At 44.4% G+C, this 244,207-nt stretch overlaps 8 protein-coding genes and 3 long non-coding RNA genes across 28 annotated transcripts; 7 read left to right on the plus strand and 4 right to left on the minus strand.

The window, feature by feature from the left end:
* The first annotated feature begins 32,056 nt into the window (after positions 1 to 32,056).
* LOC139075513 (uncharacterized) lies at positions 32,057 to 77,371 on the plus strand. The gene is made up of 3 exons (XR_011525953.1): positions 32,057 to 32,190; positions 74,242 to 74,316; positions 77,216 to 77,371. It is a non-coding gene; the product is annotated as an uncharacterized lncRNA (long non-coding RNA).
* Positions 77,372 to 81,259: 3,888 nt separating this feature from the next.
* SEMA4F (ssemaphorin 4F) lies at positions 81,260 to 187,748 on the minus strand. 6 transcript variants are annotated; one of them, XM_070572281.1, is made up of 14 exons: positions 106,469 to 106,753; positions 104,050 to 104,201; positions 103,356 to 103,415; positions 103,025 to 103,123; positions 98,404 to 98,497; positions 89,283 to 89,402; positions 89,034 to 89,185; positions 88,203 to 88,381; positions 87,841 to 87,988; positions 87,492 to 87,714; positions 87,242 to 87,351; positions 86,967 to 87,127; positions 83,879 to 83,937; positions 81,260 to 83,622 (listed from the first exon to the last, which is right to left on the minus strand). In XM_070572281.1, exons 1-14 carry the CDS (start codon positions 106,611 to 106,613, stop codon positions 83,012 to 83,014), a joined length of 2,313 nt encoding a protein of 770 aa, XP_070428382.1. In that variant the 5' UTR covers positions 106,614 to 106,753; the 3' UTR covers positions 81,260 to 83,011. The 6 variants fall into 6 exon arrangements, with proteins under 6 accessions (XP_070428382.1, XP_070428383.1, XP_070428386.1 ...); XM_070572282.1 differs by lacking the exon at positions 103,025 to 103,123 and having other exon boundaries at positions 106,469 to 106,736; XM_070572285.1 differs by lacking the exons at positions 98,404 to 98,497; positions 103,025 to 103,123; positions 103,356 to 103,415; positions 104,050 to 104,201; positions 106,469 to 106,753 and adding exons at positions 157,122 to 157,213; positions 164,533 to 164,630; positions 187,607 to 187,748.
* On the plus strand, positions 111,666 to 199,452 carry M1AP (meiosis 1 associated protein). The gene is made up of 10 exons (XM_008530298.2): positions 111,666 to 112,039; positions 117,472 to 117,756; positions 151,172 to 151,357; positions 152,662 to 152,830; positions 174,770 to 174,943; positions 179,692 to 179,854; positions 180,821 to 180,962; positions 196,555 to 196,761; positions 197,877 to 198,017; positions 199,000 to 199,452. The coding sequence occupies exons 2-10, from the start codon at positions 117,517 to 117,519 to the stop codon at positions 199,171 to 199,173; spliced, it is 1,596 nt and encodes a 531-aa protein (XP_008528520.1). The 5' UTR covers positions 111,666 to 112,039; positions 117,472 to 117,516; the 3' UTR covers positions 199,174 to 199,452.
* DOK1 (docking protein 1) lies at positions 193,198 to 203,143 on the minus strand. Of its 2 annotated transcripts, XM_070572296.1 has the most exons (5): positions 202,964 to 203,143; positions 202,316 to 202,615; positions 202,070 to 202,163; positions 201,691 to 201,875; positions 193,198 to 201,451 (listed from the first exon to the last, which is right to left on the minus strand). In XM_070572296.1, the coding sequence occupies exons 1-5, from the start codon at positions 203,021 to 203,023 to the stop codon at positions 200,645 to 200,647; spliced, it is 1,446 nt and encodes a 481-aa protein (XP_070428397.1). In that variant the 5' UTR covers positions 203,024 to 203,143; the 3' UTR covers positions 193,198 to 200,644. The 2 variants fall into 2 exon arrangements, with proteins under 2 accessions (XP_070428397.1, XP_070428398.1); XM_070572297.1 differs by lacking the exons at positions 202,070 to 202,163; positions 202,964 to 203,143 and having other exon boundaries at positions 200,218 to 201,451; positions 202,316 to 202,609.
* Positions 201,384 to 202,982, plus strand: LOC139075514 (uncharacterized). Its single transcript, XR_011525954.1, has 2 exons — positions 201,384 to 201,499; positions 202,211 to 202,982. It is a non-coding gene; the product is annotated as an uncharacterized lncRNA (long non-coding RNA).
* A 495-nt stretch (positions 203,144 to 203,638) lies between the features above and the next one.
* On the plus strand, positions 203,639 to 222,249 carry LOXL3 (lysyl oxidase like 3). Of its 7 annotated transcripts, XM_070572274.1 has the most exons (16): positions 203,814 to 203,933; positions 205,406 to 205,737; positions 207,690 to 207,853; positions 208,494 to 208,708; positions 215,788 to 215,844; positions 216,472 to 216,531; positions 218,790 to 219,009; positions 219,253 to 219,433; positions 219,574 to 219,728; positions 219,966 to 220,133; positions 220,269 to 220,431; positions 220,621 to 220,864; positions 220,961 to 221,076; positions 221,154 to 221,290; positions 221,398 to 221,509; positions 221,694 to 222,249. In XM_070572274.1, the coding sequence occupies exons 2-16, from the start codon at positions 205,425 to 205,427 to the stop codon at positions 221,765 to 221,767; spliced, it is 2,379 nt and encodes a 792-aa protein (XP_070428375.1). In that variant the 5' UTR covers positions 203,814 to 203,933; positions 205,406 to 205,424; the 3' UTR covers positions 221,768 to 222,249. The 7 variants fall into 7 exon arrangements, with proteins under 7 accessions (XP_070428376.1, XP_070428375.1, XP_070428379.1 ...); XM_070572272.1 differs by lacking the exon at positions 203,814 to 203,933 and having other exon boundaries at positions 205,172 to 205,737; XM_070572275.1 differs by lacking the exons at positions 215,788 to 215,844; positions 216,472 to 216,531 and having other exon boundaries at positions 203,639 to 203,933.
* On the minus strand, positions 222,196 to 225,372 carry HTRA2 (HtrA serine peptidase 2). 3 transcript variants are annotated; one of them, XM_008530316.2, is made up of 8 exons: positions 224,789 to 225,372; positions 224,480 to 224,684; positions 224,196 to 224,390; positions 223,921 to 223,953; positions 223,598 to 223,703; positions 223,411 to 223,480; positions 222,664 to 222,759; positions 222,196 to 222,556 (listed from the first exon to the last, which is right to left on the minus strand). In XM_008530316.2, exons 1-8 carry the CDS (start codon positions 225,292 to 225,294, stop codon positions 222,391 to 222,393), a joined length of 1,377 nt encoding a protein of 458 aa, XP_008528538.1. In that variant the 5' UTR covers positions 225,295 to 225,372; the 3' UTR covers positions 222,196 to 222,390. The 3 variants fall into 3 exon arrangements, with proteins under 3 accessions (XP_008528538.1, XP_008528539.1, XP_008528537.1); XM_008530317.2 differs by having other exon boundaries at positions 223,598 to 223,670; positions 224,789 to 225,294; XM_008530315.2 differs by having other exon boundaries at positions 223,598 to 223,729; positions 223,881 to 223,953; positions 224,789 to 225,294.
* Positions 225,373 to 225,452: 80 nt separating this feature from the next.
* Positions 225,453 to 228,600, plus strand: AUP1 (AUP1 lipid droplet regulating VLDL assembly factor). 3 transcript variants are annotated; one of them, XM_008530312.2, is made up of 12 exons: positions 225,453 to 225,719; positions 225,799 to 225,936; positions 226,016 to 226,166; positions 226,326 to 226,510; positions 226,770 to 226,842; positions 226,938 to 227,011; positions 227,254 to 227,320; positions 227,422 to 227,524; positions 227,657 to 227,776; positions 227,893 to 228,008; positions 228,195 to 228,313; positions 228,423 to 228,600. In XM_008530312.2, exons 1-12 carry the CDS (start codon positions 225,670 to 225,672, stop codon positions 228,457 to 228,459), a joined length of 1,233 nt encoding a protein of 410 aa, XP_008528534.1. In that variant the 5' UTR covers positions 225,453 to 225,669; the 3' UTR covers positions 228,460 to 228,600. The 3 variants fall into 3 exon arrangements, 1 of the variants encoding a protein (XP_008528534.1); XR_011525952.1 differs by having other exon boundaries at positions 225,585 to 225,719; positions 228,130 to 228,313; XR_011525951.1 differs by having other exon boundaries at positions 225,585 to 225,719; positions 228,133 to 228,313.
* Positions 228,601 to 229,034: 434 nt separating this feature from the next.
* On the plus strand, positions 229,035 to 235,833 carry DQX1 (DEAQ-box RNA dependent ATPase 1). 2 transcript variants are annotated; one of them, XM_070572288.1, is made up of 12 exons: positions 229,035 to 229,142; positions 229,509 to 229,764; positions 230,008 to 230,201; positions 230,616 to 231,000; positions 231,337 to 231,570; positions 231,660 to 231,759; positions 231,864 to 232,022; positions 232,106 to 232,297; positions 234,134 to 234,253; positions 234,437 to 234,627; positions 234,952 to 235,142; positions 235,363 to 235,833. In XM_070572288.1, the coding sequence occupies exons 2-12, from the start codon at positions 229,528 to 229,530 to the stop codon at positions 235,517 to 235,519; spliced, it is 2,160 nt and encodes a 719-aa protein (XP_070428389.1). In that variant the 5' UTR covers positions 229,035 to 229,142; positions 229,509 to 229,527; the 3' UTR covers positions 235,520 to 235,833. The 2 variants fall into 2 exon arrangements, with proteins under 2 accessions (XP_070428389.1, XP_070428390.1); XM_070572289.1 differs by lacking the exon at positions 229,035 to 229,142 and having other exon boundaries at positions 229,392 to 229,764.
* Positions 235,834 to 236,890: 1,057 nt separating this feature from the next.
* On the minus strand, positions 236,891 to 239,733 carry TLX2 (T cell leukemia homeobox 2). The gene is made up of 3 exons (XM_070572300.1): positions 238,547 to 239,733; positions 237,810 to 238,047; positions 236,891 to 237,713 (listed from the first exon to the last, which is right to left on the minus strand). The coding sequence occupies exons 1-3, from the start codon at positions 238,944 to 238,946 to the stop codon at positions 237,497 to 237,499; spliced, it is 855 nt and encodes a 284-aa protein (XP_070428401.1). The 5' UTR covers positions 238,947 to 239,733; the 3' UTR covers positions 236,891 to 237,496.
* Positions 238,023 to 242,841, plus strand: LOC139075515 (uncharacterized). Its single transcript, XR_011525955.1, has 2 exons — positions 238,023 to 238,596; positions 239,569 to 242,841. It is a non-coding gene; the product is annotated as an uncharacterized lncRNA (long non-coding RNA).
* Positions 242,842 to 244,207: the final 1,366 nt, after the last annotated feature.

The raw sequence follows: 244,207 nt of genomic DNA on the forward strand, positions 1-244,207 counted from the left end.
TTTATTCTCAGTGTTCCATCCAAGGGCTTTCCTGGAGCCAGCAGCTCTCCAAGAAAGTGAGTTACAGCTGCCAGTCAGGGCCAGTGGGGCATACCTCTGTCCTGTGCTTTTGGATGTCACCATGCAGGTTTTCTTGACTTGGTTGCGCCACCTGTCCTTGACTAAAGGCTGAGTTCTCCAATCGGTCCCCTTGATCAACACATGTGGGGTAACCGAACTGTGGTGTCATTTGGTTTGTTTAGGAAGGAAAAAAGTAAAGTCATGCAACTATTCTTTCTTTTACTTATTCACACTCTAGAGTTGGTGGTCAGGCAGCATTATTTAGAGAAGGACGATGGCCTTCCATATTGGGTAAGGTCCTCTCCCAAACCTGTCTTTCTCTGCAAAATCTCACCCTTCCATGTGTATTAGGGATTCAACATCAGAGAGGCAGAAACATTCTCTGTAGGAAAAAAGCTGTGATACATTAGTGATATCTGTCTTGAAAGCAGAATGGGGAAGTGGCAACATGTATGTCACGTGTTTGTCATCTTTGGTTGATAACCAACTAGATTATGAAATCGCTTTTCCTATTATTCCTAGGGTCACAGTTCAGCCCATTGTTTCTGTTTTTGGAACTTATAATTACCTTTGAAAGGAATCTATTTTTACCTGGGTAATTATATCCCATATCTTCATGCCATTCAACTTCTAGCATTCCATTGAGAGATGTTTATGGAGCCCAAGATATGTTCCAAATGCTATTGTAGGACCCTGAGGAAATAGCAAGAAACAAGAAAGACAAGATCTCTGCCCTCATGGAGCTTATTTCCTAGATTAGGGAGGCAAATAATAAATAAAAAAATAGATATGCAAAAACATTTCAGGTATTAAGGCCTGGGAGAAATGGAACATACCAATGTGTTAAAGAGTGACTGGAATGTGACCTTCCCCCAGTAGACGGGCTAAAAGATAAAAACAAGAAAGAATATCTGACAGGGACATCAGAGGCTGCACACCAAGGGGAAATAGACTTCACAGAGTCAGATTAGTCAATTCACTAAGCAAATAAATAAATGACTAAGCAAATAGCTGTAACATTACCCCGCGGGGGAAGGCATCAGTACCCAGAAGTTGCAACAATACATTATTGAAAGTTTCCAATTTTTGGCCAAAATTTATGAGACACGAAAAGAAATAGGAAAGGGTGACCTATACATAGGGGGAAAAAAAAAGCAGGCAACCGAATTTGCTTTTGAAGTGGTCCAGACGTGGGACTTAGTGAGTGAAGGCTTCAAAGCAGCCATTATAAGTATATGCAAAGAACAAAGGGAAACCATGTATAAATAATTAAAGGAAGCTCTGAGGACAACGTTTCACCAAATAGAAAATATTAAAAAAAGATAAAAATTATTTTTAAATAGCAAAATAAAAAAAGAGTGATTGGAAGAAGATTTTGCTATTGTTTGTTTTTAAGATGAGGGATACACTGTGGCAAGTTTGTATGACACGGGAGAATTACTGCGTAGAAAGAGAAACCAATGATGCAGGAGAGACAAGGAGTAATTACAGGAACTACCTGGATGACCCTTTCTCTTCTACATAGGCTTTCTTCACCAGAGCAGATCCATTTTTCTCTCTTCAATTGATCCCTTTGTAGTCTATGGTCATCAGCTTCTCTGCGCTTTCAAGGGTGTTTCCCATCATTTATACCACATTCAACAACATCCCCAAGAAAGTTATGCACGAGATGCCCATGTGTCAATACTTTCATATAAGGTTAGGTATTTTTCTATTATTTGGACTCACTTGCATGTTCTTAAAGTCAGCTTGACTGTCTAGTATGCTGTCACCAAGGATTGGCTTCCTTCTTTCATATTTCTTCAAAAAGATCTATTTTCTTGATCTTTTCTCTCAAATAATCCTCTCCATCTGTCTTTGGCAGCAACAGCAAAGACAACTTTCAGCAAATTATTATGGTCATGTATAATGTTAATCTTTCCCAGTAGAAAATGGGAGGGAGATTCCTACAACACCAAATCTCCAAATTTATGGTCAGCTGCTCATCCCTTGCATAAGTTCCTGAGAAAATAAGCAGATGTCGAGTATTTACTACCAGAGAACTTTGGCCCCAAATCCCCACATGGATCTCCTAAACTTTGGGAGCTCAGCCAGACCATGCATGAAGCATAAGGAAACTTGTGGATGCTTTACCCCAAAGTTCAGACTAACTCCGGTCTCAAACTTACTCCTGGCCCAAACTTAATCTTGACCTAAGTAGTAGAGGGTTTTTTCCAACCTCTAGAACAAAGCTAGCCAAGGCCCACCCCAGGGCAGAGAGTCCTTCACTAAGCCATCTGCTCAAGAGGAAGAGGGCTAAGAGCCAGGAGCTCGCCAAAGAAAGAATCTAAAGAAATACCAACAGAAAAAAGAGAATAGTGCAGGAAGGCTTTTAATGCTTTACTGATTCTACCATTGTAGCCCAATTGTTTCCTTGACTTTGACCCATATCAAAGCTCCTCTTTTCCTCCTCTTCTTCCTCTTACATCTCTTCTTCCTTTTTCCTCCCTAATGTGTATGAAAACGTTTGGCAAAGAGGTTCATTGGCTCCTCCTAGAAATTGGAGCCTGCCATTAACATAAAGCTGACAGACTGCAATTAAGAACAATCAAATTTCCAACTATTGCATGTTACTTCCCTAGTAACTCCTCCCCAAAGGAGTCTTTGAATTTTCTTACTCTTACATTCAGGATCTAAGATTATAATCTGGATCCCCGAGACCTGTGCTTCATCACAAGGCACGTGTTTGTAATTCGTCAGTGGAGGAATAGCTCAGAAGAGTTCTTCAGGCAGCCTGCTACAAAGATGAGTCCATTCGGAAACTTTCATTTGCTATGGGTCAAAATCTTAATGGAAAATGTCTTCTTATACAGCGTTTAAATTCCCATAGCCCAAAGCACAACTTCTGTTTCTTCGCTTCACACCCTAATCCTAATGCTGATCTTAACCCACGTTAATTAATTTTGTCAGGTAAAATCTATTTTTGGTGCTATCTTTTGGTCGATTTAATTCTTCTATCAGCTGTGGGTTAAACAAAAGCAAGCCGTCATATTTGTCACTGTGTTAATTTCAAACGTATCATGAGCATGTTTAAGAAGGAATGAGTAGAAAATCATAACCAAACACTCTCCCATTCATATCAAACAAATTTTGATATCAGGATCTATCCAACATTAACTCACAAAGAATTTCCTTAGCATTGGAAAATACATCAAGGCTTTATATATGTTATATATACATATGTATAATAAATATACTATACTTAAAATTTTTTTAATTACTTAGAATGTAGTACAGTTATTTGTCAAATCATGTTTCTTCTTTCATTCATTGCTAATCATGAGACAAAACTGTTAATTACCAGATGTAATCTTCAGCTAAATAAATATCACTCTGACTTTAAGGGAGAGAAAAAGTGAGAGAATGATAAAAACAAAAGTGAGATAGAAGTTCTTCCCTCTGGGTATTACCAAGTCAGGAGGATGAAAGCAGCATGCATAGATCTCCCACAGAATGGGTAATGTTTTCGGTTATAAATTGGGTGGTTCTAAGTTATAAACAGTTTTGTTATTACCATGCTTTATTATGTACTAATATGTTATATACATTCTTTCATATGTGCACGTTATATAAAAGAAAAAAGTATAGAGACTGGCCAGTGGCCACGTGGTTAAGTTTGTGTACTTTGCTTCAGTGGCCTGGGGTTCGCTAGTTCAGATCACAGGCACAGACCTACACACCACTCATTAAGCTGCGCTGTGGTGGCATCCCACATAGGAGAGTTGGAATGACTTACAACTAGGATATGCAAGTATGTACTGGGGTTTTGGAGGAAAAAAAAAAGAAGATTGGCAACAGATGTTAGCCCAGGGCCAATGTTCCTCACACACACACAAAATTCCTTATATATTTAAAAAAAAAAAAAAAAAGAGGGGCCAGCTCCATGGCCAAGTGGTTAAGTTTGAGTGCTCCGCTTCAGCTGCCCAGGGTTTTGCCAGTTCAGATCCTGGGTGCAGACATGGCACCACTCAGCAAGCCATGCTGAGGCAGCATCCCACATAGCACAACCAGATGCACTTGCAACTAGAATATACAACTACGTACTGGGGCAGCTTTGGGGAGAAGAAAAAGAAAAAAATTTTAAAAATAAAAGAAGATTGGCAACAGATGTTAGCTCAGGTGCCAATCTTTAAAAAAACAAAAAAAGAAAGAAAAAGAAAAAAGGTATTCCAGCCTGGGTTATAAGCAAAGAATGCATCAGTTTTTCTTGGACAGGATACCATTATTTTAAAAACAAAAACAAATTTAAAAACATTGTTCTGATTTCCTGGCTTATTGCCAGCAGGATTTTAAAAAAAATTTTCCAGGAGTTGTTTACATGTTAATTAATTTTGTCAGGTACAATATATTTTTGGAGACTTCTTTTGGTCAATTTAATTCTACTATAGTTGCCAGTTGAATAAAAACCAGCCACCATATTTGTTAGTGTTAATTCAAATGTTTCATGCAATCCTCTGTATTCTGATGTTTCCCAAGAGCTAGAATGAACTTGAAATCAATTATATTTTTTCTTTTGAAAAACGTTTATGTTCATTTTTCTACTCAATTGGTGGCCCTTTTCCTTATTGATTTATAAGAGCTCTTTCTATATGCAAATGTTTTTCCAGTTATTTGTTTGCTATTTGTGTTTGTTAATAGTTTTTTCAAGGTGAAAAAGTTTTTAGCTCTTAAATGATTAGATTATCCATCTTTCTCTTTGCTTTTTGGTTTTTTGTTTTTGTCTTTGTATTATGATAGGCTCCTTTATCACAGGATAATGAGATTATCCCTCTCAATTTTCTTCTTGTGTGTTTATGGTCTCACTTATGTTAGTAAATGGCACAAGTCAACAATCTATAGCCCTTAAGCCAAACTCAGCCTGCTACCTATTTTTGTAAATAAAGTTTCATTGGGACACAGCCACACCATTTGTTTATATATTGCCCATGCTTGCTGTCACACTACAATGACAGTTAAGTAGTTATAACAGAGATGATATGGCCAACAAAGCCTAAAATATTTACATTTGTCATTAACAGAAAAAATTTTGTCAACTCCTGGTATATGGCACTAATAGTTATTCTAGTTCTATATATTAAATAGTCAATACTCTTTCCCACTAATTTAAGTCCTGCACTTATTAAACATAAAAACACATAGGGGCTGGCCCCATGGCTGAGTGGTTAAGTTTGCCCACTCTGCTTTGGCAGCCCAGGGTTTCACTGTTTTGGATCCTGGGCGCAGACATGGCATCGCTCATTAGGCCATGTTGAGACGGCGTCCTACATGCCACAACTAGAAGGACTCACAAGTAAAATATACAACTATGTACTGGGGGGATTTGGGGAGAAAAAAGCAGGAAAAAAAAAAAGAAGAAGATTGGCAACAGTTGTTAGTTCAGGTGCCAATCTTGAAAAAACAAACAAACAAACAAAAAACAAAACACATATACACACATATACAGATTATCTATTTTGTTCTACTCATCTACTTGTCTATTTCTACATTAGTATCATACTTTTTAATAAAAACTCTAGTTTAAAAATATATTTAAAGTGCTGATAGTGAAAGTTCTCCCATTATCACTTTTAAAATCTTATTGACTATCCTTAAGTCTATTCTTTTGAACAAAATATAGAATCATTTTGTCAAATTCCTATAACTGTTATGAGTATTTATGTAAAAAGTCTTTATGTGGGCATATGTTTTCATTTCTCTCAGTAAATACCTAAGAGTGGATGGAGTTGCTGACCATATGATAAGTGTACATTTAACTGTATAAGAAATCACCTGTTTTTCTTCTATTACATTTTAAATATTTTCTTTTACATTGTTTTGATTTTCTTTTGGGGGGGAGCCAATTATATCTACATTGGATCTCCTTTGACTGTTTTCTACATCTACTATTTTCTCTTTAATCCTTTTTAATCCTTGTTTCCACTTCATTGTACTAAGTTTCCTCATTTCTATCTCACACTCCACCATTGTTATCTCCTGTTCAATGTTTTCCAGGTCTTCTCTAGCTGTTCTCCCCAATCTCAGGATTTCTAAGCTCAGCCTTCGCAATGTCTCTCTGTTCATAGTAACTTTTGCTTCAGCTGTTGCACTTTAGGGTATAATTTGCTACAATCATTTTGGAAAACTGTCACTATCTACTAAAGTTAAAGAAACACATAACTTAAGATCCTGTAAACCCTGGATCTTTATATATTCCTTATATATTCTATATATATTCAGAGATATAAACATGTAGATTCTTTATATGGTCTTGATATACATATTCAAAGGGATATAAGCCCTTTGTCAATCATGTGTGTAGCATATCTCCCCCTCTATGGCTTTTTATTTTTTCACTTTTTCAGTGTCATTTTTGATGAACAGAAGTTTTAATGTATTCATATATATCAATCTTTTCCTTTATAGTTAGTGCTTTTTGTGTTCTGTTTAAGAGGTCTTTCCTTATCTTGAGATTGTAAAGATATTCTTTTATATTATGTCCTAGGAACTTTATTATTTCACCTTTCCTTTAAAATAATAGTTTCCCTGAATTTTATTTTTGTGTATATGTGAATCAAAAATTAATTTGTATCTTTTTCCAAATGGATATTCAAATATCCCAGCACATTCATTGAAAAGACTTTCTTTTTCCAACAGCTCTACAGTGCTACCTGACATAATCAGGGGTCCATATATCTGTTTTACTGTTCTAATCCATTGATAAATTTGTCCATCCTTGAGTTAATACCACAAAGTCTTTAATTGCTATAGTTTTATAATAAATCTTGATACTGCTAGCTAGAGTAATTTCTTCCATATTATTCTTATTTGTATATTATTTTACATTAAATTAATTAATTTTATATTATATTTATTATATATTATTTTATATATTATATATTTATGTCCATAAATATATAAACTTACATAAATATATATTATAAATGCATTTATTTATTATATATTATTTATATCTGTTTATATATTTTATATTTATATATAAATTTTCCTCTAAGCACAGCTTTCTCTGTATCCCACAACTTTGGATATATAGTATTTGTTTTATTATTCAGCTCAACATATTTTATAATGTGATTAGGTACATACATATTTAGCATTATTATATTGTCTTGGTGAACTAAATCTTTAATCCTATCTATCTTTCTCCAGAGTGAACTTATGTTACTTCTGCCATGTGCCTGGGCACTGTGACCTGGGGTAACAATCCACTTTCAGAGACTCAATAATTAAAGCTGAGTTGAAATCCCTCCAAAGGCCTGTTTACCTGCGGTTCAACCTTCCTCTTAGGGTGCAGGCCTCCCTTTGAGCTTGCAATCTAAAGGGAGAAAGCTTCATCAGGCTTCCACCTTGGTGAGCCCTGGACTCCAGGCCTTGGGTCCTCACCTCATGAGGCTATGGAATGTGTCACTCAGCCTCCCAGCCACCCTCTCTAAGATGGGCAAGCACTCCAGTAAACTGCTTATTGTCGGGAAATAAGAAAATTGCTACTCTTATCTATTAGTTTCAAACTGGTCATGGCAATGAACTTTGGTTATAATTCTGGAAATTCTTTTCTGCTGCTTCTGTTACATTTTCCAGGTAGATAATAATACATTGGCAAATGGCCATGCTTTTGTCTCTTCCCAGGATTCGGTATTACAGAGGAAATGCATACAGCCTGTCTAATTTTTAAGCACACCTCCTTCATGCTTTACACATTGTGCCTGTGTGTGCCCAAATGTGAGTCTCCATTAATTCTGTATGGAAGGAGCAAATAATTTTTAATCAACACAGAAAGCTCTTTCTGGCTGTCTGAAAATACTCTTCTATTCCATAATGAAGTATTCTGCCCCATTTGTTCTGTTCTCTTTATCAGAAACAATTATTTGTAAGTCATGTCTCAATTTTCTGTTCTCTATGTCTACTACAATGTCTCACACGACATTTTTTCCTTTTTCCTCTGCATTCTGGAAGAATTTCTCAAGCTTATTCTCCATATATTCTTGCTTTCATCTTCTATGTTATTAGTTCTGTTCTTTATTGGCTCAAAGTGCATTTTTAAATTTTGTTATCTCATTCTTTTATCTCTTCGTGGGTTTCTGTCCTGTCTGTTAAAGATCATGTCTTTTTTTTCCTTTACTGAAGATACCAAACAGCTTCCTGAAATTTTCTTTTGGAGAGTGCAGTACATTATTTCTGAAGAGATCTTAGGCCTCTGAATCTTTGACCTACTATTTCCTTTCCCCTGTTTCTGTAATTTATTTACAGGTTCACATTAAATTGGTTTTCTCTGTAAGCATACTCTTCATCATCATAATATACCTCACATTTACTCAGTGCTTAGTATGTACTGTTCTAAGCATTTCTCATGTATTGACTCACGTAATCCTCACAACAACAATGAATAAAGAAGCATTATTAACTTCATTTTATAGATGAGAATACTGAGACACCACGGTTGGGTAAGTTGCCCAAGCTCACAGAGCCGTGAATGGTGGAGTCAGAATTTGAACCCAGACAGTCTGGCTCCAGAGTATCAATGCTATATTCCTCTCAGTCATATTGAAATCATTTGTAAAAGGTAAATACTATCTAAACTTGGTGTTTGACAATAAACAATGTGTGGAGATTTCCCCTGGCTCCATTTCTGCTTATGTAAAGGTCAAACTCCATTCTCATTTCCACAGCTGAAGGGCAGCTTGGGGCATATAACATCCAGCCTAGTTCTGATTTCCAGTAGGTGTTCATCCATTTACATCCTGCATCTGAAACTCTGAACTGCTGTGATTGTTGAAAAGCTACTATTCTGACTGGTTCCGATGCAGCTCTTTCTCTCAATGCCAACGCTGTTAGCTCTTTACCTGTAAGGATTATATCTCCCAGGATGTAGGTGCTACTGCCAGCCTCCCATCCCAGTGCCTCCCAACACACAGCATCCCACTACTTACTTTCCAGCTAACTTCTAGGGAATTGCTGTCTCTAAATAGACACAGAAAGATAACACGGAAGGAGGAGAATTGACCTTGATTACCATACAGGACCCCACAGTAGAGGGTCAAGGTGAGTCTTTGAGTCAAGAAGTAAGCAGAGCAGAGGTCTGAAGGGTCTTATTTTTTCAGGTGTGTTCTGTTTCATGATTCAAATGAGGTGAAGGTTTGTCTTAACCTTCGTTTATCTGTCTTAGAGATTTCTCTGACATTCTGGGTTTATGCTGTCTATTAGACTTAGTTTTCAGGAGAGTTGTAAGCTTCCCCATCACCACTCACTGCCATGGCTTCATAGATATTTTACTGAAAAGGTGAGAGATGCTGTATAAAAGGCTGTTAATCCAGAAGTCCCCTCGGCTAGTGTTTTTAAAGATAACCAAACAGATTAGATCATATCAGCTATCAAAGGACTTCATAAAGGTATTGAAGAGCCATATTACGTTTCCAGATTACAGTTCCATCAGGGGCCTTTGTGCGGATACAGATGCTTTACACCTTAGTTAGCATCTTCCAAATCCTCAGCATATAAAAATAACCAATCAAGACTATCCTAAAGCACAGCTTCGTGTATCGGATATAACTAGGTACCAATTACTGGTTGCTTCCCCAACCCATACCACTCTCCCCTTCTTCCTCAGTAACACAATCTCAATTCTATTTGGAGTAACTACATTTTTCAGCCTCCTTTAAAACCGTATGGCCATGTGATACTTTTTTAGGTATGGAAATGTAAGAAGAAGCTGCTGGGGAGGGGGAACAGGGCACAGAAAAAACTCTTTAAAGGGGGACAAGCAACTGGAGATTGCTCCTCTTTTTGTTCTTCCCCCACTTGCTCCTGCTCCCTGCCTGGAACACACACGTGATGGCTGGATTTTCAGTAGCTATATTAGACCATGAGCAACCCAGAGATGGAAGTCGTACACTATGGAAGACAGAGCAGATGGACAGAGGGACTTGTATGGGTCCTTCATGCCAGTTTTGTACTTCATACCTCTGGACTTCTACAAAAAATAAAATAAAGCTCATATTTTGTTTAAAACACAGTTTTTTTACAGCCTTTTACTATCAGTCTGATGCAATTTCTATCTGAGATCCCTCTCTAAACGATAAAAGCAATAAAAAGCTAATGCTTAAGTGCCAACTGTGTGCTGGGCACTCTTCTTTTAATCCTCACAGCAACATTATTATCTCACTGTACAGGGGAGAAAATCTAGACCAGAATGCTCAAGTAACTCGCCCAAGCCCACACAGCTAGACCCAGAATTTGATTCCAAGCAAGGCTCAAGAGTCTGCACTCTTAGCCACATGCTAACTGCCTCTGACATTCCAGCCCAAACATCAAAAATGGCCCAGAAAATATGCTGGGCACAGCAATTCAGCAACTGCAGTCCCAGCCATTTACGCTGGGTAGTTTCCAGGCTTCCATGCATCTTTCACAATACTCTCGGACTCTTCTTTGCATCAGATCACAAATGTTCACAAAAACCCAAACAGAGAGGCTGCTACACAGGCCGAGCAGAAATCCTGGGTGGGGTTTCACAGGTGCTGTTGTATCCAGATGCTGGTCCTCCCACTACCTTCCGGCATCCCAGATGTAGCTCCACATTCACGTCCCCTTCAGGAATCTCACAATAAAAGTCATCCTTGGGCAAAATCCTCAACTTTTTCCCAAAGTAAAACAGAAGCAGAACAGTTGTAAAAATCACATCTAAGCAATCCTTTAGTGTCCCTGTTACAGTGCAGTTAGGTGCATGTATTCAGATCGTGAGCTTGCTGTATATCCACCATTCCAAAGCATCATTGCCAGTTTTTCTGTCTGCAGCTGTGTCCATTCACAGCTCACCCAGAGTAATAATCGATTTCTTTTACAGGAATTCATCCAGATTCTCTGGAACATTTATAGATGCATTCATATAACGTGTTTTCTAGCTCTTTCTCAGTTGACTTCAAGTTAAAACGTTATTATTGTGCTTACAGAAAGTTGTTGCTTTTCCTCCTTTCTCTTTCTCCCCCACAATCTGTTAAACAATAAGACCAAGAGCATCTGACTGGCAGAGTTGGAGATACACCTATTTCAGTAAATGGGTGATACACACTGAGAGTTTTACCAGTTCTCAAACACACGCTAGCCAATATTGCGGTAGGACCCCTTCGAATAGTAAGTGCACCGCCGCGTCTCAGGGTCCAGAAACCTGCAGAGATGGGACCCAGGGAAGAGAACAGCCGCCCCTTTTCAGCAACCTGGGTAACTGCCCTCTCTGCAAAGCATGATTCCATAGAGAGCAGAAAGACACCCCTAGCTGCAAATCCCCCTGTCCATTGACTATCGCTAATACCTGAAATCCCACCGCTGAAGAGCTTTTTCAATTCTTCCTGCAGTTAGGGGCTGCAGATGCTCCTGGGGAACAGCACTATACAGCAGTGACCTTCCGCCCCAGGTAGACTGACCTAGTCTGTCAGTGCCTTTCCAACCTAACAGCTACCTGAGAGTAAATTAATCAGGACACTAAAAAAGGTGTGTGTGTGCATGCACGCGCGTGAGTGCTCGCAGGAGTGAGAGACACCAAGAGGTGAGACACTAGGAAGGGAAAGGACAAGGGGGCGAGTGCGGGGGGTGCAGGCAGGTGGGCCGAGGAGTAAGGTCTAGTAAGGCAGCCGAGGCAAGGAGAACTGGACAGACAGTTGTCAGCACCGATCTGAACACCTGAGTAGATCTGACCCCTGGGGAGTGAGGGGCAGCAGCACGAGGGCACTGGGTTCCAGAGAGTGGGAGAATGGGACGGAATAGGGGAGTAAGAGGAAAAAGGCAGCAGAGTCCATTGTCCCCTGCTTCTCGCAAACACCCCTCTCTGTGAGACCAGGACGAACACGTGGTGGATGCTGTTCCCAGTCCGTCCTGAGCTCCGCCTCACCATTCCTCCTGCCGAGGTCAATCTCCAAAGACTGGTTGCTCAATCACTTGGGAATGAGTCAGGGCCCTGCCAGGCTGGGTAGGGTGTGGGTGTGGGCGGGGGGGTGGGGGCCGGGGTGGGGGGTGGCCCAGAGACTTGCACAATCCTGGACCGCTGAGGACACCAGAAGGAGCCCAGCTGCCTGCGAAGCCCCAGAGTGGCCCCTCCAAAGGCTCAGAGAAGAGAGGTGCCAGGCAGTAGGATTTCTGGCATTCCCTCTGGGTTGGCCTTCTGATGTGCCCTGTCACTTCCCGGACCAGAGTATTAACAGTAATAATGAGTCTGGTTCCTGTCTGCCCCTGTGGGTAAGGGGAGGGCCTGGGAGATGTTAGAGCTGACACCCCTCACGCTCCCAAGTTTGACTTTCTGTTCCAGTGATTGGCACTGGGCACTCCTAGGTTGGAGAGTGTGCTCATGGCATCTCAGATGGGGCTTCCCTGAGCCTGTGTCAGGGTGGAATGGGGCCCCCTTGGGAGGACCTCTGGCCTTGAGATCCCCAGCCAGCTTGGGTCTGAGAGGAGGGGATAAGGGATGCCGTCTCCAACCCAGGGCAGCTCAATCTTGGGGCTTCCAAACTTGTGGCAAGTTTGGGATCCAACCACCTTGGTCCCCCAAAACCATCTGTGGATCAAAGGCAGGGAGCCAAGCTGATAGGAATAAAGCCATGTATCCTTAGAGATGATACAGAAAGCAGCAAGTTACAAATAGAGGAACCCACCCCTCTCCTCAGACCTAGAGCTTGTCACATCTGAGTCAAAGTCAACAAAGAAACTCTAGTGCAGTGATTGCAAGAGGATAAGCCTCTAAGCAGGGCGGGGGTAGATGTGATTCTCAGTAGGAGGAGGGGGCATTTTTAAATTCCCTCCAGCCACCACCATATCCACCTGCAGAAATTCTGAATGGTCTTCTGGGTAAGAATGGCTGCAGTTTTGACAGCCAAGATTCAGAAACTGTTGAGCGCACCCTGTGATCTGGCGCCATGTGTGGATTCCTCAGGGTCCTGGGGCAGACGCAGGTCAAGAACCATTGCTCCACGGGGTCATCGCTGTAGACTTGTCTCCTCACAAGACAGTCCAGCAGGGACGGTCTGAACCAGCCCAGCTTCACCATTGGGGTGGGATGGCTTCTGAGGGACGTGAGCCAACAGGTGAGGCTCAGCCAGCCCGGTGAGGCTGGGTGTCATGTCACGGGACGGTCTCCAGTGCTGGTGGAAACAGACAGTGAATAGTGGGGGACAGAGCAGGGGTTAGCCTGGCAGGTGGGTGGAGTGCTGGCAACATCAGCAGAGCAGCACTTGGAAGTCTGGTGAAGCAGGTTATCCATAGGTGGGAATCTGCAGCTGAGCTCGGAATTTAGGAGAATTCTCCAGCCTTGGGGCCAGGGAACTGGAAGGTACAGGCGGGGAAGCAGGGGTCCTAGGAGGTTACCAGAACTGGGACCAGGAACAGAGGCCAAAGGGCAAGCAAATGGGGTCTTGGCCTTGGCTCATGGGAGCTGGCCCCAGATAACCTTGTCTTGGATCAGATGGAGGAGGGGGAAGGGGAATGAAAGGCCCACAGCCATGGGAGAACATGGATTAGATGAGAACTGTGAGCTACCACGGAGGGGATCCATGGGCCCGACTGAGGGGAACTGGCAGCTAGAGGTAGGGGTTGAGTTGCTGCGCAGCACAGGAGTCTGTCATCTGTCTCTTTCGGGTACATAACCAGGGCCCCCACTAGCCCACATGGGCCTTCTTATGAACTGAAAATGGTGCCCCCTCTGGGGAGACCAATTGAGTAGACACACCAGAGGCACCCAGATGGCGCCTTTGCACAAAGACTCTGCTTCTTCCTATGGAGACAGCCCAGAACAGGACACACAGCTGTGAACAGAGCATGAGCTGGATTTCAGCGCCCATTTGTTCCCTTCGTCAGCATCTGTGTGCAGTCCACAGACTGCACTCCTGTACATGGATGCCCTGGGAACTGCTCAGGGAGAGGGTGTGTGAACCCTCCTGTTCTCCCTGGCTGTGGGCAAGCCTGGACCTCCCAACAGGGAGCCGTGATTGTAGGGGGGCTTCACTCAGCGGTGGGAGGAAAGGATGGTGAAATAAACTAGACTTTGTGACTTTGAAAACCGGCCCCACACCTCAGCTGCCACCCTGGAGCGTAGCCTCTAATTGATTCTTTCTTCACACCATTTTGGAATTTCAAGAATCGGTGCTAGTGACACCCCCTTCCTGTCCAGCAGCCACAGAGCCACAGCTGGAGGGAGACTGACAGGCAGGCTAGCCTCAGCCACAGGCTTCTGGTTTGAATCCTGACCTGCAGGTTATAGTAATTACTAGTAACAACTGATGTTTATAAAGCACCGCGCAGTTTACCAAGTGCTTCACACACCCGATTTCATTCGCCCCCTGTGAGGCAGGGATGACCGGCACGCCTCTCACAAATGAGAAGACAGACTCAGAGAAGTCTTATGCGGCCAGGTGGTGTAGCAGGGTGGTTGGGAGTATGCCCTCTGGAGTCTAACTGCCTGGGTTCCCATCCCAGTCCTGCCATTTCCTGGCTGTGTGACACAGAGCAAGTTGCTTCACCTTTCTGTGCCTCAGTTTCCCCATGTATGACATGGAGCTATTAGTAGCTACCTCATGCATGAGGTGGTTGCAGCAATTAAAATACTTAGAACAGTGCCTGACACGGAACAAGTGATCCCAGCATGGAGGGTCTGCTTTCAAGACCTCATCTGGAAAATACAATCCACCAGTATGTACAAAAGCTCTAATCTTTTGGCAGCCCATTGGTGATGCAATTAAGATTGGGTCAGATTGCAATGTCACATTTGGGAAATTTAATTGCCCATAGGTTTGTTGAGAACGACTTAAGCCCCTACGTAGCTGGACACAGAGGGCTGAGTACTCAGAGAATGTGCCCACAGATGCAGATGACAGGGACGAGCGTGGAGTGGGCCCTGGGCTGGACTGGATAGTGCAGGCTCCCTATGAAGCGGCATCTGCCCAAAGGTGGCCAAGTGGGAATACAGGCTCAGTGCAGCCCCTCCACATTTTTCAACAGAATCTCCCCATTTTTCAACAGAAGCCCACAGTGCTGATTTTTTAATGTGAAATATCCTGATTTTCAATTTTAGCAACTATTTTGAATTTCTTTAAAACACTGCATGGGCCAGACCAGACCCAGCTGCAGGCCATCAGCTTGTGCCACCTCTCCAGGTCACCCCCTGGAGCCTTCAGTGCGTCACCCTCTCTCCAGGCCTGTCCTTGTCTGTCCCCTTGGTGGACACCACTGTGCTTGTCCCGCTCCTTGAGGTCTGTAGGTGGTAAATGTCTACCATGAAAACGACAGGTGTTCTTCCTGGAGCACATCAGAGGGAAGGTGCCATAAAAAATTAATTACTCAGTTACCATATAATATGAAAAATATTGTGCCCTGTAAAATAAGCTAAAGTGAAACGCACCTCTGAATGTGAACCTGCGATGGGACAGTGTTAAGGAGGCTCCACACATATGAGATGCTAAGTGCTCACTGTAACTTAAAAAATAACCCTCCGGGTGGGCTCCGTGGCCAAGTGGTTAAGTTCGCGCGCTCCGCTGCGGCGGCCCAGGGTTCAGATCCTGGGCACGGACATGGCACTGCTCGTCAGGCCACGTTGAGGCGGTGTCCCACATCCCACAACTAGAAGGACCTGCAACTAAGATATATAACTGTGTACAGAGGGGGAGGGTTTGGGGAGATAAAGCAGAAAAAACAAATAAATAAAAAAAATAACCCTCATCTCAGGAGAAAGATTTGACACCACATGAAAACCCCTTATTTTCATAAAGAGAGGAACCTCAAAGTCATCTTCCCCAACTTCTCATATTAAGATGGAGAAACTGAGAGAAAACTGCTCAAGATCCTGGAGCTGAACCCCAGCCTCCCAACACCAACACAGTGCTCTGCACATGCTCGCTCTGCCCTCTCTTCCAACTGGAATGTGTAATTGCTGCTCTCCAGGGCCTGGGAGTCCCCTCCTCAGGGTACATCCACATATGTGTCACCCCAAGCATGTTCACTGGAGCACTTCTGCATGTGTGGGGTAGCCCCGGGAACTCGGCAAGGTAAGAATTCAGTAGCTTATATTCGCAGGGTGGCTTAAACGGTTATCCAAAGTCTTCATGTGTTCCTCTACTTTTCCGAAAGGAGCATGAGGCATACAAGAAAGGCCCCGGGCTCAGGGTCAGGCAGACCTCGTGTAAACAGCACTCATGAGCCGAATGACTTCCGGTGAGGCCTTTGGCCTTCTGAGCCTCCTCTTTCCTCTCCCTGGATGCATGTGGATACTAGCTACCACTTAGTAGTGGTGGATTTATTAGGAGATTTCCCCAGCCCCCAGTTAAAGACATATTGCTGAGTAACTGTGACACTGGCCCCTGACTCTGGTCCAGGGATGTTTCTTAGCTGACATGTGACATCTTGAGAAATGACACCGGGTTCCTGAACCCACCAAAGGGAGAGTTACACACACAGAGACACACACAGGTATGCACACACCTATGTGCTCTGCTGAGTGCCCTCAGGCAGAGGGCTGCTCAGGAACCCACCCCGGGGCAGCTGTGAGCCAGGCTCAGGTCACCCAGGGTTTCCTGGCACCAAGAGCCAGCAAATGCCTTGGCTGGGGCTGGTGGCCCCTGCAGCCGGCTGGCCACTGACACTGGGATGCCTTATCCCTGATTTCTGAATCCGTTTGGCAGTTCTAGTGCACGTTGAGACCAGACTGTCTTAGCAGCAAATTATAGAGACGACCGTCTCAGCAAGATTGAGGCAGCAGGATTAGAGCCGAAGAGCACCTGTGCTCGCATGGGCGCCCATAAAGTTACACAGGCTAGTAGTGCTTAAACTGGAGAAGATTAGCTTTTGGGGTAGAAAGGATTTTCCAGAGAGGAACAGCCAGGTACTGATGAAGAGCAACACCTGGGAGACTACCTAGGAAGAGAGAGAATAGCCCGTGGCCCAGGCGAGAGGAATCGGTGCCTTGTTCTAAGCTCCATCGTTAGGATTCTAACTAACTTAAGAAAACAGCTTAGCCTTCTTGCCTGTTGTCCTCTCATTTATAACAGGGGTAAAATACCTAGTCGTCAGCACCTAGAGAATGCTTACAGTATGCCGGACGCTATGTTAAGCACCTTGCATATGTGTCTCATTTAATCCTCACAATGAAGAAGATTCTATTATTATTCCTATTGTCCAGATGCAAAAACTGAGGCTTAAGGAAATTTATTCATTTGCTACCAAAAAAAGAGTGATAAATTATCACAGGAGGGGCTGGGGGAGCCTTCACAGAAGAGGTGATATTGGAACTGTCTTAAAAAACAAGTAGAAGTTTTCCGAGTGGGCAATGTGAGGAAGAGGAGAGAGCACAGGAGTATATTCTAAGTAGAGGGATGAGCTTGTACCAAGGCCCAGAGCAGGAAATGAGCTGGAAAAGTATTCAACCGAGTAAGGCTAAGCTAAGGAGCTGGGCAAGGGTGAGTCATCCAGGAGGTTTTGGTAGAAGAGTCATGATCAGATTTGTTGGGTGGACTAATGATTTGATGGTACCTTTGGATAAAGTTTTACATTCTTTATTTATTACGGCTACAGTTTACTCTTAATTCCCCGCCACCTCCATCTGATTCCTTTTTTACTATCCTGGTGTAGTGCATATTTCTGTCACCTGTTGAAATCCTTTTTGGAATGGGACAGGGGATCCTACCTGCCTACCTGCAAGTACGTGTGTTCATACATGTAGGTGGTGTCCAAGCCAAGGAAGAGAAAATGGCAAGAGAGACTGAGCAGGAGGTGACTATTTCTGAGAAGGAGATGGAGTTGTAAAGAGATGGGTCACAGAAGCCCAGAGGAGAGAGTTAGAACAGGTAGCAGCTGGTCGACAGGTCACACGTTGCCAAGAGGTTAAATTGGATGAGGACAAAAAAAGGCCTTGGGATTGAGCGATGAGAAGGTCACCGGGGACTGCAAGGACAGTTCATTGCCCTGTAGAGCTAGACACAAATGGGAGATGAAGGAGTGGAGGCAGCAAAGACAGACTCGCGCATTCAAGAAATTCGCGAAAGGAAAGACAGAGGAAGAGTGACGAACCCAGTGCGGGAGGAGGCTTGTGTTTGCTTGTTTTGTGTGGTAGTTTGTAGGGAGTGGATGCAGAGCAAAGATGGGAAGGGGAGCTTCAGGCAGGTGAAGGGACGTAGGGGAACAAACCCAGAGGTAGAATGAATCTTTGACAGTGGAAATGTCAGGCAATGGAGATGGGGAGAAAGCTAAAATCTAAGCTTCAGCTTTCCCTTGGAATGACAGCTGAGTTGAAGTGTGCAATCTGATTGGAGGAACCTGAGAAGCCAGTTTCTATCCTTTCCTCGGAGAAATATTGTTGAGGTCCTTGCCTCAGTTACAGAATCCTGGCACTCCTATTTCTGTCTCCGCCTCCACAGACACACACAAACATACACACACACTTACTCACTGCATGTCCCCAGGGACAGTCCCTCTGCTGGGTCTCACTTTTCCTGCCTGGGGCTTCTGGTGAGGGTGGGACTACCGAGGGGGTTTTCCCAGGAGGGAAGATGCACCACAAACTGGTGGGAGAGGCAGCGAAAGCAGTAAGCCAGGGCTGGGCAATGGGGACTCAAGGCTCAGGGAGTCCACGTTCTAATTTCAGCCTCCTTCAAGGGTCGGGGTGTCTCCAACAGACAGACAATTCCTGTTCTGCCTGTTCTCCAATAATGCTTCCATTTCCTTTCCAAAGACAAACTCAAAGAGCTTGCTTCCAGAAGAAGGATAAAAAAAAATGGTAGGGAATCGAATGGGAGAGGTCTGTGGCTGCCAGCATGTATGTGATGCCGCCTGTTCCGAGGGACTTACATAATCGCAGTGCAGCAATGAGTCACAGCTGGCAGCACAGCTGAAAGATGATTAAGTCCCTACAACTGCTCTGCCTAGAGCAGGGCAAAGCGTGCTATTTAACCCCTCTGCTGCCACAGCCTGGCACAGGAGAGGGCTGCCGTTGGGTAGACAGCTGCTCAAGATGGTTGAGTTCGGGGCATTGAGAGAGGATCCCCGGACCTGCAAAATGCCTCTCTGGGACAGCAGCAAAGACCTTTCATTCCACAATGCACATACTTCTGGAAGAGATAATGCATGGAATCCCAGCATTTTAAAGCTGAGAGGAACTTCAGATTTGTCCAGTGGAATCTTCCCCTTTAACAGATGAGGACACTGAGGTCCAGTCTCCAGGGTCCAGTGAGACATTAGCCACCACTCAAGGTCGCACAGTGAGATAGCAGCAGGATGGGGACTTGCACCTGGGTCTTCTAACAGCAAGCCCATGCCGTGGAGACATGATGATCTATTGGGAATATTGCCCCTCTATTTCAGGCAGGGAGTCAAGTGGTTCCCACTTCACCATAGCCTGCGGCTCCTTGCTCTCCTCACACAGCCCTGGCAAGAATGATCCCCAAAGAGTTTCCCCTTAATCCCCAAATTCTACTTAAAACTCTCATAGCTGGAGTTCCTAAGGAAATAGTATTTGGATTCAGGTGGAATCTCCAGCCCTGGAGCCTGTCTGTCTGGCTGGCTGGGGTTCTGTCTCAGACACTTCCTAGCTCAGTGACTTTGGGTATGTTACGTAACTTATTTGAGTCTCAGTTGCCTTGTCTGTAAAATGGGGATAAAAACAATAGGATTGTTGTCAAATCACTGAAATAACTTATGGAAAGTGCTTAGCATGGTGCCTGGCACAGAGTAAGTGCTCACCAAGTGGTAGCTACTGTTTACATGGCAGAAGCACCACTGCCTTCACAAAGAATGGAGAGTTCCTGTCGGGAGCACCCAGGGAATGCTGCCATCAGGCCGAGTCCCAGACACGGCAATCGTCCTGATAATCTCCGTCCAGAGCCTTTCTGTGAAGACCTCAAAGCCCCACGAGCAATGTAGGCGCTGTATGACCTGAATCCTTTCCAGGTCCCTGCTCTGTAATTGCTGACATCCAGGTGTGAGAACACCTGAACTGCCACATCCTACCTGCTGTGGTCTCCGGCAGTGGCAGCAAGGGATTGTCCGAGTGGGAATAGGTCGTCTTCTCATCATCCTCCACAAAAGCTTAAAATGCCGTCTCTCTACCCCAAATATTGTCCTGGTCCCATTTGACAATCAACTGATCCTGTCATCCAAGAGTTATCTAAATAAATGATTCTCAGAAAATCTTTTCTTTTTTATGATAGTTCTGTTCAAGCATGTTTAGAGCATGTATTCTAGAGAAAGGGGATCCAAAAACACTCACAGTAGTGAGAGAGGCATCTGACTGGGAGAGCAGGAAGAGTGGAAGGGGGGTCAGGAGACGGCTTGAAAACAAGGGATTAAGTAAAAGTCTACACACTGAATGGTGAGACCCCCTCACCATTCCTCTGCTTAGTTCTAAGAATGCTGGCAGCCAGATTCAGATCTCCCAGGAGAGATATTAAAGCATCTTGATTGGGAGAATTGAATCACACTTGGAGAAAGATCTACAGATCCTACAGATCCTGACATTTGGAAGCTCTTCAGTGCAAAAGTCCCATCATTGCCCCATCAACTCTATCAGACCCAACACCTTCTCTCTCTCCTTTTTTTAACAGCATTCTTGAGGTATAATTGACATACAGTAGACTGCTCACATGTAAGGTGTACAGTTTGGAAAGTTTTGACATACACATCCACTCCTGAAACATCACCACAATCAAGACAACGAACATACCCATCCCCCCAAAAGTTTCCTTGTGCCCCTTTGTAATCCCCACTCCTGCCACTCCCGCCACTCCCTGTCCCACCTCCCTTCCCAGGCAATCTGACCTGCTTTTTGTTGTTAAAGGATAGTTTACATCTTCAAGAATTTTATAAAAATGGAATCATACAGTATGTACTCTGTTAGTCTGTTTGTTTTGTTTGAGGAAGATTAGCCTGGAGCTAACATCTGCCACCGATCCTCCTCTTTTTTCTGAGGAAGACTGGCCCTGAGCTAACATCCGTGCCCATCTCCCTCTACCTTATACGTGGGATGCCTGCCACAGGATGGCTTGATAAGTGGTGCGTAGTTCTGCACCTGGGATCCGAACCAGAGAACCCTGGGCTGCTGAAGCAGAACGTGCAAACTTAACCACTGCACCACTAGGCAGGCCCAGCATGTACTCTTTTTGTCTGGCTTCTTTCACGAAGTGTAATTATTTTGAGGTTTGACCATGCTGTAGATACCAAACACCTTCTTTTTAAAATAAACATTTTGAAATATCCACTTTATGATCCAAAATTAAATTCATAGTTAAAATAATCAACCTACACATAGTTATTACAAAATACTATAACACCCTGACAAAGGAGAAAGGAAAGGAAGATAATTTATGATACAATAACTGTGTTTCACTATGAAAGCACATGGGCAGCTCACCCAGGAAGACGTAATAGTTAGATATTTTCCTCTTCTTACATTGAATAAGTTTGAATTCAAGATAAGATGGGCAATATTCAACTGAATAATATTGATACTTCTTTCGTTATATTTTGTTATATTTCTTATATTTGCCATTTTGAAATAAGGTCTAAATTAGTATATTTGAATCACTATGAGTAAGACAGCTACAACTGCAGATTTATATCAGCATATTTGGTCACAAGCTGGGCTATTGTCGGTGATACATCTTTCTAAATAGTGCACAACCCTTGGTTAAGTTCTAAACAACACGAGGTTCAGTCTCCCCTTCACTCACGTGATAGTTACATTCTTAGAAATGCAAATCTATGGAAACCTCAGGGTTTATTAAGTCCATACCAAAAAAAAAGATTTGTATTTATATATAAATCAGAGCTGATATCCTGAATCAAATAATTAAAAATGCTTTTTCACCTACAGGAGGTCATTGAAAGTGGAGTAGAACACAGATAGGAACCCCAGATAAAAACGCAATTTTTGAGACATATTGATACAAAAAATAAATTTGTTGTTTATCTGAAATTTGCTTTTAACTGGTTGTCCTATATTTCATTTGGACATCCCTAGCCAGATGGCAATCTTTGTTGTATGGGACTGTCCTACAAGTCAACTAGCATCCTTGGCCCCCACATACTAAATACTAGTAGGCCCCTCAAGGAAAACTTGGTTCCTCTACACTCACAATACTTCTGACACCAAATGTGTGTGGTTTTCCCCTACATCAACCAATTCTCCAACTCTCCAGACATCCACTGGGTGTCCTACAATTCAACTTCGACACTAACTATTCAGAGTTGGCACAGACCCCTCAGGTTAAGGGCTCAGTCCTACAAGACTGCCCCCCACTTCAGACAGCAATCATAAGTCCCAGGTTGTCACCTTTACTTCTGACAACTGGCTATAAATCACACTTCCCACAAACGCCTTCTCAGGTTTGATAATTTGCTATAATGGCTCACAAAATTCACAGAAACACTTACTTATGTTTAACAGTCTATTATAAAAGATATGATAAAGGATAAAGATGAACAGCAAGATGAAGAAGTACATAAGACAAAATCTGGAAGAATTTTGAGCACAGGAGCTTCTATCCCCATAGAATTTTGGGTGCATTATCCTCCCAACACCTCAGACCTAGAAGCATTCTAAACACTGTAGCTTAGGGATTTCTATGGAGGCTTCATCACGTAGACATGTTTGGTTGTTAACTTGATCTCCAGCCCTACTCACCTCCCTAGAGGATAGGAGGTGGGACTGAAAGTTCCAACCTTTTAATCATGGTTTGGCCTTTCTGGTGACCAACCCCCATCCTGAAGCTATCCAAAAGCCCACCAAGAGATGCTTCATTAGAACAAAAGATGCTCCTATCACTAGGAAATAAGTCAAGGGATTTAGGAACTCTGTGTAAGACGCTTCTAGCACCCCTATTACTTGGGAAATTGCAAGGGTTTTAGGAACTCTGTGTCAGGAAACAAGGGTAAAGACAAAATATATCTATTTCTTATTATGTCACAGCTCCCCAATAAGTGTGACAACTAGAAATCCTCACAACTTTCCAAAATGCCCTAGGAGCTCTTCCTACTGAGAACCACTGCCCTACAGTGAAGATCACCAGAAGAAAACCCAATCCATGCTTATGGATCCCCCTATGAGCCTTGTAGTGATTGACTCAAACTTTAATGAACAGCTAAGGATCCACAGATATTTGAAAAAGACCCCCAAGGTGAAAAACAAAAGCCAGAACAAATAGACAGGAAACAGTGACTTGAAGAAAAGATCAAGAAGAAAAAACTTCAGGGAAAAATTGTATGTAATCTTTGGAGAGATAATAGCAAGAAGAGGATACTGTAGAAGGAGGAGAAGTAGAAAATCTGTAAGAGCAGTTGAAAATTTAAAAAGCAATAGCCAAAGTTGAAAAAAAAATCAATAGGAGGGTGAAAGGTCAATTCAAGGGGGTCTCCCAGAAAACAGAACAAAATAACAAAGAGAGAGACAATAGGAGATAATGAGCTGGAAAATTAGAGGATCAATTCAAGGAGTCCAATATCCAATAAACAAGAATTCTAGAAGCAGAAAACAGAAAATTGAGAAGGGAAGAAATTTATCAAACAAACAACTCAAGAATAATTCCTAGTATAGAAAGATTTGAGTTTCTAGATTAAGAGGGTCCATCAAGTGCCAACACAAAGAATACAATCCATATCATGATAACATTTCAGAATACCAGGGACGAACAGAGGTTGCTAAGGAGAAGAAAAAAAAAAGGTTACATCAAAATAACTAGAAATAAGAGTGGCCACTTCTCCGCTGTAATTTGGAAGCTAGAGAATATAGAGCAACACCTTCAAAATTCTAAGGGAAAAAATCATCTTCAGTCTAAAATTCTATACCTAGCCAAATTATCAATCAAGTATAAGGATGAAAAAAAATTCAGGCTTGAAAATTCTCAAAAGACTTTTCTCCCATGCATTCTTTCTCAGGAAACTATTTGAGAATGTAATCCACGAAAATGAAGGAGTTAATAAACCAAAAAAGAGGAAGACACAGGATCCAGGAAACAGGATGAACCACAGGTGAGAGTCAAAGAGGATTTCCGGGATGATGATGATAAGTTCCTGAACCATAGCTGCATAGTCGGCCCAGAGAGCAACAAGTCAGCTTGGAGCAAGATGATGGAGGAAGGAAAGTTATCAGGTTATTTCTCTGGTATATTTAACTATGTGAATAAACATATTAAGAAGGCATCCATAGGGACTGAGAAATTTAAGCAAATGGCGGTGGGAGTAGAGGGGAATTATTAGCCCTAGGAATATCAAAAAGTTTATAAGAAAGGAAGCATAATTACAATTATGCTTGGCTCTGCAATGACAGTATTTACATAGTCAAAATAATACAAATGCTGCAAATGGATATAACCAAAATTTACAATCTTGGCAGAAAGAAGAGTGGAAAGTGGATGTGGAAGACAGCAAGAAAGCTGTATCCCATTTAACCTATGAGAAAGCTGATAGATAGAGTCTAAAATTCACAACTCAAACCAATGATATGTGCCTATCACATAGAAAAAGTAGAGATAAATGGGAAAGAAAAAAATAAGTTAAAAATAGTTTAGTAAATGGGACAGGAGACAACTGTTTTTCCTTAGGATCCTTTTGGCATTAACTTTTAAAGTTAAGTGTGTGCTTCTTAGACGAAAGTAAAACTTCATTTCAAGACCTTAATATGTCTGTGGTAGAAGTAGTCTGGAAACTTCAGAGAGCAGGGAGACCTGCTTCATTCTGATGCTGAATTTAACCACTGAGCTAGTCTCTGCCCTGTGATGAGGCGAAGTAGACCAGCCCCTTTGAAAAGGGAAACCAATGATTCCTTCTGATTAGAAAAGGACCACAGAGGAGGAGGTCTTGGAAGGGTCCTGCTGTGCACACCTGCTATGGCCACCATCTCTCTCTCTTATTCAGTGTGTTGCCAAGTCACCAGGAGCGGGACGTGCTTTCTCTATTACACAGAACAACAAAGAGGGAATAAGTGGTTCGATAGCAAGGACTGATAACTGCCTCACACAAAGAAAGCATGGGCCTCCCAAAAGCTTTAAATTACAACTTTGATGCCACTGATCAGGGTTCCCGCAGTTGCAACTGGGACATGGAGAAGCCGCAGAAGAGGCAGGGTGAGTGTTTTACTCAAACACAAAGTAAGACCTGGAGTCAGATTAAACAAAGATTCCCAGCTATTGAAGGAGATTGGTGGGAAAAAACTAAGAGATGTGTCTATCTCTTTAAATCTTGCTCTAAATTGCAGGTTGCCTTGTATGTACAGTGAAGATTAGAAATTGTTTAATTGCTGTTTGGTTTTAATGGAGAGTTTTATTTTGGTAGGAAAAAAACATAAATGGGCTGGGTGGGGTGCTATAGTTTGTGACTCAGTTAGCCAGACTTAGGAAAAACCTGTCTGCTTGGATCACAAGCTCACGGTTCACACGGGTGACAGCTTTACCTGGGCTACAGACCTAGTGCCTAGGAAGAGAAATCCCTTACGGCCTCACCAGCCTGACCCTGGGACTTGAGGAGAAACAGCATGTCCCTTCTGAGCCTATAGTTTCAATCTAGGCCGTCTCAAGCCAGATCTGATTGTTTGTATACGTTAGTTTATCGCAAATTCTGATTAGACATTGACATTGACCTGGCTCTGCAGACCAGAGTGCACTGTATCCCAGGGGTGCTTCTATAACTATCCCATAAGGAACCTTTGAATGTTTAGTAAGAACAGTTGAAGATCCATGAATTAGAGATTAAGGTAATCATTTCTGAGGAGGGTTTTACCAGACTTTGACTGGTTTTTCATTACATTTTTTATTAACTAGATCCTAAATACCCTGCAAAATGGGTTGATTTGACCAAAAGAGACAAAAAGATGGAATTAGGCCATAAACACAACGTGTGAGCGTACCGTCTGGAGAACAAGCAGCCCTAAACTCTCAGAGGTGCCTCACACGATTTTCTGCCTCCAGGCAGGCCTGAAAGCACCATCTCACACTGCAGAGCTCTCAGCTGCCCAAGTGATGTGCAGAGAAATCCCCCTTCATGATAGACGGAGTTTGAAGTTCTCCTGGACTCTGGCTGCAGGGGCCTGCCCGTTAGTCAAGAAGTAGCCACTCGGGGCACTATGAGCACTCCTTGGGGAGCTCACGTGGAGGACGACGTCCGCAGCACGGCTGTCCACACCAGCAATCCTTGCAGCGGGTCATATGGGCTTCACGAGGGTGTGTACTTGTGAAAAGGAAAGCTCCTACCTCACTCCCCTTTGTTGCCTGCCTTCCAACCTCCTCTAGTGATAACACTCTAGCAACACAACTGTCCCCACTCCTCAGGAGACCAGATACTACTGAGTGACGCCTGGCACCAGCTACCATCGATGGAGTGGTTATCACGTGCCAGGCACAGGCCTTATTTCATTCAACCTCTTGAGAAGATGGGTACTGTTTTCCAGACGAGGCAACAGAGACTTTAAGAGGTCAAGTAACATGCTAAAGATCCTGTAGAGCTGGTATTCAAACTTACACGATCTGAGCAGACGTCCTGTTTTTATTTATTTTTACATAAATAAATTTGAGTTGGGTTTCTGTCACTTACAACCAGAAAAGTCCTATCTGATACAGAAGGTTAGTGTGATGGTGACAATTAGCCATGAGCAAAACATGAAACCCCCACGCCACAAGAAAGGCAGGCATCTGAGTCTCAGAAGCTCCTAGAGCTGGAGGTTCACAAGCTTCAGGCTTCTTCCCTCACTTCTGTTTCTGTACGTGTGCTGGTTCTTGCACTGAGAGCTTGGTGGTACGCTGGACCAGGGTGATTATTTCTGAGATTCCAAGTGATTTTTATTTGTTTTAATATTTTGTCTATCTGTATTTTTTTTAAAGATTTTCTGCAGTGAATGTGTATTTCTTATGTAATTTTTTTTAAAGGTATGAAGAAAACAAAATGAAAACAAACTCCTGAGCGCTCACTGCTCATCACCACTCAATTGCTCACAATCCTAGAAAATATGCCAAGCAGACTCCTGGACGCTAGAAAAATGGACTAAATGTGGCTGGATAATATGGTGAAATGTGCATTTTTTTCTTCCTTCTCATTTTCTCTTTCCCTTTTCCTTTCACCCCAATTTAAGGAGTAGCCTGCCCTATCTCAGGGGAGGTATGCAATGGGACAGAAAATAAAAATAACATGCCAAATACTTTCCTTCATGGCTGTAAGCACAGGGAGAGGAGAAGGATTGTGGATGGAAGCCTCAGATCACTGGCCCCAGAGAAGGAGCTTTTTTTTTTTAACTAATATTAAATAATCGTCTAAAATTTTTTAAACAACTTTCTAGTAACTCATACACTAAAGAATGTAAAAATACACATGGAAAGCATTGACATAAGGCCATATTTTAGCATCAACCACAGAAACACCTGAACAGGAACCCCCACCAAAAAGATTTAGGAAGCTTTGAAGTGAGGGTCTGGAGTTATTTCTGCTTTGAAGCCACTCCTTTAGCTTTACAGCTCCCTAAAGACAGAGATTAAGCAAGAAGTGAAGTCCTGTGAAGATATTTTTGGTACTCTGCTTTCTCAAAAACTTAAGGGAATTGCACATTCATGCTTTTTTTGTGTAAATGCCTCTGTCCCAGTTTCTGCTTCTCAGCTTCTGAATGTCATCCAGCAAGAAGGATCCGTGAGCGGGATGCTCCACAGATGTGATTCACAAAGTCGCCCCTGCTGGCCTTTTTCCTTCCATCTGGGGGTCAGCCCAGGTCTATGGGTAAATCACATCCTTCTACCAGGTAAATAACCAACTGCTCAAACCCAAGAAAGGGTACAGGGCTGGGAGCCAGGGGAGGGAAAGGGCGGCATCTTACCACTTGACTCAATTTTCTGTTTGTATCAAAGGATTTTTTAAAAATAAACATTTTATTTTGGAGTAATTTTAGATTTACAGAACACTTGCCAAGATAATACAGAGAATTATACGGTATACCTCTCACCCAGTTTCCCCTAATGTTAACATCTTCCAGTACATGGCACATTTGTCAAAACAAGGAAAACAATATTAGTACATTATGGTTAACTAGTATTCATTCCGATTTCCCCAGCTTTTCCACTGATGTCCTTTTTCTGTCCCAGGATACCATTGTATTTTGTGAGGCATTATTTTAAAATTTAATCTTTATTTTTGTAAAGGTTGTACACGTTTATGGTTTAAAAAGTGAAATGATCGTATGTGACTTGTAACAAAGAAACGCAGTCTTCTGCCCAAACCCTCCTCCACGCCAGTTCCCTTCTCCCAAAGGCAAATGATTCCAGCTTCCTCATTGCTTTCACTGCCCTCCCTTCGGTCAGCCATGCTGGCCTCTGCGCTGTTCCTCCAACATGCCAGGCCTACTCTCATTTTTTTTTTTTTTCTTGAGGAAGATTAGCCCTGAGCTAACATCCGTGCCCATCTTGCTCCACTTTATATGTGGGATGCCTACCACAGCATGGCTTGCCAAGCGGTGCCATGTCTGCACCCTGGATCCGAACTGGTGAACCCCAGGCCACCGAAGCAGAACGTGCGAACTTAATCGCTATGCCATTCTCATTTTAAGGCTGAATCTTTGCTCAAATGTCTCCTTTCCAAAGAGGTCTACCCTGACCACCCTATTTAAAATTGTAATACTTCTCACCCATGCGTTCCCAATTGCTCTCACTCTGCTTTTTCTTTCTCACACTATGTAATTTATGTATTATGTACATTTTTTATCATCTCTCTTTCTCTACTGGAAGGTAAGCTCTATGGAGGCAGAGGTATTGCCACTGATGAGTCCTAAATACCCAGAACAGTGCTTGGCACACAGTAGTCATTCAATAAATCTTTGTTGGATAATTAAATGAATGAATGAACATTGAGAGCAAAGGAAGCAGACAGAAAGGCGTAAGTTCTTTCCTCTTCCAGCTCTGCAATATCCCTCTAGTTCCCTTATTGACAGGGCCTAACATGGAGCCAGCTGGCAAGGGAAAAACGCAGTTTGCAAAGTTCTGGCCCCAGCATCACAGAGCAAAGTGTAGAAGGGTGGGTTTGAAGCTGAGACACAATAGTGTAATAACTGGTGCACACACACACATTTATCCTGCCCTAATCTTGACAATATAGTTATATTTGAACTTTTGGTTAAATCTATATTTACTGTTTATGTTATGGTTAATATATAACATTGTTTAGAGCCGAGTCATGTAACGTGCTATGATAACATTTCCTTTCTTGTATAGCTTTCTGTTTTTCCTGGATTTAATAATTGCCTTATCTTTCTATGGCTCAATTTCATCCCCAAAATTCTCACATAGAACCATAGAACTCCTCTCAATACAAACACATCAGGAGTCTATTAGCTCAGTTCTTTCCTTAGCTACATCTTTCCTTGCAGTCCTCTGTCCTCCCACCTTGTGTTTCTGACTGTTAAGCTTCTTGATTCCTGTGGTTATGTCTTCCCATATTCTGTAACAGCCTTTCATTTCCACATAGTCAAATGTATCAGATGATCCATCAGTTCTTTTATTTTTCTTTCCTCCTGGAGCCCTGTACCCTCCTTCTCCAGGCAGGTTGTTAATCTCAAGGCCTGTTGCATAGTTGTTGTTCTGGAAAGTTCCTTCCCTATCGTCCTGGATGTCTTCTCTCTCACGTTGAATCTTCCATTTCCTGAATCCCAAGCTTCCTCTTTCTTGGTGTTTGAGGCTCACATCGTGCAGTGTCTTCATGATAAATTATACACAGTAGATAAGCATTTTTCATGTCTGAACTGGCCTGCTCTCAGACTTGATGGACAGTTTGTTTGGGTAAGAAAATCTAAGTTGAAAACTATTTTCCTCAGAATATTGAAGGTATTGTTCCATTGTCCTCTAATTTTCAAGTTGCCATTGAAAAGTCCCATGTTATTCTGCCTCTCAGTCCTTTATATGTAAACTATTCTCCTTTTGTGGACTCCTCTCTGGACTGTAGGACCTTCCTTGTTTCCTGTGTTTTTCATTTGTTTGTCTGTCCATTTTGGTTTCTGGTGATCATGACTATTTACTCATATGTGAAAGTGAGAAGCCAAAAAGCTGATGTCCAGTGCGCATGGTGGGGCTTATTGAAAACTAGCCATTTTGTTGATAAATCCTTTCTGTCAGTATTTCCTCTTAGACTGGTCAGTTCTTCCAGGTAGAAGTGATTCTACCTGGGTAGAAGTGGTCAACATGATTTAGGTATTTCTGATGAGAGCGTATTGGGGAAGGGAGCCTGCTCAGGATGTGGGCTCTCACTTAATCCCACTCTTTTCCATTTGGTACTCTGCTCTGCCCCACCGCTGTACCCTGAGTCCTCAACTCCAAAGCTCCTTTGGCTCAGTCTCTGCAGAGAATGCATTTGCTCCTGTTCCCTGCCAGAGTGTTCAATCGCCTGGCTGTGTGAGGTAGGAAAAGGGATATGAAGTCTAGAGTCACACTCTGAACCATTGGAGTCACACTCTGAACCATTTCCTGGCTCTACCACTGTGTGACCCTGAGCATGTCATGTAGGAGCCTCAGTTTCCTCTGAAATCTGAGGGCCTTTGAGACACATGCGGTCTCTAGGGCTCTCTCAGCCCTGGCCTCTGTGATGTATGAAACTTCACAAGGTGGAGTTCTCTGCCTAATGAGTAATACAGACAGGAAGATACAGGAGGTCAAAAAAGGGGAGGTGACAGTGGGACAGGGTGGTAGGGAGACATCAAAGAAAAGGTGAGACTTGAGAAGGACTAGGGCAAGTCAGAGAAGTGGAGGAGCGAGCACCTCTTCAGGTGGTCCAAGTGGAAGATATATTGGGCAGGATTTTCACAGCACTTTTGGTGCCCAGTAAGTAGACAGGGGATGATGGAGTTGGAGAGTAAATTTGGGTCAGATTGTGAGGAATTTGAGTCTCCTCTCTAAATCAGTGGATCTGAGGATTAAAATCATCTGGAGAGCTTTTTAAAATGCCAGAGAGACTTTATAAATCAGAATGTCAGAGAGTAAAGCCCAGGAACCCCGATTTCTTTAAAGTTGCCACATGACTCCAACAAACTTGAAAGTTTTGAAATCCCTTCCTTAGGCAATGAACCATGGATAATTTGTAATCAGGAATCATGATAGAAGTGGGAATTTTAGAAAGATGAATTTGACAGCCATATGCAAGGTGGACTGGAGGTTGAAGGACAGGAGACAAGGACCTATAGGAAGCAAGCTCACTGCCCCAGGCAGAGGGTCATGAAGGCCTATAGAAGGGAAGTGACTAAGGAGAGAGAAAGAAGAGACTGTACCAATCCATCTGTTATGGTTTGAATTGTGTCCTTCCCAAATTCATGTGTTGAGGTCCTAACCCCCCTCAGAATGTGACCTTATTTGGAAATAGGGTCATTGTAGATATAATTAGTTAAGTTAGGATGAGGTCATTAAGGTGGGCCCTAATCTAATATGACTGCATCCTTATAAAAAGAGGAAATTTAGACACTGGCACAGACACACATAGAGGAAAGACAATGTGAAGAGACACAGGGAGAAGACAGCCATCAACAGACTATGGAGAGAGGTCTGGAACAGATCCTTCCCTCACAGCCCTCAGAAGGAACCAACCCTGCCAACACCTTGATTTTGGACTTGTAGCCTCCAGAACTGTAATACAATAAATTTCTGTTGTTTACGCCATCCAATTTGTAGTACTTTGTTATGGCAGCCCTAGAAAAAAATACACCATACTTTTGGAAACACGTTCCTAGATTCAAGTTACCTCCTCTTCACTTTCTTGTGAGGAATGATTCCCCAAAGCCACCTTTCTGAGGGGGCTGGAAGCAGTGGTTGCAGAGTAAGGCATGTATTTCTGACACTGTAGGATGCTCTTCAACCTGAGGAGTGAGTGCAGGGCTGACTTTTCTGGGTCATTGGTCAGTTTGTTCCCAGGACCCACCTGAGAAATCAAAGAACCAACTCCAGTGATTGGAAATTGCTGGACAGAAATGCCCATTCTCCCCACCTGAGGAAGTAATCAACGCCAAGAATGTCCAACTGTGAGTAAAGCCACAGAAGAGAAGGGAGACTCATGTCCGTGGAGCCATTAACAACCCACTGGTGGCTCATCCAGAGAGAACGGATCTGCAAGAGGTGGAACAACCTACAAAAAAAGGTAAACCCTCGCTTTCTCATTTTATGACTTGGCCTTTGCTGAAATAACTATCCTCCTTGGCTAAACAAAGAATTTCCAAGAACTCTATATATCAAAGTCAATGTCATGATGACTGATGTAACACTGTGGGGCCAGGGACAGGCAAGTCTACCACAGAATTCTTGGCCTCCAGCCATTCAGTGCTGCCCTTGCTAACATCCTTGGCCCCTTTGGCCCTTTTACCTGCCAATGCTTCCAACACCAACCCTTACTCTAGGTCACCCACCATCTGCTCACTCCAGGGCTGCCAAATTTTGCTAGAGAAAAGTATTATAACTGTACCACTGGGGCTGTATTCCCACTCCGCAACCACATGTTGGCCCTTCCTGCTCCCACAGTTATCCGTCTGAAATTGGCTGTCTGTTGCTTCCCTTGCAAAGAATTTCTAGATTCCACAAGTCTCCAATTTCGTCCCCATGTCTCTTTCATCTGAGAAGGTCATTTTCAATTTCCTGTGAAGCAAAAAGTCTTCAGGCATACACTACCTCAACTCTATTTCTCTCCACCTTAGCATTTCTCTGTCCACATCCATCTTCTCCTGGGTTGCTCCTATTTCAGAGAATAAGGTGATGTTTTTATTTCCTTGTCCAGGCAAACCCAACTCTGCTCTGGATCCTATCCCTCACTGTAACATCAATTATTTCATTTATTTAAAAAGCACTTTTATTACAGAAAATTTTAAACACATGCAAACGATCTTACTTACTTTTTCAAAGTATTCAAGTATTTTCAAACTCCTCTGGCTTTCTTGCCTGCAAGTTTAGTTCTCCAGCCTTAAAAGCAAATTTTTTAAAGACTATCCTAATCTTGCTACTCCCTTGAGTAAAAGAAATTACTCCCTAATTTCTTTCCATTTGTTTCCATTTTTTTTCCAGATGTTGCCAATGAGTTATTTCCTTTCTCCCCTTTTTTTCTTAACTCCCGAAATCTAGCTTCAATCTCTATCACTCTACTGAAATTCCTCTTTCACCTGCCTGAAATTATACAGTGAGAAAGGGGTTGGGCAGAAAATCTATGCTAGGGCTTTCTGGCTGAGGCCAACACCACTGCTTGGCACTGCCTGTGCTAACAAGGAGCATTTTGACCTCATAGGAGCAGAAACACAAAGGTTCATGAGGCCACGACTTGGCATGGGTGAGCACCTTACACATGCCGTGTAAGGGACCATGCTAAGGACTGCGGATATGGAGGGGAACACACAGGGCTTCCTGCTTTCAGGTTGCTCAGTGTCTTGGGGAAGGGAGACACTAATTACACATACTCACAAATGTGAGTCCAATTAATTACAATTGTGACGGGCTCAAGGGAGCCAAGAGACTAGTCTTCTTAGGATAGGTGCATGGTTCTGTAAGGAAAAGGAAGGAGAGGGTGTGTCCATTAAGGTGACAGGAGCTGCCTGAACAACTGCCAACACCTTGCTGGCCTATCTCCCGACAAGCTCATCTGATCGGTTTGTAGATGAATTCCTGGTCTGTGGGCAGGTTTCCTCCCTGCAGGGATGGGGGAACATAGGCCCTTCATCTTCGGGATCCACCCTCCTGTGGGCCAGGCCTAGACTTGTCCTCTGACTTGCTTTCACAGCAGTGACCACAAGGAGTACACTGTATTGTTCAGGTTCTTGATCTCTTTCTCTGTTTTTGTTTTTATTTTGTGCTTGTTTTGTTTTATACTAGTAAAGATATTGGTTTGGGTGAGGGCTGTGCTCTGGTGGTGGGCCAGGCTGTAAATGGTCTTTTATTCATGACACATGTTTAGCACTGACTATGAGGTAAGCAAGATGCTGGGATACTGGAGGACTCAAAGGGAATAAGCTATGCCTTTGATCTACAATGGCCTATGTCTCATCAGGATAAACAGAAATTTTGGTAGTTAGAAAGTGGAATCGGCTCAAGAACTATTTAGATACTTAGATTATTCTGGAGATAAAAATGGATCCGCTACGATGCTTCAGCTTCGTGTAACAATTTCTGGCCCAAGGTAGTTTCAGTGCAGGTGGTTATGATCTCACCGAGTCCAGAGTCAGGAGGCTCCAGCGTTTATTCACCCTGTCAGCAGGGGCAGGCCATGGCAGCTCCTCTGGGATCCTCTTCCAGAGGCTCTCACCGAGGCCCTCGGACAGCAGCCCACCCACCCCGCACTGATTTCCGTTTCCCAGAGGTCCCCTCCTCAGAACTGATATCAGATGGGAGAAGCTTAGGCAGCAAAGGGAACCTCAGAATCCGGGGTGTGGTTAGGGTCACCATGGAAACGCCTGGGCGGAGCTTTGGCGATGGGCGGGTCCCCAGGGAGGACTCACATCACGTGAGGAACAGCCCCCCTTACGCCAGCTCTCAGATCCCGTGGTCCTGGGAGCACCAGGTGGCTGCCCTGAGTGGGCCGGTCACTGCCCCCACCCCCATTTGCTCCACCTGTGAAAGGAAGGCTGTGCGAAGGAGGAGCGAGAACTGGGTGCTGCAATGGGCAAGGGTCGGTGTGAACACCCCCCACCCCTAGGGGATGGGAGATGGTGTCAGGGTCGTGACGTCAAGAGGGCCACAGTGAGAGCCGCCTGGCGATTGGCCCGCCAAGCTCCGTGGTGATTGGCCGCACAAGCAAGACCAGCTGAGAATCACTTGGCGATTGGCCAGGAGCGCAGCTGTGACGTCACAGGGAGGCATTGTGACGAGTCAGGGTGGTTATAAAAGCCGTGGCACCTATCTGAGGCCTTGCTGAGAGACAGGGCACCTCCGCCTCTACTCCTTCACTTCGCTATCTCCACCACATTCTTCAACCCGAAGGACAGCGCGCCCTCCACCCATCGTCCCGCCCCAGGCCTCTCACCCACACTATGGGCTTCACCTTCCTGTTCGCCACACCATCCTGCCCCTCTGCGGTCCCGCGAGGCCCGCACCTGCATCTGGCGCCTCAGGGACCCAAACCCGGAGGCGCTCCTCACCTACATTCCCATTTGGAGTCAGAGTACAACAGACCACTCACCTGAGGTGCTGGTGGCCCAGGGACCTTCAGATCTCCGGCATCGAAACTAGATTCAGGATAGGATATCTGAGAGCCCTCCGACCACGTCAGCACACAGCAGCAGACACCCGGCCAATCAGGAGCCCTCTGAGCCAGCTCAGCACAGGGTCAGTGAGCACCCTGGACACCTAGCCAACTAGGAGCCTCCCACCCCCAGCGCAACAAAGAGCTACCAATGACCCCCCAACCCAGTTGCACACCAGGTGTCTGGCCCCAAGTTTTCCCTTTTCGTTCTGCGATGAGCCCTCCTCTGCCTGGGATGGTCAGCACCCCTGCCAGGCCCAGGTGAGCTGGCTGGAAGAGGCTGCTACCTGGTAGAAAAAAAATACCGAATACCAGTCATGTGCCACCCCCTCAACCATGCTGCACTCAGACAATCTGAGGTCAGAAGTTGCAGAGAGTGAGAAAAGCAGCCTCGGAAACTTCGCATTGCCTCCTGGCTACCTTGGCCCTGGCCATGTCCCTGGCCCCCAGGTGGTGCCCCAACCACCAGAAAGAGAAGAACCAGTCCCAGCTGCCCCCAAACCCCACCACGATTCAATCAATCTGTAAAACAGAAGGAAGCCCAGAAAACTCGACAAAACAACCTGAACACAAAAATGTGGGCATCTTGACCCAGACATGAGAAATCTGAAGCCACCAGTCCAGGCGGAAATCCATCTTCCAGTGGAGGGACCAGGTCAGCGGCTGTCTGTGAGGGCAGAGGTTGCTGCCTCTGTTGGAGCCAGGCTCAGAAACGTCCATGGTTTGTGGCCTAGCCAGTGCTTGGGGCCATTCAGAGTGCGGTCCCCCTGATGGGTCACTGTGCTGAGGTGCTGGTGGGCTCATGGCCTGAAGACCTCTGGCCTGGGACCAACTTCAGCTGTCCTGGTGGCATATCCCTTGGGGAGCCTTTTTCTTCTGGGAGTTCTCTTGTTCAGAGGGAGCAAAGGCTGCCATGCCTTCAAACCAGAGAATAACCAGAGTTGGAAGAGCTGTCCATGGAAATCCGATTTATAAAGGTTTGACAGGCTTTGAGGGAAAGCTGAAATTGACAAAAACAGCTCTTAACATCAGCAGGGAAATTAGTAAGAATCTGTCTGAGAATGTCTCTGAGCTAAAGGATTCCCTAAAACTGTGTGAAGAAGAAAACCAAAAGCTGAAAAATCTGCTTGTCAACTTGGCGTCACAGGAAAGACACGATTTAAAGAATTTGCCAGGGGACAGGGCATCCGTGGACATGGCTGGAGATGAGGAGGGGAACTATGAGCAAGTCCGGAGGAGTCCCTGGCCCTGAGCGTAGAGTCCTTGGCCAAGCTCCTCCAGGCTAAGGGCAGGTCCTCCAGATTGGAGAGGGAGGTGGACATGCTACAAAAACAGGCCAAGCAGAGATGTGAGTGGCAGGCCGACGTCTGTGAGCTGGAAGGCTTCTGCTTTGAAATGCAGGGGTTCCTAGAAGCTTTTGCCTTCCAGGCAACATTTTCATAGTAGCACTTAGAGGTGACATCCCTGCATGCGCCCACCCCAGGAGTACATAGAAGAGGAGCTGGGGCAGAATGTGAGTCACCTCCTTGGATGGAGGTGGCACGAGCTGCATGATGTATGTGAGTTTTCAATATATTGCAATGCAGAAGAAGTGTCCCCAAATGATTGTGATGTACAGCCTGGGATCACGGTCACAGCAGCATGCCACACAAGTTGTCACATTCTCCAGCTGGTTGGGTCTCCACAGGGCAAGCGTCTAACTTGGCCCTCAGAACAGAGCTGTGAGGCGGGCAGGGGTCTCCACGGCTCTGAGAAAGTGTTGGTGAACTCCAGAGAGCTGACACTGAGCGCAGCCTGCCCTTCCCCGTCAATACTTTTCGCAGTTGTTGCCTCCTCTAAAACTCAAAGCCAACCACTGATGTGGGTGCCATTCTGATAGAAAGGAAAGCAGAAGCAGAGTGTCCACACACAGGTATTTCTGTGTAGACCATTTCTGGCCTGAGACCTCACAGCAAGTTTGTGGCAAAACTTGGCTTTGGCCCTGATGTTATGGCTCCAAACTCCAGCCACGGCAGCAGGTGCTTCTCACCCGCAGGCTCCTGTCTGATTAGGGCCTTTGATGAGCAGATGTGAGGGAAAGACGAGGGTGGAGAGAGGCCAGAGGCATGGGATGCATCCTCTGTGTCTGGGTGAGGTGGTGTGGGGTGAGGGCAGCAGGGGAGACACTGGAGAGGGGGCCAGGATGGTGGGCTGCGTGCTCAGAGCCACGGAAGCCCCGCAGGACTGGGGGAGAGACAGGATTTGCTCTGGCTGCTCTAAGTGCAGGGGTGGATGGACAGCAAAAGCAAAGCAGAGCAGGAGACAGTTGGGAACAGGTATGTCTGGAAGACTGGAGGGTGTCCATGGACATGGAGGGTGGTGGCTGCCTCCAAGAGGATCTCTGAGTTGGATGCTGGGGGTCGGGGAGGGAGGAGAACGCCAGGGTTCCAGGCTCACCCCCTCCTGGTGACCATCCCTCTCAGCTCCAAGAGCTGGAGCTCAGGTGAGGCGTGGATCCCAATGAGCTGGGACCCCACGTGGCTCAGGCCAAGGCGGAGGTGGAAAGCCTGAGGTTGTGGCCCAGGGGTGATGCTGGAGGCACACGTCATAGTAAACTGGCCTAAACCGGGGACAGTCATAAAGAAAAGTGGGTCTGGTCGGGGAGGTGAGCTGGAGGGGACTTGGAGGTGTCTGAGCTGGTTTGAGGGCTGCTGGTGTCCGGAGCAGGTCGGAAGGGTGGTGGAGTCCAAATAACCACCAACTGAAAGGAAGTGACTCAGAGCTGGTGTTAATGTAATAAATGTCCACATCCGACAGTGAGGACCTGGAGGAGGTGCGGTTTGAGGAGCAACTTTGGCGAAGGTCTGAAGTGGGGTTAGACACTGTGTGTGACCTGGCTTCTGAGCTGGCCCTTCCACAGGAGAGGCAGCATTTCAGATTCATTTCCTGTCCCCTAGAGACCCCAGGTCTCCTGCACTGGGTGGGGTCTGAGGGGCAGAGGTCAGAGGGCACAGGGTGCACTTGTGTGATCCCAGCACGGGAACCTCCTCTGCTCAGCTGCTCAGACCCGGCTAAGCCACACCCTGGGTCCCTGGACACAGCAGCCTCCTGGAGGCCAGAGGGACCAGGACCCAAGTTTGGGGGTGTGATCTGGAGATGCTCACCCTTTCCGGATCCCCAGTTCCTTCATCTGTAAAATGCTGATGACTTGGGCGGGAATGGGGTGGGGTGAGCGGGAGGCAAGAGATGGCAGGGTTGGGGAGGGGACGTCAGGAGCAGGGGACTGATGGAATCCCAGGGAGAAAGGGTCCACTGTGAACCAACTCCTTGTCCTGGCCCTTCCTTCCCGAAGGCAGAACATCAGCTCTGGGAGGAGAGCACTCAGGGCTGCCGCCGCCCCACACCCGGCCTTCTTTGCCCCTCTCCGTCACAGGCTGCCACAGCCCAGCACCTGTATTCCCCAGACCCCTCCTGTCTCCTCCACTGCTGCTCGGTGCCCACAGGTTGGGGCCCTGGGGCCTCAGGGAACCTTTGACCCCACTTGGTTATGGTGTATTATTTTTATATAGTGCTGAATTCTATTTGATAATGTTTTTTGTGGATTTTTGGCATCTCTATGCAGGCTGAATATGAGTTTGTAGTTTTCTTTTTCTATACCATCTTTGTCAAGTTAAGTATCAGGGTAGTGACTGCATAAAATAAATTGGAAAGTGCTCCTTTGTTTTCTGTTTTCTGCAAAATATTGTGTAAAATTGATGTGAACTCTTCTTTAATTTTTTTTTTTTTGAAGAAGAAGATTAGTCCTGAGCTAACGTCTGCCACCAATCCTCCTCTTTTTGCTGAGGAAGACTGGCCCTGAGCTAACATCCATGCCCATCTTCCTCTACTTTATATGTTGGATACCTGCCACCGCCTGGCTTGACAAACAGTGTGTAGGTCCACACCCGGGATCCAAATCAACGAACCCCAGGCCACTGAAGTGGAACAGGCGAACTTAACTGCTGTACCACGGGGCTGGCCCCTTAACTCTTCTTTAAATGTTTGGAAGAACTCTCCAATGAAACAGTCTAGGCCTGGAGATATCTTTTGGGGGCTTTAAAATTATAAATTCAATTTCTTTGATAGTTATAGGGGTATTTGAATTAGCTATTTCAAATGGGGATGTGGAGTATGTTGTGCTTTTTGAGAAACCCATCCATTTCACCTAAGGTGTCAGTTTGTGTAGGTAGAGTATTCCCTTACTATTATTTTGATGTCTTCTGGGTCTGGACTGATAGACCGTTTCATCTCTGACGTTGATAATTTGCATCTTCTCTTTATTAATTTTGCTAAAAGTTTATCAATTTTATTGATCACTGTTTCATTGATTTTCTCAATTTCATTGATTTCTGCTCTCATTTTTAGTTTCTTTCCTTCTGCTTGCCTTGTGTTTATTTTGCTCTTTTTTCTAGTTTCTTAAGGTGCAAGACAGATGAGTGCTTTGAGACTTTTCCTCTTTTTTCATGTAAGCAATTAGTGCTGTAAATTTCCCTCTCAGGACTGCATAACTGTGTCCCGCAAATTTTAATATGTTGTACTTCGTTATAATTTAGTTCAATGGTTTTAATTTCCCTGAGACTTACTCTTTGACTCATAGATTATATAGAAGTGTGCTGTTTAGTTTCCACGTGTTTGGAAATTTTCTTCTCATTTTTCTATTATTTTTAGTAGTATTCCATTGTGGTTGGAAAATGTACTCTGTATGATTTCAATTCTTTTAAATTTGCTGAGGTTTGTTTTACAATCCAACATACAGCCTATCTTACTATATGTCCTATGGGCTCTTGAAAACAGTATGAATTTTTCTGTTGGTGTGTGGAGTGTTCTATAAATGTCTATGTCAATAATCTACACGTGCACCTTAAGAAAAAAGGAGAGCAAAATAAACCCAAAGCAAGCAGAAGGAAAGAAAGAACAACAACAACAAAAAATAAGAGCAGAAATCAATGAACTTGAAAAAAAATAGAGAAAAATCAATGAAATGACAATCAATAAAATTGGTTAAAATAGAAAACGCTAATTAGATCCTGTTGGTCGCTGGTGTTGTTGAGTTTCTCCTGTATCCTTGCTGATTTTCCGTAAGCTGTTCCATCACTCGTTGAGAGAGCCGTGTTGAAGTCTGCAACCATAGTAGTATTTCTTCTTTCAGTTCTATCAGTTTTGCTTCATGAATTTTGCAGCTTTGTTGTTTGTTGCATACACATTGAGCATTGCTATGTCTTCTTGTGAAATTATCCTTTTATCATTGTGTAATGGCCCTCTCCGTCTCTGGAAATTTTCTTTGCTCCAGAGTCTATTTTATCTGATATTAATATAGCCACCTCTGTTTTCTTTTGATTAATATTTACATGACATATCATTTTTTTATCCTTTTACTTTCAACCTGCCTATATTGATATATTTGAAGTGAGTTTTTTGGAGACAGAATATAGCTGGGTTATATTTTTTCATCCACTCTGCCTGTCTCTTATTTGTTTTATTTATACCATTTATATTTGATATAATTGTTGATATGTTAGGGCTTAAGTCTGTCATATTATTTTTTGTTTTCTGTTTCTTCTCTCTGTTCTTTGTTTCCATTTTTTTACCTTCCTAAGGGTGACTTGAATGTCTTTTTAGAATTCCATTTTGATTTAAGTGCTTTTCAGTGTATCTCTTTGTATGGTTTTTTGTGTTTGTTCTAAGTATGACATTATATGCACAAAACATCATAATCTACTGGTCTCCACATTATACAGGTTGAGTGATGGGCAGGAAGTTTACCTCCCTTTAGGTCCATTTACCTTCCCTTGTTTATAGTATAATTGTCTTAAACATCTCTTTTACTTTTATTGAGAACCACTATCAGACAAAAATATTATAATATTTGCTTCAACCATAAAACATAATTTAGAAAAGTCAAGAGAAGAAAAGTCTACTATAGTTACCCATATTTTCACTCTTTCTGTTGTTCTTTCTTCTTTTGTGATGTTCTAGGATTCTCTCTCTCTCTTTTTTTTTTTTTTTTTTTTTTTTGGTGAGGAAGATTGTCCCTGAGCTAACATCTGTGCCAATCTTCCTCTATTTTGTATGTGGGATGCCGACACAGCATGGTTCAGTGAGCGGTGTGTAGGTCTGTGCCCAGGATCCAAACCCACAAACCCAGGCCACCAAAGCAGAGTATGCAAACCCAACCACTTCTCCACCAAGCCAGCCCTCTTTTCTTTTTTTTCTCCTTTCTTGTCAAGAACTTCTTTTAGCCATTCCTTTTTTTTCCCCCTTTTTTTGGTGAGGAAGATTCACCCTGAGCTAACATCTGTGCCAGTCTTCCTCTACTTTGTATGTGGGATGCCTTCACAGCATGGCTGATGAGTGGAGTAGGTCCACACCTGGGAATCGAACCCATGAACCCAGCCCACCAAAGTGGAGTGTGTGGAACTTTAACCACTTGGCCATGGGGCCAGCCCCAGAGCTAATCTTTTAGAGTAGGTCTGATGGTGATAAATTCTTTAGTTTTCTTTCATCTGAGAGTCTTGATTTGCTCCTCATTCTTTCAAGACATTTTCACTGAATATAGAATCTTGGGTTGACTTTGGAATTGGGTTGAATATAGAATTCTGGCTATTTTTCAGCACTTTAAAAAATATGCCACTTCTGATTTCTATGGTTTCTAATGAGAGATCCACTGTCATTCGAGTGGTTTTTCTCCCCCTATAGGAAAAACATCATTTCTCTCTCACTGCTTTCAAGACTTTTCTTGGTCTTTAGTTTTCAGAAGTTTGATAATTATGTGTGGTCTTAGTCTGCTCAGCTGCCATAACAAAATACCATAGACTGGGGGGCTTAAAGAACAGACATTTACTTTCTCATAGTTCTGGAGGCTGCAAGTCTGAGATCAGGGTGCCAGCATGGTCCGGTTCTGGTGAGTGCACTCTTCCTGGCTTGCAGATGGACACCTTCTAGCTGTGTCCACACATGGCAGGGAGCCAGAGAGCAAGCTCTCCAGTGTCTCTTCTTATAAGGGCACTAATTCCATCACAAGGGTCCTGCCCTCCTCTAAACCTAATTACCTCCCAAAGGCCCCACCTCCAAATTCTGTCACATGAGGAGTTAAACCTTCAACATGTGAACTTGAGGAGGGGACAAAATTCAGTCCATAGCATGTGTCTTGGTGTGGATTTCCTTGAGTTTCTCCTGTTTGGGTTTTTCTTGGTTTCTTGAATCTTTAGGTTTATATCTTTTGCCAAATTTGGGAGATTATCAGCCATTTTTTCCTCAAATACTTTTTAATCCCCACTTTTTTTCTTTTCTCATTCTGGGCTTCTGATGACACAAATGTTACATTTTTTTTGCTATAGTTTTATAGGTACCTGGAGTTCTGTTTTTCTTTTTTTCAGTTTTCTCTCTGTTGTTCAGATGAGGTAATGTCTGTTGTCTTATCTTCATGTTTACTGACTCTTTCCCCTGTCTTCTCCATTCTGCTATTGTGCCCATTTATTGCATTTTAAAAATTTCAGTTATTGTATTTTTTCAGTTCTAAATTCTCAGTTTAGTTCTTCTTTATTGTTTCTGTTTCTTTGCTGGGAATTTCTATTTTTTCATTTGTTTCAATCATGTTTGCAATTGCTTGTTGAAGCATTTTTATGATGGCTATTTTAAAATCCTCATCAGATAATCCCAACATCTGTGTCATCTTGGTGTTGGGGGTCTTTTGATTGTCTATGTTGCTCAAGATGACATTTTTTCTGGTACTTGAGATGATGAATGTTTTTCAATTGTATCCTGGATATTTTGGGTGTTGTCTTATGAGTTTCTGGATCTTATTATATCTTATGTCTTATCAGGTGACGAGACTATAAAGTGTGGCTAGCAAGTGCAGCCCCAGTTATGTGCTCAAACCAGATGGAGCAAATTTAAGTCTGACCAAAACTACAGCTGCTCAGCCTGGTCAGACACAGCTGGGAAATTATGGAACAAATTGTGTGGGAAGTCAAGTCATCAAGGTACTCTCCCCTGCAGGCATCGATGAGATCCCATGCCAACTAACAACATGTTGTTTGCCAAATTTATTCCTAAGGATGGGTGAGAACTTTGTAGTCACCAAAACTATGGTTGGGAGTGGGGAGTCCATGACAGGTGCCTCAAGAAATGTCTGTTTTGCATGTTGAGTGCATTTGAGAAGTTTAGCCTGTGCAGATGGGAATCAATATGGATGGACTTACTGGAATGGTTGGTATTGATGTTGGGCTCACTCAAAACTTAAATCAAGGCATCCCCTTCTTAGGTGCCCTCATCCTAGGCATCATCCTCCAGGACCCCCAAAGGGAGCCTGGGCCAGGGGGTGAGCCAAGGGTGAGCTAGCTCTGCCAACGTGCTGGAGCACTGTACTGGTATAAGATGGGACACATATTCCTCTCCCTTTCCACTCCCCTCAATTTCCTGCTTAGGAATGACCTCTGCCTTTATCCCTACCACCAAAGTGTAGTCACAAAGGGAGAACACCCTGGTGGTCACCCCACCTGAAAGCCCCAAAGGCCAATCTCTTTCTCTCCCTGTATCAGCCCAGGGCAGGTGTGTGGTCCTCCCACATCCACCTGGGCACTCCCTCAGGGAAATGAACACCTTACCAGCAACTTCAGAACCAGGCGTCTCATGGAGGGTTCTTCCTCCAGGCAGCCAGCCACCCAGGACCATTCTCAGGCCTAGCCCAGCCTCCTCCAGCCTGCAAGCCCCAGGTGCCTCCAATGGGTTTCCTCTTGTTCAGATTAGCCAAGGCCAGCCTCTACAGTTGCACCAGAGAACCCAGGTGATATAGTACTCCTGAAATAATTTTCCTTTTCACATCATGCCAATTAGAATGAGGACTATCCTCGATCCCCCTAAAGCTTGGTTCAGGTATTTCAACCTCAGGTTGATCATGGCTGGCCCCACAGACAAGGCAGTGCATTCACTCAGGCTAATGAAAATCTACCTTTGGGAAACTCTTTTCCCAAAAGTAACCCTGACCCGTTCCTGCATGGGAGCAGGTTTCCTGAAATGGAAGTGATGGCCTGAACCACATTCTCAAAGTCAGGGGTTTCAATTCCACAAGACTTCTTCAAAGATGAGCTCACCGTGTTCATCTCAGGCTCCTCAGTGTGGTGGTGGTGAGAAGCCTGGACCACAGGGTGCTGGGTCTGGAGCAGATGGCTCAGGGTGCAGCCACAGAGATATCCTGGGCATGACTCAGGGTTCTGCGGGTATCACAGGACAGTCAGCCTGAGGGAGCATCACTGTGCAGTGACACGTAGAAGGCCCTGCATTTGTAGACATCTGCTTCCTACTATGAAAATAAGTAAAACTCACAGCAAGTGGAGAGATCAGGTTCAACAACAACATGTGACCAGGTCTCTGGGGCCAAATCACAGAGATAAAGCTGATATTACAGTGTTCCGTTTTTGAATTTCAGATTTTCCAACGCAAATTTAAAATATAACTCATTCATTTGCTGCATTTGCAGTAAACTGTTTCCCATGGCTCAGCAGGAAGAAAGACTCCCCCCCTCCCCGTTTCTGCCCTGATTGGCCCTGCAGGCCCCCTTGTTCCTTGGCCATCTGCAATCAGGGCCCTGGGGCAGCCTCTGTCCTGCTGGCCACAGGAAAACAGAATGAACATGTGGTAATTTCTGAATCAGAGCAATATAAATGTTGCTAAACACACAGAATGAGTTGAAAGAAGAGGCAACAGAATGGGATGGAACCGAAAGACTGTCTGCCATCCACCCATTTGATAAAGATGACCACTGGGCATCGAGGGCACGGGCTGTGCTGAGCACTGGGCACAGAAGTGGGAGGGGAGGTCAGAGGGGGGTCTGGGGTCCATGGAAGAACTCCACAAATCCCACAGAGACGATCACTCCTGACTCCCCACCAGCAAGTGGCCTGATCCTCCCACTTGCTCACGCCGCAAACCAAAGTGTCCTCCTGGCCCTCCTCCTCCTGGCGCACGCCCCCATCACCACAACCACGCTCCCCCACTCCCGGGCCACCATTCTCCCCACGGGAGCCTGAGTGACCGGCTGAGCACCTCTGCTGCATCCTGCAGGCCCTCCTTGCTTCCAGGATGCAAGCTCCTCGCCCGGCTCTGCCCTCGGGAGCCCCACAGGCCTGCATGTCACTCCCTCATTCTCTGGCCACTCCTCCTCCTCCCCATCTCCATGCTCCTCATCTCCTTCAGGACCCCCCCAGGACCCCTGCAGAGAAGGCCTTCACCCAAAACTAGCATGTTACCCAGCCCCTCCGTCCATCCCCTGAGCTCACTTTGTTCTCCTCAAACACTGGTCCCAGTAGGCTGTTAGAGTCATGGTGATTGCTTCATTGGACTGTGCCCCAAACATGACCCTGGTGGGCACAGGGACTGCACTGAACCCCTCAATCTAGTCAGCACCCAGTAATCAGTTTGCTCTAATGAGTGTGTTGCTCTTTAGGGCAGGCCACATTTAAAGAAACAGTCCACCTCGACCTAGTTCTGTGCCGTGTAGAGTAATATTTGAAACAGTAGCTGTTCATCCATGGGTCTCACACTGACCCCTAAATCTTTCTTAAGCGCCTGTGCCTTAGAGCATAGTTCCCGTGAACAGGACAGGGTATTCCCCTGGACCCAGTACGGGCCTGCTCTGTTGTTGGTGAACCATGCATCGAATGCAAGTGGAAGCGAGTTCCTGAGGCAGACAGAGCCCTGGGTTGGCAGGACCACTGGAGGGGATGAAGCCCCGGCTCCCAGGGGCCCACAGCCATGCATGTCAGGGTGCTGTCCAGGCTCCAGGTGCTTGGCACTGATGCGGAGCAGATGCTGGCCTCACCTGCCTCCCGGCCCACGCTCCTCAGGGCAGCATCTGCGGCCTCATGTGTCCACCACTTCAGAAAACCAGACTCATTCCTGAAATGGGAAAAGGCAAGTGAAGAACTAGTTTTCTAGTGCACAGAGAAACATCTGAATAAAAGAAATGGTGGCTTGTCTGCCTGCAGACAGCTGGAAAGGTCATAGCGTGGTCTAGTTCACGGGCTGTTCGCACCAGCAGCATCTGGGTGGTGCTGGTGCCTCGAGTCTCGGCCACTCGCCAGCTTGTGAAAGGCCACCAGAGCTCGGGTGTTCCCACCAGCCACGAGAGGGATTAACTCACGCTTCTCACACATCACTTTTCTGTCACATTGCATTTTGGGGGATGACGTAGGTGAACATTTTTCTCTACAAACCTTGGTGGAAATTGCTGTATTGAGAGGCACTTGGGTTCTGGCTGGGTTGGGGTATTGGGAGCCACACGAGAGTGACCTTGTCTCTTCTGGTTCCCAGTCTGACTCCACCCAGGGCGTCCCTCACACACTGATGGTGCAGGGAGAGACTCGGTCAAGGTTTGTTGAACGAATGTTTGCACAGAAAAATGATGCACCAGGGCTAGAAGGGGTGTGGGCGGCAAGTGGCCACATTCCAGACCCAGGACTCTAGGGTGGGGCATCCCAAAGCAGGACTCCCACACTTTTGATTTCAGAAGTCAGTAACACTCCAGGGCATGCCATAGGGTCACTACCTTTCTATTTCCAGAAATAAGAACACGAAGTGCAGTTCCATCTACACTGTCACCTTCTCATATAAGGAGGGAGATTTTCCCACCAACTGGGAAGGACATAACTTCAGAGAAAAACTAGTCCCTTCTGAGAAATGAAAGCAGGTGGCTGATTGTCCAAGCCAAGCCCCTTTGAGGGTGAAGGGACATTCCTCACTGTCACAGGACATGGGTGGGCACAGAGGATGTGCAGTCACCCTGCTGGGAAAGGGCAACTGTGACTTCCTTGGCCCCCAGGCTACAGGTGTCCTGGAAGCCACATGAAGAAAGTGCTCAGGGAAGCAGGTGTGGTCAGATGATGTGTCAGCCACCACTGAGAGGCCAGGACGGGAATGGAGTCAGAAACTGGCTGGCAGAAGGTGAGGTGGTCCTGCTGGTTCCATGTGCAGCCCTCCAGCTGCTGCATCATGGGCCCCGGCAGCCTTCTGCAGAGGACTGCTCTGTGTGACTGACCTGCTCAGGCCACAGGGGCAGGGAGTGGAAGTGCCTGGAAGTTAGGTCTCCCCAAGGGAACCCTGAGCCTTTGAGACTTTGGCTGGTTGGTGCTGGAGGAGGCAGGTGTAACTTGTGCCCAGAGCCCCACACCATCAGATGGTGCCTTCGCATGACACAGCCTCTGGTGTGCTTTGCAGGTGAACTTGGGAGCCACTGGGGAGGCAGCTCCTCCAGTCCACTTGCCAAGCCAGCTGCGGAGGAGAGCTCCCCAGGCTGGGCAGCCTTGCACTTGGTGGGGGTGCCGCTGCTGCCTCTGACCTCCTGCATGCCCCGCTTCTGAGAGAATGGGATCTCGGCAGCACTGAGAGCCAAAGGCAGAGGCTCACTCTCCGAGCCAGGTCAGCCCCTCAGCCCTCATCACCCCTCCACCTTCCCATCCCCAAAAAGAGCCAGCAGGACCCTCAGGGAGCTCCAGAACCATCAGCATCAGCATAGCTAGGATGCGGGCATGCCCAGGACCAGGAGGTCGCACCCTTAGAGAAGTCAGGGTGGGGCCAGAGGAAGTAGCAGGACAGAGGATTTGAATGGAGAAAGATGGAGTGTGGTGACGGCTGCTGACTTGTCCACTGGGCAAGTCACCAGGCAAGACCCTCCACCAGCAAAAAGATTACAACCGGCTGAAGGCTCAGGTGATGGTTCGCATTTTTTAACAACAAAGTATTTTTTATTAAGGTATGTACATTTTTTAGACATATGCTACTATACACTTAATAGACCACAGTATAATGTAAATATAACTTTAATATGCCCTGGGAAACCAAAAATTCATATGCATATGCATATGAAATTCGTATGCAATATTTGCTTTATTGTGGTGGTCTGGAACAGAACTCACAATATCTTTGCGGTATGCCTATATGACAGTGGTCCCATAAGATTATATAGCCTAGGTGTGTCGTAGACTATACCATCTAGGTTTGTGTAAGTTCATTCTATGATGTTCACACAACGACGAAATCACTTTACGATGTATTTCTTAGAACATGTCCCCGTTGTTAAGCCATGTATGACTGTAGTGCCACAGCCTGTAAAGGTATCTGAGCCTCTGCTCCCCTCTCTGTAAAACGAGAGTATTAGCAGCATCTACCTCCTGTGTCGTTGGGAGGACAGGATGAGATAAAGTACACAGAGCATAATACCAGGCCTACAGGAGGTTCTTAATAAATGTCCGATATTATTATTTTTGTCACATCACTACAATCAAACTGAATTGCCTGGTTTCCCCACCCAAGTTCTAGGATTTATTTCCCATCCCTCTACTTTTGCTCATACTGTTCCCTCTGCCTGCACCTTCCACCCATCATCTCCACCTTCTGAAATCCCTCCCATACTCAAAGGCCCTGCTCAGACGCCGTTTCTTTGAACTTCTCCACCGCCTGCCACAAGAGCTCTCTCCTTGCCCCTCTGAACATTAGGGATCTTCGCTTCCCACACTCCTGAGGATTCACACTGCCTCCTGGTGAGTGCGTGAATGCTTTATCTCCCTACCAGTTAGGGCAGGACTATGTCTTACTCATATTTAATATCATCTCCACAGCCCCACACAGGGTCTGGCCCAGAGCTAAAACTTGGGAAACTTTAATCAAATGACTAAGTGGATGACATTTCCTGTTTCTCAACAATAAAGTTTCATCTTGATACCTGTCTATTGAACAAACAATTATTACGCATCCTATTAATCTTATCAATACATCTTATTAAGCCTGGGATTAATGAATATGGTCCTTACCCTCTCGATGCTTACAGCCTAGTTCAGAAGATGATACTTTCAGAAAGAAAACTGAGAACAAGTTGGGGCAATATTTAACACTGTGTTTAATCAACTGTAATCAAATTTCATACTATGTAATCCAGACAGACAGTTTCCTGGGTGGTCAAGCTAGGGAGGAGTCTGGAGGAGTTAGAAGGGGAGGAGGGGAGGGGCAGTGGCAGAAATCTTCACTAGAAGGTTGGGATCCCCAAAAGGCAGAGGAATTCAGGCAGGGAGAGGAGGAAGGGTAATTTTACAGCAGAATAATTATACCTGCTGGCAAGGGGCAGGGTGGGGGGAGCGCAGATAAACTAATGAGTGTGCCACCTACTAAGCTAATGACTCTTTGTGCTGGAGTATCAGTAGAGGACAATGGATGCCAGCCACGCTGTTCACATGCAGTAATTATCATCATTATAAACACCAGGGATTAACGTTTACCTGTCAGAAGTCCATGTGAATAACGTCTGTCTCTCAAACCTGTGGCTAAATAAAAGCAACTGCCATTCCTAGAGAATCAGCTTCGATTAAAGAAGTTTCTTCATTTTATTATTCTTCTCTTTTGAGGCTCTAAGTTGCTATTCAAATTAATAAGGTCCCATCTCCACGCTTCACGAAGAGAAGGAGATTTGCCAGGAAGTCAGACTTCCCTCTCAGCCACGTGTGTGTGGCCTTAAGTAAGGCATGAGCCAGTTGTGAGTTATGAAATGTAACTTCAGGAATCCTAGAAAGAAACCTACCGCTCCCAAAGATCTCCCCCAGGAGTCTGTCCACATGCCCGAAATGACGCCCTTATATATCATGCAGCTGTGTCCAGTTCTCTTCTTACAAACGTAAGTTTTCTTGAAGAAGGCCACTTTTCGTCTCTGATCTTTTGGTTTGGATGTGATTAGCATTCATTTGAGGGGAGGAGAGAAGACATAGAAAGACATGGAGGACCGGTCCCTACACAGGAAAAGTGGAGGGCAAAGTCAGCACTACCGTGTCTGGTCTAAAGGATGAGGCCTCCCGTCCCGAGACTGCCGAGCCTGGACCGATTCCTGTGCTTCTGCAAATCCTGTGGTAAGCGGGTAGTAAGTGCCTGGAGTCCGCGGCAGCCCACCCCTCGGACGTGAGGAGTAACGGCTGTCCCCCCGAGGGAGAGCACGTCGTGGCAGGGCAGCTGACTGTGCGCGGATCCTCCGTGGATGCAGCTATGTAAAGTCTTATGAAACGCCAGGGGCCGGCCCTGGTGCTGCAGTAAGGCCGTGAAAGGACTGATACCCGCACAGGACACGGCTCAGGCCCCTGTCCACAGCGCCCTCGCAATGGCTTCGACGTAGGCCGGGCAAAGGATGCTGCGCCTGCCCTCCCCGGGCCCACCCCGTGTTGCAGGTCTCCTGGGCCCTCGAGGCCTGCTCACGCCGAGTTTCAGTTTCACCTAGACTGGAGGGGTTTAAATGAATGCCTTGTTTTATCCGGAGTCGGAGTTCGTGGGATCCTATTTCTGTCTCTAACCCGGTTCTCATCTTCTGTCTCTAAGTTACTCTCCCTTGACTCACAGTCCCCTAGCGCTTTCACCGGACAGCGGTCGGCACTGGTGCTGCCACCTGCAGGCGAAAGGGGGAATTGAGCGAACAGTAGCTGGGCGGCCAATGACTGGAGGATTTCAGCACAGGGTAGAGCGTGTTTGTCACTGGAACTACTGACGTTTAAATATATTTATTCCGAAGAGCACAACAATTGGCGAAAGACTTGATCGAGCCTCCGCACATCCCCTGGAGATTCCCCTTTGGTTTGTCTTCCGTTTTGTGGATTTGGAAGGGAATTGATGATATATACTTGCACAAATGCAATTCAGTGATGTAAAACAGATGTTCGCCACCAAAGCGTGTAATTGATCCACATGGATGAGCACCACCTCCATGATGTTACTGTGACTTCCATCACGGTCAGCTCTGCCTCGCCTATATTAATAGCTCGGAGTGGCCCCAGTGACATCACTAGTGGTCATCTGGGTCACTGACAGCCCAGTGGGATATTCCATCACACTGTACTCTGTGCCATAGTGACTCTTTCTTCAAGCATGCCAATATTATGATTTTTTAAATGAATGATTGCTTAAAAAATAATTTTAGAACAGTTCCATTAAAGTGATGGTTAAGTGTACAGGCCCTGAGGTCAGGCTGTGTGGGTTTGAATCCTGACTCCAACTTTTTAACTTTGTGGGCTTGAGAGAGTCACGTATTCTGTCTATGTCTAGTTTCCTCACCTATTAAATGGAAATGATGATACAGTCCCCACAGGATTGTTGCATTTTAAATAAGCTAATACATGGGAGCAGTATACCATACCCGCAGTATGGTATGCTGAGAAAGAAAGCATGCCCTGAGCTCAAAGCGTCCAGTGGCTCCCAAGTTGACCTGCAAAGCACACTAGAGGCTGCGTTGTGCAAAGGCACCATCTGATGGTGTGTTCAGGCTTTTCCACTTGCTAGTTTTGGGGATATGGGATGAGTTACTTCACTTCTCTGTGCCATGGGTTTCTCACCTATAAAATGACAGACAAGAGTATCCATCTCACAGGTTATTTATTGGACTTAAATATGTCTACTATGCTTAGACACAGTAAGTACCCAAATATTAGTCTTTTAAGCCTAAACTAGTTTTTGTTATTTTCAGCATTCTGTTGTTTGAAAGATTCTGGTCTTTAGACTCCTAGATAAACAATTTGATCTGTTTATTCATCATCTTATAGTTGCCTTGAGTACAATTGTATGTAATCCTCTTACCTCCTTGGGAGGAAGATGTCTTCATCCCATTTTGCAGATGAAGAAACTAAGGCTCAGAGTAGTTTAGTGACTAGCCTGATGTCATACGGCAAGCAGAACCAGGATGCACACCAGCTCTTCTCTCCCCAAGACCAGGGTTCTTTTCACTCTATCACGGCTGCTTTATAATTCCTCTGAAAATGATGGATACATATTTTATTTTACAACCGTTTGCCGGCTATCTAGGCAGTAGCTGAAATTTTTCAAGTTCCCGCAACTTCCTAAAACCAGCCATCAAAATTTCAAGGAAACTAGAAGGAATACAGTTAGCGCCTTTTCTTTGGAACAAACTTTTTCTTCATGACTTACGAGTGGACTAGCCTATTAGCTGTTACTTCTGGAGGGGTGGGTGGAGAAGATAGCAGGTCAGGCCACCGGAGCGGGGGGGAGGACCAGCATCTCAAGAACCGCCACTGCATTAACTCCTGTGCTCTTCCCACAGTCCTGGCACCTCTCACTCCCCCTTTTGAAATGCTCGCCCGCAGTAGGGAAATTACTTATTTCTCCCTCTGTCTTCCCTGACAGACTGTGAGCTCTGTGAAGCTCAAGACTACCTAACATGCCAGTTCTCTAAAGCTCTTTCATTTTCCTTTCTGCAAAGAAGAAACACTCTTCACTGAAAGGAGTCAGGAAACAAGATGTTATTTCTTTGAACACTTGATAACAGATCCATCTCAATCTATAGACAAAGAGATCAGGAATAGATCTGATCATTTTTGGCCAAATATCTCATTGAAGATCTTCCTTTCCTGATTAGTAACAATAACATCTATCAAATGCCAACCACGAGCACCACTAAACTAAGCATGCTGCACGTGTCATTTAAGTCCTACAGTAACACCATAGACCAGATACTCTGGTCATCCTCATTTTACCGATAAAGAAGCAGGCTGAGAGGGAGCTTGGCTGGACAGCTTCGCACGGCTAGCAAGTAAAGCAGCAGAACTGGATCTTGAACCCAGGTGTGTCTACCACCGGAGAAGGCTCTCATCTCCGCCCAGCCTACTTCCCAGGACTGGTGGGGCAGCTGCTGCTGGGCTTGCACAGGGGAGCTGCCTGATGTGGAGCAGGGATGGAGCGAGTGTATGAACACTTCCTACCCCAACCATCTTGATTCCTTCTCTTTGATTTATTTTCCACCTCAAGCAGCTGGGGTTTATACCAAAGTCATCTTCTTTGGCTCCTTCCCCACCTTTGCCTGGCATTCCTAGGCGTGACACAGGCCCCAGAGGGCCCCAGGGTTCCTGGCACCAGGGCAAGGGGGAATATCCAGTGTCGGAGTAAGAGATCAGCAAAGCCCTCCATGTGACAGAGGGGCACTTGCCTTCCTAGCGAACTGCACCCACACCTCCGCTGAGTGATTCTGATGACGATCAGCCAGGCAGAGACATTGTTTCTCCCTCAGCAGGTCCCAAATGCCCAGCTCACAGGATCAGCTGCTCCTCACATGCTCCTGGCCCCAAAGGCCAAATGTTTCCACTTGGTTCCTGCAGTCCTGAAGCCACCCCATTCTCTTCTCGCATCCCTGTTTGTCCGTACCCACCAAACCTCTTAGGACCGGATCCATTCATGACTGACGGTGCACACAGCCAATTTGTTTCTGGGATTTGATTCCAAATACTCAACAACTCCAGGAATTTCGGCGATAACTGTACAGGTAGTCCCAGACCTTTCATGGCTTCTGTTCCCAAGATTTTTTAAAAACTTTTCAAAGGTTTTGTAGAATTCCAAACTCATTTTCCTGTCATATCTGGGTCTAAATAACCATTGGGTCCTGTGGCAGGCCCCAGAAACTACCTGTGACATACTGGACACCTGCAGTGGAAGACAGAAGAAAACCGAATACTTCTATGCTGACATGGCACCACAGCTAGAGAAGGAGGAAAAGTAGGTGGAGATCCTGAAAGGAAGTTCTGAGCTTCTTCAGAGGCCATAGAACAAGAGCTGCTCAACTCCTAGATGAAGAGAAAGCATGCAGAGAGCTTGTCAAAATGCAGATTCCAGGGCCCCTCCCCCCAGAGACTGTGATTCCTGGGGTCTGAAGTGGGGCCCAGAGCCTTCAGGATCAACAGGATCTCTTCCAGTGCAGGAGGTCCATGGATACACTCAGAGTAAGGCTCCTTGAGGGACCAAGAATACCACCAGGGAGGAGGACTCAGAGAGCAGGGAGAGAGAGAGGGTTTCTTGAGGAAGGTGTTCAGAAGGGAGGGCAAGCAGGAAGGAGAAGATGGGGGGGGGGGGGCACGTGCTACGGATGAGAAAAAGGTTCAGAGACGCCCAAAATCCCACATCCTGAAGGAACCTAAAAGTTAAGATCTTTATACAACTCTCAAATCCCACTTTTCCAGAAAGCAAGTAGGCAGACTCTCTTAAACACACACAGTATGGGAAACGCAACAGTGGTTCGTCACACTCTTAATTCTTCTTCTTAGGATTACTTTTGTTCTACTGAACCAAAATCTGTCTCCCTTAATTTTTCTGTCTGATCCTCACGGAATAAGAAAGTTTAGAAAACTAATCAATGTGTGACTGACTTATACCCCATAATCTTCCTACAGATGATTTTTTTTAAGTTTTTTAAACAACTTTATTGAGATATAATTGATATATAATAAAACGCACACGTTTAAAGTGTACAATTTGATAAGTTTTCATATATGATACACCTGTGAAACCATTTCCACAATAAAGATAATAAACATATCCATCACCCCCAAAGTTTTCTCATACTCTTTCATCATCCCTCTTTCTGCCTCCCTGCCCTGTGCCTAGGCAACCATTGATTTGATTTCTGTCACTATAGATTACTTTGGATTTTATAGACTTCTATCTAAGTGTAAATTTATAATATGTCCTCTGTTTTTGGTCTGGCTTCTTTGCTCAGCGTTTTGAGATTCATCCATGTTGCTGCATGTATCAATACTTCATTCCTTTCCATTGTTGAGTAGTATTCCATTGTATAGATACCCCACAATTTGTTTATCCATTCACCTGTTGATGGACATTTGAGTTGTTTCCAGTTTTTTGCTGTTACAAAGAAAGCCTCTATGAACATTCATCTAAACTCTTTGCATGGACATATGCTTTCACTCTTCTTGGGTAAAGATCTAGGAGTGGAATGATTAGATCACACGGTAGGTATATGTTTAAGTTTTTAAGAAATTGCCAAACTATTTTCCAAATGACTGTACCATTTTACATTCCCATCAGCAGTGTATGAAAGTTCCAGGTGCACCAGATCCTTGTCAACACTTGGTATGGTCAGTATTTTTCATTTTAGTCATTCTAACAGATAACCATTAGTAGCTCATTGTGGTTTAATTTGCATTTCTCTAATAATCAATGACGTTGAACACCTTTGCATGTACTTATTTGCCGTCCATATATCTTCTTTGTGGCTGTTCAAATATTTGGCCCATTTGGGAGAAGGGGAATTGTTTTCTTATTATTGACTTTTTTATCATGGTTAAATCAAGAGTAGTGTGTTTAATTTATTGTCTTGTAAAAACATTCCATACTTTATGTTCTTTATTTACCCAAAGACACAGATCGATAAAGAAAATACCAGCAAATGAAAAAATAAGAATAATTTACCATGGAATAATATAGAATGTTCATTAAGTTATTAAACAGCTCAAAGATACAATCAAATGCTTCTGGATCCAAGAATTGCTTAGTTCTGCTTCTGAAAGCTTTGTAACCTGAAAAGGAATTAAATACAGGAAAAGAAAGAGCAAGTTCAAAACTCAAATTTGTGAATTAAAGCAAGCTCTATAAAAAAGGATTCTAAATGGAAACAAACAAACAAAATATTTGCTCAAGAGACAAATACTGAACCAAACAACTCAAAACTATGGACTACACGGTGCTGAATGTTACAATGAAATGCTTTAAAGTGTGCTATATAAGCTTAGAAAATGTGCTGAGTTTACAAGTTGGCATCTCCATTATTTTGTATTCAAGTTGCTCATAAAATGACTTTTTCGATCTTGAACATCAGAAAGCAGCAAAAACTGACTTTAAAAACTGCCTGGAAAATTACATTAGGCTAAATTGTGATACTTTAATGCTGGTAGACAATGACAGACTATCAAAGAGGTCATAGTAAGCCACAAAGCCCCTGAGAAGCGAGTGACAATTTAGCGTTTTCATATCATGAGGAAATACTCATTCTGTTTACCAAAGATAGCTGTAGGAATCGTATTCATGATAAGACAAACACCTGTGAAAAATGTGAAATTTATAACATCATAAAAATGCTTTGTATAAAATGCTAATATCCTAGATAGTCAGGCTGACCTGGAAGCCTCAGTTGGGTTCCTGCTGGAGCTCATTACCAAGTTCAGCATGGGCGCTGGTCTTTTTTAAAGGCAGCATGTTATTCTTAAATTGCTTCTCGGACTATCTTCTGAGCGTTGTGATGACCTCTTCAAATGGTGAGCAGCTAGGGTATATTTTTATTCTTTCCATAGTTCTTTTTCCTCTCTGATGTTCCAAGATTCCTTCTTTGATCCTTCTGTTTCAAGAATTTCCTTCAGCCATTTTTTTAGAGTAGAGTGGGTCTGCTGGCTACACATGCTCTTCATTTTCTCTCATCTAAGAATGTCTTGATTTCCCCTTTATTCTCAAATGATGTTTCCACTAAATATAGGATTATGGTCTGACCAGTTCTTCAATTTCAGCACTTGAAAAATGCTTTTGCCGCTTCCTTCAGACTCCATGGTTTCTTATGAGAAATTGCTGTCGTTCAAATTGTTTTTCCCCCTGGGCAATGTGTCATGTCTCTCTTTCTGCTTTGTTTTAGTTTTCAGAAGTTTTATTATGATGTTCCTTGGTGTAGTTTTTTTGGGGTTATACCGTTTGGGGTTCACCAGTTTCTTGAATCTTTAGGTTTATGTTTCTTGTCAAATTTGGCTAATTTTTAGTTATTATTTTTTTCAAACTTAGGACGTTATTTTTCAGTTCTAATTTTCCATTTGGTTCTTTTTCATATCATCTATTTCTTTGCTGACACATTCTATTTTTCATTTGTTTTAAGGATGTTTATAACCACTCATTGAAGCATTTCTATAATAGTTTCTTTAACATTTTTGTTAACATCTGTGGCATCTCAACGTTGGCATCTGTTGACTGTCTTTTCTCATTCAATTTGGGATTTTCCTTGTACTTGACATAAGGAGTGATTTTCTATTATATCCTGGACACTTGGGAATTTGTGTCCTAAGACTCTAGATTTTATTTAAATGTTCTGTTTTAGCAGGCTGCTTCTGACACCATACCATGAGGGGAAGAGAGTTGCTGCCTCATTACTGCCAGGTGGGAGTGGAAGTCCCTGTTCCGCACTTGGCCTCCACTGACACTCCAATATAGGAGAGGTATCTCATTACTGGGTGGGGGTGAGAGTTCCAGCTCCCCACACAGCCTTTCCTGACATCACAAGGGAGTTAGTATGGGGGACACCATTCCTGCAGGGAAGGAGTGGGGTGCCTCATTGCAGCTCGGTGAGGGCAGAAATCTAGGCTTCCCACTTTGCCCTTGCCTTTGCTGACAGAGATGAGGCTAAAGTTTTTTGTACAGATCATATTTTTCTGCTTCTTTGCATGCCTCGTAGTTTTTCATTGGGCGCTAGACATTGTAAACCTTCCCTTGCTGCATGTTAGATATTTTTGTATCCCTATAAGTATTGTTGAGCTTAGTACTGGGATACAGTTAAGTTACTTGGAAACAATTTGATCCTTTTAGGTTTTGCTTTTATGATATTTTGGAAGAGTCTCGAGAAGTGCTCAGTCTAGGGCTATTATTCCCCACTCCCGAGGCAAGGCCCTTCTGAGTACACTACCCAGTGCTCCATGAGCCGTGAGGTTTTCCAATCTGGTTGGTGGGAGTGGACATTGTTCCCAGACGTCTGTTGTTACTTCTCATCCTCTCAGTCAGTTTCCTCACACATATGCTGATCGGTACTCAGCTGAACTCTTGAGAAGGACTCTCTGTAGAGCTCCAGAGCTCTCTCTGTGTAGCTCTCTGTCCCCCCAGTTCTCTGTCCTGAAAACTCTAACTGCTTGGGTCTCCTAGACTCCTCTCTCTGTTTCCTCAACACTGAGAGTTTGCCAGGCTCCACCAAGGTTCCCCTCCCTGTTCTGTGGCCTAGAAATTGCTCCAAGATGGTAAGGTGGAGCAATTGTAGGACTCACCTCTCAGGAAACATTGTCCTTCGTTATCTGAAGTCCATGTCCTGAAAACCATTGCTTCATATATTTTTTATGTGGTTTTTTGGTTTTGGGGTTTTTTTTAATCATTATTTCAGGCAGGAGGGTAAATTTCAACCTGTTACTCCATTTTGGCTAGATCAGAAGTTCCCCAGAGAAGTTCTCAACTTTTTATTAAAAAAAAAAATTCAAACTTTCATAAAAGTTGTGAGACTAGTACAATAAATGCTTACACACTCTTTTACCAAGATCCAGCAATTGCTAACATTTTTCCACATTTGTTTTATTTCTCTATACATAGAGAGGTACAGATATACATGCATGCACACATCATTATTGTTTTTGCTGAACCATTTAACAGCAGGTTGCAGACACCATGCCCTTTAACACCTAATACTTCAGCATCTGTCTTCTAAGAACAAGGATATTCTCTTATAAATCCAGAATACAATTTAAAAATTCAGAAAATTTAGCATTAACAAACTTTTATAAAATATATAGTCTGCATTCAAATTTTGCCAGTCCTTTATAATAATTTTTTAAATCCAGAATCCAATCCAGAATCATGAATTGCATTTACTTTTCAAAGACATATTTTAAAATGCAACCCAGATGAATCTCTAGTTGGTCAAATTGTAGTAGAGAGGGCAACATGCCAGCCTTGCCCGGCTAGGCCTGGCCTGGGATTCTGTCCCCATAGTCCAGCCCCATCCCTAGTTTGTTCAAGTTTCTCCCATGTCTCTACCTCTGCTCTCTGCTCCTCTCCTTATCTTCCTCTCTAATGTTCCCAGTGTCCTGGAAGCTTCCAGATGATAAAGAAGAGGGAGTGGTACCCCAGGGACCCTGCCTGGTCACTGCCTCTGGGAACCTCTACCTGGCCCCTACAGAGAGAATGTCTTCCCTCCTCATTTGGCTCTTTGATGTGTGTGAAGTGGAAACACTCAGAAGTGCTCAGCAGGGCACAAAGGCTAATCGAAAGGCAATGAAGAGATTTCAAACAGGCAAACTCAGGAGTGAAAATCAATGAGACAAAAGCTTTCCTGCTAGAAAATAAATGAGGTGCAAAGGGATCAGCCATGAAATATGAGTCAGCAACTCTCCTCCAAGCAACCCTAGATCAGTACTGCTTGTGCCAGAAGCCTCCTCATGTCTACTCCAGGCTCCCCATCCGTTCCCACCTGCCCCTCCTTGCCATTGCGTGGCTTCTGGGAAAGCCCTAGCCCTAGTCGCTGATTACTGAAATCTGACATCAGGTCCCTGATTACGGCAGCCAGAGGGCTGCAGCTCTGTAACTCCACAGCCCTCTGCTGTGTGACTCATGTGCCACTGATCTAGGTCTGCCTAGGCCTAATGTCTTAGGCATGTGGGTTCTAAGCCCCTCCCAGAATGCCAGCTCCTGTGGTGTTGGGGGAAGTAAAAATCTGGGTGAATTATGATAAGTGCCTTGGAGTCAGACTTGGTTTCAAATTCCAGTGAATGTATGACCTTGGGTTAGTTTCTAATCTTCTATGAGCTTCAGTGGTTTTATCTGTAAACTGGAACCATAATGTCTCATGCAATTATGGTGAAAATTAAATGAAATAAATTATGCAAGGGCCTGGCACATTATAAACTTTCAACAAATGTTAGTTCTTTTCCCCTTATTCATTTTTAAATCTCTAAAGCCTAAAATATGTTGCTGGTAATTTTTATGCAAATTATAACGGCTTATAATTCACACTCATCATAGAACAATAGAAAATATAGAGAAGTAAAAATAAGATAGAAAATCTTCTGTAATCTTCAAACCCAAAGATACTAGTGTATAAATTGGTACCTATCTTTTGAAGCTTTAAAAACATATAAATATTCATTATAACACATGATACACAGTGCTTTATAGTCTGATTTTTTATATGATAATATATGACAGACATCTTTCATTGCCTATAAACAGATTTATATGACATTATCTATATAGGCTATAGAGTGGTCACATACAAGGATGTGTCTCAACTTACTCAGCCAATCTCCTACTCTTGAACATAGGTCATTTGTAATTCTCTTCACTGTTTCTAAGCAATTGCTGTGATGAACCAGCTTGTAAATCTCTGCTGTCATTCTCAGTTAAATTCCTTTGGGTGGAATTGCTAAGATGAAGAGTATGTGAAAATCTCCAGCATGAGAGTATGAACCCTTTGATACACATTGCCAAACTGCTCTCTGAAAAGATTGTATCAATTTACATTCCTCACCTACTTAAGGTATATAGTCATTCTTTTCATCTTTGCCATAGAGAAAATGATATTTAACTGTTATTTTAGTTTCCTTTTAAAATATATCATCTGTGTTTAGTAAATGTTGAACTGAATGAATGTACTACTTCTATCATTCTGATCCTCAAACCAAACCCATCTACACATTTGCAAGCTTTCCTCGTCTAAGCTGAGTGGTCACGAAGAGAAGATGATCATAATTTGGATGGAGCTAATTGAAGGACAAAAAGCATGGGAGACAAGGACATCTGCAGTGTTGGGAGAAACTGAAGAGCAGTGGGATGAATCATGGCCTCCATGAAGGCAGGAATGAAGGTCAGGATGACAGGGCTGGGTTTGGAGAAGCAGAGAGGATGGGAAGGGACAAACCCAGTGACCATTCTGAAGGTAATCAGGGCTCTGCTAGTTGGCAACATTGTTGGAGATATCTGTTAAGTTTGAATCCAGCCCACATTGGTAGACAGGTAACAGTTTTTACTCTCTCTTCTGTCAGCTTGTTGTACAACATGTGTCCCTTAATAATAATTTTTCCTCATTCCCAACTGGCTGAATAATAAAAATAACTAATATTTGTTGGGTGTTATCCACAAGCTAGTACTATACTCTAGTTGCTTTATCTAATTTGACAATGACCCCATGAAATTTGCACTATCGTTATTCCTACTTTTCAGATGAGGAAATGGGCTCAGAGAGATGTAACAACTTGCTCAAGGCCACAGGGCTAGTAATAGAGGAAGCCAGGATGAGAACCCAGGCCTGTCTTTCTTCAAAGTCTAAGTTTTTGATCACATTTTACAAGGGCCACCATCTTTACCCAGCACAAGAAGTGTACTAGATACTAGTTCAAGTAGAAGGCCAAACAGCCATGAGAAGATAAAAGTAAGACTCCAAGAGCAGGGGCTGGCCCGGTGGTGCAGCGGTTAAATTCACACATTCCACTTCTCGGCGCCCCAGGGTTCGCTGGTTCAGACCCCGGGTGTGGACATGGCACCGCTTGGCACGCCATGCTGTGGTAGGCATCCCACATATAAAGTAGAGGAAGATGGGCGTGGATGTTAGCTCAGGGCCAGGCTTCCTCAGCAAAAGGAGGAGGATTGGCAGTAGTTAGCTCAGAGCTAATCTTCCTCAAAAAAAAAAAAAAAAAAAAAAAAGACTCCAAGAGCAATTCCACATGGAGGATGGGGAGAAGGAGATCAAGAATTCTCCTTCCTCCACCCTCAGTCCACTCTGGTGGCTCATCTAAGGCCCCAATTATCTAAGCATTTGATTGGGGTTTTTTTCCCTGTCTACTTTGTTAGAGCAACTCAGTGCCTGCCTCACCAAGCAGGGGTGAATTTACTGTACTTGACTCCTTGGAGATTTGACACTTCTTTAGGACCAAAGAACCAATCTTTGTCCTGATTCACACATCCTACCTCTTTCTCCCTTTGCAATCCAATCTAAAATGAGTTCGAGGAACTCACACTTCTCAGGCCCCATTTTGCACCTGGCCACCACCCCTGAGGCTTGTGTCCATGCTTGTTGGGGCTCCTCTAACACAGACCCTTAAGTGGGACTTGACCACATCTGTAGAGAACAGGTGTAAACTCAAAGACTTAGGAAAGAGACAAGAAGGACCCTCCTGCTGGCAGCTCCTACCAAGGTTGACCCAGGACCACCTGTGGCCCACTCACATTTTCATGCTACAAAGATCTAGAATCACCTTGAGGCAGAGGTTGTTACTGAGTCTCCAGGAGTTTGGTTCCTGCTTAGTTCATATTCTGGCCTTTATCTGAAAGCTGTGTTCTTCCTCCAACCTGTTCTGACTGGCTATGTGGGGGTCCACTGAAGCCACTGCTGGTTTTCTGTCCCTGTTACAGTAACTTCACATCACAGCATCTTCCTGGAAAAGGCCAAGATTAGTATTTCATTTTGACCCATTGCAACACAAGCTGCTTCCTGGCAGCTAACGAGAGCAAAGGGCGGAGCAGGGTGCCTCACTATTTCCCAGCTGAATTCCACTCCCTTCATGAAACTTTTCCAGACCACCCCTGCCAACAAGTCCTTGGGCTGCATCCCTCCCTTGCTCTCCAGCTTCTTTGACCTCCTAGAACATTGATGTTTCCATCAGCCATTCACATAATGCCTGTTTGTTTCATCACTCATTGACATGTGAATGCTGCCTTGTCTCCTTGACCAGATTGTGCATTTCTGGAGGGCTGAGACTATATTTTAAGATATTTTTGTATCTTCCCCCAGCTCAGAACATGAGGCTGTGTGCCTTCCCCAATCACCCTAATTAAAACTCCAAATGAATCATCCCCTCCCCTCCAACCTGAGATATAACTTATTTATTTTGTTTAATATCTGACCCCCATTAGAAGGTTAGCTCCAGAAAGACAGGGATTTTTTCTGCTTTGTTCACTGATTTTTTTTCCGGCATTTAGGACAGTGCCTGGCATACACTAAGTATTCAATAAACGTGTATTGAATTCATGGATGAATTAAAGATGAGTAACGTGAAAAAACTATGAAACAAAGCACCAGTATTTATGGGAAGATGATCTTTTTCTGTTTCAGCTCTTCAATGAGTATTTTATGTACAACTCTTTACAAATTTCAGGAGAATTTCTTTAGGCTCTCAAATCAATTTCTTTATTTCTAGCTTAGGAAATCCTAAGATAAGGAATAACCACCAGTACTTAAACTGAGTGTTCACTGTGCACCAGTAACTATATATATATTCTCGTTTAATTAACACCCCTCTCCCCCAGGTTGATACTGTTAAAACCATCATTTTACTGATGAGGATCTGAATCTCTAGAAAGTAAAGACTTGCCTGGCCTCATATCTAGTAAGTGCTGAAGCCCACATTTGAACCCAGACCATTATGGTTGATCACCCGCTCTGCTTTCCTGCCTTAATGAAATCCAGGATGACTCTTGAGCTTCCTTCTCTAAGATCGTCAGGTCCTGGTCAGGCCAGCCCAGCCTTCTCCATCATGACAGACTGAGTCTTGGGGATGCCCAACCAGCTACTACCCAGAGAACTCATGTAGGCTAAGTTTATTGTACGAAAAGCAACTGAAAAAAAAACCAAAAGAGTTCCTGATCACTGAGATTTCTTCACTAGGTGCTGATGAACAATTTTAACTGCACCACAAACATTAACCAAGCTGGAGATGACTGTAAATCAAGCAGGTTTACAGGCGGAGAGAGGAGTTAAGTTTTGGTCATCTTGAATTTGAGATATCTGTTCAACACTCAAGAGCAGATGTTGCATAAACAGTTGGATACACAAGTCTGAAGTTCAAGCAAGAGGACTAGAGACATAAATTTGGGAACTGACAGCATCATGGAATCTTGTCTAAATCAAATGCCTCAGAGGTGCCAAACTTGCTTCTTAGCTGTCAGAACCCCAGTCTTGAAGATTGTGTCAAGTGTTTTCGAAGGTCGACGAGTGCCATGTAGAGTTTTCATTGTTCCCTGCAGTGCTGCAGCTGCTGCATTACAAAACTCAAGTCTGCCATATTTCCCTTCTCATTGGGGTTCCCACTGGGATTCAATGAGTGTGTGTGTGATCAGTTGCAATTGTTCAACACTGAAATGGTTAACGCTAGAGATAGCCTCTGGGACTCCCTTTCCCCTGGGCTTGCATGGATGACCAAGTCACATGTAAATGGACATGTTCTGTTTAGATATGTTAAAACCGCAATCCAGGCCTGGGATCCAGCTTGTCTCTTTCCAGGGCCCTTGTACATCTCTGACCTGAAGCACAGACACCAATTTCAGAGTGTGATTTGATGACCCTCTCATTTCCTTTCTTTTCATACTCAGGGCATAGCATGTCCTGCCTTTACTAACGATTCAGTCAATATGCATCCCATCCCTGCCCCCAGCTGTGAGGATGGAGATTACAGAGAAGGAGGGGAGAGGAGGCTCAAGGAGGACAGGCAGAGCTCAGAGCTGTTGGCATAGGGTATCTGAGAAGTACTGACTGACGGAGGGATAAAAAGAGTTTTTAGCAACATTGAGAATCCAGCTAAGGTTGGAAATCGTAAATTTGTTCTGGACCCAGTCAGCCTGGCTGTGGAATTTTCTCTAGCTGAACTCCAGCAGAGAAAACAAAGAGTAGGGCCGCTTCACTGTTGGGAAATGGCCTGACAGGTACATAGGAAGAGCAAGTGGTGGGTCATGGATGAGAATGTAGCTGAAACAATCACCAGTGGGGCCCAGGATGGATGAAGAGAAGGAGGTAAAACCGGAAGGAACTGACACCCAGAGTGTCTTAGCTCAGATAGGCAGTGGGTGAACACACGAGGACCTCAAAGGGACAGATCATGGGGGAAACCCAGGAAAGGCAAGTCCAGGACAAAGGAGACTAATGCCGCCGACACCCCCACGCCCAGTCTGGCTCAGTAACCTCAATGGCCTCACCCCCTCCCACAAGTAAGACAGCAGAATCCTACCCAATCCCTCGTGGCCATGCCATACCCTGCCCATCATACATCCCTAGATATCAGGGCTAAATGAAGGCTCGGTTTCCCGGGAACAACTCAGCCCCTCCAGCTGAACCTTTTACTAGAATGTATGGGGATATCTCACAGTATCAAAGGCATAGCTGAAGAATTAAATCTCAAGAAAGCAGGACCCAGGAAAGCTCAAACCACAGCACTAGGGACTGAAACACCATTAGGATCCTCACCCCCTTTTTACTTCCTTCTCTCCTTTGCTCTACAAATTACCTTCATTCTCTCTTACTGAAGAAACTTAAGAGTTTGGACTCTGGAACCAGCTACCTGAGATTCTAATCCTAGCTCCTCTCTTCCATTTACCAACTGAATGACATTGAGCAAGTTCCTTACCCTCTCTGTGCCTCAGTTCCTCATGGAAATAATAACAGTGCCTACCTCACAGGGTCGCTTAAGGAGTAAATAATTTAATACTTTTAAAGCACTTGGAAGGGTCCCTGTCCCCATCCCCCGCCCCCCGCCAGGCTCTGTCTCATCCAAAAGAAGAGTTTGGACACAACGGAGGTTAACCAGAAATTTGCCCTCAAGGTTGAAGGTAATAAACTGGGGTCCCAGTGAGGCCAATAGTGGGATCCACAGGGATCCAATCTCATGGACATGGACGGGGTGGAGAGGCAGCAGGAGCTGTGGTGCTGCTCAGACTCGGGCAGGAGATATACCATTTTGTTATGAGAAGGGGCATCTATTCCAAACCTTGCTATTTACTCAAACCCCTACTCTGCCATTGCTCCCCTTGGTCATCAATACATGACCACACCTACTATGTCAAGGAGAAACTGGGCATCTTGCCATCCGCTCTCTACTCTGCATTCAGAATTATCTGCTTTGCCTTTCCTCCATCTCTGCGAATGAGGTGCCCATGCCTATTCAAGAAGAATCTCTCCTACTGTCCTTCAATAACCCCTCGCTCCTCCTCAGGACTTGTCCCACCAGTCATCCCCTCTCTCCCCACTCCCCACATATGTCCCACCTCTCTGTGTCGTCTCATCTCTTCAGCCCCCTTCCCATTAGCTATGAAACAAGCTCAGGTCTCTCTCATTCTAAGGACAAATAGATCTGCGTAGACTCCCCCTTCCTTAGGCCTCCATTTCTCTTCCCAGCCCAGCATCTCAAAAAGTCATCTCCACTCACTGACTCTGCTTCTTCCCCTCCCACCCTCAACTCTGTTCTTTTAGCTCCCGGTCTCACATCTCCTAAGAAACTGACACATTCCGCAACTACCAAATGCCTGGGCCTCTGCTACATTAGACATCACTGCTACCCCTGCTTTAATCTCTCTCCTCCCTGGGTTTCTGTTGTAACCCTCTCCCCGGTCATTCCCCTGTCTTTTCAACCACTTCTTCTCCTTGTCCTTCATGAATTCCTTCCCTTTTGTCCACTTATCCTTGAACAATCCATCTTCCCCCAGGTTCCACCCTCTCTTCACCTCACAACCTCCCTGAGTGAGCTTATCTACTTGTGTAGGTTTCAATCACCCCTACACAAGTTAATGATTCTGAAATCTATATCCATTAGCTTAGTCCTCTTTCCTGAATATCAGATTATCCATTCAACAGCTCATGCAGCATCTTCACTTGAAGGCCCCCTGAAACATTGCAAACTCAGCACGTGGGTTTAGGGGATAGTTCCTAAAACCACACCATGTGGAGAATAGTTGAAGACACAAGAGGTGTCTGATCCACAGAGGCAACTCAGATGGATTATGGTAGTAAACTGGGCCAGATTATGGGTGGTCAACTGGGAAAGGAACTGGAGCTATTCTGTATGGAGCCCAAGGGGTCAAATGCAAACCAATGATTGGAAAATTAGAGAAGACAGTTTTCAGCTGAACCTAAAGAAGACCCTCTGGAAGTCAGAGTGGCTCAAAGGTGGGGTCAGCTGCCTTGGAAGGTTGTGAGACCTTGGTTACTGAGAGCATTCGAGCACCTGGCTTTAAATTCCGTCCAACTCCAGGAGCCTATGATTCCATGAGAAAGCAAAACTGAGCTTATGAAGATTTGACCAAATGCAGTAAAACTTGGTAATACTGGTGCCAATTCGGCATTGGTTTGCTGGCTGGAGTCTCTAATCACCTGAAACAGAAATAACAGCAGGGACATTTTAGGAGAGCTGAAGAAACCAAGGAAATTCAGTAACGCTCAAGTGGGAAAAGACTGATAGTCAAAGAAAACTCACTATGGCGTGACTTTCTCAGAGGTTTTTGTACTTAGTTGTATTTTTAAGGAGCCACGCAGTCGATGCGGATTTTGCATTACTCATATTATAGAGGGAACTTTGAGTTAAAATTCTGTTTCAACAAACCTAATCAGGTATCATTTGAGGCAGGAACCCCTGAATCTGGGTGGAACCTAATGGCCTGATGATCAGGCTGGAGGGGACTTTTGTGCCTGAGTCTACAGATATCTCTGCCTTCTGAGGAGAGAAAAGAGGACTTGAATTACCATCTGAAAAAGGATGGTTCCCACTTATAGCCAGCTCCATGCACCTTCATACGACAAGACACGCCAGCTCTAAGACAGCTCCTTGCCTGCCCATCTTTGGGCCATCCCATCCCATCCTATAACATGCATTGTACTGGTGCTTTCTTGTTCACTGGGCTCCTACAGCCTCTGCCTCCCTTCTGTCTGTTTAAGCCCTTTCACTATGGATGGATTTCCCTGACTTCCATCTGGTTTTTGCGCACCTGGATTTTCCAGCTCCACCTGATGATTGATAATTTGACTGGATTCTTTTCCATAGTACCACCCATAGGCCCTGCATTTTAGAGAGTTCTGCTCTGGCAAGGAATCTATGGCCCCAAAGGAATGTGCCCACCTGGAGTCCTAGCCTCCCTCTAGGCCATCCTCCAGGTACCTAGGTTGCCAGAATTCCCTGTCCATACAGTCCTGAGTCCCTTCTAGAGCCTGCACAGGCCTCTTCCTTGGGTCTGGACGGTGGACCTTACTGCTTGTGTGAAATTCTAGGCCTGAGTGGTGGCTGAGGCCAGTGCACAGGGCCGCTTGAAAATGCAGGCTGGAGGCAGAACAAGGAGGAGAAGGGGGCAGCTAGAGGCTGGCATCTTCCTTTTGCACTCTTGCCCTGGGCCCTGCAAATCCTAGAGGTGCCAGGTATGAAGGTGAAAGAGGTCCAATCTCTGGCCCCAAGGAAACTCAAGGATGCAGTAAACCAGGATTTAGGGTAGGACTTGAACTAAAGATTGTTTCTTTCTTCTCTCTTGAGCCTGGAGCCTAGAGCCAGCCTTCAATGTGCTACTCTCTACTCCCTCTGCACGACCTGCATCTCCCCAGAAGAGGGCAACACCCCGCCACGCCCTGGCCCACTCAAAATTCTCCCCTCTAAAAACTCTCTCCAGCTCATCGAGACCTCAGTCTTACATCTGAGTCCCACCCCAAGAGAGAAGAGGCCACTAAGAGAGTGCTCTCTCACCCCTCTGTACCTCAGTTTCTTCATCTGTCAAGTGGAAATCATAAGAAGTACTTCTCACATCCCACAGAATCAGTTTGAGGATAAAATTAGAATTGACCACCTGATTGCCCAACATCCAAGGCTATTCTGAGCAATGGTCTCTCACAGAGAAGTGCTGGGAAGAGCTAATTTGAGGCGAGAGACACTGATACTCCAGACTATATATTACGTACTAGCTGTACCAAGTTTTTTAAGTCTAAGCTGCTTCCCCATGTTACCCAGCATGCCTTGGGACCAATGCCCCTCAATTGATGCTAACTGGTATTTACTCAAAAGGAGAAAGAAAATTTAATGTTAGTCTAAGCAGAATATAACCAGGGAAGACATATCTCCAGCATGGACTGACTCTACCTGTGGGAAAATAGGCAACTTCTACTCTGCTAATGGGAATGCAGACTGATGCAGCTCCTGCAGAAGGCAGTTTGGCAATATCTTTCAAGAGTACACGTGCAGTTATCCTTTGACCTCGCAAACCCACTTCTTGGAATTTATCCCACAGATACGATTACATTCTTACAAGATGACATATATACAAGGTTATTTACAGCAACACACGGTGTAAAAGCAAAAGACAAGAAATAATCCAACGATCCATAATTGGGGCTAGTTAAATATTCTATGGTCCATCCTTAGAACATAATATCTTAAAACGCAACAAGGAAGCTTTCTATGCATTGATGTGGAAAGATCCAGAAGGGCAAAGAGTGCTGGACTGGGCAGTAGAAGATCAGATTCAATCCTGGCTGGGCCTCTAGCTGTCCTGAATTTCTTCAGCTGAAAGACAAGAGGAGGTGGCCCCGTCTGCTCTCAGTCCTTCCAGGCCTACTCTTCTATAAATAAGATCCTTTCCTGGATCCTGCCCTGTTTTATATCATTGCTACTTTCCATGCCCTTTCACTTGTACAAGATAATTGCAAGTTGACTGAGCTTCTTCAGCACCATTTTCCAGAGAATTCTCAGAATTTTACGATCCCTATTTGGTTACTTCTCATTCTTGGATTATACTTGTCAGTTGTCCATGCCCCTGTGCGTCTCTCTTATGCTTTATTCAGAGGCTTTGAAATTTGCACTTTAACTTGGATTAATCCCTTTAGAAAGCAATTTCGTTATATAAAACGTAAATCATAAAAGTTTAATCCAGCATCCTGTTTCTTGGGTAATTACCCTCGACGTGACAAAGTCCAGTTCTGTTTTATTCATTCATTTAGAGTTACTTCTATTAAAGGTTGTGGGAGTGAGGGTGCAGGGGTGACAGAAACCCGTGGGTGTAGGATATGGAAGCTGAGATAAGCCGGGTTGTTCTGCTGTGTCTTGGGGGAGAGCCAGAAAGGGGAGCATGCCGTGCCTGGGACTTTTCGCACTGTGTGCAGGACAGAAGCCCTGCTGTGCTATGTGCTGAAGGCTGTGCTAGGGAGACACATCATAGGAGAGGCCTGGAGAGAGAGGCTAGGCCACAGGCTAAAGGAGAAGAGAGGAGCTCTGTGAATGTAAGACACCAACTTCGAGGTTGGGTCTGGGCCCAGCTATAGAGGCGGCGCTCGGTTGTCATATCCAGCCAAGTGCCTGCTGCTGGTGTAGACAGTGTTGGTATAACCCACTGAGATGCCCAGAGATCCTAGCACCACAATTTTCTTCTTTTTTTCTTTAAAAATCATTTTTGTCCAAAAACTTAAAATTTTTAAATTAGGGAAAAAAACCCTAATTACCTTCATCCGAACACAACTCTTTTCATATCTTCCTTCCAGGCCCTGATCATACGAACTTCTTACTTTTCCAGAAGTGGAATAGAAAATAGAAATAGGTAAATTTCTGTTGTTTTCATTTAACATTACTTTATAAGCATGTGGCCTCAAAGTCTTCATAATGATTATCTTAATGATTGAATAATATTCCATTGTATAGATACACTGTGGTTGGGTTAGCCATTTCCCTAGTATGCAGAAGCTCCTTGTACATTTAGCTTCTCTATCCTTAGAAAATTTTCCTTAGAATAAATTCTCAGGAGGGGGATAACTAGGTTTAAGGATAGGAACATGGTGGACATTTTCATTACTTTCTTACTTTTTCTCCTTTCTTGACCTAATCCTGTCTCTGGGAAGGTGTTACTAACACAATCAGGCAGATCATCTCTTTACGTTTCTTGGGCGATATTTAGGGTCACAGTATTGTTGTCTCATGTATTTGAATAAGCTTTTTAAACTCGGGTTTAAATTGCCGTAACCATTATTTTTATTAAAAAAAAGTAATGCTTGCTCATTGTAAAACTCTGACTGTCCTTTATAAATTCTTGTATAATCCATCACACTGACACATATCATCTTACTATATTATTTATCTAAATTTTTTTTGAAATTTTCCATTGTTGTCTATTAATCTTTTTCCTTATCACTTTCTTCTGTAGCTTCAATTCTTTTAAAGTTATTTCTCTGCCGTAGAAATGAATACTCTAATCGTTGCTAGTTTTTCCATGACTTGATTTAGATGTTTAATAAGCTTCTAAACCAGGAGTTTACTTTGGTGTGTGGTATGAGAGCCCCAGGAAGGAGCACAAACTAGTCTTGATTGATTGTGTTTATTTTATAACCTACAGAGTCCCGCTTCTGGGAAATCAGCTTGGCAACATCATCTGGTGGGAGTAGTTATTTTTAAGGTTAACCAGTCAGCTTACTCATTGCTTTGAAGACTGGGCTTCAGTTGTCCAGGTGCGAGTCTTGATTTACATTTCTGTATTCCCTACAGTGGCTAACCGCTGCCTTTCATGCGGCAGAGGTTCCATAAGCATTTGTTAATTAGACCTAATTTGACATCACATGGAACTAGCAGCACAGAGCTGTTATTTAAAAGAAGATACTCCAGAAGCTGAAGGCTACTGTTGTTAACCTTCAGGACATATCCCTACTGGTCAGTCTTTCCCAGGCCATTGTTAGGTGCAGAATGGGAATGCCAGCAAAGCTGGTTAATAGGTCATGGCTGTGGAGAGGTGCACTTGGCTTCAAATTCTGCATCTACCACTTCCTAGCTGGTGGCCTTGAGCAAACAGCTCTGGGTTCCTCATCTGTAGAAAAGAGCACAAAAGAACTCCTGGGGTGGTTGAAATAAGGGTTAGAAATAATACATCTAAAGCACCCAGCATGGTGCCTGGCCCTGAGAAGGTGCTCAGTGTGTGATAACAATTATCGTCTTCCTTGCTTCCATTGTGTCCTGGAAAATCTAAATGAATAACCCTTGAGAGGCTGAAGGATGTGCACAGCTCTGGGAAAGCATGGGTATCAAGAAGGAAGCATAAAAGATATCCACCAACCACTTGCTCCCCACCCGCCCCTCTGCCACACACACACACATACATGCAAGAGTTCCAGACCCAACTATCTTGGCTGGGGACGTTTTATCAAACATAGGAATAGATCATTGCCAAGTTATCTAAACTCTGAGTTTATCTGAGTCAGAGTTTGTCTGTCTAGTTACCTGTCTATAAAAGGCTGAAGGCTTCCCAATTCATTCTAACACATGGCAGTCCCATTTCTGAGAATTTCTTTTACAGTATACCCACACATCTATGAAATAACGTATTTCTGAGGTTATTCACTGCAGCAAAAGACTGGAAACACCCCAAGTGTCTGCACTAGGGAACTGGTTGAATAAACTAACACATTCACAGTGGGGCATTCCGTAGCTATGAAAAAGAATGAGGAAATGTCCTATGAACTGACAGGGGATAATTTCCTGGTTGTATTGTTCACTGAAAAGAGCAGGTTTAGCTCAGGGCACGAAGCATGCTGCCCTTTCAACAAGATTTCCAAGAGCAGCCACTTCCCCTTCCCGGGTTACAAAATCACTAACACACGATTCATCCCAGGAGACCAAGGCAGGCTCCACACCAGGATACCAGCCAGCTAACGGGGAAAAACTATGCCCTCATCTTGATGGACGCTAGAAAGTTGTGTGACCTAATTCAACATCCATCCTGATTCCCGTAGAAGAAAAATGTAAAACCCTGTTAGTGTTTGAGATAGAGAAGGACACGCCCTTGATACTATAAACATATTAGAAACGAACAAGAAGCATGAAAAACAAAGGTGAATCCCAAAGGCACTGCTACTAAAATCGAGTTCAAGTCAAGAATAAGCTCTCTCTGGGCTTTTTCTAGAAATTCTAGTCAATGTGCTGAAATAAGAAAAAGAAGAAGGAAAGAAATTTATCACTATTTTCAAATGATGTGATTTTAAGCAATAGAGGACTCACTAAAATAAGAAATATCAGGCAAAGAAATCCTATGCAGCTACCAAAGGGGATAGTGTAGAACCACATTTATTACTGTGGAAAAGTGTCCAAGATAGAGTAGCAAATGGCAGAAGCAGGTTACAAAACAGTATTATGCTATGATTTAATTAAAAATATATATATGTGTATACCTATGTTGAATATATACAGAGAAAAAAGTCTGGCAGGAAATTCATCAAAATATATTTAGAGATTATGTCTCTGGCCCACGGGATTCCAAGTGACTCTTATTTTTCTACACTTTTCAGTATTTTCTGAATGCTTTATAATAAGCATATTTCTATAATTGAAAAAAATAATAAATCTCTTTTACCCACAAACATGTGCACATGGACGCACATCCAAAACTCATTTTAAGGCCATTAGGATGAGCTGTGTTTCTCCCCAAGTGGTTAGTGTTTGTGACCTAAGGCAGCTTTCCCACCCATCCGTACCTCCCTGAAAAACCAGATTGGTCTGCTCTGCCTGGCCGCTTCCCTTTTGAAGGGGGGCCCTAGATCTGTGGGTCCAGAAAGGCCTTGTCTGGGCCTGATTCCCAGGTGACCATGACCCCTGGTGTGAGCACCTACACCCAGGGCTAGCCCCATTCTAGCTGTTTGCAGAGACTCTCAGCTTTCTAAGGCTGCCCACTTTGCCCGAAGTTGAGAGGGCTCTTCCTTGTGGTCATCCAGCAAAAACTTCTGCCTGCCTGGTGGGTAGATTTGGAAATCATTCTGGCAGCCTCAAGCTTTCATGTGCCAGGCTGCTCTGCGCCACTACTGGGCTGAAGGTGATGGGCAGAGCCTGCCAGTTCCAGTAACCTCATCCTCGGTCTCCTGAGGACATTAAACCTCCCTCACCTGTGTCCTCTCCCTGGGGCCAGCAGAATGGACCCAACCAGCTATCTAAGGCACAGGGCTGGGGCTTAGACAGCTGGTTGGGTCCATTCTGGTACCTCATTTCCACCGGCCACCATTTCGTGTGTGAACCCTGCATCTCCATTGCCCACCCCACTGTAGACACATTGCCTGGCATAGGATGCTGCTGTTTGTGCATCCAGTCCTCTTACTGATTCTCCACTCTGCACCTTGGAGGTTGTAAGAGGGCCCCTACTGGGTCTCAATGCCTGCTGGGAAGAGGATTGGATTTGCCATCTTCCTGTCTCAGCTCGAGTCATGATCTCGAAACCCTTCCTTGAAGCCTCTTCTTCTGCCTCATACTTGCCCCACAGCCCACCAACTTCCCTCCGGCCCAGAACCCACCACACCATCAGAGGGTGGTCAGACTAGCTCCATAAGTCTGGACATCCTCACCCCAGCCTGGAGCATTCCCTTCGAATCACTGCAGCATTAGAGTGAGGGACCAAGTCCCAGGGTGACTCAACGGACTGAGATCAAGGCTGGCCCATGATTATCTTGGGACTTTAAAAAAGGTTGGCAGGGTCATTCCTCGTCTCTCCAGAACCAGCTCCCTATCTGTCTCAGCCTTCCATAATTCAGTCACGAATCAGGAAGTAACATACAAATACAAACGTCTTTCAAATAGATTTGCTTTGAACCTGGTAAACTTTATACTCATTTCTACCTAGCTTGGTTATTTGATTTCTTACTCCATCCCATTTCAGGAAAAACGGACTAGAAAAGGGGAAAGCACAGCTACAAGGCAGCATCAGGAAGTGATAGCTGGAGAAGGATCACAGGTAAGGATTCAAAAGTGTGAGACCAGGGCCTGCCAGGTGGCGCAGCATAACGTGCGCACGTTCCACTTCGGCGGCCCAGGGTTCGCCAGTTCAGATCCCGGGTGCAGACATGGCACCGCTTGGCAAGCCATGCCGTGGCAGGCGTCCCACATATAAAGTGAAGGAAGATGGGCACGGATGTTAGCTCAGAGCCAGGCTTCCTCAGCAAAAAGAGGAGGATTGGCAGCAGATGTTACCTCAGGGCTAATCTTCCTCAAAAAAAAAAAGTGTGAGCCCTCAGAGGGAAGAAGCAAACATCCTGTGCGTCAGAAATTACCACAGAGCACAAGAACTCATGTTTATAATGGTAACCCCAGGTCACACCCACACAGGAGTCACATTCAGCATCCTCCCCAAGGATGCCTAGGTGTTTGCAAAGAACTCCCAGACCTCTGAAGGCTGCCCACCTTGCCCAAAGTTGAGAGGCTGCTCTTTCAGGGCATCCATCAGAAGCTTTTGCACAACCACGCTGCACAAGCAGCATGGGTCGATCCTCATCATTTGGATGGCAGTTCTCAGAAACCGATCCAAATGTGTTTTTACTGTCGATACATTTATACATTAATATATTTAAAGCACAAAGAGTGATGTTTTGCTACATATGTGCTAATTTCTAGACCTAGACAACAGAGGGGAAAGAAAGCCAGATCAATTAACCATTAATGACTTAGGTTTTCTGGTTAACTTCAGTTTCCTTATCTGTAAAATGGAGCATATAATACCTGCCTGCGTACTGAAAAGATTACTGTGAAGATGGGATGGCTATGTAACAGTTCTATCTACAAAAAAGAGTAAGGAGTGTATTCGTGTAGTAATTCCTCTTATCTAGATTGAGTCACAGATTAAAATTACAAGAGGAAGGAAAATTACAAGTACAAAGTACTCAAAGATTAGTGATTAGGTGTATCTCACAGACAGATAATTGACAGAATTGGGCGCTGCTCAGAGAGGGCTTCCGGCCAGCCTGAGCAATACGCCATTCTTGGGGAAAGAGCGACACCTACCGCATCATAACCGTTCTGCAACTGACCGGGCAAACCAGAAGGCTTCAAACGTCAATCACGGTTTGTGACGATATGCACAATTCTAGTCAGGGACAAGATACCATTGTAAAAATAAAAATTAAAAACGGCCATATAGTATTTTCTTTGGAAAAAAATCACAATTTTCTTCCATTTAAAAATAACTTCTATTATTTTTCATATTCAAATGTACTGAATATTAATTGTAGAAAATTTAAAGAAGAAAATAAAGATCATCCAATAACATCATCATCAACACTTATTCAACACTTAGTTAAGAGTCACTGCCACTGCCATGGTCATCACTGTTCTCTTCATTCTTCTCTTTCTTCTTTCTTCTCCTTCCCCTTCTCTCTCTCTCTCTCTCTCCTTCTCTCTTTCCATGCACGGTGTACCCAAAAAAAGAAAAAGTAAATAAAAAATAGACTCCTTCATCAGGGACAACCATCGCTAACAGCTTGGTGTGTATTATTTCACATTATTCCACCCATTTTTATGACAATGGAAATACATATCTACTACAAACAACAGCAGGCTGTACTGGCTGCCATTGAAAGACCACCAGGAACACACCTGTCATCCAGCCAGTTGGGTTCATCCCTCTGCAGTGAGGGAGAAGGCACACATGGGGATCGTGGGGCACTTCCTTAAGAAGCTATTAGAAAGAATTTATAGCACTTGGGCTTGTGCTAGGCGTTTTGCAGGAGGGTTTAAGGAAGCAGGGTTTTGCTCTGAATTGGATGTTGCCAGGAAGTGAGTAATTCCGTGATTGGGTACGTAGTAAACCTCATCCAGGAGGGATGACTACACGAGGCTAAAGCTGGTGAAGAATTGGGACAGCCACAGCACCCACTCCTATCAGCTGGGGCAGGTGGATGCTTGGTCATCTTTGTGGTTTGCACAATGCTCCTGTTTGGTCTGTGTGCAGATGTAATTATGGCGTGGTCTTGTTTTCATCTCCATCTGTCACATCACAGAGTGGCCTTATCTGACATTGGTGTCCTGTGAAACAGGAGAAGTCCAAGACCTTGCTGTGATGCCAAGCCAGTTCCTGGCTATCAGGGGCTGTGCTTCTCTTTCTTACGGTTTTCTCTTTTTTTCACTTAACAATGTTGTGGACAGTTTTTCAAGTCAATATTGGGTCTTATTTAACCAAATTTTTCTTGTTGAATAACTGGATTTTTCTAATATTTTAGGCTTATAATTAATACTAAAATTGAAGCCTTTAGAAATACATCTTTGCACACTTATACTGTTATTTCCTTAAAATAAATATCCAGAGTTGTAATTACTGGGTCGAATGATATATACACTTTAAAGTTGTTTTTTTTTTAAACATTGGCACATGAGTTAACATCTATTGCTAATCTTTTTTTTTTCTCCTCCTTCTTCTTCTTCTCCCCAAAGACCCCCAGTACATAGTTGTATATTCTAGTTGTAGGTCCTTCTACTTATGCTATGTGGGACGCCACCTCAGCATGGCCTGAGGAGCGATGCCAGGTCCGTGCCCAGGATCTGAACCAGCAAAATCCTGGGCCACTGAAGTGGAGCATGCAAATTTAACCACTTGGCCACAGGGCCCACCCCTACACTTTAAAGTTTTTAATAGATATTACCAGAATGCCTTCTGTAGAGTTTATACTAACTTCACTTCCGACAACAGAATAGGATAATATTTAAGCACAAAGTATCATCCACTTTTTTTTTATGTTTGCCAGTTTCATAGACAGAGAAACATCCTGTTTTTAAAAGTTTTATTATGTAAAATTGGATATACAAAAAAACCCCAAATAAGTCATATATTTGTCTCACTATACTACATTACACTGTCTCCGTAGCTTCAGAGGAGTCCAGCGTGGGGGTACGAAGCCTTTTGTTGGTGTCTCAAGTCTGTTTCTCAAGCTGCCAGCTAAGAAAAGATGTAAGCAGAACAAGGCATCATCGGGTTCCTCGGGATTTGGGACAAACCTTGACAATAGCGCCTTTCAAATTGAGTTATCTACTCACTTGTCTGCCTCACCACTGAATCAGGAGCTTCAAGGGGGCAGGGACTGTAATTTTGGGGGGGGGGTGGTGAGGAAGATTGGCCCTGAGCTAACGTCTGTGCCAATCTTCCTCTATTTTGTATGTGGGACACTACCATATCATGGCTTAATGAGTGGTGTGTAGGTCCACACCCAAGATCCAAATCTGTGAACCCTGGGCCACTGAAGTGGAACACATGAACTTAACCACTATGCCACTAGTTGGCCCCAGGGACTGTATGTTATTCACTTTTTTCCCCAATTTTTTTTATTGTGGTAAAATACAGATAACAAAACTTATCATGTTAACCATTTTTAAGTACACAGTTCGGTGTATTAAAGACATTTATAATATTGTGTAGCCATCACCACTATCCATCTCCAGAAGTCTTTTCACTTTGTAAAACTGAAACTCTATACCCATTAAACAATAACGCCTCTTTACCCTCATCCCCAGCCCCTGGCCACCACCATTTTAGTTTGTCTCTACGACTTTGACAGCTCTAAGTACCTCATATAAGTGGATCATGCTTATTTGTCTTTTTGTGCCTGGCTTATTTCGCTTATCATAATGTCCTCAAGGTTCATCCATGTCGTAGCATATGGCAGAATCTCCTTCCTTTTTAAGTAGTGTAAGAAATAAACATGTTCTAAGCCACTAAGAGTATAGGATTGTTTGTTATTGTGTCATAACAAAGCCTGTCGTGACTAGTACAGCAATAAACAACCAAAACAATAAGAACTTATCTAGCAAAGCTCCTAATGGCAGCTTTGTCATAAACCTTCCTAGAGGTAGTATGTGGACACCTCAGTTTGTCAAGCAGGACCCCACAGGTTCATGTTCACGTTCTTCCCGAGGATGTTTACCTGGGAATTACAAGGTGATCACAATCTATGGTAAGCTATAGTATTATGATGAAGCCACAGAAAAATTGCATAAATCCAGTAAACCTGAGAAGTGACGGATTTTGAGTCTGATCAAAGATTAATTTGGTGGATATGTATGGGGAAGCTACCTTACAGGGAACGGCTCCTGCAGAAGGTTGGAAAAAGGCCCTCCTTCTTATTTCAGGCACAGAGAGCTCATTCAACTCTACCCCGTCTACAGCCAGTTCTGCTCTCTCAAGCTATCGGCCAGTTCACAAGGCAGGTGCTCTGGTCTCAGCTAATTTTAGAAATGCTGATATTAGTTATAGTGGGGATGAATTTTTCTCCACAAACTCACACTGTACAAAAAGTATTATCTTATTTCCATAAGTTAAATTTACCTCATTCTGAGCTCCCAGTCACTTCAGGGGGAAAACATTCTATCTCAGCCATCTTAAGGGTAGTCATCCTTCTCCCTAGAACTGAACATGAATTCAGGGGACTCATGTGGCTCCCAGCAAAGGGCAGAAGAGTCTCTGGTTCCTATGATCACTGAGAAGCTCGTCATCTGAGCCCACACAAAGGATAGGCAGCTCCATCCTTCCACACCAAAGCACGGGGACACTTCCCCATAATCCTCAAGACCATGACTGTTTCCAGCATCCATACCTTCCATCCCACCAGAGCTTGTGTCACTTCTGAAGCAGCTGCATGGAAGCAGGGCACAGATCTACATCACTCAAAGAATAAAACAGCCATCCCCATCCTGGCCTCAGAGAAGGGCCAATTCTGCCTCCTCACTTCTTAGGGAGGAAGGAATGGGAGCTTACCTATCACCCATGATTAAGCATGTCTTGAGAATGCTGAGAATGAGTGCCAAGTCTTTGCATTCTTGAGGTTGCAGGGTAGAATTCCAGTGAATCCATCTGAGGCTGACTAGCACCCCGTACCTGACAGATATGAAGTATGCCTAGGAGACCTGAGGCCCGAGCGTTCCCCATGAGTGCTCTGCCTCAACTTCTGATCAGAGAGGTCTAATTAGCCTTCTCAACACCTAACCTTCAGAGAGTCCCTGGAGTGAAGCTCAGCCCTGGGAGGATTTTCTTCCCAGTCTCCTCAACTCAAAGGGCTTGCTTGAACCTGAGGGTGGGATGTTGGTCTTTGGATCCAGCATCAGTTGCTGACTCCTCCTGCTCCAACCATGGCTCTAGCTGCAGGTGGTGAAAGCCTTTAGCCTGTGTTTCAGCACTGCCAAGTCATGGGGTCCTCGACTCCATGAGAGAGGTGCCAACTGTGACATAAATGAGGAGTACCATACCCACCAATGGACAGGTCCAGGATTCATCTGTAGCCCTAAACCCCTGCCCCAGTGTGTCTAGGGAAAACCCTAGTCCCATCGGCTGGGAATTCTTGAAAAAAAAGAAAGGAAGAGAGTTCCTGGCTTGCACTTATTTCTTCCCAGGGCCTGGGGAAGCCCTGTGAACCTGACCCCTTATCTTGGCCCTTCCAATCACCCCTGGCTCCATCCAACACCCTCAGGGAGCTGGATCATTCTCTTTGTTTGCCCTTCCCTGCCTCTACCAGGACCTGGTATTTTACATCAATCCAGATGGACTTCTCTGGAACCATACCTGCTGTCTCCTGGCCACACAAATTGCCATGTCACAGAGAAGCCTGTCCCTGGGCCCCACCAGGGAGAATTTTAAAACTGCAGAAAGATTTCTTGTTACTTGTATTGCTAGTTTTTCCTCCAGTTGGTGAAAACAATCTTTAAAAATTCCAACCTTGCCTGCCTCTGCAACAACTAAAAAGGCAAGTCCTATCTCCACATCCTTGAGACAGGATCTGTGTGCATTTGACCAGGAACAGTGTGCTGAAGCCCTGACTGCCCTCCTCTGACAGGGGCAGAGTAGCCAGGAGAGTCAGGGCCCAGCAGATACTGAAAGGAGCCCTTTCCTGCCATCACTGAAGCCACCAGTCGACTTGTGGGGCTGAGGGGGAAAGGCAGTGAGTCAGCCTCCGGTTGGGTTAGGGCCAGTGGTGCGCTGGAGCTAGCTTGGCTCCTAAGAGCCAACAGTGAGCATCTCTTTCTGGCTCTACTTTCAGTAAGGTCACATGGGGAGCAACAGACCACTGGTTAGAGGCGATAAGCCCAGAGTCACAGTTTATGGACCAGAGCCAAAAACAGAGGGGAATTCAAGAGTGAGGACCAGAAAATAGGCAATCTTTGCAGTCTGGAAGTAAATACAAACACATCCATCCCCACCCCTCCTCCTGGTTGCTAAGGAACCCTGCACCTTTTCCAGCTCCCTCACCCCTGGGTTCTCTCCCATTCCACACCCCGACAGCCCAAAGATAATGCAATCAGTGATTCACACTATTTCTTTGGAGTGGATTTCACATTCCTGTGCTCTCACTCACTCTTGGGATTTGAACTTTCCACCATCTAAGATGCAACTCTCCCCTTCTTCACGCCTATTTCCATCATTCCTCATTTTTCCTAAATTCCTCATCCCATTTTCCTCCAATCAGAGCCAGTGTCCAAGAACCAAATGCCCCCAGTTCACTGTAGGTTGGTCCCTCCCCTCCTTGGAAAATTCTTCTCCTCCCCTCCTCACAGGAACCCCAGACCCCTCTGACATTTCTCATCTCCTTTCCTCCCCCAAAATGAAACTAACTCTTAACCTAGAGAGCAGAGTGAAGTGAGGATAAACTGAAGAACACGAGCCTTCCTCCATGCCCAGAGAGGAGGAGGAGCAGGGTCACTAAGGTCAGACACATCTGAGGATTATAAAAACTACAGGCCCTGCCTCCCAAAACCTAGACACTGGCAGCTAAGATCTGGCTAGAGATGACCCCAGACAGGACGTCTGTGTGAAGCAATGACCCTCCTTCCACCGAATGGGGCTTAAAGTTGCATGTGTCATGGGCATCAGATGGTTAAGCTATATGATTATGGCATAATGGGTCAATTTTTACAATAACGACCTCTACTGGTATAGATAGTGCTTTATTGTTTATGTGTTCTCTCAGTTAATCCTCGCAGCAACCCTGAGGTAGGTATTATTATCCCCACTTTACAGATGAGTAAACAAATGTTCCTGGGTTAGATTACTTGCTGAAGATCACACACTTATTAGTGACAAAGCCACTGATAATTCCAAACCCAAAGGGACTCTTTTGAGTAGTTCACAGGCTGCTGCCGAGGAAAGTAGAAGTGAAAACTTCAACTGGGAAGGGCTGGATCACTCACTGGAGCTCAAGGGGATCCCTCGCCAGGGATGAATGAGGCACATTCACAGGCCAAGACTGGAACTGAGCAGGAGAAGTCTAAAGCAGCTGAGAGTTGTGAAGCAGGAAGAGGTCTTAAAGTTTGGTGAGAGCTGACAGTGTCTTCAAATATGCACGGAGGCCAGCTTCCAGGGACTGGAGAAACAAGAGGGCCCCAGCGGCTGCAAGTCCAGGGGCTGGCCATGGGGCAGGTGTGGCTGGGCAGGAAGAGTTGCCGATGAGTGGCACCATCTCAGCTTGGCCAACACATGGTGACCTTGGGGCAGTGGTCCTGTACCTTTGTTAAGGCCTTGAGAATCTGATGGAGGCCATAAAACCTTCCCCCAGAAAAATACAGACATACATGTACAGACAACATTTTGCATACAATTTCAGGGAGTCCGTGGACCCCAAGTGGGGAACTCCTGCTTTAGGTCAAGGGTGTCACCCTGAGTAAAGTCACTGATACAAACCTATCTTTATGCAGCTGATATGTCCTGTAACTGTTCCCCTTTTGTCATCCTCTAACATTGAGAATGTCATGAAGTTTATTTTGAATGGGAGCTAAGGAAACGGGGTCCAGCCTACACGCCAGCCAGAGAAAGAGCAGCTGTGCATGGCAGTGGTGGTAGCCAGGAGGCAGAAACAAACAGAATGATGGGGTCACATGTATCACTGCCCTTCCACCCAGAAGGTCACTTTGGGAGTTTTTCTCTACTCAAGAGAAGGGTTGTGGGGGGGGTGGAGGGCGGGGGTTGGGGCAGTGGTTTGTTTCCTTTAGAAAGGAAAGCCATTCCTCCACTGGCTACTGGGTCTAAAGTTCTGCAGGCAATGCCCACCATCCCAACCTTTTCCCTCCCTACCCCCCATGAACACACCTGAGCACTGGCCCAGTCATTCAAGGACATGAGGCCAGGTCTCCTATGAACACCCATGTATTTACACACGCTCTTTCATGGAAGAAGGAAAACTGGGATGGGAGGTCTCAGGGCAGAGATTCCACGCTGCAACACAGGGATCATGCACTCCCCACAGAGAATCAAATAAACTGGGAGAATCTGCAAAACCACCCCAGGACTCAGAGCACACTGGTCCCCAACCACCTCTATGGCTCTTCCTTCTGGCCAGGGTTCAACCAGAAAGCAAATTCATAGCCATGTTCTGTGCCCCGTCCCCAAACTAATGAGCCCAAGATAGTGGGCCAGGGCTAAAGCGGTCACAGGGATTCGGAGGGGAGGGGTGGGAAAAGTCTCGATTCACTGCAGAGAGCAGTTCTGATCTCTCATGAGAATCAGGAATCAGGTAAAGGCCTGGCCCCGAGCCCACCCAGGCCCAGAGAGGGCAGACATTGATCACTCAAAGGCCAAAGAGAACTCAGGGGCCAGGACAGGCTTCTAGGCCCAGTGATCCCCAGTTTCTCAATGGTCATTGCATTCTAGTGGTCACCATGCACTAGTGGTCACTTGCCCGGCCCTAGATGGATGTTTCATCACACGTGGCCAGAGGAGCCCCAGTTAGCCGAATGTGGGCTGGGCTCGGGCAAGGATCAAGCAGGAAGGGTGGAGGAAAGCCACCAAAGCCACTGCCCCTCTTGGCCAGGGCCAGGGGCAGCCGCTCATCTTCAGGAGAGGGGGAGGGAGGATCCTGGCTGTAGCTTGTGGTCCCAGATGGCGGGGCCCCCAGGTCCAAGCCCACCTTGTCTCTAGCCAGAAGTTCCCTCTGTCGCCGTCGCTGCTGACGCCGACCAATCAGGAGGAGAGTCAGGGATGCTGCAAGAACCCCCAGGAAGAAGCCGGCCAGTCCAGCCCACACTGTGTGGGCTCGGCCTGGGAGGCCCCGTTGGCTGCCCCATACCAAGCTGTAAGCAGCTACCACACGGGCTGCCCCACCCTCCTGACATTCACAGGCATATGCGCCCATGGCCCCTGGAGTTACCACCACCTCTAGCCCATCCCGCCGGGGGGTGAGTGCAGTCACTCCACTGGGCTGGTGCCACACACAGGACGCCCATGCTGAGCTTGGAGAACATGGCAAGACCACATGCGCAGCTGTAGCCACAGGAACTTCAAACACTACTGGGTGTTCTGCAAAGAGACAGCAGAGGCACAAAAAGTGGTGAGGCTATAGGTTGGGGATGTGATGGAGAGAAATGTGGAGTGATATCAGATATGAGAAGGCGCCATGGTGGACAAGCTAAAAAGGGGATTTCCAAAGAGGGTAAGGCCCTGGGTCACTGGCTGCTATATCTTCCAGGACCCAAGTTTTAAAGTGGGTCCAAAATGGACAACTTTCTAGCCCCTTTCCACCGACTCCACCCACATTTCCTTAAACCATACAGACCTCCAGGCTCTTTGGGACACAAAGAAGAGACATCTGCTGACTCTATGTCTTGGACCAGCCTATAAAGAAAAGAATACTTGGTAAATAAAGTGTCAACATCCCCTTCTACCCTCCTCAGTACCACTGAACATTCACTCACTCATTACAGCTCCCATCATCTCATAAATGACTCCCGGAATTATCAGTCAACATACTCTTCTCCACTAAATCTTCCCCCCCAAACCCTTATACTCCTCATGACAGTTGCCATGTCAAATCCTACATATATTTCTAGCAGACCACAGAGAATTAAATTTGTACTGGGTCTGTTAGAAAGATGCTTGGTGGATCCTTTAAGGGAAACATGGAAACTTCCAAGAAATGTAGCTGGTTGTCCACAACCACAAGATTTCTCTGGAAAAGAATATAAAAACTACAGCTTATTTTTTTCTGTTATTTAAGAGAAAGCAAACATCTTTGCCGTAAAAGCTAATCACAGTTCTGTGAGGGTCAGTGAGATGTTTTTTTCTTTCATAAAAGCTGCTTGTTTTTACATAGGAACTCTGTCTTCGACAACTGTCGATATATATTGGCCTCTAATGGATCTGTTTCAAAAAAGACAATCCTGCTACTTCCAGGATTTGGGTGGAATGTGTCTGACAGAGGGATAGCAAGACAGACTGCTCACTTTGAACTCCCTGGCACCACTCCCAGAAAGAGGGAGGCCAGTGAGATCTCTACTGCACCGTTAGTGAAGACGAGGTAACCAGGCAGAAGTTTGGTCTGAACACACAAAAGCTGCAACCAAAGACAGACTCTGTTTGAGTGTGAACTCCTTCAATATGAATTGAAGCCCTTGAAATGAGCTCTAAGACTGGTATGAATACATTAAAGCCTCCTGGGTAAAACCAAGGTTGCTTAGTCTAGCTGAGAGCGGGGAGCATGGGAAGGCTATATGTGCAGCTACAGCTGCAGGAACTTCATAATCTCTGTTTTCCTCCCTTGTATGAACTGAGGTATGGAGGATAGAGTGCACAGAAGTACCCACTTGGAAATTTCTTGTATTACCAAGAAATACACTGGCATATACACACACCTCACATCCCACACACACATATACATCTTAAGGGGACCCTGAGGCTCAAGTACACAGGATACCCAAGAACAATGAAATCTTATTTTAATGGATATTAAAACAATAAAGGAAAGAATAAGGCACTTGCTTTTGTCTTAGACAATTAAAAGTTCTCCCCAGAGGGGCTGGCCCGGTGGCCGAGTGGTTAAGTCTGTGCGCTCCGCTGCAGGCGGCCCAGTGTTTCGTTGGTTCGAATCCTGGGCACGGACATGGCACTGCTCATCAAACCACGCTGAGGCAGCGTCCCACATGCTACAACTAGAAGGACCCACAACGAAGAATATACAACTATGTACTGGGGGACTTTGGGGAGAAAAAGGAAAAAATAAAATCTTTTAAAAAAAAAAAAAAGTTCTCCCCAGAGAAACTAAAAGACCAGGTCAAAATTCTTAACCAAAAATGGATTCCCAGAGACAAATATTTTTCTTCTAAAATATTTGTCACCATGGGGTTCAGTAATATGTACAAATATACTGTAAATTAACTGGGCTTCAAATAGGAAATCTCAAAGTCGTTTAAAAAAAAACTTTCCAAACAACCACTTAAAAATACTTCACTGAAGGGGAATCTCAGTTAAAGATTAAAAGACTTAAGAAGCATACCAACCAATTACAATTGATGGACATTATTTGGATCCTGATTTAAGCAAACTATTTTTAAGTATATGCAATTGGGAAAATTGGAACATTGGTTGGATAGTTGATGGCATTAAAAAATTAAGTTTTTGGCATGATCATGATAACATGGTTATGTTTTTAAAAAGCCCTTCTGTGTTGGACATACACACAGAAAGATTTATAGAAAAAGTGATATGATGCTTGAGATGTGCTTTAAAATAATTGGGAGTGATTGAGGGTATTGATAAAACACGATTAGCCATGGGAATTCATTATACTATTCTCTCTACTTTTGAATGTCTGAAATTCCCTATAACAAAATTTTTTTAAGAGAGTCCTTATCTGGTAGAGATATATATTGAAATATTTTAGATGAATATGATGTCAGGGATTTGCTTCAATGTGACATACATTTTTAAGCTAGCTGCCAAGTGGAAAATGGATGGTAGGAGCCCCAAATGGACAAAAGGTGACCAATTAGGAGATTATTAAAGTAATCAGTTAAGAAGAGATGATGGTTTGGATTAGAGCGATAGCAGTAGAGATGGAGGGAAGTGGGTGTGGACTGAGGATGGTTTGGAGCTACAGTCAGTATAAATTGCAACACAATGTGGGAAATTTCTGGCTTAAGCAACTGGATGGATAGAGCTCCCTTTTCTGAGATAAGGAAAACCAGAGGAGAAGCATGTGAGGGAAAAAGGACACAGTGCATGCTAAGACTTGCTAAGTTTGAGTTGCCTGTGAAGCATCCAAGGGGAATATCAAATAGGCAGTTGGATAGGGAATTCTGAAGCTCAGCTAAAGATACATCCGTGGTTGTCATTAGCACTCAGACAGTGTTGAAATAATGGGAGTGAAATAGCCTGGAGAGCGTGTGGAAGTGCAAAGAGGACTGAATCTTGAGGAACATCAACATTCAGAAGTTGGATGGAAAAGGAATCAGTTAGGGAGACAGGCAGGTCAGACAGGGAGGAAAACCAGGAGAATGCAATCATAGAAGTCAAGAGGAAAGAAAATTTCAAGGAAGGAGAGAGTAGTCAACTGTGAAAACACTTCTGAGAGCTCTTGTAAAATGAAAACTGAGAAGCGTATAGCAACATGGAGGTCAATCACATGGTCTGGGCAGGTCCTGCAGAGAGGCAAGGACATTGATGAGGCAGCACCAGATGGAAAGACAGATGAGTTAGTATGGACTGACAGATGGACACACAAGTGCCACTAACAGAGAGAATAAACACACACACACACACACAGACACACAGATAGGGCAGCACTAACAGATGAAAAACAGACATAGACATATGGATGGGCCAGAGCCCTGGGACAGCAGGCAAGAGACAAGCATAGACACACTCACCCTCCATGCGCCCCAGCATGGGCCACACACGCATCTAGCCGGAAGCTCCAGGCACAGACAGGGTCTTGGGCCAGGATGCACTCTGAGCAGCTCTGGAGACGGCCACAGTTGGTTGTATTCACTTGTGTCACCTCGGTATGGGAGCCAACCAGGAGCCAGCTCTATAGAAGGGGAGTGAGGAAGAGGAATATGCTGGATCTCCCAGACCCCAGGGTCACAAACTGGCTCTGGATTCAGATGTCTCCCCACCAGACTCCCCAAAATCTACAACTCACTTGATACAATTTCATATTCTCAACTGGCTGTGGCTCTGGGAATAAAGCCAGATCCTCAAGGACGCTGAGCTGGGCTCCAATCCGCACTGCTCGGTGGAGGTGTCCATCCTCTAGAAAGCAGGCAAGGGGCAAGACATGATGACATAACCATACCTGTGCCTGGGACTCTGACACCTGTATGTATGGGACCCTCTCTGTGACGAGAGCATGTGTGCACTGGACGGGCAACTTGCTTGACTATTAAACATACCTGTCCCTAGGTAAAGCACATCATACTCTTTCCCTGAGAGGCTGGTCACCCTGTGGGCCACAACTCTGAGATAGCCTGTATCTGTAGTGACCAGCAGGGGGTGGCCATCAGCTGGAAACACTGGCCTGTCCATGAGTGGGTGGTCCCGGATGAAGGTGAGCACTCGGTCAGGCAGAGAGAGTGAGGAGCCAAACTGCTGGAGCTTCATGTTGTTGGTGATGCACTAGAGGAGACATAGCATGGGTGACAAAGTTTCCCAAGGGCCAGGAAGTGCCATGATGCTTAGTTGGGCTCTTGCCCTAATGGGACAATTCAGGCATGGGGTGAAGCGCTGCCCCAGCCCCCTCACCTCTCCGGGCCTGGGCTGGGGTACATCATTGTCCATGACAGGCAGTCCCCTGTTGCAGTCATGTTTCAGCTCTCTGAAGGGCCCATTCAGCACTGACCGAATGTCTTGTGGTCGGAAGGCACAGATAGCAGAGATAGCAGCCCCCTCCCTGGAAGAGTCACAGGTTGGAGCCAGATATTTGGAAGGAACTAGGGGACAGCAACTCATCCCCTGTCAAATGAGATGCCACACAGTCTGCTCCAGGGCAGAGGCAGCAGGGCTCCAGGGAGAGTCCACCCTCTCTGGAGGAGATAGCGCTGACCCTGTGCCAACCCCACGTATCTCCCACCCTGTAATTCTCCTCCACACTAGGACCCCCTCACCACTGAGAGGAAAAGATGCCGTAAAAGATGGGGGTCCTCAATCCATGCTCAGGTCGAAGAATGGCCATGTCTTGCAGGACACTGGAGGCCCGGCCATGCTCAGGCCCTGGACATAGCAGGTCAGCCTTCAGAAACGTCGTCCACCTCTGCTGAAGGGTCTTCCGGCCCCCAAGGTCCCCCTGGGGTAACAAGCGAATGGGAAATTCTCTTTAGAAGACCAACACTGGGGGCAGCGTGTGAACACCAATACAAGATTCCCCCTGACTTTAGGGCAGACACAAACAGATGGGGAGCCGGATGCAGAGAAATGCAAGAACAGAGACACAGACAGAGCAACTGCAGAGGATAATGAGATAGAGGGGTGGACAGGTCACAATAACAATGACAGTGAATAAGTTCATTGTGCATTTATGAAGCACTGTACCATGCACTTTACATAAATTACCTCATTTAGTCCTCAAAACAACACTTATCTCTAGGGGTATTCATATCCTTATCTTACAGATGAGGTTCAAAGATACTCAAGAACTTGCCCAGAGTCACAGAGGCAGTAAGTGGTAAAGCTGGGACTTGAACCCAGGTCTGTCAACAGTTTCTGCCTTCAATTTCTACACTAGTCCACCTCCTGGGACAGTGTGTCACAAGGGTAATTATGAGGTTCAAAGAGGCCAGAGCCCTTTCCCCAAATTCCTCAAGCTCCCAGAAAAGAATTTAAGGCAGAGGAAAAAAGGAGACAGAGGAGATATGCAAAGACAGAGATTCAGAGAAGAAAAGACAAGAAGACAGGCAGAGCAGGAGATGACAAATAGACAGCTGGGATTGGGGTCTCACCGCACACACGCGGGCCACCCGCGGGACCTTAATGCGCTCGTATGAGTCAAATGCTCGGGAAGTCTCCGTAAAGAAGAAGTAGATTTCATCATCTCCATCTTCATCTCCCCACTCGGCTGGGCTCAAGGCCACCGCTGCGACAAAGGCTGGGGCTGGGGAGACCAGCGGCCTCAGATCCCACAGACACAGCCTGGGGCCACCCGGCCTCCGCCCACTCTGTCCCGGGAGCATCCCTCCCCCTCTCCCCACCGTTAAGCCAGGATGGCAAGGTCTCTGTCCGAATCCAGTCCTCAGCTCGACCCACAGCCCGGGAGATAATCGGCTCCGTCCCCAGGTAGTTTTTCACAGTGGCAGCATAGAGGACCCCCCCTGCAGGGCGACAGGGAGGAGAGGGGCTGTCAGGGACCCACTGAGGGAAGCAAAAGGGGTCACAGGCAGAGCAGGGAATAAAGCAGGGGCAGGAACTCTCAGGGGCTGAGCACCTGTTAGTGCAGGGCACTGCTAAGCACATGATAGGCATCACCCTGCTTGAAACCAAGGGAGAAATGAAGTGCTCCAGGGCAGTAAGGGAACACAGTGGAATGCTGATGTGCAAGAAGGGAGAATAAAGGCTGCCCTCTGGAAACCAGGCTTCTTTGATTGCTGGTTTGTTTTTTGTTGTTGCTGTTTTAGGGAGATCGCTACCCTGTAATATACTAATTATACTGTGACTCTCCAGGAAGGGAGTTTGCTTTGCCAGCATGTCCCAATCTTACTTAAGTTCTCCCACGATGGGAAATGTCTGAGGGAACTAGTGTTCTTGCTAACACTAGTGAGTGTACACTGCTCTGGAACAAGTCACAACTTTGGGGTATACCAGCATCACTAGGGGAATTGATCAAAATGCAGACTCCTGAGCCCCCTGCCCAGCAATTCTCCCTCAAGAGAGCGGGGGGGGGGGGGGGGCGGCGGTGGACCAAGAACTGTGTTTCGAACAAGCAGTCACATTTATTCTGATGCGGGTGTTCAGGACCTCACTTTGAGATAAATCAGCCTGGGGGATTAATGGAGCTTTCACAGCCAGCCTGGGGAAGCAATGAAGAGGCAGATCCTCCCTCCTGGTACAGTGGAGGGGCAGAGGCGCTCTAGGGATGGGGCGATTAGAGAAGAGGGAAATCACAGCCACTGTGGGAAGGAAGGGAAGGTACGGCTCTGTGGTTTGAATGTGAGAGAACTGTAATCACTCTGAGTGATTACACCCTGAGGCCAAGGACTTGGATGTGAGTAGGAGAAAATGATTCCCAGGGTCGTAGAAGGTCACAAACCCCCTAGAGGAGTTCTGAGTATCATGGGGACTCTGGAGACAACGGTGTGGTATTCCTCACCACATCGGTGTGGCATTCCTCACCACCTACTATGTACGAGGCACTGTGCCGGGGGCTCTGCACATCACTGCCCCCAAGAATTTCCATTTGAGTCTGAAAGACAAACGTGTAATCAGATACCAGGAGGCGTGGACTCATAGATGTATGTGAGAGCACAGAGGAGGACCCAGCCTGCTACCTGTGGGAGCAGCATCTCAGAGGTGATGTCCGAGCTGAGTCTGAAGAATGAGCAATTTCAAGGAGGAAGATAAGCAAGTGGGGAAGCAGGGCGCCATGTTCAGGGATGTGGGGCACAGGGGACACAGGCCAAGTGGGCAAAGAGGAAGCTGGAGGTGTAGAGATGGGCACCCAGTTGGGATGAGCCTGCTCTGCCATGCCAGGGAATGTGGACTTTATCTTACAAGGAAGAGCAAAACTTCAGAGATTTTCTTAAGGAGGAGAGTGACATAATCATTTTTGGTTTTTAAGAAGATAAGTGCTGGTAAAAGGCCATTTGCACAGCCCAGACAAGAGTAGAGGGGCCCTGAACTAAGGCAGTGACAGAGAGAATAAAGAAGACAGATCTGAGAGAGATTTCTGAGGTAGAATCCATTAACAAGATTTGAAAATCAACTGAACATGAGATGTGCAAGAATGGAGTAAAATAATGTCTCTAAGGCTTCCAGCTGATAAGATGGCTGATAGCAGATGGTGCTATTATGAACCAAGCCAGGAAACAATAGCAGCAGGCCCATAAAGGAGGTAGCTGGAGAGGAAGCGAGTTCAGATGTTGGACATGCTAAGGTTGAAGTACTTTCAGGAGATCTGGTCCGAGATATTGGAAGGTAATCAAACAGAAGGGTCTGGGCAGCAGGGCCAGAGTCAGGCAACTTGGGAGTGATGTTTAAGTCATGACATAAGTGTGATAGCCAGGGAGAAAGGGAAAGCCCTGGGACACCACTATTTAAGGGGAGAAGATACTGAAGGCAAACCAGAAGATCAAATCAGAGAGGCTGGAGAAGCAAGAAAGGTGGGTGTGCTGGAAGCCAGTGCATGGTAACCCAGCAAGAGCCATGGGGGTTCTTTGTGCACACTGAAGGGAGTGCAGAGACTAGGGCCACTTTGAGGGGAGCATGATCATCCTGGGGTCACAGATGCTCACATGAAGCTGCACGTTGCAGGCACTGGAAAAATAACCACTAGTAATAGAAACACTTTATGCAGAGCAAAAAGGGTCAGGAGGCCTCTGAGGCAGCAGTGGAGGGTCAGAAACCCCCTTGTGGGTTGGGGAGGGGAGATTATGCTATCACTTGAGATCGCGAAAAGAATCCAAGGATTGTGGAGCCCGGAAGGCTTGGGTTTGAACTCTGAATACTTATTAGTAGCATGATCTTGAGCAAACTAACCATCTTAAGCCTCAAGTTTCTCAAACGTAGAAAGGATAATAACACCCTCCCTTCAGAGCAGTGCTGAGGGTTAAATGAGATAACAAACACAGAGCCCCAGGCAGGGCCTGGTGCATGGCTGGCATTCAATACATGTTAGTTACAGCTCCCTATGAACCCTCAAAGGGCCATATGCTCGATTTGCTGCCAGAAGGGTTGGTGGGGGGAGGGGGGTCGACAACAACTGTAAAATGGCTTCCTATTCCCTTCCAGAGTATTTCATGAGGGAGAAAAACAGCTTTTGGGCAAAGGTCCTGGCAGCAAATGGAGCAGCAAATAAGCCAATCATCTGTACCTCCAAAGGGGAGAAAAAGCTGATACAGAAGCCAGAGCTGGAATGAAAAATTTCCCTAAGAGCATTATACACAAACCGCTCTAAAACCAAACTCTGGCAGAGGCTGTGTCATGGATACCCTGAGAACGGAGGGAGATGAGGTGGAGGAGACGGTTAATGAATATTTTGGGAACATGACTTGGTGTATGGGGGGCAAGGCGGGTACAATCATAAATATTCTGGAAACAGTAAAGGACCACAGATAACCAGGCAAGCGGTGGATGGAGGTAAAGGGTCCTAAAACTTTCTAAGGCATCAGTGAGGACAGTCAGCAACTCTGGAGCCTAGAATTGCAAAGGGTCACTGACACTAAGAGACAGCAGGAGGGATCAGACACTTTGGGAGGAAGTTGCGGGGTTCCAGGTGTTCCAAGAGTACCAAGGGACTTGCAACACAGTCTTACACACACACACACACTGGAGAAGGAAGAGCAGCCATCGCAGTCAAGAAGAGTTGAAATCCATAGGAGGGCAAAGGCTCACCACATGTCTTAGCTTCTCCAGGAGAGTTTCAATTCCCAATCATCTGTGACTGTTCATATAACAAAATATCCCTGTATGTCCAGTTGTTTGGCAAATTACCACTGAATAGATCGAGTCAGTAAACCTCAACATACACATTTGCTATTGGCAAAAGATGACGTGCAAAGGAGAGTGATGCCCACAGTGCTGAGTTCAGTGAATAAGCTTGTTAGAACAAAAGATCGGGTACAATTCAACCCTATTTTTTAAAAAATAAGTATACATGTCTGTGGGCATAGGAAAGATTGTTGAAGGAGCTACAATTCTACAGTGTTAACGATATTTGTTTCTGACTAATGAAATTACAAGTGATTTTTATTCTCTCCTTTATACTTTTTTTGTACGCACTGAATGTTTTTTGTAGTCAGCATCTTTTAATTTTATAACCTGAAAACTTAAGATATTTTCATTTTGGAAATACAAAAAATAAAGATTGAAAGCTGCAAGAGGTGAAGAATCACAATTATCTGTGGAATCTGGGCAAGTAGATATGTACTTGCCCAGATGTAAAGCCTGTGAACACAGGCCTCCCAGATGTGTTAGAATACGACGCTGACAGGCCAAGGTAATATCAAGGCAGTGAATATTTCACCGCACCCTGAGGGGTTCAAAGTTTCACTTCAGTATCAACATGATCACCTTTAAAGAAGGCTTACAGTAGGAATTACCATTCATTAGCTTTAAAAAGAGGATTTTAAACATGCCCTTGCCTTCCGTCCTCCACTCCCTTTTCTTCTCCTGGTCAGACCTTTGCAGGATAGCTAGCTCCTACTCGAACAGTCTCTATCTCCTTAGCTAAGGATTGGGCCAGCTAGATACCTTTTTTAAAATAGCCTATCATTAGGACATAATTAGATAGTTAGAGATGCAGTGTTTACTCTACCTTTTTCTCTTGGCCAGATAGCATTTCTATAACTGTCTTGTTTCCGTGTGTGAATGCTAGTCTTGGGGCAGACACACCTAGATTTAAGAGGTAGCCTTGGACTCAAAATGCTGGCAGCTCCCAGTGTGTGCAGAATGTTTGCAGTGCTCCCCAGCAGATGCAGTAATCACAAGATGCAATGAAACCAAAAGGAGATGATAAAACCCCAGGACAGCTTCCCAATGAGAAAGAGCAAAAGCTCCCTCCTTCTGCTCTTCTTGATAAAAGCCCTATTTATTATAGGATGTGACAGAGAAGATCAAAGATGCTGACTGCTGTTGGGTACCTGGGTGAATAATGGAACTATGTACTCAGAAGAGGGGCCACTTGAGGTGGAGGAGCATATTAGGGGGAGTTGAGTGACAATGACGAGCCCAGTTTGGGACATACTGATTTTGAGATTCCTGTGGGACATCCCAAGTGGAGACATCTGGAAGGCAGTTGGATATGTGGGCTGTAGCTCCAGATAATGTCTGAGAAGCATCTGAATGCAGTGGAAACAGAATCCACTGGGCTGGTTTGGAGAGATATGGAAGGCATCAGACTTGGCAGGCATCAGAATGCAGGGAAAACAGACTTCCATGGGGCTGGTTGAGATCACAACCATGTAGAATGAGAAGAGCAGAGGATCTTGGGTGGAAGTCTAAGGAACCCCACCATTTAAAGGATGGGCAGAAGACAAAGTCCCTACAAAGGGACCGAGAGCCTTAAGTTAATGTGAACATTACTGTCAAAATAATTGCAGTTTTCCAAATTTGAATAGTACAAAAAGAGACACTGAGATCATTTCGTTCATTTTATCTAAGTGCAGTGGACATAAATGTCATATTTGAAGACAAGATTTCTGAGGCTTTTCCCAAAAAGAAATGTAAGTACCAATAAACACATGAAAAGTTGTTCAACCTCACTAACAGAAAAGCAAATCAAAATATACATCAAACTGGACTTGGAGGAGGTCACTGTTTGTATGTTTATTAAGCATATTCTTCGGGGCTGATAAGGGTGCAATGAAACGGGCCCTCACATCACTGCTGACGGCACTAATTGGAGAGCAATTTGGCCAAATCCATCCAGCACCATAAAAGTCTATACACCCTTTGGCCTAGTAAGTCTACTTTTTGGATTGATTCACATGCAATTAATCAGACTCATGCAAAGGATTTATGTAAAAGGATTTCTTCTGCAGTATTATTTATAAAAGCAATAATTTACTTTAAAATTTGAATGTATAATTATATGGGAATAATTAAATTGTGCTACACTCATATGATGGAAGAGTAGGAAATGACTAAAAATCATGTTTTGAATAATTAATTTCTATAATGAGAAAATGCTCAGTATACAATACTAAGTGAAATATGCATGATAATTCCAATTTATTATAAACACACACACACAGTAGAAGAAAATACTCCAAAATAATAATAGTTGTTATCTGGTGATGATTGAATTATAAGTAAACTTTTCATTTTCTTCTTTATACATTTCTATATTTTCTCAATTTTCTACAATGCACATTGTAATTTTTATAATTTAAAATAAGAAATATTCCTGCTATTATATTTAATAATATTTTCATTACTAAAATCTCTTCTTTTAATTTCAAAATATCTCTCTATCCTTAAGGACATTTTTACAGATCCCAACTGGGAATTTTGGTTCTAGCTCCTACATACTGTTGCCACTATTTTCTATACTGCTTTTTTCAAAACAGAGGGGCAGCAGGACATAATGGAGCAACATTGAAAGTTCCAATTGAATACTGGCACTGATGTTAGATCAAGAAAAAAATTTAAATTATAGCCTTATAAAGTAAGAACCTCAGAGGAAATTTACAATATTGGTATTGACTGTGATTTGGATCTGAGACAGAAAGAGACATGGATGTTCTATGTTAACTGTCTAAAGCTAGCCATTCCGAACTGTTACAAAGTAATTTCTGACCACTTCCATCAATTACCAGCTGAAGGGCAACCCTGAATTTCATTATCTGAAAAAAAAAAAGACTTGAAACCGTTTTGAAAACGTTCTTTGTCATGCAATAATCTTATTTATGAAATTTTTGTTCTTAAACCACTAATGCGAATCCACTTGCTGACTGGAACACAGAAATTACATGCAGAAGATTGAATATACTTAAGATTGCTGCTTGAAACAAAGAAAGTAGGATAACTGATTATCTTAGATTGTTACATTTGAGAAGTCATTTTGTTGATAAACAATTATGTAGAATCAAGAGACATTCACAACTGCTAACACTGAGAGATCTTTCTTAATGATCCCGGTGACTGGCTCAGAGTTTTGCCAAAGATGCTTGAGAAAAGTCAATAAAAATAAACTTTGATTAAATGGTTTTATTCAAACGTGTCTGAGTATAAACAAAGTCTCATCAATTTCAACTGTAGATGAATGATAAAAATGACAAACCAAATATTGAATTTACTACATATGTACTTTATGTTCATTTTCAAAAACTTTTATGTTATTTTACTTTTCAGAAAAGGTAAGTCATTAACTGTATGACTAGGAATGATTTAATTTATATAGCTTTTAAGACTTTCCCTATAAATAAAGTCATGCATAGGAAAAAAATTTCATTGTTAGATCCTATATCCCGATTTTTGTTTTTCATAAAATATTGCCCAAAAGTATAAGTAAAAAATAACTTTATGATAAAGTTTGCAGTAAAAGTCAGTGAAGAAAGAAAAAACAGTGTGATGAATGATGCTGAGTCAACTGATTAGCTAATCAGGAAAAATTAATTTAGATTCTCATCTCATGCGATTCATCAAAGTAAGTTTCAAACAGATCCAAGAGTTAAATGTTTGGGGAAAAAAATTTTAAGAAGAAACTTTTATCTGCTGTCTAACTGAAGGATTTAGCTTTAAAAAATATAACCACATGGGGCCGGCGGGGTGGTACAGCAAGTGCACACGTTCTGATTTGGTGGCTTGGGGTTCGCCAGTTCAGATCCCGGGTGTGGACACGGCACCGCTTGGCAAGCCATGCTGTGGTAGGTGTCCCACATATAAAGTAGAGGAAGATTGTCAGCACGGTTGTCAGCTCAGGGCCAGTCTTCCTCAGAAAAAGAGGAAGATTGGCAGGAGATGTTAGCTCAGGGCTAACCTTCCTCAAAAAAAAAAAAAAAATATATATATATATATATATATATATATATATTCACAAAGGAAAACATATGGATTGGAACACTAATATCCCACCTGATAATTGGCCCAAGAACATGAGCAGAGGATTTACCAAAGAAGAAATAGAAATAAGTACTAAACCATGAAAAATGTTCAACTTCACTAATATTCAAAGAAATATAAACTAAAATAAGGTGTCATTATTATTCTCAAATTAGCAAAGATTTTTTTACATACATTCTGGTGAAGTTTATGTGAGAAAAAAAACACTCATTCACTGCTGATTTAGGGTGTAAACTGATACACCCTTTCTAAAAACTCAATTAGCAATAGATAATGAGACACAAAATGTTCACACCCTTTGATACAGTAAACCATTTCCAGGAATCTTAAGGAGACAATTTAAAATGAGGATAAAAATTCATGCACAAAAATGTGCATTACAGTGTTATGGATAATAGCAAAAACTTTGAAGTAAACTAAATAAACCTGAAAAACTTTAACTTATAAATAAATGATTTGGAATTTTTTAACTAAATTATGGTATGCTTACATGATGTGTAGCATGATGTCATTAAAAATTTTCTTTACAAAGAATTTGTAAATTATATAGCAATGCCTACGACATAAAAGTTACATGACAAAATTCAAAATTATATCCATGTAGCATGACATTTCAAAGTTTTATAATATATTCATAAAATCTCTATTAACTTGCTTGTTTTACACTATTATGAGAAAATGGCTGAATGCTCCCTGAATTTGGGGGGTATATGTGGAGTGGTCTAACCTAAAACACAGGCCATGTAGCAAACAAACGATTCACTTTGTGGCTACTGAAGAATTAGGCAGTCACTCTCCTGACAAGATTTAGGCATGATCTGTGACATTCCACACTTGAGCAACTGTATATAGCTTGTTCAAAGGAAATAACAGCAGCAGTCTACTTAGTAGTCATGACTGATTCCTCTGAGCAACAAAGGACTGACCAGAAAAATACGTGTGCATGAGTTATATGCATGTGCACATACACATTAAAAAGGCTAGAGGGAAATATCCTAAAATATTAGCAGTGGTTTTTGAGTAGAGATAACTGTACTAATAAGGGAGCCACTAGACACATGTGGCTATCTACATTTAAATTAAAATTAAATAAAATTTAAAATTCCTTCCTTCAGTCACACTAGTCACATTTCAAGGGCTCAAAAGCCACAGGTAGCTAGTGGCTACTGTATCGGATAGCACAGATATAGAACATTTCCACTGTCACACAAAGGTCTTTTCAACAGTGCTGTTATAGAAGATTTCCTATGTCCTTCTTCATACTTTTTCCAAATTTATTACAATATGCATTGTAGTAGATTCCTCTTATAAACAGAAAGAAACACTATGAATAAAGAAAATGAGGTTAACAGAGGAAAGACACACACTAGAGATGCAGAGAACACATTCTCTAGAGAGAATCCAGGGAAATAATACTCTGTGGGGAAAAGCAGGAGGTCACAAGCACTCTGGGAAGAACAGGAAAGGCTAGAAAGAGAAATGGGAATAATAGACATTCCAAGGAAAGGAAAGAAAGGACACAGAAATTTCAACAGCAGGGGTGGGAAGAAAGCAATTATAGCAAGAAGTCACAGGTTCTTGTCTCTCCCCACTCACCAGCCATTACAGCTGCTGACCGCTGAGCTGGCTCAAAAGGACATTTCCCCCGGCCACTCTCAAGTCTTTCAACCTGCTGGAAACTGGACACATCCTACAGACCAGAAGGGGGCAATTGGTTTAGGGGTCACGAGGAGGTTCATGGTGAGAATTACAAAATGGTCAGATGAAGGAAAAGCCCAATTCCCATTCATCTCCCATTCCTCTGCTACCATTCCCTTATTCCTAGTCTGCTATTCCTGATGGCCCCACCCATTCTTGCATTTCCCACCTCTGCCATCCCTCTTTTCATCAGTTTATTCCTCTTTCCTCAATTTCCCTAGTACCCAACACCCTCAAGCCCTGATGAAAGAACCCCTACGATGCCCCTAGAAGACACTAAAAGGCTGAAAGGCAGATCTTTGCTCTGAAATGCTGCTGAACTGCAGGGTTTGCAACTGGCTGGAAGTGTGCTACAGAACATGGAGGACCTGGGACGAAAGCAGGCCTCCTGAGGGCTGGAGCCCTTAAGAAGAGTAAGGAAAGTACAGGCTGATAATAGGACCATCTGAAACCCAGGGGTCTAGAGAAGGGCCCTCCTCCCCTTACTCCCATCCCAAGAATGAAAGACAGGACCAGAGTCAAGGATACAGAGAAGCAGGGAAGGGAATCTGCAAAGTCAGTGAAGACCTGAAGCTCAGGTCAGAATTTGAGGATTTGGTTAAGTGCCTTCCTCATCCAGGGACTCCAGAGGGACTGACCTGGGCAGGAAGTGAGAAGTGTAAGAGTTCCACCAGGGCCAGCCAGAAATTACCTTAGCTGAGCATCCAGCATTAAGAGAGGCTTCAAGATAACATCCAAAAATGGAATGGAGGATTTCAACCTGGGACTAACACGGCAGTTAACTGTGGCTGGTTAGGAATCAAAGTTATCGCATAGAAGTGCCAGGCATGACATCTCTAGTTCACAAATGAAGGTGACATACGGTGTTGCTGGAGCCTAATTACTTTGATGGTAGTTGGAGTAGCAACATAGATATCCCCTGAGCATCAGTATACCACTGGCCCATTCTGACTGCTCATTTACTTGCTATAGTTGGCAAACAATGTTTTATTTTACTGAGAGTCTTGAAGGACGCCTGTTAAAATCAGATGTGATCTGAAGTCCCCAAAAAGGGAATACTGGGTCAAGAGAGTTTCTGGAATGGAGGACCCCAGGGAGGCACAAGCACCTCACTTGTGAGGCAGTGGGAGCATCCTAACCTAAGGAGAAAGATGACAGTTCAGTGAGAGATTACCAAGATGTCTGGGGCACATTGGACTTGGGGTTAATATCTGCTGCTGTGGCCCTTCTTACCTCTAACCTGAACTATGGCAGTAACCTTTTCTCCACACTGCCCAGCCTCACCCCCCATTTATTCTACATATCCACCCCCGATTAAAATTCCTAGACTATTAGTCACCGACTTGATAAATTTTTGAGCAAGAGAATGACAAAATGATTCATCACTGACTGGAGTACGAACTCTTAGCCCAAACTACTTATTTTCTAATACTTCTCAAAATGAACTCTTTGTCTAACCAAACTGAATCACCTGTTATTCCTGGAAAACAAACTATGTTTTCCCATCTCTATGCCTGAAACTACCGCATTATATGTCACCAAGGACTGAAAGGATGGAGCCTTTTCTCAGTTCTCATTCTCTTTAATCTTAATCGATTAATCGAGTCTGATGTCTTCCAAACTCTAGTTCATGTTTGCACTTGACTGCTAGACTACCTCACAGAGATCATCTATCAGCTCCTCCAAACTTAACATGTTGACCTCAATAAAATAAAATAAAACTCAACATGTCAAAACTAGTCATCTTCCAGTTTCCCAAAATGGCATCATCACGTTATCTAGGTTTATAGCCTTTGAGCAAGTGAGTCTCCTATTAACTAGATAGGTTATGATTACTGTATGGTCAAAGTGACATTTAACTAGGATCTGAAAGGGACAAGATCATTCCACTACATTCCCTACCTAAATGTTGAGATTTTTCACTGTATCTTCATTGTGTCCATCAGCACAGTCTCTCAGCATCAGCTGTGGTGCAGGCAAGTCCCTCAAGATGAAAGTCAGGGATAGGTAGGAAGGCTCTCACTGAGCTGTGGGGTTAGAATCTGTCCTTTGGCCTTGGTCAAGAAGGGTACAGAGTACATAAAGGACCTTTCCCAGGTGGGTAGCAAAAAATATATATATATACATATATATATATATACATGGTCTCCATTACATGAAGCAGGTCAAATGTCACAAGAGATTGAAGCCAGCTAAGGTCTTCTGGGCTGCAAGCTCAGCTAGAGGGACAGCAGAGTAGAGCAGAGCCAGACAAACCTGGATTAGAATCTTGACTCTGCCTCTCCCAGCTATATAATCTCAGACATGGTACCTAACTTTTCAGAACTGTTTCCTTGCCTGTAAAATGGAAATAAATAAGACCTAAATATCATGATCTGGTGATGAGAATTAAACTCAATCATGAATGTAAAGTACCCAGCACCAAGCCTGGGACAGAGTAGATACTCAAGTGAATGGGAAGTCTTGTTGTTATTGTTGTAAGTCTAACATTTTTCTCTGTTAACTGCTGGAGTTCCCTCAAGAAAACAAATTAAAATATTCTCCTCCAATGTCTGAGGAGCTGTCACTGAAGGACAGCACTCCACATCGTTGGAGCTAGTAGGTCCAGTACTTGAACTTCCCTTTGTAAGAACCTTCATTTCTCTGAGCAATCAACTATGAGCAAGTTGTTGTGTCTGGATCAGCTAGTCAAAGCTCTCAGATAATAGTTATAGATAGTCTTAAAGTCATCAGTCTGGGACATGAGAGATTCAGTGCTAAGAACAAGGCAAGAACAAGAATAAAGTAGGATAAGACAGGTAAAGGCAGGAGAGAGGATTCAGGAAGTCTAGAGGGCAGTCTCAGGCTGTGGCTTGAGGGGTTAACGTTGCTGATCTTTCTGCAGCTGTGCCCTATGTTCTTCTACAAACAAGCCTTGACCAAAGGATGGTCCTTCATTTCCGGAGCCTGCTAGATGGGAGTGTTCAGAGAAAGGGCTGGAAGTTGTAGGAGCACAGGACACGGGCCCCTGGCTTCACTCTTGGTTGCTGATGTTCCTCAAGAATAGAGATGGGTTTGAGTCGCATCAATCCTGACAGGTGCACCCAGAACATTTTCTGTCAAGATACTTAGCTAACAACTATGAGGGTCCCACCTCAGAAAGCCATGGAAGAATAGAAGGGCCTGGAAGACTAACTTGGTGCCATCTCATTGTCTATAAGCCATGGTTCTGGTATTCATACCCCTGAGCTCCCTGAAACTGTGAAGACTGGAAAAGGACAAGTATGGCAATGACAGTTCCACTGCTGCTTTGTGAGCTTTGTGAGAACTACAGGGAAACTAGACCCTCAACATTACTTCATGGGATATAGAGATTTTCAACAACACCCTGAACTGGGAAACCTTCCCAGGATACGGGAGCTATCCATACCCCAGTAGGGAGTCTATCACTGGCATTATGAAAAGAACTCAACAGAAGCCAAACTAACCCCAAAGGCAGCATAGAGAGACTAACTGGGGCAATCAAGCATATGCAACTATAGCATTCTAAGCCAGAGATATGAGGATGGTCTTTAACAAAGAAAGGTTTGGAGGTACACACTGACGAGATCCAGGTGGCAAGGATTACTGCAGGCTGCAGAAGGGTCAAGCCAAGATCTACAGTTAAGGATCAGGGTCAGGAAAGGGAGTCGTTGCACTCCCTCCTATTGCTCTATGGAGGAGAAAGCGAAGCCACTGGATGCAAAGGACATATGAGGCTTTTGACTCATCCCAGGGCCTTGTCACAAATGTGTGCTGCCAGAAGACCAGTAACTGACTACTGGTTAAGTGATGGGAAAAGCTAAGGATTCAAAAATATTAAGACCTTTCCTGAGATGTCACCAGTCCCAGGGACTTTTGTGGCCATGACTAGACTAGATGTGATAAGGGCTATACATGTCCCAATCCTGCCTGAGTGTAAGGGTGGAGATGCCCAGGGCTTCAAGAACAATGAACAGGACCTGGAAGAAAACATGGATGACAGAGTATCCACCTTGAAGGCAAGATCCAGAGTATGGGATCAGGAGGGAATACATTAGTGGCCATGAGAGCAGAGGGTCACAGCCCACATAGAATGAGGTTGGCAGTGGAGGTGGGAGAAGGCAGTGAAAAACAGTCACATGCTATGGGAGGAAGAATAGGGCACGGACTGTGCTGATTAAGAAATGGACCCAGGCTGCCTGGACAAAGCAAACACAGGGCAAGGGAAACATGAGCTACTGGTCTCTCTCCTAGATTTATCCTCTCCCCAGCCCAGCTAGAATCCCTAACTTCCTTCACCATCCCACTATGTCTCTCCTTACACTTTGTATACCTCACCTTCTATAGACAACCTCCCTCCCCCTTCCTTTCTTACCCTCTTTCAGCGGCAGACAAAGGCTCCACCCTGTAAGGACATCCCTCACCCTCAATGCTTGTCATGCACAAGGGTTGCCTTAAGCATGCACCCCATCATGGTGACTCACAGAAGACCCTTCCCATCCACTCCCCCATCACTCACAATAACCCCGCACTTCGGATCAAAAGCGAAGGTGCCACAAGTGAGGAGGTGAGAGGCATTGGCAATGGCGAGAATCTGGATAAAATTGTGACATTCATCCTGGGGGTCAGAGATGGTTAGAGAGAATCAGAAGCAGCAGGTACAAGGAAAGGTAGGGTAGTGTCAGGACAGTTAGATGCAGCTCTGGGAACAGAGATGATGGGTGATGACATGGTGTTAGAGTCCCTTCCTGGGCCCATTGGGATGGGAGCACTGCATGGGACTGACACAGAGTCAGGGCTGGGCCAAGGTCTCAACTGACATTGAGGACAAGGCCCAGATTTACACCTACCTCCTTCTTGCCTTTCTTCCTACAGTTTTGTCTGTGGGCCTCAGGCACCATCCAGTCAATCTGAGAAAGGAGGAGTGACCATTTCCCTCAGATTCCCCCCCCAAACCCTCCCAAGTCAGGGTAGGTGACACAGTTCCACAACCCCCATCAGTTTGGGAACTTGAGAGCCATCCCCCGCCCCCAGAGCACTGTTTTTCAAACTGGAGCTCTCCACCCATTAATAAGTAATGAAATAAATTGTGAAGTCATAACCAACATTATTTTTAATGAACCAATATATCAAGAATGTATCACATATAGGAGAGTAGATATTGTTTCAAGAAATGTTTCTTTCAGTACACACTTTGTGTACTGGGTCAAAATGTACCGTATATTTCTTACTAAGGGGTCGTCAAAAAGAGTCTGAAAGCTATTGCCCTAGAGTATTGTGATTCTAATGATTCCTCTGCCCACTGTCACCTAAAATCTGGCCACTGTGTCCTCCTCCCCATCATCATGAACCTCCCTCATAGCCTCCCCAGTCACCATGACCCTCCTGCCATCACCCTCAGTGGAGCCAATGAAGTTGATGATCTCCCCTTATTCATTTTCACCAACACTCCTCCTCATACAACACTCCCCCCTCACATCCCATAAAACCACCGATCTAATCACATGCTCTGGGTCTGGGGTCCTCCTCACTCCCATCTCTCACCCTGCGGGGTCTCTCCCCTGAGAAGGGCAGGGATAAAGCGAAGATGGTGTCCCGGGCGCCGACATAAAGCGTGTGGGAAGCAGGATCCACGAGGAGAACAGAGTAATTGTATGTCTGAGGGACGGTGAATCGGGTGAGATAGGAGTCAGCCTCTGGCAGGGAGAGAGGGTGAAAGGGGACAGTGACATCAGGCATCGTTTCATAAGGGTTGGGTTCACAAGGGCAAAGCCAAAGGGGACAACTTGTTTTCTTCCAAGTACCATTTATTTAGCAGCCATCAGGGGAAAAACAGAGCTTTGGTGGGTCAAATCTACACATGCCCAGAGGTAGCTAACTGATAAGGCCAGAATATTAGCATACAATCCAGTCAAGTATGCTTTTTCTATAAAAATAGAAGACTTTATTAAAATAAAGCATAAATATTAAGTCTGTAATTTCTATTCATGGCAACATGATATATAATTTGAAAACACCTATAGGAGGTACGAGTACTTTCCTCTCTGAATTTCCTTTTTTTTAAATCACTACTTACTAGTAACTTCTTTTTACTTAGAAGGGAAATGCTTCACTCTTTTCACTTTAAGAGACTATCTCCTCTCTTTCCCACCATACTTGACCTCCCCTCCATTCCACCCAAAAAGGTAGCGAGTGTAGTAGGCAAGAGTATGTGCTTTAGAAATGGATCAGCCAGAGTTTAAATGTGGCTCTTTCACCTACCAGCTGTACAATCTTGAGTAAGTTACTTGCCCTCTCTGAGCATCACTTTCCTCATCACCACCATCCAGGGTTGTTTGGAGAATTAAATGAGATAACATATGTGGAAGCACCTGACACATACTACAAGATTCACAAATGGGTCCCTTCTTCCCTCCTTAGGCACATGCTCTGTTTTGGCCAAATCTAAACCTCATAGTAGCACTCAAAACTCTTATCCATTTAAAGATTATAACAAATAAGTTAGCATGAATTTACCTTCTTAGCTCAACCTCTGGCTCTGGGGACCCTATCTCTGCACCAATACAACTCCGTTCTAGCTGCTTCATCTGCTCAGCTATCCTCAAGAATGACAGAATGGCCAGCAGCCATTCACTCCCAGATGTACTGGTGTATGGAGGCCCACTCACCCATCCTCCCACACCCATACTCACGACTGTGCTGTATCCTGCCTCTTCTCTCATGATTCGTAATAAGCCCTGGATCACTCAACCTCCCTTTGTATCCCCAGCTCTGCTTCACCTTGCCATCTAGACCTCTCTGGATTCCTGGAGATCAACCCAGCCTGGCAACCTCAACTCTGTGTTGTGGCTGTTACTCCAGCAGAGTCTGAAAGCCAAGGCTCTGACCACAACTTGATCTTCTGGAGTCATGGCATCCCTATATGTATGTTATCAGTCTGAAGTTTAGACTCTAAATTACTTTTATCCAGTGGTGAGTTTTTACCAACAGGTTGTACTCTCTGCTTCACTGGTTCTGTTTGCCCAGGACGCTATCACTCAATGCCCCCTGAGAAGAAAACAAAGTCCATGGCCATTCTCAGAGAGCCTTTAGCAGAGAGCCTTTGAACTGTGAATCATGTCAATGACCACTTTTAACCCTGTAGCATCCCCTGGCTTCTTCCACATCTTTTGAAAGGACCACATCTCCCTCCTTCTTTTTTTCTCCTGAAGATTTTCAAAATCATTTAAACAGAATTTTAAATCAACTCGTTGAATGGTTTCCCAACAGTCATTGTGGGGAATGAGCAGAGGGAGCAGGGAACGTTTAGGAAGTCAGGAGAGTTATGATGGAGCGGATAATGGGAGGATGGGAGCTGGTGTCAGAGAAGTGAGAGGACTGGGAAGTGGGTTAGGGAGATTAGGGCTACGAGCAGGGCAAAAGGCTTGGAGAAGGGAGAACTGATGATAAGGGAATGAATTTGAGAAGCAGGTCGATGGAACTGATGAGCTGGTAATCAGAAGGATGGGCGGTTGGAGTAGAAAGAAAGACCAATGGGTTTGGAAGCACAAAGGGTGTCAAGCCGGCGTGACCGACTCAGGTGTATGTGCAGGAACTGGGAAATAAGGGAGAGGGACTTTCGAAACGGCCGACCTCGGGCAGCCCCCACCTCCTCCCTGGGCCTCAACGTCCGCACTGGGGGCCTTCACTCTCCCGCAGGTCTGCGAATAAGGGGCCTCAGAAGCCGCCTGGGCGTGTCACGGGAGCCGAGGCGCGAGGCCTGCGCCCAGGATGCGGTGGAGCAGCGCCGCGTGGGGGACCCGCCCGGACCTGGCGGGGCGTGGGCGGCGCGGGACAGAGCGCGCAGCGCTAGGAGGCCCCGGGGTGCGGCGGTCCCACTCGGGAGGGCAGGGGGGTGCGGGCACCTGCGGGCGGGGCCTGGGCGCGGCGCGAAGGTCTGCGGGGGAGGGCTCCCGCGCCTTACCGGAGATGGGAAGCGAGGTCCTGGGCACCGAGCGGGGGACGCGGCCGCACACCGGGCCGCTCAGCACCGCCAGCAGGAGCAGCGGGAAGGGCGAGGCCGAAGGCGGCCCGGGACCCGGGCGGGGCCGCGCGGCAGACGCCGGCATCTTCGGTTGCGCCTGGCCGCCGAGCGGGGCGCGCCCTGCCGCCTCCACCAAGAGCGGCGGCGCCGCCGGCCTCCGCCCCACTGCCTTCTCCCCAGCCGAGTTCGGCCTGCGGCGGCCGGACCAAACGCAACCCGGCTCCGCCCTTTAAAGAAGGGACCAATGTTCGGGCCGATTTCCTCCTCTAGCCAATCGGGGATGAGTGGTGGCGGGGCTAAGAAGCCCAGGAGCCCGACGCAGGTAGAGAAGCAGCTGGACCCAGGTGTAGGTGGGAGTCCTACCTCGGAACTGGTCTGGAGGTGTCCTTCGCAGGTTTGCTCGGGCCTTTCTAAAAACTCAAATTTTCATATCTGTGCCAATAGGGAAAGCATGTGGGTAAATGGGTACACGCACCAAGTTTCTCAGAATTACTACTTTTGCAGACATTTAGTGAAGGCTTTGTGCCAGCCACAATGCAAAACACACAAAAAACGACAACAAAAAAATACAATAATACAAAAAATCATAGTCCTTGCCCTTAGAGAGCTCACAGTGTAATGAGACAGACATGTAAACAAATAACTGCAAATAGATAATCGCAATACAAAGTGACTCATGTTTGTTATAATAACGTGCAATAAGTGCTCAGAAGGGATAGGTTTTGCCTGAGAAAATAAGGAAATTTTCACAGAAGTGACATTTGAACTGAGTGTTTGAGGATGAGTAGGCCTTTTAGGGCAAGAGGCAAAAATGGACATGTCCGCTTGGCTATCCTACAGACAAGACAACATAGGGCCTGAACATAACTCACTCTCTCTCACATCCAAATCCCTGCTCCTTCTTCAAGCATTTAATCCTCCAATTTATAGTCTTGCAGGTAATTCTTGCTTTCTCCTCTTTCATTCCTCGTTGTATTAGTTATCGAGGCTTATCAGAATAAGCTTAGCTGGGTGGTCGGCTCCCAGTCTCTCATGAGGTTACTGTCAAGATATTGGATGGGGCTGCTGTCGTCTGAAGGCTTGACTGGGGCTGAAGGATCTACTTCCAGGATGAGTTACTTCCACGCTGGAAAATTGATGCTGGCTGTTGGCAATAAGTCTCAATTCTTCTCCATATGGACCTTTCCATGAGGCTGCTTGAATGTCCTCATAACATGGAGTGGCTTCCTCAAATCAAGTGATCCAAAAGAGCAAAGCGAAAGTCACAATGTCTTTTATGACCTAGCCTCACAAGTAACGCACAATCATTTCTGCCATATTCTATTGGTTACACAGGCCAACCTGGATGCACTGTGGGAAGCGACTACACAAGGATGGAATATGAGGATTTCAAGGGGCCATCTTGGAAGCTGCCTGCTACATCCACATGCAAGCAGTCACCATGTCCTGATAATTCTGCCTCATACACAAATCCATTCTTTTCTGTCCGTTACTGTCATAGTTTGAGACTTCATCATCACTCACCTAGACTATGCAATAGTTTCATTAAAAAAAAAAAAAAAAAGCACCCTATCTCCAATCTCTCCCCTTTGGGATTGGCAGAAAGGGTAATCTTTCTGAAGTGCAAGTTCTGGTTTATTCATTCAATAGTTATTGAGGGCCTACTATCTGCTAGGCATTTTGGTAAGCACCAAAGATAAGAAGATGGTTAAAATATGATGTCTGAATTCAAATTCCTTTGTCTAGAAGGGGAATTAGATATTTGAGATTGGTTCATCAAATCTTCTCTCTGAAACCTTCTTTGTAACACACTAGCCTCAACGCAATGGGACCTTCCTCTGAGCTTCTTCCTCTAGCACTGATATATGCCTTTCCCTAGCTGCTCCTCAGCAATCTACCCTAGGCCTTCGTCCCTTCTCTGAACATGGTTTAGGCATTGATTGTCTTTTGATTTTTTCAAAACTCTTTTTCAAATTTTTTGACAGCAATACACAATAAGGAGTTCATTTTACATTCCAACCTAGTCACACGAGTATATACATTCATAATATATTAGTAAACTTTTCACAAAGTCACACATTATAATTAGTTCAAGAGCTAAACCCTGATATTTTCTATTGTATTGCATGTTATTCTATTTTGTTTTTTTAAATTCTGGTTGCAACTCACTGAATTGATTTTGCTACCTATTAATGGGCCAAAATCCCCACTTTGAAAAAAGTTGCTGCTCTAGGCAGTCTCATTCATACTAATTTAACTAATAGCTATTTCTTAAATCTACATCTCTAGTCTAGAATTCTCTTTTCAGGTTCCAACACATACATCCAACTGCATATTGAACTTGATTTCAGCATGTCCAAAACTGAGTTGTCATCCTCACCTCCACACCAGCCTGAGTAACTGGGTGGTAGATGGTAGAAACAAGTTTCCTATCTCTATATATAGCGCCACTGTCTTTCCAGCTGTCCAAGCCAGAAACTTTGCATTCATTTATTCAATATATTCATTGAATGCCTACTATGTTCTAGGCTCTGTCATTCTAGATTCCTCCTAAGCAATCCAATCAATCACCAAGACTTATTAATTTTAACCCCTAAATATCTCCACCACATCTCTGCATCCCCCTACCAACACCCTAATTCAAACTACCATCATCTCTTGCCTGGGCTACTTCCTACTCCAGTCTTACCTCCATCCCCAGCCACCACCACCCCAACTCCAGCCCCCAATCCATTCCCCTTAGGGCAGATAGAATGTTCTCTCCAATACACAAATCAGATCATATCACTCCTCTGCTTAAAACACTTCAGTCCAGCTCCCCACCTCACCTTTGCTATGGGATGAAATCCAAAATCCTTAATATAGTCCACAAGACCTTACATGTTCTGGCCCCTTGACTACCTCTTCCATATACTATGCTCCAGGCTAGCTGAGTTTATTCATTCCCTCAGCATCCCCTCTCTTGGAGTGCTCTCCATGCCCCTTGCTTGGCTAACTCCTATTCACTTCATTGATTCAGCTCAGAATGATAATCCCTTTCTCCAAAAGGCCTGCCCCAAATCTCCAAGTCTATGCTTTCCTATGTGCCCCCATAACCTTGTTGTTTCCACTGCTGTAGTTCATATGACAGCACATTGCCATTGTCTGTCCTCCATAGACTTTAAGCCCCAAGAGGGCAGATGTGATTTTATTCTCAGAGCCTAGCACAGTGTCTGGCATATAGTAGGCAGTCAGTAAATATTTGGTGAATGTTTGCTTAATACCTTTATTGGTGCTTATTACATTTGTCTGGAATTACTTGTTTAAATATTCACGTCAGTCTGGGTCCTCCAAGAACCAGATACTAAGACAAGATTAAATTTACAAGGATTTTATAGGCAAAACACCTATGAGAGAAAATGAGGAAGAAGCCAGGAAAGGCTTCCAGAGCAGTCAGATGTGGTGCAAGTCTGACCCCAAGTGATGACAAGAGGGAAGGAAGCATTCTGAAAATTCAGCAAGGCTGTTGAGGAATCATCGAGCCAAAGCCGCCCATGAGAGGAGTCCCATGTTTCCCAGGAATAAGTCTGCCTTAATATCCCTGTCATGCTCAGTCATCGACTGGGAGCAGCCTGTGGGAAATGTGGTCTCCATGCTATCATGGCAGTGGATTTCTAAGGCAGCAACTGACACTGTTGGTCAATACCCTCCTTGTAGTTGAAAGTCTGCAAGGACTTTCTCAGCAATTATAGTTTGTCATCCTCAGAGTTTAGTGGGGTCTTCAGGGAATCATGTCATAGTCTTCCATGTCTGGCATGGTTCTTGGCACATTTTTTCAATAAATACCACTCCAGACAGATAAGACAACTTATAGACAGTACAGAGATAAATTTATTATAGCTGGCAGCAAAAGGTGGTGTTGACTAGAAAAGCTTCAAAACAAGTGTATTTGGGAATCGCCAAAAGAATTGCAATTCACGATGTGCCTACTATGGTAAACCATAGGCAACTCCAAAAAAGAAAGAAGGGGAGCTGCCTTTATAGAGAAAAAGAGGGAGTAGGGAAGGGCTGTCCCATAGGAAAGCCCACTGGGGAAAAGTAACAGTTCAGGGCAGCAACGGATTCTCATTGGCTGAGCTGGGCATTTCTCACTGGCTGGGCCATTGCCAGGTGGGGAGAGAAATCTTCCTTCAGTAGTGAAGTAGTTTTACTTTCCGTGGAAGAGGCAAGCCTCTGTCTCTGCCTGTTTGGTGAGTTGACATGTGTGATAGGGCATGAGAGCTCCCTCTTCAGGCCTTCCCGACCCCAATTTAGTTAAGGTTTCTTTTATTAATTTCCACAGTGGTGTGGGTTGGAGTTAGAGTAAGGGTATTGTTGGAGTTGAGCCTGGTAAGGTAGCTGGGGTCAGTTATAATAGTTGTAACCAGAAAGGAAACACAAACAGTTTTTAAGCCAAAGAATGACATGACCAAATATATTTTTACAAGGACAATTCTAACATCATTGAAAGGATAATCTGGAGATCAGAGACTGGAAGACTAATTTGGACTATGTGGGAAAGACCTGTTGAGAAGCTATCCCTTATATTGAAACACAGGAAGTCTGTTGGACATCAGATTACAACACTGGGACACTTGGGTTAAATATTTCTGGTTTTACTCTGAGGAGCTGTTGAGAGAAGCAAAAGTGGTTTAGAGGGACTAGAACATAGGCAGGTGGCTCTTTTCCTATTGGTTCTATCCTATCCTGAACCACTTATTGGTAAACTGACCTTCCCTCCCGCAACCTACATCTCAGGCAATAAACTGAGTGGGGGAAAACTAATCATAAAGAGGGGGAAAATAATCATAAAATGTCCATTTCCGGTTTGGTACTAGCATTACCTTTTCTTCTCCTGTGGGCTAATTCAGAGACGAATGTTCATCCAACAAGACAGAGCTGAAGACCCAGACCAGCCAACTAATAAGGACCAGGACACTCCTATCCCCAACTGGCTTTTGTCAAAGGGACTATAGGAATTAACAGCCAGTGAATGAGAATGAGTATGAGTCACAGGGGCAGACCCCCTTGGAATGCAGAGGCTTGAAAAGACTTAAAAGAACTCCCAGAGGGAAGACTAAACTCTAACTTCCCTGAGAGCGGGGACCATTGTTCGTGTGACCACTCTATCCCAGTCCTAGCACCGTGCCTGGCACACAGTGTGCTCTCAACAAATATTTATTGAAGAGTGACTGAATGAGTGAATGAATGACGTGGAAGAGAAAGGTTAAAGCCACCGGAATGTTTCATGGGAGGAGCTAACGAGGAAGTGTCAGCTTTAGCATAATATTGTCCACAGAGATCCAAAACTCTACCTCAGGGCCAAAGAAGGGCGGTTTCCGGCGCCGGGGCCTTGGAGAGGGCGTCCGGAGGAGCGTCCTGGGGTGCAGCCTGAGGCGGGCCCTGAGGCGGCGCTCGCAGAGCCCTGACGCCGCCGGCCTGCGGGGGGCGCCGTCGGCGGCGCATGCGCACACGGAGAGCAGGAAGGGCCAGGTAAAGGGGCTTTTATCTTCCTAAGGACGGCGGGGCGTCCGCACTGCTCCTAAGCTGGGGCAGGGGCAGGTCTGAGGGCCTCAGGGAGGGAAGACAGCCCCGAGGGCGGGCAGCGCCTCGCGGAATGGGCTTGGGCCGAGCTCGCGCCTGCCCTCAGGGCCCACCTGAGGCCTGGCCGGTGCCTGGGCAGGAGCGACGCCCGGAGGCCCAGCTCTCCCTCGGGTCCGAGTCATCCCTCCGCACACATTTCTGAGGACAGGACAGGCAGCCGCCGGTGTCCTCAGCGGGCTCTCGGGGGCCTAGGGGTTGGGCCGCCCGTCCGTCAGGCGCGGTGGGTGCTGTGCCTACGGCCCACGACAGTAGGGGGCCCGCGAAAATATTTTTAACTTCTCGTAAAGTCGGAAGAAACCAAGAAACCCTTAGGGTCGAAGAAAATGTTTTCTTTTTTTCTTACCTCAGAAAAAAAATGAAATTTTTGGGATCCACGAAAATCTTTTAATTTTTCTCTTTTAAATGAGGAAGGGGCCCTTGAAGGCAACAGTGCTTAGGATCCACGAAATTTTTAATGCAGCCCTGCAGGAGGGAGCACCGTTGAATCATTTATCCAACACACAAAGTGTCCAAGGGCTATAAAAGCATGGTGCTTTTATGAGGGCGTGTAGAGGGGTCCTAACATAAGACCTAAAGGATGAGTAGGGTGAAGGAGGGGGAAAGCTTAGAAAAGAATGTCCGGCAGCAGGATCCACAGGCAGAGGCCAAACGCATTTGTGGAGCTGAAAGCTGCCCCAGGGACAGGGGTGGGATGGGAAGGGGCTGGGCAGGGATGGCATGGCAGGAGCATGGAGAATTGGGAAGGAGACACATGCAGAATTTCGGAGCCAGGGTCAAGATTTCAGATTTTGTTCTAAGTGTGATTAGAAGCCATTGGTTTTTAGTAAGGGAGTAACTTGACGTCTTTTGGTAGTTCGGGGCCCAGTTCCAGGTTTAACCAGTTTGCAAGGGGACACCAGTAAGTGAGTGTTCTTGGGAAAAGTGAAGAGTATAGGGTCAGAAATAGTCAGATGCTGCTTATTACTATGCCCAGATGCATCAGATGCATTAATTGATCGTGTTTGAGGATGTAGGGAAGACAGCTGTCTCTTATGTCATTTAAAGTACACTCTTGGAATTGCACATAAGTGTGGGATCTAAAAAGGACTGTGCAAGCTGAAATGCTTCAAAGTGATCTTATAACCAATGGAAAAAATTATCTTTGTTCTGGAACCTCTCAAAATTGTTGAAAAACATTAAAAGCTCTCTTACTCTCAGTTATAAGTGTACAGGGAAATGAAAAATAGTAAAACTGGTATCTATTTAGCACACTGTAATTTAAGACATTAGAAACATTGAGAATTAAAGTGTTTTATTTCTTTGTAAAAAACTTATCAAGAGTGGTTCGAACAGTGCTTGTGCTTGTCTTCTCGTGGTATAACTTAGGACAGAGCAAGCATTTTTTCTGTGTCTTACCAAATTGTGATACTCCTGAGTGCCGATCAGCTTCCATCATTTTATCCTTTGTGCTTTCAATTTTATAAAATATCTCCAAGAGTTCCTTTAATAGGAAGTGTTTTGCCAGTGGCACTTTCTCTGGGACATCTTCAAACTCTTTGTCACAACCACTTTCCTCATTTATGCTGATAAGTTCACCTTCATTGAGTTCTTCTGGCTGCTTGTCTATAGTCTGTCAAACGGCAGCATTGTCAATATTCTCACAGTCAGCTTTCCTCTGTAACTCCCTTTTTGTTCCAATCAACTTTCACTTTCAGCATTACCACTTACTGTTTCTTTGCTACACTTTCATCTTTGTTGGCCAATTTCTTCTTTTAATTATCCATTTTTGTAAAATATCATATGGATTTATCACTAGAAGACAAGGAGGTAAAACAACTACAGACTTTGCTGTCTGTGCTTAAACTGAGATCTGCAGTGACCAGTCACCAACAAACTTTGAAAGAAGTGACGTAACTGATCATTGATTATGATGTGCACCTGTTATGCAGTGATTTGTGGACTCAAGAGCCAGCTGTGATTTGTACTTTATGTAATTACAGTTAGTATTCTATGGCAACTGACATTTGAACTGTGTTGATGAGCGACTGGTGTTAATTAACTAAACTGTAGTAACTGAGATTTGTATATATTGGAAACATGCAAAGTTAGAACTGCCTATACTCTAAAATGACAAGAGTTTCAGATGTGAGGGAAGATAGATAGAGAGGAATAGCGGTTCATTCTACATTAAATAAGCCTCTGTCTGGGTACCTGTTTGTCTATGTGAATCTGTATGTCAGTGTCAAATTCAGCATTACATTGGTCCCATGCACTTAATTTTCAAGTACACTTAAAAGATATTTATATGTGCTTTCTTGGTAAACACATAGGTCACTGATTTGGATTTCTTGTTCAAGATTACTTTTGTCAGATTAGCATATCCATTCATTTATGTGTTTTGCTATACCCAGCACATAATTGGAGCTCAGTAAAAAATTGTTGAATGAACAAATGCTAACTTCCACTATCCAAAAAGGAAAGTTTGAGGGGAAATAACTTCACAGATTCATTTTGGGAAGCACATTCATCTCTGCACTGTTAGATCATTTTTAAAAATACTAAATTCCAACGTGTTTCTAAAAGTTATCATAAATATTCTTCTGTTGGACTCAGGGGAAATCAAAGAAGCTTTTATTTTCCCTGCATTCTTTAGCTAAAAAACAATTATATGGAATCATTTTAGTTCCCAGAGGTGGGGACATGTTGTTTTCAATCTAAAAAATATTTTCTTTTATGATTGTCCTAATGTTCTTTTTGAAAGATTTTTATTGTTAAATATAGAGAGAGAAAATTTTATAAAACATGAACACATTGTTTAATAATTATAAAGTGAGCACCTATGTAACCACAATACAGATCAAGAAATAGAACATTGCCAACACCCTAAAACCACACCTTTTGTTCCCTTTTAATCATAATGCCCTCCTTCCTTTCCAGAGAAAATCTTTACCCTAATTTTTGTGATAATCATTCCCTTGCTTTTGTAAAACAGTTTACCATTATGTACTCATCCCTAAGCAATGTCATTATTTTTGCTTACTTTTTACATCTGTATAGATGGAATCATACTATATGTATTCTTTGTGTCTTGCTCCTTTTAATCAATATTAGGTTTCTTAGAGTCATCCATTTTGTTGCATGTAACTCTAGCTCATTCATTTTCATTGCTGTATGTGTAAATATATCAGAATTTATCCATTCTAGTGTCGATTGACATTTGTTTTTGCAGTTTTGTGGTAATTGTAAACGAAACTGTTATGAATAGTCTTTTTGCAGCTATGATCTGACTTTGTTCATATATCCTGGTGCATGTCATTATTCACAGATTATATGACTGTGAACAAAAACTTCAAAAGGATCTACAGGTAAATTATTATAATTAGTAAGAGAGTACAGCAAGGTTGTTAAATACAAAATCAATATACAAAAATCAGTTTTATTCTATACATTAGCAACAAACTAAAAATGAAATTTAAAAAGATGTCATGTAAATTAACATTTAAAAAATAACATCTCTAAGAATAAAATTTAACAAAAGATGAGCTCTTTTGGGGAAAACTATAAAACTGTAGATTCTTTTAGATTTTCTGTATACATGATCATATCATCTACCCACAATGACAGTTTTATTTCTTCCATTGCAAGGCCTTTTCTTTATTTGTCTTGCTTTATTGCTACCTTCACTACAGTGTTGAATAGAAGTGATGGTAGCAGGCTTCTTGTCTTGGGCAGTTGTCAACATCACCGTTAAAAATATTTGCTCTAGATTTTGTAAACATATTTTATCAGATTATTTCTATCATCTATTCCTAGTTTAATGAGATTCTTTATCATGCATGAACATCGATTTTAACAAAGGCTTTTTCTGCATCTAATGAGATGATCATATTTTTCTCATTTAATCTTTTAATGTGATGAATGTGACTTTTTCTAATGTTATATCAACTTTGCATTCTTGAGACAAACCTAACTGGGTCATGATGTGTTATTCTTTTTATATATTGCTGTTTTCAATCTACTTATGTTTTGTTTAGGATTTTTACATCCAAGTTCATGGATGAGATTGTCCTATAATTTTTTTCTTATAATACTCTTATCTGATTTTGGTATCAAATGTTATGCTACCTAGTAAAATTAATTGAGTGGTGTTGCCTCTCCTGTTCTCTGAAAGAATTTAAGATTGAAATTCTTGGTCTTTGAGAGTTTGATAGAACTTATCAGTGGAATCATCTGGCCCTGTAGTTACTTTGTGGCAAGATATTTGACTACCAATTAAATTTCTTCAATGATTATAGACTATTTAGGTTTTTAAATTTTCTTTTTGATTTAGAATTGGTTAGAGATTTTTTTTAGGAACTTATCCATTCTATCAAACTTATTGGCATAAAGTTTTTCAGTATATCCTATTATGATCCTTTCCATGTTTGATCATTTTTAATGATGTCCCCTTCTCATTCCTAATATTGGTTTAGTGTTCTCATTTGTTTTCCTTTCCTAATCTGAGCCCTGGGGAGAAGTGTAAGTAGCCAGTAAAGAAAGAAGGCAAGGGTGTTGGAGGCAGAGAAAGAAGCATGAGGAAATGCACTGAAGTGTGTGGTATATTTGGTTTTATTTTGGTGAAAAACTTGAGGTGAAGAATAGCCTCCAGTGAGGCCGACGATCAAGCCATGAAGGATCTTGAATGGGTCTTGAAGGGGAAAACGTGGTCATATTTTCACCTTTAAGAATTACTATGACATGCCACAACTAGGAGGACCCACAACTAAAGATATACAACTATGTACTGAGGGGATTGGGGGAGAAAAAGCAGGGGGAAAAAAATGAAGATTGGCAACAGTTGTTAGCTCAGGTGCCAATCTTTAAAAAAAAAAAAAAAAGAAGGCCAATCAGAAACATCTAAAAAAAAAGAATTACTATGTACCAAATAAACACTGTGCTAAGCACTGATAAGTAAAGTTGATGAGACAGGTTCTCTTCTCTTGGAAAGCTCACAATATAAGTGGGAGAGGCAGTCATAGAAACAAATTAAAATTCAGTACAATAAGTGCAATAAAGAAACAAAGTTTCTGAGGGCAGATAGCTTACTTTGAGACTGAAGTTTGACTTTTGTGTAACTTTTTGTTTAGTTCCACTCAGCCTCTCCGAGCATTGTCAGCCTTACATTACAGGCAAACCTCTAGAGCCCTTGGGAACTGTTAAGATGGGATAGCCTAGAGAAGCTTAAGTTAGCACCCAGTCTGACTCCTTTCTGGACTTAGTCCCCAAGACCTGTGTTCTTTGTTTCAACATGGCATATAATTCAGTTTTGTGAAAGCAAGGGATTTCTCTTTCCTTCCCTATAGGTGTAGAGAATATCCAGATAGTGGCTGCTGTTCCACCTAGCTGCCATGTATCACGGACGAACTTCCGGTAAAGGACCCTCTGCTCCCACGCAGATTTACCAGCAACCTCCGAGGCTTCTCATTGTGCATATCGCTCTACCATCCTGGGCTGACATCTGCTCAAACCTCTGTGAGGCTCTGCAGAACTTTTTCTCTCTAGCCTGTAGCTTGATGGGCCCCAGCCGCATGTCCCTGTTCAGCTTATACATGGTACGGAATCAGCATGAATGCGTCCTCCCCTTTGTGGTGAGTATAACTATGTTTGTTAATTCTATCCTGAAAGCAAATATGAAGTTTCTAGAGCAGATAGCATGGTTATTATTACTTACAGCAATAATTGGGCCCATTTCCCACACTCAGTACCCCACAGGCAACGCAATGAGAGCCAATTGTCATCTTGCACATGGGGCATTTATACGGCAGAAGAGAAACCCCAAAATTAATATGGGAGTTAAAATAGGCCACATCTTGCCCCCCTCCACTCCTGAGAGAGGGAGAGAAACCTTGGCATTTATAGTCCTTTGGAATGTAAGCAGCTGATCCCTTTTATCCCCTTTTGAAATGCAAACACAAGGAAATAAGTCTGAATTTCTTCAGAGGTCTCTAGCTATTCAATCACCCTTTAACTTCCAAGACTGTTCTTTAACCCAGATTCTAGTTTCTTTGCTCAGAAAGCCCTAACTGTACAGAAACATGAAAATATTTTCTCTGCAGTTCCACATGAAACTCCCCGTAGAGTTTTAGAAGGAAAGACTGGGCCGGGGCAATGCTTTTGCAAAGTTCCCTCACACATAAACAACTGTATCTCTTCCTCCTCAAACAAATTCAAATCTTCACTTTCTCCCCTATTCAAAGTTCAGAATCACAGGGACGAGAGAGACTTCAGAGGTTCTAGCGCATCCCCTTCCTGAGGCAGCCTTGCTGCTGGGTTAGTCAGAGAAGGCCTAGTGGAGAGCCAGGACTTTTATCCTTACCTAGTGTGAATAAAACCTCCTCCCCTGTAGTGTCCATGGAAGCCATGTGGGAGCCCAGACTCCTGCCCCGCCCCCCACCCAACATTAACAAAGTATCTCTCCCTTTCCCTGTTGAGGTAGTGTTGGAGGAGGCAGAGTGGAGGCCATGGGGGGAGTGTCAGTGAAGCACCTTTTTACCTCCAAGGCAGGGTGGTATCAGTGAAGGCCTTTTGGAAAGCCAGGACTATTGTGCCTACCTGATAGTAATGAACTTCTCCACCCCCGGAGTGTCAGTGGGGACCATGTGGGGAACCTGAACTTCCACTTCTACCTGGAAGTAACAGGGTACCCTCCCTTCTGGGGTATAATCACATGCCAAATAGAGTTACACACCAACCTGGCAATAATTATGTGGAAACCTCACTTCCTCCATTGGTGCAGTGTCAGAGGAGGCCTGCTAAGGCAGAAGATTTAAACAACACCTAGAGTTATAACGTAATACCCAAAATGGCCAGAATACAATAAAAAAAAGTCACTCATCGTATCAAGAACCAGGAAAATCTCAACTTGGATGAGAAGATAAGAGACACCGACACTGAGATGATACAGATGTGGGAATTATCTGAAGAGAAGTTTGAAGCAGCCATCACAAATGTGCTTCAACAAGTGGTTATGTACATGCTTGGAACAAATGGAAAAATCTAAGGTCTCACCAAAGAAATAGAAGTATAAGGAAAAACGAAATAGAAATTTTAGAACTGAAAAATACAATAACCTAAATTTAAAAAACAAAAAAATCTTCCGTGGATGGGCTCAACAGCAGAATGGAAAGGACAGAGGAAGAAATCAGTGAACTTGGAGACACAATAGAAATTACCCAGTCTGAGCAACAGAGAGAAAATAGACTTTAAAAAAATGACCAAAGTCATAGAGACATGTGAGACTATAACAAAAGATCTAACCTTCATATCATCAGAGTCTAAGAGAAAAGGAGAAGGACGGGGGGGAGGGGGGGGCTGAAAAAAATTTCAAAGAAACAATCACTGAAAATTTCCCAAATTTAGCAAAAGTTATAAACCTAAATATTCAAGAGGCTGGCCAGCCCCATATGGGATAAACAAACAAACGAAAAATCTTTTCTAAGACACATCATAATCAAACTTCTTTTTTTTTTTTTTTGAGGAAGATTAGCCCTGAACTAACATCTGCTACCAATCCTCCTCTTTTTTTTTTTTTTCTGAGGAAAACTGGCCCTGAGCTAACATCCATGCCCATCTTTCTCTACTTTATATGTGGGACATCTGCCACAGCATGGCTTGCCAAGCGGTGCCATGTCCGCACTCAGGATCCGAACCTGCGAACCCTGGGCCGCCCGAAGCAGAACGTGCTCACTTAACTGCTGTGTCACCGGGCTGGCCCCCGTAATCAAACTTCTGAAAACTAAAGACAAAGAAAAACTCTTGAAAGCAGGACACGAATACCTTACCTATAAAGAAAAAACAATCAAGTAACAATAGGTTTTTAAATCAGAAACCATGGAGACCAGAGGAAGTGTCACACTTTTCAGACAGTGAAAGAAAAGAACTGTTAACTCAGAACTGTGTATCCAGTGAAAATATCCTTAAGAAATGAATCAGAAATCAAGATTCTCAAATGAAGGAAAACTAGGAGAATTGTCACCAGCAGACTTACTTTAACAGAATGGCTAAAAGTTCTTGAAACCAAAAGGAAATTATAAAAGAAAGAATCTTGGAATATCCAGAAAGAAAAAAGTACAATGAAAAGAATAAAATGTGGATGAATATAATAGACCTTCTGTTGAGTTTTCTAAATTATATTTGACAATTGAAGCAAAAACTATAACATTATCTGATATGATTGTTAATGTATATAGAGGAAATGTTTATGATAAGTACACTATAAACAGGTGAGGGTAAAGAGACTTAAATGAAGTTAAGATTTCTGCACTTCATTCAAACTGGTCAAATATTGACACCCGTAGATTATGATAAGTATATATGTATAATGTAACACTTAGAGCAACCACTAAAAAAATCTATGTGAAGAGATATTCAGAAACACTATGAAATAAATCAAAATGGAATTCTAAAAAAAAATATTCAAGTAACCCACAGGAAGATAGGTAGAAGAAAACAGAGAAATGAAAAACTGAGAGAACGAACAGAAAACAAATAAATTGGCAGGCTAACATATCAATAATTACATTAAATGTAAGTGGTCTAAATACACCAATTAAAAGAAAGAGTTTGGCAGAGTAGGAAAAAGATGACCCAACTATATCTTATCTACAAGAAACTAACTTCAAGCCCAATAAAATTAAGTTGAAAGTAAAAGGATGGAAAAAGATATACCATGAAAATATTATTCAAAACAAAGCAGAGGCTGGCCCAGTGGCCAAGTGGTTAAGTTTGCATGCTCCACTTTGGCGGCCCAGGGTTTCACCAGTTCGGATCCTGGGCATGGACATAGCACCACTCATCAGGCCATGCTGAAGCAGAGTCCCACATGACACAACTAAAAGGACCCACAACTAAAATATACAACTATGTACTGGGGAGATTTGGGGAGATAAAGCAGAAAAAAAGATTGGCAATAATTGTTAGCTCAGGTGACGATCTTAAAAAAAGCAGAAGTGGCTGTATTAATACATCAAATAAAGTGGACTTCAGAGCAAATATTACTAGGTACAGAGAGAGATATTAAATAATGATAAAAGAGTCAATCCAACAAGAAGACATAGCAATCCTAAATATGTATCATCCACTAGACAACACAGCTGCAAAATACATGAAACAATAATTGATAGAACTGAAAGAAGAAATAGACAAATCTACAATTATAGTTGGAGACTTCAGTGCCCTTCTCTTGACAATTGGTAGAACAAATAGAAAATCAGCAAGGACGTGGAAAAACATTAGCCACAGAATCTAATTGACATTATAGAATATTCCACCCAACAACAGCAGAATGCACGTTCTTTTCAAGCACCCACATGACATTTATCAAAATAGACCATATCCTGGGCCATAAAGGAAACTTCAACAAATTTGAACAAATTGCAGTCATACACAGTGTATTCTCTGATCATAATGGAATCAAACTAGAAATCAATAACAGAAAATAACAAGAAAACCTCCAAATACTTGGAAACTAAGCCACACATTTCTAAATAATTCATGGGTCAAAGAAGAAATGTCAAGGGAAATTTTTTAAATATATTGAATTGAATTAAAATTAAATTATAGTGTATCAAACTTTGTGGTATCCAGCTAAAGCACTGCAGAGAAGGATATTTATAGCATTAAATGCTTACATTAGAAAAGCACAAGTTTCAAGTCAGTAATATAAGCTGTCACCTCAAGAAAATAGAAAAGGAGGAGCAAAATAAACCCAAAGCAAGCAGATGGTAGAAAATAATAAAGAGCACAAATCAATGAAATTAAAAACAGAAAAAACAAAATCAATGAAATAAAAAGCTGATTCTTTGAAATGATCAATAAAATTGACAAACATATAGCAAGATAGACAAAGAAAAATAGAGAAAGAAGATATAAATTACCAATATCGGGAATGAAACAAGGAGTATCATTACTGACCCAGTAGACATCCAAAAGATAATAAGAGAATACTATGAACAGGCTTACATACATAAATCTGACAACTTAGATGAAATGGACCAATTCCTTGAAAGGCACAAACTACCACAATCCAATACGAAATAGATAATTTGAGTAGTCCCATAACTATTAAAGAAATTGACTTCATAGTCTTAAAATTCCTGAAAAAGAAGTCTCCAGGCCCACATGGTTTTACTGGAGAATTCTACCAAATGTTTAAAGAAGAATTAATGTCAATTCTACACAGTCTTTTCCAGAAAATGTAAGGGAAGGGAACTCTTACCAACTCATGAGGCCAGTTATTACTCTAATACCAAAAATAGACAAAGATAATACAAAAAAAAACTAAAGACCAAGATTTATCATGAATATAGACACACAGAAAAAGAATCTTAATAAAATATTAACAAATATATTTCAGCAATATACAAAAAGGATTAATACACCATGACCAAGTAGAGTTTGTTTCAGGGATGCAAGATTGGTTCAGTATTTGAAAATCATTAAAGTAATTCACCATATTAACAGGCTATAGAAGAAAATCACATGATCATATCAATTGAAGCAGAATAAGCATTTGACAAAGTTCAACACTCATTTATGATAAAACCTACAGCTAATATCATATTTAACAGTGAAAGACTGAAGGCTTTACCCCTAAAATTGGGAATGAAGCAAAGACGTCCGTGCTCACCACTGTTATTCAACATAGTACTGTAAATCTTAGGTAGCACTTAGGTATAAGGTAAGAAAATGAAATTAAAAAAGCATAAAGAAGGGAGAAATAGAACTGTCCCTATTTGCAGATGACATGATGGTACATATAAAAAAATCTCAAAAGAATCTTCCAAAAGAAAAATAACTTCACAGAACTAATAAGTGAATCAGCATGGTTATGGATAAAAGATCAACATACAAAAATCAATTGTATTTCTATACGTTAACAATGAACATGTAGAAACTGAAAAATATATTGCCATTAACAATAGCCAATGGCTCTAATAAAATGAAATACTTAGGAATAGATCTAACAAAACATCCTGAAAACTACAAAATGCTGGTGAAAGAAAGTTTTTAAAAATCGAAATAAATGGAGAGGTATACCATGTTCATGTATCAGAAGGCTCAACATAGTAAAGAAATCAATTCTCTCCTACTTGATATATAGGTTTAATGGAATTCCTATAGAATTCTCAGGAAAATTATTTTTGAAAATAGACAAGCTTGTTCTATAATTTATATAGAAAGGCAAACGAACTGGAATAGCTAAAGCAATTTTGAAAAAAAGAAAAGTAGGAGGAATCACTCTTATCTTATAGCTACAATAATCAAGATTATGTGGTATAGGTGGATGGCTAGATGCATAGATCAAAGGAACAGAATAGAGAACACAAAAATAGGCCCAAAGTAGTATGTCAACTGATTTTTGACAAAGATGCAAAAGCAGTTCAATGTAGGAGGGATAGCCTTTTCAACAAACGGTGCTGGAGCAGTAGGACACTCATGATAAAAAATAAACCTTGACCTAAACCTCTTACTTTCTTCAAAAATAGCTCAAAATGGGGGCTGGCCCCGTGGCCGAGTGGTTAAGTTCGTGCGCTCCGCTGCAGGCGGCCCAGTGTTTCATTAGTTCGAATCCTGGGCGCGGACATGGCACTGCTCATCAGACCACGCTGAGGCAGCGTCCCACATGCCACAACTAGAAGCACCCACAACGAAGAATACACAACTATGTACCTGGGGGCTTTGGGGAGAAAAAGGAAAAAATAAAATCTTAAAAAAAAAAAATAGCTCAAAATGAATCACAGATTTACATATAAGACTAAAACTTTTAGAAGAAAACAGGAGTTTTTCATCAAATTTCATCAAGGTAATTCATCAAAATTAAAAACTTTGCTCTGCAAAAGACCCTGTGAGGAGAATAAAAAGACAAGCTCCAGAATGGGAGAAAATATTTTCAAACCGCATATTTCACAAAGGATTCATATCTAGAATATATAAAGTCTCAAAAGAAACAGTAAGAAAAAAAATCCAATTCAAAATGGGCAAAATACATGAAGAGAAATTTCACTGAAGAGGATATACGGATGGCACATAAACACATGAAAAGATGTTCAACATCACCAGCCATTAGGGCAATGCAGATTGAGACTATGATGAGTCTTAATTATCCTACACACCTATTGGAACAGCTAAAATAAAAAATGTAACAATACCAAATGCTGGCAAGAATGCAGAGAAACTGAATCTCTCATACATTGCTGCTAAGAATGTAAACTCGCTGGAAAATAGTTTGTCACTTTCTTAAAAATCTAAATATACACTTATCATATGACACAGCAATTGTACTTTGGGACATTTATGCCAGAGAAATTAAAATTTACATCTACACAAAAACTCATACTCAAATATTAACAAGAGCTTTATTTGTGATAGCCAAAATCTTGAAAGAACCTAAATGTCCTTCAATAGGTTAATGATTAAACAAACTAGTATTAGTATATCCATACTATAGAATGCTACTCAGCAATAAAATGAAAAGAACTATTGACACACATAGCAACTTGGATGGATCTCAAAGAGTATTATGCTGAGTGAAAAAAAAAGTCAGTATCATATAGACACACATATTAATTCTATTTGTAGAGCATTCTCGAAATGACAAACTTATAGAGATGGAGAACAGATTAATAGTTGCCAGGGATTAGGGATGGTAAAAGGTGGAGGCGACTATAAAGGGGTAGCATGAGGGAGATCTTTGTAGTGATGGAATATTACATGTGTGATAAAGTGGTATAGAACTCTATGCACACATTGTACCAAGGTCAATTTCTTGGTTTTGAAATTGTGCTATAGTTACGTAAGATGTAACCACTGGAAGAAACTGAAGGGTACACAGGACCTCTTTGTACAATTTTTGCAACTTTCTGTGAATCTATAATTATTTGAAAATAAAAAGTTAAAGGAAAACAAAGGTGATATTACTAGAATGTAAATATACACCTTCCATATAACCCAACAATTCCACCCCCAGGAATCTACCCAACAGAAATGAAACATATGTCCACACAAATACACGTTCATGAATGCTCATGGCAGCATTATTCATAATAGACCCAAACTGGAAATAATCAGAATGTCTATTAACTGGTGAATGGATAAGTAAAATGTATAACTCTCATCATATATAATCCAGTGATCATACATCCTATGAGTACACTGAGGACACAGTGAAAGTGACAGTGATGTTTATGGCAATGTGGTGGGTTTGTTCCTCTATTGTGCCATTTTCCTTGTGTGTGTCTGTCCCATGACCACGTTTGGCTGTGATATCAATCTTCTGTCAGGCAACAGGGGTAGAAAAAAGTAGTGAGTCATCTGGAAGGACAAATGGAGGATATCCAGTATAGGAGGCTTTTTGGGAGATGAGCTCATGTCCCAAACAAAGGTAAAAGGATTTTTTTTACCTCCTCAAGTGACTGTGTTATATGCCTCTGGCACTCTTCAGTACATTTGGCCCTAGATGAGTCCCTTGATCCCTTAGTCACTCCATTAGGAAAGACAGATTGTTCTTGACTAAAAACCACTGACTGGTAACTCAGGAAAAATTGCAAGCCAAAATTTCCTTCCAAAAGAACAATAAGTTCAACCCTGGTTAAAAGCTCAAGAAAATCACGGGAACAATGCCATAACCTTATGTATGGAACAATCCAATCTTCGTTTAAGGAAAAATGTTGCCTCAAATCCATTGTCTCTGACCTATATAAATATCTGACATTTTCTGTCTGCAGAGTTAGCTCAAAATATAAATGAAGAAAGATAGCAGGTAGGAAATCTTGCCCAAGAAGAACACTTCAATATATCTCCTCATATTTAATTTCTGAGTAGAATCAAATAATCCTGAACTTTTTATAAGGAATAAAGACAGAGGAATCATAATTAAAATATTAGAATTCCTTTTATATCCATTGTGCCCTTAATATAAATAAATCTGACCAAAATGATTAATCTCCTCTCAAAGTAGAGTTTCAGAAGAATTCCCTTACTGTGAAAGTCTTACCAATTCTTTTAACTTTTCATGAGAACAAAGAAGTTATTTAAATCATATATGACCTACAATGAGATTTTAGGATTAATAGTGCTCTAATTTGTCTGTCTCATTTATTTCCTCATGCTTAATAGCTGACATTTGAATAGAATCATTAAAAGTGGCAAATAAAAAAGGATAAAATCGTCCCATTCACAACATGGATGGACCTTGAGGGTATTACATTCAGTGAAATAAGCCAGATAGAGAAAGACAATCTCTGTATGACTCCACTCATATGTGGAAGTTAAACATGTAGACAAAGAGAACAGATTAGTGGTTAACAGGGGAAAGCGGGGGATAGGGGGTGGGCACAAAGGGTGAAGTGGTGCACCTACAACATGACTGACAAACAATAATGTACAACTGAAATTTCATAAGGTTGTAAACTATCATAATCTCAATAAAAAGTTTTTTAAAAGTGGCAGATAATAGGGATATATTATACTAAACAGCATAAAGTATTCCAGTAAAGATAATATAATAGACTATAATTGAGTGCTGCAGGAGAGGGAGGGGAAGAGTAACACAAGGAAATATACAAATTGTGTCATTGTTCATAGTGGAGATTTTCATTATTATTCAGTAATGGATACTGCTAAAGAAATAAAGGAATTATGTAAACATGGAGTTATAAAGATAAACACTAAAACTAATACACCTTTCTAACTATGACAATAAAAGCATATATAGATCACCTTACACCTGTTAGAATGGCAAAAATATCCAAAACCAAGAGTGACAAATGTTGGAGAGGCTGTGGAGAAAAAGGAACCCTCATACACCGTTGGTGGGAATGCAAACTGCTGCAGCCACTATGGAAAACAGTATGGAGATTTCTCAAAAGTTAAAAATTGAAATACCTTATGACCCAGCCATCCCACTACTGGGTATCTATCCTAAGAACCTGAAATCAGCAATTCCAAAAGTCTCATGCACCCCTATGTTCCTCGCAGCATTATTCACAATAGCCAAGACATGGAACCAACCTAAGTGCCCAGCAACTGATGATTGGATAAAGAAGATATGGTATATATATACAATGGAATAGTACTCAGCCATAAAAAAGGACAAAGTTGTCCCATTCACAACAACATGGATGGACCTTGAGGGTATTATGTTGAGTGAAATAAGCCAGACAGAGAAAGAGGAACTCTGTATGACTCCACTCATAGGTGGTAGTTAACATATAGACAAAGAGAACTGATCGGTGGTTACCAGGAGAAAGGGGGCTGGGGGGAGGGCACAAAGGGTGAAGTGGTGTACCTACAACATGACTAACAATAATATACAACTGTAATTTCACAAGGTTGTTAACTATCATCATCTTAATTTAAAAAAACATATATAGAACAAACAAAAATTACACAGTATAGTGATTTTTCAAAAGCTATGAAAATAGAGTATACCTTAATATAATTAAAAATAAACATAACTGTCATATCACTAAATATAAGTGTGTTAAACTCACCTATTAAAATACTTTTAAAACATAGAGATTTGATTATAAGGCAAAACTCTGCTGTATTCAAAAGACACAACTACAACAAAATGTTTCAGAAAGGTTGAAAATAAAAGGAAGAGCAAAGGTATACTAGGCAAATGCAAACCCCCTCCCAAAAAAGGAAGAGCATGATCTTAATATCAGACAAGGTTGAATTTGGAGCAAAAAGCACTAAATAAGACTAAGAATGGCACTTTGATGCTAGGGCACAAAGCAGAGAAGAGTAGAGAATTATCAAGAGGGGTATATGGAAGATATTCAGCACAGAAGGTTTGTTGGAGGGGGAGCCTATTGAAAATATATCACTTTTGAGTACCTATGTACCAAATAACATAGCATCAACATTTTTAAGAAAAAATATGATTATATGTATATATGAAATCTTCACCCTCCTTAAGTGCTCATGGAATATTAACAAAAGTCAACCTTATATTAAGCCACAAATAAACCCACAACTTCAAAGAATTTCAAAAGTATAAATCGTCCAGTCAACATGCTCTGAACACACTGTAATAAAACTAGAACTAAATGACAAAACCAGAGGACAGAAAGTCCCTACCATCTGGAAATTTTTAAACTGTTAAATAACTTTTGAGTCAAAGAGGAAATCCAAGCTAAAATTGCAATATATCTAGAAAATAATAATGAAACTCTACATATCAGAACCTATGGGATACGAAAAAAACAGTACTAAGAGGGGAATTCATATCTTTAAACTACTAATTTAATTAATTTAAATTAGTAAACAAGAAAAACTGAAAATAAATGAAACAACCAACTCAAAAGAAAAACAGAAGAAGCCTAAGGAAAACTGAGGGAAGGAAATAGTAAAGACAAAAGCAAAACATAATGAATATAAAAAAATAAAATGGTAGAACAAATTAATAAATCCAAGTATATTCTTTGGGGGAAAAATAGTAGATAAACCATTAGTTAGCTAGGTTTTAGGAAACGGGCAGACAGAAAAGGTACATATATACAAAATAAGGTAAAATAAAGGGAAAATAACCACAGATACACTTGGGTAAAATGCATAATTCCCCATGAAAATATAATTACTGAAAGTGAATTCAGAAGAGATAGACAAATCTAAACTTACCATTCCCATAAAGGGAACAGAGAAAGTTATCGAAGAACTACCTTCCTTAAAACTAAAGCACTGGGAAAACCAAATGGTCACAGGGGAATACCAAACCTTTAAAGAACAGACCATTATTACTGTGTTTTTTAACTGTTTCATACCACAGAAAGAAAAAAACCTTCCAAACTATTTTTATGAAGATAATATAATATTGATACTAAAACCCAAGAAATATTGCACAAAAAGAAGAACTACAGATGAATCTCACTTGTGAATATCTATTCAAAATCCCAAATTAAGTACAGTCATCTCTCAGTATCATCAGGGGAGCGGTTCCAGAACCCCCACAGGTAACAAAATCCACAGATGCTCAAGTCCCTCATATAAAATGGTGTAGTGTTTGATGTAACCTACACACGTCCTCCTGTGTACTTTAAATCATCTCTAGATTACTTATTATACCTAATACAATGTAAATGCTATATAGATAGTTGTTTTACTGTATTGTTGAGGGTCTAATGAAAGAAAAAAAGTCTGTACATGTCCATTACAGACGCAATCATCAGAGGCGTTTCAGTCTGCAGTTAGTTGAATCCACGGATACAGAACCCGTGGATATGGAGGACCAGCTGTATTGACAATAGAATCCAGCTTGTATTAAAAGGGTCATATGCCAGGAATAAAAAAGGTGGCGCAATAGTAGGAAATCTATTAATATAGTTTACTCTGTATTACTCTGTTAATACGTCTAAGAAAAAATATGGTCACGTTCATCTCTGTAGGTACTGAAAAAGGCATTTAATAAAATACAACATCCAATCTTGTTTTCAAAAACCTTAATAAAATAGGAATAGGTAGCTATTCCCTGAGCACAATGTAGGTCTATGACAACTCAAGAAACAGATCATACTTAATGGAAAGACACTGAATATATTCCTGTGCAAGACAAGGAAGTTTACTGTCATCACTATTATTTAACAGTGTCCTGGAGATTTTTCACTGATGCAATTGCACAAGAAAAATAAATTAGAATATAAAAATAAGAAAGGAGGCAATAAAATTTTAGTTATTGGCAGATTAAGATAATGTCCTAGAGAATCAACAGAATCAACTAGGAAATCATTTCAAATGATGAAAGAATTCACAAGAATGATCTGGTACAAAAATTAATACAGATATTAATACCTTTTATAGGTCCAAAAACAACAAGTTAGAAGTTAAAATGGCAGAAAAGATCTCATCGCAGTAACCAAAATGATCAAATAAATATTTAGGCCTGAAATTAATAATAAATGTCTAAGATTTATCTGAATTAAAATCCTATTGAGAAACACAAAAGAAGACTTAAACAAATGAAAAGTCATTTGGGGAAGACAGATTAGAAAGATGTCAGTTATCTCTAAATTGATTTATAAATGTAATGCAATTCCCAGTAAAATTTCCAACAGGAAAACTAGACATCTTGATAATAAAGCTGAAATCAGAAACAAAAAACAAGCAAGAATAGCTAAGGACTATTCCTCTCCACTATTAAACAGATGTTCAAACAGTGTGATACTGGAGATTGAAAAGACAGAACAATAGAATACAATTTAAAGTCCAGAAATAGACCCAAATGCATGTGGGAATTTAGTGTATAATAAAGATGATATTTTAAATTAATTGGAAAAAATTATTCAATAAATTCTTGGGTTAACTGGATAGCCACATGAGAAAAATTGTTAGATCCATACTCACAGCTTATACCAGTATAAACTCCAAATGGATCAAAGATTTAAAAGTAAAAGTTGAAACTATAAATGCTAGTATCAGTCTGGGTTCAATCAGGAGACAGAAACCACACAGTGATATAAACAAGGGAAGTTGATATAGAAATTTTAACATGGTTTAATACAGTGGACTATGATAATATAGCAACTATAAGATATAAAAGAACTTTTTATGGTACCCTAGGGCTGAGGGAAACGTCTCAAGCAAGGACAAACTTGGAAAGGGGACCCTTTCCCAAGGCTGGGGTTCAGATCCAGTTGGAGAATGTATAGATGCAGCTCACTGGATGCAGAGAACTTCACTTGTTTGCCCAAGCCAGAGCTAGCCCATATTTACTGGGAAAGCAGGAAGCAACCCTCTTGGTGTTGCTAGGTGAGCTATAATCAGTGGCTGGTACACAAGCATGCAGAGGGAGGGGAGATGCCAATGTGAGCAGGAGGCCTAGAGCAGCCAGTGTCCAGAGGGAAGAGCAGCAGCAGTGGGAGGGCCACAGGAGACAAACCTCTGAGAGGAGGGACAGATGAGCAGAGGGAGTCAGGCATCAGTGCAGGCAGGAGGCCTGAAGCATGCATGTCCATGCTGAGAGGACTGCTGAAAGGTGATTACCAGGCTAGGGCTGGGAGGTTGCCTGTCTTAGCTCGGGCTGTCATAACAAAATACCACAGACTGGGTGACTTAAACAATAGACATTTATTTTCTCAAAGTTTGGGAGGCTAGAAGTCGAAGATCAGGTTGCCAGCATGGTCAGGTTCTGGTGAGAGCCCTCTTCTGCCTTGCAGACAGCAGCTTTCTTGCTGTGTGCTCACGTGATCTTTCCTCAGTGCATGCACGTGAAGAGAGAGAGCTCTAATGTCTCTTTTTCTTCTTACAAGGGTGCTAATCCCATGTAGGGGTCCCACCCTCATGATCTCATGTAAGTCTAATTACCTCCCAAAGGCCTCACTTCTAAATACCATCACATTGAGAGTTAGGGCTTCAACATATGAATTTTAAGGGGACTACAAACATTCAGTCCATAACATCAAGGGTATGTAAGTTCTGGGCACGTGAGCGGAGCGCTATGAAATGTCCTCACACCCAATTGCTTTCAGCAGGAGAGGGCCTTCCTCCTGCAGTGTTCCTCCAGTGCCCTCTACTCAGAAGTCTTAACATCATGGTTACTCTCAAGGAGAAAAGCTTAAAGGGATTCTGTCCATTACTGAAGAGTTATATTGAAGGATGAATTTGGAGCTGAGAGGCAATAAATTGATAATTAGCACACAGACCATGGGGAAAAAAAGCAAAGTAAGAAAGGCCTTTCTAACTACAACACAAAACCCAAAATCCAAAAAATGAAAGATTAATAAATTCAGCTGTATAAAAATAGAAAATATATGCTTGGAAAAAATACATACTGCATGTAAAATCTAAAGACAAATGACAATATGAAAAAAAAATTTGCTTTTATATCACATAGAGTTAATTTTCTTAATCTCATAAAGAGTTCCTTAAAATCAATAAGATAAAGATCAATGATCAATAGGAAATGAGAAACGGTATACATAGACAGTTTTCAGAATAGGAAATACAAAATGACTCTTAAACATATAAAAGTATGTTCAACCTCATTCATAAAAGAAATGTAAGTTAAAACTATATTGAGATGCTATTATTTTTCACCTCTATGACTGGCAAAGATTTTTTAAAAGTTTAATAGCATACTGTTCCTGAGCATATAAAGATGTATGGGTGTATAAATAGACACAATTTCTATGGTGGGCAATTTGGTGACAGTATCACAATTTACATACCATTTTCCCAGCAAGTTTACTTTTAGGAACTTATCCTACAGATGTATTTTCACATATGCAAAAATAACTTAAGTACAAGATTATCTGTTGTCATGTTTTGGCATTTTTTGCAGTAGCAAAAGATTGCAAACAACCCAATCTCAATCAATAAGGGATTGATTAAATAAAATTATGTTCCATCCATTAATGGAATACTTTTGGGCCATAAAAATTAAAATACTTTTTATCTATTGAATGAAATGATTGCCCAAATACACTACACAACAAAATCAAGGTATGAAAAAGTATCACAGTGTTTTCTACTTTGGTAAGAAGAAAGATAAAGTTAATCATTTATATTTTCTTCATGCCAAGAAAATGTCTCTGGAAAGACATGTAAGAAGCTAGTAATATTGATTGCCTCCAGGAAGCTACTGTTTAGCTAAAGGATAGAGTGGGAAGGTAACTTTTTCTATATACTCTTTTGTAACCTTTGAATTTTGAATAATGTGAATGTATTACGTATTGAAAATAAATAAAAACGAAATATTAAAAATACATTTATGCTGATAAAATGCAATTTACATATTGAAATTCTATGTAAATTTTAATTTTTTTATGAAAGGGGGTTTTACTGATAAAAAAATTTTTGAAAATCACTGACCTAAACTATATTCTAATATTTTCACCTGACCTCCATTGAGACATCAATCTGAGTTGTCATAAACTGCCTAAAGCAAGGAGAACATACTAGTATTGGATCTAGGGAGAGAACATCCTCTAGGCATATCTGTACCACCAGTCTACACAAAAAGCTGAAAGAAATGTAATGAGCATCCATCAGTCCTTACCCATTCATCCCAACTTCCACCTGTCTGTGCAAAGCCCATCCTAACGGAATCAGGGACTCACCTCTGCACCTTGAAACTCACTCAGATGATCTAAGACAGAGAACCTGAGTTTGTAGTATAATAGATAATAACTCCAAAAAAATGTTACAGTCTACTTCAGAACTTGATTCACTAGGAAGGAAATAGACTGAAGAAGTGATCATAAGGACCCATATTTCAACTCAGGAACTTCCTAGAGCACATTTGAAGCTTCCAAAATGGAAACCCCAAACTTCCCATCCAGGGAAGCAGGTAGGGGGAAAGTTGTGGAATTTGACTGCTCAGACTGTACATTGCAAGTAATTGCACCAGGCCTCATCTTCCGACAACCCATTCTCTCCCTCCTTATCTAACAGCTCCCCATAGGTCCCTGACCTCATTATTTGTATTTGGAACTCAGCTCTGAACTATTTACATTGTTGCTGTATGGAATGCTGCCTAGGTAATTTATGAGGGAAAAAAACTAAGAACAATATAAGACTTTCTGTAGCATTTATCAATCTATCATGAACCGTTGATGTATGGAAATAGTTTCTGGGCCAAACTATAGGAGCTCTTCAGAGCCTAGGCAATTAGTGCTTCTGCAAAGCCTGCAAAGCCTGCAAAGCCTGCATTTTACAATCACTTCCAGAATCAAAGTGATTAGAAATGAGCTCCTGAGAGATCAGATTCCATTTTCAAGAGATATAACACAGTTGTGTTGTAGCCTACTTTCTGTTTAGCTTGTTTCTAAATGATGCAATCTTTGAGATGAATTGGGTGCATGGCCTCCTGCTACAGTAAGTTGGAAGTATCCTCTTCTACCTTGGTCACGTGATTTTACTTCTGTCAACCAGGAGTGTTTTCAAGCAGTAACTGGTCCTATTATCTGATTAATGTAAGAAAGAACCGTTTGATTTCAATATTTCCAAAAGCATTGCATTTGGCAGAATTTTCCAATGCTCAAATAGACAATATTTTCAAACCTTGTTAGCAGATCATTTCCTTGTCCTAAAGGTTATTGTATTCTCCTGGCAGAGACATCAGGAGGTCATTCTATTTTTTTTTTAACTTAATTACAGGAAACAAGTTAAGCTTTTTGTTTTAGTTTTCAAAATAAAAATACATTTGGTGGGGTTTTTTCTGATAAAAAATTACATTCTCACAGCCACATGTAAAAGAATGAAAATTGACCATTCTTTTTCACCATTCACAAAAATAAACTCAAAATGGATCAAAGACCTAATGGTAAGACCTGAAACCATAAGACTTCTAGAAGAAAATGTAGGGAGTACACTCTTTGACATCAGTATCAAAAGGATCTTTTTGGACAACATGTCTTCTCAGAGAAGGGAAACAATAGAATAAACAAATGGGACTTCATCAGACTGAAGAGCTTCCTCAAGGCAAGGGAAAACAGGATTGAAACAAAAAATCAACTCGCCAACTGGGAAAAAATATTTGTAAGTCATATATCTGACAAAGGGTTAATCTCTATACTGTATAAAGAACTCACACAACTCAACAACAAAAAATCAAATAACCCGATCAAAAAATGGGCAGGGGACATGAACAGACATTTCTCCAAAGAAGATATTTAGATGGCCAATAGGCACATGAAAAGATGCTCATCATCACTGATCATCAGGGAAATGCAAATCAAAACTACACTAAGATATCACCTTACACCTGTTAGAATGGCAAAAATAACCAAAACAAAAATTAACAAATGTTGGAGAGTTTGTGGAGAAAAAGGAACCCTCATACACTGCTGGTGGGAATGCAAACTGGTGCAGTCACTATGGAAAACAGTATGGAGATTTCTCAAAAAATTAAAAATAGAAATACCATATGACCCAGCCATCCCACTACTGGGTAGCTATCCAAAGAACTTGAAATCAGCAATTCAAAAGTCCCATGCACCCCTATGTTCATTGCAGCATTATTTACAATAGCCAAGACGTGGAAGCAACCTAAGTGCCCATCAACTGATGATTGGATAAAGAAGATATGGTATATATACACAATGGAATACTACTCAGCCATAAAAAAGGACAAAGGCGTCCCATTCGCAACAACATGGATGGACCTTGAGGGTATTATGTTAAGTGAAATAAGCCAGATAGAGAAAGACAATCTCTGTATGACTCCACTCATATGTGGAAGTTAAACATGTAAACAAAGAGAACAGATTAGTGGTTACCAGGGGAAAGGGGGGCATGGGGAGTGGGCACAAAGGGTGAAGTGGTGCACCTACAACATGACTGACAAACAATAATGTACAACTGAAATTTCACAAGGTTGTAAACTATCATAATCTTAATAAAAAGTAAAAAAAAAATTACATTCTCATTTTAGAAAATTTAAATGCAGGAAAGTATAGTCTTTTGACTATTGCCAAGTTAGCTGCTAGAAACACACTTTTACTGTTGATTTCTCCAAAAACACTACCAAAAAGAAAGTAGAGGAAATTTTTTAAATAGCATTGAGTCAGTTAAGATTAGGTTCAGCTGTGAGTAATAGAAACCACAAAATAAAAGTGGCTTAAATAAGATAGAAGTTTATTTTTCTCTCAAATAATTTTAGGTGATCTAAGGCTAGTGTGGAAACTCCATAACCAATAGGGATCCATGCTCCTTCCGGCTTGTTGCTCCACCATCTTACTACCATCTGCAACACAGCTACTATCTTGTGGTCCAGACTGTTACACCTATATTCCACCAAACACAAAAGAGGAAAAGGAGAGCAAAAGGCGCGACCTCATCCTTTAAAAACATTTATCAAAAGTTGCACCCATCGTTTTGCTTACCACCATCCCATTGGCGGAACTTAACCACACTTAAACTGCTAGGTGTATGAGAGACTGAGAAATATAGTCATTATTCCAGATAGTCATAGTATTGCCAATTTCACCTTACTCTGGTGGGACTCCGACCCACATTCAGAGGAGCTCCGAGGAAGGGGCCCATGGGTAGACCTCGTACCCACAATCCATCCTGTCCTTGGAAGGTTCTTTTCTGTTCGATGTCATGGATTTGAAATGAAACTGAAGCTGAGCGTTCAATAGCACAAGCTCTTATTCAATGGCCAAAGAATTCTGAGCAGGGTTGTGGTTAACATCTTATGGGGCCAGGGGCCCAGGTAACAATAGTGCCTACATAAAAATTAGTAGTTCTGTTACCTAGAGGAATAGGATAAATATCTAGTGACAACTAGAAATCTCTGCCACCACAGTATAAACTCACAAGAAAAATGTAATGAGAGAAGAAGAAATTGCAACAAAAATTTTGGAAGCTATAATACAGGTGAACAAGTGATAATCGACTTAGCAGCCCCCAGAGCGCTAAATCCTAAGCCAGTAGCGGGGAAAGCCAAGGAAGAAAGCAGTTTACATCACCAAGTCCTCAAAAGGCTTTGGAATTGGCAAGATCAAGTATTTCTGGAGGTAAGAATAAAGGTAGAGGTAAAAGCAGAAAGATGTTGAATGCCTGTTTACAAAGAAGTTTGGCCTTGAGATCCTCTCTTGTTCTCCAGAAGCAAAGGAACTGCTCCATCCTTCCTCCAGCACAAAACTAGAGGTTTCACATCTTTAGAGGGTCTCTGCCCAGGAGAACACCAGTTAAGGATGGGAGTACCTTACCTAGATAGGGAAATTAAATGAATGTCTCATACTGAATGCTGAGACCTCCTCCTAATGTACACACTTCCTTTCCCTCGTTTGATTTCCAGAGTTCTGGTAGCCAAGCCTGTTCCATCCAGAAAAGAGACTGGAATCTCTTTCTCTGACCATCCCCAAAGGAAAGATAGGAAGATATAAAGATATTGACATCAGAGATTCTGCAGTGAAACAGCTCAGGAAAATCACCCTACATTAAACCCAGACTCAACAAACCATGTCCTTGCACACACAGTTTCCAATCATCTATTTAGTGCCCAGTTCTTAAATATGATTGTATAACCAAGGATCAACACACATCTTAGGAAAGCCCCTAACGTGAAATATAGATAGTAAAACTAAAAGCAACATATGAAATAAATTTTAAAAAAAAGAAAAACAACTTGGAGGAAACAGACTGTGCAAGGAGAAGAAACTCTAGAAAAATAAAAGCTACCATTGATATAAAAGATATAAAAGATATCCTATTTATGAAATAAAAGCAGGGTGCTGTTTTTTAAAAATTTAGTGAACAAAAAAGAGCTCTTGCAAATTAAAATTGTGACGGTTGTGGGGCTGGCCCCGTGGCCGAGTGGTTAAGTTCGCGCGCTCCGCTGCAGGCGGCCCAGTGTTTCGTTGGTTCGAATCCTGGGCGCGGACATGGCACTGCTCATCAGACCACGCTGAGGCAGCGTCCCACATGCCACAACTAGAAGCACCCACAACGAAGAATATACAACTATGTACCGGGGCGGGCGGGGGGGGGGGGGGGGGGGGGGGGGGGACTTTGGGGAGAAAAAAGGAAAAAATAAAAACTTTAAAAAAAAAAAATTGTGACGGTTGAAATGAAAAACTCAGCAGAAGAGTTAGTAGATAAAATTGAATCAAACTATAAGAAAATAGAGTAAAAGAGCAAAATTATGGAAAATAGGAGAAAAATACATAAGAGTATTGGCAAACTAGTCCAGAGTATCCAATAATAAAAGTTCCAAAAAGAGAGCATACAGAATATAGAAGAAAGGAAATAATAAGAGAAAATTAAGGAAAATTTCCAGGGGCCAGCCCATTGGCAGAGTGGTTAAGTTCACACACTCCACTTCAGCAGCCCAAGGTTCACTGGTTTGGATCCTGGGCGCAGACCAACACACTGCTCATTGATCCATGCTATGGCAGCGTGCCACATAGAAGAACTAGAAGGACTTACAACTAGGATATACAGCTATGTATTGGGGCTTTGGGGAGGAAAAAAAAAAGAGGAAGATTGGTAACAGATGTTCATTCATGGTCAATCTACCTCACCAAAAAAGAAGCATGGCTTAAAAAAAAAAAAGAAAATTTCCTAGAATCAAGTAATACGTTTATATGTTAAAAGGGCCTCCAGGGAGGTTGCGGAGAAAAAGGAACCCTCATACACTGCTGGTGGGAATGCAAACTGGTGCAGCCACTATGGAAAACAGTATGGAGATTCCTCAAAAAACTAAAAATAGAACTACCATACGATCCAGCCATCCCACTACTGGGTATTTATCCAAAGAGCCTGAAGTCAGCAATCCCAAAAGTCCTGTGCACCCCAATGTTTATTGCAGCACTGTTTACAATAGCCAAGACGTGGAAGCAACCTAAGTGCCCATCAACAGACGAATGGATAAAGAAGATGTGGTACATATATACAATGGAATACTACTCAGCTGCAAAACAGAACAAAATCATTCCGTTTGCAATAACATGGATGGACCTTGAGAGAATTATGTTAAGTGAAATAAGCCAGCAAGAGAAAGATAATCTGTGTATGACTCCACTCATATGAGGAATTTAAAACTATGGACCAAGAACAGTTTAGTGGCTACCAGGGGAAAGGTGGGATGGGGGGTGGGCACAAAGGGTGAAGTGGTGCACCTACAACATGACTGACAAACATTAATGTACAATTGAAATTTCACAAGATTGTAACCTATCAATAACTCAATAAAAAAAAAAGTAGGAATAAGGAAAGAAGAAAAAAAAAAAAAGGGCCTCCAGGTTCTCAGAACAATGGATGAAAATATATAACACCAACGCACATCATCATGAAATTTCAAAATACTAGAGAAAATGAAAACCCTATAACATTCAAGAGAGGAAAAAAACAGGTGACTGACAAAGGTGTCATAATGGCTTTTGTCTTCTCAACAGCAGTCCTGGAAGCTAGATGACAATGGAGCAAGGCCTTCAAAATTCTGAAGGAAAATCCTGTCCAACCTAGGATTCTCTATCTAGCCAAATTATGAATCAAGTGTGCAGGCAGAATAAGACATTTTCTGACATACAAGTTTTTAAAAAGTTTGCTTCCCATGAACCTTTACTGAGGAAGCTCTGAAGGATGTGTTCTACCAAAATGAGGGAATAAACCAAGACAGAAGATAGTATAGGATCTAGAAAGCAGGGGATCCAACCCAAAGGCACAGAAAGAAAACTCCAGGATGATGGCTAATATCAATTCCTGTGTGCAGCTGTACACCTGGCAGAGAAAGCTAACAGTACAGATGGAGCAGGCCAAAAGGCTCCATCCCAGGAGAGATTTCTTTAAAAAAAAAATGAAATTGGTAAAATACCCAAAGTGTCTGAATATATTGAGAGGAGATTTAGACAATTGGTGAAAAATCTAGGATTTAATTAGTCATAGAAAATTATATAAGTAGGGGGAAAAGAAAATATTAACTCCAGGGAAAAAGTTGCATCGGAAAGGAAAAGTACTTTAGTATATTATATGACTCAGGTATGAATAGATTTTATATAATCATAATTAAGTAAACTCAATGTGGATCTAACCAGAATTAAAACTATTGAGAGGATTGGGGATGGCAGGAGGAGGAGAGTTATGTTTGTGAATATAAGGACACAATAGTAAAAGAGAAACAAATTCTCATATTCCATAAAAGAAATTCATCAGATAACACCTAAAATTGAAATAATGAGAATGCATATTGTTTAGTAACATGAAGCAAATAGCAAATAAACATCTAAAAATCTTGAAAGTCACTGCCTTTAGAAAACTGTTAAAGTGGGAATGGGGAACATATGAAATATTTTTTTAAAAGCATTGAAGAACTGTTTCACTCTATGCAGAAACTATTTGACTCTTTAAACCATGTGCAAATATACCATTGATAAGAAAATAAAAACTGAAAAATTTTTTCTTTTAAAACAGTCTGGAAAAAGAGAGCAAGAGAGGGATTAGTGAGTTTTAGAGGTGATAAAGGTACGTTAGCAACAAACTAAGACTCTATTCTTGACATATTCAAAAAGATTGAAAGAGAATTTAAAAGAAGAAAATAAGTACAAGAAGGGAAAAAAATTACCTAAAATCCTACCACTCATTAACATTTTAGTGAATATCTTCCAAACATCTACATGTCTGTACAGATAATGGAAGAGTGGAGGGAAGGCAGAAAGGGAGGGAAGCAGGAAGGGAGGGAGGACAGGTAGATGAAAAAATGGATAATACTATACCAGCTGATTTTGTTAATTTTTCTAATTAATAATATGTTATAGAGCTTTTTCCCTGTCAATAAATATAGATATATGTCATAGTTTTAAATAGCTACACAGTGTTCAATTGTAGCATAATTAATTCATTAATCTGTTGATGGGCATTTAGATTGTTTCCTTTTTTTTTTTCTTACCATTATAATCAATGCAGCATATGTTGCAGGAAACATTCTTATTCTTACATCAGACACTTGTTTGATTGTTTTAGAACATATTCCTGGAAGCAAAAATCCTAGATCTCAGGATATTTACATTTTAAATTTTGATCTTAAAACCACCTTTAGGAAGGGAGTACCAATTTACCTTCCCACCAATCACAAAACTTCTCTTTTCTCACATCCTTGCTAATTACTAGAAAATGTCAGTCTTTATTTCTGACAATCTAATAGGGATAAGATAATAATTTACTATGCTTTTGTTTGTTTATCTTTCATTAGCAAGTTTGTGCATATATTAATTGACCATTTGTATTTGGTTATTTTTGCGAATTGCCTGTTCATATAATTTGCCCATTTTTCTCCTGATATACTAGTCTTTACTTATTGTATGATTCTTTTTCCAACCTCTTAAATCAGATGCTTACCTTATTAATTTTCACCCTTTCTTCTTTTATTAAAAAATAAGTTAGGGCCCAGCCCCATGGCTGAGTGGTTAAAGTTCTGCATGCTCCACTTCAGCGGCCCAGGTTCAAGGGTTTGGATCCTGGGCGCAGACCTACTCCACTCACCAGCCACACGGTGTCCCATATAAAAAAAATAGAGGAAAATTGGCATAGATCTTAGCTCAGGGCTAATCTTTCTCAAGTGAAAAAAAAAAAGAGGGAGATTGGCAACAGATGTTAGCTCAGGGTGACTCTTCCTCAGCAAAAAAAAATGAATAAGTTAAAGTAGTCTCAGCCTTTGCTGCACATTAGAATTGCCTGAGGAACTTTCAAAAATATACTGATGTATGGGGCCCCATCTAAGACTGATAAAATCAGCATATCTGAAAGTAAACCTCAAGCATTCTTTTACTCTCAATTTTTACTCTCACTTTTTAAGTGTGTATATTATAGATGGCAAACAGTGACTTTCTTTCAGACTGCTCCAACAATTTGACTTTGGTGAATTTCAGAAAGTAAGTTTGTATTTATTTTAATTATTTATCTATCTGGATTTATTTCCATTATCTTACTTGGTATTTTCTATTTTTCCAGTCTGTTTTTTATGCTTGCTTTTTCCTCCTTTCCTAACTTCCTTTGGATTAATCAAGATGCTTGTTTTTAATTTGTTTCCTCTACTGTTTGAAAGCATACAATCTTTTTCTCTTAGGGATTGTTCTTAATTAATCAATAACTTTATCCTTCACTAAACAATGCCTAAGAATGCCTTAACTGTGATCACTTCCTTCTCATCTTACATACTTTGGGTTCTCTAGTATTTTACCCTCAAATTAGACATTACTGTTATTGTTTTATATAGGCAATATTTGTTTACTTTTACCAGTCTCATTTATTTACCAGTCTCTTTGCTCACTATTTAGGGTATCCAGAGTAAGTATCTAGAAATTTCACTGAGGTAGAAGACCCTTGAATTTAGTTGAATTTGTTTCCCACCCTCTGTCACACAAATGTCTTACCAATAAGTCTAAAGTAATTGCTACTTCTTGCTCACTAGGTCCAGTGAGCATAATGTCATCAGTGTAATGGGTCAGTGTGATACCTTGTGGGAGGGAAAGGCAATCAAGATCCCTGTGAACTGAATTATGACATAGGGCTGGAGAGTTGATATACCCCCGAGGCAGGACAGTAAAGGTGTATTGCCAGCCTTGGCAGCTGAACACAAACTGCTCCTCTGGGACCTTACAGACAGGAATGGAGAAAAAGGCATTTGCCAGATCAACAGCTGCATACCAGGTACCAGATATGTTAATTTGCTCGAGCAATGAAACCAACACCTGGTACAACAACTGCCACTGGAGTCACCATGTGGTTAAACTTATGAGAATCCACTGTCATTCTCCAAGATGCATCTGTCTTCTGCACAGGCCAGAGAGGCAAGTTGAATGGGGAGGGGGTGGGAATCACCATCCCTGCATCTTTCAAGTCCTTGATGGTGGCACTAATCTCTGCAGCTCCTCCAGGAATACAGCATTGCTTTTCGTTTACTATTTTCCTAAGTAGAGGCAGTTCTAGTGGCTTCCACCTGGATTTTCCCACCATAATAACCCTCACTCCACAGGTCAGGGAACCAATAGGGGGATTCTGCAGCTGTTAAGTATGTCTATTCCAATTATGGAACTGTGGAAATAGCCACAGGATGCATTTGGGGACACACTGGACCCACTGTGAGATGGACCTGAGCCAAAACTCCATTGATCACCTCACCTCCATAAGCCCCTACTCTGACTGGTGGGCCACTGTAATGTTGGGATCTCCTGGAATTAGTGTCAGTTCAGACACAGTGTCCAGTAGACCCCAAAAGGTCTGATTATTTCCTTTTCCTCAGTGTACAGTGACCCTGGTAAAAGGCCATAGGTCCCTTTGGAGAAGCCTGGGAGAAAGATTAACAGTATAAATTTTTGGTAATATACTGAGGTCCTTCCACAAGGGGACCCCACATCCCTTCATTCAAAGGGTTCTAGGCCTGTAAATTGGCTCAAGTTTGGGACTTGATTGGAGTTCACTCAGTCAGTTATCTAGGTCAACCAGATATTTCTAAAAAGGGGAACTTCATGGGTGGGGCAGCCTAGCTCTTTATCTAGTTGTGTAGCTGGCGGTGTGTTTATTCACGATGGATGTCTTTGGGGGGCTGGCCCGGTGGCGCAGCGGTTAAGTTCACACGTTCCGCTTCTCAGCGGCCCCGGGTTCACCGGTTTGGATCCCTGGTGCAGACATGGCACCGCTTGGCACGCCATGCTGTGGTAGGCGTCCCACATATAAAGTAGAGGAAGATGGGCACGGATGTTAGCTCAGGGCCAGGCTTCCTCAGCAAAAAAGAGGAGGACTGGCAGTAGTTAGCTCAGGGCTAATCTTCCTCAAAAAAAAAAAAAAAAGGTGGATGTCTTTGAGGTGGATGCCTCGGAGATTAAAATGTCAAACACTTACATTACAATAAAAAAAGCTAATTGTCAGATGCTTACACTATAGTCATGCAGCTCCTTGCTTCTTGTAAGTGGTTGCTTCAGAGTAAAGTGTCCAATGCAGATATTTTACATATCTCTATTGCCAGATCATGCCTTTGACTATCAGTGCTATCTTTACTACTGGAAATAGAGTCATTAGCATCTTTAAATCTAATCAGATTAGAGAGTCAATTCCAGAAACCCCAGAACCAATTAGAAAACTCATTCTTAACATTCTGTTCCTCTGGAACCATTCTTGGTACCAAAATCTGTATTTGAGTTCTCCAGAGAAACAGAATCAATAGGATACAAATTTATATATTATAAATTTTATATTAAATTTTACGAATTTTTAAAAAAGGTAAGTATATTTATATAAATATGTATATGGAGACTTGTGAGATTTCTTCTGAAGAATTGGGACACGTGATTATGGAGGTTAAGTCTCATGATCTGCCATCTGCAAACTGGAGACCCAGGAAAGCTGCTGGTTTGTAATTCCACTCCAAGTCTGAAGACCTGAGAACCAGAGGAACCAATGGTGTAAATCCAAGTCCAAGGGCAGGAGAAAATCAAGGTCCCAGCTCAGAGAGGCAGGCAGGAATAGAAAAAGGCGAGAGGGAGTCCTTCTTCCTCTGTTTTTTGTTCCTTTCAGGTCCTCAACTGATTGGATGATGCCCACCCCCATTGGGGAGGGCAATCTACGGTACTAAGTCCACTGACTCAAATGCTAATTTCATCTGGAAACACCTTCACAGACACACCCAAAAATAAAGTTTAATCTGGGCAGTCTGTGGCACAGGCAAGTTGACACATAAAATTAGCCATCAGGATAGTTTAACTGCATTAACAATTCTAGGTTGAGAGTTATTTTTTTCTTGGCATGTTGAGGATATTACTCTACTGCATTCTGGATAGCATTATTGCTGTTGAGAAGTCTTCTGTCAGTCTAATAATTGTTTCTTGGTAAATCTTTTTTTTTTTTTTAAAGATTGGCACCTGAGCTAACAACTGTTGCCAATCTTTTTTTTTTTTCCTACTCTTTTCTCCCCAAAGCCCCCAAGTATATAGTTGTATATTTCAGTTGCGGGTCCTTCTAGTTGTGCCATGTGGGACACTGCCTCAATGTGGAGGAGCAGTGCCATGTCCACGCCCAGGATCAGAACCTATGAAACCCTGGGCTGCTGCAGCGGAGTGCGCAAATTTAACCACTCAGCCACGGGTCTGGCCCCCGGTAAATCATCTTTTTATCTCTGACTGATTTTAAGATTTTTTTTTTGTCTTTAGTGTGTCTGGATTTAGTGTGTATGGATTTCTTTTTATTTCTCCTGTTTGGTGTTTGTTGTGTTTTATGAATCTGAGGGTTCATGCCTTTCCATTGATTCTAGAAATTTCCCACCTACTGTCTCTTTTAATATTGCCTCATCCCCATTATCTCTATTCTATCCCTTCAAGACTCTGATTAGATGAATATTAGATCCTCTCACTTTTTCTTCCATTTCTCTTAACATGTTTTTCATACTTTCCATCTCTTTGTCTCTCTGTGCTAGGTTCCGTAGTATTTTTTCAGCTTTATCTCCCAATTCAGTAATTCTTTCTTCAGTCGTATTTAATCTGTCAACCCATTCATTGAGTTTTTAATTTCAATTTTTATAATTTAATTTCTAGAAATTCTATTTGGTAATTTTTTAAATCTACTTGGTCCTTTCTTGCTAGTCTTTTATTCTGTGTTCATGGTTTTGATTTCCTCTTTTATGTCTTAAGGGTACTTAAATATGTTTGGTAATTCCAGTATCTGAAATGGTTGAAATTCTAATTCTGCTGTTTGCTGTTTCTGCTGACTCTCACCCGTGATGTTTATTTTCTCACTGATTTTGTAATTTTGGATGATGAGCTTATGTTTAGCTGATCGTAATGTGTGAGAATTCTGTGAAACCTGAGTTTAGAGTGTATACCTCTAGAGAAGATTTGTGTTTGCTTGAGCCAGCTGACTTAAAGTGCTATCAACCCAGGACGACTTTAAGTTATGTTTTAAACTGAGACTTTCCTAGACTCCACAGGTAAAGCCAAATCCCAAACCCACATGAGGGGAAGCATGTGGTTTCTGGTTCTCAGCAGTAATTTCTTTCTTATCGAGAGCTCACATCAGTCAACAAGTTTTACTGTCATCTCCCTTTACTGGAGGGTGGATTCTTTCTAGCCCACCTTTTCATTGACAGAATAACCTTTTAAACAGTCTTAACTTTGGGCCAGGGTGGCAGTTCCAATTCTTCTTCTTATGTGGGCCTAAGGCCTTGTCTCCTGCTTTCTTGAAACACAAGGATTTAAGTTCTCATGATCAGCAAGTACAGCCAAGGCTTTTATAGTTATTTAACACTGTGGTTTCCTATTTCCTGTTATCCTCTCCTTTGGTATCCGGGGATTTCCCTTGTTTTCTCATGAATTCAACTATGCATTTGAAAGATATTTGTGTTTTATCTTGTGTGTATATTGTAAGGTGCTAGAAGAGTATGTTTCAGATATTTGTAGATGCTTTTTACATATTAAGATATTAATATCACACTAATCATATATGTTGCAAATATTTACCTAGGGTTTTTTTGTCCTTAGCTTTATTCATATTCTCTTTTCCTTTACAGAAAATTTGAATTTTTATGTGGTCAAATCTCTGCATTTTCCCCTTCACGGTTTCCTACCTTTGTTGTCATATTTACAAAGGCTTTCTCTACCACAAAATAATCTCCCTTTTTTTTCCTACTATTTTTCTGGTTTATTTTTCAATAAACTTTTTATTTTTGAATAATTTTAAGTTAATAAAAAAGTTGCAAAGTTAGTACAGAGAATTCCTGTATATCTGTTTTCATTTTCTGACATTTTTCATCCCCCTGAAATTTATTATATATGCATTCATTTATTCAAAAATACCAGCTGTGTTCCAGGTACTGGTCTAGACCCTGCAGACATGGCAATGAAAACACAAATCAGGTTTCTCCTTTGATAGAGCTTATATTCTAATGAGATAAACAGACAATAACTGGTCAACGTACTTTGGAAAATGTCATTTTATTATGGCTCTTATCCCTTTGTATTCTGAGGCTACTTATCTCACTTGTTTGTAAAGTTATATTTTACAGGAATTATATATTTTTTAGATACCTAGTATATCATAAGCACCTAACCATAAATGTTTGTAAGAAATGGACGAGTGAATAGAGCTATGTCATTTACATAGATACTATTTATTTTTACTTGTTTTGTCAGGTGTAGAACACAGCCATTAATTCAATACAAACCCCTTCTGTTTAATCAGCAATGTCCTAAGTGCTTTTAGGGTTTGATAGTGATAAAAATAATAACCACAGCTAACACTCAGTGCATACTGTGTGCCACGAATTAGCTCATTTAATACTTACTCTTTAAGATAAGTATTTCCATTGTCCTCAATTTCTAGTGAAGAAATTTAGGGTTAAGGACTCACAGCCAATAAAAGGGAGAGCCAGGTTTGGAACTCAAGTCTGTTTGGCTGTAAAGCCTGAGCTAAGATTAGTACTTCTTTAACCAAAATGCCCACTAGTCCTTATCAAGCATCCTCTACGCTTGTCAGGCACATTTCCTCATTCTCTCTGGCACACGGTTTCACTCTCAACCTCCATACCATTGCTTGTATTGAACTTCTGCCTCTCTACCCACCCACCCCCCACACACACACACATACACACATAAAATACTGTATTATTTTCATAAATTTTACCCTTTCAATTCTCAGCCCAATCTCCTTTCCAACTTCCTTTCCAACAACGTTTGCTTTCTTTTCCTAAACTTCTAAAGCATCTTCAAACTGGGGTTCACATACCATTAGGGCTACAAGAAGCCTTCCTAGAGTGCACAGGAATAGATAATTTTGAAGAATTAACATACAGATCTTCAATTTCCATTTGTATTCTTTTCTAAAACTTCTCTCATTATGCCTATGATGAGGGTGTCAGGCTGCTTCTCCATTCCCACCATCATTTTCACAATAACTCTTCTTCTATTTCATAAAAAAAATCCAAAATAAAAAGGAAGGAGTGAGAAATACATGTCTTTCACCCGTGAATCTTACTGTGGTGAATTGCCAGGTGATTTTAAAACTTCCATGGGTACCAAACAAAGGAATAATTCAAAATGTTGGTATCAATGTAAGAAAGTAAGTGACTTATGACTGAGTTAAAGATCATTTACAACTGCGGCTGGCCCCATGGCTGAGTAGTTAAGTTTGCGCGCTCCGCTGCAGGCAGCCCAGTGTTTCGTTGGTTCGAATTCCTGGGCGCGGACATGGCACTGCTCATCAAACCACGCTGAGGCAGCCTCCCACATACCACAACTAGAAGGACCCACAACGAAGAATATACATCTATGTACCGGGGGGCTTTGGGGAGAAAAAGGAAAAAATAAAATCTTTAAAAAAAAAATCATTTACAACCAAGAGGTTTCCAATTTTAACAACATTGAAGGAAGACCAGATTGAATAACAGCTGATATTAAAGTAATTTTATTGGTAGATCTCTATGTGACTTTTGGCACATATCTCAGAAGGAATTTGACAATTTGATTGACATCTCATCTTATATTTATGAGGACAAGGTTTCTCAGCATTATAACAATAGAAAAAATAGAAATAGAATTGATACTGAGTGTTGTGTCATTGAAGCAGTAAGTCATTTATTTATTCACATATACCTGAACTAATTGAAAAAAGAACCCAGCGTGACCATGCCATTAGGATGCATTTCCAATTAAAGTTAATGTTTAATGCCAATAATTATTTACCAAAATCAGTAATATATATTTGTTTTGATCAATTGTATATGAACAACAATTCTAATAATAACTCAATCTAGATTACCCCCTTAAGCCTATGGTCATAGGAAATAAAATAATCTTACAATATGTAAATATTTTTGATGCAGAGAAGTATGATAGGATGTTCAATAAAAAGTTGCCAATCAAAAAGTTCTATTACGTTATGATAAAACTGTGGAAAAAAGGAAATGGAAATATGAGTTCAAGGAAAAAAAGGAATAATATACTGTTAAAAAGGGACAAGAGCTTGCTCATATACTTTTTAAATTGAATAATGGTGAGTATCAAATCACTATGATATTTAGATTCTATTGGATTATTCTTTGAAGAGTGATGTTATCATTTTATTTTTAAATAGTGATATTTACTCAACAACAAAAAAAACAAACAACCCAATTAAAAAATGGGCAAAAGATCTGAACAGAGATTTCTCTAAAGAAGATATACCACGGCCAACAGGCATATGAAAAGATGCTCAACATCATTAGCTATCAGGGAAATGCAAATCAAAACTATGATAAGATATCACCTCACTCCGGTCAGAATGGCTATAATTAACAAGACAGGAAACAAGTGTTGGAGAGGATGTGGAGAGAAGGGAACCCTCATACACTGCTGGTAGGAGTGCAAACTGGTGCAGCCACTATGGAAAACAGTATGGAGTACCCTCAGAAAATTAAGAACAGATCTACCATATGATCCAGCTATTCCACTGCTGGGTATTTATCCAAATAACTTAAAAATACAAATGCATAAAGATATATACACCCCTATGTTCATCACAGTATTATTCACAATCACCAAGGCTTGGAAGCAACCTAGGTGCCCATCAAGGGACGAATGGATAAAAAAGATGTGGTGTAGGGGGCCAGCTCCGTGGCCGAGTGGTTAAGTTCGCGCGCTCCACCGCGGCGGCCCAGGGTTCGGATCCTGGGTGCGGACATGGCACCGCTCGTCAGGCCACGTTGAGGCGGCGTCCCACATCCCACAACTAGAAGGACCTGCAACTAAGATATACAACTGTGTACAGGGCGGGGGTTGGGGAGATAAAGCAGAAAAAAAAAAAAAGATTGGCAACAGTTGTTAGCCCAGGAGCCAATCCTTGAAAAAGAAGGAATATTAGCAACAGTTGTTAGCCCAGGTGCCAATCTTTAAAAAAAATAAAAAATAAAAATAAATTTAAAAAAAAGATGTGGTGTATATACACAATGGAATACTACTCAGCCATAAGAAATGATGAAATCTGGCCATTTGTGAAAACATGGATAGACCTTGAGGGAATTACGCTAAGTGAAATAAGTCAAAAGGAGAAAGTCAAATACCATATGATCTCACTCATAAGTAGAAGATAAAAACAACAACCAGCACACAGCAACAGAGACTGGATTGATGGTTACCAGAGGGGAAGGTGGGAGGGAGGAGAGTGAAAGGGGTAATTAGGCACACGTGTGGTGATGGATTATAATTGGTCTTTGGGTGGTAAACATGATGTAATCTACACAGAATTCGAAATATATTATGATGTACATCTGAAAGTTATATAATGTTATAATCCAATGTTACTGCAATAATAAAAATATTTTAAAAATAAAAACAAAGGACAGTGAAAAAATTTTTGTTATACACGAGCATATGGTGAAAAATAAATCTCCCACTCTTATTTCCCAAAAAAAAAAGATATTTAAAATATGCTGGAAGTTACATCCTTAGCAAGTACTTACACTTAGAATTTTAAAATCTAGATGTCAACTTAAAAATGTATAAAGGAGTATATTGTTCCTCGGATTATTTTAGGGGGTACATGAAAAGAAATGCTCAAAGGCAACTAGTCTACACCTAGGGTCTCATTTTTCTCATTTCTTGCTTGAGTAGGTTTCTTATCTTCCTATCTAGATTGCAAGTTCTCTTTGTGTAAGAATTATGCCCTATTTCTTGTGTTTTTCCCAGACACTCAGGGAGAGGAGCATGTAAGTAAGCAAAGTAAGCAGCTGTGGAACTGAGTCGGGCAGGGGTGGACCAAGCAGCCTTTGTAGCCTGGCAGTATTGTAGTTTATGCTCATGAATTTTATGCACATTTTGCAAATATTGCTCAGTTCTGCTATGGTCAGGAAAGTTTCCTCATCCCAAAATATAATTCTTCCTCACACCCCACTGCTATTGATGCTTGGAATTCCTTCAAATAGCGTCACAAATTTTCTTTCCACATTTATTCAAAATGCATGTATCCTTAGAAGAAGTAACATTGACGTATAATCAGATTATATTAGATTACTTCCAAGAGTGAGTTTTTACAAAGGAGGATGAGGAGAACCAAGAGGTTTATTTGTTGGCTCCATGAGCTGACTCTAAGCCAAGCATCTCTTCCTAACTGACATGATCCTGAAGAGCAGATTAGATAGGACCTTATTGATTCTGAAATGACCAACCACATCAAAATCCTCATTTCTGGGAAAACATTCTTGAATAGAGGAGCTCCCAGTGTCTATACTGACTGAGAAATGAAGATAAGGTTTAATAGTAACCCTGCTGGACCTCCAATTTGCAGACCACCTTAAAGTAACTAAGCAGTCACAACTGGCCCTGCCTTTGGGTGAGTGAATGAGTTAATACACTTCTTTTCCTGTTTCTGGTGACTCCCCATAATCAAAACCCTTTGGCTGCAGAGTATCTTTCCTCTGGTGTAGGGAAGATTTTAGTGCAGTACCCAGAACATAATAGACATTTGGTAGATGTTGGTCAAACAAACAGATTCTCAGGAAGAGAGGGGACTCTTGAGAAGCAACTGGTAATGAAGTTAGACTGCCAATTAACCTGAAACCTGGGTCACTCAAGATTTATATCTTTGATTCATTTTTCTCTGCAGCAAGTGAAAGGGAATTTTGCTAGGCTGCAGGCCTGCATCTCAGAACTCCGCATGTTGCAGAGAGAGGGTTGTTTCAGACCCCAAGGCGCTTCTCTGCAGATGGCAGTAGAGGATGGGCTCCAGCAGTTCAAACAGTACAGCCGACATGTGACCACAGGCGCAGCTCTGACCTACACTTCCCTGGAGGTAAGAGATGCTGGCCTTTAGGACTCTAAGCCATCTTCCCATTTCAATCCATCTAGATGCTTCGTTATTTATCATCCTTGTATTGTTCTCTGTTTCATACGCACTGAATGTCGTTTTCAAGGCTGGATTTTCAGCTCCCTGCAGGCAGGAGGCGTGCTCCCTTTTGCCTATAACCCGTGCAATTCTTATTACACAGCTAGGCATAAAGAAGAGTTCTAAAAATGTGGACTGAAGTGAATTATAAGGAAAAACTGAAATCAAAATAAAATTTGAATATGCCATCTGCCTCTAGGTTTTTGAAACTTGTAAAGCAATCATCAAACTGCCTAGATTGGTGTCTATATTTATATTTTCTGGGTACTCTTAAGAATTTACATTGTTCTCAATTAAATCTTGTCATCAAATTGAATAAATTTTCTTGGGATTAGCAAATGTGCAAATGTAAACATTTCTAAAATTCTGGTGCCAAACTAAGACAATCTTAAAAATATAAGTCGTGACTAGATCCTCCATTGTGTGTGAGTGACTTAAAACACTTTCAGTCTCTGATAACTCAGGCATCAAACAGATGAGTTTAAAAAATAATTGTGCTTTTATCTGCATCCTGTTCCTCAGTCAAACATGTCTAAGTACAAAAAAGAATTGCATGTATTTAATACCTGCCTTCCAGAATTTCAAATTTAAGACAAAACTGTTAACAAAAACATATAGTGTACTCATTCAGGTAGAATAAATTACTCAAATTATACACAAACACATCAATATTCCTTCAGGTCCAATATATTGATGAAGAGTGAGTGCATTTTAGAGTTAAGAGAGCAAAAGAAACAGCTCAGCTGGATACAGGTTGAGAAAGGAGAGAAATCTACATGGAAGTAGCACCATGAGAAAGGAGCATATATGCTCTCTGATATTCAGTACCCATTTAGTGAGTGGAATTTAAGGATTCTATTTCCTTTGTTTCCTCATAAAATCAAAGCATTTTGAGTGAGAGACATACTGCCAGTGCTTCAAGCATTCTTTAAAAACGAAAATGCAGGGATGGCTTCTTACTGGTCACGTACGGGGGTAGGCTCAGCCTGTTTGCAAGGGTCCTGGGAGGATCTGTCCCACCAGACCTCTCCCACCAGAATCTGTCAAATGAAATTTGATTTGTAAGTTACAGTTAAGTCCTCCTCCTTTGCTCTGAAGACAATAGCCACTACGACAGACTTGCTGTCTTCATCCTCCAGATCTAACCTGTTATGTTCTTCACTCTGTACGTCAGGGAAAGAACACACATTGATTCTTGGATTTGTTCCCAGATCACTGTTCTGACTTCCCAGCCTGGAAAAGAGGTGGTCAAACAATTGGAGGAAGGATTAAAAGATACAGACCTAGTCAGGGTCAGGAGGCTTCAGGTGGTTGAGATTACAAAGGGAGTCCTGGAGGGTATGGACTCAGCATCCCCTGTTGAAGAGCCCAGCAACGATGGTAAGAATTAAAGGAAAAGGTGAAAAGAATGGTAAGAATTTTAATGACTAGTCTTTTACGGATCAGGAAGATTATTTTCCATGGTCTTTCTATGTTCTTAAATGAAATGAAGCCAACAGATTTCACTGCAGTTCAGCCAGGTGTTTCTAGGTGTTAGAGTTGAATTTTTTAATCGTATTTTTAATTTCAGAAACAATAAATGTTAATGTAAAACCTGAAATATAGGTATAAAAAGTAAAAATTCCTTCCTCCTCTAATCACTTTTAAGTGATTGGGGTATCCCTCCTAATGTTCTTTTATATAGATAGGAATATATATATATATATATATTTTTTTTTAGTGGGATCACGATATACACAATATTTTATAACCCTCTTTGTGTGTTAAACATCTATCTATATTAGTATCTATAGATCTGTCTCTTTTTTTACTGTGTGTTTGAACCATAGTTTATTTGTTTAATCACTTGTTAATGAACAATTTGGTTTATTACATTTTGCTGTTATAACCTATGCTGTATGAACAGACTTATATGTAGGGCTGGCTTCATGGGCTTATGACCAGTGCAGTCAAACAAGGCCCTGCATTCAGAAAGGGCTATGCTTGGGAATTAATGCTCTTTGGTTGCTGTCTTGAAATTCTTAATAATTTTATCTTTGAATGTGTGTTTTATAAGTGAGTTTGATGGAACAATGGAGCCTATGCCAGGAGATTATAGTCTTGGTGCATTCACGCCCTACCTCTTGCATCATTCCCGCCTCCCCAGAATAGGTTCTCAGTTGCAAGCTCCCTAGCCCCGATGTCCCTACCCTGCCTACCCCCACTCAGTGACCACTGGTGCCCAGGTCCCTACTAATAAGTCCTACATAAACCACCAATAATTCTACACTTCCTAGAAGAGAAAATATTCAAATTGAGTCTTAAAGGACAAATAGGAATTAGCCAAGCAGAGGAAGAGGAAAAGGTCACACAAAGACCAAAGGACATGAGAAAGCAAGATAAGTCAACTTTTCAGAGACGTGCTCATGGTTTCCTATGTCTGGAGCCTGTTAGGCAGAGGCAGGAGTGAGGCTGTAAAGGAAGGCAATGGTTAGATTAAGAAAGGCCGTGTATGCCATGCTAAGACATCTGGATTTCATTCTAAGGCAATAGAAATTTATGAAAAGATTTAAGTCAGGAAGTCAAGTACAGATTCCCAAATTATGACATTTAAGAGGTTTTAGGCCAGTTTTAATTTATCCAACACTCAAGTTATGGTTCACTCTTCAGCAGTCCTTTCTATATTGGCCTTCTCCAAGGTAAGGTACACAGGGAGGTGCCCACCGTTCTCACACTATTGATTGCTTCCTGGTCCTACGTGGACAACTTCACTCTTCCCTTCACCCCCTAATTAAGTCGGGGGGTTTGTAGCTAAGGGTGTGTTTCCCATCAAATTCTGACACTTGTGGACCCTTCCAGTATCACGAAGCCACTGACATTGTTCTGGTATGGGGGGAAGGGGAAGGGTAAACAGACTTAGCTGTGTGGTTTATGAGCTCTCACTTACTGCACACACTCTGCTTTCCTCAAACCAGTCTTCTCACTGACTGTCCTTTCTGTCTCCATCCCTCCACTGGTACTGGTCATTTCTGCTGAATTCCTTCTTCTTTCCTCTGAACTCCTTCCCCTATCCTCTTCCAGCCAAATCCTCCCCGTCCTTTAAGGTATAATTCAGGTTTGTGACCACTGTACTAATTGTCCTCTTAGAACTACCACATCACTTGTGATCTGCACCACACAATTTAGCCCTTAATTATATACCATGTAGAATTGTTCACCATTGCTTTATTGTCTTCTTACCTAAATTGTAAACTACTTGATATCTGTTCTCTCTGCATTAAACTTTAAGTGCCTTGAGATTAGGAATTTGTCTTACTCATTTCTGTGTCCTAGTGTGTAGCATATCCTAGATTATCAGTAGATATTTGTTGAATGAATTGATGACAGTGATACGTGTGGAGGCTGTTCTTGGTCTTCCCAGCATCTCCTGCATCCCCTTTCTCTAGTAACACCTCCACCTTCCTGGTCACACAGTAGGCCATGACCCAGGTGAGGCAATCCTAGTTCCCAGGCCACCAATCAGAGTCCTTCCCAGTGGGTTCTCAAACTGAATCTGTGAGAGAGAAGCTCTTTTTCTTTGTCTTTGGCCATGGACAGATCAGGCATGGACTGTGTTTTTTTCTCCCTTCAGAGACTGTACCCAGAAAGACTTACTGTATCTCTAGTGGTATAGAGCTCAGAGGACTCTGAGCCCACCTGACGCCTTTGTTTAGAATAGTTAGTGGCTAGAGCTGTATAAAAGAGCTTTTAAATGCAGGAAAGCAGCTTTCTACCTTGTGCCACTGCTGATTATTCTTCCAGTAACTTTCTATTTGCTTATAAATAATACATCATCCCATAAATTGCTTGTAATTCGTCTTTGTGGGTTAAGTATATATATGGTTCATAGCTTGAAATCTTCTCTTTGCCTTTACTTTCCTCATAATTAATTCCTTTATTCCATTTATGTTTTGCTTCATCTTGGTGTCCTTCTCAAGAGATTAACAACAGCAACTTCTCTCATTCTCAGAAGGAGGAGTGTTTCAGAACTAGGTTGCCTGAGTCTAAATCCCAGTTCTATCTCTAACTAGCTGTGCAACTTTGGGCAAGGTACTTAGCCTGTCTAAGCCTTAGTTATTAATTCTTGCTCCATGCAATAATTGTGGGGATTAAGTGAGATCATATATGTTAATTACTTAGTGCATAATAAATGCCCAGTAAAAATTAGCCGTTCTGATTATTAATATTTTTGAAAATTTTTTATGTGGATGGTTTAATATTTCTGAAAGTTGTTTTTAATGGCCAGGTTCCAAGTGGACCATGAGTTACCTGAGGATAAGACTATGTCTTGTACTTCTTTGAATCACCAGCATATATCGTTCTACCTGACATACAGTAGATTCTCAATAGTTGTCTCTTGAATAAATAAATGAGTGATTGCACACAGCTCAACAACAAAAAATCAAACAACCCGATCAAAAAATGGGCAGGGGACATGAACAGACATTTCTCCAAAGAAGATATACGGATGGCCAATAGGCACATGAAAAGATGCTCATCATCACTAATCATCAGGGAAATGCAAATCAAAACTACACTAAGATATCACCTTACACCTGTTAGAATGGCAAAAATATCCAAAACCAAGGGTGACAAATGTTGGAGAGGCTGTGGAGAAAAAGGAACCCTCATACACTGTTGGTGGGAATGCAAACTGGTGCAGCCACTATGGAAAACAGTTTGGAGATTTCTCAAAAAGTTAAAAATAGAAATACCATATGACCCAGCCATCCCACTACTGGGTAGCTATCCTAAGAACCTGAAATCAGCAATTCCAAAAATCCCATGCACCCCTATGTTCATCACAGCATTATTCACAATAGCCAAGACATGGAACCAACCTAAGTACCCAGCAACTGATGATTGGATAAAGAAGATATGGTGTATATATATATATATAATGGAATACTACTCAGCCATAAAAAAGGACAAAGTCATCCCATTCACAACAACATGGATGGACCTTGAGGGTATTATGTTGAGTGAAATAAGCCAGACAGAGAAAGACAAACTCTGTATGACTCCACTCATAGGTGGTAGTTAACATATAGACAAAGAGAACTGATCGGTGGTTACCAGGGGAAAGGGGGGGTGGGGAGAGGGCACAAAGGGTGAAGTGGTGTACCTACAACATGACTAACAATAATGTACAACTGTAATTTCACAAGGTTGTTAACTATCATAATCTTAATAAAAATAAATAAATAAATATATAAATAAATGAGTGATTGGAAAAAAATCAAATGATCAGGGAGACGTAGTGGTCACCCTCTCCGACATCAGCTCAAATAGTTAAGGACGTATCCCAAACACCCATAGCTTCCCTTCACAGCCCATGAATACCATAAATTGATTCAAACACTTCTTGAATCTATTTATAACTTCTTTAACTCTGGTAATCATGATCATCAATTAAATAAAAATTGTCTGTACCCCACTTTCAAAGAAGGAAACAGGTTGCAAGGAAATGTTGACATTTCAGATTAGTTTAAAAAGTAACTATGAGAATATGTCCTTCGATCAGTCTAAATTCTGCCTTCTTTAGTGCAGCCCTGCACAGTGAGAACTAATCATTACAAAGACGACTTGGAGACTGCAAGATCCAGAATCATCAAAGAAAGATTAAACATAGAAATTAATAAAGTTGACTCACATTTTTGAAAGCTCTTTAATGGTTGGCCCGGTGGCATAGTGGTTAAGTTTGCACACTCTACTTCAGTGGCCTGAGGTTGGTAGGTTTGGATCCTGGGTGTACCAAAAAAAAGTTCTTTAAGAAAATCTGAAATGAAATGGTTAACTTTAAATTACATCATATCAATAAGGTTTTCTAGAAATTTTCAGCCTGTGCAGCCTATTGTATGTTTTCTTTCAATTGTATAAATGGCACTTCCTTTCATCTGTTCCTGCTTGGTCTAACTTGTTCATTTTTTCTTTATTTTAGTGAAAGATCTTTCCTAGCTCTCTTAATTTTTTTTTTCTTTTTGGTGAGGAAGATTGGCCCTGAGCTAACATCCATTGCCAACCTTCCTCTTTTTGCTTGAAGAAGATTGCCACTGAGATTACATCTGTGCTAATCTTCCTCTATTTTGTGTGTGGGTTGCCACCACAGCATGGCTTCAGGAGCAGTGTGTATGTCTGTGCCCAGGATCCAAACCCAAGCACCCTGGGCTGCAGAAGCAGAGCATGCAAACTCAACATCTATGCCACTGGGCCAGCCCCATGGTTATTTTTAAAATTTTTGTTATAAGTTATACAAATTTAAACATCACAGAAGTTTAATATAGGCAGTTCAAAATGACCCAAAATTCCACCCTCCAGAGATAACCACCATCATTCTACTGAAGTGCTTTCCTTACACATTTATGGACATGAATATACAGGTAACATTATTATTGTTATTGATATTATCTACTTTTTAAAAAAATGAAACTATATAACAGCCACTTCTCTGCTTTTTTTTTTTTTTTTTTTTTTTGCTGAGGAAGATTCGCCCTGAGCTAACATCTGTTGCCAATCTTCCTCTTTTTATATGTGAGCTGCTGCCACAGCATGGCCACTGACAGACAAGTGGCATAGGTCAGCACTGGGAGCTGAACCTGGGCTGCCAAAGAAGAGCACACCAAACTTAACCATTAGGCAACCAGGGCTGGCCCTGCATTTTTATTTTTTTCATTTAGCTATTTATCCAATAATTTTTTCCATATTGGCACATAGAGGTCTAACCCATTCCTTTTAGTAGCTGTAAGGTATTCTAGTGTGTAAATTCATCACCATTTATTTAACCATCTAATAAGATTTTTATATTTTACTGAAGAACTGAGTGACCTTGAACAAGTTACTTAAACTCTTTATTCCACAATTTTCTCATTTATAAAACAGGGCTAATAACAGTAGCCCTCATAGAGTTTTTATGAAGATTAAATTCAACTTCCATGTGAAGTACTTAGAACAGTGCCTGGCACATGTGAGCAGTAAATAAATGTTATCTGTTGATATTAATAGTAGTAGTAGTGCCCTTTTATATATGCCTTTTTACTGAGAAGATTTCAGACTCTAATAATTTTTTATTGAAAAGAAGATATGACCATAAAATAATTTTTTAATTTAAAATCATTCATAATCCCACTGCCGCATCACACTGATTTTATTATTGCACATTGCCTCTCAGTTGGCCACGATCATGTTTAGGTTACATAGTTATAATTCATCTATGTAACTTTTTGTTTCCATGTAACATAATATTATAAACCTTTTTCCATAGGTTTTTAGTCTTTCTTTTCTATTCTTTATCCATTTTGTTCCTCTTTTGCTCTTAAAAGAGGACTAGGAAGTGTTGGTCTATGAAAGAGAGATATGAAAAGGTATACCTCTCACAGGGAAAGCTGGATGCCTTCTTTATCTTTATGTGACCTCTTTACATATAAGCCAACCCTACACCTCAGAACAGATCCCTAATGCTGGATCTTCATCGTAAATTTAGAATGTAGGAGAACCTGCCAATTCCAGCAGTCAGAGTCAATCCCATAGAAGAGCCATCAATGGCAGGAATAATGCTGCTAACTTTTTTCATTTTTAAATAAGTTCTGAGCCTCAAGAAAAAGATATATGAACTAAAAGCCACAGTCTCTTAACATACTCTAATATTTGTTTATAGATCACAATAACAGCAATATTTTATTGACTACTTACTGTCCAAATGCTTTCTATTCTAAATAGTTTCCACATATTATATTATCTAATCTTCATGTATCTAGATGCAGAAACTAAGGCATAATTTCTTGTCCAAATTAACTTTCCCAAGGTTTCTGAGTTAAGAGATAGAGCAGGGATTCAAATTTAGGCAGTCTAGCTCCAAAGCTCACGTGTTTAACCATTCTTTATACTGCCTCAGTTGAAAAGAGCGATAATCAACAATTCAAAAGTTGGTTCTTTGTAAAAGCTTGTAAAATAGAGAATCCTCTGGTGAAACCAATGAAGGGAAAAAAAGAAAGAAGGCACAAGAAACTATGTTAGGGTTGGGGAAAGGGGACCTAACTGCAGACAGAACTATGAATTCAAATAGACAAAAATGGACACCTTCCTAAAAAGATAGCAAACTTGACTCACAAATAAAAAATCTGAATGGTTCTTATAATGTACCAATCCTAAATGGTTTTACAGTCAAATTTATCACACTTTCAAGGAACAAATCACTCCAATCTTATACAAACTCTTCCAGATGTAAAAAAAAAAAGAAAGAAAACATCCCTGAAGTCATGGTAGAAAACCAGACAAGGACAGTGTAAGAAAAGAAAATTTCAGGCCAATCCACTCATGAAAACAGATTAAACAATCTTAAATAATCCAGTCTTATCTAAAAAGAGAATACAGTACTGACCAAGTTGGATTTATCCCAGGAATACAAGGTGATTTAGCATTAGAAATATATAAATATAATTTACTACATCAACAGATTAAAAGGTAAAATCATGTTATCTTAATAGATACAGAAAAATATATGATAAAACTAACATCCATTCATTATTTAAGAGAAAAACCTTAGTAAACTAGGAATACAAAATAACTTGCTTAACTTAGCAAAGTGCATCTACCAAAAATCTACAATGAATACAATTCTTACTGGTAAAATGTTAAAAAGGTTGCCTTCAAAAATCAGGAATAAGGAGCCAGCCCAGTGGTGTAATGGTTAAGTTCGCACACTCTACTTCGGCATCCCAGGGTTTGTGGGCTCAGATCCCTCACATGGATGTACATACCACTCATCAAGCCATGCTGTGGTGGCATCCCACATACAAAAGATAGAGGAAGATTGCCATAGACTTTAGCTCAGTGTCTGTCTTCCTCAAGAAAAAAAGAGGAAGATTGGTAACAGATGTTAGCTCAGGGGCCAGTCTTCCTCACCAAAAAACATAAAATCAAGAATAAGACATGGATGCCCCATCACCGCTTTGATTCAACATGGTTATCATAGTCTGGTAAGATTAGAAAAAAGAGTAAAGGGTGCAAATATTGGAAAGAAAGAAACAAAACTATTGTTATTTGAAACTTATTTGATTGGCTACATTAATAACCAAAAGATTCTATGGAAAAATTACTACAGTTAGTAAGAGTTTAACAAGGTGGCTGGATGTAAGATCAATATACAAAAATCAATAGTATTTCTATAATTAGAAACAAACTCTTAGAAAATTCAATTTTAAAGAAATACTTCTTACAATAATAAAAAAGTACAGCATTTAGGAATAAATCTTAACAAAAGGTGCATAGAATATTTATTGAGAAATGTTTAAAACTTTATTGATGCACCTTAAGGAAGTTATCATTAAATGAAGCATGTTAATGGATAGAAACATTCAATATCCTAAGGATTCAGTTCTCCTCAAATTGATCTATCAATGCAATTACAATCAAAATCCTATTGAGTTTTTTGATGATCTTGACAAACTGATCCTAGTATATATATTAGAGGCTAAGACATATATATATTAAGGCTAAAGGTTTGCCTTGGTAGATATTAATATGATTAGAAAACTATTCTAATTAAGATAGTGCTGTATTGACAAAGGAATAGACAAGTTGTCTGGTCTAGAACAAATTAGAGAGCAGCAGACAGCCACGTCATGTGAAAACTTGATATGTGACTGAGCTGACATGGCAGAGCAGTGGGAAAATGATGGATCTAGTCATTAAATCATACTGCAACTATCAGTATTCCATCTGGAAAAAATGAAATTTGACCCCTACCACACACCATTTATAATAAATGTATTTTAGATGGATTAAAGACTTAAATATGAAAAGTAAAACTTTTACAAGAAAATACAGGAGAAAATTGTTATGACCAGAGGTAAGGAGGAAGAGGAAAGTTTTCCTAAATGAGACACAAAGTTTCCTAACCATAAAATAAAAGATTAAATATGACTACTTCAAAATTAAGAATTTCTGTTCATCAAAAGACACCATGAAGAAAGTGATAAGACAAATCATAGCTATATTTCAAACTCATGTGACCAATAAATAATTAGTATCCAGAATAAAGAATGCCTGAAACTCAATTTTTTCGAAAAAGACAATCCAGTTTTGAAATGAGCAAAAGCTCTGAACAGGCATTTCACAGAACAGGAAATCTTAATGGCAAATAAACATAAGAAAAATTCTCACCATCATTAGTAATTAGGGAAATATAAATTAAAATAATGATATACCATTCTGTGCCCACTAGTTTTCAAAAAAAAATTGTCTCACTATAGTGTTGACAATAGCAGAGCAATAAAAACTCTTATACACTGATAGAAAGAATGTAAATTGTTATACAACTTGTCATTTTGTTGTACAGTAACATTTACAATACCCTGTAATCCAGCAACTCCATTCCTAGGAGAAAGTCTTCAGAAAAACTTTTACAAATGTGCACCTGAAGACATGTAGAATAATGTGAATATTGACATTATTCAAAAAGCCAAAAATTAGAAACCACTCAAATGTCCATTGAATGAGGCATGAATAAATATTATAAAGTATATTCACAAAGTGGAATATCATCTAGTTATGAAAGTGAATGTACGAGGTGGACAAATCTGCTCAATATTGAGAAAAAAGCAGATAACCTATGATACCTCTTTAGAAAGCTCAAGCAAAACTAAAATAATAAAGTGTTTAAAATAATAAAACTACTTTTAAAAGGAAAGGAATGATAAAAAACAAAATTCAGTGTGGCAAGGTTTCCCTTGAAGAAGAGCAGGGAAAAGCATACAGATATCTTCGTAGTATTGATGATGTCCTACATTGTAAGTTGAATAAAGGATTCATGAGTATTCATTTTGCTGTTATGCTTCATAGCTTACGTATATGTTGCATGTATTCATTTGCACATGATAAAAATGTTATAATAGCTTTCTAAAGAATGGCTAAGTAATAAATATGCCAAAACTAAAATGGCCACTGTGATCAATGCACTTTGGCATGAAGAGGGTGTCTGTCCAAGTTGACAGCAGTCTGCATGAGTTTGCTATGTAAGTCTTTCAGCCAGTTACAAATCATCCTAATGATGCTGTCAACCAGCCTACATCTCTCAGCTTTGTACACAGGATATCAGGTTCCCTTTCTAAGAGCTCACAAACCATCTGTTTAATATTTCCTCCTAGACTTTGCCAGAGATCGATGTCATGCTCTTTTGGAAAGGTATTTTATCCTTATGTGTTCTCAGGAAACACCAAATGTTAACAACCCAAACATGGAAGATAAAGATTCATTGCTTCCTAGAGGATTCCAGAAAAAGAAAAGAAAAAACAACCCTCTTCTATGCTTCATGTTTCAGTACGGTTGTCAGACTCTACATATTGATTTTTTCCCCTTCAGTGTCTTAGAAAATAGACCAGAAAATACAGCTGTTCATTGAGTTTGTCTTTGATAACTACTTTAAAGTTACTTCCCTGTGGTGTTAAGACTAAATTAGAACCACTGTTGTATTTATTACCTAAGGATTTTTTTTTTTTTAAAGATTTTATTTTTTCCTTTTTCTCCCCAAAGCCCCCCAGTACATAGTTGTATATTCTTCATTGTGGGTCCTTCTAGTTGTAGCATGTGGGACGCTGCCTCAGTGTGGTTTGATGAGCAGTGCCATGTCCGTGCCCAGGATTCGAACCAACGAAGCACTGGGCCGCCTGCAGCGGAGCGCACAGACTTAACCACTCAGCCACGGGGCCAGCCCCTATTACCTAAGGATTTTTAACACGGACATTTTTTATTTCATTAACAGAAGCCATGGTCTCAGAAAAATGGCAACTCTTCCCTTTTGAAAAATTGAATAAAGAATTTTTTTAGAATTCAACAGAAAAACTAATGTTATTTGAAAATTGGGGTTTTTCAAAATTTTCTTCACCAACTGTATTGAGGAATAACTTACATACTATAAGTTACATCCAAAGTATACAATTCAATGAGTTTTGACCACTATGTATGCCCCCAAATCATCACCACAGTCAACATACAGAACATTTCCATTATCCCCAAAAGATTCCTTTTGCCCTTCACACTCCATCCCTCCCTCGGTGCCCAGCATATACCACTGACCTGCTTTTTCTATGTAGATTAGTTTGCGTTTTATATAAATAGAATCATATAGTATGTACTTCTTTTGTGTCTGACTTTTTTCGATCAGATTTTGAGATTCACCCCTGCTGTTGTTTTTATAAGAAGGTAGTTTCTTTTTACTGCTGCGTGGTATTATATTGTATGACTATGCCACATTTTCTTTAACCATTCACCCGTTAGTAGACATTTCGGTTGTTTCCAGTTTTTGACTATTATGACTGCTACAAATATCCATACACAAATCTTTGTATGGACAATGTTTTGATTTCTCTTGGGTCTTACTATGTTTATGGTTCATCTTTTCCCATCCATTTACTTTCAATCCATTTGCATCTTTATACTTAAAGTGTACCTCTTGCAGACAGTATATAATTGGGTCTTGCTTTTTATCCATTCTGCTAATCTGCCTTTTATTTGGAGTATATAGTCCATTATCATTTACCATGAGTATTGATATGGTTGAATTTAGTCTACCATTTTGGTTTTTCTTTGTCTTCTCTGTTCTTTTTTTTCATCTTTTCCCTGCTTTGCCACTTTCTTTTAGATTATTAAATGTCTTTAGTATTCTAGTTTAATTCATCTATTGTCATTTAGCTATATTTCCTTGCATTATTTTTAGTGGATTCTCTAGAGATTACATTATATATCCTTAACTTTTCACAGTCAACTTAGAGTCAATATAGTATGTCACATAAAATGTAGGAACTTTGTAGGGAATAAAGTATATTTTTAAACTTTTTTACAGCCTACTTAGAGTTTATATAGTACCATTTCATGTAAAATATAGAAACTTTGCAACTATGTAGATCCATTTATCCCCTACACACACACACAGACACTATCTTTTTGTTATAGTTGTCACGTGTATTACATCTACATTACAAACTCTGCAAGACAATATTATAAATTTTGCTTTAAACAATCATGTGTATTTTAAAGAAACTAAGAGAAAAATAATTTTTTACATTTACCATTTCTGATGCTCTTCATTCATTCCTGAAGATCCAGTTTTCCCTTGGCTATCATTTCCTTGAGCTCAGAGAACTTTAGTATTTCTTGTAGCATGGTTCTGGTGATGACAAATTCTCTTAGGAAAATGTATATTTCACTTTCAGTCTTTTAATAATTTTTTTTAAGATTTTATTTTTTTCCTTTTTCTCCCAAAGCCCTCCAGTACATATTTGTGTATTTTTAGTTGTGGGTCCTTCTAGTTGTGGCATGTGGGATGCTGCCTCAGCATGGCTTGATGAGCGGTGCCATGTCAGCGCCCAGGATTTGAACTGGTGAAACCCTGGGCCACCGAAGCAGAGCACACAAACTCAACCACTCTGCCACAGGGCTGGCCCCTCACTGTCGTTCTTGAAGGATATTTTTCTTATATATAGAATTATGAGTTGACAGAATTTTCTTTTCTTTCAATACGTTAAAGATGTTGCTCCTCCTCCTCCTCCCCTTCCTCTCACCCTCCCCCTCTCCCCCCCAAAGCCCCCCAGTACATAGTTGTATATTCTAATTGTAGGTCCTTCTGGTTGTGCTATGTGGAACGCTGCCTCAGAATGGCCTGACAAGCAGTGCTAGGTCCACGCCCAGGATCTGAACCAGCGAAACCCTGGGCCACCAAAGCGAAGCACACGAACTTAACCACTCAGCCACAGGGCCAGCCCTACCTCCTCTTCTATCTTCTATTCAGGTCAATAAGCTCAAGCTCTCCATCATTTTTCTCTGTCTTTAGGAGATTATGGTGTAAAAGAAGTTCTTCTGATTAAATCCCGACTCTTCTCTCTCATCCCCTAACACTCAGAGAGACACGCAGACCCTGCTTTACTTGGCAAATGACTTGTGTGGCTCCCGGCCAACCTTGGCACAGTCTGGCCACTTCTCTATCTGAAATCAGCTCCATCAAATGCCTAGCAGTGGAGTACTAGTTAGCACAGTACAAGAATTGATAGGGGCCAGAAATAGAAACAAGTACAGATATAAATTTAGCATTGGATAAAGACGGCATCTCAAATCACTAGGAAAAAGACGGACTTCTTCAAAAAGGTGCTGGGACAACTAGTTAGCCATCTAGAGAATATTCCAAATGCATCAGGAACCTAAACGTAAAGAAGAATATTTTGAAAGTAGTAAAACAGGGGCCGGCCCCATAGCTGAGTGGTTAAGTTCATGTGCTCCACTTCAGAGGCCCGGGATTTTGCCAGTTTGGTCCTGGGTGCCAACATGGTTGGTCCTGGTTTGGTCCTGGTGCTGCTCATCAAGCCATGCTGAGGTGGTATCCCACATAGCACAACCAGAAGGACCTACAACAAGAATATACAACTATGTACTTGGGGGCTTTGGGGAGAAGAAGACGAAAAAAAAAGAAAAGAAGACTGGCAACAGATATTAGGTCAGGTGCCAATCTTTAAAAATAAAAAGTAGTAAAACAGCAGCCAGCCTGGTGGCCAAGTGGTTAAAGTTCCCCGTGCTCCACTTTGCTGGCCTGGGTTCACAGGTTCAGATCCCGGGTGTGGACCTGCATCACTCACCAGCCATGCTGTGGCAGAATCCCACATACAAAAAATGGAGGAAGATTGGCAGAGTTGTTACCTCAGGGCTAATCTTCCTGAAGCAAAAAAAGAGGAGGATTGCCAACAGGTGTTAGGGCAGGACAAATCTTCCTCAACAACAACAACAAAAGTAGTAGAACAGAACATTGATGAATTCCTTTATAATCTCAGCATAGGAAAAGGTTTTCTACCTATGACTCAAAATCCAGGTACAATAAACAAAAGATTGATTTATTTAACTACATAAAAATTAACTATGTAAAAATCAAAATCTTAGGCAGGGCAAAAAGCACCATAAACAAAGTCAAAACACAACTGAAAAACTAGGAGAAAGTATTTGCAATTTATATCTCAGAGAGAAAGGAAGGCTGTATCTCTAATAGATAAAGAACACTTAAAAATTGAGGGCAAAAACTCCAAAACCCTATAGAAAAATGGACAAAAGACATGAACACATAATTCAAAAAATATTTTTAAATGGTCCTTAAACATATGAAAATATGCTCAACCTCACTCATGATTAGAGAAATAAAAATTAACACTACACTCACATACCACTTCCCACCTATTAGATTGGCAAAGGTTAAAAAGTGTGACAACACATTCTATTGGTGAGGCCACACTTCCATACATTGCTGGTAGAATGCACAATGGTTCAACCCTTTTGGAGGGGAATTTGGTGTATCTAATGAGACTACATATTTGTTTACTTTTGACTCACCACTCCTACTTCTAGGAATCCAATACCCTGAAGATACACCTCCAACAATACAAAAATGCAAACACATATACAGGATCACAAAGTTGTTACAGAGTCTATCTAGATTTTTTCATTATTTGGGATATGTTTTAGGACTTCTTTGGTTCCAGTGTCTTTCTTAAACTTTTGCTTACTCGACCTAGCTCCCCAGGAAGTCATATTCTTTCTTAGTTCCTCCTACTTTTGTTTTCATCTACAAGTAGAACTCTCACTCAGTTCCCTTGGGCGTTAAGGAGACAAAGCTCCTTGGTCTTGTTCTCGGGGCCATGCCAATAGTTTTACTGCCTTCCTAGCCCCACATCCCCTTCACTCAAATTTCCTAAATAACCCATTTCCCTGCTCTGTTCCCCCACCACAGTGCCTATGAAAATACTTTTTCCCATTCCGCTTTCAAATTTACATTAAATGCTTTTTTATTCATAGAATATGTAAGTTAGTTTGTGCAGAAAAAGGCTTTTTAAATACCTTCTAAGTCTAGGGTGCCCCAAGTCAAACTATGCTTTTAGCCTTTGGTATAGCTCAATCAGTAGTGATCAATCTCTTTTGCATGTGAGTTGCATTTTTTTTCAATAAAATGAAAACAGAGCTATTGAGACCCACAGATAAAATATATTTTCTTACAACTTTGACCATATACTTTATGGAAGAGAAAAGTGTCACCAAAAAAAAAGAAAAAAAGAAGTGGCACTGGCTTTTAGTGACTAAAATGTTCACATGGCAACAGCTGGGAGGCAGCCTTCTCATCTTTCATCCCTTATAGCTGCATGATGCTTTAAAGACTACAAAGAACTTTCAAGTCTCATCATTTTCTGCTCCAGTGAGCCCTAAGTCTAGGTGTTGTTTCCATTCCCACTTTTCAGATGGAGAAATTGAGCTTAGAGAGATGAAGTGACTAGTCTAAGGTCACAGAGAAAGTAAGCAGCAGGCTGATTACAATTAGTTTATTCTATGCAGTGCAGCATTTACTGAGCTCCTGTTGTATGCTACATACTGTGCTAGTGCTGGGGGTTCAGAGATGGATAAGGTGCTAATCTGGTGCCCACAGGCATACCACACACCCTTCCCTAACCAAGACCCTCCTTTCCTGCATTTGCAGGATCTCCTTTCTGCTCAGGCTGGCCAGGGCAGGGTGAGTCATGCAACTCAAAACAGGATTGGCTGGCAGGGAATACTGTCAGTGCCTTGTCACCCAGGATTGCTCCCATAGCTCCAGAAGTGTAGGGATGCAGTGCAACTTCTCCCATAGGGCAGTCCCCACCTCCAGTCTCAGGCTTCTGCCCCCTTAGAAACACACGGCTTGAGAAAAAGAGATTCTAAAAAGATTACTCTCCCAGCCAAAGTAATTAAAAAGGAAATATTTTCCTTTTTAAAATAATTTAAAAAGGAAATATTTTCCTTTTTAAAATAATTTAAAAAGTAATTTAAAAAGGAAATATTTTCCTTCTTAATTCATCTGCTTACTAAGGGCTAAAATGTTACATTTGAAATTAGATTAGGGCCTGTCCCAGAGATAGAGGGGCCCATAGTTCCTTAGTTTGTCAATAATGATGTAAAGCATCCATTGTGGATCACTAGTATTTCATTCTTTAGTTAACAGTCAAGTCTTTTTTTAGCCCACCTTAGGCTGCCCCACCTTGATCCTTGACCATAGAACTCCTTGGGTATCTGACTAGGTCTGAGAAAGAGGCATGTCCCCCACAAGCTGAGGAGTCTCTGCTTGAGCTCTGCTGATGGGACTTCCAGATTCCTTTCCTCTCCTTCCACCACTGCCCACTACCACCACATGACAGGAAAGCATGTGTGGGAGGGCTGGGCTGAGACATGGGGGCATCCCACACAAGCTAAGAGTTTGGCACACCAGCAAACAAATATTTTTAAAGTACAAATTCAAATATTGTTTAGGGGCTAAGAGCTGCAAAGAGAAAGGAAAGGAAAGGAATGCCGGCTCTGCTCTGCCCCAATCTTGTACACCTCCCTAAGCAAACCTAAGCCTTGCAATAATGGAACCCACCCTTCTTAGAAGCAAGTGTCGTGACTACCTGTTGTTACACGAGCAGACTTCTGTGGAGTTCTCATCCTTCTCCCAGCAGCTTATCAGCCTTCCTCCCTTGTTCTGCTTCAACCTTCTTGCTATTTCTTCAACATACCACGCTCGTTCCCACTTCAAGATCCTTGAACTTGCTGATCCCTCTATAAGGAACAATCCTGCCACAGAGGTTTTCATGACTCACTCCTTCACTTCATTCAAGTCTCTGCTCAACTATGACCTCCTTAAGGAATACTTCTCTGGCCAGCCAAGGTGAAAATTCACACACACACACACATACACACATACATACATACCCTTATCCTGCTTTATTTTTCTTCATGGTATTTATTATCATCTGCAATTGTTTTCTGTTTTAATTGTTTGTATATTGTCTGTTCTCCCACTAGAATGTAAACAATGAAAGCAAAGAATTTGTCCCTTTCATTGTTGACTCACAGAAGGCACTAAATAAATAATTACTTGAAGGACAAATAGAAAGAATGAATGAATGAATAAGTCACTGAATGAATAAGTGAATGAATGAATGACAACAGTACTCTCCCTCAGAAGAGTTCTGGGAAATAAATTTTCTCTGTCTCATTACAGTTCTAGTGATGCTTTAAGCTCTCTTGTAGTTTGGGACTCCAGCAAAATGGCTACTGCTTGGTCAGTCCTGCACTCACTCCTCTGTAGATCCCACACTGCCATAACCACCACTACCTCAGCCACCTCCCTTCAAAGGCCTTCTCCTTTGCCCCAGAGTCCAATATCACTTCCACAAATGAAGCAAATGAGCTCTTCTCAGAAAGACAAGCTGGACTGCCCCCAACCCTGTGAGCTGTTGGAGATTATCCTCATGTCGTTGTTGATTTAAAGACAGTGGTTAAATGACTCTGCATAGTTGTTCCTGAGAAAAGTTTGTCCACTCTGATTACTTATCCTATTTGTTAACATCCTGTAGCTACTCCTGTATTCTGATAGTAGATAGTAAACTGACCCTACTACAATTCCATAGTTTCTGTAATGGTTCTTGACCTTTTCGGGGTCACAGCGCTCTTTTGAGAATCTGATAAAACCTAAGGGCCTGTCCCCCTCCTCCAACCCATCAGAACACACCTATACATGTACAGACAAAATTGTATACAATTTCGGGCGGGTCCCCAGAACCCCTGAAGCCCATCTGTGACACCTAAGGGCAGGCCATATGAGGGTCATTTGGAAAAGACCAGGTCTGGCCTATAGGTCAAGGCATTCGTGAGACTGGAGAAGATGTGCAGGACTGGGCAGGAGCACCGTTTTCCTGGGCCTCTGCTTTAGATGTTCTAAGTCAAGAGAGAAATACAGTGTGTTAAAGTGTTAAATGCTCCTGTTTTAAACATATTTCCACTTTGTAACCATGTTTTAGGATTGACTTCTGAGAAGGACTGCTTTAGGCATTACCTTATGTTCAATCTTTTGGCTTTCTTAGTTTTTCCCATTATTGTGGCCCTTCCAGAAAAGCTTAAAAAGAACTCCGTAAAGGATGTCACTGCTAGTGGCCACAGGGGGGCAGGGGAAGTCCAAAAACTGAATGTGATTGCTGACTGGGGTGTAGGCTGCAGTGAACCAGGCCTTCCTCCCTTGTCATAAACTCCCACTCAGAGCCGCACGCTCCCTCCAGTACCCTTTATATTTCGTACCCTTAATGGGACCTGGCTCATTCAGTGCCCAGTGCCCTACTCTCTTCAGCGTGGGAGAAGTGAGAAGTCTCCCCATCACCTGGGTTTAGCACATTTAGTTATGTTTGTGAGGAACACAGTATGAAGTGTTGGTGTTCTGACATATGTTGATAGTGGGGAGAAAGCATTCTCCCAGGGAAGTAATGGGGAAAAAAGGTTAGAAAAGGGAAAACACAAGGGCCACCTGGTGGCGTAGTGGTTAAGTTTGCATGCTCCCTGTCAGCCTGGGGTCGTGGGCCCAGATCCCGGGAGTAGACCTACACACCGCTCATCAAGCCATGCTGTGGTGGCATCCCAATACAAAATGGAGAAAGATTGGCACAGACGTTAGCTCAGCAATAATCTTCCTCTCCAAAAACAAAAAAAAAAAAGGAAAGCACATTCTTATCCTATAAGAGCAAATCATTTTGTTGATGAGAGAAAAGGAAGAAAAGGCCATTTGTTGAACTTACCACTTGTCATCATAGATATCATCTCACTTCTTCTTATGCCTCACTATAACTATGAAATGGATTGTACTATCCCCATTCAGCCCAAAGCCTCCTAGCTAACAGCTTTCAAGTCATGATTCAAACTCTGGTCTTTCCAGAACATCCCACCACCTTTCATAAACTCACAGAAAGAGAAGAAAACCTTTCAGAAGAAACAAATTAACAAGTGTAACTAGTATTGCCCAAATGGAGCTCACAGATACCCAGGAGGTGCTGATTAAAGCCAAATAAGGGAGGATCTAGTTAAGCATAACTTCCTGGACAAAGTTAGTTCTGAGTTGAATTCTGGGGGATGTGCAGGCCATGGATTGGCAGAGTAATAAAAGCACTAAGGAAGGAAGGAAGTCATGTGGCAAAGAGACTAACTCAGATGAAGCAGAAGAGTTACAGGAAAAGCTAATGAGAGCTGAGGAGGGGGGAGCAGTTGTTTAATTTAGCAGACCTTTGCTAAGCTTCAGCTCTATGCAAGCTACTGAGCTAGGGGATGGGGGATGGGAATACGGGATCTCAACAGGTACAGATGGGAAGAAATCATAGGAGCCATCACAGGAGAAGGGAGGAGTGCAGTATTTGAGGAATAATGAGTAGTCAGCATGAGTGAGGGGAATAAAGAAGATGACAGCAAGAAGGCAATATGTGCTCTTTAGCAAAGGAAGGATCTGATGAAGCCATGTTTTAGAAAAATCAACTGGTAATAATATGTAAGAAGTATTGGAGGGGAAGGAACAGAGTTTGATGAGACAGCTAGGCGGCCACTGCCATGATCCAGGCACAAGGAAATGAATGCCTGGACCAGTGACAGAGAAAATGGAAAAGAAATTCTCCCTCTACAGTGTTCTGGTTTTACATATTAGTCTTTAGCTTGGATAATGTGACTGTCCCTGCGAGGCTACTGACTCCTGAGCCTGCAAAATTGAGGACTCAAACCTGAAGCATAGTGCCTCTATGGAGACCACATGGGAACTTTCTCAAAGAAAGAAGCTCTGCTCTGTGGCTCTCCGAAGAACCTGTAGGTTAAGAGGTTGGAAACAACTTCAGGAACGTTGATGGGGTATTTGCAGGGAAGACTGGCATTTTCCTTCATAGAGGCACCATGTTTCAGGCTAGGCTCTTCAGCTTTGAAGGATCAGAAAGTTGATTTTGTCAGCACCCCTCAGAGATAGATTTACCTCATCAAGCTCAAGACCAAAGTATAAGCCAGATATTTCAGAGAGAGAACGATAACCACTATAATCACCAAGAAGAACAGAGACTTGACAAATACATCTTGCCATTGGGACACATCACTGAGCCAGCAGGCACTCTCCTCTGAGCCACACTCAGGACACTGCCAGCCTGTACCCCTGTTGCCCCCCTTCTCTGTGCTCCATTTCTGGCCAACCCTCTCCCTTTCTAAAGGGCACATTCATCCTTTGGATAAGCCAGTACGATTCATAGGCTCCAGCTAAATCTTGCTGTGGTCAGGAAGTCGTTCTCTTTTCTTAAGGTAATTATTTTTCATCAACCTCACTACTCTGTGTTGATTTTATAGTTTAGCTATCTGAAGAAACCCTTGTTTTTCTTATGAGCAGTTCTTGATTGGAGATAACTTTGCTACTGTCCCCTTATACTGCCCACGGGAGGAGTTTCTAATCTTCTACCCTTTTCCTGGGGAGAAAAAAAGAAACACTTATTTCTCTTCTTCAAAATTCTCTTGTTTGAACTCTAAACAATATTTTCCTTCCTACTTTCTGAGATCCTTTGCTCAATTCCGTTTCTTTAGTTCTGTATCTGCCTCCTTATGCTTTAATAACTATTTTGCCTCCCTGGAGAGAAGTTGTTCAGTCATTTCCATACTTGTTATTTAAGTTGAAGTCCAGGCTCATAAAAATTAAATTACTTCTTGTTTTGCCTGTGACAAAATAAGATTCACACTATTAAAAAAGAATGTTTCCCTTTGCTTACGCGGAATGTTTCTTTGACAATGACTTCATATTTATCACTATAATACCCTAAAACATGATGGGGCAAATGAGAGTTAAAGGAGGAATGGTCAAGAATAATGTTCTTTTTATAACTGCAATAAATACTTTTCCCAATAAAAGAAGAAGAATGTTGCTTTATAAACTCCTTAAGGGCAAAGAGTATCATCATATATCTTTGTACCTGTATGGTATTTCATCTTCTGTGTAGTACACAATAAATATTACTGGCTGATGGAATGAATGAAATAACTAATTAACTAGTGAATCCTCATAACTATTCATGGAAGACGGTAGAGTTTTAATCATACTGGTCAAAGAGAAATGCTTTGGTGCTCCTTTTCAGGCACACAATAAGTCACTAAATATGCCATGAAATACTGCAACTCTCACTGCACCTCCCCTGTGTAGGCACCAACACGTTGGACTGAAGCCCTTTGTTCCCTGTGGAGAGTCTGCCACCTCTGCAGACTTGTCCTCAGGAATGTCGTTCTAGAAATAAACCAGCCTTCTTGCTGGGGTTCATGAGTCATACACAGAAGTTAATTCATTGGAGCAACTGGCTTTTCTGAGGCCCTTTGTAAAAGTATTTCAGAGAATTCCTCATGGTGAGGCGAAAAAAGTCGGTATCCTCTTCAGTTTCTTTCCAGCTCTTGCTTCATTTCCTCTCTCAGTGCTTCCTCCACTCCCTTATATTTGGCTCTTTACCTCCAGAGGTAGACCCCAATTCCTGAGCTAGTGTTGCCTGAAGCAGGAAGTAGACCAGCAAAGCCTCATTACCCCACCAACCCAGCTCCATTCATTCAGATTTGGAATCAAACCACACTCCACCAGCCCATCCTTGCCTTCTTGGCTGCTAATCACAGTTGTGAGATACAGCAGCATGCCAATGACAAACTTGTATAATATATGTCAGAAGGTAGAGCCCAGGGGTTCATCTTTTTTTTTCTTTTAGTCTTTTTAAAACTAATTTTTTATAACAGAAGTAATGATTGAATACATTGTCACTGTGAAACAACGACATAAAGCTGAAGTCTTCCTTGTTAACTAAGTATTTAACTTGCATTGCTGTATTATTTTTTTGCTGTTTTTGTATTCTAGAATGTTTTTTAAATACAAGAAATACATGATTACAATAAAATTCAAACAGTATGGAAGTGTGAATAATAAAAAGGGAACGCGTCTCTGAAATCCACCCCATTTCCACTGCTGTCCACTGTTAACGGTTTGACGGTAGCCTTCCAGACCTTTGTGAAATGCATTTACATATATATGTATGTACTTAGGCCAATAGTTTTATTTTCATATAAATGGGCTCATACTGTACATCTGTTCGACAGATGTTTCTGTATTCATTTACCGTCTCCTAGCTTTCCATGTCAGTACATTTACCTTTACTTTGTTTGTTAACCACTGCATAATACTCCATCCTTTGAATATTCCATAATTTATTTAAACATTCCCCATTGATGAGCATTTGAATTGCTTCCTGTTTGGTATTTTGATTATTTATTACAACAATGCTGTACTAAACATCTTCACATATGTCTCTCTGTGTACTATCCAAGAATGTCTCTAGGCTAGATATCTAGAGGTAGAATTAATGGGTCAAAAAATGTATGCATTTAAAATTTTATATTTTTCAAAATTTACAATTAAAGAATTAAACACTTTAACCACTATTTCCCTTTCTTCTGCAGAGAGTTCTATCCTGGGAACTGACATTGACCTTCAGACTATAGACAATGATATTGTCAGCATGGAGATTTTCTTCAAAGCCTGGCTACATAATAGCGGAACAGACCAAGAACATATGCACCTTCTTCTTCCTTCACGGTCTTACAGCAGCACTTCCAGAGCCAGAGATAATCCAGGTATACACCCCCTGAAAGACATATTATCTGGGCTACGATTAGCCTAACCTAGGGTTAGGACTCTAGATTGGTGAGGCATCAGAATACAGAGTAGTTGGGGTTTAGGGTTTAGAGGAGGATTGATGAGGCTGTCCAGTGTAAGCACGAGGAGTAAGACAAGAATTTCTAAAAAAGTGACCAAGGTTGAAGACTGAACATAATTAATCCCAGACAGCAAGGGACAGTTAGTTTAGGGGCGAAGACATAGGCATCTCAATAATAGGGCCACAGCTATACTACATAAGAGCACAATGAATCATATATTTTTCTCAAGCTTTTCATTTTTAATGTGGTAGATATTATTGACATTATAATTTGAGGCATGCTGGTACCTCAACAGTATCAACAGGGCCTGTGAGTAGAGGAAAAGAACCAAGACTAAATGAAGATTAAATAGAGGTCTTCTGGATAGGGAGACACCAAACTGAGGGGAACTAAAGCAACTCCAGAAGAAGGTCCCAGGGAGGACAGCTAGTAGCCTAAGACCAAGTTCACAAAGCATATTCTGGCAATTATGGAGAGATCAATCCAGTGTTCCAGGCATGCCAACAGGTCCTAGATATTGTTCTGGCTGGCACTGATACAGTAGTCCCCCCTTATCCACAGGGAATACGTTCCAAGACCCCCAGTGGATGTCTGAAACTACAGACAGTACCAAACCCTATATATACTATGTTTTTTCCTATACATACATACCTGTAATAAACCTTAATTTATAAATTAGGCATAGTAAGAGATTAACAACAGTAAGTTCTCTTTGGCATTTCCAAATTGCCAGTATCACTACTCTTGTGCTTTGGGGCCATTATTAAGTAAGATAAGGGTTATTTGAACACAAGCACAGTGAAACCACAATAGTCGATCTGATAACTGAGACAACTACTAAGGGACTAAAGGGCGGGTATCATATACAGTGTGGATACACTGGACAAAGGGATGATTCATGTCCCAGGTGGGACGGAGCAGGATGGCGCAAGATTTCATCATACTACTCAGACCAGCGGGCAGCTTAAAACTTATGAATTGTTTATTTCTGGAATTTTCCATTTGATATTTTCAGACCAAAGTTGATCACAGGTAACTGAAACAGACAGCAAAACCACAGATAAGGGGGAACTACTGTCCTTCATTCCAGGTCCCACTAGATAGTAGAGATAAGGCCATTTCTAGTCTCCATCCTCTTTGAAGGTTGCCTCAGGACCCAGGGTGTCAGGGCTTGCAAATGGGCCCATCAGTGTAGTGAGCCACACTAAGCTTGGAAAAGCTGACTCCTTAGGGCCCAGCTCCAAAGGGAAAGGACAAGGGTGTGTCTTCTCCTTTCAGAGTGGGAGTTCAATGAGAAAAAGGAGTATAGACTCCCACCCCCAAAGGGGAAGACACACCTTAGTCCTTTATTTCTGGGGATAAACTTAGGGTCTCTATTCCCCCCACCCAACCTCTATTTCAACCTAGGGCCTGAGATGTCTTTGACAACTTACCTTGATTTTAATCTGTCTTTCCTTTGTATGTAAAATCTTCTTCCCAGGACCTCCTTTCCACCCCTTTTGTCCAAGGCTGATAGTACCAGTTCCTCCCTATCCCATCCTCTAGAATTCATTTCTTATCCATTTTCCCCCAAGCACTATATTAACTCCCTTCCTTGCATTATCCCATTTTATTTTCACTCAAAAGTCATAAGGCAGGTAATGTTACCATATGTCATTGGATCTAAGATGCCATCAATTATAGGATACACCATTATTTTATGTACCACTTAGTTTTGTTTTGTTTTTGTTTTTGTTTTTGAGGAAGATTAGCCCTGAGCTAACTGCTGCCAATCCTCCTCTTTTTGCTGAGGAAGACTGGCCCTGAGCTAACATCCATACCCATCTTCCTCTACTTTATATGTGGGACGCCTACCACAGCATGGCTTTTGCCAAGTGGTGCCATATCCACACCCGGGATCCAAACTGGCGAACCCCAGGCCACTGAGAAGCGGAATGTGCAAACTTAACCGCTGCACCACCGGGCCGGCCCCTATGTACCACTTTAAGAAGGAAAAACGCTGCCAATTAAACATGAGACAATGCTTTCTTATCACTTAGAAATATTATTTTATCCTTACTGAGAGAGCTGTTTTAGGTTAGAATAGAAAATAAAGTTTAAGAGTGTCTGCTTGGCCAATGACGATTCTAAGACACATCTAGAGATGTTAGCATGTGGAAAAAAAAAATGCATCTTAGAATCAGTTAAATACAATATTATCCCTGTTTTACAGATGAGAAAACTGAGACAGAGAAATTAAACATTTTCCCAAGGCTGCACAGAAAGTTAATAGCAGAACCAGAATTTGAAGCTAGGCAACTCCGGAGCCTGCTCTTAATCTTTGGGATTAGAAATCTCTATTTTGTACATTTGACTACTCTCAGCTCAGAGGACATTCATCAAACCCAGGTCTATCTCCTTCAGAGCCTTGGCCCTTACCTCCTACGCAACCTGCCTCATGCTGAGTAACTCTGAACACAGGGGCTAGAGATTCGCTTCTCTTATTAGGAGGGCCGGGGCCCTCAAAGGCCAGCCTTTCAGCAACCAGCCTCCTGCAGCCAGCCTATCTTCCACTGTTGCGCAGCATTTGCCCGTGGTACTGTTGAGAATTTCTCTGCTTTGCTCTCCCTCTTTCCATGGCTTTCAGTGCCAGGGTCAGAGCCATAACGTTCACCTCCATCTGCAACCATTTCGCAAAAGTCCACAGGTCTTCAGGCTGCATGGAGGAACTTAGCTCTAGACTCGCCAGCTCTTCTGCTGGGTAGGACTTCGCTGGAATCCAGATGCACAGACACAGTGGGAATGAGGTCTGGGGAAAGCAGGCCTCCTCTGAGCTGGGTGTGACCCACCTGAGACTTTATACGACCACGATAAAGACCATACTGTAGTTATCCATTGTTTAAAAAACTGATGCATTGCCACACATGGATTTCTGGAAATGTGCCTCACTACAAAAATGAAACAAAACAAAACAAAAGCTCTGAGCTCTCCTACTGTAGAATGTTCTGAGGACTGCTCCTCAGATGTTCACTTTGACTCCTCCTTGTAAAGTTCTTCAGTCTACACCACCTGCTTCTGTAGCCACCTAGGGTCCTTCACCTCCTCCTTAGGTGCTTCCCTCAGCGGCCTCCTGATGCACAGAGGGCAAAGTCAGCTTCAGATAGGTGTCTGTTCTCATTTCTTGTGTTGGCATCTGCCACCTCTGCACCTGGGTTCTGGGTGCTGAGAAGGATACCTTGTCCTAGACTCGAGCCCTGCTAAAACAGCTTTCCCAGCTTTGAAACACTCTGCTCAGACTACTGTCCCCATAGTTCTCAGCCCTGGCTGCAATAAGAATCACACAAGGAATTTTTTTAAATACCAGTATCTGGGCTTTATCCCCCAAGATCCCGATTTCATTGGTTTGAGGTAGGGCCCAGATAGCAGTATCTTTTAGAAGTTCCCTAGGTGATTCGTATTGCAACCAGAGTTAAGAGCCTCAGCCAGATGAACACAGGTGTCCAGTCCTAAAGCCCAGGGACCCCACAATGGAGACGTCAGGCACAGAGGAAATGAGGGGAAGCTAGAGTCCTAGGCAAAGTCCCTCCTACTGACTTCCTGGGCACTGGGACACACCAGGCCAGGAGCCATCTCACTCAGAATTAAGGTCTAGGTCTGATTGCTGGGCCCAGGGGTGCCAGCTGGATCTGACATCTATTCTGCCATCCTTTTTTTCCTATACTTTATTTCTACTTTTGTTTTTACATCATGTTACAATTACTACAGTCATTTCACAAATCACTAACATCAGCTACTAGCCTTCTCACAAGTATTCAACATTCATATATTCATGTCTGTTAACAGTGTTCAAACACTGCATACATTTTATTGAAAAACTTTGTAATATCAAGGGTTCAAGCCTAGTGCACCAGAACATTGTACACTGTGGCATGTAAATATACTTGCTGGAGCAGAAGCTTAATACAGAAGAGTACAGTACCTTGAGGACTAACTACACTTGATCTTAGCGAAAAGGCCGAGAAACAATGAGGAATAACTCATGCCTAGTCAAAGCCCCCTCAGAACTGTTGTCTGGTGCCACAGTGATGCTCCAAGGTCCGGAAGGTTCTATACTTTGGTTTTTTAGGGGAATTAAAAAATAAACTATTTCAGGAACCTATTCCTCCCCCTCTCCCGAATGTCCCTAGAAGAGCCCGCAGAAAAACAGTAGCTGTCAGCTGACAGCCTGACTTCTGCTTTCCTTCTCCTCCTTCTGCCCTGTAGTCTTGCCAAAGCTTAGCCACAGGGAAGCAGCAGAGGCAAGATTTCCTTCTGTGATTGCTAAAGGGCATCTGCCTATTGTAGTGTTAGCTGCCTCCTCCACAGAGGACACATGTTCCTCTTAGACTAGGTCACAAGCCAGATCTCTCACCGTGAGGCAACTGCTCAGCCAGCCCAGAAGCAAAACAAGTAAAAATCCTGTCAGACCCAGAAAATGTTACCTATTGTATAGAGTAATTCTGTAGGTTCCAGACCTGCTCTGCCTTCCCAAACCAATCATACATTCCTCTTTCCACTCCTGTGCCTCCTCCCAACCCTTACCTCCCTGGTGGAGGTGGAATGGGTGGCAGATGTTGTCTCTTAATCTCATAGCCTGAGGTAACTGGTGACAAACAACCCCTCCCCCGACCCCATTTTTATTGTAGTGTGCCTGAAATGTGATCTCCAAGAGCGACTTCTCAGCCCGTCCCTGCTCCCTGGCACAGCTGATGGCTCCTTGAGAATGGATGACCCCAAAGGAGACTTCAGCACACTCTACCAGATGGCTTCACAGTCATCAGCCTCTCCTTACAAACTCCGGGTGATCAAGTATGGTCCAAGGGGACCTCTGCAATCCAGGCCAATGCTTATTCTTACTGGTTTCATGGCTAGAAAGTCCAGAGATAGAGGGCATCCCCAAGTGTCAGGCAGGCAGGAGTCAGTTTCAAAGCAGCAACTACAAGTATGGGCATAAAAGAGCAAGGTCAGGCTGCTCCACATGTGGAGATGAATGAGCAAATGGTGGAAGATGTACCTCAGTAGTACATTCTGAGGTCTGGATGAGGACTGGAAATAGAGAAAGTCTCTGCATGCAGAGAAAAACAAGATCAACAGGAAGGTGTTTATCCATTCAGTAAATATTTACTGAATACCTATTGTGTTTAGGCATTAGGACAGAGATCTGACCTTCAAGGAGCAGGTCGTACATGGGATCTACCCCTGCCCTCCCATTTCTCTAAGTACCAGAATTCCTGCTTCTCGGAGAGCCAAGTCTAAGGTAGAATCAGCAATGATGGCAAAGGCCACTTTTACTGCTTCCTAGTTCCTACCACAGTGCCCATGCGCAGGTGTCTGAGTAAGCTTGTCCATGGGTTTGTGACCATGGGTGCTACTGGGAACCTTAAATGCATCCTCTGTCGGTGCCTCACCACAAAAGAGCCAGGACTGGGATGCAGATGGTTCACATGCTATTGTGTTATATGGTCACTGTGGCAGGGGTACTATGGGAGTGTCCCCAGGGAAGTCACTTGGAATGGAATGAGCTTGGGGGAAGAAATATCCATCAGAGTCTTGAGTCTTCATGATGGCTGCTTCATTCATTGGTTAACAGGCTTTGAGAATGTGCTGTGCACCAGATACCTTGCTAGGTACTGGCCATACTAGGATGACTAATTCACAGGCCCTAATATAAAAGATTTCACCATAGGGTCTTAGACTTAAGCTGAATTTAAGTGGATCTGGATTGAGGTTCTAGATATCACTAAGGAGACTTTCACTGGCATTGTCTCTTCCCAGGGCTCTAAAATCCAGTGGGGTCTGCGAGTCCTTGACATATGGACTCCCATTCATCCTCAGACCCACAAGCTGTTGGCAGCTGGACTGGGATGAGCTGGAGACAAATCAGCAGCATTTCCATGCTTTGTGTCACAGCCTGCTGGTGAGTATGCATGTCCCCAGGTGAGGGAGAGGAAGAGTGTTAAAGTACCAAGCACAGAAAAGCAGCTAACTTAATCCTGTCCTGTTCCCCAACCTGTCCCAATCCTCAAGAGGACAGGAAAAAACTGGAAATACTCTGAATGTGGACTAAATATGACTTGCCTTTGTTGGTTTCATGTTATAAAGGATAATTCCTGAATTCAGTTATACAACACTAAATTTGAAAATCCCTGATTTTATACATTTAAATGGTAACTGGGAATTTCCCATAAGTAACTATGTTTTAAACCTCTTTTCTTCCTAACACTATGTTATACATTATGGTTCATTTAAATGAAAGGCACCTAGTCTGTGCCAGACATTGTGCTAAGCACGAGATATTTAGTGGTAATATAAAAGACACTATCTATGGCCTCAAGAAACTTACTCTCTAATGGAAGAGATGGAATTAAATATATATATTCTTTTTTTCTTTTTAAGATTGGCCCTGAGCTAACATCTGTTGCCAGTCTTCCTCTTTTTTTTTTTTTTCCTCCCCAAAGCCCAAATAGATAGTTGTATATCCTAGTTGTAAGCATTCTAGTTCTTCTATGTGGGTTGCCACCATAGCATGGTCTGATGAGCAGTGTGTAAGTCCGCACCCAGGATCCAAACCAGCAAACCCCAGGCTGCCAAAGCAGAGCATGCAAACTTAACCACTGGGCCACAGGGCCAGCCCCCATGTGTATATATTCTTAATTGTAAGAAATTTATGAAGGAAAAGAAGAGGCTGCTATAAGAGAGCCTGTCTGTGAAAGTGACATTTAAACTGAGACCTGCCAGATGAATGGGAATCAGCCAGGTGAAGAGTGGCAGGAAGAGCAGTCCAGGTTTGGGGGAAGTGCAAAGACCCTAAGGCTGGAAAGAGCTGAGAGAAAAATCCAGAACAGAAAGGCCACTGTGACTGAAACAGAGAGAACAAGGGCGAGAGAGCCAGAAGGTGGGGTTGGAGAAGTGAGCAGGGGTCAAATCATGCAAAACTTTGTAGGCCACAGTGAAGACTTTAGACTTTATTTTAAGTACAGAAAGAAATCATGAGAAATGGCATCATCTGTTTAAGTTTTTAAAAGATTACTTGCACCAAAATTTGGAAATGGACTGGCAGAAGCAAGAATGGAAACAAGGAAATGAGGTAGGAGGGCACTGCAGTAGTCTAGGCAAGAGATGATGGTGGCTTGGACTAGAATGTTGGAAGTCAAGATGAGAAAGGTAAACCCATTAAAGAAATACTTGAGAGAGAGAGTCAGAGCTTGATGAAGGGTTGGACGTCGGAAGCAAAGAAGAGGAAAGTATCAAATAACTGCCTGGTTTCCGATTTGAACAAGTAAGTGGACACCATTTCCTGAAACAGAAAAACTAAAAGAGCACATACGTGATAGAGTAATACACTTAGAAAGCAAAATAAAACAACTGCAAATATAATCCAAGCATGAGTAAAACTGCTAAGTGGGTAACTTGAATAACAGTCTGACCTAGTGGGATATGGGTGATCAGACAGCACAGCAGTGTGTCTCTTTCACTATCAGAAGCAGTCTTCTTTTTTCCTGTTTCAAGGCCCACACTCCCTTTTAGGTCCACCCACTGAGTTCCTGTTTCCTATCTGAAGAACACCCATCTCCTGTGTTTGCAGAGAAGAGACAACAGATCCGTTGCGTCTGTTAGAGCCCAACAGCTCAGTTTACTATTCACTCCACCCAATTCCTCTGAATGTGAGAGAAGCTACATCACTCGGGAGGAATTTCTCTCAAGTGGTTTCAAAACATTCTTACAGTGTGTGATATTTTAAACAGATATTGCCATTTTAATACACTGCTAGAGGGAGTGTAAATGTTCTAGAAAGTGATACTCTTCAACCCTCTAATTCCATTGCTGGGAGTGTAGCCCAAGAAAACAATCAGAAAAGGGAGCAAAGATACATGTACCAGCATGTTCTTCTCAGTGTTATTTGCAATGGCTAAAAAAAAAAAAATGGAAACAACCTAAATGTCCTAACTAGAGGAATAGTTAAATCAAAGTGGGGGAAAGGTTACAGGAACTGTAATTCAGCCAAACGATGAAATATTATGTAGCCATTAAAAATAAGGATGAGAAAGAGTATTTTCTTCCATCCTGGCTTAGACATAAGACGTGAGTCTCCCTGCCTCTGAACTCGGGGTTTGAGAATCTATATTTATTTATTTATTCAACAAATATTTATTAAGCACTTTGTGCCAGCAACAGAGGGGCAAGGAGGCCTCTTCTTTGTCCCTCCTCTCTCATGGAGACTCCCAAGTATATGGATGATCCATCACTAATATACCCATTTTTTGGAGCACTTACTAAGTGCTAATCACTTAGCCAAGTGTTTTGCATACTTTACCTCATTTAATCCTCAATAACTCTGTGAGATAGGGGTTGTTGTCTCTATTTTAACAAAGACTGACATCTAAAGAGATCAAGTGACTTACCAAAGGTCACACTGCTACTGAAGTGGCCAAGTCAGAATTTAGACCTACTTCTGTTGACTACAAAGCCCGTGCTTTTAACTTCTTTGCTAAATTCCCTACGCCAGATGTAGGCAGATAAGTCTAGACTCCAACACTGAGACTAATTCCCCCTTCACTTGACACCCCTGCTCCTGTCCTTCACTGGGCTTGACTTCACTTGCAGTGACTGGGTACTTGTAACAGCTCCTCCCCCATCTTGTGCTACTGTGCTCTGTAGTCTGTGTTTGTTCCCCCTCGTCCACATTAAAGGCCACTCTTCTTTTGGGGAAAAAAGAGAAGCAAAATTGTGTTTTAATGGCTCTTTCTTCTTGCTTTTCACATGCCGTCTTCTCCAAGCAGCAAAAAAGCCTGAAGGGCAGTGTGTCATAGAGGGAAGAATTTTTCACAAACTTCAGTGCATTCATTCAACAAACACATATTTTTGGAGTACCTGCTATGTGGCAAGATTATTTAGAGTTTCAACCTTCCTGACCCTATTCCCTATTTTTACAAGTTTTCAGCACTTCTTTAACTCCATCCTTGGTTTGTATTCTTTCTTATACATTTTTCTTTTTTTTTTTCTATTCTTTCTTTTCTTTTCTTTTCTTTGGTGCAGAAGATTGGCCCTGAGCTAACATCTGTTGCGAATCATCCTCTTTTTTTTTTTTCCTCTCCAAAGCCCCAGTACATAGTTGTATATCCTAGCTGTAGGTCATTTTGGTGCTTCTATGTGGGATGCCGCCACAGCATGTCTTGATGAGCAGCGTGTAGGTCTGTGCTCTGGATCCAAACCAGCAAACCTCAGGCCACCAAAGTGGAGCACGCGAACTTAACAACTCAGCCATGGGGCCAGCCCCCTCTTAGACTTTTTTCATATGTTCTTTTAAAATTTGATGTTGTCAGCTCCCATGTACCTGTCTTGCCCTCGCTTTCTCATCATGGTGTTTCCCCTCCAGCTAACTTATTCTAACTTCTGTCTTTCTGTTAATAGCAGCACCACCCTTGCCTATTCACCCAGGCTTGAAACCTCAGTCCCTTCCAGTCTTCTTACCCTTTACACCCACTTCCTCACTAAGTCAGACCAATTTTCTTCTCAAAACATGAGTTATAACAGTGCTGTCCTTCCCATTCCCACTGCCTGTTCTCACCAAGACTTCTTCAATAAACTCCTACCTAGCTTCCTTACCTCCAAGCTCTTGCTCCTCTGATTTGTCCTGCCCATTAGACCAGATTAACCGTCTTCAAGTGTTCCCCTGACTAGCACATGTTTTTCCGTGGTGCCACTACCCAGTGACTTAAGCCTTGCCTGTTCTAGGCCCACAGCGTCTGTTGCACGGATCTTTTCCTCTCCATTCTTATTATCACTATCCTAGCTCAGACCCTTTTTACTTCTTTCCTTTAATATTGCAATAATTTCTTAACTTGTTTCAATGCCTTTTGTGTTTCCCCTTCCCAATTCATGTTACATATTGCCACCAGATTAATCTCTTTGAAATGGCCCTGATCCTGCCCCTCTTCAGCTTTAAGATACTTTGTGGCTTACTGTTGGCTATACTTTAAAGTCCACATTCCTTAGCCAAGTATTCGGACTCCAGCCTTGTCTCCCATTATTCCCTTTCATGTACCATACACTCCAACCAAATTAATATACAAACTTTAAATTACCCCACCTTTGAGCCTTTGTTCATGTTGTCCCTTCTCCTGTCTCCATGTATTCAAATCCTACCCAATCCTGAAAGACTGGCTCAAGTGGCATGTCTGCAATGAGGCCTTACTGGATTCCTATATTTATCACTACACCTTTCTGTGCTCTATTTCATTTTAGAGAAAAGCATCTTTCAATTAGTTTTTTAAATATATGATCCTATGATTTGGGTTAAAGTCTATGATATAAATTTGACTACCCAGACTCCCAGGATAACATGGTTGCCTTTTCCTGGCATTTCTTCTACTTCTCCATTTTACCAACCAGTTCCTCAGCTTTAGTCAAACTTGGGTTCAGAGTAGAAATTCTCCCTTGGTAACCTCTGTATTTTGGGAGGCAAGGCAAGGCAGTTTTCTAATCTGTTGTGGTAAAATATAATTTGTATTGTCCATTGAAAGCATGGGCTTTGGAATCACATGGCCCTAGGGTCCTGACAGCTTCATTATTTCTTAACTGTATGAACTTGAGCAACATATTTAACTTTTCTAATCATCAATGTATTCATCTATTTGTAACCCTAACAAATCTCATGGCCCCATGTGGTTTGGCCCCTGCTTAAATGGTATATAAAGAAGCACTATCTAGGGGCTGGCCCTGTGGCGTAGTGGTTGAATTTGGCACCCTCTAGTTCGGCAGCCCAGGTTTGCAGGTTCAGATCCCAGGTGTGGACTTACACCACTCATCGGCCATGCTGTGGTGGTGACCCACATATGAAGTGGAGGAAGATTGGCACAGATATTAGCTCAGGGCTAATCTTCCTCAGCAAAAAAAAAAAAAAAAAAAAACAAAAAAACAACCCAACACTATCTAGAGGGCCAAAAAGTAATTTTAAAACTATTTGTGCTTCCAAAGAACATCAGAGAAGAAATAGTTCATTACCCGCAATGACATTTCTCAAATTTTCTTCCTCCATTCCTCAGTTATATCTAACCTGGAGCTGTTTCAAGAGACTTTCTCACACACACACATACACACACACACACACACACACACACACACAAACTAAAACTCTGTCTACGTCTGCAGTCCCTGTTCTTCTATCTTCTTCCTCCCTTTCTCAGCCATATATATATTCTGCAGATTGACTTAGCTTCTCTGACATAGTCCCCTCCCTCCCAGGTCCTGTCTCTCTCTACCTATTTAAAATATTCAGGATTAGAATCCACAAGGCTTCTCCTTTCACGAGTAGAAGTGGAGTGGGGGAGAAGGTGCATGACAGACACACATTAGCAACTCTTGTCTCTGTTCCATGTAAAAGAGAGACAATAAAATATACCTCATGTGTTTTTCAAGATGAGTAAATAATGTTGCACGTGTAAAGCACATTGCATATGTCTGGCATACAATTTGCAGATAGTGGTTGGTTACTAGTTCTACAATTTCCACTTGTCTCTTTTTTATTTTTTTTTTTATTTCTTTTTGAGGAAGGTTAGCCCTGAGCTAACATCTGCTGCCAATCCTCCTCTTTTTGCTGAGGAAGACTGGCCCTGAGCTAACATCCGTGCCCACCTTCCTCTACTTTATATGTGGGACGCCTACCACAGCATGGCTTGCCAAGCAGTGCCATGTCCGCACCTGGGATCCGAACCAGCGAACCCCAGGCCACCAAAGCGGAATGTGTGAACCTAACTGCTGCACCACCGGGCCGGCCCCCATTTGTTTCTTTTTTTAAACAGATTCTAATTCTCTGGAGAAATTCTTCACCTATTTTGTTGAACATACCAATCCCAGTTATTTTAAGGTTTTTATCTGCTAATCCCAGTACCTGGATCACCTGTGGCTTTGTTTCTGTTGTCTCTTTTTTCCTTTGGTTTTCAGACAGTGGTCCTGTCTTTTGGTGCCCCCGATAATATTTTAATGAAAGACGCTCATCGTGTCTAAATAAATTGCTGGGGCTCCACTTGTGGTTGGCTTCCTCTCGAGAGGGCTCATCCTGCCCTCCACGAAGCAGATAGAGCGGTGGCGGATCATCCTACGCCATTCAGGAGCTGTGCTGAGTCAAGACTGGGCTGCATTGCTGCTAAGGCTCAACCTACTCCTGGTTTGCTCCCAGATTTTCCGCTGAAAACCTGGTATATTATGTGCATCTCTCCCCTTCGACAATCTCAACTCTAATCACTCTATCCCAAGTCTGCTAAAATGCTCTACTTTCAGAGTCTTTGTCCTTGCTTTTGCCCCCTGCTCCACGCGGCCCCAGTATTTGGCAAATGTGCTGAGTGAAATATGGGCTTGAGCACTCACCCCACCCCTGCCAAGTCTCCAACAAAAGGTCTGCTGGTTTCCTGTTCCCTTGCAAGTGCCTCAGCAGGTGCAAATCGTAGACTGTCCGCCCCCACCCTCACTCCCGCCAACCCAGAATCAACATACACCCTCAGGGTACAAGCGGTTGCAATAATTCCCCCACCTCTCTTGATTCTTCCCTCTCCAGAGACTTACCCACGTCTCCTTTCCATTGTCTCAGCACCTCCTCACTGCCTTCAGGCAAATGGTTTCTGTGTATTATCCAGCTTTTCTAGTTGTTCTAGGCAGGAGAACCAGTCTGCCTCTGGCCGCTCCAACCCACTCAGATCAACCACTCAGAAGTAGAAGCTTAGTAAATGCTCATGTATTTGCTCTTTGCATTCTTTGTCTGGCTAGACAGCCTATAATACATTTTCTGGTTTACCCATGTTCTCATTTTCAGGTTCTTGGGTTTCCTTACAAGTATAAGCATAGCTGAGTTCATTCATGCTCTCTCTTCCTCTGCCTCTTCTTTTGGAGCAGTTGTTCTGAACAAAGTCCACACTGCCATAATTAATTCTAGTCATTAGTGCCAGCCCACCAGGCCTCATCAACTATAAATGTTGTATAACTTTTCAGATTACATTTTACACATACTCTAAACCTTCGTCAAGGGCAGACTTAAGTGTTATTCCATTTCCTGAATTTTTTACTTGAGAATTGAATGTTGTGTCTTTCTGTCCTCCTCATAGATTATTTTTTTATTGGAATATTTAACTTGCTTTTCCTCAGAAGAATATCACTTCATTAGAGAGGCAAGGCTCCTGATAAACCTATTTCCCAGACCTCCCTAAAAGGTATGTGCCATCCATCCCTTCCTGCAAAATTCACTCGAAGATCAACCCAGACCACAAGAGAGCCATGTGTTTTGACTTCATTCTTTGGAGCTTTTATAGATCTCTATTTAAGAATCACTAAATTATTTTTAATTCAACAAAATTAAACATTAATTAATAAACATTAATCTAATAATCATTAAATATACTTTTTATTTAAAAAATTTAACACTTCATGGTGCTGACTATATGCTTCAAACAGTTTTAAACACTTCAAAAATATTCATTTATATTATCTCCATAACCATCCTATGAGGTCGGAATTATTATCCCTATTTTACAGATGAAGAAATTGAGGCCCAGAGAGGTTAAGTACTTTCCCAGGATTACATAGCTGGTAAAGGGTGGAGCCAGGACTGAACCCAGAAAGGTTGGCTCCAGGATCCAAACTCTGAACTACTCTATAGCCATATGAAATTCATTATCATATGGATTGCAGGAGTTCTCTGAAATACATCCTCTACTCAATAAGGATCCACAAGTTAGCTTCTCCTAGACTTTCTATCAGGAAAAGCTGTGGGCTCCCTTCTAGCAAAAGTGGGTGCTTTGCATTTCTATGAGCTTATTTAATCTTGGCTCTATGATTGCCCTACCCTTATTTTTCATTTGCCCAAGCCCCTTAATCGTTTATCTTTTTGTGTTGTTGCATTTTTCTAAACTGGCATAACTGCTTTATGGAATGTGGTGGGGAATAAATATACATATACAAATAAATACAATTAATTTTTTCCAAGTATTTATGAGATGAATCTATCCATCGCCAGGAAAATATCATTTCAATTACCAAACCCTACTGTGTAGCCCCAGTTATGTAGCTAGTGACTCACTTTCCACATCCTCATTTCTTTTACAGTCATGTCTGTGTGAACTAGAAAAAGAAATGAAAATACCACCTAGGTCCTTCAATTTCCCGCTTAAAATGTCAGAGTCTCTGGAGACACATTCCAGAGCTTTATGGGCCACGTCTGCCCTAATTGGCCACAGAAGTGACAGAATTCAAGCCAGGACATGTCCAGCAGGAGTCTGAGTACACAGGCGATGACCTGGTTGGGCTGTAAATGGGTGGGGAAATGGAAAGTCCTTGGTTATATCAGGCGAAGAGTCAGGAGCAAGAATCCAAGCCGAGAGTGGGGTGATGGCAGGTCAGAAACCATTTTTAAAAAAACAAAAGCGATCAGAATGAAGTTAGAGTGTAGAGCCTGCAGGGGCAACAGACAGATGCTAGGACAGCAGGCTAGCATGGGGTCAGTGGGCTTCTCGTGACCCAGCCTTGTCTATTTCTCTTGCTTCATCTTTCACCATGCTCCTTCCATCTTCCACTCCAGCTATGCTAATAAATTAATAAATGTTCCCCAAATATGCCAAATGGTTTCACACCTCCACACCTTTTTTCTTGCTGCTCCCTTTCCCTTGCCTCTGTCCACCTGACAAATATCTACTGATTTTTTTCCCAGATTCTGCTTAAATACCTTCACCATGAAGCTCTTCTTGTGCCCCCCACCACAGCCTGCCTTCACTCATCCTTTGTGTCCCTTCCCCACCCAAGTACCTGTTGCCACATCTATCTTGACTTTCACAGCACTGATAAGCGTATGAATTCGCACCTTAGCAGTCCGATGTGAGAAATGTCACATTACATATTTCTATTTTTTTTTTAGATTGGCACCTGAGCTAACATCTGTTGCCAATCTTCTTTTTTTTCCCCTTCTTCTCCCCAAAGCCCCCCAGTACATAGTTGTATATTCTAATTGTAGGTCCTTCTGGTTGTGCCATGTGGGACACTGCCTCAGCATGGCTTGATGAGCAGTACTAGGTCCACACCCAGGATCGGAACCGGCAAAGCCCTGGGCCACTGAAGCGGGAGCACGTGAACCTAACCACTCAGACATGAGGCCAGCCCCCTACTGTATTTTTCTAAATCAAATTTAGAAAATATTAGTCTCCAAGTGCTAGGATATAGACACAATCATTATCTGTATGAGTGCCTCTCCCCCTCCCTGGGGTCATACTCAGAATCCTAGTGGGCTAACAGTCCAGAAAATGTGAGAAGTGGCCATCTCGTCTTCAATACACCTCCAGTACATTGTTGAATAGAAGTGGCAAGAGCAGACATCTTTGTCTTGTTCCTGATCTTAGGGGCAAAACGTCTAGTTGTTCATCATTACCTATGATGTTAGCTGTGGGTTTTTTGTAGAGGCCTTTGTCAGGTTGAGGAAGTTCCATTCTATTCCTAGTTTATTCATGAAAGGGTTTCAGATTTTATCAAATGGGTTTTCTGCATCTATTATGTAGTTTTTGTCCTTGTTCTAGTAACATGGTGTATGACATTGTTTGATTTTTGGATATTAAACCAACCTTGCATTCCTAGGATAAATCCCACTTGGTTGTGGTGTATAATCCTTTTTATTTATTGCTGGATTTGGTTGGCTAGTATTTCACTGAGGATTTTTGCATCTATATTCATAAGGGATATTAGTCTGTAATTTTCTTTTCTTGTGATGTCTTTGTCTAGTTTTAGAATCAAGGTAATACTGGCTTCATAGAATGAGCTGGAAAGTGTTTCTTCATTTTATTTTTTGGGAAGAATTTGTGAAGGATTAGTGTTTCTTCTTTAAAGATTTTATTTTTCCTTTCTCTCCCCAAAGCTCCCTGGTACATAGTTATATATTTTTGGTTGTGGGTCCTTCTAGTTGTGGTGTATGGGATGCCACCTCAGCATGGCTTGATGAGCAGTGCCATGTCCACGCCCAGGATTCGAACCGGCAAAACCATGGGCCACTGAAGCAGAGTGCATGAACTTAACTACTTGGCCATGGGGCCGGCCCCTAGAGTTTCTTCTTTAAATCTTTGGTGGAATTCACTAGTGAAGCCATTTGGGCCTTGGCTTTTCTTTGTGGGAAGTTTTCTGATTACTAATTCTATCTTTACTTGTTACAGGTTGTGCAGAAAAGTTAATACAGCAGGCCTGAGACTCCTATCCTTAGAAAGTCCTGTTTGTAAGATTGATCCTTGGCTGGCATCTGGGAAGGTAGATTTCAAGAGTGTTCGCACCATTACCTAAATAACAAGAGCTGCTCACTGTGCCTAAACTATTTGTGCAAAAAAATATGGTTTATGTTGAACATCTGCTTTTCTTCGAGGAGTCTAGAATTTTGGTACATGCTAGGTACAAAGTGACTGTGTGACCAGCCCCCAGTAAAAATCTTGGGCACTGAGGCTCCAATGACTTCTTCTGGTAGACAACATTTTACACATTTTGTCACAATTTAGTGCTGGAGGAATTAAGTACATTCTATGTGACTCCATAGGTAGGAGACTCTGGGAAGCTTGTGCCCAGTTTCCTCTGGACTTCACCCCATAAGCCTTTTCCCTTTGCTGATTTTGCTTTGTATCCTTTTGCTTAATAAATCACATCCCTGAGTATGACTATAAGCTGAGTCTTGTTAGTCCTCTTAGTGAAGCACTGAACCTGGGAGTGGTCTTGAGGACCTGAAACACAGATTCATTCAGATTTTCTATTTCTTCCTGAGTCAGTTTCAGTAGTTTGGGTCTTTATAGGAATATGTCCATTTCATCTAGGTTATATAATTTGTTGGCATACAATTGTTTACAATATTGCCTTATAATCCTTTTAATTTCTGTATGGTTGCTAGTGATGCCCTCTCTTTTATTTCTGATGTTAGTAACTTGGACATTCTCTGTTTTTAACTTGATCAGTCAAGCTAAAAGTTTGCCAATTTTGTTATCTTTTCAAAGAACCAACTTTTGGTTCCATGATTTCCCCTATTATTTTTTTACTCTATATTTCACTTCTTTCTACTCTAGTTTGTTTCACTCCCTCCCTTCTGCTTGCTTTAGGTTTGGTTTGGTCTTCTTTTTCTAGTTTCTTAAGGTGGAGGGTTATGTTATTGATTTGAAATCTTTCTTCTTTTTTAATAGAGGAGTTTTCAGCTATAAATTTCCTTCCAAGCACTGCTTTAGCTCTATTTCATAAATTTTGGTATGTTTTTTTATTTTCATTCATCTCGAATTATTTTCTAATTTCTCTTGTGATTTATTCTTTGATCCACTGATTAGTTAGGAATATGTTAATTTTCATATTATTTGTGAATTTCCCAAATTTATTTTCATTATTGTTTTCTAATTTTATTCCACTACAGTTGGAGAAGATACTTTGGATGATTTCAATCTTTAAAAATTTATTGTAGCTTGTTTTATGGCCTATTATATGACCTATCCTGGAGAATGTTCCATATTCACTTGAGAAGAATGTATAATCTGCTGTTTTAGGGTTTCAAATCTCTTTTACCATCTTCCCTTGGTCTCCTTTGTGGGAGCCAGGGTGAGAGTAGCAGAGTAGTGGACATTGCAGCTTCTTTTTCTTCCCTCCTTGGTCCTGCCTTCGAGAGTAAGAGAATAAGTCAAAATTGCCAAATTAACCTGATTTCTTCCTGATGCCCTTCCAGTTTCCAAAAACCCCCAAGTATGCATAGCTTTTCCATTACTAGCTGTAATTTCTCTTCCTGGATGCATTATGACAATGAAATATGTCTCTTCCCGCAAGCAAAGGGAAATGAGTGCTCTTGCTCTTCCCTCCTCTCAGTGGCTGCCTCTGAAACACTTCCATTCAGGAGTTGGTCAATGCTTCTTTAATCACTGAATTTGGTCCCAGGACATCATATTGATGGCAGACCAAGGGGATGCTGGTTTAGTGAGATTAGAGCTTTTACCTGCTATAATAAATTCCCATCTGCCCTTCTGGTAAGGTCTACACCAGTGCCGTTAAAATTGTCCTTTCTACTCACGTCTCCTCATTTACCTGGAAGTGAGTACCCACATCCTCTTCCTTCCCTTTGCTATCTGTAAAGGATCCATTTAGCTGCAACTAACAGAAAACAACCCAGCTCTCACTTGAGTAATTAAGAGTTTATTTTTCTCATGTAACAAGAAGTGTTAGGGGACAGACAACTCCAGGGCTGATGCGGTTGATCAAGGACACCATCAAGGACCCAGGCACTTTCCATTTTTCCACTGCAGCATCTATATCAGGTGTACTTCATCCTTATGCCTGTTGCTTCATGGTCACAAGATGGCTGCTGCACCTTAAGCCCAAGTCCTGTCCTAGGGAGAAAGAAGGGGTAGGGTGCAGAAGCAAAAAGCCTGCCAGAAAATTACGAAGCTTTTCCGGAAGCTCCACCCAGCAACTTCCACGTATGTCTCATTATTTAAATCTAGGTCACATATCACCCCAGACCAATCACTGAAATGCTAAAAAATGGCTAGAGAGAAGGGAGAAGAATGGGGGGGTGGGAGAACAGTGGCCAGTCAACCAACAGTGGCTGCCATACCTTCCTTCACAGCTTTCGTAATTAGAAGTTAGGGCAGGGGTGGGGGAGGATGACTTTAGTCCAGCTTAGCTTGGAGTATGGCATGTCATTCAACTCTGCCCCATCCACATTAGTTCTTAACAGAATCAGTCCCCGCCTCCTAAAATCTAAGCTCCCTGGCACCTTCTGTAGCAAAGTCCCTAACCACAACATAAATACAGATACCTTTTCACCTGCCTTCTGGTAAATTCAGCATCCAACTCATGCTCTTTTCTTTAGAATTAGCAAATGCATATTCTAAGATACTTAGCAGTCATCTATAGTCATTAAGCATTGTCTGATTTGAGGACCCCAAAGGCAGTCTTCTGGGACATCCCCATGCCACTGCCTTTGCTCAGCCTCAGAAACTTGCTATGGCAATTAACCATTTCCATCACAGGTACAATTGCCTGTACCAACTAGTCAACCCATGACTTGAGTGACATGTTCAAGCTTGGGTCCTGGACTTCAAGTCTCTGGTGCCATTAACCACTGTCCAGGAAGAGGTTAGAAATTCAGAGTCCAAAAGAGGGGCCTTAAAGCTTATCTTCCCTACTTTCACTTTCTCAGAATACTCCTGGGAATTGCAGATAAATCAATATTTTTATCAAACTCTAAAAAGGGTGCATTTGCCTCTCATCCTTCCAGAACCTTCTGCCAACCTCCTTGTAAATCAGTCCAGAAGTTTTAAAGCATTCTGTAAAATCCTTTCAACTCAGTCTCTTCCCAGTCCTCTGATAGTCCTCACATTAAGAGTTACTTTTGAGAGACCTTACTCATTTCTGCATCTCATTTCTCCAACACAATCTTAGCTATTGTCTCAAAATCAATAGACCCAAATTCTGGGGATCAAGAACTTTTCTGTGTGCAACAAAGTTTCTTCGTAATCCCACAATGTAGCAGGTGTGAATTTGTTCTATCACACTGAGGTGCAAGAAATGTCACACTGCCATAGTTTTGGCAACCCCCCCCCCCCCATGACTTGCCACAGTGGCAAGATATTCTGTTCTCCGTGGAGTCTTGGAATGGTGACCAACCCCCTTGGTTTGCCGAGGACAGAGGGGTTTTCTAGGATGGAAGACTCTCCATGCTAAAAATGGGCAAACCGGAACAGTTAGTCATCTTAAGTCTTAGAGACATTAGTTTACAAGCCTTCCCTTTATTATACTATACTGTAAGCTATATACTTCCTTCACATGTACTATATTATAAGCTCTAAGAGGACAGAGAACATGTCTAATGAATTTCTATATATCCATGCCTAGTGCTTGGGACATAATGAGTACTCAATAAATTCTTAATAAACAAACTAATTCACAAACAAATGCATGAACCAGTGTAAAAGCAGAAGATTAAAATAACAATAATAATCCAAACCTGAGCAACATCAGACGTTACTTGAGCCAACTGAAATGGAGCGCCCTGCAATTCCTACTTACCCCTTCGAGTCTTAAAGAGGTCATGTCCTCAGAGCAGGGGCAAATCCCGCCCCCGCCCCCCGACACACACACACACACACCATGATTTCTATATCATCTGTGTCCACCTTGATGGATTTGAGAAGCATCAGGTAGACTTTCCATCACATTTTGGATCTATTCTTCAGGAAGACAGCACATCTCCAGATATAAGCAAAGTGTTAAGAAAGCATGAACTTCTGAAGTTACCCTACCACCTGCCCGGCCTACCAGACCTCCTCAAGAGTTCTGGGCTGCACAAATGATTACACTGCTTTAAAGTCTCCAGAACCTGCCCCCCACCTCCAACCAGTACTTTCCCTCTGGGGTATAACTCTAATGCTAGCAAGTTTTTTCTGCTTCACTGTATCACATTCCACTTGTCTTCCAGAAGACACTGATATTCCTCTATCCCTTTAACATCTTGTTTTTCTCCTTTTTTCCTTTCCTCTTATATTATTCCTTCCAAGTTTTCATAAAAGTTACAGTGGGTAGAGCTAGTGTGCTTTCCTTCATCTCATTTAGCAAGGAGACTGTTATGTTTGTACCAGGTATAACTGCTGATCACCTCAAGCAAGAGGACACAATTTACAGATGATTGTAACAGTTCTGACTCCATATTTCCTGGAGTTTTGTGGTTTTCCTTGAAAAACTACCACAGAAAATTGCCTCATTTCCATGCCTGGTTTACAAGTGTGCACCTAGAAAATCTGCTCATGTCTGCTTGTCTCTTCTGCTGATCCATGTGCTAACCTCTGTAATCTCCACAGCACACAGCAAAGTGTCTCCTCTGTTCTGCAGTACTCTTCACTCCAAGAGTCACTGCCCCCAGAATTCTGACCCTTCTTTTTGCCCTGTGACAGGCTGAGTTGATGTCAAGGGCCCTGTCCCTCGCCCACTGCCTTGTTGTACAAAGCTTTCCTCTCCCTCATCGCTCCTCCTCCTCTCCCTTGGCCCGAGACCTTGACCACCTTCCTCATAAGCCCCCTCTCTGGGCATCCCAAGGATGTTCCACAGTCAGTCCACTCTAACCCCAGTCGTGCAATACAACCAGATTTTATCACCCTGAAAATAAGACCTGAATTTTCACAACACCCCACACAAGTCTCTGTTTTTAGGAATTATAATTCTTAGAACTCTACATTTACCATTTTCTAAGAGGTAAACACCTACTCCAGGTTAAGGGGCATCCCTTAACTTGCGTCTGCATTGTTAATCCTTTCGTGCACATCCTGACCAGGGAGGAAGAGCAGTACCTTGGGGCACTGGTGAGTCAGGTAGGAAGTCCCTCCCTCCCAGGGCCAGGGTAAAATGCTCAGCCCTCCCTGACCGCCCCCCCCCACCCCCACCCCGCCCAGGAACTCAGAGAAGCCTCGATTGGGATTGATCTTCAAAACATGCAAAGACAGAAGACGAAGCAGCATTTATGTATGTCCTTGTTTCAGAAAAGAGAATGGCTGCTGTTGGCTAAAGGGGAGCCCCTGAGCGGAGGACACAGCATGAGAGAGCCCGCCAGCACATTCTATGTGATCCTGCCATCACGCTCCCCAACCCTGCTGGTGAAGGCAGTGGCCACACGGGAACTGATGCTGCCCAGCCCCTTCCCCCTGCTGCCTGAGGACCTGCCTGATGACAGCCTGAAGATTGTGGAGGCAAGTGGAGCCCAGATCTCAAGCAAGAGACAGAGGGGAGAGAAGAGAATGGAGTTCATGGAGTTTGGGGAAAGAGATGAGGGAGACGAGTGACCCTGTGAGGGAAAGGACAGGCGAGTGGAGGGAGAAGTGGGTTCCACAGGTGTGGTAAGAGGGGCAGAGGAGAAAGCAAGGGTAGGAACTGAGGCTGGGCAGAAGGAAGGAAGCACCAGCGTGATGGTGTGCTCTCTTTCTCTGCATTGTGTGTCATGTGCCTGTACCTGTGTTTATGTGCATCTCTTTGTTGAGGAGAAGAGGAAAAGGCAGCCAATGTAGGCTCCCAGGATAGGAAGGGCTTCAAAATGAGACTCCAATGCAAAGGAGGGAACAGCTCTGCAGGCCACTTTCTCCTCCTCCTCCTCTTCTCCTCCTTGGATCTGGATTCGGTATTTCCTCTGCCAGCCCCCGCAGGCTGAGGGCAGGAGGGGGCTCTGGGTGGGGAGAACTGGAACCACATCACTGCTGGATCGCCGGCCTACGTGCAGAGAGGACAGAGCCTGGGATTGTGCTCTCGGCTTGGCGGCTGTGGGGATGCAGAGAGAGGTGGGCACGAGTGGCTGTGGCTCGATCAGCGTCTCACTTTGGAGCCAATGGTTCCTGGCACAGGATGTTGTGGCCGGAAAACCTGACTGCTCAGGAATGCTGTGCTCGCGTGTCCTCCGGTTATGCTCACCTCACAGGCTGAAGAACTCAGTGTACTGGCCTTGCAGACCAGGAGCACCCCCAGGCCTCCAACACACCCTCCCTACAGCTGCGCACACTGGTTCCCTTGTAACCCTCACAGGAATCCGGCCCCTCTCAGAATCCCATGACACACTTCTCAGGGCCAGCGTGTTTGGTGCCCCTAACCACTCAGGGTCGCTCCTATTTCTTGTACTCTTGCCTGACACTTACCTCACAAGAACTCAGACCTGGGGGCCAGAACGCCCAGTGGGACACACATCTATTTCACAGCCTCCAGTGAAGCCCTGGGTCCTCATACCTCCTCCAGCCTCTCACACCCAAAGGTCTCTGCCTGACGTCTCGTGTTCTGTGACCTCAAGTTCCCTGGGTAAAGCTCCCCGTCTCTTCCTCAGAGCACACTGGACAGCCTGGAGCTGGAGCCCACCTACAACCCCTTGCAGGTTTGGAGCCACCTGTACTCACACCTGAGCAGCGCCTCTGTCAAGCCTCAGGGCCGGCTCCACCCAAGCTGGGAGAGCCGGGCCCTGAGAAAGGTACAGCTCCTCTCCTTACTTCCCTCCCTCCCCTTTATGCCCAGAATCCAAGAGAGCCCTCCTCCCCATCTCCCCTGGTGGAGGGGGTAACTGGGCTAACAGAGGAGAGAGAGAAAGAGTGGCCCTTTGCCCTAGACAAAGGAAATGACAACCCCTCCCCAGTAGGGGGGCTTTTCTGCTCAGGCATTTACATAGAATAATATTTCGGTATCTTAACTGTAGTGTTTATGGTAACTCCCTAGTCATTTAACAACCATTGTCCTACTAAGCAAACCTGCTACACTGGAACTACAACCACAGCCCTCAATTGACAGAAAAGGCTGAAGGGAAGGTGGGAAAAGAAATGCCCGAGGGGAGGGGAATTAGCATGTACTGAGAAGTCATTTGCCAGGCTTTGTGACAAGTACTTTCACATATATTTTTCTCATTTAATCCTCACAGCATCCCTGCAAGGTAAGTGTTATGCTCATTTTACAGAGGAGGAAAAGGAGGCTGACCAAGGTTAGCAGCTTGGAGACAGGGCTCTAGTGACAAGAGCTGAAGAGAGAAGAGTAATTGAGGGTGTAGAGTTATTTTTGCAAAATCCATAATCTATATATCTGGGCTTCCTTTTGCCCTTATTAATCTTTTCCTAGTTTCCCAGGAACAGAGCCTTTAGAAAACTCCTGCTTTGCCTTAGCTGAAATTACAAAAGAAAGGCGTTTCCAAACTACAGTCAGTCTAGAGGTGGCAGCAGTAACCAATGTGTGGGAGCAGAGCCCACCATGAGTTTGCTGATGGGCAAGCTAACAGAGGAGGGACACTCAGCCAGGAGACAGGGGCTGTGGAGGCTAGAACCCAGGGGACTCGACTGCCCTGGGCCTTGAGGCAGGCACTCCAGAGTTGGGACACCTGAAGGAGTTAGGACAGGGGCCCAGCAGGGAACAGGACAGGAGAGCAGGACTCTGGTCTTCAGAGAAGGCTCTGCTTGCTTTCTTTGCAGGCTGGGCAGTTGCAAATGAACCGAGTTCGAGCCACAGTGGCCCCCCTGACTATGACTCCAGCCCCTGGCAAAGCCCACAAGATGCTAGCAGCCAGCAAAGCTTCCTCAGAAGCCTTCTTCCAGCTTTCCATGGAGGAGGAAGCAGAGGAGGAGGAGTATCTCTCAGGGCCCTAAGTCACCAGAGCCAGAGCCAGCTGCCCTACTCCACCAAGCTGAGGCTCACACGATGGCTTTCTGTGGTCAGACTCACTTCCCATCCACCTGAGCCTCTGTGAGCTCTGGGTGACTGGGAAACAGAGCCTTCCCCTGCTCTGTGCTCAGTGCCCCACCACCCCACTCCTCAGGCCCAGAGACACTCCCAAACCTCTTCCTTCCCCAAGCAGGGACTCTCATTTTCTTTTGCATCAATTGATACTGTTAATACAGATGAAGATTAAACACCAAGTAAGCCTCCACCATTGTTAGGAGCATTCCTACGCCCAAATTTCTCCTGGTAGCTCTGTGTAGGCAGGTGGATGAGGTCAGGTCACCTTCAGGAAACCGGGCCTCAGGAGACAAGGATAGGTTTTCAGAGCTCATGAAAAGCAAGTAGGATTGAAATCCAAGCCTCATTCCAAAGCCTGTGCCCCTCCTACTACACCACCACATTGTAGCCTCCAAATTGACAAGTGGTTAGTGCTTGGTACCTACATGCAAAATGCGTGTGTTTGTGTGTGTCTCTGTGTTGAGGGGGTGACATATGGCTGAGAAGAGAGAGAGGATGGTGTGAAAAAGACCGATTCCCTTCCTATTCTCCCCACGCTGCTTACCTGCCCAGCCTCTCCATCTACAGAATAACTATTACCATTTATAAAATGCTTATTCTGTGCTTCAGATTGCACTAAGTACTTGGGAAATTTAACTCCTTTCATACAAACAGTCCTGTGAGGTGGAGTCTGTTATTAAGCTTTGCTGTTTTACAAAGGGGCAGCGGGGGAAACTGAGGGCTGCAGAGGTTATACAACTTGCCCAGGGTCACTAAGCCAGGTCAAGCCCAGGTGGGCCTGACTGGACCACCCAGGCTCTGAACCACCACACTGCTTGGCTCCCCTCCCGGGGGCCCTTTCCTCCTTTCTTGGCCCCCAACACATTCCTGGCTCTCCTCCTGATCCCCTCCACACCCACTCAGCACACCCTGCCACTCTGTCCTCTCTGTGGCTGTTCACACACATAGACCTCTTAAACCCAAACTGACTTTAATGAGAATAAAACTTAAAAAAAATATATATCTCTGGCAAAGAACAATGCAGGGGTGAGGATCCAGGCACAGGCCAGCATCTCCCTATAGCCTCCATACAGGTCTCTCAAACTGCAGCTACTCTGACCAAGTACCGCTTTCCACAGACCTGGTCCAGCAGCTGTCCAATCCCTTGGCAGGGATGACTTAGGGGTGCTGGCCTCCCCAGGTCCCATCCCTCAGCCCCTGCCATCTGTCCCACTTTCAGGACTTCTTGGGAGTGATCATCCTTCCCTGATCCTTTTGATCCCCTGGTCTTACACATGCCCCTCCAGCCCTCTGGTTCCCACTGTCCTAACAGGTTTCTTTGATCCCCAGTGCCACCTCCCCATGGTCCTCCTATCAGGAACCCCAGCCTTGCCCTACTTCTCACGTGGAGCCCTCTGGCTTGACCCCAGTCCTGTCAGTGCCTGCTCTAGAGAGCCCACAGTCCCAGCTCCCTGAGGCCCCGCTCTTCTGGACCTGGCTGTACAGGGCAGCATCTGAGCTGTGGCCCTTGCTTCTACTGCCAGTTGCTGCTCCAGGTTCAGGGAAGGCCAGGCCCTGGGGCTTGGGAGCTGGGAGGGGCTTTGTGCTCCGAGGTGGTGGCACAGCATAGTCATCGGTGGCAGGGTTGTAGGGGAGCTCGTAACCCTCCTCCTTCACCCGGGCCTGGCACCACCACGCATCCTTGGGCTCTTGAGGCAGATCATAAAGGCTCCGGACAGCAGCTGGAGCCAGGCCCTCAGGTTCATCATAGATGGGATCTTCTTTGCAGTCCGTCAGCTTGGCCTTCAGCAACTGTTGGTGCACATGCTCATACAAGTCCCAGTAGAGAGGTTTCTTTAACTGTGCCCCCTCCCCAGCTGGAGCAGGGGTGCTGTCCAGGGGGTCTGAGTATAGAGAATCCTGGGAAGGGCCTGGAGGAATGCGAAGGGAGTCTAAGGGTTCGGCATACAGGGCTGGAGGGCTGACCAGGAGCTCCTGGGTCGGGGAGGCCAACTTCCCCTCTGCCACTTCTCCTTCGTGGGAATCAGCTCTGAGAACATCCTGCCCCTGACCGGCCTTTCCCTGGGCCTTCTGCTGGTGGATGGCAGTCTCAACTGCCTGAAAGATGTCGTTTCCCTGTGCTGTCTGGAAGGTGAAGGTTCCAGGGCCAGAGGGGCAGCGGCGGCCAGCCTCAAAAGAGAACATGACCTGAAGAGGGTGTGGAGGGAAACACATTACTAGGAGCCATGAGAGGAGGTGAGTCACAGGGCCAAACTAACTACCCAGGGGATCTACAAAGAAAAGACTACCTGGGGAGGTGGGTGTGGTCCTGAGCTAGGCAAAGAAGGGTTATCCAGAGGACAGAGCTTCCCACCTTCCTGTCCTGCCCCACCTCACCCACAGCTGCCCAAACCCAGGAAGCCAGCCCTCCCTGACAGCCCCCGCACCTTGTCCCTGCCATAGCGACGCAAGAGAGTGTAAGGCCAGCAAAGGAGTGGCTCTAGTATTTGACTCTGGGCCCCCACGGTCAGCAGCGTGAGCCTCTCAGCCTCCACCCTCAGCACATAGGAGCCATGCAGGCCACAGCGCTCAGCGGCTTCAGTCCTCTGCACGGTTACCCAGAACTGGGATCCTGGAAGGAATACACAGTTAGACGGGCACCTGGCCAGGACTAGGGGCTGGGGCGGATTGTCCAAGCACTCACTTGGAAGCCAGCTCTCAGAAGCTTCCTACTTCCTCATGGGTCCCTGGGCCCTCTAATCACCCCGTTCCCAAGGGCACCCTTCCTTTCCACCCCATCCCTGCCCGGGCTTCTCAGGCGTCTACCTTCCCAGGTGGGGCTATACAGGGAGTTCTCCAGCATCTCCAGGGCAGAAAGCTTGGGTGGGTTCTCGGCGGGCGCCTGAGCCCAGCTGCCTTTCTGGGGTAAAGAGAAAGAAAGTATTGAAGACCCTGTAATTCCCTCAGTGCGGCTCCCAGGGCCTGAGCTAACCCAGTTCCTCTGCGGCTGTAACTCTGCCCACCCCCGCATCGCCTAGCTGGAGCCCCTCGCCGCAGCCCTGGCCCCCTCACCGGAAAGGCGTTGCGGCACAGCGTCTGCACCCAGGCGGCGCTGGACGGCGCGTCGGCCGCCAGCAGGTGGGAGCGCTGCGCGGTGTCCAGGCGGAAGGCTGTGGCGCCAGGCTCTGGGGGGCTTTCCACCGCCACGGGCGCCACGCTCACACACTCCGCCAGACGGATCACCTTGCAGTCCAGGCGGCGCGAGCCCCCTCGGCCCCCTCCAGAGCTCGACCCCTTGTGGTCGAAGAACTCGAGCCGCGCCACGCCGTGGGGGCTGGCCGGGTACAGCACGGCCCAGGTCTTCCTCCACCTCTGCGGAGAGAGAGCGAGAGACGCTGGGCAGGGGGCGGGCGCGCAGCGGCAGCCCGGGCCCCGACGGGGAAGAGAGACCGGCGCAGGCCGACTTCGGCTCGGAGACTTCCCGACGGGAGGCGTAGTCGACCGGGCCGAGGAAGCCGCTCGTCTCCCCAGGACTAGAGAGGGCGTACCCTGAGCCCGGCGGACGCTTCCCCCCGCGGTGCGGAGCAACCTCGCGGGAGCGTCACCGGGCTCTCAGGCGCCGCGCTCCAACCCGCGGCCCGCCTCCTCCCTCTTTCTGGGGTCTGTCGCCCCCCAGCCCCCCATCTCTGATGGGGTTCGGCAACGCTTGCCCCCAACTACCTTGGTACCGAAACGCTGACTCTGCAGAAAGAGCGTTCCTTCCATGACGGCCCCGTCCATGGCCCGCGGCGGTTCTTTTCGCACTTCCTGGCCCCGGGGTTGCGGGCGGGGCGGGGTGGGGCGGGCCCACTGGAGGCGTTCCCGCCCCTCGCCCGGCCCCTGCGGTCCTTGAAGGATTAGGAAGAAGAGCAAGAAGGAAGGGGAGGGGGTCCACGTCCAGGCCCCTACCCACAGCTCTGGGACGCGCACAAGTGGCTCCAAGAGAAACCTTGCGGTTTTGGCCAGAGGGCTCTGGTGCCTGGGCTTGGGGGCTGCGTGCGATGTCACATGTTCAATATGACATCAGAGTGCAGGCCATGACATCACCTCGAACATGCCGGCAGGCACCCTGGGGTACTGAAGGGGCCACGTGGGCCCTCATGGCCTCGGTTCCCCTGACCGGACCCGCCCCCAGCCTGGCCGGAGTTGGGCTGTTTATACTCCGCAGACCCGGGGCCGTGGGGGAAGGGCTAGGGGCTGGGGACTGGAAGGCTGCCCGGAGCCCGGAGCCGAGTCGCGGCCTCCAGCCGCCGCAGGGGCCGCTGCCCGGGCCGGTTCGCGGCCCGGTGGCCTCTTGCGTGTCCAGGTTCCTGACCGCAGCTGCCGGGCCTCCAACCCGCGGGAAAAGAAAGCTTCATTGAGCACGCCGGGAGGGTCGGGGCGGGGGGCGCGGGGGGAGGTGGAGCGCGGCGGCCAGCTCCACCGGGGAGGGGAGGACCAAGAGGAGAAGAGGAGGGAACTGGCCAGGGAGCAATCAAGGGAGAAGGCGGAATGTGGGAGGGCTCAAGGGGACGTGGGAGGGACGAAAAGAGAGGGAGGAGGGGGGGGGGGTCCAGCCTCCCCTGGCCGAGCACTTTTTTTTGGAAGTCCTAGGACTGATCTCCAGGACCGGCATTCTTCTCCCAGCCCCTAGGGCCCCGCTCAGCCAAAGGTAGGGGGAGTCGCGCTGCCGGCAGGAGGAAGGGGAGTTGCGGATGGAGAGGATGGTGGAGGGACCAGGGAAAAAGAGTGATGTAGGATGGAGTCGAGGGAAAGCCAACCAGCTGAGGGTTTTATTATTGTCAAGAGAGAGGTACAAGAAGAGTGGAGAGAGGAAGCAATATTTGGGGAGTGGGGGTGCTGTAGAGTGTTCCAAATAGCGCAGCCAGGAGGACCATCAGGCTTGGGGCTCCTCTGTGAGGCCCTACCTCTGGGCCCCTGAGTCACAATGTCTCCAGAACAAAGCTGTCCTGTTGGGTTGTTTGTCTGAGTTGGGGGAAGCATGTTGGGAGTAGGGGGGACAGCCTCGCTGTAAAGAGGCTGTTCTCAGCCCCAGACAGAGGGAAGGCCTTGGCTGAGGAGCCGATTGGAGCCCTGGCCTCCGGTTGCCCGGTGACAGCGATGGCAGTGTTGGCGGGAGGCTTGGACAACTCCCCACTCCCCCCCAGCTTGGACAACTCCCCACTCCCCCCCAGCTTGAGGCCTGGCCCTCCTGGGCCCCTTGACCCTCCAGGGCATGTGAGAGCCTGTGTGCTGGGTAGAGTGTGCAGTGGGTTCCAAATGCATTCTGATCCCTGCCCTCTCTGCCTTGGAATCTGCCCAGATAGGACTCTGGGCTTGGCTCCCATTCAGGGGATGGGAGATCCAAGGGTCTCCTAAGACTCCCTTGCCTGCCTTTCTCCACAATCAGTAGCTATCTATCCCTGTCTGACTAGCTTAATGGGGTCATCTGGGTCCCTCCCACCTCTGCTCCTTAGCTCCTGTCCGCCCCTGTCCTCCTCACCTGTTGCCTGTCTCTCTCCGTTTCTCCCCAGTTCTGTTTGCCTGGCTCTCTCCCAATCACCTTCTATCCATCTTCAACATTGTCTCTCTCTCCACTGTCTCTTTCTCTTTGGTCCTCTTTCAGTCCCACAGTTTCCCTTCCTCTTACATCCTCTCTGTCTGGGTCTTCCTCTCTGTGTGTCTCTTGCTCAGTATCTCTTTATCTTGACCCTTCTCTGACTCTTGCTCTCTAATCACTGTCTTTTGATCTCTGGGTCTCTTAAATCAGTGAGTGGGGGTAATGGAGGTGATGACGGCAGAACCAGGGAAAGACACTAGGAAGTATAACAACTAATAGTGAGAGTTTCACTCTTTACAAAACAGAGGGAGAGCCTCTCTCTCTATCTCTGTCTCTGTCTGTCTGTCTCTCTCTCCATCCACCCCAGCTGGGTCTCAGTCTGCGCCTCTTTGTGTTTCTGATGTATTTAATGTTAACGTATTTAATGTGTCACTGTCTCTCTCAGTCCCTGGGTCCCTCTCTTTCTCTCGCACTATGTCTCTATCTCTGGGCTTACTTAGTGTCTCTTTTCCTCTCATGACCTCTCTCTCTCAGACCCGGGCCTGGCTCAGTCTCAGTTTCTCTCTCCCTCTCTCTCTCTGGAGCACCCAGACCTTCCCTGCCATGCAACCTGTCAGTGTCTGGCAGTGGAGCCTGTGGGGGCTGTTGCTGTGCCTGCTGTGCAGCTCGTGCCTGGGATCTCCGTCCCCATCCACGGCCCCTGAGAAGAGGGCTGAAAGCCAGGGGCTGAGGTTCCGGCTGGCCGGCTTCCCCAGGAAGCCCTTCGAGGGCCGTGTGGAGATAGAGCGAGCTGGGGAATGGGGCACCATCTGCGATGACGACTTCACGCTGCAGGCTGCCCACGTCCTCTGCCGGGAGCTGGGCTTCACAGAGGCCACAGGTTGGACCCACAGTGCCAAATATGGTCCTGGAACAGGTGAGCAATGCTCCAGGCACAGCCTAGGTATTGCCTAGATTCCTAAGTATAGGAAGAGGGAACACCAGGATGGCACAGCCATAGATACACAAGACACCAAGAACAGCCAGTGTCAAGTAAACCCATGAGTGACAAACCAACCAACATAGTCACCTCTCAGAGCTGTGCACCCTTAGGCTGGTCAGTGCCTTCTGTGAGCCTCAGATGCCTCATGTGCAAAATGACTAAATGATCTCTAAGGTCCTTTCTGCTGTAAAAGTATGATTCTACAAAGCCACGTGCAAGGACAGCCCTGATGCAGGGGAGCCCTTTATGGTTAAACTATAGCTGGTTGATTTCATGGGAAGCTGAGAGCAGGTAAATGATGTCTGGATGTCCCAAAGCCAGAAGGGATCACATACTGCAGCTGACAAAATCAGATTATTGGCCAGAGCTGAAACCAACAAGCTGGAACTGACTAAGGGCAAGTATAAACTCTAGGACAGGTATGGATGTGAGTAGTAGGGGTTTAGGAGCAACTCTAACTGAGACCTGGGGGTGCTTGCACCATCTGAGCCCACAAAGGGATTGATGGACAGAAGATGGTGCAGTCTGTAATTGATTCCCCAATTCCCACTGGCTAGACCAATTCTGGAATAAAGTGGCGCTTGTAGATGCCGTATTTTAAGAGAGAGAGTAGAAAACGGAAATACTTTCAGAGAAAAGCTGCCCGGAGGTGAAAGATTAGAAGCCAAGTTTCAAGGAGGACTAGCTGAAGGAACAAGGATGTTTGGCATGAAAAAAACAGCTTTGGATAGCAATTACATGATGGTTGTCTTCAAATATGAGGACAGTCCTTTGGCTGAGGGATTTTTCTGGATGGCATCAAAGGACTGAATTAGACCTGGTGGGAGAAAATCATAAAGAGTCACAAGGACTTTGTGATGGTTCCAATGGCCTAGGGAGGCAAAAGGTAGGTCTCCCAGCAGCAGCTGGGTAGGTCCTGTCAGGATATGCATGAGGGGTCCCTGCACATTGTCTGGGACAGACAACCTTTGAGGGTCCACCCAATTCTGAGAGGAAGTCAGTGCTATTCATTTCAGTATGGTCTAGGCAAGAGAAGGACAAGGGGTAACGTGGCAGCACAGACAGGGCGGGCACATGGGAGAATGTGAGGCTGAGGTGAAAGGATCTTAGATTTCCAAGTCTCACAAATGGCTCACACTCCTAAGCCCCCATGCACTAGCTGTGTGGTCTTAGGCAAGCTACTTCTCTGAACCCCAATTTCTTTATATAAAATGCTGATAATACCTCCTCGCAGCTCTAAGAATGATCATGTATGGACATACTATGGCAGAGTGCCTAACACACAGTAGGTACTTGATTAATTGTAGCTATCATTGAATGGGGAAGCACTGATCAGAACTTCACTGTTGACTCTCCTTTTATTTTTTTAATGCTTTTTGGTGAGGAAGATTGGCCCTGAGCTAACATCTGTTGCCAATCTTCCTCTTTTTTTTCTCTCTCCCCAAAGCCCCAGTACCTAGTTGTATATCCTAGTTGTAAGTCCTTTTAGTTCTTCTATGTGGGACACCACCACAGCATGGCTTGATGAGTGGTGTGTAGGTCTGCACCGAGGGTCTGAACCAGTGAACCCCAGGCCACCAAAGCAGAGCTTATGAGCTTAACCACTAGGCCACTGGGCCAGCCCCCAGTGTTGACTCCTGATTTTTTAGTATCCCCATGATTCATGAGTATCCCCAGATCACCACTAACCCTCCATCAATGCTATGCCCCCTTTCCTATTCCCTTCCAGGGTCCCCTGTCTCTTCCCCACCCATTATCTTACCACAAAAAAATGGGATCATCATGGCCAGGTGCAAAGCCTCGATGCTCACTCTCCCCAACATCCCCATCATTCCTCCCATCCTACCTCCCCAAGCTGCTCTGTCCCCTCATCTCCCCCTCCACAGGCCGCATCTGGCTGGACAACCTGAGCTGCAGTGGGACTGAAAAGAGTGTGACTGAATGTGCCTCACGGGGCTGGGGGAACAGTGACTGTACCCACGATGAGGATGCCGGGGTCATCTGCAAGGACCAGCGCCTCCCCGGCTTCTCGGATTTCAATGTCATCGAGGTCTGCAGTTCACACACACACACACACCCCCCACCCAGGATGGCCAGACAAAGAAGGCTGTAGGGTGGCTATATGTAGTTAGAGGAGATAACTAGAAGGTGGGGGACCTCATATGCTTCATGGGATAATTTGGGTTGATGGGAGGCTGGCGGGGAGGGGCAGGGGGAGACAGGAGGAATGATAGAGCTCCTAGACACTGTAAAGTCCAGGTTTGTTTTAGCAAGTTACTAAACCTGGCATGAGCCTCTCCAACTCATCCCTGGTCCCCAGGGCATCCTGCCCTCAGATGTTTCTGCTGTCCTGGAACATCTCCCTTCTTCCTTAGTCACCTCCTTCCATGCCGCTTCCTCTGTGAAGTTCCCCTTCATGCTCCAGGCAGGGTTAGGTGCTCCTTCCTCAGCACCCTAAAGCGTTTCTCAGAGCACAGCACGGCCTTCCACGCTCCGGGCTGCCGCAGACTCCGCACGCGCCCACACCGCAGTCCGCACCCCGCAGACGGCAGGCAGGCCCCTCAGCCCTGCCTCGCCCCATCTCGCCATCGGGCTGGCAGCAAGCACACTCGATCAGGGGTCCTCCAGGGTGGCAGGGCACATGACAGGTGCTACTGGAATTCCTTCCTCTGCTTGTGGTCCTTCCCCAGGTAGAGCACAACCTGCAAGTGGAGGAGGTGCGACTCCGAGCAGCCGTCGGGCGGGGCAGGCGGCCGCTGCCCGTGACTGAGGGACTGGTGGAAGTCCGGCTTCCCGACGGCTGGTCGCAAGTGTGCGACAAAGGCTGGAGCGCCCACAACAGCCACGTGGTCTGCGGGATGCTAGGCTTCCCTAGCGAAAAGAGGGTCAACACGGCCTTCTACAGGTGAAGGGATGCGGGCGCCGGGCGGGCAGGCGGAGCGGCCTGGGCTGAGGGCTGCTGGGTCAGGAATGCTGTTGAGAGGGTCTGGGCGCTGGGAGCCCGGGGCTCGGGAATGCGGGGAAGGATGGAGGCCCTGCGAAGCCAGAGAGGTGAGAAATCTCGTGGGACCGTGAAGGGCCCCCAAGGCGGGTCTGCAGTGGGACCCGTGAAGCTCCGGCCCTCCCATGTCCGGAGCCGGGGCGGAGCGAGCGGCCGCGGGTCGCGGGCCCGGGCCCTGACGCCATCGGCCGGCACGCAGCGACTCCGCGCCAGGGGCGCGCGCCGGTCTCGCGAGGCCACGCCCAGTACCCGGCGGTCCCGCGGGCGGTGACGGGTAAGGTCAGGCGCCGGCTCGGCCCGGGAACCCGCGGGTCGGAGCCTGGAGAGCGCGAGGCCGCGCCCTGCGGAGGCGGCGCCCGGAGGCTGAGACGGCGACAGGCCCGGGGCGCCCGCGGGGCTGTGTCCCCCCGCCGGAGGACCAATCCCTGAGGGTCGGAGGGCGCCGGGAGAGGCCGGGCCTGCCCTCGGTCCAGGCCGCCTAGGGGGCGCGTCTGTGAGTGCGCTAGCCTGGGCCTCCCAGGCACGTGTTCCAGAATATCCTTAGACCGAGGCGCCAGGCATCTCCCTCTGCCCTGGAGCCCTGGTGCACGCCAGCTTCGAAAGTAACGACTCATTGGTGAACAGCTCTGTGCCCACAGCGTCTCGCTTCCCTGGAGCATCCAATTTGGTCATTTTGAGAAATTTAGAAATCTTTACAGTGTCTAATCTATTTTGCAGGCTAAAAATGCTTACTTCTTTTCAGCTCTTCCTTACATCAGTTTTGCAGCGAGACCTCTTGGCATCTAGGTGACCTCCCACTGGGCATGGGATTTCACAGAGGGTCTGATCAGGGCATTGCTGAACTTTGATTAAAGTGTGCTTAGATTTTGTGTTGCCTTCTGTTCAGGCAGCATCCCACTGCTCATATTGGACTTGTAATCACCTAAAACCAATTCAAGTCTTCCCTTATCCTCAATATTGACGGAGCGGCCTGTTTGAACCCAGATCTGTGTTGAGTTGACCCTATTAAATTAGTTTGATACATCATTTAAAAACCATTAAAAAGCCATGATGATCCATGAGGTTATCCTGCCATTATTTTCCATTTATCATCCCTCACAGACTCCTCTGGTGGATAGACATTATAGCCATGCCTTCTGGCTTCATCAGAGTGACTGTTAAAATTGTTGAAATGTTAAAAACCAAAGTTTAACTCTTCTTACAAAACTTTCTTCCAGATTTACATCATTAGTTGTGAAATTTTTTTTTAACCAATTAGAAACAAACTAAACACTCAATGACATAGCCAACATTTCACCATCTTGTCTGTAACGAAATCATGGAGGATTTTGTTAATCTTTGCTAAAATCCAGATATACTGTGTTCACAGTTATTTCCCAGTCTTCCAATTTAGTAATCTCATCAAAAAAGGAAATCATGGTAGTTTGAGCTAATTTTTACTGAAATCCTTTAGGTTTCTAAGAATCACCATATTTTTTTCCTCAGTGTTCACAAACTTTCCATCTAATAACTTATTCTAGAATATTATCTGTAGATTGAGGAATCCTTTTTCACTTGTTGAAAGTCAATACATTATCCAACCTCCAGTCTTTTCCATACTTGCTCAGATTTTCCTTGCCTTGGCTCTGAGACACATCTGAAAGTTCTCTCAGCCCCAAGGAATATGCTTTTTCAGGTCTAGAGACTCAAACTGTTTTAAAATAGCTATGTGCTGTACTCCTTTACTGTTACCTATCTGGGGGCTTTTTTCTTTCTCTGTGCTTGTTCTTTATCTTCCCTAATCCAAACACCAGGTTCTGAAAGATTAATACTATTTAAATAGCAGGCATTTCAAGTGAAGAGAATAGGTGTAGAGATTATTCAGTCAGTATTTATTCACTGAGTGCTTGCTGTGTGTTAGGGAATGCTGTAGACACTAGAGATTCAACAGTGAACAAAGCGGACAAAAATCATTGATCTCATGGACTAAGGAAGAATCAGAAACTATAAGTAAGTAAAATGACAAAAAGTAAGGATGGCAAAGAGTGTAATAGATAAAAATTAAGCAGGGAAGGGGTTATGATGTGGGAGTGGGATTGCGGTTTCAAATATGCAGTTTCTTTGAGAAGGTGTCATTTGAGAAAAGATTTGAAGGAGATGAGGGCACCAGCTATGCAGAAATCTAGAAGAGCATTTCCAGGAAAAGGAATCATAAATGAAAAAATCCTGGGGGAGTGTGTGTGTGGCGGGGGAGGGGAGAAGGCATTCTTGTCATGCTCCAGGAGACCACTGGGGCTCCAGCTGAATGAACAAGGGAGAAAATGATAGGAGATGTGATGTGGGAGGCGACAGGGAAGAATGGGGAGCAGATCATGCAGGGCCCTCTGGGAGACTTTGGCTTTCGCTCTGTGTGAGATAAGGTTTTGAGCAAAGGTGTGACATCTGATTTCCATTTTTTAAGTATTATTTTGGATGCTTTGTTAAGAATAGACTGTAAGGGATGCAATAGAATGAAGGAGGCAGAACGACTAGTTAGGAGGTTATTGTTTCCTGAAAGCCAAGTAAAGAAAGTGAGAGGTGGTGGTGACCAGTGAAAGTGGTGGGAAATGATTAACTTCTGTATATAACTGCAGGTAGAGCCACAGGATTTGCTGATGGATTCAGTGTGCTGTGTGAGGAGAGGAATTAAGGATCATTCCAAGGTTTTTGGCCTGAGCTAAGTATGGAGTTGGTCTCATTTGATAAGGAAGACAGTGGGTGGAGCATGTTTTGTGGGAGGATGGAGGGGATGGTGTGTATTAGGAACTTGCTTTTGGACCTGTTAAATTTGGGGTTCTTTAAGACATTGAAATGGTGATGTTGTATAGGCAATTGGGTACATGACTCTTGAGTTCAGTTGAATAAAAGTACTTAAAGTCCTGTAACTGAACAGCAGCACCAAGGGAGTGAGTGTAAATGGGAAGAAAAAGAGGCCCAAGGACTGAACCTTGGGGAGCTTAAACATTATGAGGTCAGGAGATAAGGCAAAATGCAAACAATGAGGTGAGGTAGAAAGAAAACCAGGTGAGAGTGGTGGACTGGAAGCCAAGTAAAGTCCTTCCAGGAGAGAGATCAACTGAGTTAGTCCTGCTGATGGGTCTAGAAACAGGAGAACTGAGAAACAAACACTGGAGTTAGCAACATGGAAGTCATTGTTGACCCCCACAGGGGATGAATAGGATATGTTTTGAAAAACAGTTGACTAGAGTAGAAGGTTTATACTGAGAAATAGAAAGATGTGAATGGATAAAGTAATGCCAGAAAATGAAACACTTTTAATGCCAGGTTGGAGACTTTGACCTTTATCTTATGGAAAAATCAAAAATAAAAGTATTTATATGGGACAGTGATAAAATAAGGCCAGAATTTTTTAAAGTTTGACTAATAGTAGTGAATTGGAAGAGGAAGTTCTAGATGCAGTAAGACTAGTTAGGAATTTGTTAGAAAAATGAAGCTGATTAGGAGGGTGACAGCAAAGAGGGAGGGGAATGAACAGATGTAAGATGACTGATACAATATAGAAAATAGGAGATACCTAGAATGCTTCTGAAGCTGTTCGAGAGAAGGATGGTGCCATCAGGCATCTCTGGACTTCAAGTTAATGGGCCGTCCTTGGGAGTTTGAGACCCAGGAATTGTCCCTAGGTATGTACAACCTAAAGTAATTTTCAGAGATCAGGAATATTTGTGTACATATTGGTATCTCTTACTGAGTCGAGGGTGTGAAGGCTGGAGAAGGAGATCCACTAAGCACAGAGGTCATTCTTAGTGGGGAAGGAGATTACAGGAGTCCTGGGAGATTCTGTGATGGGAATATGATATAGATCTTCTTTCACAGGTCAAGAGCATTCTCATAGGTAATTCAATTATACAGGATAGGCAAGATAGTTATAAATAACTCTACCTTCCATAGAGAAAGAAGATACATCCTCTAGCTTTTAGAGGAAGTCAGTGAGATTTAGGGAATGGGGGCCAGCCCTGGTGGCCTAGTGGTTAAGTTTGGCGTGCTCCACTTTGGTAGCCCATATTTCGTTCCCAGAAGTAGACTTATACCACTTGTCTGTCAGTGGCCATGCTATGTTGGTGGCTCACAAACAAAAAGAGGAAGATTGACAGCAGATGTTAGCTCAAGGTGTATCTTCCTCAGCAAAAAAACAAAGATTTAGGGAAGGAGAAAATCAGAATGCGATGTATTTATCATTTTTAAACTTGGTCTAGTCATTCTGCCCTAGAACATGTGAAAGTTGTAGCACTGTAGAAGAGGGAAAGAATGTACAGATAATTGAACCATTTACTGCCCCTTTTCAGGCAAAGAAATTGAGGTTCTAAGAGCTTTAAGTGCTGTTTAAGAAGTCACTCTTCTAGTTCACTTCAGTTTGACAGATATTTATTGAACTCCTACTATTTGCCAAGCATCGTGCAAGGTGCTAAGAACACAGAGGTGATGAGAGAGGTAATTCGGCACTAGATCATAGAAGACCTTACAGGCTATATTAAGGATTTGAGTCTATGATAAAAGTAATGGGAACTACTGAAGTGTTTTAATGCGGTGTGAGAGGACATGATCAGGTTTGTGGCTCCAAAAGATCACTTTGACTGCGTTTCTGAGAATGTTTTGAAGAAGAGCAAGAGTGGGTGGATTGGAGAGAGATTTAGGAAGTAATACTGACAGGACTGGGTTATGGATTGACTTTGGGAGCCAAAGAAGAGAGAAGTATCAAGGTTGACTCATAAGTTTCTGGAGGGGATTTTGCTGAAAAAATTATTAGTTTATTTTTTGGACCTGCATTATATTTTAGATAACTTTAAGATATCCAAGTAGAAATATCAAGAAGGCAATGGAATATACAAGGTTAGGTGTGAATGAGAACATATAAAGAGAGAATATGGAGTAAGAAGAGAAGAATGCCTCAGACAGAGTGCCAGACATTTAAATGACTAGGTAGAGGAGGAGCCTGCAAAGAAGACCAAGCAAGAGCAGCCAGAATTAGGAATCAGACCAGGCTAGTACTGTTAGGAGAGCCAAGGAGGGAGAGAGAACAGCAGTGTCTGATGCTACCAAGAGGTCAGTAAGATGGAGACTAGAAAATGTCTACTGGATTTATCATTGCCGTGTGATGGGTGGGGAAAACCAGAAAAGACTGGGTTAAGGCATGAGTGGGTAAAGGAGATATAGGGATAGTGAGTGTTGACAACTCTTGAAAAAGTTTTCTGGGAAAAGGAGGTGAGATGTGGGGTGGAGGGTGTGTGTGTGCGTGTGTATGAGAGAGAGAGAGAGAGAGAGAGAGAGAGAGATTTGAACATATTTAAAAGGATTCAATCGAGAAGAAGAAGCTGTGTGCAACCTCTCAATTGAGAAGGAAAGAAAGGACCATAAAGGATGGAATTCAGAATCATTTAGGAGGAGTGGCCTGAGAGAAGGGAGAGTTGGAATGAGAAGAGGATGTGCAGATGTAGGTAGGTTTTTATGTTTGATGGTTGAAGGAACAAATGATGGGGAAAACAAGCACATTTGTGAATGAAGAAATGTAAATCAAGACAAGTATCAGGTCCTTAATATAACCTATATCGCACCTTATATGTAATTATAAATGCCATATAATATAGAATATGATGTAAAAACCTAAAATCCTTAAATAACTTAGAGAAGAGATACTTATACATTACTAGGTAATACTACATTTTTCTGAGTACTACTCTGGAGATCAAGATGATCTCTCTGGGTTACTGGTGAAAGAAAGTGCCAAGTATATTTCATTTTACACATGTTTAAGAAAAAGACATTTGAAGAAAAGGTTTCACACTATACTTACATGATGAAAGGTTCTAAATTCTTTGTAATGTCTCAGGAAAGGGACCTGAGTGTTATTGTAGACTCTTTGCTAGGAATGTTGGATGTTTTCGCAAAAAGACCAACTAAGTACATTCTCAGGAAGAAGCCCGGGCAGGAAATACCAAGCCGCTTCAGCTCAGCTTAAAATCCATAGATTAAGATCCAAGTGCATCTCCACACAGTATACTACATCCAAACATGACTCCTCCAGAGAAACAGAAGAGCGGGAACATGTACAAAGAAAGGATAACTAAGATGATAGGTAATTCCATGAACTTATAAGAACAGATAGACAGGGCCTGCATTCATCTATACATAGTTGGGCAGGACAAAGAGGGGACAAAATAAAGTCTTTGAAAGCAAAGGGAGACTGAGAGGAGAAACTAACCTAGGTTCCAGACATTAGACTCGAGGCAACCTCTTGAAGAATAAAATAGGTCAAATATGTAGACCAATTAAAAAGAAATCAGGGTTTAGAACTTAGTTCCCTGGACTTTTGGGAGATGAGCTCAGTTTGTGAATGACTAACACATATGGGATTTAACTTGGGCAGGAAGGGTGCTGTCATCCTGAGCAGCCTGGCCTCATGCGCCTCAGTCAAACCAAGTTAACCTCCTTGGATATCCAGCCTTGGTCCTTGTCCACTGGCCTCAGGCCTGGAAATGCCAGAAGCCAGGGAGCATCCAAGAAAAAAAGACACAGTCAACCTCCTTAGGCATGACCAGGCCAGTTCTCTCTTCTCGCTTGCTCAGTCCAGCAATCCTAACAATCCTAACACCCTTCTACTTACACCCTTCCCCTTAGCCCTCCTCTCGGGTTTAGATCAGCCCTAATATTGACCCAAAAGTCCTTATTCCCCATCTGCCTTAGCCTAATTTCTGTAAGTCCTGGTATAGGGGCTCTATCCTTCCTGAGTCCATGTACTTCACTGCAGCCTACCCGCCTGGTCAGTGCTTATGAGGCCACGCAGCTGTAAAGGGTAGAGCCTTGGGAGTATCTGATGTTATAACAACCTGCCATCAGGAACCCTTTTTTCTGTTGGAAAATAAAGCTGGCCCCTGATCCCAGCTGCACCAGCCTTTCCCCCTTGGTTCTAGACTGATCCTGACTCTGCTATTGTCTTATCCTCACAGAAAGTTGAGGAAGCGAGCGGCCAAAGCCTCGGCCCGACGCCCCAAGCCCCTTGGAAGGTAATGGGGCAAGCGCCCCGGGACCTCCTGGTCGCCCCTGTGGCTTCAGGAGGTGGATGGATGGAAGACAGCCTATCCATGTCCATCCCAGAACCCAAGCTGATGAATTAGGCATGTGACTGGAAAAGGGCCATTCCAGGGGGAAGGGGTGGGGAGGCAGGCATGGGGAGGGGCAAGCTTAGGGAGCACTGGACGAAATAATGTAGGAATGGCTGAGGAGAATCCTCCTCATCCTCATACTTCCCCCAAATAGCCTGGACTCCAGCCTCAGCCACCTGCATGCTTCCCCGCCTCCCGCCACCCTTCACCTCCCTTAATTCGCCCACATCCCTCTTCTCTCTCCTCCCTTTTCCTCTCCTCTTATCTCCTCTCCCCTCACCCACCTGGATTGACATAACCAGATTGCTCCTCACTGTCGCTGAATCCAGAGAGCAGCATGAGTTCCTAAAACACAGTTCCGTGGTGTGCGGCAGTCAGTGTATGTGGAAAATCTGGCCACCTTCACCTTATCCCTTCCCACGGTCTGCGTACAGGCTCCTTCCCAGAAACAGGAAAAAATGGCCCTCTACCTTTCCTGGGCCCGGTCCCTAACCGCTACCTCCACTAACTTCTTTCTTCTTTTTTCAGACCAATCACCAAGCTTAAATTCAAACCCAAACCCCAAGTGGGCAGGGGGCCAGTCAAGAGGTAAATAAAGTTCAGGCTGGGTGGAGAGGAGAGGGAGCACCGAGGGACGAGTCGGGGACTCAGGCTGTGGTCAGGCAGCAGCCCAAGAGAGGCCTCCACCAAGAGGTGGGGGAGCGGCCGCAGCTGTTACAAACCGTTTTTCAGATGAGTCACTGAATCGACAAGTAGGGCTCGCCCTTATGTTGGTCTTGGGGAATTATGCCGTCACAGGATTTCTGAAAATCTCAGTGGAAGTTCATCCCCTGACTACCCTTGTTCCACAGGCTGATTTTTCCCCCAGTGGATTCTAGTAGATATTCTAGCACTTTTGTCCTTCAGACCCCATGCTTGCCTCTCCCCGAATAAGTTAAGTTTGCCTAAGGGATCAGGGTTCCCATCCTACCTTTCTTTGATTAATTTTTAAAAATAAGTGCTACTAGCTTGGAGGTGAGACTCAGAGTCCCCTCTGGAATCTTTACGGGGGATGGGGTCAGATTGACAGTCCCTGCATTTCTGGCCAAGTTGACACAGTTAGGCTCCCTGTTCCCTAATTTTCCACCTGGCTTCCTTCAGAACCAAGGGGAATGGAAAGCTTCCAATCCCAGTGATTACATCCCACTAGGCTTTCAAAGGCCAAGGCAATTTGCACATGAAAAGTCTCCCTGATAACTTCTTCAGCAGTGGCTGAGGTGCTGAGAATTCATCCCTTTCTATTGTCCCCTCCTCTCTTCAGCTTGTTCCGGGATCACCCAGCAGTCCCCCAGTATCCCTCATTGCCCAGCTCCTCCCTCTGGTGGCTTCAAAGGAGCTCGGAATTTGGGGGGATTCTTGTAGTGCCTTCTAGCTTAGGGTCATCTTTGCCCAACATGGCCATACTCTGGCCTTCCCTGACCCCCACATTAAAGTACACACTGCCATTTTTATTTTGTTAGTTGTGGGAAAATGGGAGGAGGGAGTTGAGAATAGAGATGTCTTTTTCCTGTGATAGCCTCTTTGACTTTCATTTTCAGCCAGACAGGACTTTGGAAGAGTATCTGATCTCTTTGAGCTTCAGAATCCACTTATCCTGAGCTTTCAAAGGTATTCTGCAAAGTCTCCAGGCTTCCTTTGTCTGTTGTGTTTATAAACTTTTCCTCCTCTCAGTGTTTCGTAGCCAATGGCTTCAAGTCGTCGTATTTCTTCCTTCCTCGACATCAAGTGATGGGGCACATTACCGCAATAATTCACTGCCACACCAGCCTCACAGGCCCCCTCCACCAGTTCCAGGCCTTCTCTGGTTCCTTCCTCTCTGGACTCAAACCAAATCTTCTGGGAAGAATTTACTTCTCTCGTCACATGCCTCACTGCAATCTCTCATTCCCTTGGTGTGGATAAACAAGTCCCCTTGTTCTCTCAAGCATCTCTCTGCGGCGTTTCCAAGTTTCAACATCTCTAGTTTAGTCCCATTTTCCCGCTCAGGTAACTATGGAACATTCTTTCTCTTACATTTAACTTGCAGAAGCATGGACTACCTCACCGAAGACTCAGAGCTCGGCTCAGGTCTAGAGACTTCTTTACCACTCTATTGTTCATGTTCACCCTCCTTCTCTGGTTGGTGGTTTCTCTAACTTTTGTCTGTCTTGCATTTATACTTCATTCCTACATATGCTAGCCCCAGTCTTTCCTGTGTCCACCATCTGGTTGTTCTTACCATAACTGCCCTGCATATTCTGGCCTGCAGAGCCTCTGGCCTGGAAGCCTCTCTGGCCTCTGAGAAGCCATTTAGACTCAAGACTTACCCACTCCTTTGCATCCTGACTCATTCAGTTATTTTAGTGAGAGCATAATAGCAAGATCTGCTCACTCTGACTGTTGAGGCTTCCTGTTTGTGTCAGCCACTCCCTCCTGCCCATCTCTTCCAGCGCGGCAGTTCTGGCTTCCCATTCTCTTTGCACAGCAGCCTCAGCCTGTGCCTCCATTAGGACCAGCAGCCTGAAACCACTTGGAACAAAGTTTCTGTCAGGCAGGGCAAGACTAGCCGTCCTTCCCTATAGGGTTCTTCTGCGACAGAAGGTCCCCAAGGACCCTCCAGTCTGGGGAACCGAGGCTCTTTCAGCCTGGAAACTCACCGTTCCCTTTGTCTCTTTGGAAGGAAACGAAGCAGAGAAGAGGGGAAGAAGAAGGGATAAAGTGGTTGTGAAAGGTTGGGGGATGGTGGAGGCATAGAGTGGGAGGAGGGTTGTGGGCAAAGAGGCAGGAGCATTGTTTTACCCTACTGCACCCCACTCCTGTCCCCCCAGGCTGCTGGCCCAGCGGCAGCAACACTCCTTTGGTCTGCATGGGGTGGCGTGCATGGGCACGGAGGCCCACCTCTCCCTCTGCTCCTTGGAGTTCTATCGTGCCAATGATACCGCCAGGTGCCCTGGGGGGGCCCCTGCGGTGGTGAGCTGTGTGCCAGGCCCTCTCTACGCAGCATCCAGTGGCCAGAAGAAGCAACAACAACCGAAGCCTCAGGGGGAGGTGTGTGAGACAGTGACTATGACCTTCCCCACCCCAGGTGGAGAACCCCCTAGCCTGGCCACCCCCTTGACTAAGCACAGCCCTGACCTACGAGGACATAGAGGAACCTTCCAGGGGGTGGGCCACAGACCTGAGACCACTTCCTCCCTCCACCAGAATCTCATTCATCTCCCAATTCTATTTAGCCCTCTCTGGGCTGATGTTTCCATTCACTGCTGTTGGATATGTCTCCCTCCTCTATAGGCCCGAGTGCGTCTAAAGGGTGGGTCCCACCCTGGAGAGGGCCGGGTGGAAGTCCTGAAGGCTGGCACATGGGGCACAGTCTGTGATCGCAAGTGGGACCTGCTGGCAGCCAGCGTGGTGTGTCGGGAACTGGGCTTCGGAAGTGCTCGAGAGGCTCTGAGTGGTGCCCGCATGGGGCAGGGTGAGGGGGATGGAGGTGGGAGGGAGAGGGAAGGAGGAGGTACACATTCCTGGGAGGTACATTCCTTGGGAAGAAGGAGACCCCTGGGGAGACAATGAAGGTGCAGTTACAACTTTCTAATCTTTGGCTTCTGATCCTAGGCATGGGTGCCATACACTTGAGTGAAGTTCGATGCTCTGGACAGGAACCCTCTCTCTGGAAGTGCCCCCACAAGAACATCACAGCTGAGGACTGTTCCCATAGCCAAGACGCTGGAGTCCGATGCAACCTGCCATACACTGGGGTAGACACCAAGGTCAGTCTGCTTTCCACCTTCGTTCAGGTATCTCTCATCCTATCCAGTCCTGGTCATGATCTGCAGTCTTATGGCCCCACTGCCCCAGGCCCATGCCATCCTGCAACTCCCGCCTGATGCCACCACTTGCTAGCCCTTTATGTACCTCTGAATCACCCTTCAGCCACATGCCTGCTACAGACTTCCACTACCCCTCCCCAAAAGCTTCCCCAGTGCTTCCATTCTGTGTCACTACAGATCCGACTCAGTGGGGGCCGCAGCCGACATGAGGGGCGAGTCGAAGTACAAATAGGGGGACCTGGTCCCCTTCGCTGGGGCCTCATCTGTGGGGATGACTGGGGGACACTGGAGGCCATGGTGGCCTGTAGGCAACTTGGACTGGGCTATGCCAACCATGGCCTGCAGGTGAGTGGGAAGGAGAGGGGAAGCTATGATGTTGCCTCCAAAGCCTGGGATCGGGCAGAGGACTATGGAAATGAGTCACCTGACCCAGAAGGCTGGATGGAGGGGCCTCACAGAAATGCCTACATATGTCCCCAGGAGACCTGGTACTGGGACTCAGGGAATGTAACAGAAGTGGTGATGAGTGGAGTGCGCTGCACAGGGACTGAGCTGTCCCTGGACCAGTGTGCTCATCACAGCACCCACATTGCCTGCAAGAGGACAGGAACCCACTTCACTGCTGGAGTCATCTGCTCTGAGAGTAAGTGATGCGTAGGGTGACGCAAGCCAGGGCCACCCACTTTGAAGGGAAAGAGAGAGCTGTAATCTGGAGGGGTACTCCTTCCCTGTGGGGAACCAGCCTCACACAATCTACAGGGGATAGAAGCACCCCATCTGTCCTTACCCCTCAGCAGTGACTTCTAACCCTCTCCTTCTTTCCTCGGTGCAGCTGCATCTGATCTGCTGCTGCACTCAGCACTGGTGCAAGAGACAGCCTACATCGAAGACCGGCCCCTGCACATGTTGTACTGTGCTGCGGAAGAGAACTGCCTGGCCCGCTCGGCCCGCTCAGCCAATTGGCCTTACGGCCACCGGCGTCTGCTCCGATTCTCCTCCCAGATCCACAACCTGGGACGAGCTGACTTCAGACCCAAGGCTGGGCGCCACTCTTGGGTGTGGCACGAGTGTCATGGGTGAGAGGGTAAAGTAGAAAGGCAAGGCCACTGGGGATGGGGCAAGCCTGCAAGGGCAGGGAAGGAAACAGGTTCCCTTGTCGCTTGTCTCCACAGGCATTACCACAGTATGGACATCTTCACTCACTATGACATCCTGACCCCCAATGGCACCAAGGTGGCTGAGGGCCACAAAGCTAGTTTCTGTCTAGAAGACACCGAGTGTCAGGAAGGTGAGTTGGAGCCTAGAATGGACTACAGTATCTCCATCCTACGCTGGCCTCATACTGACATATGCCAATCCCTTCAGATGTCTCCAAGAGGTATGAGTGTGCCAACTTTGGAGAGCAGGGCATCACTGTGGGTTGCTGGGATCTCTACCGGCATGACATCGACTGTCAGTGGATCGACATTACAGATGTGAAGCCAGGAAACTACATCCTGCAGGTGCCTGGGGTCTGAGATTTCCAGCTGGCAAGTGGGAGGAGTGTTTATTAAAGAGACTTTGGATCTGAGGACTGCAGCAGGTTAAGTTGCCTTTCTCCCACTCACAGGTGGTCATCAACCCCAATTTTGAAGTAGCAGAGAGTGACTTCACCAACAATGCAATGAAATGTAACTGCAAATATGATGGACATCGCATCTGGGTGCACAACTGCCACATTGGTATTTGGTGGGAAGAGCAGCCCAGAAAGACTCAGGGATGGGAGGGAAAGGCCTTCATTCACTTCTCCCTATGTGGTTTCCAAGTCTTCCCACCCACCTCTCAGTCTCCCAGCCACTCCATTTCTACCCACCCTTCCCCACAATCGGTCTGTTTTCCTGCCCAAACCACCCGTTCACCTTACAGGTGATGCCTTGAGTGAAGAAGCCAACAGGAAGTTTGAGCGCTACCCTGGCCAGACCAGCAACCAGATCATCTAAGGTGCTGCCACCCTCCTCTGCAAACCACCACTGGCCCCTCGTGGCAGGGGTGTGAGGCTGCCATTACCTCAGGAGCTTACCAAGGAACCCCTGACATCAGCAGGCCCACATACTCATCCAGCGTGCGCTGTGGATGTAGAACTGTCAAGCAGAAGTTATCGCCCTCCTTCCTAGGCCAGCTGTCTGATCTGTGGCCAAGCATGGGGAATCTTTGCTCCCAGCTCCAGCACCAAGCTGAGCACGCCACCAAGAGCAGCACCTGATTAACTGCCCAGAACAACAGATGGCAGTGGCTCGTTTTCTCAAATAGGGAGCTCAGGATGGTCAGCTCCAGTATCGCCCCTCAGTGCAGGGGGATAGCTTTACCTCTAGCCTTTTTGTGGGTGAAAAGACCAACGCCCCCTCTCCCCTCATTTTTTACTATAACATGTTGCTAGGTATAATTTTATTTTATATAAAAAGTGTTTTTGTGATTCCTCAGAGCCCAGGGATTGGTGCTGGTGGTTGAAGGGACCTGCCCCCGCCACTGCTTCATTTACTTCTCTGTCCAGGTGCTGTCAGAGCCTATCCCAGGACAGCAAGGTGGAAATCAGCGCAGGAGACTCAGACTCTTGCAGATCCATTCATTCTGTGACTTCAGGGGTCACATATAAGGTCAATGTTTCTGGTCCCCGCCGGATCCGCACTGCCAGCTGGGATTGGGTTCGAACAGCTTCATAAATATCTTCAGCATTTTGTACCAGCTGCTCCCCAATGGCCAAGATCACATCACCTGGTCGTAGACCAGCCCTATGTTGAAAGACGAAGACAGACAGAAAGGAAGGAGTAGCCAGCCCAGTTCAAAGGCACATGCACACCTCACCCATCCCCACCTCTCAGTACAGTGTGTCCCTCACCGGTGTGCAGGGGAGTCCAGGATGACTTTATGGATGAGCACGCCATGCTGAACATCAGGAAAGCTTGGTTCTCGAAGCTGTAGCTCAGCAAGAATGCTGAAAGGACACAGATTACCTGGTTAATCAGACCGAGGCACTCTCCTCATCTTGGATTCACCTCAAATCTCTCATCAACACACTGACAGCTGTATGGACAGGGCATGCACTAGGTACCCTAGACAAAGGCAATTCACTTTCTGCTTCTGGCAGTTAGGAAGTGGGACATGTATATAAAAGGTAATCAATTCCAAATGACACACAATGTTAAATCAATAGCAGTAAGGTCATCCTAAAATCCTAAGAGAAGCTTTAAGGAGAGAGTAAAACTTAAGCTGCCCCTAGAAGGATGGGTCTGATATTTAACTATAAAAACAAGAACAACATAAATAAAAACATGGGAGTAGGAAATAAGGTTGGCTGTAACAAAGTATATGCACGTGGGAAGGTAGAATTGGAGACAAATGGGAAATGGCTCCTAAACACAGGTTAATGGAGTAACGGGATGAAATCAATCTGGTGCAGGTGTGCAAATTGGAGGGGGTGAGAAAGTCATGATGACGAGAGAGGACAGCTCTTCTGATAGCTCCACATGTGAGGCACCTCAGATAAGGAGAAAATTGATAGAGTAGAACAAAGCTCTACAGAACTGCCAAGTTGCCCACAACTGAGTACACTGGTGGTCCTACAGGTCACTACTGAAGCTCATACCTGGGAGTCAGGGTCAGCATCATCACCCCAATGTAGCGGCGCTGGGACCCACTGATTCCAAGAGAAGAATCTGTGATAGAGGGACAAATGAGCCCCACCCGGCTATATCCTTCCTTCCCCTCCCTCTCCTAATAAACCCTTCTCCAGCCAGGCCCAATGAATGCCCCTCCCCCTAAGCCAGACTCACTCTTCTTTTCTCCACGATGCAGAAACTCTCGTAGGCGATCAGAAGGGATGGCAAAGGAGATTCCAGCTGTGACCTTCATGGTATTCACCCCAATCACTTCCCCATCCTGCAGGGGACAGAGCCCACTATTCCCTAACCCCGACAAATAGGAGGAGATGGGGATACCTGAAGAGTATCAGGGAGCGATGGGGAGTTGGGGAGATCTGATTGGATTCTGGGAGACTGCTCAGAATCTTGACCAAACATCGTTGAATTAGGGAAAACCCACCCCTTCCACACTGACCTGGAGCAGGGATTCTTGGAAAGAAGGATGTCCCACTCACCAGGTTAACCAGGGGACCTCCAGAGTTTCCAAACTGCATGACAAGGAGAATATATGGAAGAGATTCAGGGACTCTATGCCTGGGGGCATAACCATAACCAGGATGTAGGCAATTTCTCCAAAGTCTCTCCCAGTCCATAAATGAGTAGCCACATTTTTGCACCCCAACCTCTGTATATCAGCTCATCCACCATCTATCACGGTTGGTGCCTACACCACAAATCCTCTCCCTGCTCCCCCAACCCAGTTTGTCATTTCTCTCATATCAGGACGCACATCAATAGCTGCATCGGTCTGGATGTATTCCACATTGGTTTGGGGGAGGCCCAGGTCTCTGGCTGGACGCTGAGCCGAGCTGACAATGCCAGATGTGATTGTGTTCTGCAGTGCAAAGGGACTTCCCATGGCAACAACAAACTCCCCTTGCCGGACATCAGCTGAGCGTCCCAGGGGCAGTGTGGGGAGAGGCTCCTAAGGGAGAATGGGTACAAGAAAGCTGTCATCTGGCGATATGAGCAAATTCACAGCCCCAAACAGACTGGGCCCGGCCAGACGCCCACCTTAGTCTGAATCCTCAGCGTGGCAATGTCTGCTACGGGATCCACAGCTGTGACCACAGCCTCATACGTGTCGCCGCTAGGCAGCCTCACACGGACTCGGCGCCGATCAGCCACCACATGGGCGTTGGTAACGATGAGCCCGTCGGCAGCCACCACGAATCCTGAGCCATTCGAGATAGGGACTTCGCGGCCGGAGAAAGGGTGCCTGGGATGGGGGGAAAGCACGGATGTGGGGGGGCTCAAACCCCTCCTGCTCCCCCCGCCCTCTAGCCTGCGGCTTCCGTGCCTCCTGGTCTACCCCACCGTTACCGGCCCAAGATCTCGATATAAACCACGGCAGGTGCCGTCTTCTCCACCACGTCTGCGATGAAGTTGTACTGGCTCCGGGGAGAGGTGGGCGGCGAGCCGAGGACCGAGGCGAGGACGGCCGGAGGACCCCGACCCCCGCCCCACAACAACAACAGGACTGCCCCCCCGGCGCCCAGCGCCACCGCCAGCCACACGCGAGGACGGGTTCCAGGGGTCCCTGAGTCCTCCCGCGTCCGGGGATCTGGGTTCCCCCCAGTCAGCTGTGCTCGGGAATCCGAAGTCCCCGATGTCAGACATGTCCGTTGTTCAGGGACCCCCCCAGACAACCGGGCCTGGAGACTGGGGGTCCCATGAGTCACTCGGGCCCGAGGGTCAGAAGTTCCTGACGTCAGCAGGGCCCGGAGGTCAGGGGTCAACAGGGGTCCCTTCCCCCAGCGAACCCCCCCCAAAGCCCGCCATCCCCGTAGGCTCCAGCCTGCACCCTGCCCCGCCCTCAGTGCAGCCATCAGCTCCGCCTCAGCTGCTTCCTCGCCCGCCCTACACAGAGGCGGCGCCCTGGACGCGAGCTGGCGGACAGCGGGACGCGGGGCACGCCGGTACCTGAAGTCCTCCAGAAGTGCACGCCAGAACCCAGGATTCCAGGAGCCGGCTCCGCCCCCGCCCCGCGAATGCCGGGAATTGTGGTCCCGGCAGGACGCAAGTTGTGAGGTGGCCCAAGGGCCCGCAAGGCATGCTGGGACCGCTAGCCCTTCCGGGGCGCCCCAGGATTTCGGGTCCGGGCACCCTGGGTTGATGCCCTGAGACTCCGCCTTCCCAAGAGCCCCTGCGGCGGGGCGCGAAGATGGCGCTGGCGGTGGCCTGACACCCCTGAAGCATTAGCGATGGAACCTCCCCCGGCGCCGGGGCCGGAGCGGCTCTTTGACTCGCACCGGTAAGAGTCCTGGCGGGAAGAGGCCGGCTCTCGCGTCCACTCGCCTTCGGCGCCCGGTCACCCCGCCTCTCGCCCCCAGGCTCCCGGGTGACGGCTTCCTGCTCCTCGCGCTGCTGCTCTACGCTCCCGTCGGGTTCTGCCTCCTCGTCCTGCGCCTCTTTCTTGGGATCCACGTCTTCCTGGTCAGCTGCGCACTACCAGAGAGCGTCCTTCGCAGGTGCCGACCCGGGCGCTCCGGGAGGGTCAGGGCTGGGCCCGCCCCGAGGCCGCGCAGTCACCGCTGCCTTTCCCCCCAGGTTCGTGGTGCGGACCATGTGTGCGGTGCTGGGGCTTGTGGCCCGGCAGGAGGACTCGGAACTCCGGGATCACCGCGTCAGGGTCCTCATTTCCAACCACGTGACACCTTTCGACCACAACATAGTCAACCTGCTCACCAGCTGTAGCACTGTGAGTGGGGGGGGTGAAGCCGATAGCGCCACGGGGTGGTTCCTTGGGGACCACAAGATACTGAGCCTTACTCCTAGCCCCGCATCTCTACCTCATCTGTCAGTTTTTCTCACTTCTCAGTATTCTTTTCTCCTTGCTTTGTCTCCTCTCCGTTTCCAGCCTCTGCTCAATAGTCCTCCCAGCTTTGTGTGCTGGTCTCGAGGCTTCATGGAGATGGATGGGCAGGGGGAGTTGGTGGAGTCACTCAAGAGATTCTGCGCTGCCACGAGGCTTCCCCCCACCCCTCTGCTGCTGTTCCCTGAGGAAGAGGCCACCAATGGCCGGGAGGGGCTCCTGCGCTTCAGGTGGGTGAGCACAGGTATCGGTCTCCAACTGGGTGGTTGGTGGTCAGGCTTGGGGGCCCTTGCGTTTTCACAACCTTCTTCAGCCTTACTCCCTCCATTCCTAGTTCATTTCCCTCCGGTCCTCTTTCAGTTCTTTCTCCAGAATCTCTTTATTTTCCATTTATCTACTTGTACAGTTTGACAGTTCCTGTTTTAAGTCAGGTGTGACTGCTGCCTAGGCTGGCTGGAATCTCACCCTACCCTCTTTTCCTTCTTCTAGTTCCTGGCCGTTTTCTATCCAGGATGTGGTACAACCTCTTACCCTGCGAGTCCAGAGACCCCTAGTCTCTGTGGTGAGTGTGTGTTGGACAGGGAATCTCTGGGTCTTGGAGGGGAAGTTTCCCACTTCTGGCCCTGGCTTAGACCTCACTTCATGCCCTCCCCTCAGACGGTGTCAGATGCCTCCTGGGTCTCAGAATTGCTGTGGTCACTTTTCGTCCCTTTCACGGTGTATCAAGTAAGGTATTAACTGTCCTCACTTTATGGTGGCTGGGAAACACTCACCTCAAGGTCAAGGAAGTAGTTGCCTCTGCCCAGTCCATATGCAGATCTTTTAATATCAAGTTCCACCACAGAGGCAATACAAAGTATTTACTGTCTCCCCACCCTCACCACCACTATTCCATGAAAAGTATCAAAGTGAGGAGAGGGTGACAGCTTCTGCCCCAGGTGCCCCCAACATGGTCCTGGATTGTTTTTTGCAGGTGGCTCCGTCCTGTTCATCGCCAGCTGGGGGAGGGGAATGAGGAGTTTGCGCTCCGTGTACAACAGGTGGTAGGGTACACAGGCGGGGTGGAGGTGGGGTCTTTCCTTAGGCGGAGGGGGAGGAAGGCTTGAGACCTTGACACTTCCAACCTTCCAATTCTGCCTAGCTGGTGGCCAAAGAATTGGGCCAGACAGGGACACGACTCACTCCAGCAGACAAAGCAGAGCACATGAAGCGACAAAGACACCCAAGATCACGCCCCCAGACAGGTGTGTGGTCTCTGTACACAAAGTTTTTTGGGTTTTTTCCAGCCTATTGTAATTTTCTCCCTATCCTATACTAGTCAGCTTGTCCTTCCTCCTAGTTTTCCACTCACCATATTTTGGATTTCTTTTTTGCAGCCCAGCCTTCTTTCCCTCCCTCCCCTGGCCCTTCTCCTGATGTGCAGCTGGCAGCTCTGGCTCAGAGAGTCAAGGAGGTTTTACCCCATGTGCCACTGGGTGTCATCCAGAGAGACCTGGGTATGGGAAGGGGTAGCCTCACACAAGAAGACAGGCACAGAAAGGAACAGTGGGTGGTGAGGGGAGAAGGTAAGCAGAGAAACAGACTTCCCTTTCCTCTCTTCCCTTCTCCCCAGCCAGGACTGGCTGTGTAGACTTGACTATCACTAATCTACTCGAGGGAGCTGTAGCTTTCATGCCTGAAGACATCACTGAAGGGACCCAGTCCCTTTCCACAGCCTCTGCCCCCAAGGTGAGACCAAGGAAATGGTCAGGTCCAAGACTTGGGGTGGGATGGGGCAATCTACATACTCCCAAGCCCTGACATCTCTTTTTCAATCCTGAGACCCTAGCACAGTGCCTCTCTTATAAAGTAGGCATTCGATGCGTGTTTAATGATGATGACTTCGCAAGCCCTCTGACATTGTGATCACCTCAGTTCCCCAGCTCTGGCCCGGTGACCCCTCAGCCCACAGCTCTAACATTCGCCAAGTCCTCCTGGGCCCGGCAGGAGAGCCTACAGGAGCGCAAGCAGGCACTATATGAATACGCGAGAAGGTGAGGGGCTTAGAGGACAATGGGTAGGAAGGGGCAGGTTGGAGAAGGGAGCTAAATATGGAGCTAATATGGCAAAGTCCACACAACGTCTTCTCCCTGTGTCCCATAGGCGATTCACAGAGAGACAGGCCCAGGAGGCTGACTGAGCACAGGATGGCACCCAGAGCCGCAGGACGGAGACTGGGGGCAGCCCTTACCCAACTCACAACAGGCCGGATGAGTGGGTGGTAAAATGGGAGGGATGGGGCTCCCCCCAATGTCACATTAAATTCAGGGTTTTCACTCAAGGTCTCTGTTGCTTCTCTGGGTCTCAAAAACCCCTTGAGCAGGTTCCTTTTCCCTTGGTTTGGGGGAATGGGAGTGAGGGCCTCTTGGGGGGTTTGTGAGGGGGTGGTCTGAACGGAACTGTCTGAAATTACCTCCGTGTGTCAAGAGATGAGCGATATTAAGGAAGTGTAACTGAACTGAAGACTCAGCAGCAACTGGACTGTAACTTGGGTGTTGAGCCCTGATTTGTGAAGAAACAGCTGCAAAACTACAAGTCCCAGAATGCCCTTCACTAATGAGCACAGTACACAGGTGTTTATAGAGTTCACACATGCTCAGTGTGGTGGCTGGAGCCTGTTTTCCATAGGCTCCTGACTGTGTTAAATAAGGTGGAGCAAATGGCCCCACCCCAAAACCAGTCTTTATGATTCAACATTTGAGCCAAGCCCCAGGGTGGAGCCGGAATTTACCTTTGTACTTCACCCAGGCCAGGGTTGGTGGTGACTGGCTGGGTGGGTCTCGAACTGGCTGCCATCCTGACGCGTCTCACAGCTGCAAGCAGGTTTGAATCCAGGATCCTTGTGGCCCTGTTCCCCAGTTCCTGTCTCCCCTCCTCTTCTTATTCTTTATCCTTTTCTCCTGGGGACCTCCTCACAGGTTAACAGGTCTCACATAATTCCTGCTGCCCCTGAGGACCCGTATTAGTCACAGGATTGTTACTGTCTGACTACAGGGTAATAGTCCACTTTTGATAGTTCCTTACTTGGAGACTCAAGTCTTCACTATTCCCTAGCAGGCAAGAAATGCTGGGAAGGATGGACCCCAGTGCATTATCACCTGAGGGTACAGGTTAGGGATCAGGGCTGAGGTGGGAAGATGGTGTCAGCCACCAAATATGAGCCCTTAATGACTGCCCTGCCTTCTGTAGGTCCTGGCAATCAGCCACCATGGCCTTTCAGCTTCTCGGGCTGGCAGAGGAGTCTGGCCCAAGCCCTGGGGAGTCTGGACTGGCTGTGAACCCCTTTGATGGACTCCCTTTCTCTTCTCGCTACTACGAGCTGCTTGAGCAGCGCCGAGCCTTGCCCATCTGGGCTGCTCGCTTTATCTTCTTGGAGCAATTGGAGAGTAGCCCCAGTGGAGTGGTGCTGGTGTCTGGAGAGCCTGGCTCTGGCAAGAGCACCCAGGTGGGGGGAGATTCTGGGATTGGACAAAGGGAGGGACTAGGGAACTGGCCCTTCCCTGGACAAAGGGGGTTGGGCTGCAAGGGGTGAGAGGGGAGGTGGGCAAAGGGAGACTGGTTAGGGTGGCTGGTGAAGGACCAGGGGACTCCCTAAATCAGGAGATTAAACTGGCTATAGCTCCCCCAGCATTTCTAACTGAAGTCCTGTATTTCACTGACTGGTTGTCCTTCCCCACCCCTACCCCAGATCCCTCAGTGGTGTGCAGAGTTTGTACTGGCCAGGGGGTTCCAGAAGGGCCAGGTAACTGTCACTCAGCCCTACCCGCTGGCAGCCCTGAGCCTGGCCCTGCGGGTTGCTGATGAGATGGACCTGACCCTGGGCCATGAGGTTGGATACAGCATCCCCCAGGAGGACTGCACTGGGCCTGACACCCTACTCAGGTGGGGCCTCCTGCAGGCCTGACCCATATCTGATTCCCCTCACCCAGTAGAAACAAGCCCAGTTCTCTGACATCTCACCATACCCTCCCTCAGCCCAGCTCACCCTTGAAATCATGCATGATGCAACTGCTGAATTAAGCCCTTTAACACCTGCTAGGGACTCAGACATTCAACCTCACCCTCATCACGAAAGTCTTGCTTTCCTAGCTGGAGTACAGCTTGAGAACAAAGTGTCACCCTTGTTTTGGGGGTTGGGGGTCACAGTTATGAGTCCACAGGCTCAGGAAGTCAGTCACAAGGTCTTTTTCTGACCTTCACTATCAAAGTCTAGGCCCCTTGGGGAGAAGCTCGCTTGGACTTCTGGGGCTGGTCAGTGTCCACACTGACTCCTCTGCCTACTGCCAATGTCAACAGGTTTTGCTGGGACAGGCTGCTTCTGCAGGAGGTGGCCTCGACCCGGGGCACTGGAGCCTGGGATGTACTGGTGCTGGATGAGGCTCAGGAGCGGTCAGTGGCCTCAGACTTGCTCCAGGGGCTGCTGCGAGATGCCAAGCTGGGAAACCTTCCAGGGGACCCTAGAGTGATTGTGGTTACTGACCCAGCCCTTGAACCTAAGCTCCAAGCCTTCTGGGGCAATCCTCCTATTGTGCATGTACCCAGAGGGCCTGGCGAGTGTCCCACTCCCATCTACAGGGACTCTGTCCCCACTGATCGAGTAGAAGCTGCCTGCCAAGCCGTGCTTGAATTGTGTCAGCAGGAAGCTCCAGGAGATGTGCTTGTGTACCTGCCCAGTGAGGAGGTAAAAGGGCTGCAAAAGGAGGTACTCATGTACCAGCTGCCTGGCCCGGGGGACGGGAGCAGTGCTTGTTAGGAACATTAGAGTTGTAGGGTTTACTCCCTGTTGGGGTCCTGAGGGAAAACTCAAGGATTTCAGGCTAGAGGTCTACCACCCTCTTTTTGATCCCATCTAATGCAGAGATTTGTGGTTCAGTGAATTCCTGAAGTTATAACACCCCCACCTTTGTGAGTATGTGCATTTTTTCAGAGTGAAGGGCCATAGCTTTCATCAGTTTTTCAAAGGGGTCTGTGACCCAAAAAGGTGAGAACTGTCCTAATGCCCTGCCCCTTTCCTCAGGAAATTTCCCTGTGCTGTGAATCCTTGTCCAGGGAGGCAGGGCACTTGGCTCTCCAAAGGCCTCCACCACAGGTGCTGCCCCTTCACCCAGGCCATGGTCAAGCCATTCAGGCTGTGTACCAGGACATAGACTCGGGTGCCCGAAAGGTCGTGGTCACTCACTGGCTGGCTGACTTCTCCTTCTCCCTCCCTTCCATCCGACATGTCATCGACTCAGGACTGGAGCTTCGAAGTGTGAGTGAGAGAGATGAGGGCATGTGGGGACTAAAGATGGAAATGGCCTGCTCTGATCTGTCTTGACTTGGATTGGGGGGTGGTGACAGGTGTACAATCCTCAGATCCGAGCAGAATCCCAAGTATTGAGGCCAATCAGCAGGTGTCAGGCAGAGGCAAGACGACTGCGGGCAAGAGGGGTCCCACCAGGTAAGAGCCTTTGCCCTCCCTGAGGTCAAACACGACAGAGGCACCAACACGCCAGCCCTGAGAAATCTACAGTGGTCTTCTTTCCCAGGTCTTTCTCCCCTCAGGATCCTGCTTCTGCCTGTATCCTAAGTCCTTCCTAGAACTAGAGGCTCCCCCACTGCCCCAACCCAGGGTGTGTGAGGAGAATCTGAGCCCCCTGCTATTACTACTAAAGAGGAGACAGATTGCAGAGCCAGGGGAGTGTCACTTCCTGGACCGGCCTGGTGAGCACCCATCCTACCCAAGTCCTAACATGTGACCGCCAGGCTCTGGGACCCCTGCCTTGTCAGCCCTGTTTCCTCACCAGCTCCAGAAGCACTGATGCAGGCCCTGGAAGACCTAGACTATCTGGCAGCCCTGGATGATGACGGTGACCTGTCAGACCTGGGAGTCATCCTTTCAGAGTTCCCCCTGCCCCCTGAGCTGGCCAAAGCCCTGCTGGCCTCGTGCGAGTTTGACTGTGTGGATGAGATGCTCACCCTCGCCGCCATGCTCACCGGTATAAATTACCTCTCTCTCTGCCTCTCACGGCCACTTCAGTCCTCCCCTGGGTATTTTGGTCTCTTAAGGCTGGCCCTTACCCTAAGCTCCAGCCTCCACCCCTCACAGTGCCTAAAGAACAAGACTTGATCACTTAACCCTCTCCTATCTCTAGCCTTTTCCCTCTGCTGGTTCTTGCCCCTTAACTTGCTGAAATCTCTCCTATCTGTTATTACTAAACTCCATACCTCTCTTCCTCAACCCGGTACTCCCCTTCAGCTCTACAGAATAATCTCTATCCTGTTCTATCTAGTGTATTCCTCACCCACTGCATTCCAGCTTCAGGCCCAACACAACTACTGAAATGACCTTCAGCTCACTAGTGACCTCCCAGAGACCTAATCCAGTGAACACTTGTAAGCCCTTATTCATGACCTTCTTTTGACACTTGAGAATGGCAACCACTCCCACCTTGAAACTGCCCCTTCCCTGAGCCTCTGTGACCCACTCCTTGCAGTTTCCATCCTACCTTTCTAGCCATCCCTTTAACCTCTTCCTGGGGCTCTTTGTCCTCTGCTCACCCACTGGAAGTTGGACTTCAGGGTTCTATCCTTGCCCCTTTTATCTTCTCACTCCCTGAACTCTCTGAGCAAGTTCATCCACACCCATGGTCAGAAGTGTCACCTTTACACTTAAAATTTCCAAACCTTGTATCTCCCTGCCAATACCATTCTTCTGAATCTTAGATTTATATATCTGACTTTTGACAGACATTTCTACCAGAGGTCCATAGTACCTCAGCCCAGAACTGAACTCAAGCACTTTCTTTCTTTCTTTCTTTTTTTTAAGGAAGATTAGCCCTGAGCTAACTACTGCCAATCCTCCTCTTTTTGCTGAGGAAGACTAGCCCTGAACTAACATCCATGCCCATCTTCCCCTACTTTATATGTGGGACGCCTACCACAGCGTTGCTTGCCAAGCAGTGCCGTGTCCACACCCGGGATCCAAACCGGCAAACCCCGAGCCGCCAAAGCAGAACATGCGCACTTAATCGCTGCGCCACCGGGCAGCCCCCTCAAGCACACCTCACCACCACCACAAAATCATACCATCATCTCTGCAGCTCCACTATCATTCTAATCTAGTCATCTAGACTAATCTTTCTCCAGGCTCTTTCATTTTTATCTCCTAAATGGTTTTTTTAATTCGTCTGCTCTTCACCATACTCACTGTCAGTGCCCATGTTAGATCCTCGTCACTGCTCAGCTGGATTCCTTTAGTAGCCTCCTAACTACTCCTGTGAACAACTTCAAACACATGGACTCTCTTACTTAAAAGCTCTTCTTCAGCAGCTATTCTGTACCTCCCAGACAGAATGTAAACTCATTTGCATGGCACATCCAGCCTCTCATGGCCTGGCCCCCGTACCTACCTCTCTAGCTTTATCTCCTGCTACTCTGCCACACACGCCATTCCCTCCACTTATACAAGGTGCTTGTAATTCTCCAAATATGCCAGGCTACTCACTTCTGTGCCTTGCTGTTCCCACAGTCTAGAATACTCTCTCTGTCCCTTCTCCACCAAGCTAATTCCTACTCAGACTTCAGCTGTTGGCCCCCACACCAATCAAGTTTGTTTACTTGTTCTTCTCTCCCACCGGACTCTAAGCTCCCTGAGGGCAGAGACTGCCTTTCATTTATTTATCTCCAATGTCTGATAAAGTGCATAGCACCTAGAAGTCATCAATGTCTTTTGAATAAAGCTCCCAAAGTGACAGTTCTACCTTTTCAGTGTCCTACCTGTACTGCTCTCTTGTCTCATTTCCCAAATCAACCTTCCTCTCTTCTGCCTCCAGCTGCCCCTGGGTTTACCAGTCCTCCGCTCTGTGCAGAAGAAGCTGCCTTGCGACGGGCCCTGGAACATGCAGATGGTGATCACAGCTCTCTGATTCAGGTGTATGAAGCCTTTATACAGAGTGAGTGGCCCACTCTGCATCCTCTTATAGAATCCCAGGTTTTCCCAAGAGGGGAAGTGGTGTACAACCAGCTGACAGATCTCTCTGCCCAGGAAGAAGAGGCCTTTGGCCAAGGGTTGAGTTCTTTCGGTGATCTCAGGGACTTTAGTTGTAGCTGAAGTTTCCACTCCTTTCCTCTCCTAGGTGGAGCAGACAAGGCTTGGTGCCAGGCTCGGGGTCTAAACTGGACAGCTTTGTGCCAAGCCCATAAACTTCGAGGAGAACTCCTAGAACTCATGCAACGAATTGAACTTCCTTTGTCCCAACCAGCCTTTGGCTCTGAGCAGAATCGCAGAGACCTTCAGAAAGCACTGGTGTCAGGATACTTCCTCAAGGTTAGGGGGAAGAGTTGGGGTGAGGGTCATAAAAGGAGCAGAAGGCAGAGGGACCAAAGATTGGTATACCACCTCTAAAACTGGGGTCCAGTTGGCCACTCAAAGGATTCTTTAGAACCAGGAGAAACTTTTCCTTTGAGTCTTTGTAGTACAAGGGGCTATGGAAAACGCCATATGGTGTGAGAGGGACTGTAACACCTAGAGATAATGCCTTACTTTTAATACTTTCACCACCCTTACTAATTCCTTCTCAGCCCCCTTTTCTTTCTTCTACTGTCTGCTTCTCTCTCACTTATTCCTTCAATATCTTTGCCTTTCAATGAGGTGGCCCGAGACACAGATGGGACTGGAAATTACCTGCTCCTAACCCATAAGCATGTGGCCCAGCTCTCCCCATACTGCTGCTACCGAAGCCGCCGCGCTCCAGCCAGACCCCCACCGTGGGTGCTTTACCACAATTTCTCCATTTCCAAAGACAACTGCCTTTCCATTGTTTCTGAGATCCAGCCACAGATGTGAGTTCCCTGACACCATCCTACATCGCCCATTCCTTTTCCTGGGGCCAAAATTATGGCTGGGAAGTTAGAGAACCCTAAGAAGAGGAAGGGATCATAGTGATTTGTAGTAGCATATGATTTGAGGAGACAAGGTTTGTGGAAGGGGTAGTGAGAAGTTTAAGAAGCTGCATTATAAGAGAGGATACAGAAATCATCTAATTATGAGTCTCTCTGTCAGGCTGGTGGAATTGGCCCCTCCATACTTCCTGAGTAACTTGCCCCCCAGTGAAAGCAGAGACCTCCTGAACCAGCTGAGGGAAGAAATGGCAGATTCTTCTACAGGGAGTGAATCCTCCTCCACCCAAGAGCTTGGAAATGCCTGTGTCCTGCAGTGACCTGCCAAGGAATAGAGCTGAGCTCATCTCATCACATCAGATCCTCCCTCAGGCTAGCACCAAGGCAGCCAGCCAGATTTAGAGGCCCACAGTTTAGGGTCAAATGTAAATCCTGGAACCTGAGTCTCAACAAACGATGGGCTGGGAGTAGAGGCAATCGGGTAAGCCGCAGTCTACATAGGGTAGAACCCTTTCCTTAGCTTTCTTCTATTTATTGGAGAGGAACTGACATACTCCCCATAACCCCAATTTATGCCAAACCCATCCTTGTGCTCCCTTTTGGTCTATAAAAGGTCTTTTTCTATGGTGTCAAATTTGAGTTTGGTTCTGCAGCAGCATATACAACATCCATGAGTTAGAGATGACAATATCAAAGACTCAGGGCCAACTCCTCCAGAGATATCCTCTTGCCCGATTCCCACCTCTGGTCAGGCCTTTGTGCTATGACCAACCTAGCTGTCACTAACCCAGAACACGAGAAGTTTGACTACAATTGGCCTTTGACCCTGCATAAATCTCACTTCCTTCTATCACACTGCTCCTGCCTCCAGGGGAGGAAGAATATAGGAATCAGACAAAATCTTCCCTTTCATCCTCATGAAACTTAAATCCTGCCCCTTCATAAACCTCAGAGCTATTGCAACCATTCCCAAACTCTCAACTTCCCATCAACAGCTTCCCAGCAGCCCCTGGCCCACCCACAAGCTAAAGTCTTTCTAACAACTTCAGGAACACCATGTTTTCCTTTCTTTCCAGTTGGGTACACCTTTCCCTTTTCTTCCCTTGGACTCTTAACTTTGCTCTCCTCCATCATCTTGCACATTGTAAATGTCTTTGTAGAATTTGGTGGAAAGATTTTATCGTTAGAATTCTGCTTTTCTTCTCAGAGTTTCCTCCCTTGAAGATTCGTCATTCCATCTGTCTTCACCTCTATGTGGATGTCAGTGACCTCCTGCAACGGTGCTTTTCCAGAACTTATTCTCTCTAGGTCTAGGATTTAGTTTTGCCTACAGAGTTAATCTTGCTCCTATCTTCCCAATTGCCCTTCATCGTCCACAACACCATTGATTTCCTGATCCTCTATATTTCCAACCTTGGAATTATCTTTGATTCTTCTTAGGTGTGTCACTTCCTAATTATTTGCCAAATTCTGCTCACCCTAACTCCACTGGGCCCATTAACTTTGCCCACTGCTTCCCCCCTCTCCCCTCTCCATCCCTGAGGGACACCCAGCCAGATTAGTGTTCCTAGATTTTCTCTTTCATCGGGGATATAAGTATCTGCCTCGCCTGCCGCCCAGGCGCCTTGTGAGGCTGAAGTGGTAGGACGTAGTCAGCAGTTGAACATACACGGACAACATGAGGCTCAAAGTCAGGAAGGAATCCTTAGCGATTATTTTACAGTTGAAGGATGAGATGCCCGGCGTGGATAACCCCCTGGTTCCTGTCACAGTCAGTGAGACCCTAGCTCTCCAGCGCCTCCTCCACTACTCCGCTGTCGTTGACACCTTCCTTCCTTCCTTCACACCTTTGGTACAGACCCAGGCAGCTCGGGCTGCCGCTGCCCCATCCCAACGCGGCTTTTAACCGGCTCCGGCTCCGGGGTACCCCAGCTCCGACCCACCCACGGAAGAGTCCGGAGTCCCTCAGGAGAGCAGCTCCCATTGGCCAGCCCGCCCCCATCCCCGCACCTCATTGGCTACCGTCCTACAGGTCCCGCCCTCTTGGCGCCCGAGGTTCCAGCCTCTGTGCAACGGTCTGCATGAAAAATGGCGGGAAAGGCCGCGTCTAAGTGCGCTGGGCAACCGCGCAACACTGGCCTGGGAGCCCGCGGTGGCCGAGGAGCCCTCGACGGTAGCCTGAGGGCCAGCTCCTCCTCACGCGCTCCGCTGCCACGGGACCACAGCTTGGGCAGCTGGGTGCTCCACGCGGCGCCTCGGTTCGGAAAAGAGCCCTCGGCCGGTCGAGCAGGCGTCGCTCACACCACCGAGGCGAGCCCGGACACGGATGCCACCTTGTTGTCCTCGGCCCAGGGCTGCAGGTTCTGCAGCGCGAACAGCGACGAGTTGTGCAGGCAGAGCGGGTCCGGGGGCAGCGGCGGCCGCAGCGGCCGCGGGAGCGCGTCCTGCTGCAGGTGCAGGAGCAGCCGGCCCGCGCGGTGCCGCTCCGCCTCGCGCTCCTCCGCCGTCTGGCGCCTGGGCGGGCGGAGACGCGGGGGTCAGCGAGGCTGCTCGCACCGCCCGCGCCGCCACCTGACTCCGCCCGCGGCCCCTCGCCCACCCCCGCCTCACCGCCACTTGGTGCGCCGGTTCTGGAACCACGTCTTGACCTGAGCGTCGGTCATGCGCAGGGCCTTGGCCAGCGCCGCCCTCTCGGCCGAGGCCAGGTACTTCTGGCGTAGGAAGCGCCGCTCCAGCTCCAGCACCTGCGAGCGGGAGAAGGACGTGCGCGGCTTCTTCCGCTTCGGCGGGGTCCGGTTTTGGTAGGGGTGGCCTATGCGGCGCGTCCCGGAGAAGGGCGAGAGAGCGGCTACAGGGAGGGAGAAAGCAAGGCAGCGTTTGGGGGTGGCCCAAGGTGTCGCTGAGGGCTCGGCTGCCCAGGCCGCGGAGCGCCCGCGCTTGGGGCTGCCGGGTGCCCAAGCTCGGCCCCGCATCAGACAAAAAAGGGCCCCGGCAGAAACGGCCCTCCCCCTGACTGAAGGAGAGACGTCCCCTAACTTCGCCCTGCCCTAGACAAAAAAGGGCCCCGGCAGAAACGGCCCTCCCCCTGAGTGAGGGAGAGACGTCCCCTAACTTCGCCCTGCCCTCCCCGCGGTGTGGACAGTGGACTGCAGCGGAGGACGCGGGCATCGACGGCAGCTCCCTCCCCATCGCCTCTCAGCAGCGGGACGGAGAGATACAAGTTAGGGGAGGATGCCCTGGGATGATGGGGGGCTATGAAAGGGGACCTTGAGTTGGAGCAGAAGGATCAAAGATGAGGAAACCGAGTCAGTGTGCGGCACGACGCTGGAGGGGTCGGGTAACCTCACCCGTGAGCCGGTCCTTGGCAAAGCGGCGGCCGCTGTCCATCCAAGGGAAGGTGAGTCCCGCTAGGCCCCCGGCGCCGCCCAAGCCCGAGGGTCCAGGCACCGCGGGCGTGCCTCCCGCGGGCGGCGGCACTGGCAGCGGGCGGTGCGCCGGGACGCGGATCACGCCGCCCGGGCCCACGCCGGAGCTACCGGGCAGCGGGGCCAGCGAGCCCGCGGGGCTGTAGCTGGAGGCTCCGTGAAATCCACCCGAGAACGCCGCACTCTCCCCATGGCCCTGGCCCTGGCGACCCGGGCCTAGACCGCTCCCGGGGGGTTCTGGGCAGCTCAGGATCTGGTCGATGCCGAAGCTGATTGGCTCGTGGTGCGGGAGGTTGTGCGAGGCCAGCACCGCCGGCTCCATGGGTCCGGGTCAGGGAGGACCGCAGGAGGTTCGGCGGTTGGGGAGGACGCCCCAGGCAGCTCTGGGAGCCCAGCAGAGGAGCGCTCGGGGCGGCGACCTCAGGGGCCCGCGGGGCTGGCCACGGCGGGGCGCCGGGGACCCCGGGACGGCTTCATCCCTGTGCACCCGGAGTAGCCGCGCTCGTGCCGGCCTCTGCCGGGCGTCGGCACAGGGACTTGCATCCCTGGGGAGCGCGACCTGCCGGGGCCCCAGGAGCGCCCTTGCTGGCTCTGAAGCGCGGATGGACGCTGGGCTGCCGGGGCCTCTGCCCGAGTCCGGGGTGGATAGGGTTGGCCGGCTCCGGCTGGGGCAGTGACTGACAGATCAGCCTCGGTGGGCAGTGGGGGCTGGGGGTAGGGCAGGGGCGGGGCCGGGCCCGTTAAAGGGGAAGAGACGCCTGTTTGCGCCAAGCGCGGGGAAGACTGGCCAGCGGGAATGGTGGGGGTTGAGGGGGTGGTGGTGAGGGTGTTAGGAGCCAGGCTCAGCACGGGAGGGGCCAGAGTACGGGCCGCTGCACGCTGAGTCAGCCGAGATGAGCACCGCAACTCCATCCTCACCGGCCTCTGTCTTTGGGCTTCCTCAGCCCCACCGGCTTCCTCGCAGGTGCCTCCTCCCACAGCCCCTATTCTTCACCTCCCGATGGGTCCTGCCTGCCGACTCTCGGATTCGTTGTGGCCCCCGCCTAAGTGTCCTTGAAGACCAAATCTCGTTGTGGCTTCCTGGCTGCGATGGGAAGCTGTTGGGGAACGGCGCACCGGCGAGTTGGAGGCCAGGGAGGAGGACAGGTGTGGGAAGGGGGTGGCAGGGAGGGTCCGGTGGGCTGGGGCGGGGAACAACCACTCTAGACCGGTGATCCTGGTGCACCTCCCGGCCTCTTGCGTAGGGGCCCTAGCTCCTTCCAGGAGCGCCCGTAATCAGTGCCCTGTGTTTCTTAAAATTTCGTTTTTTCTGAAATAGGTGTAAAGCAGACCCGTGGCTCAACCCGGGCCAATGCAGGCCGGTGGGAGCTTGGGGCTGGGGTTCTGTCCCCGACAGGGGAGCACCAATGCGGGATTCTGCCCCTCCACTCTGCGCCTAGGAAATCTATTCTCACACACTCCCCCCATCAAAGGCAGAAGGACGAAATCGCCACAGGCGACACATAGGACCTCACTGAAACCTTCGGAGGGTCCCAGCTGCTTCACTTCCCATAGACGCTTCACCCCACCCAAAGTCCCAGAAACTGTGCCTGGAGCGTGTCAGAGAAGTGAGGTGGGGAAAGACCGAAGCTGCTCGGTGACCTTGTGACCTCTGGCTGCCGACCCAAAAGCTGGGAGTGTGTGAACTCTGCGTCCTTCCCTGGAATGGGACCCCCGGCCGGGCGGGCCCCTGCGCCTTAGACCCGCCCCCGCCGCCGCCCGGCCCGGTGCAGGCCGCCATAATCGGGTTAGCTGGGTCGGAATTACATTACCTTCCCCGGCCCGCCCCGGCCCCGGGGGGGCCCTGGCGCCTCCGAGCCGGTGAGACTGGGCGCAAGGAGGGGGATGTGCCTACCACCCAGTGGCGGGTGGGCACCGATGAGCAGCTCGGCCTGCCTCTGACACGTGGTGGCCGAAGGACTCCGCCCCGCTGTGCCAGACCTAGCCCCTCACCCTAGCCCACACCGGTGCTCAGCTCCAGGCTGCCGGTTACCCGTGTGAACCGAAACGCCTTCTAAGTCTAGTAGATGGGTCTCCCTGGGAGCACGGATCTTCCAGGATCTCCTGGGAAAGACTCTGCCCCTCTGTTTTCCCCAGCAGATGGGCTGGCAGCCTGGTGCCTGGGGCAGGGTGAGAGGTCTTTTCTCTCCAGGGAACCAGGAATGATATTTGGGCATCTGGGAAGGAAGAGAAAGAAGAGAAAGAACGGAGTGGGCTTTCTCCCCACCCAAAGCCACCAGTGTTCAAAGAACACCTCAGTGTTCTCAGAAGCCTCAGTCTGAAGGGGGTGAGCCATGGGGGAGGGAGGCACTGAGCATTAATAACATGTGACATCCTCCCCCAACCTGTCCACCTCCATCATCCAATTTCTCCAGCCCTTCCCCCATCCTGCCCCTTCTGAAAGAGGGGTGTGGGGGGGCTCCTGCCAATTTTGCAGCTGTGTTTTTGTCTTGGTGGAGAAGACAGACATTATCACCTCCCCTAGCCTAGCCCTTCACAGAAGCCGGAGCACGCATCTCAGCAGTGGAGGGGTGGGGCTACTAGGGAGCATGAAACCTCTGCTGTTCAGGCAAAACCTCCAGAGAGGGTATGGGCCACTGCCCCCGGAGGAAAACAGAGAGCCTAGGGAGACAGCAAAGTAGAAAAGGCCTCTGAAGGGGACTGGCCTGCAAGTTAGAAGTCTGTCTGTCCCTTTTCCCACTCTAGGGGGCGGGCCTCTGAGGAGAGGGTGGGCACTGGTGTGTTTCTAACCAAGCTGAGTAAGTCCTTCTTGAATGAATTAATGAGTGAATCAACGAAGGAGAAAAAAGCAGCAGCATGCAGACCTGTCTACGTGCTTCTATGTGTACTGTACATCCTGCCTTTTGAGGTCAGCACAGATGGCACTGCCATGCAGAGACTGACCAACTGATCCTTTGAGGACAATGCTCACAAGCCCCCGGAAGTACATACAGATCTTTTGGGGAGTTAAAAGAGAAAAAATTTTCAGTGCCCCACTTCAAGAACAAAAGGGTATGCACTTTTGTCAGCGGCAGTCCTAGGAATTTCTCTGCTTGCCTCTGGCTCTCTGATCCCCTGATTTCCCAGAAAAGAGTGATTCCTGCTAGTTTATGTCTAAGATGGAGGCCCTGGAGTCGGCGCCCCGCCTCCCACACACACCGCTTTGGATCTGTCTCACCATATCCTGCATGCATGTGGCCCCTAAACTCTCCGAGTTTTCAGGCCTCCAAGCCTGCAGCTTCACAGGAAGAGGTCAAGTTCCCAGCCTGTGCTCTTGTACCTTCCCTTCCTTCCTGCTTTTGGTGCAGTGTCCTTTCCTCAAGATGGTCCCCGCTCCTGTACCATCATTTCTCTCATCAACTTAGTCTTTCCTACCCTCAACTGTCTTAGGCCTCTATTATCTGGACAAAATCTTTGCCTGACTCAAGAGAAATTGTTTTTCTTTTCCTTTGTACTGCCCCCACACACTGCCTCCATTTCCTCACCACTTATTCTTTAACCTATGGCAATCTGGCTTCACTACACCACACTGACCCTTTCTCAGAGACTTCCAGTGTCCATTATCCAGGACTTCTATGACATGTTTTACTTTGTTGATGACCAACCATTTCTTAAAATGCCCCTTTCGGTTTCTATAATATTGTCTTATGCTACATCTTTGGACTTTCCTAGTCACTGCTTATGTTTTCCCTCCATTGCCTTTGCTTCTGCCACTGAAGAGTGAGCATACTTCCAAGCTCAGACTTCGGCTTTATCTCTCCCTACATCTGCTCAGGTTTCATCCACTCCAATAGTCCCATCTAGAACATCTACCCAGAAAACTCTGAGACCTCCATCCCTACTTCTGACACTTGTGCTCCAGCTCCTCTGTTCTAACCTCCTGGCCAGCTCCAGCCTTCTGGCTCCTTTGCTGCAGCTAGCTTAAGAGCAACAGGCTGGAGAACATGCTCCCCCCGCCCCCAAGCTCCTCATTCACTTCCTCCTATTATGCTTTCCTTTGAAGTGTTTCATATACAGCCCTTCCTTTCCATTTCCACTGACAAAACCTTAATCTAGGCTGTCATCGCCACTATCTACATTCATTCATTCATTCATCCAGAAAATTTTGATTGAACACCTACTATTCATGTGGCCCTGGAGATATAGTTGTAGACACAACAGAAAAAAAAAAATCCCCACTGAGAAACATACGTTCGAGTGGAGGAGGCAGGTGAAAAACAAGAAAAATATATATTAATAATAAATTCTAAGAAGAAAAATAAAGCAAGGAAGGGGGAGAAGAAGTGAAAGGGTGGTGGGGGGTGTGATTTATCTAGAGTGGTCACTGATGGCCTCATTGAGTAAAGACCTGAAGTAAGAAAGGATCCATTTGGATATCTGAGCATTTCAAGCTGGTGACAGTGGGAGTATATATATCCTGGTGTATCTGTGGACCAAACAGTGAGGGGCTGTGTGTGACTGGAAAGACTGAGTGACTGTGAGAGACCATGCAAGGCCATGAAGATCATTGTAAGGACTTTAGCTTTTATTCTGATTGAAAAGGGAAGTTACTTGAAGGTTTTAAACAAAAAAGTAAGACACTTGATCGTTTAATTTTATTTTTAACATTTTTCTTAAGGTAAAACTGACACAATAAACTGCACATATTTAAAGTACAATTTGATAAATTTCGACATATGTATAGACACATGAAACCATCCCCACAATCAAGATAATAAACTTATCCATTAACTCAAAAAACTTTTGTTGTGTCCTTTTTCATTCCTGTTTTACCAGAACCACTCTGAGCTGCTATGTTGAGAATAGGAGAAAGAGGAACAAAGGTGGAAGCAGAGGAAGCAGGCAAGACACTGCAATCATCCATAGGAGAGATAATGGTATTTTGTGCCAGGGAGGAAAGCAGTGGCTATAGTAAAAAGTAGTTGACCAAAAATTCACTAATTTCCGGCTGGCCCAGTGGCGCAGCAGTTAAGTTCCAACGTTGGGCTTCAGTGGCCTGGGGTTCGCTGGTTTGGATCCTGGGTGTGGACATGGCACCATGTGGCAAGCCATACTGTGTTAGGCGTCCCATGTACAAGGTAGAGGAAGATGGGTACAGATATTAGCTCAGGGCCAGTCTTCCTCAACAAAAAGAGGAGGATTGGCAGCAGTTAGCTCGAGTTAGCTGCTCAATTTTACCTCAATTTTTTGAGGGCTAATCTTCCTAAAAAAAAAAAAAAAAATTTCACTAATCTCCTAACTTCTTTCTGTTTATCGACTCCAATTCACTCTGAAGATAAATGAACAAAAATGTTTCTTTCGTACGGTAACTCCCTCTCTTCAAAAATGTTTGCTAGCTCCCTATTGCCCTCAGGCTAAAGTCCCAACTCCGTAAGGCCGTGCTTCTTCTATCACTACTCTCAGATCGGCACCTTGGCCTCCTTCCTGTCCCTCCCCGGTCATTCCCCACTCTTCTGCCTTTCTTTTCTGTTTCCACCACATTTCTTACTCCCACCGCCCCCTGCTACCCCAATCCCTAAATTGTGCCCAAAGTCCCAAATTCCT

The sequence above is a fragment of the Equus przewalskii genome, chromosome 14 (assembly GCF_037783145.1).
Source record: "Equus przewalskii isolate Varuska chromosome 14, EquPr2, whole genome shotgun sequence".
Classification (NCBI taxonomy): domain Eukaryota; kingdom Metazoa; phylum Chordata; class Mammalia; order Perissodactyla; family Equidae; genus Equus; species Equus przewalskii.

Bases quoted from the DNA above. Each gene is read 5' to 3' on its own strand.
- SEMA4F (XM_070572281.1), bottom strand. From the start codon at position 106,613: ATGCCGGCGTCTGCCGCGCGGCCCCGCCCGGGTCCCGGGCCGCCTTCG. The intron at 87,352-87,491 runs GTATGTTTAATA...CCTGCTTTCTAG, and splicing joins TGTGCTTTACCTAGGGACAG to AGGATGGACACCTCCACCGA. The intron at 83,623-83,878 runs GTCTGTATGGTT...GTCTCTTTGCAG, and splicing joins GTGTCCCAAAGAGCCTGGAG to AACACCCAGTAGTGTTTGAA.
- M1AP (XM_008530298.2), top strand. From the start codon at position 117,517: ATGTATCACGGACGAACTTCCGGTAAAGGACCCTCTGCTCCCACGCAG. The intron at 152,831-174,769 runs GTAAGAATTAAA...TTTCTTCTGCAG, and splicing joins TGAAGAGCCCAGCAACGATG to AGAGTTCTATCCTGGGAACT. The intron at 179,855-180,820 runs GTATGGTCCAAG...GTCTCTTCCCAG, and splicing joins TACAAACTCCGGGTGATCAA to GGCTCTAAAATCCAGTGGGG.
- DOK1 (XM_070572296.1), bottom strand. From the start codon at position 203,023: ATGGACGGGGCCGTCATGGAAGGAACGCTCTTTCTGCAGAGTCAGCGT. The intron at 201,876-202,069 runs GTAGACGCCTGA...TATTCCTTCCAG, and splicing joins GTATAGCCCCACCTGGGAAG to GATCCCAGTTCTGGGTAACC. The intron at 201,452-201,690 runs GTGCGGGGGCTG...CACCCTCTTCAG, and splicing joins GTCGCTATGGCAGGGACAAG to GTCATGTTCTCTTTTGAGGC.
- LOXL3 (XM_070572272.1), top strand. From the start codon at position 205,296: ATGTCTCTATCTCTGGGCTTACTTAGTGTCTCTTTTCCTCTCATGACC. The intron at 208,709-215,787 runs GTGAAGGGATGC...TTATCCTCACAG, and splicing joins GTCAACACGGCCTTCTACAG to AAAGTTGAGGAAGCGAGCGG. The intron at 220,865-220,960 runs GTGAGAGGGTAA...TTGTCTCCACAG, and splicing joins GTGTGGCACGAGTGTCATGG to GCATTACCACAGTATGGACA.
- HTRA2 (XM_008530315.2), bottom strand. From the start codon at position 225,294: ATGGCTGCACTGAGGGCGGGGCAGGGTGCAGGCTGGAGCCTACGGGGA. The intron at 223,954-224,195 runs GTGCGTCCTGAT...CTTGTCATGCAG, and splicing joins AGACCGATGCAGCTATTGAT to TTTGGAAACTCTGGAGGTCC. The intron at 223,481-223,597 runs GTGAGTCTGGCT...CCTCTATCACAG, and splicing joins GCATCGTGGAGAAAAGAAGA to ATTCTTCTCTTGGAATCAGT.
- AUP1 (XM_008530312.2), top strand. From the start codon at position 225,670: ATGGAACCTCCCCCGGCGCCGGGGCCGGAGCGGCTCTTTGACTCGCAC. The intron at 226,167-226,325 runs GTGAGTGGGGGG...CTCCGTTTCCAG, and splicing joins TGCTCACCAGCTGTAGCACT to CCTCTGCTCAATAGTCCTCC. The intron at 227,321-227,421 runs GTGGTAGGGTAC...AATTCTGCCTAG, and splicing joins TTGCGCTCCGTGTACAACAG to CTGGTGGCCAAAGAATTGGG.
- DQX1 (XM_070572288.1), top strand. From the start codon at position 229,528: ATGGCCTTTCAGCTTCTCGGGCTGGCAGAGGAGTCTGGCCCAAGCCCT. The intron at 231,001-231,336 runs GTAAAAGGGCTG...CCCTTTCCTCAG, and splicing joins TGTACCTGCCCAGTGAGGAG to GAAATTTCCCTGTGCTGTGA. The intron at 232,298-234,133 runs GTATAAATTACC...TTCTGCCTCCAG, and splicing joins CCTCGCCGCCATGCTCACCG to CTGCCCCTGGGTTTACCAGT.
- TLX2 (XM_070572300.1), bottom strand. From the start codon at position 238,946: ATGGAGCCGGCGGTGCTGGCCTCGCACAACCTCCCGCACCACGAGCCA. The intron at 238,048-238,546 runs GTGAGGTTACCC...CCCTCCCTGTAG, and splicing joins TGCCAAGGACCGGCTCACGG to CCGCTCTCTCGCCCTTCTCC. The intron at 237,714-237,809 runs GTGAGGCGGGGG...CCGCCCGCCCAG, and splicing joins AACCGGCGCACCAAGTGGCG to GCGCCAGACGGCGGAGGAGC.